This window comes from Actinia tenebrosa, unplaced genomic scaffold (genome assembly GCF_029948245.1).
Source record: "Actinia tenebrosa isolate PJP-AT-01 unplaced genomic scaffold, QUT_ActTen_1.0 PGA_scaffold3__52_contigs__length_22856419, whole genome shotgun sequence".
In the NCBI taxonomy this organism is placed as follows: Eukaryota; Metazoa; Cnidaria; class Anthozoa; order Actiniaria; family Actiniidae; genus Actinia; species Actinia tenebrosa.
Genome location: NW_028292580.1, coordinates 19,325,693 through 19,580,094, shown reverse-complemented (window position 1 = coordinate 19,580,094; position 254,402 = coordinate 19,325,693). Strand labels below are relative to the sequence as shown.

The 254,402-nt window shown below is 37.5% G+C and overlaps 21 protein-coding genes, 3 long non-coding RNA genes and 2 other non-coding genes across 31 annotated transcripts in view; 13 read left to right on the top strand and 13 right to left on the bottom strand.

Moving 5' to 3' along the window:
• Positions 1-5,971: 5,971 nt before the first annotated feature.
• On the bottom strand, positions 5,972-8,112 carry LOC148908830 (uncharacterized). The gene is made up of 3 exons (XM_089035981.1): positions 7,147-8,112; positions 6,779-7,047; positions 5,972-6,138 (listed from the first exon to the last, which is right to left on the bottom strand). The coding sequence occupies exons 1-3, from the start codon at positions 7,539-7,541 to the stop codon at positions 5,972-5,974; spliced, it is 831 nt and encodes a 276-aa protein (XP_088892107.1). The 5' UTR covers positions 7,542-8,112.
• Positions 8,113-12,817: 4,705 nt separating this feature from the next.
• Positions 12,818-19,117, bottom strand: LOC116301415 (mitochondrial S-adenosylmethionine carrier protein). Its single transcript, XM_031710466.2, has 10 exons — positions 18,921-19,117; positions 18,426-18,582; positions 17,415-17,524; positions 16,208-16,312; positions 15,869-15,916; positions 15,408-15,452; positions 15,168-15,237; positions 14,472-14,536; positions 13,723-13,796; positions 12,818-13,358 (listed from the first exon to the last, which is right to left on the bottom strand). Exons 1-10 carry the CDS (start codon positions 19,005-19,007, stop codon positions 13,226-13,228), a joined length of 894 nt encoding a protein of 297 aa, XP_031566326.2. The 5' UTR covers positions 19,008-19,117; the 3' UTR covers positions 12,818-13,225.
• Positions 19,118-27,304: 8,187 nt separating this feature from the next.
• On the bottom strand, positions 27,305-32,145 carry LOC116301416 (ADP-ribosylation factor-like protein 8B-A). The gene is made up of 7 exons (XM_031710467.2): positions 31,949-32,145; positions 31,770-31,850; positions 30,835-30,908; positions 30,230-30,323; positions 29,515-29,582; positions 29,364-29,434; positions 27,305-29,138 (listed from the first exon to the last, which is right to left on the bottom strand). The coding sequence occupies exons 1-7, from the start codon at positions 32,069-32,071 to the stop codon at positions 29,092-29,094; spliced, it is 558 nt and encodes a 185-aa protein (XP_031566327.1). The 5' UTR covers positions 32,072-32,145; the 3' UTR covers positions 27,305-29,091.
• A 489-nt stretch (positions 32,146-32,634) lies between these two features.
• LOC116301413 (protein bicaudal D homolog 2) lies at positions 32,635-38,558 on the top strand. The gene is made up of 3 exons (XM_031710465.2): positions 32,635-32,986; positions 34,730-35,071; positions 35,840-38,558. The coding sequence occupies exons 1-3, from the start codon at positions 32,792-32,794 to the stop codon at positions 37,622-37,624; spliced, it is 2,322 nt and encodes a 773-aa protein (XP_031566325.1). The 5' UTR covers positions 32,635-32,791; the 3' UTR covers positions 37,625-38,558.
• A 517-nt stretch (positions 38,559-39,075) lies between these two features.
• LOC116301414 (uncharacterized) lies at positions 39,076-42,939 on the top strand. The gene is made up of 3 exons (XR_004197728.2): positions 39,076-39,416; positions 39,728-39,825; positions 40,660-42,939. It is a non-coding gene; the product is annotated as an uncharacterized LOC116301414 (long non-coding RNA).
• A 7,954-nt stretch (positions 42,940-50,893) lies between these two features.
• On the bottom strand, positions 50,894-59,616 carry LOC116301403 (threonine synthase-like 1). The gene is made up of 10 exons (XM_031710456.2): positions 59,403-59,616; positions 58,484-58,630; positions 57,535-57,763; positions 56,454-56,732; positions 54,913-55,637; positions 53,877-54,116; positions 53,152-53,570; positions 52,593-52,671; positions 52,405-52,461; positions 50,894-51,613 (listed from the first exon to the last, which is right to left on the bottom strand). Exons 1-9 carry the CDS (start codon positions 59,511-59,513, stop codon positions 52,453-52,455), a joined length of 2,238 nt encoding a protein of 745 aa, XP_031566316.1. The 5' UTR covers positions 59,514-59,616; the 3' UTR covers positions 50,894-51,613; positions 52,405-52,452.
• A 1,151-nt stretch (positions 59,617-60,767) lies between these two features.
• Positions 60,768-66,269, bottom strand: LOC116301410 (aminomethyltransferase, mitochondrial). The gene is made up of 8 exons (XM_031710461.2): positions 65,997-66,269; positions 65,105-65,482; positions 64,530-64,608; positions 63,651-63,796; positions 63,009-63,195; positions 62,315-62,431; positions 61,545-61,583; positions 60,768-61,263 (listed from the first exon to the last, which is right to left on the bottom strand). Exons 1-8 carry the CDS (start codon positions 66,096-66,098, stop codon positions 61,085-61,087), a joined length of 1,227 nt encoding a protein of 408 aa, XP_031566321.2. The 5' UTR covers positions 66,099-66,269; the 3' UTR covers positions 60,768-61,084.
• Positions 66,270-66,289: 20 nt separating this feature from the next.
• On the top strand, positions 66,290-73,925 carry LOC116301409 (inhibitor of growth protein 3). The gene is made up of 12 exons (XM_031710460.2): positions 66,290-66,385; positions 67,616-67,687; positions 67,957-68,057; positions 68,150-68,215; positions 68,637-68,733; positions 69,086-69,175; positions 69,566-69,739; positions 70,217-70,351; positions 70,712-70,892; positions 71,088-71,226; positions 71,382-71,420; positions 71,635-73,925. Exons 1-12 carry the CDS (start codon positions 66,358-66,360, stop codon positions 71,749-71,751), a joined length of 1,239 nt encoding a protein of 412 aa, XP_031566320.1. The 5' UTR covers positions 66,290-66,357; the 3' UTR covers positions 71,752-73,925.
• LOC116301404 (urocanate hydratase) lies at positions 72,355-105,368 on the bottom strand. Its single transcript, XM_089035476.1, has 24 exons — positions 105,249-105,368; positions 102,017-102,220; positions 92,289-92,419; positions 91,613-91,706; positions 90,921-90,980; positions 89,819-89,947; positions 88,507-88,635; positions 88,321-88,377; positions 87,875-87,961; positions 87,370-87,407; positions 87,112-87,225; positions 86,685-86,793; positions 86,188-86,258; positions 85,464-85,561; positions 85,225-85,297; positions 84,732-84,764; positions 84,333-84,421; positions 77,297-77,367; positions 76,690-76,788; positions 76,508-76,607; positions 75,976-76,057; positions 75,352-75,400; positions 75,100-75,150; positions 72,355-74,587 (listed from the first exon to the last, which is right to left on the bottom strand). Exons 1-24 carry the CDS (start codon positions 105,303-105,305, stop codon positions 74,447-74,449), a joined length of 2,166 nt encoding a protein of 721 aa, XP_088891602.1. The 5' UTR covers positions 105,306-105,368; the 3' UTR covers positions 72,355-74,446.
• On the top strand, positions 79,339-83,474 carry LOC148908829 (uncharacterized). Its single transcript, XM_089036007.1, has 6 exons — positions 79,339-79,456; positions 79,531-79,600; positions 79,849-80,161; positions 80,302-80,392; positions 80,497-80,618; positions 80,697-83,474. Exons 1-6 carry the CDS (start codon positions 79,352-79,354, stop codon positions 83,113-83,115), a joined length of 3,120 nt encoding a protein of 1,039 aa, XP_088892133.1. The 5' UTR covers positions 79,339-79,351; the 3' UTR covers positions 83,116-83,474.
• On the top strand, positions 102,396-116,143 carry LOC116301405 (histidine ammonia-lyase). Its single transcript, XM_031710458.2, has 24 exons — positions 102,396-102,835; positions 104,423-104,489; positions 104,983-105,007; positions 105,269-105,355; positions 105,513-105,585; positions 106,081-106,147; positions 106,374-106,411; positions 107,023-107,101; positions 107,461-107,507; positions 108,366-108,508; positions 109,479-109,526; positions 109,821-109,872; positions 109,959-110,054; positions 110,987-111,082; positions 111,307-111,365; positions 111,698-111,778; positions 112,060-112,125; positions 112,436-112,514; positions 113,377-113,427; positions 113,524-113,559; positions 113,639-113,773; positions 114,298-114,406; positions 114,654-114,723; positions 115,214-116,143. Exons 1-24 carry the CDS (start codon positions 102,592-102,594, stop codon positions 115,373-115,375), a joined length of 2,010 nt encoding a protein of 669 aa, XP_031566318.2. The 5' UTR covers positions 102,396-102,591; the 3' UTR covers positions 115,376-116,143.
• Positions 116,144-116,473: 330 nt separating this feature from the next.
• Positions 116,474-123,389, bottom strand: LOC116301406 (succinate-semialdehyde dehydrogenase, mitochondrial). Its single transcript, XM_031710459.2, has 10 exons — positions 123,088-123,389; positions 121,581-121,664; positions 120,961-121,131; positions 120,676-120,792; positions 119,919-120,062; positions 119,445-119,588; positions 118,921-119,079; positions 118,435-118,604; positions 117,813-117,871; positions 116,474-117,133 (listed from the first exon to the last, which is right to left on the bottom strand). The coding sequence occupies exons 1-10, from the start codon at positions 123,319-123,321 to the stop codon at positions 116,922-116,924; spliced, it is 1,494 nt and encodes a 497-aa protein (XP_031566319.1). The 5' UTR covers positions 123,322-123,389; the 3' UTR covers positions 116,474-116,921.
• A 796-nt stretch (positions 123,390-124,185) lies between these two features.
• Positions 124,186-126,172, bottom strand: LOC116301427 (uncharacterized). Its single transcript, XR_004197730.2, has 3 exons — positions 126,054-126,172; positions 125,079-125,178; positions 124,186-124,345 (listed from the first exon to the last, which is right to left on the bottom strand). It is a non-coding gene; the product is annotated as an uncharacterized LOC116301427 (long non-coding RNA).
• Positions 126,173-126,435: 263 nt separating this feature from the next.
• On the top strand, positions 126,436-130,978 carry LOC116301417 (ras-related protein Rab-7a). Its single transcript, XM_031710468.2, has 5 exons — positions 126,436-126,562; positions 127,618-127,690; positions 128,217-128,343; positions 128,732-128,950; positions 129,255-130,978. The coding sequence occupies exons 2-5, from the start codon at positions 127,638-127,640 to the stop codon at positions 129,471-129,473; spliced, it is 618 nt and encodes a 205-aa protein (XP_031566328.1). The 5' UTR covers positions 126,436-126,562; positions 127,618-127,637; the 3' UTR covers positions 129,474-130,978.
• Positions 130,979-132,796: 1,818 nt separating this feature from the next.
• Positions 132,797-137,032, bottom strand: LOC116301426 (ubiquitin-conjugating enzyme E2 N). The gene is made up of 5 exons (XM_031710479.2): positions 136,894-137,032; positions 136,659-136,760; positions 136,392-136,536; positions 135,619-135,759; positions 132,797-134,359 (listed from the first exon to the last, which is right to left on the bottom strand). The coding sequence occupies exons 1-5, from the start codon at positions 136,924-136,926 to the stop codon at positions 134,322-134,324; spliced, it is 459 nt and encodes a 152-aa protein (XP_031566339.1). The 5' UTR covers positions 136,927-137,032; the 3' UTR covers positions 132,797-134,321.
• Positions 137,033-137,434: 402 nt separating this feature from the next.
• On the top strand, positions 137,435-152,707 carry LOC116301430 (acylamino-acid-releasing enzyme). Of its 2 annotated transcripts, none has more exons than XM_031710484.2 (24): positions 137,435-137,481; positions 138,071-138,330; positions 138,560-138,653; positions 138,762-138,837; positions 139,210-139,314; positions 139,651-139,679; positions 140,165-140,302; positions 140,891-140,982; positions 141,295-141,335; positions 141,736-141,800; positions 142,049-142,105; positions 142,720-142,777; positions 143,123-143,223; positions 143,504-143,555; positions 143,840-143,922; positions 144,465-144,522; positions 146,603-146,824; positions 147,283-147,371; positions 148,151-148,261; positions 148,358-148,406; positions 150,500-150,530; positions 150,619-150,721; positions 150,996-151,102; positions 151,285-152,707. In XM_031710484.2, exons 1-24 carry the CDS (start codon positions 137,449-137,451, stop codon positions 151,385-151,387), a joined length of 2,157 nt encoding a protein of 718 aa, XP_031566344.1. In that variant the 5' UTR covers positions 137,435-137,448; the 3' UTR covers positions 151,388-152,707. The 2 variants fall into 2 exon arrangements, with proteins under 2 accessions (XP_031566344.1, XP_031566343.1); XM_031710483.2 differs by having other exon boundaries at positions 139,648-139,679.
• On the bottom strand, positions 152,651-163,365 carry LOC116301428 (RNA helicase MOV-10). Of its 2 annotated transcripts, XM_031710480.2 has the most exons (15): positions 162,658-163,365; positions 161,797-162,306; positions 160,968-161,223; positions 160,310-160,464; positions 159,584-159,772; positions 159,046-159,193; positions 158,533-158,700; positions 157,611-157,708; positions 157,040-157,235; positions 156,569-156,730; positions 155,543-155,818; positions 154,713-154,889; positions 154,275-154,363; positions 153,338-153,554; positions 152,651-152,868 (listed from the first exon to the last, which is right to left on the bottom strand). In XM_031710480.2, exons 1-14 carry the CDS (start codon positions 163,053-163,055, stop codon positions 153,353-153,355), a joined length of 3,024 nt encoding a protein of 1,007 aa, XP_031566340.1. In that variant the 5' UTR covers positions 163,056-163,365; the 3' UTR covers positions 152,651-152,868; positions 153,338-153,352. The 2 variants fall into 2 exon arrangements, 1 of the variants encoding a protein (XP_031566340.1); XR_004197731.2 differs by lacking the exons at positions 152,651-152,868; positions 153,338-153,554; positions 154,275-154,363 and adding an exon at positions 155,132-155,281 and having other exon boundaries at positions 154,751-154,889.
• Positions 162,128-179,089, top strand: LOC116301429 (GRIP1-associated protein 1). Its single transcript, XM_031710482.2, has 35 exons — positions 162,128-162,260; positions 163,906-164,018; positions 164,103-164,169; positions 164,704-164,765; positions 165,247-165,273; positions 165,364-165,414; positions 165,779-165,835; positions 165,943-166,078; positions 166,517-166,975; positions 167,383-167,432; positions 167,534-167,582; positions 167,669-167,739; positions 168,052-168,099; positions 168,251-168,282; positions 168,455-168,502; positions 168,863-168,908; positions 169,031-169,084; positions 169,500-169,577; positions 169,912-169,958; positions 170,146-170,191; positions 170,363-170,401; positions 170,535-170,630; positions 170,975-171,070; positions 171,368-171,472; positions 171,999-172,040; positions 172,166-172,279; positions 172,820-172,930; positions 173,380-173,544; positions 174,028-174,127; positions 174,938-174,989; positions 175,289-175,343; positions 175,416-175,523; positions 175,699-175,792; positions 176,104-176,255; positions 176,709-179,089. Exons 2-35 carry the CDS (start codon positions 163,977-163,979, stop codon positions 176,919-176,921), a joined length of 3,012 nt encoding a protein of 1,003 aa, XP_031566342.2. The 5' UTR covers positions 162,128-162,260; positions 163,906-163,976; the 3' UTR covers positions 176,922-179,089.
• Positions 179,090-179,356: 267 nt separating this feature from the next.
• Positions 179,357-187,790, top strand: LOC116301431 (N-fatty-acyl-amino acid synthase/hydrolase PM20D1). Its single transcript, XM_031710485.2, has 11 exons — positions 179,357-179,666; positions 181,013-181,245; positions 182,043-182,129; positions 182,402-182,535; positions 182,655-182,774; positions 183,344-183,422; positions 183,598-183,659; positions 183,922-184,000; positions 184,830-184,901; positions 185,122-185,235; positions 185,827-187,790. Exons 1-11 carry the CDS (start codon positions 179,411-179,413, stop codon positions 186,100-186,102), a joined length of 1,512 nt encoding a protein of 503 aa, XP_031566345.2. The 5' UTR covers positions 179,357-179,410; the 3' UTR covers positions 186,103-187,790.
• Positions 187,687-191,238, bottom strand: LOC116301435 (translocon-associated protein subunit delta). The gene is made up of 6 exons (XM_031710490.2): positions 191,109-191,238; positions 189,700-189,818; positions 189,104-189,178; positions 188,385-188,474; positions 188,107-188,169; positions 187,687-187,894 (listed from the first exon to the last, which is right to left on the bottom strand). The coding sequence occupies exons 1-6, from the start codon at positions 191,167-191,169 to the stop codon at positions 187,784-187,786; spliced, it is 519 nt and encodes a 172-aa protein (XP_031566350.1). The 5' UTR covers positions 191,170-191,238; the 3' UTR covers positions 187,687-187,783.
• Positions 188,741-188,811, bottom strand: LOC116301441 (small nucleolar RNA SNORD61). Its single transcript, XR_004197733.1, has one exon. It is a non-coding gene; the product is annotated as a small nucleolar RNA SNORD61 (small nucleolar RNA).
• LOC116301440 (small nucleolar RNA SNORD61) lies at positions 189,405-189,475 on the bottom strand. The gene has a single exon (XR_004197732.2). It is a non-coding gene; the product is annotated as a small nucleolar RNA SNORD61 (small nucleolar RNA).
• Positions 191,239-191,284: 46 nt separating the features above from the next.
• Positions 191,285-214,992, top strand: LOC116301433 (rRNA-processing protein UTP23 homolog). Of its 2 annotated transcripts, none has more exons than XM_031710489.2 (8): positions 191,285-191,406; positions 191,601-191,633; positions 192,126-192,200; positions 193,567-193,641; positions 193,855-193,934; positions 194,613-194,792; positions 195,671-195,760; positions 213,728-214,992. In XM_031710489.2, the coding sequence occupies exons 1-7, from the start codon at positions 191,319-191,321 to the stop codon at positions 195,743-195,745; spliced, it is 606 nt and encodes a 201-aa protein (XP_031566349.1). In that variant the 5' UTR covers positions 191,285-191,318; the 3' UTR covers positions 195,746-195,760; positions 213,728-214,992. The 2 variants fall into 2 exon arrangements, with proteins under 2 accessions (XP_031566349.1, XP_031566348.2); XM_031710488.2 differs by lacking the exon at positions 192,126-192,200 and adding an exon at positions 192,669-192,815 and having other exon boundaries at positions 191,601-191,690.
• On the top strand, positions 199,031-205,714 carry LOC148908828 (uncharacterized). Of its 2 annotated transcripts, XR_016120785.1 has the most exons (3): positions 200,142-201,247; positions 201,357-204,145; positions 204,393-205,714. It is a non-coding gene; the product is annotated as an uncharacterized LOC148908828 (long non-coding RNA). The 2 variants fall into 2 exon arrangements; XR_016120784.1 differs by having other exon boundaries at positions 199,031-204,145.
• A 20,864-nt stretch (positions 214,993-235,856) lies between the features above and the next one.
• Positions 235,857-243,442, top strand: LOC116301432 (synaptophysin). Its single transcript, XM_031710487.2, has 5 exons — positions 235,857-236,037; positions 237,306-237,659; positions 238,811-238,996; positions 240,068-240,228; positions 240,918-243,442. The coding sequence occupies exons 1-4, from the start codon at positions 235,963-235,965 to the stop codon at positions 240,218-240,220; spliced, it is 768 nt and encodes a 255-aa protein (XP_031566347.2). The 5' UTR covers positions 235,857-235,962; the 3' UTR covers positions 240,221-240,228; positions 240,918-243,442.
• A 1,259-nt stretch (positions 243,443-244,701) lies between these two features.
• LOC116301436 (tubulin tyrosine ligase 3) overlaps positions 244,702-254,402 on the top strand; it is a 14,949-nt gene continuing 5,248 nt past the window's right edge. Inside the window, exons 1-10 of one of the 2 annotated variants that reach the window (XM_031710494.2) lie at positions 244,702-245,358; positions 247,797-247,913; positions 248,052-248,624; positions 249,396-249,812; positions 250,179-250,259; positions 250,666-250,713; positions 251,478-251,592; positions 252,479-252,756; positions 252,959-253,017; positions 254,073-254,139. In XM_031710494.2, coding sequence (XP_031566354.2) covers positions 244,795-245,358; positions 247,797-247,913; positions 248,052-248,624; positions 249,396-249,812; positions 250,179-250,259; positions 250,666-250,713; positions 251,478-251,592; positions 252,479-252,756; positions 252,959-253,017; positions 254,073-254,139 — 2,319 coding nt within the window. In that variant the 5' untranslated portion in view covers positions 244,702-244,794. Of the gene's footprint in view, positions 245,359-246,575; positions 246,700-247,796; positions 247,914-248,051; positions 248,625-249,395; positions 249,813-250,178; positions 250,260-250,665; positions 250,714-251,477; positions 251,593-252,478; positions 252,757-252,958; positions 253,018-254,072; positions 254,140-254,402 lie in introns of those variants that run through there. The other variant, XM_031710495.2, reaches the window with a different exon arrangement.

Genomic DNA, 254,402 nt, shown 5'->3' with positions numbered 1-254,402 from the left:
GAGAAAATTCGAACATTGAATGACAGCATCTTAATGGTATAAATATGCCATAACACTCAAATGGCTTGCTTGCATTTTGTGGCATGTATTATCCAATTAAAAAACACAAATTTTGCCACTTCTATATTATTCTCGAGCTGGATGATTATATCGAAGTCAATTACTATAAGTATTGCCACGTAGAAGCCATCCTGCGGTACGTAATATTGTTATTTCTGCACACAATATGACGTAAATGTATGTGCATAGACATGTTGGAGTAAAGGTTGTAGTACTCAGTCACGTAGCTTTGCCAAATACAACCAATCCGATCTACACTTCTCGCTAAAAAAATGTTGAAAAATGGAATTTCAATCAAGAGTTGTATGAGGCTCCCATTTTGAAATCACTCAAAAATAGTATGGAATACGTATTCCGAGGACATTTTCACAGCAAAATGGAACCAATTATCGCAACGTGAAATGAAACAGTTCAGCGAGTAACGTGGTCTTTAAAAATACAGCCAAGGTATATATTGGAATGAAATCATTTGTCTAACGAAACTACGAAAAGCAAAAAAAAAAAAAAAAAAAAATTCTGTTTGGTCAACTTTTTCCATGGAGTTCTCTCAGTGTTAAAATGCTGCTATGAAAAAGAAAATGGCGCCGATTAAATAACAAATATTGACGTATTTTATCAAGTCTTATAAACTAACAAATCAAGGGAAAAAAGAAAAAAAGTGTTGTTGATTGTAAATTTTATTAAAACAAGACTGGGTTACCGGCCTCGGATTGTAATGGCACTAATAAAGCAACAAACATTTCGAGTAATGAATAAGGAAACTACGTGAGGAAACGTCTACGCTTCCATTTAACACCCAAACCAAAACTACAAAGACATTCATATGAATAAAATATGTTAAAAGACTTATTATTCTCGATAATGTGTCTGGCGTTGCGCGTCCGTACGTGCTGTCGAATTCATTCTTCCGTTTTCAAAATTTTAATTTCAAAAAACTACTTAAATATATATGTTTTTTAAACTATATAAAAGACCAATATCTTACTGCCTTAAGATTGAGAAAAATCCCGTTAAAGGAGGGGAAAATTCGTCTTTGTCTAATTGTTAAACCAGATGTTTTGGCGCGCTTTAATCCATTTTGCCCAAGACGGAACGTTTTCTCGTTCACTGATTGGCTAAACCAACTGGAACAATTCCTTGTGCTGTGATTGGCTTATCGAAGTGAGAAATTCACCAGCTTCAAAAGCCAAGTTTTTTCACGAAATGTGAAACGTGTCTTCAATATTTGGGATAATTTTGGTTTTTCAAAATACGTAGTTTACTTTAGTTAACAGTTCAATACAAGATCAAAAATAATGAATAGTACAATTGAATAGTACAATTAAGACAATAGGTTATTGTCTACAATATTTAAACCTATCTTGATGTTCTTGGTTCATTACCGGGTACACTTGTATAGTTTCCTGAAAAGATTGAACCACAAGTGTTATGCAAATATTACCGAAGAAAAAAAACCCCTAAATTTTATAATTCGTTCTTATTAAAGATATAAATGCTGCTGACCATATTCGCCTGGGCAACGTGAACGAAAGTAACAATAAAGTAAAAATCGGAAAGTGAAAATATATTAATCCTTGTCAGTATATCATTCGTTCTTATTATGGATATCTGACCACATTCGCCTGGGCAACGTGAACCAAAGTAAAAACCAAAATAAAAAACGAAAAGTGAAGATATAGTCATCCTTGTCAGTATTGGGCTGGTTACACCTCATTAGAGAAAGAATAACTTAAAAAATATATTACAACTTTAGTTGCCATCGCAACGAAGTATGAATGTATCCGACGAGCTAACAACTTTAAATAATATAATAAACTTGAAGCATCATTAAAGAGGCTTAGCAAGTATTATCACTAAACTAAAGTCAGACAACGCTGTACATCATTTATGTACATCTTTATTTTGTGAATTTTTAACTCTGTCAGTTTCTGAATAGCCAAAATAAGATATTTTCTAAGATCATTATCTTTGAGTTGGTGCTGGATGGTTGAGAGACTACGGGACGTGCCGCGATATCGAGCGTGCAATATTGGTGTGAGAAGCTGCTAAAATAAAACCTTACAATACCAAAGGAAGCGCTTCAAGACTTACTCGCGTCCTACCTTTTTGATATCACGAAAAAAATCATTCATAAACTAACTTTTTTTTCGAGATTGTTTTGAGATATATACGAAAGTAACTTACTACATGAAGTAAAAAATATATAATAGAGTAAAAGAAGATCAATTTTGTCAATAAATTTAAAAGGGTGTGACCTAGTACTGGTACATAGCAATTAAAGACGACTCGCAAGATGATTGGTTTGTTGGTTTGCGTGATGAGATATATTGCATCTGAGAAACCAACAGCAAAAAACAACCAATAGGATCTCAGAAATCCACCACAACAAGTGCTGGGGATCGCGTGAGGAAGATTTTCGTGAGTAAATTTTGCTTGAGTTCGTGATCTTAAACAATAAGCTAGTCATGTACTTACTCTATAGTCGTTATATAAACAAGCCTTGTTTGTCTGGGGTCAGTCCATTTCACAGCAGGAGAGACTGAAAGCAAAAGGCAAAATTCAAGAGTAAATACCATAGAGCACTTGAAGGTTGCAATCGACCAACGGGAGAATTCCTCAAGCCTATCTCTTTAAACTCCACTAGTTAGGTAAGTCACCTAAATTTTGTACGTAAGCTCTGTTAGTTATGAGACAACACATAAAACATATTAGTTTTCGGTTCGTATAGCTATCAACCGATGATAAAAATGGTTTTCCATCGACTGAAAAAGAGCGTAGGTACAAAAACCCGAGCTTTTCCATTGACTGACAAAGAGTGTAGGCACAAAAACCAAGTCGATACCTGAACTTGAATTCTAAGTTCTGATACTAGGTTGTCTTTGTAGAAAGAGAACAAACTTTTCTCCTACTATACGAATGTCATTCGGAGATTTTCTCTCTCGAAAAAGGAGCGTAGAGCTTAGGGCATTAAAATAGTGAGAGTTATTTTTTCATGTTTAGACGATGAACTTAGCAATAGCATTTAACAAAATGGCATGTTTTATTTTTCAGAAATTTAAAGAATTGAAGATACGATGAATCCATCTTTGTCAGAAGAACAATCCAAACCAGCCCTAGTTTCCGAAGGAGGTGTTCCATTGGAACTCAATACCTGCAATGATGTCACCATCTCGAGCGAACAAATCAGCGAATTAGCCAATCAGCTTGCAAGTATTGGTGACGAGCTGACGGCGAAGTATGATGGTTCGGCGTGCTCAAGACACGTGGCAGTGATGATGGCTGGTATTGCGGCAGCACGGGTTGGTTTCCATGCCCTGCTCGCCATTATTCATGACGGCTGATGAAGTTTTTGAGGTGACGCCGGCTGCCTGGAATTAAACAGCCGTTTGAAAGCAGTTTTTTTACGGACGAAAAAGCCATTTGGTGTAGAGTAACAAGAAGGCCAAATCTTGAAGTCACTGCCGTCAAAATAGATCTTCTATGAAGAACAATTAAAACTTCTTCTTCTCAGTGGCTTTTCAAAGACGAAATGACGGTGGATCAGCCTAAACTCAAAAACTCCGTAATCAAAACCCGCGGCCATCTTTCCTTGGACTATCGGTCGGCAGATGAAAAGACATTCAGCAAGAAAGTCCTTGAACAATACAGAATTAGTATGATTGTATAATTACAATCACGTATCGAACGATATTTGGGGACGTCGTGGTCAGAATTTTGAGGCCGATATACGATTTGAAAATTTGAAACTCGAAAGGTTTTTCTTTTCGTATTCTTGTGTTACAAAAGAAATGGAGTTTAGTGAAACCGAAAGTGATATTAAAATGCTTAAAACTTACCAGTGTCGCCATTTTTTTCTTTTACTTTCCAGCAAACGTACTTGTTAACTATGTCGAGTGATGGTAGACCAGGACAGTCCAGAACGACCCACATAACAAACGCCGTTTTCTCGTGAATATTTTACGATCCTTCATGAATTTCCAACAAAAATATAAATAATCCAAAACTAATAGAGCCATGACACGATGAATGAAGTAAGCTTGAGTAAGAAGGACTAAAATCGATATAAACGATGAAAGGATTGTTCAACGGGAATATTCCCGACAGATGTTTCGCTCTCAATAACAGGTCAGGACAAAGATAGTAGATGTCGACTCGCTCTGTGATTGGCTAACCAAAAAAAAAAAAAGGTGAAAAAATCACCGGTTGTAAAAATGGATCTACTACAGTAAGGAAATACTTGTTAAAATGTATTGTTTTCTGACTCTGTTCAAGGATTCAAAGTGATAAAATACATTAAATATAGTTTAAGGGGAAAAACAAAGTACGTAATGGTAGAAAGTCGGGTTTTTTTCCATGTTAATTTTGAGGTCAGTTTTGCTTTTTTCTGAGGAAGTTTTTTTGAGGTACTGCAGCACGTCTTACGAATTATAAATCAGTCCGTAATTTGAAAAAAAGAAATTTGTAATTTCCTTTTCAATAACATTAGAGTACCATTGTTATCACCTTGTCAACATGACAACTGCACATGTAGGAAAATATTTTTTAAAGTCGTTAAAGAGACAATAGGGTCAATAATTAATCGTTGTAGTTTTGAAATTTTTTAATCTTTAAAGGTATAGTTTTAAAAAAATATCACAAAAACGTTTCCACTCCACATTTGCTTTTTTCTGTCTGCTTTTTAGGTCAGTTAAAGTTCAAGTTCAAGTTGATTTTTTTTTAAAAATATTGAAAGAAAGACTGAAATCATATAGTAAATAAACAACAAAACAAAACTTTTACAAGTAAACAAAATAAGTGTCTTTTCGGGTGTTCAGGGTTCAGCTGTGCAAATTTACCTGTATTACTTAAACTAGCGCCGCACTTTGAACTTTAATTGTTGGATTCGTTGCTACTTTTCTAGAGTGCACAGTTGTATACATAAATCAAAGCTTCAGCTTGAAGACATCCACGAGCCTCCTTATTTTTTATCTCAGAAAACCTAGTATTGAATTCTGTGGTGTAAATCTTTTTTCTTTCCAAAAACCGGTTTCCATTTTGCAGCGCGCACGCAAATTTGCTTCCCGCCATTTTGACTCGATGTTGCGTTTCGATGCTTTTTCTCTCGCTTCAAAGGTTCTCTCTTTAAAAAAAAGAGTTAACATATCTATCTTCAGTAACTCAATGGAAGAATAGTTAAGAGGGGAATAGTATTCCCCTAGACATCTTTATGTATGTCATATATTAGACCTTTTATGTATAGGACATTTGTCTCATGTCTGGTTTTGACCCACTTAAGTCATTTATTGTTATGCATACACGCGCCGCAGTAGAACGATTTTACTGAATCCCCTAAACATTCATGCACAGAAAGTGAAAAGACAAACAAGCACGAAAGAAAACTATGGAATTAGTGTCTTCTGAAGGTTTATTTTCCCAAGCGACGAAAAATACCAATAATAAAAAATATCATGGTTTTCTTGTGCACTTTCACGATTTTGTTGTTTAGCTGTTTGTAGTTATTGCATTCTAATACATGTCATGATCAATTGCATTATGCTAACGTTTCTCAGTTTAAAGTTCCAAGGGATCAAGGCAGCTCCCGTTGGCGGATAAACGCTCCAGTTAGCAAATTATATCATGGATAATAAAATTATCATCGATGATAGTGTGCACGCACTAAACCCGTGAACAATAAATAGTGCTAATTAGTACTAATTCATACCGAATATTTTGTTTTCTTTTGTTTAATCATAGTTTTATATTGTTTAAAGTTAGTATTTGTTTCACGGGTTTAGTGCGTGAACTCTAATGTTAGAAATAAATAGTGAGGAAAATATGAACCCTTAAAATGACATTACGCCAGGCAAACAAAGAGAACAGAAAAACTTTATTGTGAACAATAACACGTCAATATATAGTATCATCCAACTCGCTAATCAGAGTCAGAAATCGACAACCCTTGCCACTTTGAAACGGCTTTTTCATGTGCCTTTGCCGCCTTGGTTACAGCCTCCGTCATTGTAGGCATCATTGCCATAAGCTCATCTAGTTGATCTTTCTTCTTTTTCTTCTTTTCCTTCTTCTCTGTTCCCTTTCCAGCTGTAAGAATAGGGACAAGAATACACCACGTTTAAATGAATAACACTGCGTGCGATGAATGCGGGTTGAGTCGTTGTATTGGGGCTACAAATTAAATATTGGATATGCTCGTAAAAAGCTTCAAAACTCTACTCAGGAAATCTACTCAGCATATAGAAAATGACTTCGGGAGAATGTTAGCCCATAGGAAATACCATCATACAAATTACAAAATGGCTGTTAAATTGTGCGTTTGATGATGAGTCAGTTATAGCGCCTTAACTAACTTTAAAGTGCAAAAAAGGGATATCGATAGGAGTCTTACTTCGATACCCTAAAAGATACCAGGAAACGCCGAAAAACTCCAGTTTGTACACCCGAAAAGATACCCGACGAGTGTTACGTGCCAACTAGCCAACTAACCCCGAAGTTTCAACTTGTCAACTATGGTATGGATCCAAAATTTATAATTCAGCCTTAAATCCTTTCACTCAGCCTTAGATGGTATAGGCAAGAATATATGAAAAATAACTTTAGGTCTGACCCACAACCCCAACCCGAAAATTACTCAAAAGAGCCGTACTCCCTCGTGCTTATTCTGAAGCCTTACGTAAGAACATAATATCGATGACGGCAATGAAACTGATGGATAGCATCTCACCTTTTTCCTCCTCTGCAATCAATTCATCCTCTTCAAATTCACTAAGAAATCTTGAACGTTCCGTTTTGGTTGTGGTCTCCGTGTACTTTCTGGCATCAGAGGCTTTACTTTTTTCATCTTCCCCAACAAGATAAAGGCCGTCCCTTCCATAGTCTGCTTTTCTTTTCGAGGTACACTTTGCATCGTTTTTGATGTCCATCGGCGAAGATTCTTCACTACAACTACTCTCGTATACATCCTCCGGGTCTTTTACTGATGGTTTGTCGTTGCTAAAAAATTAAGGAAAAACCAAGTTCATTAGCTACATTAATACTAAAAGTAATAAGAATTTATAGTCAGAATGATCAATTGGTATATCAAGAAATTACCCCGAGACTTGCCATTCTTTTATTTTTCTTCCTATTCGCCTAAGTGCCGTCTGTTTAGTTGGCCCTGTTCCCTTGCCAATGGATGTATAGTAGGCCTTTTCGACAGGACCGAGCTGGTCGGCCATAAGCTCAACGTAACTAAGTACTCGTTTGGGAAGACATCCAACTTTGCTCACTGCTTCCCTTACCAGCTGTAGCTCGAGGTTTCTGTTTTTGGATTTTATTTCAGATTTGCTAGACTTGCCTTTATCGCGGTCTGCTTTTCGCTTTTGCCTGGTCTTTGGCGTAAAGAAAATCCTTTCCAGCCTTTCCAACTCTTTGTCTCCTTGGTCTTCTGGATTCACTACAGGCTCTCCCGCAAAAGCAGCTTCGAGAAATATGTTTCTTCCCTCCATGGAGCCAAGAAACTTCAACCACACACATGCAGAACTCCAGGCGGTATTTATACAGAATTAAGTGTGAACATACCTTTGAGCCTCTCAGACTTACACTTGAAAAAAAATGTGTAGTTTCTTTCACATATTGCACAAAACAGAGAAATGCAAAGACAAATCTGCTCAATCATATCCTAAAAGCTGTGTAAACAATTACACCCCCTATTATGGTGTCATTACAAAATATGAACCTCCTTTGACAAAGTCTTACCTGCGTCAGCATCAGATCTTTTTCGCACTATTTCTCGTCCCTTTTTGTGTCATGCATTAAAGCGAGCTTCATGCACGAGGTGACAACTTGTTCAAAAACTACATTATAACCTTTGAACAATATAATGTGCTAATTATTTTTTGCCAAGGTTAAATATCCGAAGCCGAGAAATTACTCGATTGTAGATTCACGCTATTGTCATCAAGCACGATACAATGCTCTTACCTATGCATTTTTGGCACACACGATAGCAGAATTGCATATAATCTCGTGAATACTACGCTGTATCTTCTGAAAAGCTAATTCTCAACAACCGCTCTAAACAAGATGTCGCCTCCGGTTTTGCCAACGTTCTTCATTCTGGCTTACTTTGTTCTCCTCCAATTTTTGAAGCTTCGAGATGCCGGGAATGGCTTCCCAGCTTTCCCGTTTCATCTTTTCAGTCAAATCTTCTTCGTCTTGATATGTATTATTCGCGTTTTGGACATGTGTAAAACAAATGATGTCATTGATCGACTTGGCCTTACAGGAATCGCAGAACCTAATGGAGGCCGTGACTATTACCATTACATTGCTAGCTTTCCCATTAAATTCTGGTATCTAACTGGCGAGACACTTCAGACATTTGGTGAGGTCGTTGTGGACATGCGAATGTCAATAATATTGCACGACAAGACATACCGTCGCAACAGAGTCCGTCGCAGGATACGAGTTCAAAGATTGAATATTGCAAACAGACTCCTCCTAGTGTTTATTTGGCTGAGAAGATATCTTAGAATGCAAACCCTGGCCATGATGTTTAAAGTGGACATTACATATGTAAGCAAAACAATACAAGAAATAGTTTCTCTTCTACTTGAGAAATATTCGCGACAAGTCGTTTGGCCAACTTTAGCAGAGTGGAGAGGTTGGCTGGGGCACTGGAAAAAATTTCCGTCCTGTGTTGGGATAATTGATGCAACGACTCATCCAATATGGCGACCATCTCAACGACAGGCAATGTTTTATAGAGGCGACAAAAAGAAACACTTCATGTCAAGCCACATCATCGTTACTCCAGATGGGATGATAGTTCATTGTTCGGCTGCGTAAGTACTTACTACTGTTTTATTTTGGTAAACTTGGAAATGATATTTATTGCTGAAATATCATAAAAGTGAACGATTAAAAATTCGTCCGGTGGGTGTGAAGCCAGCCTATGCGTCCAGGTTTTGCTTTAGATTTATTACTGAGTTTTATATTCCCTACATTTTTAGATTCCCCGGACATCTTCACGACACTAATGGATTTAACATGATGCCAAGGATTGGTCCGCAGTGTGCTCTAGATCTACCTGCTGGCTGCCATATTCAGGGCTGTCAACTCTCACGGATTAGCCGGGAGTCTCCAGATTTTGGGCCGTATCTCCCGGTCTCCAGATTAGAGTCTCAAATCTCCCGGATAATCGCCGAAGCTGACCATTTCTTGTGAGACTCGACTTTCACAACCATAAAATCCAATTATTTTATGTTGTTTGCGTTGTCTTACATCGCTAACAAAATCAAAACGTTCCTCATAAACTGTTATTGCAAGCAGGCCATTGTAATGTAAGCGAAAATCTGATTGGTCAGAAATAAACCAATCACATCAAATGTCACAAAGGGAAAGGTGTCTTTTCGCGCGCTTTTTGACGCGCTGTGACGTCATGTCCCTTACCTATCAATTCTCCAGATTTGAATATCTCAGGGGTTGACAGCCCTGCATATTATTTCTGACAACGGTTATCCTCCCCATCCTGCTCTGATTAAACCTAAAAGAAGAGCCCAAGTCAATGGAAACCCAAGACTACAGGAGATAAACAGGGAGCTCACTAGCTGTCGGATTAAAGTGGAACACGCCATAGGATTCTTTAAAACGTATCGCTGCATTTCTGAACGTTGGAGGCACCCTCGTGCTTTTCTCCCTATCGTTATACATTGCTGCGCTTCTTTGAGTAATCGGAGATTGCGTTTCTTACAAAATACGTATTAAACAACAGCTTCAATATATTGAAATACCGGTTTCAGTCATAAGTTGTAGTGGGTGAATTTTTGGTTTTGTTTCTCTGATTCTCTCACACTGAAACCCTCATTCACAAAGGGAACAATGTTTTTGAGTCTTCCACGATAAAAAAGTCAGTTCTGTTTTGCAAATGACCTTCATCATTAATACGCACTAAATATTTTGTAGTTTACGCTGTTTTGTTCTTGAAATAAAGGTTAAAAAATCCATTAGTCGTCTCCTTTATTTGACATAGAGGATATTACATGGGCGCGCGGAGATACGAATTTTATCTTCGAGTGTTGATGGTATCTCTCACGAGTGAGCGCAGCGAACGACTGAGAGATATTCAACACGAGAAGATAAAATTTGTATCTCCAAGTGGTCATGCAATATTCTGTTTATTATATAGATATCGATGAGCGAAATACGAGGACTTATCCGGTGTCCTAAACTTTCGTACATTCTACACAGTGAAGATATCATATCCGTCACATGTGAAGATATCATATCCGTCACATGTGAAGATATCATATCCGTCACATGTGAAGATATCATATCCGTCACATGTGAAGATATCATATCCGTCACATGTGAAGATATCATATCCGTCACATGTGAAGATATCATATCCGTCACATGTGAAGATATCATATCCGTCACATGTGAAGATGTCATATCCGTCACATGTGAAGATATCATATCCGTCACATGTGAAGATGTCATATCCGTCACATGTGAAGATATCATATCCGTCACATGTGAAGATATCATATCCGTCACATGTGAAGATATCATATCCGTCACATGTGAAGATATCATATCCGTCACATGTGAAGATATCATATCCGTCACATGTGAAGATATCATATCCGTCACATGTGAAGATATCATATCCGTCACATGTGAAGATATCATATCCGTCACATGTGAAGATATCATATCCGTCACATGTGAAGATATCATATCCGTCACATGTGAAGATATCATATCCGTCACATGTGAAGATATCATATCCGTCACATGTGAAGATATCATATCCGTCACATGTGAAGATATCATATCCGTCACATGTGAAGATATCATATCCGTCACATGTGAAGATATCATATCCGTCACATGTGAAGATATCATATCCGTCACATGTGAAGATATCATATCCGTCACATGTGAAGATATCATATCCGTCACATGTGAAGATATCATATCCGTCACATGTGAAGATATCATATCCGTCACATGTGAAGATATCATATCCGTCACATGTGAAGATATCATATCCGTCACATGTGAAGATATCATATCCGTCACATGTGAAGATATCATATCCGTCACATGAGAAGATATCATATCCGTCACATGTGAAGATATCATATCCGTCACATGTGAAGATATCATATCCGTCACATGAGAAGATATCATATCCGTCACATGAGAAGATATCATATCCGTCACATGTGAAGATATCATATCCGTCACATGTGAAGATATCATATCCGTCACATGTGAAGATATCATATCCGTCACATGTGAAGATATCATATCCGTCACATGTGAAGATATCATATCCGTCACATGTGAAGATATCATATCCGTCACATGTGAAGATATCATATCCGTCACATGTGAAGATATCATATCCGTCACATGTGAAGATATCATATCCGTCACATGTGAAGATATCATATCCGTCACATGTGAAGATATCATATCCGTCACATGTGAAGATATCATATCCGTCACATGTGAAGATATCATATCCGTCACATGTGAAGATATCATATCCGTCACATGTGAAGATATCATATCCGTCACATGTGAAGATATCATATCCGTCACATGTGAAGATATCATATCCGTCACATGTGAAGATATCATATCCGTCACATGTGAAGATATCATATCCGTCACATGTGAAGATATCACTGTTGTCATGACTACCTTCATATTTCATCGATATCTATATAATATATCCTTTGTCTCACTCGGGTAGGCGATAAGAGATAAAGACGTTGATATACCATTATTTAATTTACTCGCCAAACAATGGCTTTTGTTTCCTGAGCTCATTAAATTCTATCACGAACTTCACAAAGTGGGTCAAAACCAGACATGAGACATATGTCTTATACATAAAAGGTCTATTGTACACAATTTTTAATCCTTTCTTTCTTTCTTTTAAGGGGACAATTAATATTCATACTTTAAACTAATATATACAATTACTTTCGTGTGTTTGAACAACCCTCTTTTCTTCTTGCCATTATATTTCAGAAGTATTATCATCACAAGCAAGATTACAGCAAGTTTTAACAAACAAAATTTGAAGCAAGTTGTGCTAATGATTACAAACACATGGCACCTAAAAGAATTTCCGATACAAAATCGAAACGACTGGGAAAAAACATTTCGCATGACTCCACGGTTCCTATGGCAACGATATTCAACATAGCTAAGCATCATAGTTGAACCAAAGTACTTTTACCATCACCAAGCGCATGTCTTAGTCTGGAGACCGCTGACTGCATATACCATACAGACATTTTTTTTTTGCTGTGCTAGAGAGTCCCCTTATTCAAGGCAACAATGAAACTCCCAAGAAAAAGTTCATGATTCAGAGAAAACATATATAACTCAAGCCCCTATGGCAGCAACTCTGAATATCTTCCAGCAACTAGACAAAAGTTCAAATTTTATTATACGCTTTTGAATTCACCTCTGAATTTATCTCTAAAACATTGCTATCGTTGTCACTGAAACGTGTGACAAAATACATTAATTATGAAATTTATTCCGGTACTTAATGCATGACACTATATTCAATATTTCATCTTCGTCGGTTCATTATCTGGTTTTTCATGATTCATCCTGTCCATTGTCGTCCATCGTAAATTCAGTGTTTACAATGGGCCATTACATAGTCTCCCCCACAGCCGCTTTCAGTGTCGTCACGCAACGCTTTCTCCCCTGAGTAGCTACTCAGGGGAGAAAGCGTGCGTGACGACACTGAAAGCGGCTGTGGGGGAGACTAGCCATTACAAGGTTCTTCGTAATCCTAGATTTATGCGATCCATTTTGTAGTTGATCATCACAGGTCCTCCATGGTCCATTATGATTGGGTCGATCAAGGCACACGTGTAGATCGTAAGTCCATTATCTTGTTCTGTATATAAAAGTCCCAGATCTTGATTCCCAATGTTAGGAGACTTAACAAAGGCGTGTATGATAATGATGACCTCTGGATCATTTCTATTTTTTTGATTCATCGTTAACAGTCCGCAGTAGATCTTTCAAGCTTAATGGATCACTTCTTGGTTACCCGAACCAGGGTCGCAAGTCGTACGGCGAAGTTCATCTCTCTTTCATCTTTCATATTCTTTTGAATCAAAATTCCTTCTCGTCAAGTTAGCTAAGGTCAAACTTGATCGTAATCGTATTTCTTAACTTTTGTCTTCATCAAGACATTCTTGGCCTTATCATAGAAACCAAAGAACACAGCACCGCCGACAGCAATCCATGTTACACGAACTGACGCTCCTGCAAACAAACTGGAATCCGAAAAATAAAAAAACGTTCGTAAATTCAAAAAAAAAAGTCGCTTCTTAATTCGAAAATCAAGCAAGTAGATAATAAATAGACCCTCTTGGTGCTATATGTTCAAATCACGTGTCATTCCCTTACGGTGTCATTTCTTTGTTTAACGGTTGCACACAAGACACATGGAAATGGATATCATGTATTCCCATTACAGACCACGTGTCATTCCCAAGGGTATCATTACTTTGTTTAACGGTTGCGCATGACTTTGTCAAGGGCACCTTAATGCTCCCGTAAGAAATGGATCTATAAATTCCAGGAGTATTCAAGTACTAAATTGTGATGAAGATGATGATGAAGCTCGCCACTACTTACCCTCTTATTCCCTGTTCTTTTCTTATTAGGATAAGCATACGGTATATACCCAACTTTGCTTCTAAAGTATCTTTCTGTAAGAAATTATACTGTTATTTATTTTGAAAATAACATACTATGGGCTACGGTTTGATGCGGCTACGGCGCGGAAACAACTTCACTTTTCTCTCTTCTCATTCTTTTGTACACTTCATCCCCACTTCTTGTTGTTTTTATTTTGCTCGCTTACATAAATTTACTGATCTCTTTTTTCCCTGCATAAAAATGCTATCCCATTCCGATTTACAACCGTCTTTTCTCTAAATAATGACCGCCCTCATATTTTTGTTTTGTACGTTTTTCTTCTGTTTGTTTGTTTGTTGGATTTTCAACGGCGGCCATCTTGACAAGTAACCAGGCGACAAACAAGTCTCACTTCCGTTCAGAGGCTTGGTTACTTCCATAATGACCGTCACGTCTACGAGAGGGTGAACGTAATTTTCAAGTAAGTGCCTTGCAAAATTTAAATCTTTTTTTATCTAGATAATTTTGATTTTCTTTTTGCTTACATTAGTTATTTTGCCGTAGTTAAGCTTAAATTTGTGGCATTATTAATTAGTCAAGAATTGGACCCACTTTTTGGAGTGTCAACCACGTAAAAGTATAAAAAAGACTAAAGGTTTCTTGGACTCCAATCCTTTTTAGTCAGTTCTTCGTTGAAATGGTTCCAACTCGAGACAGAAATGACAAAAACCACTCATAAATCTTACTTGTGCCAGCATGATTCTTGTCTTCACGACATCAAGAGGTGTGGTAATACCAGCAGCGACTCCTCCTAATTATCATATTGCCATAGAAACAGTTGAAAAGATGAAACCTTTATTATAGTGATACTCGCAGGGGGACATCAAGGCTTGGACCAAAGAGTATTTAATCATCATTAATGTATTTTGAAACAACTTGGGTTAAGTATTTGGTCATTTTAAGTAATCATAATAAAGGGGTTTTAATATGGTAACCATGTTGTGTGGCAGAAACAAGGCAATGTTTCTTGTGCATGCAATTTTTTTCCTAAAGGATAAAATTCTCATTGTTCCAACAAAATGGCTGCCGAAACCCCTGTATGAAAATTTAGGACTCTGTTCTCAAAAAACATATCCAGAAATTGCACTAAAATTAGCAAAAGAAATTTTCAGTTTGGGCATAATATTTTCCCATTTCAGACCTGTGTCATTCTCAAGAATAAGATTCTTTGTTTGAGTTGTATCCATATTCATGTGTTTTCTTATGTGCAACTGTTAAACAAAGAAATGATACTCTAGGAAATGGCACATAACGTGAAATGGGAAAACATTACACACAAGCTGAAAAGGCCTGTTCAGTTAATCCTGTTATATGGTTTGATGTAGGTTTGGAAGAAGTAGACAAGGTGTGTCATTTTTAAAACCAGTCGGATATGCGCTTACCAGCCACTGCCCCACAAACAGAAGATTGGACTGCATTGACTTCGTAACCTTGGTAATTGGACCAGCCAGTCTATAAACAATCATAACATGAGCATAATTATATATCACGCGAGACAATATTGACCAAAGTGATTGGGATGGAGAGTAGTACAATACTTGGCCTGGTCATGACAACCACAGGAATCCCGACCATAACAAATCCTAAATACAGAGTTGCCCATTGAGAAAGCTGACAGTTACCTTTAAAAGCTCCCATAATGGAATTTCGACAAAGGCAAAAGGTACCTAATGAATGAAAAATACAAAATACTGAATTAAAACAAAAATAGTAGAGTGTATTTATTTGACCTTTGAAACAAAGTACTTAATTAGTGAATAACATTCAAAGTGAATATGGTACTAGGTAATTAATGTCATCATTGCTCTTTCACATGCATAGTTTAAATAATAATAATAATAATAATAATAATAATGGGGTTCTTCTATAGCGCATTTCACAATGTCTCAATGCACTTTACAATGCAGTGGAGGACTTTACGAACTGCATATTAAGGCGCTATTAGCAGCCGTGCAGCTTACAATCATAAGTGAAATACCAAAAATTGATAAACCTTCCTCCCAAGAATTAACAGTCAAACTTATAACTTGATGTACTTAGTAAGGTAAAAGACAATGAATGATAAATGTAACATTATACAAACCTCTCTTATCACCATACTCTGAAATCCTCTGTAAAGACCTCGAAAACCCTACAAAGATTTTTTTCCAAAAATTCAAAATGAGATAGCATGAATAGTGGTTGACCAAATGCTAGGTTTCCATGCCCTGCTGGTTATTTTGACCAGTAATGTTTAGCCTGCAGAAATGAGGTACGACTAAGCGAAAACTAATTAGGCCTGTGATGACTGACACGAATCAGCCATTATTTCAAGCCCTGTGATATCCATTCAGTTGCACACATGGATCAAGTAGAGTCTCAAATTTGCAAGAATGTGGAAGAAGAAAGTTAATCTATCAATGTAAGAAAATGCATTGCTTACCTCTTGTGCTAGTGTGAATCTTAATGCTTGAAGACTAGATGTATTTGAGTAGGCCTGAGCTCTTTGTTTGACCACTTCAAATGGTGCCCTTACGACAAGGGATGCCTGAAACAAACCATGAATAACAGTTACTATAAATTTTCCTTATTAATAAGTAATAATTCACTTTTTTCATGCTATTACCATATACCATGAGAATATTGTTTTATTTTGGGGTATATTGAGGAAGGTAATAAACAGACTGTAAACAGTCCCTCTTTTTTTCTCAAAATTTTCCATATTTTTCTGAGGAGGGAGATCTGCTGAACAAAACTGTACTAGAAAACAGTTACAGTGCGACTACTCCAACCAAAGCCACCTCAACAAAATTTCCACAAATTATCCAATAGAGTTTGAGTATTAAGACAATAGATTAGCGGCAAATTTTGAATTTATATATTCTTCCGTTGTTCCGGTTGGTAAAACTAAATGATGAAAAGAGCTCAGTAATATAATTTCTTCGTAAATTAGTGATTTGTGTCACCAAAGATATAGAAAAATAGTAATGTACGACTTCAAATACGACAGGAAAGCAAATTAGAGACCGTATAAAACACAGTCTTTATGATTACAGTTTGTTTCTTCCAGACAAAGATATTATCAGCCTGACACTGTTAGATCTTATCACTATGTTGCTATGCAACAGCACGTTTATATTCGACAACAAAGGTGCCGGCAGTCTTCTAAGCCGTGTAAACCCATGGATATTTGTCTGATTTGTAGCAATTCTATTGTTGAGATTCCTACTTTTGATTGGCTAATTTGTGGAAAATTTGTCGAGGTGGCTTTGGTGGAGTAGTTGCACTGTAAGACTTTGTCTGACTAAAGTGTGTAAAATCCTTAAACTGCTTTCTATGTGTTGAATTATTCTAATTCATGACTGATTAAGCATTTCATAATGATTAAATCGCCAAGTTTATGATGACAAGATTTCTTTTACTTGATGTTTCGATGCCTATAGGCATTATTCTCAAGATTGACAAAGCAATGAATTCTAGTTTACTTATAACAATGTCAGTGAATAATTCTGTCATCTAAATGTCCTATGGGAAAAATACTTTGGTTTAGTTGGTTGGAACTTTTTGATGGGTATATTTTTGCACTCTGCCTTATAATATTAGAACAGTATTATCCCAAAGACTAATAGTTCAAAATAATTAACTCTCACCACTTCGCCAAGCACAGCTGAAGCCATGTAGATGGAAGGCAAAAATGAAGATGAAAGGTGTGGCATCAGGATGTTTTTGCTCAGCTCATAGGTTGCAAAGAAAGTCGCAGCTGCAGATTATGGAAAAAAGGTAAATTTTGCTTTCATTGAGGTCATTATCAGTCTTGTTAAGCTATATCAATCAAGTATTATTTTTCCTATGAGGGCTTTAGTGGAGAAAATACATTGTAAAACTGGTGCCAACTTGGTTAATATCTGCTACTGATATTGAACTTTCTTTCCACCTCAAGAAAGTTAAGAAAAGAGATTACCAAGAAAGACCTTTTTCTGAGACCCTATTCACCCCTCCTTTTTATTTGTAAAATTCCAGCTCCCTTCCCATGGATGTTCTATAGATGTGTTCATGAAATATCTTTCGTTTGGCATTACATTGTATTTTATAAAAGATGTTGCATCATTCATCATGAGTTTTTGTGTCTTTTTCCTATACACCTGGGCCAGGTTATATGAAGGGTAAATAGCGCTATTCAATGGATAAATCCTTATCCAGTGGATAAGTTAGTGCTGTTCAGTGACGGATCCAGGATTTTTCAAAGGGGGGTTCCATTTCTTAAACTGTGTATAATTCTCTTTTTTTTAGTCGATGTCTGACAAAAAAATTGGCTCTAATCACCTAATTTACTATCTAGTAACAGAACTTAAAGGTAAATTAAACATTATAACAGCAAATATTTATCATTTCGTGTTCAACATTATCCTTGTGGATACTTTTAAGCAAAATTTATATAAGACATATTTCTATTACCTAAAAGATCAAACCTTCAAGGGGGTTCCGTGGAACCCTTCGAACCCCCCCTGGATCCGCCACTGCTGTTATTCAATAAATTTATCCACTGGATATGATTTATCTGTCAGATAGCACTATCCACCCTTCGTACAAATGGGCCCTATGCTACAGTAGGTCAAATGATGTATAATCTAATTATATCATATCATTATCATGAAACTAACCAGCTGGCGCAGAGCCTGCAGCTGCTGATGCAACACCAGAATACAACCTCCTAAAGCCACCAGCCTTGAAGAACCCATCAGCTGACTGCAAGCGTGTCTTGATGGTATCCAATGGAAACAGAATGATGTCAACTGCTGTACCAGCTATACCTCCTGACTGAAGGCGAAGAAAGTAAGCTTGTATATTATCTATTCCGAGATTAAATAAAAGACTGGGTGGAGATGGCATTGTAGTGCAGTATGGGACTGTTTTAGGGGAAGAAATCGACGTCATCTTGGAAATGTGTCCACTAGAACAGTCCTACAATCCGCTGGGGTACCAAACCGTTTCAGTTTTTCCTTAACCTTGAAATAGCTAATTAACTCTTTTAGCTATAAGACCGGGCTAGGATATCTAGAATGCTTTACATTTTATATTGAACTATATAATCCCAGATCGTATGATTTGATGATAAATTAGCAGGTTATTATGCAAACTGAGTCTAAGTAACTTACCATGAGAGATACTCCAAACGGCACAGGGACTACAGAGCCAACAAACTTCCCCTGATCGCTAGAAAAACTGGTATTTTGGTCTGTCATGACTGAAATAGAAAAAAACAGCTAGCTACAGGGTTATTTAATACCCTTATTTTCTACGTGTAATGATCGTGTAATGATTCCATATCAAAAGTTGTACATTTCCGAAGCCGGTTTCGACAACAGTGTCCAGTTCCTCACGTCCGTATTACCACAGGGATCCCTGATATGCAAATCAGGAAATCGGGAAAAGCAAATCCTGCGAAAAAAAGACAACAGATTTAATGGGGAATTCAATTTTTCATTAGTTTAAAATCTCACGAATAGTACGAATGAAAAAATAACTATTTTATGAATTTATTTATTGTAAATTTTGTTTAATGCACTAAACACGATAAGCATGGTGTATTATTCGGCGACCAATAGTGAGACTCGAGAATTCTCCAGATTCATGAATAAATAAATATAGACTTAAATCATCTAAAATCCATGTAAATACAAAAAACTGTGTTTATTTTAAATAATTGATATCCAAGCTGTTACTAACTATTATAGCTTGTCGACACTCGCGCAAACTGTAAATATCTAGACTAATTAAGTTTTCTAATTATTTTAGTTGTATAATCAGGACACATGTTCGTTGTCCATAGTTTAAAAAAATATACAGAAAAATAGAGAAATTCTTGATGAAAGAAGACATGATCGCTGTGGATCGAGCCTGTTGTGAGATACTCATTACATATGGCATGGACAGAGAATGATTGAATTGTGTAACGATCAATTGAAGACTATGGCCACCTGGTATACTGACTGAGTTCACTAAGAAACTTGGAGCATTGTTGTCGCAGTTGGAAGGAGAATTCCATGGTCGGTGCGCGTTTAGATACGTCGATACTAGCATGCTAAATGCTTTCTAGAGTAATGTTGAATGTAAGAGAATTAATCTTTATATTCATGCGATATTTGGACCAATATTCATGATGAAACTTTGAGCCCCGAGCATTTGGAATTTTTATTCGCCGTACTGATTTTTCGGGAATATAAAAGAAGTGTACGCTGAAAGAACGAGTTGAAAATGGAAGACTCCCGAGAGAAGTTCTCCTTTGAGATAGACGACCTGTCTTCAGCAGATAGCGAACTGTTCGGTAGTGAAGAAATGGGTGATATTAGTGAACTTTTGGAAGACTTTGAAAAACAGCGAGACGATACAACTAACAGTGAAGAGGACGTGCAAGTCCCCAGTGAACACAATATCACAAAAGGTTAGTATACTAGATAATGGTGCACACGTGGGCCAAAAAGTCTGCAAAATTGTTTGGTTCTCTGTAGGAAAAAAAAAACCCCAAATATATTCAGTTCACATAATTTAACTAGGGGCTTAGTGGGTGAAAATCTGAGCAGTGGTTTCAAACATTCGTCCACTTGTTTTAGGAAAAGAAATGTCCATTCTTTACATGTAGAAGTAATCAGACTTATTAATACAAATCCATGTAATCTCAGGCATTGGCGTTAAGCTATTCTTTGTTATTTTACAAAAATAATCTTTTTTAAATATAAAATTATTTGATGCAATTATGCTGTACTGAGTTTTTCAATATTCAAAAACACAACAGGTCAAAGGTGTCTAACACATCGTTGAATCAAGTCGCCAGTAATATTGGCGTTAAATGATCTTGAATTTTAATCTTAATATTAGTTATTTTAATTTTAACTTGAGCCAGACTACTCTACATTAATTTGAAATTTGAAATTTTCAGATTCGAAGGGGTCAAGAATTCCGATTTTGAAGAACAGAGGAATGTTGGATAACAAAATGAAATCTGAGGAAAGTTTATTTGCATCTGCAAGTAAAATTCCAGTTCGCATAAATAATAGCAGTTGTACAGTTAATAAAAGATTAGACAAAGAACAGTTCAAAAGAAACGAGATGATGACAAATGAAGGCAAGGAGAGTGGAATGAAGAAAGAAGAAATGGAGCCAGAAGATACGACAGCTCGTAATCAGGAAAGTGTCACTTTGCGAACACACGGAAGCATGGAAAGTGCAAGAGAAAAATGGGACGAAAGTAATGGAGCTAGAAGCAAATTAACAGAAACGGAATCAACTGAAGATGTTTTTTTAAAGCAAGGAGAAATTAAGAGAGAAAGGAATTATCAAGACAGAAAATTATTTTCCCATACTGTTGATGCTGGGGACGATATAAGCGAAATAAAATCTATGAGTGAGAAAAAAGCCGGGGACTACAACGTCAAGGAGAAAGACTTGAATGTTCAAGGACACGTCCAAGAGATGGCAAATATTTGGTTAGAACAAGGAGAAACTAAGCAAGAATGGAATCAAGAATCTGAAATTTTAGCCTTGGATGGTGTTGATGGTGAAATTATAGGTGAAAAAGAATTAATTAATGAGGATCAAAGTGACCAGAATATCAAGGAGAAGGACTTGCAGGGTCAAGAGTGTGTCAAAGATAAAAATGAACATTTAGATGATATTGTAATTCCTTCGCTGCCTGTCTATGGCGAAGGAAGCGATGAAGACTCTCTTAACAATGGAAATGACAAGAATGTGACAAAGAATAACATTAGCAATGGTAATTTTGACATGTGTACATATCAGAGAAAAAGCATGGAGTTTGGTTCGCCACCACTCGAAGCTGATAACGAACAACTGAATAAAGGACGATCAAACTTCAAGGATTATGAGAAGAACGAGGAATGTGCACTTGCAGGTCAGAAGGACATTGCAACACCACCACTTATTCGATATACGCAAGGTTTTAGTGATGATAATGAAAAAATGAAGGATGAAAATGATCACAGTAAAATGAAGAAAAACGACCCGGGCGAAAATAGTAGCTCTCTTAATTTAGAAAATGTAACAGTACTAATGTCATCATTAGTTGGTCAAGGCAGTGATGTAGAAACTGGAGATGATAGGAGTAGTGCTTTAGCGGATAAAAAAGCAAAGGTTTATGAATTAAATGAACAAGTGAATCCATCCTTGACCGAAGGAGGTAGCGGATGCCACGAATCAAATCGCAAAGGGAAAAGGAAGATAAAGGACTTAAGTGATAGTAGCTTTGAAGTCAATCAAATTGATGAAATTTCTTCAACATGTGTTGATAGTGGAGGCGTCATGACCAAAAATAATAAATCAGGAAAATTGATTGGTAAGAAATATGTGGCACATAATGGGAAGAAAACGGATCTCGATGAACTTACAGCCAGTGATGGTGATGAAATCTCCTCGGTAACTTTGGATGGAGAAGAAATGGTTTATGATAATGAAATCGAGAGAAAAATAAAATTGAATGACCAATCCAGACATAATAGTGAGCAAGAAAGGGAACATCTTCGTGCCAGTGATGAAACAGAACTTGACATGGATAGAGAGGAAAGTCGTGGAGCAATAAGTTTAGCCGATGATGGTGAGGGCGATGAAAGAGCCACGATGAGCAGCATTAAAAAGTCAACTTATCATGAAGAAAAAGCAGAAAAGGAAGAAGAAGAAATTGGGACGGAATTTGATATTATAAGCGCCTCAAGTATTCATTCGGATGATATTCATAGTTCTCGGAAAAAGGTTCGCCAAAATGAAACCAAATTTGAAAAGCCCAAGAACGAGGATGATAGTGACAATTCGTGTGATGATAGCAATATTGAATTTGATGATGATGATAATAACTGTGGCGTCCCTGATGATGCTGTCAAATCAAAGAAACCTGGCAACATTCTGATTGTTTCAAAAACGGCACAGAACATAGTGAAAGATGTTGCTGTATCAGGAAGGAATGCGGACAAGGAAGAAGAAGAAGATGATGGTGATCAAGTTCCAGATTATGAAACGGCACAGAACATAGTGAAAGATGTTGCTGTATCAGGAAGGTATGCGGACACGAAAGAAGAAGATGATGGTGATGAAGTTCCAGATTATGAAACGGCACAGAACATAGTGAAAGATGTTGCTGTATCAGGAAGGTATGTGGACACGAAAGAAGAAGAAGATGATGGTGATGAAGTTCCAGATTATGAAACGGCACAGAACATAGTGAAAGATGTTGCTGTATCAGGAAGGTATGTGGACACGAAAGAAGAAGAAGATGATGGTGATGAAGTTCCAGATTATGAAACGGCACAGAACATAGTGAAAGATGTTGCTGTATCAGGAAGGTATGTGGACACGAAAGAAGAAGAAGATGACGGTGATGAAGTTCCAGATTATGAAACGGCACAGAACATAGTGAAAGATGTTGCTGTATCAGGAAGGTATGTGGACACGAAAGAAGAAGAAGATGATGGTGATGAAGTTCCAGATTATGAAACAAATACCTCTGAATATGTATTGCAGAATAAATCCATTATGAGTTCAACCGAAAAGCCAAGCTGTAGTGAGGATATGAAAGAATACCGAAACTGTGATCAACAAACACCAAAAGCGATAGCTGAGTGCCCCAAGATTTGCCTTACAAGTGATGGAACAATCAAGTATGGACAAAACTTTACATCCAATAAAACACCCGTGCCAACTCCAAGGAAAAAGAAGAAAACCACGACTGCTACTTTGATTTCAAGAGAAAAGGAGATCGATGATGATGACACCGTTGTTTCGAATGAGGAACTGAAACAAAGGTATAATGATTTATTATCTGAAATTTCGTATGAAAAAAAATCGCACCTTCGACCTTGCGACGATTTTGCAAACGGCGTGAAAAAAGAAATGGTAGTCGTGACAGAAGTAAGGTCGTCGAAATTTGAAAAAGAACATGATGATCAAGATGATTATGACGATGATGACTTTGGAAAAAAAGGTTTGATTGATGGTCGTAAAGATGAATACAAAAGTGAGCAAAGTTGCCCTGAAGGCAATGTTACCCTACACACTAAAAACGAAAATGAACATGCTCCGAAAGAAAAGATTGGCAAAACTTGCCTAAAGCCTGAAGAGGCCATGCCTTCCGAAGAAACGTCCGTAGAAGCACCAAGGAGCGAGTATGGTCAAATTGGATGCGACCACTTTAGAAATGTTGAAACCCAGCAAGTTCTACATGAAAATAAATCACAAACGCAACTAGAAGAAAATAAATACAGAGAAGGAGAAAATATTGACCTTTATGATACCGAAAACTACTTGTTGCCACAGGACATACAAGCATTCAGTCCACCATTTTGCTCCACTCCATATTCTGAACGCGTTACTATCCCAGTCACTCCTGAAATTCAAGTGCCTTTTGAAGAGGACAAAAATGTCTGTGAGACGTTTTCCATCGTTGGTCACACTGAACGAAATGATCATTATGAAATAGCTAAAGGGAAAGAAAGTGGCCGGGAGAATAAAGAAGAAGCAGAAAATAATTATGAAAGGAAAAAGGACATTAAATTCAATCCTTTTTCCAAAGAAGGTGGCTACGACATGGGAAAGCTTATGGAAGACGATGGAGTCTTTTATGGACGTAAAAAGGACGATGTTGGGTATGAGGATAATGAGTCAATATATGCTACAAGTATTGTCACTGAAGACTTTGGAAATCCGTCATGGTGTAAACGAAACATTGGCGCAAAGTCACCAGAATATGAAGAGTTGTATGTGGTCCTAAGAGGCATTGCTTCTTCTGTTCGTCCCTTTTCTCATGTTCCTGTTAGCAGGGACATAAGAAATGGTGGGACAAGTCATTACAATGTCGAAAGGCCGGATGATGTAGTTGCTTCTTTTAGGCACATTGATGACACCGTGAAGAGGAGAGAAGAAAGAAGCATTGGCGATAAGAAAAATAACGATGTTCCAACTTGGGGAACACAACAACCATCTCACAAAAGACAAAGCTACAGAACGGGAGCTCTGAGACACCAAAGTCCTTCTGTGCAAATATCAAGAGGAGTAAGCTTAGATAAAACATGTGGTACACAATCCTATGATAATGATCTCTTGAAGCCCTCCTGCACAAATTCAGACCAAACAAGTCACAGATGGCCCGAAAGTACGGAGAGTCATTTCCCTAGTAAACCATCACGAAGGAATAGTGCATTTGTGCCATTTGAATCCTCAGTAAGAGGAAGAGTTGATTATCATAAAAAGCGTGGTTCTCCTAAAGAAAAGAGGCGGAACGAATCGACAGAAGAATTGAACAAAGATTTAAATCGTTCTGGAAAAATGAAGTATACAAGCGATAGTAGTTCGTTTCAGAGGAAAAACGACAAATTTCATTGTGAAGACTGCTCACCGACTGAAGATGCACGGTGTGCATCAGGAAGAGCATTAGACGATAGGAAAACAATTTTTGCAATGACCGGACAACTTAACTATAATACTGAACCAAGGATTGAAAAGTGTTTTGACCAAGTACAGCATTCAACACCAAAAAGTAGTGAGATCAATTTACCTGGATTTCCTGGTTCTCAGATTGGCACCTTGCACGTGATCACTTTCCCCCTGTCACGTGGTCCTGGGATTTCTGTAGAAAGGGGTGACAACAGAAGCACCTCGGGGATCTATGTGAGGGAGATAATTGAAGGTGGTGACGCGCACCATGATGGACGACTTCGTCCTGGAGACAGGTTGCTGACTGTCAACGGGTATAACTTAAGTATTGCATCACTTTCGCAGGCTAAATCTGTCCTGCGCAAACTCAAGCAAGCGCATTCGGAATCTTTCGCCACCATTCGCTTCATCCGTGAATCTGATGATATATCTGTTGAAGATATCGATTCATCTCTTGATCAAAGTGTTACTTTACCATTTTCCCCCAATGAAACAACTCATATGGAAAGCAATACATTTGGGAAACAAGAACAGGACTCGAGTTATTTGAAAGAAGAGTTGATCCTACCCAACCCACTGATGGCATCTACTCCAATTGATGTTACAACTAGTAGCAGAGCCAGAGAAAGTGGAGTTTATACTAGTTATAACAATGAGACTTCGTCTGGTAACTTTCATGATCTTCACAATGGGTTACTCATGCTGGCTCCGAACACCAAAGTACACTTAAGCCAACTGGAATCGTCCCTCTCATTTCTTGGACTTAATCTTTCTTCGCATCAAAAAAATCTTTTGCGAAGTCAGCTGGAAGTTGATTCTGATGGTTATGTTGTTTACGAAGAATTTGCCACAGCTGCACGGGATATTTATTCCCTTGATTTATCGGTAAGGGAACCTTTGGTTTATCCAGATTTAGAGATGAAGCCTCTTCCAGACATCGTCCCTCGACCATCTATTAACAGCGTCTTAGCGACGCGCAGAGAATTTGACCAGCTGGTTTCCGAAAAAAATCAAATCAAAGAAGAAATTCAAGAGATTAAGAAGAGGTTGAGCAAAAAGGCTAAAATGTTGCGCAACATGGAGGATGAACTTACTGAAGTGAGGAACGACCTAAAACAAGTCCAGAATCGAAAGATGATACTCTTGAATAAGGAAAGAGATTTGGAAGAGGCAAAAGCAAGAACATCATCAAAAATACAAGATTATACAAAAGACGTTTCATCTTTAGAAAAGGACATCATATCCTTAAAGGCATCAAACGTGGTCCCAATTACATCGCAGTTGGTGTCAAAGTGTGCTTCAGTCAACAAACAGATACAAAACTTGGTGACACGAGTGAGGAGTGTTCAGAAGAGCAACAGGATTTATCACAATACCACACAGAAGCTAATGGCATTTGCTCATAAAGTGCACAAAATACATCAGGAAAGAGGCGCATCCTCTGTAGACCATACCTATCAGACAGTTGATCAAATCCCTGTTTCAAAATCAAGGGGGGTCAAAAACAGACATAGGAAAGTTGATAATCAAAATGAATTATTGTCAAGGGAGGCCAGCAGAGTTATCAGTACGGTACAGGGGATCCTATCCCATGAGCCTTTGCCTTTTGGGTGGGAGGAAGCCTACACTGAAAAGGGATCTAAGTTCTATATTGATCACATGTCTGGGGTTACTACATGGCAATTACCTACATCAATCAGTTAAAATCATTTGCTTCTTAATGTTTAAGGTGGTGTAGTGCAAATGCACTCGCCTCTCAACTCTGGGGTCTCGGATAAGATTTCTGGATTCAACATCTTATGTGAGTAGAGCTTGTTGGTTTTCTCCTCTGATTCGAAGGTTTTCTTTGCGTTCTCCGGTCATCCTATCCCTCCACAAAGCTAAACAAGCTAAATTCTGATTCAATTAGCATCAAAGACCCAAACATATAGTAAGTTACGAATTTGCAACGTCCCCTGGGATTGGTTAGGCGGGGTTGGGGAAAGGTCATTGTTTTCTATTGTTCTACACATGTGCGCCCTCTAATAGGACCACATCTTGCAAATTCGTGAAGGACGACCCAGAAACAACACTATTCTTATGTATAATACATACACACATAATATACAGTATTTAAGATATTTATTAATCAAGTTTGGATGCACCAGAAAGTACTGTAATGTGTACATAAGGGCGAAAATGGTATACTCTAATGCACTGTTCTAATCTATACATAACATGAATTCTATTAACGATATACTCCTAACATCCCATAGCCTAGTGGATTATCATACAAGCAGCGCATTCTTTGGGCTCTCATTTTTAAACTACTTTTCTAAAAATTTTCAAGGGGAGTTTGGAGTTTGTAGTAGAATATTGCAATGAGCTTACAGCAAAAAGTAAGGAGACACTGGCAGAATTTTTGCCAAGGACGAGGACATATTTTTACGTGAAGGTAGGGTGACTCTGATTATGTAATGTTTTTGCAAACACATAGAATCCAAAAATAATAGTTGGCTTTGTTATACATAATTTCTACTGCAACTTTTCTTCAAAAAAGAAAAAAAAACTGATTGCAAAAGATTTTTGTGTGCAGGGGAAGGTGAACTACATTCACAATTTGTAAAAACTTACTCTGCAAAACAAGCTTCAAAAGAATTTTCAAGTGTAATATAGCCTTAACAAGTAACAGCACTTTATAGCCTAGAGTTACTCTAACTTCATGCATAGTGGTACCAAGAATAGTCATCCCATTAACCCATCAAACAAAAGTTAGCAGTCAATGTCTGATAGCAGAAGGAGGTATAAAGGAAAAAACAACAACAATGCTGTCCTTTTATGCCAACATACTAACGGCTATTTCTTGGGTTAAATGAATGGCGATCTAAATAACTGCAAACTTTAACCCAGAGATTTCAACCGGTTGTTGGGAATTGTTTCTTTTTGCTGCAATCAATTAAAATGAAGGAATCTTCTAAACTAAAAGTTTATGCAAAGGAAATCATGTCAAAATGGCAAAAGTGAATGCAAACGGGGAAAATAATATTCAAAATGTCATCATGTTGCTATTTAAATTGCTCTCAATGGTTCTGAGATTAGGTTGACCTTGATAAAAATAATGTATCAAGTGAATTTAGATAAGGACTATCTAGATGATTTGCATTCGGTTTTGTTGTTAGCTAGGCTAAGGTCAAACGTCGAACTTCACATGTACCGAACCTAATTGAAACAATGGATAACAAGGCGCTCTTCTTTGATGTGAATAGGTTTGGCTCATGCTAATTTCGACGTTTGACCTGAGCCTAAGATTATGTAATTTAATTGATGGTGGCAAAACAAAAAACAAAAAAAAAAAAAAACAATTTCACAACAAGCCAATGAAATGTCTGATTATCACTGTTGTATAATTATATTAAATGCCAAGCAGAATTAGAATTAGCTAGAAAAATAATATTTTAAAGTACGAAAAGTTTAAATTGCTTAGTAGGTTCATTGGCCAGAAAGTTGTGACAATGAGCACTTTCTATAGAAACCCAAAAAATTTTCCAGGAAAAAGTCGTAATTTAGTAGTCCTTGTTTTTATAAATAACCTGCATAGTGGTACAAAAGGGTTGGGGAGGAGACAAGCTCTCTTTCAGGCCCCTTTTGGCAATTTCTAATTCCTTTATACTGCTATGCAGGCTATGGAATGACCCAGCGATACTGACCATGTTGGTAATTTGATTGTCAGGTAGATTGACCCATCACTCAGAGTCTCTGTAATACATGTATTTTTTTCTGCTTTTGTCTTCATATTCTATTTATCTTAACATTTTCATCCTTAATACTAAGTCTTGAACCAGTGTTCTTTCAACTTCCATTCTGACTTCAAAGTTTAGAGTAAGTAATTGTGGTTTTTGATCAGAAGATAGTTTAGCTGTGGGATTTAGAATGTTGGATGAGCCATTGCAGTGTAATGTCTGTAAAGGAAGAGAGCTACGTCAGTAAATTGAGTATAACTATACAACACTTTCATAATGTCAGCATCACATCAGTATAAAGATCTAAAATCTGAGTATTCGTGGCCTTCATGGACGGCGTAATGCCTTACAGGTTGCAACCCAATTGATAAGGCCTCCAAGATCAAATTAAAATTTTGAAGTTGATTTTTGTCAATGAGTGTGTACTCTAATACAATAGCTCACCTATGTTGTCCTTTTCTTTGCATGAGATAGAATAACAGCATATTTCTCTGTCTTGTATTGATGTTAATTTCCTGAAGAAGTGAAAATATGTTTAAATTTAAAGAAAGCGAACCCTAAGGGAAATTTTAGGTGTACATTATAAGATACTTACAGTCTTTCTACTAATTCCCGTTCATCCAGAGCATTAGGAAGATCCTTTTTATTTCCAAGTACTAAAATCTTTAAATAAATTCAGTTTGTTAGTATAAAGAAGTAGAAACGAATAACTGACAATGTCATTCACTTGAGTATCATCTCTTTGTCTACCAGCTACTCCAAAAAGGATTGAGATAGGAAAACCTATAATATGAGAATACTCGGATGCCCCCCAACCCTCCCCCCCCCCTAAAAACTAAAATTTTGAGGGACTACCTCATGTCAGGGCTAACTCACAGATCATTGGAATTGAGCATGTTAGGTTTGCCAGGGTTTGTGCTGAGGTAACCACTTAAAATTCAAGGACTATTCAAGGAGTGTGTTCAGCTAACTATGCCATGGTGGTTGCATATGGCCAACTTTCCGATTTTTCTGACTAGATCTATTTCAGAACCATGCAAGTAATAATCAAAACAAAAATTCAAGGAGTTTCGATAAAATCGTAAAATTCGAGAGCTTTTCAAGTGCCCTTGAAAAGGTGAATTTATATTCAAGGATATTTCAAGGAGTTTAAGGAGTAGCATGAACCTTGTTTGCAGAGAATCAGAGAACCCATAGAAAAACTCTCAAATCAAAAGAGAGAGGGGAAAGACACCCCAGAGGTTTAGAGAACAGTGCACTACCACTACAACACCACCCTTGATTTCCAAATTGATTCTGTGTATACATACTGGGATTCCTGATAGCTGTGGTTTTTCTAGAAGATTGTGCAGTTCATTCTTTGATGCTTCTAACTTCTCATGGTCAGCAGCATCAACCATATAACTGTTTAAAAAAACATATTAATACCATATATAAATAAAATGCCAACCATAGGAATATAATATGCAATTTCTTAAGGGGATTTGTGGGGTTGAAGAGCGGCCTAAACATGATTTGAGACAACTCTGAGAAATATATTTTTGCCAATACCCCTCACACTAGTTGCAAATCCAAAACGATCTTAAGGGGGTAGCCGTTACCTGGAAAAGCATCACATAACATCCTTTTTAGAGTTTTGTTATTCTTATTATTTAAAATCTCAACTGCAAATGGGCTAGCCACCCATTCCACCCTCCAGAATCAGCCTTTGTGTGCACATTAAAAAATAGCATTCACGGGAACTTTAATCTCAGAATATTTTCTAGTGCAGAACTATGCTGCTGTAACCTTCTTGGTTCCTTAGCAGTTATGATATTCAGCCCTCCAACTCAAACCTTGAATCCTCCCTTTATTAAAGAGCTAAAAGCTTCAAAAAATAGATGTCATTATTTAAAAGAAAAAAAGCTAGACTTACACAATACAATTGACTCCTCTACAATAACGTTCCCACATGCTTCTGAAGCGAGGCTGGCCCCCAATGTCCCAAACCTGTAATGATGTAAAAATGATAATTAAGTAAAGTTGAAACTGTTTATATTACCATTGTTTTCAGTGCTTCCGGCTGAGGGAGAGAAAGATCAAATGACGTATCTTTTCCCATTCATGAGAGATCGAAAGTAGTCTACTGCCAGTTAACCTGTTGTGCATTTCATGAAGCAATGAAAACAGTGGTAAGTGCTCAGGGATTGATAAAGATCGGTCCTTTAACAGAGAAATAAATTAGTCCAAAAACCCTCTTTGGGACTGCTAAATAGAGGTCCATCACTTGAGGTTCTATTGTATTTGACAATTTTGAAAACGACAATGAAAGTATTATGCCTTGATTATAGAAAGAGAAAGAGATCTCATAAGAGACAAAGTGACAGCTAGCTTGAAAATAGATGCAATATTAATTCATGATCAAAATCAAAGTCCTTTAGTTAATCAGAAAGAGAATTTATTTCGCTCTTATTTTTGTATTTAATTTAAAATTTATTTTCAATAATCTGATAACTTTCGTCTAAATTGCCCAAACGAGTAAGTAATGAGAGAGCTGGAAATAATAATAATAATAATAAAAAGAATTGTAATTGAAAAATAAAACGAAAACTATATATCAGTGAGAGTTCTGCTCATGTTGTAAGTTATGGAAAATCAATTGGCACAATACCAAAGAGGAATGAAAATAATGAGAGAATGAAAGCTTTGATTCAAACAACTGCACCTGTAGTGTAGATGAGTAATATATAGCATTGAACCAATAGAGTTAAGATCATAAAATGTCCCATCAATATTTTTAATAAGCTTATTTCTTAATATATTATTGCACATGCAATATACATTTGAGCGATCATTATAAAGTGAGCTTACCTTTATCGTAACGTTCCCTTTGGAGACCTTTCTCATATTAAACCCAACTGTAGGAATCATATCTTCACTGAATTGGCCAGACTATGAACAAAAAAATATCAAAAAAATTGGTCTTTTGAAGTTTTGCATGATGATGATCAAATCAAAGTCGAAAATGGAAGATTTCCAACAAAACTCACCGCAATAACGTTGACAAAAGTAGTCTTTCCAGAATATTGCAAACCCACGAGGGTTAGTTCCATCTCCTCCTTCCAGAAGAGGCTTTTAAACCAGTCTAAAATGCTGCGAAAAAAGGATAACATGATGAAAAACCTTTGATATTTTATTTCCACCTCAGAAGATAGTCAGTCTCCTGTCTCTATTGTCATGTGACAAACCCCACTTCTTGGCTACCAGGCCAGGGGTCCTTACGGTGCTATAAAACAAAAAAATCATTAAATCCCATAATAAATCCTAACACGCTTGTTCATGACTTTAAGCTTTATTGATCGACCCCAAAAGCAAAAAGCATTAAAATTTCGTTAATTTTTTAGTTTTTCATTAAAATACATAATGTTAACTCCGAGGGGATAAATAGTAGTAGGTACGTGTTTTATGGGTACGTAAATCATATACATCAAACCATTTAAAATACATTATTGAATCTAATTCTACCATGCTAATTTATGACTATAAGCTTTATTAACAAGTACAAAAGCAAAAAACATAAGAATGTTATTAATTTGATTATAATAGATTAGGTAAATTCCAAGGGGATAAATAGGAGAGGTACGTTTTATAGTGGTACGTGAAACTTTATACTCGAGAAAGGCCTTACGTCATTTCAAGTGAATTTATATTCATACAATAAACCGCTGGACATGAATTTGTATTTTTTTTCCCAATTGTTTTCATTTTTGAGGTAAAAATCGTTAAAGTATCGTCTTTCCTTTTGAATTTTTTCGTTGGTAATATCGCATTTGAATCAAAATAACAGCGTATGTAGGTTCTAGTTTCATTGTTTCTACCATCGGTGCCTTTTAATGGACGCTGTGGATTTTCTTCGAGGAGAGGTTGATCGTTTGACCAACGAGCTTCAACTTGCTTCACAAGAGAAGATACAAGCAGCAGAATATGGACTCGCAGTGTTGGAAGAAAAACATAAACTACAGGAACAATTTGACGACTTAGAAAACTCTAATGAGGCTATAAAGCAGGAATTAGAGTGTCTAAAGGAGGTGAGTGGACATCATCTTTAATGTTTACGTAGAGAGACCATTGTAGGTCTCCACTTCACTATAAGATAATCATCTCAAAATTATTTTGTCGTTTATAAGCAATCAATAAATCAAAAATATGAGTTATAGAAAAATGAGTTAAGTTTATTTTTCAATGCTTTTATGAGTATTTTCTTATTGCTTGAAGATGCTTCAAGAAAGGGTTTATCAAAATACGAGTCAAAAATACGAGTCATTTTATAAAATTACAAGACTTTTTATTATATGTCATTCATAATAATCGTAAAGCTTACTAGTACTGCCACGTTGCGTTTTCCATATTTTCCTAAGGTTTAGTTTGTCTTGAATGAAATGAATTCTATATTTATTAAGTCATCATAGGAATTTATAAGATATTAAGTTTTGAATTTTTTTAATTGCAATATTTTTATTGTGATTACTATTCTGGTTTAGCAATCGAATTATGAATTATTTATCAAACGTGTAAATTTATCTCTTTGTTATTCTTGTTGTCTAAGATATTCTCTTTGTAGCTAAACATTTTGATAACAGTTACAAACAATGTTGGGTTTTTCTCCAAGTTTGCTTGAGTGTCCACAGAACAATGGCTTCAAGTTGAGGTTGGAGTTGATAAAATGCAGTGAATTTATGAACACAATGTCCAACCTTGATTTAGAGCCATCGTTTAATGTCACTCAAGTGAATTTGGGAAAGGTCTATTCTGCATTTGCTTTTGTCTTTGTGGTTTTCTAACTTGTATAATTACAAAAATTGACTTATCAAGTCAAAAGTAATCCACCCAAAAAGACTTCCACTTGGAGGGAGGGGGGGGGGGGGGCTTGGAGGGAGGGGGGGGGGGGGGGGGCACATGATTAATGACACAGCATCAATAAACCAAACCATAAACTTTATGTTAAGATGGTTATAATGATTAAACTCATCTGCAATGATGAAAATACTGTAGTGTCTTAATGCCACTCTAAAGGAAGTGCTATATCCTGGCGGCAAGGATGTAACCATGTCACCAGCCACGGTCCACCACCTGACACCTGTCACACTGACACTAGTTAATGAAAAACTTATATATATATTGTATATATATATACTTACCTCTATACTTACCACTTGAGAGGAGGGAGGGGACAATAAACTTGTGCAACCAAGAAAGACAAGTACAAACGAGCAAGCAATATGCCATTAGCAGGAAATGAGCACATGACTGTTACCAGATAGCAAAAGATTTCAGTCTTCCTTTATATTTAAATATATTTTGCTAAATTACTAATGTAATATCCAACACCTTTTTCAAAATACTGTAGTTTTTTCCTTATAAGATACTTTCATTTTCAAGATACAAAGCAATTTCAAGTTTGTTTGCCATTCGGCAAAGCCTTACCCAAGGGAACTTTAGCTGAATTGATTTGTTAGTGAAGTAATCATTAGATAAATGTTTGTTGCAAATGGCCTATTGCATGCGATGCCAACATAAGCCAAACGTTTTGCCCGGCAAGCATATTCAGGGGTCCTAGAAACAGCAGCAAGACTGATGGCCAGCTAGCCTTGAGTTTGACCTTGCCTTAATTATATTTAGCTCCATATAGCATTGCTAACAAACATGTTGCCCTCATACCATCATACTCTAATGATGGCTGCATTGGGCATATTTACAACAATGAACCTGACTCTTTGTTACATCTCTATGAATACTTGATTGAATTAAAAAGATTTATTCATTTGTTAAAGGCTCATGAACAACTTAAACTTGAACAACAAAAACGAAGTAAGTTTGGAGACGACCGTGAAGAAAGCCTGGTCAAAGAAAGCGAGTCCAGAGAAGCTAGTTTCCTTCACAAGATACGGGATCTTGAAAATGAATTACGACAAGCAAAAAAGTCTGAGAAGGAGGCTCTTCAGGAGAGTGACAAACAGACAACTCAAATCAGTAACCTGTTAAAGGAAGCAGAGCTAGCCAACCAAGCCAAGAAAGAATTATTCAATGAGATAAGGCAGCTGAAGTATAGGGAATCTAAGCATCTACAGGAGTATGGAGAACTGGAAGAGGAAAATATTAACCTCCAAAAACAGGTACATTAGAATTTAAAAAAATTTCTGATAGTATTCACTCAAAATAATTACTTACTATGGTTTTTGCATATTCTGCAAACTCAGACATTTCAACAGCTCATAGTGAAATTTAATTTTTACTGTCACCAGTCGAGAACATAAAAGGTACCGAAAGATTATTTTTGATTGACGGCAAAAAACTACCGCATTTGCAGAATATCCAAAACTGCAGTAAATGGAACAGTTGTGGACAAAAATATTACTCACTCTCCTCCCCCAATGCAGGTGGAAAAAGGAGCAGAGGTTTAAAGATAGGAGTGAGTAAATAGGACTTTTGTGCTTTTGGGTGATAAGTTGCTTCACTTCAAGGAATACCATACAAGGGTTGATAAAAAAGATACAGCTGATGAGAATGCACCACATTGGAAAAAGACTGTGTAGGATATATGGGAAGGAAAATGCAGGGGAATGGATAGAAGGGATTTGGTTAGGATTTATCAATCTTGGTCCTTAAACTTGCGCGACTGATAATACGGCGTCCAAACCATGTCTTGCTGGTGCCAATCAATATCACAGAAGCCCTTGACACAAGTGAAGTGCATCCTGGGAAGTCAGTTCTGTGTTAAGCTAATCCCTGCATCCCTTAGGCATCCACCCTGTGAATTTAAAGAAGAGCAGATGATGGGGAAGGATGGGATGGTGGTGGGCAAGCTATATGTCAGTAACTGTATGAAATGATTTCAAAAATTATCATCATTTTGCTGATTAAATCCATTCACTTTTCTTCAGTACTCTACACTTAAGATATCCTTGGTGGAGTTTGAAGCCCTGAAAGTTGAAAATAAAAGTTTGTCAGATGAGATAGATGCCATTCAGCTACAGCTTCAAATGGCATGTGAAAGAAGAGACCAGATACAAAAGCAACTGAACGAGGCATTAGAATCCCTTAAAGAACAACGTGAAAGAAATACTGTATTGCAAAAAGAACTACAGGAGAGCCGCCAGACACCTTCCTTTAGTAGTTGGGAGATTGAGAGTTCTGTCGTTGCGCAGATCAATGAAGAAAACGAAAAGAAAAAGGATGGCAATGATTCTGGCAGTGAAGAACCAACATCACCTTTAAGCCCTGCTCCTGCTCTGGTTGAGGATCTTATGAAGGAGCTACAGCTTTCTGAGAAGAAAGGATACGAAGAAGAATTATCAAGACTCACTATCGAATTAGAAAAGAAGAATCTTGACGCTGCCAGGCTTAAAGAAGAGTATGACGCCCTTGCAACAATCCGAGAAGCCAAGCTTCTGTGTGATACCTTAGATGATGAGTTTGATGAAAGCGAGTTGAATATTTCTCTAGAGAACTGTGTGAAGATCAACAATCAGCTCAAGGAACTTGAAGAAATGAAGAAAATTCTTAAGCGTTACCAAACCAAGGATGGCAAATACCAGGCGCAAATGAGGGATTTGAAGAACGAGGTTGACAGTCTACGAACCAAGCTTGCTGCTGCCCAGACCAAAGCAGACGAGGCAGTTTTCCTCACAAACAAGACAAAGGAGTTGGAAGAACAGAATATGAACTTTAAAAATAATTTGGCCGAGTCTGAGGAAATCATTAAAGGTTTACAGGATGATGTGAAGTCAATGAGTGACCTTGCGGGGGAGGCCCAGGGGAGTTTGAATTGCACCCAAGACGAGCTGAGATATGTCAGTAGTGATTTAGCTAAGCTGTATAAACATGTGTGTTCGGCTAATGGGGAAACGCCCAGTAAATTGATCATGCAAGGGGACAAGGTTCAAGAAAAGAAAGACCCAAATGCGTCTGGGGAGGAAAAATTACTTGAATCCTCAGTGGCTTCATCATCTCCATCTCCTATGAACCAAAATGGTGTTCCCGAAGAACGCCAGTCACCAATGGGCAGTGAAAACCCTAACGATTCAGAAGAACGTGCGGATCCAATGTCTTGTTATCGTCTGATTAGCACCGTTAGGGATCAAGTGAAGTTTCTCAAACGTGCCGTTGAGAAATCAGTCGAAGTGTCACGTCAACGCGCACTCGAATACCGCACAGTCGTAACTGACGATCATGTGCCTTCACCTGGTGAATATGATGACTCACTAAGACAGCAAATCATTAAACTCCAAGGTCTCCTTGCAACCAAACGTGAGCAAATTACTACCTTAAGGACAGTGCTCAAGGCCAATAAGTCAACTTATGAGGTCGCGCTGGCAAATCTCAAGAGCCGGTATGAAAATGACAAAGCTGTTCAATCTGAGTCTTACTCACAGTTGAAGAGGAATCTCAAGGCCCTAAAGGCAGAAGCGGCAACATTTGCGTCGTTACGAAGTATGTTTGCAAATCGTTGTGAGGAATATGTGGTACAAATGGATGAGTTGCAGAGGAAGTTCTCAGCTGCCGAGGAAGAGAAAAAGACATTGAATCAGCTACTTAAGCAAGCAATTCATCAAAAGATTGCGCTTACGCAAAGACTTGAAGAGTTTGAAATTGCACGGGAAAGGTTACGTGCATACACAAGGAAGAAATCTAAGGCTGCTAAGGCCAGGCCATCCACAAGGGTTTGACAAAATTAAGGAAAAAAATATTATATATTATAGCTTTCATAAGAGAGGTTTTATGACACAAATTATATTTTAAATCAATAGTAACTGTATTTTTTAGAATCCAATCTTGAAAAATGATAAAATATGGCCATTTCTCTTTTAAATCAGTTTAATTTCTGAATATTTTGGAATATTGAAGTGGGATGAAGTTAAAACTTGCCATTAATATTCATTGTGCTGTGTTGCGCATTGCTAGGAAAAAGAGCTTGGAGTCGAATGAAATGTCTCCTTCATTTCCAATCACTCTACCAAGCTCACCCTCCCCTACAGTATGTACAGGTGGCATGCTGGTATGGTAGTTATGGATGACAGTTAAATAAAGGACTTCATATTTGTGTCCTTCATCTCACCCCATCCCTTTTTCCAGTTACCTTACAAGTGGCATCTAGAGATTGCATACAAGGAAAGCCATAGGGAGGTTAGGCATGATACACAAGGCTTTTGATGAGTTTGTAGCCCTCTTTTGTAGACATAATTTATAAAATAAGCCATATTGATGACTTGAAACTCCAGTGTATGTTGGCTTAGCCTTGAAAATGAGTTACTTGTTTTGTTATTTTAATTCCTGCTTTTGTTTACCGACATGACAGAAGTGAAGCTAAGCATGCATGGATATGCTGGACTATTCAAAGTCGTCAATAAACCATAATATCTATAACAACTAAAGTTAAATTCCACCAACATACTTATATATTGTATTATACTTTTTAACTTTATAAGGTGACATAATATATTGTAATTGAATTAATATTACTTTAATTTAACAAAAATGTGGAGAAAATTCCACCTAGATTAAATTTTGTAAACAACAATCAGGTCTCAGCTAGTGGCTTAAAATAATGGTAACACTATGTTGTTAAGCAAGCAAGTGTTAAATTAAAAACAGTTGACATTTGCACCTTTGTTTTCTTTATGTGTCTTTTAGAGGAAAAATTACCAGCATCATGATAGCCTGCGTTGGATCCAGAATTTTTTTCCTAAAGAAAATTCCAGATGCAATGCAGACTAGCCTCATGACAACTTCTGAAAGGAAGTAGGGTTCTTTGCAAAAGTAGCCTGTATTGTGCACAGACATTGCTGGTTGGGGGAAGGAACTTTTATTTTGTACAGGGACGTCTAGAGCTGTGCCCTGAAGTTTTACTGGTCTTCCAGAATGGTAAGAAAAATTAATGATTCTTTGTGCTAACTTCAATACTAATTCTTACAATAGGACATTTGCATGATAGCGTCATTGACCTCTACTACCAGACTCCTTTAGCATTAGCACCAAATGTCTTACTATTGTCATGAGGGAATACAAATTTAAATAAGAAAGAAAATTTGAACAGCATTATGGTAGTGGGAGTCAAATGATGTCATCTTGCAAACGTCCTATTCCAATCATGTAATTTTTTCATGTACTATTAGTATGTGTAATAGGACTCCATGCTGTCCAATGAAGAAATAATTGGACGAGGAAAATTCAGAGGACTGACAAAATTGGATGAGGCTGTAGGCCGAGTCCAATTTGGCAGTCAGAGGAATTTTTCGAGTTCTAATTATTTCTTAATTTGGGAGCATGAAATCCCATTACCTATTAATTATATAGCTGCCTAATTAATCCCATATCAACAAGACCTGTCCAATTAAGAAAATAATTGGACAGTTACCTATATGGGATTAATGAGAAGTTGTATAATTATATAAGTAATTGATTCCATTGCTTGTACTCTTAGAGAGAAAACATCTATTCTGAGGATCTACACAGTTTAAGGTGAATCGTTTTTTGAACATTTCTTTATTTTTCTTCTCTGCTGTTTTTGCTCAGAATTTTTCATAGGTTAAACAATTCCTTTCTTCTACCAAATTAATTGTGATCAAATTACTATTTGCATAGTGATGCACTTTCATATCTTCTATCATAGTACTTTTTCCTGGTGATGCACTATAGTACTTCCTGTTTCTTTATATTCACTGTAGTTATTGGTTTTGGAGAGACTTGCCAACAGTCCTCACTTACTTTGTCCAGTGTATGGTGTTACTATTGGATCCTGTCTCTTAAATATTTGCATTTGATCTCTGTAGGTAACATCAGTTAGAGAGTTTACAAGTGTGAATGTAAAAACTACCAAGAATTGTGGAAATCCTGCCTTGGTAATCAGACTTTCAGTTCCTGTGGAAAGGTGAGAACATTAAGCATTCACAGATTGAGGAGACAATGGGGTCCAGTTGGCATTGCAGTGCATTGTGGGACTGTTTTAGGGGACAAAATAGACATGTCTTGGAGCTATGTCTCCTTTATAGTCCCAAAATGCACTGCAATGTCAACTCGACCCCTTCACAGTTCCTGGTGCCATCTTGAAAGGTAACTGTGCCTGTGCATCGAAGATATTATGGCAATGTCCTTAACAGCTTGGACGATTGTTCACATGTGTCTATCATTTCAAGGTCAACACCATCCTCACTTCAATGCACAGGCATGGGTACCTTTGCCCTTGACAAAATTACAATTTTAGAGATTGTGTATAAACATTTTCTCACTATCTCACTTTTCATTGGCAGAGACCTCTCAGCCAATCCCTGATATCGTGTGAACTCAACATGATAATTGTGTTATCTGTAGGTTTTCCTGCAGATATACATTTACTGTATGTTAAGTTCACTCGAGATCACAATGGAAATTGAAATATATTTGCTATTTTTTTTAAAGCAGAATGAAATCTTCATTGTTAGTTTAAGAAATGTATAATAAAACAATCATTGAATTCAGTTTTTTCCCCATGATATTGTAAATTATCAGGACATCGACTGTTTTATTTGCCTCAGCCTTGGCTTTGGCAGATAACACAGCCTAATTATTGGTCTTGATAATTTACAATATCATGCCCAATCTCATCCAATAATGGTTTAGTATTTGATATCTGATCATTGCCATGGTAACTGTGATGAATGGTGTTTCACTTTTGTTATGTGGACGTGATAAGTTATAAATTTCTATTTATTTCTTCCTTTTTTAGCCCTTCAAACTAGATTCTTTCAGAAAGGTGGAGGTCTTCACGAACAAGTATGTTGGTGATGTTCAAAGTCTTTAAAATCAGTGACACGAAGACATGAGGGATATTCTACATAAGTGACCGTCCATAAGGACGAAGGGTGAAGGGAGGGGAGGGGGTGGGGTGATATGGATTTTGAGTTTTGAAGATCCATTTTTTGTGGTAGACCCCTTTACAAACGTAATATTATGTGTGCCCCCTTCCTCAAAATTTCAGAGAAATTTATCAAAAAGTTTAGCTACCTCCTCAATTTTGTGCTGTGTTTGTTGGCGTTTTTCATAAGGCAGCCATGTTGCTTTGAACAATAGATTCTCTCATTCAAGTACTTTATGTTAAACAAAGGTTTTTGTTCTTCTGAGAATAAACATGGCTGTCACATGAGTAAGACCCATGTTGATCAGAGGATGGCTATTCTGTGTTATATCACATACTAAATGCCCAGAAGGTATTACGACTGTCTGCATTAGATGTGTTAGACACATGGGGTATATTGTTAATATATGTTGCATATATGTTAGATGCATGAGGTATGTGCACTATGCACTCTACATGTATTAGATACGCTGCGCACACCAGGTGTGTTAGATGTACAGGGTATATTATGTTAGTATATGATGCACAGTGTATTTGTTATGTTAGATGCGCAGGGTACAGTGAGTATTGAATACCCCATGCACTCTACATGTATTAGATACACTGTGCACACCAGGTGTGTTAGATGTACAGGGTATATTATGTTAGTATATGATGCACAATTATGTATTTGATATGTTAGATGCGCAGGGTACAGTGAGTAGAGTGCAAACAATTAATCCGTGAAACACTAATTACTAAATAGTACAAAATAGTGCTAATTAAACAATAGAAAACAATAGAATTTGCATGAAATTGTGCTATTTAGTATTTCTAAAGTTTCACGGTTATATTGTTTAGACTCTATTAAATACCCTGTGCACACTACATGTATTAGATACACTGCGCACACCAGGTGTGTTAGATGCAAAGGATATATTGTTAGTATATGATGCATGGTGTATTTGTATGTTAGATGCGCAGGGTACAGTGAGTATTAAATACCCCGTGCACTCTACGTGTATTAGATACACTGCGCAAACCAGGTGTGTTAGATACACAGGGCATATTGTTAGTATATGATGCACGGTGTATTCACTGTTAGATGCGCAGGGTACAGTGAGTATTGAATACCCCGTGCACTCTACGTGTATTAGATATACTGCGCACACCAGGTGTGTTAGATGCACAGGGTATGTTGTTAGTATATGATGCACGGTGTATTCAATATGTTAGATGCGCAGGGTACAGTGAGTATTGAATACCCCGTGCACTCTACGTGTATTAGATATACTGCGCAAACCAGGTGTGTTAGATGCACAGGGTATATTGTTAGTATATGATGCACAGTGTATTCAATATGTTAGATGGCAGGGTACAGTGAGTATTGAATACCCCGTGCACTCTACGTGTATTAGATACACTGCGCACACCAGGTGTGTTAGATGCATAGGGTATATTGTTAGTATATGATGCACGGTGTATTCAATATGTTAGATGCGCAGGGTACAGTGAGTATTGAATACCCTGTGCACTCTACATGTATTAGATACACTGAGCACACCCGGTGTGTTAGATGCAAAGGGTATATTGTTAGTATATGATGCACAATTATGTATTTGATATGTTAGATGCGCAGGGTACATAAATATATGTTCATTATTTGATAGGCATAGCTGAACAGCACTCGTCGCTCGAGTATAATGTATTTACTCTTAATGCGCAGAAAGTTTTGTATGTTTTTTTTGTATGTGAAGTATGATAATTTAGTGTCCTTTTACTTGTACGAGGTTGCGCACATATAAAGCTGTTCGAGATTGACGACATTGTTTAAGCTAACGACAGCGCGCGATAGTACTGCTTGGTCACGACACGGTCACGGTACAACTTATACGTAAATGATTTGCTCTAGATACATCGTGTGCACTGTCCATTTACATGTTGTGCCCAATGCTTGTGTAGTTGGCTAGATGCATCGTGTACAGTTAGTGTGTGACGCGCGCTTCACGGTGCACATGCATTACATTGATGCGCAATATTTTCTTCAATATAATTTCTATAATAAAAAGTAAACCCGTATTTACCCGATTATACGCTGGCATAACCGAGTACGGTAACGAATAGGATTAAAAAAATGCCATCGCATTTTATATCAATTTAATAAAGTTGTATTTTCACTGTATAAATTTCGTCTGTTGGTTGGTATTTGATGTTAGAGCAGGCCCATTGCAATGCCTGGATATCTGGGAGGGGGGAGGGAGGGGGGAGGGAGGGGGGAAGGCAAATGTCGCATGTCATTTTGCGAGTGTATATGACTTTTTGTGTGGTTCAAATTGACTTTTATAAAGTCTGGACTTGGGACCTGACTCCACCCTGCCCCAGAGTGATTTTGCTTGGCCCCTGAAACAAGATTGGATAATAAGAGACTAACAGTCCAAGTAAAACAAAAGAAAACAATGGAATTAGTGTATACTATGTATGCTCACTATTTTTTCACGGCTCAAGTGAAATCCCACTATTATAGTGAGTGATAACTTTTACAGAAATTTTGAACAAAGGGATTTATTTAGCACAAAATAGCAATGCTCAAAAAGCATTCCTTTTATCTCGGGTCTTGAATAATAGGCGTCTTGCAGGATGATTTTTTCATTGTTCAATAGTCCAATAAGAAAAAAGCTATTGGTAAGCAAATTTAGATTCGTTGAGCACTGAACTGTATCTTGAGAAAGTTTTATTGTGTTGTCCTCCATGTTGATGATATGATTGAGCAAAGAAACGACGATGGAACACGAAATAAGTCAAGAATCTGGCTGGATTCAACACCTAGATGCTCAGTACGTTCAGTTTACAAAACAACTACAGGTTTGTCACTTTCCAATCAAACTAATTAGGTGTATTTCGGTATTTGTTTAAGATATTGTATAACATACACAACTGCTTATCCCTAGCTAGGGAGGGGGGAGTTCGGAAGATTTTTGTTGCCACATCAAAAGGTTAACTCTAGCGCAATAAAAACCACGTGATCCTCTAATTAACCTTATCCCCGGCACCATTTACGGGATACCTGTGGTTACATTGAGGTGACTTTGGGGTCCCTGTGGTAAAATAATCATTTGGTCTAAATAAGAAAATTGACTTCTTATAAAGCTTTAAGAAACATATAGTTAAAAATAGCAATCTTTTGTAAAACGAATAATCCATAACGTCCAATCCCATATTAAGCTGTTTAACTTGTTTTTTTTGACATTTTCGTGTAAGGAATTCCAGTATAACAGGGTTTTCTAAGCCTGGTATAAAAAAAAAAAAAAAATTTGAAATCGCTTCCCGCGCTATCACCAACCTCCTAAAACGCTTAAAAAAGTAAAGTTAAAAATATAAAAATCCTTTCAAAAGCAAAGAAATCCATAATATCCAATCCCATATTAAACTGTTAAATTGTTTTTGGACATTTGCAAGCAGTAGAATTCCAGTATAACAGGTTTTCGTTAGCCCGGAGAAACGAATTGGAAATCGCTACCCGTGCAATCACCAACCTCCAGAAACGCTTTAAAAAAGTAAAATTGAAAATATAAAAATTCTTTCAAAAGCGAAGAAATCCATAATGTCCAGTCCCATATTAAATTCCCATATTAAATTCCAGTATAACAGGTTTTTGTTAGCCCGGTATTTAAGCAACGAATTGGAAATTGCTACCCGTGCAATCACCAACCTCCAAAAACGTTTTAAAAAAGTAAAGTAAAAATATAAAAATCCTTTCAAAAGCGAAGAAATCCATAATGTTCAGTCCCATATTAAACTGTTTAACTTGTTTTTGGACATTTGCAAGCAGGAGAATTCCAGTATAACAGATTTTTGTAAGCCCGGTATTCAAGAAACAATTTGGAAATCGCTACCCGTGCAATCACCAACCTCCAGAAACGCTTTAAAAAAGTAAAATTGAAAATATAAAAATCCTTTCAAAAGCGACGAATCCATAATGTTTGATCCCATATGAAACTTGTTTTTGGATATTTTTGTTCAGGAGAATTCCAGGTTTTTGCAAGCCCGGTATATAAAAAAATATTGAAATTTCATTGCGCAAATCGAACAACCTGACGGATATGTATCCAAAACGCTTTTAAAAAATATAGTTAAGAATAGAAATCTTTTGAAAAACAAATTATCCTTAATATTCAATCTATATGAATTGCATTATTTTATTAATTTATTTAAGGATTGCCTTTCGTTTGTCCGGCTTGGTATAAGTTGATCTTTTTTAAGAAAAATAAATTCTAATAAAGCCTTACTATAGATTTAGTTATCATTTTTGGAAACGATTCACAGGTTCGAATGCATCTTCGATTTCACTGAAATAATATCTTAAGCAAAAAACACAAACATAAAATATAAAAACTTTTTTTGCCACTGAAAATTCAGATTTCTGGTCTTATGAACCTGTATTATTTTACCACAGGGATCCCAAAATCCAACCATCGTCAAACAACGCTTTATAGGAGAAAAACTAAAAACGTCTTTCAAAAAACACTAGGTGCTTTAGAAACTGCTTTCTTAGCTTTAAATCTTGGCACAAAAAAAATTGGATTTTTCGCAATTTTTTATAGAGAACAAGGCTCTTGAAGTTGCGACCCCTAAAATCGCGTTTTTTCGAAAATCCCAAATTTTCGTCAATTTAAAAAACCGCTTTTTATAAACAAAATATACACTAAAAGAAAGCTGAGGATGAGGGCTTTATGTTTCTGAAACTATTTTTTCCGATTATTTAAAAGCGATGGCGTAATGAGGGAAGGAAATTTCTGGTCTGCGGTCAACTAGTCAGCGGTATACTGTTTTTACACTTTTGCATATTTTTGTATGTTTTTGCCTTTCGTGTTCAACAAAAATTTCGTGAATAACACCTTCAATAATGCTCTAAATAACTGCATTTACAAAAGTTTGGAAAAGTTTTGAGAACGTTGAAAATGGAAAGGCGAAAACATTTCAGTCTGGGTTGCCTGTGGTTTCATTATTTTACCACAGGGATCCCAAACTCCATTGATCGCCAGAAAACGCTTCATAGAAGAAAAAATAAAAATTTCTCTCAAAAAGCGCAAGATGAATTAGAAACTTCTTTATTAGCTTTAAATGTTGGCACAAAGATATTTGGACTTTTCGCATTAATTCAAAAGAATGTCAAAGGTCTCAAATTTTGGTGAGATTATAAATATTTGTAGAAAAATATACACAAAAGAAAGATAAGGATGAGGGCTTTACTTTTCTAGAATTATTTTTTCCGATCATATGAAAGCAATGGTGTTATGAGTGAAAGAATTTTCTGGTCTGCGTTCACCCTGTCAGCGGTCTACTGTTTTTAAACTTTTGCATACTTTGGTATGTTTTATCTTTTCTTTTTCAATAAAGATTACATTAATAATACATCTCACTTTGCGCTAAATAACCGCATTCACAAAACGCAAGTTTATGTAACTTAAAAAAGAATGAATGAAAGAATGCCTTCCGCAAAAATATAAGGAGTTTGTTTTAAGAAGTATTAAATATCCTGTTACTTTAAAACTGAAGTGCTTTTTAAGACATATTTTTAAATAAACCTTGCATTTTTAAACAATTTATTAATTGCTATCTACATTCATTGTCCATAGAGACAAAGATATGACACTCAAGGGAATGGTCATTCTAAAATCTTTAAAGACAAAAGGTGTTTTTGTATAAAGCACGATTTTTAAGAGTACACTTTTCTTTTTCATGCAGATTTTTCATTCTCAAGGGATTCGTAGACATCCAACAAGCTTGTTCTGTTCCGCCATTTTGAAAAACAACAAGAAGAAGCCATCAAAGTGTTCCAAAATGTCAAGAAACCAGCCGTAATAAAGATCCTAGACGTCTAAAACTAAAGGTAATGCGAAACTGAAACTTTGTCTAACTATTAGGTTTAGAAAAACGAATAAAAATAGTCGAAATTCGTTGATTTTTGAGTATGTTTTTGCTCGTCAATGCTGAAGTAAGATTATTAAACTGCGCAATGGCTTCTTTGGTTTTTAATTATACTGATTTTGTACCGGCGGCCAATCTTTAGAACTGTTTAGAATGTTGTTGTATTTATATATAGTTGTACCTAGCAGTACCTCGTCAATAACCCGCAGAAAAAAACACACTTCTTGGCAAGTTATTTACCCTCAAATTCGTCCCTCCCTTATATCTAATTCCTACATTCATATATAGAATACATTTATCACCTTCCATCATTAAATTTGAAGCCGAGTCTTAAATTACGTACATTAATATCCATTCTCGTACCCAAAACCTTCTCAGCTTTCTAACGAAAAATCGAAGAGAAGGGTTTGGTAAGAGAAGGATTACTGCCCACAAGATTATAAGTTTTCCTTTCTATTTTTTCTTTCTAAATTGATTTCTTTATACAAGTTTATATAATTCTTATTCATTTATTTAATTAATCTACCTTTTTTTAAACTAGATTACCGAATCATGGAAGCCAGCAAAGCAAAGAATCAAAAATGGAACAAGAGAGTCGCGATATTCAATCGACGTGCTTCAGGTCATACAAAATATTACGTTAAAAAAATTCCATTTATTTTTTGGCAAAAGATTAATATTTTGAATTAAAGTTGACGTGTTTTACATGTATTCGTTTTAACGATGTATAATAAATGAGTTTCAAAATATTTTACCGTTTGCTTATTTCGTGGTACACCCCTTTTCAAATTTTCGTTTTTTTTCCCGCCAAAAAACTTAGAAAATTTTCAGGCTCCTTGTCACGTGATCTGATCTATGGTTCAAAGCTTTTTCCCGCCCAAAAACTTAGGATTTTTTTAGCATGTTCATCATTTGCAACCTTAGTTGTACTTTGCTCACTGCACCACACCCACTTGCACCCCTTGGTCGCTTTAGCACCTTTACCCTTTGGCTAGCTTAGCACCTCTACCCCACCCATCTAATCCCCTTAAGCACCTTCGGCTAACTTAGCACCTTTACCCTTTGGTTAGCTTATCACCTAGACCCCACCCATCTAATCCCCTTTCTTTATTCTGCTAATTACCCCATTGTTTCGTTCAGACAATAAACAAGACATTAATTATGCATCAGAATTTTTAATCGGTAATTAATGCAAGCCATTACAAAGCCCTATGACTTAAGGTACATCAGTCCCATCACTTTCAACAAATAAACTGACAGTATACAACACAAGTGCACCGGCTAATGGACAAGAGGCAAGTTGAAGGTAAGGGTTCAAATCCAGGTAAGGTCTAGGTTCTCAGATGAAAAATTGGACAAGCAAAAAGACAGCCACCCACAAGCAAGGAACAAGGCAAGTCTGGTATGCATCAGCAAGGTAAGAAAGAATGGCTCGAAAAAAAAAACAAAAAAAAAAACAGAAATTGGCTTTAAAAGAAAAAAAATTCAAATTGGCTTAAAAAAATAAAAAAAATTCAAATTGGCAAGAAAAAAAATGAAAAAAAATAAAAAAAAGTAAAAAATCCCCATAAATTTTGAAAAAATATATACTAAGTCTTTTTGTGATTTTTTTTGCCCCTAGGGTAATTAGACGAAGGTCCCTGAGATCAAAAGTTCAAACCTACCCTCCCCTTAAGAAAAAATGGCCCTCAACAAAGTGTTAAGGACCACCCTTAAGGGTTTGCATAGGATGAACTGATGACCTCAGGGACAGAGCTTTTGATTAGGATTCTCAAGACGAAGGTGTTGCTTGATTAAAAGACTGGTACTGAAAACTAAAATGAGGCATAAAACTGGTTTTATGCCTCGTATACAGTATTAATTGGGCCCAGTTAGACTTGGAACTTTTCATCTACTTTATCTAATCAGATTGAAAGCCGCCTTTAACTGATTAGAGGGTAGCTTGCGTGGAGCTTTATGAAACTCGAAAAGACCCAATTCTGGATGACTGATTTTAGATACCTCCCAACATTTAATATTTGATCAATGAAAAGTTCCATGTCTACACTGAGCCTTACCAGTACTTGTAACAGAATTGACTTAGACAGGATTGCAGCAAACCATGGTGTATGGCAAGGTATAGTGCAGTGTGTTATAGTATGGTTTTAAGATGAAATCAGAGTGAATCTATCCTGGCACCTCAAGACTGTACCATGGTTTACTCAATCCTATACGATCTATTCTGCATTACAGCAAGAGTAACAAATGGTATTTTTTTGCTGACCAATCATAAATTGTTTGCAACCGGGTATGTAATTTTGATTTTCCTTCACTTAATGATAGTAATATTGTTAATAATATTGTTTCCAACTTGGTATTTGCAATTTGAAGTCCAAAGGTAGTGGCAAGAAAAACATATCAAGCCATTATAACGCCAACATCAGATAAGCCCATTTTTTCAATCATTTTAGTTAACAAATCCATTCAGTGCCTGAAACATGGCAACATACTATTTGATTTTTAAAATAACATTTTCAATTTGAAATCTTTTTAACGAATAAAACTCTTTTCAGAGTCGGACAGAAATTAACTAAGTTTTAGTATACCATTTGTTATCTCTTGTTGTACTTTTAACTCAAGCAACACCTTTGTCAGACTATGAGATGAACACACCAAGTCCTGTGAAATACTGATGCCAAATAACTTTTTTTTCGTTTGTATTTTTTTCCGATCAGGTTTTTAAGTAGTAAGTACATTTTGTGGAATACAATAAAGTCACTTATAGTTTTGAGACTTTCCTCATTGGTGATTAAGTAAATGGAACCAAAAGAAAAGATGAAATTGGAGCTGAGAGATAATATTGGTGAGGCCTTTAAGAAAGGCATTCAGGTTTTTTTTAATGATTTTAGGTTTTACCCAAACAATGTAAAAGGTGGCCAAAAATAAAAAATATTTAGATAATATAATATTACAGAAAGAACTTGAAACAGGATTGATATGGCATAGCCATAAAACATCAGTCAATATCCAATTAGAATTTTGTACAGTATTTCTATCTGACCATTGGTGTGTCCACTCATAGTCCTAAGTTAATATATTTTCACCACTTTAAGAATAAATGGAACCATTTCCACTGATGAGTACAAACACTACAAGCAGTTGCAACAGGTAATGGGCCAAAAAATTGACTACAGTAGTACAAAATAGGTTTAATTTGTACTAACTTTAAAAAAATAAAAACTAAAATTGGCATACACATGAAAGCCTAAATCTCTTGACCATGATACTTAGTTGAACTTATTTAAGTGAATTACTTCAATTGACTCATCTGTTGCTCTGCAAGTTTTAGTGTTTGTAAGGTAACTAAGAACTTGTCGGAGAAAAGTAATTTAGAAAATTGCACCTTCCAACCAACATCCTCTGAGTAATTTGAAATAAATGCAATAGCAAAATACATGGTCTACCATATTTTTAAATAGCAATGTAAGAGATTCAGAAAAGCAATTGGATGATAAAAGAGGACATTGGTGGAAAAATACAAGACTTAATGCTGGTAAATTATGCACTTGACTTACCGTGTTGAAGGGAGTGAACCAGGAGTACAGAATGTAGCAGGCAAATCTTTATTAAAGCATCATAATATATGGTAATCAAAGAAAGTAGAACCACACTATCTCATCTAATATGCTCAAAGGATAAATTGAAAGCCAATAATAACATTTAAAAATGTCAAATGCAGCTGATTGATCATGAATTTGGTTATCACTGTCTTAGTTGCTACACGCTGATTGAGAAAACAGACACGACATGAAAATCAGGAAATACAATTGATAAGAGTATGCAAAGGTACGAAAACCTTTTTTTGATTCTCTTGATCAGTGAGTAACGATAACAAGGACAAGATAGTGGGGTTCTACTGTATCATCAAATGCATCAATGAGAATAACAATCATCATGATGTATACAGTATCCTCTCACTTACTATGGTTGCAGAATGACTAAAATCAATGAACCAAATGAAAAGATAAAAAGAGATTGTTTTTTCCTTTAATTAAAAAAAAAAGACATTTAGAATCACAGAATTTTTTAGTACAGTGAGAGCATACTGTACAAACTGTAAACATGTCAAACAAAGAAAATGTTGAGGAAAAAGCTTATTTCCAAATTTCAGATTCTTGGAATTTGCCAAATCTGATTCAAAAGCAAAAAGAAGCGTTGAAAAAAATTAAAGCAAAGGAATTAGAGTAATGAAAATATTGTAACTCAAATTCAAAATACTTAAAAATGTATCTTAAATCATTGCTTGTCTCTGGGAAAAAATTCATAGAAGTAGTTTGAATAGAATATACAAAATTTTGAAAGAAACTTTTTCTGGTACATCAATAATCAATCAAATGTAAAATGAATCATTCAAAGTGAGACAAATAAAGATCAAAAAATATCAGTCAAATGCAACAAAAGACAATCAAAATCATAATCAATCAAATATATGTCATAATATGTAGAGTTGATCCAAGCCAGCCAGTCATCACGTCCAAAGGAGACATTATATGTACATAAGTTACCAGCATTTAGTAAATTGTAAGAAAATTCAAAAGATGTGGTCACTTTTCATTTGTAACGAAAAGCTTGCACAACCTTTGATAGTTTGAGTTCTTATTCTTAAAGTGGTGAAAACAAATCTACATACAACAAAGCATTATATGTAGATGAATTAATAATTAAAGATTATTCACCAAAGACAAAGTGAAGATCAGCCAATATTTGAGGCAAATATCAACCAGAATCCACTCAATCAGTGGTGAATAAGTATTTAGTAGAATTACACTGGTGCTCAATCAATTCAAAGAAAATTGTTTTCGCTGGTGTAATTTTACTAAATAACATCTAAAACTAACACTTATAGATTCAGCTAGACTTCATATCCTTGATGATCCAACTAAAAAAACAATAAAGTGTCAGTATGATGGTCCTCCAAGGTGAGTAAAGCCTAAAGGTCCCTTCATTTTTTATCTGGGAGCAGGTGGGGCAGTGGAATTTTTTTTGAGCCCATTTTGATAACTTCTGAACAAAGACTTTTGTTTTCAGGACCATAAAAATGGCTGCCGTGTGATTAAAGCCCAAGAGGGGAACACACAAAACAATGCAAGTCGCACCACACTTATACAATTGGACCATTTTTTAAAGTAATAATGGATCATGGAGTCCGGGTGCAGGTTACAAGGGAATTCTACTGCTTACCCCCTGATAAAAAAAGAACAACCCTAGGGGGCCCTACCAAGGAGAATTTGTCAACCACTCCCTTTTGCAAAAAATATATCTTGTTTGACTGTAGTTTTAATTAAAACGAAAGCAAATCCGTAAAATTGGGCTGAATGCTTAGACTGCCTTTCTTTTTTCTTAATTTGTTGATGGATATACGGTTAGAAATATTCAAATTTTTGCACAAAAAAAAGTAAGAAAAGAAAATCATGTCTAAATCAACTTTGAATTCTTTCTGCATTTATTGAGCAGTCATAGAGTGTTTTTTTTAAGGTCAGAACAAGAAAGTTTGCAAAACTTTTAGCCCTGAAAGTCTGCCACGTGCAACAACCAAACAAGATGTCAGATTTAAATGCTTATTTAAGCGGCGAAAAATTCTAGAAAGCCTCAAATGAATTTATACAGGGGAATAACTCAATCTTATCTTAAGGTTTGTCTAGTTTAGTCTAGTTGTGAAGCATTTCTTACCGTGTAATGGTCGAAGTTTGTGTCAACACGCCATCTTGTTTCTTCTTTTCAGAGACCCTGAAGCATGATGCAAATACTTATTTAACAGCGAACATTTTTAGAAAGCCTCAAATGAATTTATACAGGGGAAGAACTCAATCTTATCTTAAGGTTTGTCTAGTGTAGTCTAGTTTTGAAGCATTTCTTACCGTATAATGGTCGAAGTTTGTGTCCACACCTCGAAGCTTCACTTCACCCGCCATCTTGTTTGTTCTTGTCAAAGAGACCCTGAAGCATGATGGGTACACGTGCTTCACTACCACAGGAAGCCCATGGCATGTTTTAGTTGTAAGATGATGATGAGAAGCAAGAGAATATGAACTAAGAGAAGGGATCCTACCTATATAGCCTTGTAACCATCATGTGCACAGTTTGATGCTATTTTTAGCTTGGAGATATTTTGAGCGAAGAACCTGATTGGTTGATTTCTTGAGGGTAGGCGGCTTCCAGTCTTGCAGTAAACAAAAGCCTGTGTTTTTGTCGTCGAAACGAAATATGGCGCTTTTCGTGTTCAAAAACGAGGCATTAAAGGGAAGCATGATTATCGCGCGGGTATGGTAACGAGTTAAAAATAGCATCAATGATTCTAAAAATAGCATCAAAGTGTGCACATGATGGGGCACGGGGATTCCTTCTCTTGGTTCATTTTCTCTTGTGAGAAGCTTATCACCTTAGTTTTAGAATGTATTCAGTATTCTATAATCTTACCGGTCAGACCCCAAGAACGTCTCAAGTGTTGTTTTAATCGCTTCAAGGCTAGCTTGGCAAATACTCTTGTGAATTTCAGGCCTGCGCACGTCGTTTCCAAGGCGCTTATGCATACCAGGGCGTGGATCTAGTCTTTGTAACTCTCTCATCAGCGTCAAAGGTTCATTTGATACAGGTTCTTTTCCTAGTGCTCCAAGCACGTCTTTAGCAAACTTGCTGTAGTGAGCTGTGGCTGAGATTATTAGGGGTTTATTAGGGGTGGTGAATTGATCAGCCACATCTTTAGCTACCGCGGTATGCGGATCTAGGAGGTAGCCAGTCTGATTGGAGACCTTTTTGATGGTGTCGAGACATCTTTGTTGTGCTGTCCATCCAGATTGGATTTTACAAGAAATGTTTTTACGAAGGGATTCTGAGATCTGGTTAGAAAAAAATACGAACCGAAAACTATGTATTTAAACATCTTTTAAAATCCTCCCTGACAAATTAAAACTATCCTTGGAATATTAGACTGAAGATTGTGTCTTGTTTAAGCCTCTTCTCTTGTCTTATCTCCACTCCACCCCTTCCTCTGTCCATTCCTCTCCTCTCCTCTCCTCTCCCCTCCTCTCCTCTCCCCTCCTCTCCTCTCGGTCTCCTCTCTTCTCTTCTCTGCTCTCCTTTGCTCTGCCCTCCTCTCAGTCTCCTCTCCTCTCCTTCCCTTTCCGCCTTATATATAACTTTACCTGAAGACGTCCGTTCTCTTCCAAAGAGTTGTAAAGCTTTGTAACCAATTCAGCATCATTTGAAGCCACGTGATACAAGAACCGCTCCAAATTCGAGGATTTTAGAATATCAATGGACGGAGACGCGGTACAGAGAAGGTTCCTTCCACGCATGTCGTAAACACCGCTGTGGAAGAACTCCGTAAGGATGTTGTTCTCATTGGATGCGCAAATGATCCTGTCAAATGGAATTCCCATTTCCTGGTTGTAAAATGGGAGAATAATGAAGAAAATTAAACCAGAGGTGCTTACCATTCAAACCAATCCATCCGGTAGGAAATTCGTTCGCTAATAAAAAGAGCGGGAAACTTTGACTTTCGAAAAAAGGGCACTCGTGTCTACCGAAAGAACCGAAAAGAGCGGGAAAAGTGGATTACCTCAATTGTAAGACCAAGTATTCCGGAACTTTCCGATTGCACTGACACATACCATTTGTCATATATAAAATAATCTTTCATCAGGGACAATAATCTTTCATCATGTTTTACCGGTTGTATTCCAACCGGAATTTCCGGTTTTTACGAATAAATGGTAAACACATCAGTACTACCCCTCTAGAGTAATTCTATTTGGCCCGTGAAAAAAGAATGAGCATATTCCATAGTAGTAGACACTAATTCCATTGTCGTCTTTTGTTTTACTTTGATTATCACTGACTAATTATAAGCTTTAGTAAATTAACTAACTTTGTTTCGTGGGCCAAGTAGAATCACTCTATCCATTACCCTCTGTAATTAATATAATAATAAAGATAACGATAATAATAATAATGATGCTAATAATAATGATAATGATGATGATGATAATGATAATAATAATGATTATAATGCTAATGATAGTGATAATAATAATGATTATGATGCTAATGATAATGATAATGATGATAATGATGATGATAATAATAATGATGCTAATAATAATGATAATGATGGTGACGATGACGATGACAATGCATATAACTATAATGATGACAATAAAAACAATGATAATAGCTTACCTTGGAGTAATACGCAGCTAAAATGTTTCCAAAATTTCCCGTAGGAATACAAACGTCAGCTTTATCTCCCATAGAAATGACTCCTTTCTTCACAAGATCAAGATACGACGAGGCGTGATAGACAACTTGAGGAACAAGTCTTCCCCAGTTGATTGAATTCGCAGCTGTAAGATTCACACCAAAATTTTCTTGAAGTCTTTTACAGAAAGATACATCGTTGAAAACGTTTTTGATTGCACTTTGGCAAAAATCAAAATCACCTTGAACGCCCAGGACGTCGACGCTCGAGTTATCCATCGTTATCATTTGTGCTTTTTGTATTGGACTCACTCCCTCATTGGGATAAAGAACGAATACTTTAATAGAGCTGTCGTTTGCGAATCCGTCCAGCACCGCACTCCCAGTGTCTCCGGATGTAGCTACTAGAATAAGATACTTCCGAGTATTCTTTGAGGAATTTACAGCCTCGCGAAAGAAGTGAGGCGTTAGCTGTAGAGCAAGGTCTTTGAACGATGCAGTCGGGCCATGAAAAAGCTCCAAAATATAACAGTCATCGTTTAGTTTTATTACGGGTGCAATTTCACGATGTTGGAAGTTTGTATGGTAGGCCTTTTTGATCATTTGATGTAGTAAGGAAGGGTGAAGATCGAGAGGCGAAATCCATTTTTCTAGTATTCTTAGTGCGCGCTCTTGGTATGTGCATTGGGTGAGCCTAGACCACTCACCTGAAAGGTAAATGAGAAACGAAAAATAAAATAAAATGAAAGGAAAAACAAAAAAGCCCTGCATATAATAGCGATGGCCTTTTAGGTTGAATGCATGTTTGGCGCGTCAAAATTTGCGCACTAGTCCCACAACTACTTTCCGACTCTTAAATGGCTTCCTTATTCATGGAACGTGATTGGATGCAGTGGGAATTTCTGATTGGATCAGGTTGAGTGCATGTTTTTGCGCCAAAATGTGCGCACTTGTCCCCCAACTTCTTTCCAACTCTTAAATGGCTTCCTTATTCATGCAACGTGATTGGATCAGGTTTAATGCATGTTTGGCATTTATGGAAGTTTCTAATAGGATCAGAAAGAGGGCCAATTAAGAGCAGAGCACAATAATGGTCGTCATATAGTTTTACGTCTACTTTTAACGAAGTGGTTTTCAAGATCTGATGCCACATAAATGATCAAAAACGAATACCTGACACAATTGTTAGTGGTATACAGCTATTTCAAAAAAGGTTAGTGAAGGTTTCAGTTTTGCATGTTGCATACCAAGCCAAAAAACTAAACTATAGGCAATGTGAGTTTAATAGCCGACAACAATATGAAAATTTCACAAACTTTGTCTACACATTTTTAGTATATCTTATTCTCTGCTGAAAAAAACTTACATATAAATATATAAAGTGCAAGCTTGGTAAGCAGCATGCAACAAAACCTACACAAAACTTTTTTTGAAATAGCTGTATACAACTAACAATTTTGTCCACATTTTTTTGTTGAAATTTTCGTATAAATTATGTTTGTAAAAAGAAACCATTTCCTTACCTAGAGTCATGTGCGGTATCTTTTGTGCAGGAACGAAAAGTCCTCCATCAGCCGCAAGACCCTGAAGCACAACATCTAAGAAGCTAGTGTTTTCTTTGAATTCTACTGGTTTGTGTCTTGTGCTTACGTAACACGGCCGTGTTTCCATGGAGCGCACACCTTGTATCACCTTGTCTGTTATACGTTCGGGAGATTCATTTATTTCGCAGGTTATTCGTATGTCGTAATTGGTCTCGTAGAATTGTTTCCGGTACTTTAATATGTCTTTGATTGTGCTTCCTGGTCAAAGTAGATTAGACTTACAGTTAATATTAGGATTAAAGTCTTATTTCAGTTCACTTTTGAAGGAATGGCAGTCGGATTTGAAATCGGAGTTCAAAAGCAGTTAAAAGGACCTGCGTACACGCATTACAACCCGCGCGCGCACGTGCATATCTCGGGTGAATATAGGGCGTACAACCCAAAAAATGTGCGCCAGATATCTTTTAATGAATTTCGTATGCATATATCAATAGATGCACTGAAAGAACTAAAAAATTCACTACATGAGGCGCGTATCTAAAAAGATGTGTGCACAAAGTTGGAAACATAAATCATAGTTTATAACCATGCATAAAAGCAATGCACGATGACACTCTTACAAATGCGCATGCATATAACAGCACGCGCACCTCTCCAGTGCACATACAAGGCAATCACTCACATACATCCGCTTGGAAACACGCATAGTGCGCCGAACATGTCTCATACAAATGCGCACACATGCGCAGACCAACAATGCCGCGGGAAAATATTTTTTAATTCGTGTAGCTTCAGCTTTGAATATTCTTAAAACAGAGCACTGATGAAGAGAGGGGGTAAAGTGCGCACCATCGGCTTCCATTGATAGCGGTAGAATTTCAACTGAAGGAACTACCGACGTTATAAGTAGAATTTCCGTTTGTTTCTTTCCTGTTCTTTGAGGGTTTTTCAACGGGTTATCTGATTATCTGATTATCCTCCCGTGAATGACTCCACAAAAAACAACGGGTTTGTTAGCTACAGGTGCTAAGTGCTACCCTACGTAAGTACTACTTCTTACCATCATTTTGCCCAACTATCCTATCAACTTTCATCCTCTCCAGACGACCCAGTATATCAGCATCATCAACGTCAAGATACACAACAGCTCCTAGGGACTGTACATGCTTCATGGCTGACTTATGCATAGGGTTGGAACCAGACAGTGATATCACTGCATCGTTACAACAAAGCTGCAGTAGAGCTTGGCCTTCAGCTTCTATGAATCTATCTGACCCAACCTCAGTAAGCTGTAGGAAGATGTTAGAGATAAGAGAGAGTCCTTTACAAGGAACCATTCATTTGTTTACCATGGAAAGGGGGGGGAAGAAGATGGACTGATTTGTGCAATCAGGTAGAGGGGAGCCATAAAAATTCTGAGTCGCATATAATTTCCACAACAAACAGAATGGAAAACCAGGGAGGGGTCACTTTTTTTATGAAACAACTACCTAGCAAATCTCACTACCCATCCCCCCTCCCCAATAAAGCCCCCAATATTTATGAAAGTGATTTTCCAACATAACTCAAAGTTGGTTTTTGGAAATATATGAATGCAGGCTAGAATAATAATACTAAACTTTTTACCACTTTTTCACTAAATTGCTAGTTTGCAATCCTTCCCATGAGAATAATATAACAAAAGATGTGGCAGCCATGTTGGATGATATAACAAAAGAGATTGATGACAATTCTTTAATTGGATATGAAAACCAGTTATTGTTTCATACTTCACAAAATTCACACTAGCAGTGTAAAGGTAATTATGAGATGGATAACTGATAAATTTTGGGACCAAGAAATTAATTTGGAGAGGGAAGGAAGGTGGGATGGTACATGTACTTTTGCGTCCTATATCAATAAATTGGGTGTCATTGCTGCCATGTCATAGAAAAACCTATAACTATTCCTGTTCTTAGACATAGTTGTTGGAAAGCCACTGTAGATGCTCTGCACTGTTACCTACTGACCTTCTGTGCAACTGTCATACCCCAGACCTTCTCAAGATGATCATTATCAACATCAATGGATGTCTTGCCCATTGCCTCTGCCACCATTCTTCCAACGGTAGTCTTCCCTGCACCAGGACTTCCCATTAGGATAATGTTGTCATTTCTCTGGTAATTATACAAAAATAATGTCATCATCAGATTTGTTTTAAGACACAAGATAGACACAAGATACATATTTTATGTACACTGCACAGTATAGGAACAGATTAGAAAGTAACCTACATATGAGCAGCACAAAAGACAACTAAGGGAAGGTGCTGAGGGAAGAACTGGGGAATGAGAGGAGAGCAGATGAGAGAACAGATGAGAGAAGAAAAGACAAGAAAAGGGGAGTTGTGGTGACAAAACAATAAAATGGGAGGTACAAAATGAGACATGACAAACCAAGTGGAGACAAGATGGGAGTAGAAGAGGGAAGAAGACAAAGGGAGGAAAGCAAACAAGATGAGGTAAGACAAGATAAGAGGAGATGTAAAGGGGAGAAGAGAAGAGGAATAATGTGAGCACTGCCGTTGGGCTTCCTGTGGTTTGTTTACGTGTCCAATGTTTTTTTAGATCTCCAGCTGATTCCAGAGGTTTTATTCGCTGTTTTGTTTTTATTAAAAGTAGATAAATCAAGTTTTACATAACAATCGAATGTCCAACAAATATATATAATGCTTTACACATATAAACAAAAGAATCTACCACTCAAAAAGTCTAAAAAAGATATGGAAAATTCGTGTACAATTTTGAATTTCACAAAGTCTTGAATAAAGTGTTTTTCTCGAGCCAAAGTAAGCTTACAAGTCAATAAATTGATAGAAAAAGGCAACTATTATTCTTAAATACTAGTAATATTAGAGAAATATTTTTATTTAATGATTAATGCGCTTACCTTCTTTAAATGCTCCACATAGGATGAAGCAAAGGCCCGTCGCGTGAAAACTGGCTTGTATTTTAGGCGGGAAAAATCCTGGAAAATGTGTAAGCATGTACGTTTGTACATGACTGGATAATTTATAACCTTCTATATTATTTAGTGATTATAGCACAAGTTTTACTGGTTTACAGGATTTTTAGAAAGAGCTAACCACAACTGCCGCATGCAAGCTTTCGGGCCGTCTGTAACACAGGGATACCGAAATTGTCTTTATTTAGAGGGTAACGGTCGGCCAAGATTGATTTTATGCAGGGTGAAAATGGGTGTTTGCATTCATCTGGAAGGAGTTCTGAAAAATGCACATCACAAAAAGGTTGGGTCAGGATATCAGGATAGAAAAAACATGAACATGGAATATCTAATTTTGTACCAGACCCCTCCCCCTCCAAATAATGATGAAGAAGAATGAAATTTTTCTTTGTTTAAATTTTTGAGATGAAATTTAAAATTCGAGGGAGGATGCAGCATCTGGTTTGCACTAGGGGAGGAGGAGTTGGAGGAGGAGGGGGAGGGGGGAAAGGGAGGAAGAGGGGGGGGGGGGGGTGTGGACATAAGAATTGCAACTTATTTCCCAGTACCCTTCTTAAGACCATCCACCAAACGACCACTAAATTGTTTACGTGTTTTCAAAAAAAAATTTGACTAGTGGATTACACAGTTTTTAAAATACAGAATGAACATGAATGGAATTTAATTATGTCAAATATTATTACTGCAGCTTTCAATATTGAATGTCACCAGCAAAATAAAACATTTGAGCGTGCACATCACAGGAAGCAAGTTCTCAGAATATTGAAAACCACAGTGTGCAGTATTATAAAATGTATAGCAAGAACTGAAATTTTAATATTTAAAACCATTTTCTCTGTGCTTGTTTCAAAGGAATTGAAATGTAAAGAGGTAGAAAATAGTAAAAATAGGAATAAAAGGAAATGAAGAAAGAGGAAAAAGAGAAAAGGACTGAAGAGAAAGGGAAACATAATTTTTGTAAAAGAGGCATAAACCAAGTAAAAGTCCCTTTAAATTGTTTGTGGATTTTATGCTCTGTTAGAGCGATTTTACCCTGGGCTCCAGAGCCAGTTCTAATTCGCTTCCTGTGTTTTCTGTCTAAACAGTAAACGGCAGAGTGAAAAATTATTAAATAACCTCTGGATCCCAGGGTAGAGTGATTTTACTTTGCAGTGAAAGAATAATCAAGGTAATATATAGTAGTAGACACTAATTCCATTGCCTTCTTTTGTTTTACTTTGACTGTCAGTCGCTAATTATATGACTTTGTTTCATGGGCCAAGTAAAATCACTCTACAGCATAAAAAAAACTTTGAAATGAAGAATTTTTCATTAAGAAGTGCAAAACGAAGTTCGATAACTGATTGTTTGTTATATGAAATGTTATTCATTCAAAAGCCACAACCATCACTGAATGTACAGTCAGACATCATGAGGGCAAAATTATGGATGTAAATTTCAATCTAGTGGTCTTTATATTGCAACATTGAACTCTAGCTATTTTACACTTGATGATGGGGTGAAGATAACTCTGAAATGCATGCTTTGTTAGTATCATTGAATTTTGTAATATAAAAATAATAATATTATTTGATAACATTATTTTTCATATTATTGATAGCGAGAAACTACTTTCCAAAATAGTACTTTGTTGGCACAAATGGCATTTTAACAACTGTGGTAGGTATCTTTTTCTTGTATACTGCTAGTTGTAGTGGTGTTCCTATTTTAGACTTCGGAGTGTCTATGTAAGCCATGGCTATATTTTGCTTTAAGCTTGGAGAAGGACAACCACTTGTCACATGACCTGTTACGCAGATGTACAAATATCTTAGTATTGAATCATGCATTAGCATCATGAATAATTAGCATTGAATCATTGCATAAAAGTTGTCAAGTTGTCTTATTTGCAAAAAGAATGACCACATGAAAACAAACAGGCAGCTTTGCATCGAAATGTGTCAGTTTGATGTACAAAAGCCGGTGCATAAAAGTATGTAAATACATCGTAGCCAGACATACTTTTGTACACCATTTAAAACAAACAATATTGCACAATATTGCACAAACAATATTGCACAAACTTACCAACTTCATTGCCATCTTCATCGAGCACTTTTGTCCCAGCTGAAATATGATAAAATTATATAAAACAAAGAATTGGTTTTATTAAATCAATATGTAGCAAATTGCTAGATTCTTATATTTAAGCTCAGCACTAAATCATATGTGCAATTTCATGTAAATAATAGATATCGATGATTCTTAATACATCCTTACATTAATTTTTTTCTTCTGATCTATTAATATTAGTGTTTATTTATTTATTGTATATTTTCTATGATTATTTTGCTGCTTATTTATTTAATTCTTGTAATATATTTAATATTTTTTTCTTATATGAATATAATTATATTGTAATTAGAATTAATATACCTCTCTCGACAATCAAATTTTATAAAATTATTGTTATAAATATGCTAGCTGCCTATCTTGGCTAACCTTTAGGTTATTATAGGTAGCTTGTGCCTGAATTCTTGTTAATTTATATATATATGACTTGTAAATATCAAATTGAGGTACCAAATAATAAAGTATGTATGTATGTATGTATGTATGTATGTACTCTAGGGAATGGCACACCATCTGGAATGAGAAAATTGAGTTGTTTTGACATTCATGTATTTTCTCATGCACTTAACTATTGAACAAAGAAATTATACTCTAGGGAATGACACATGGTCTGAAATGGTAGAAAACAATGAGTTTGATCTAAATTTATGTGTCTTCTCATGCACAACCGTTAAACGAAGAAATGATTCTCTAGGGAATGACTCATGGTATGAAATGCATAGTACCTCTTGCTGGTGGACCTGTCGATATAAGACCAATCCTTCTGCATTTTGGTTTGTCTTTGATCTGCTGCAGAATGATGTCAGCACCAGGGAAATTCCTTTCTGCTCTTCTACGTTTCCCTAAAATACAAAGATAATCCCATATAAATACAATTTTACCTTCACAGTTCCCTGCACCATTTTGAAAGGTAGCTGTGCCTTTGCATCAAAGTCAGACAAATGGTGAGCTTGCAATGATAGAGACATGTGAATAATTATTGTCCAAGGTGTTAAAAAAGGTCTCTATCATTGCAAGCTCTCTATCCTCTCGCTTTGATGCAAAGGAACAGTTACCTTTCAAGATAGCACAAGGAACTGTGAAAGGGACTATTACAAATCATGCATGCAGTTCATCCAAATCAAGTCACAGACAATGTTAATCTTGCATCACATGTGATAAGGGTTTGTTAAGTTTCTCCCTTGATTCAAGGGTTTTCTCAGGGCTATCTGTTTTTTCTCTCTTCATGAAACCTAACATGCTATATTCCAATTCTATTTCCAACTCCAATTTCCTGGTATCGATAAAATTTGAAGCTATGCATGCAAAGAAACCACTAGCATCTCTTTTAAATTATTTTATGCAACAAAACTAAACCACTTATCAATATACAATATTTTCTACTATAACAGTCAGACCATGTAATTATACTTAAATTACCTATTGTCCATACAAGCACTCCTTCAACAGGTGTAGTATCCTCATCAATATCATTACCGTACAAGCAAAGACCTGCTTCTAGTCGCAAACTATCTCTTGCTCCAAGACCTGCTAGTTTGACTTCAGCTTCTTGATGGCCCAAGAGAGCATTGGTGAGGTCTATTGCATGTTCCCTGTCTACTGATAACTGTCAAAACACATAGATTGGCACTGGGAATCAAGGGTGACATAGTGGTAATGCATGAGTTACCTCTCACCTCTAGGGTCTCATGTTTTGCCTAGCATACCAGCTTGTCATGCAATGTTTTTTGATAACAGCCAATGACATGTCATCATGCAAATCATATATTTCCCTTAATTACACTCATTTCAGTTGTATAAAATAAAATATTGGTTCTATTGGTGCACCTGCAGTGCAATGCTTTTAATGGTGCAAAAAAACTGTGAGGCTAGTTGCAAGCATCATTGCCAACCACCGTACATTGCAGCAGCAAGGCTTAAGCTTTTAACCCTTAGGCCAAAGGCATGATGCATTGACCATCTTACATGTATGCTATCATGTTAACATATTCTTAAATATAAGCCTTACTACAAAATATCAGGTTTACATTTTAAAATGCAACTCTTGGACTACGTTTGTACCTCAAATCCATCCTCTCCTGTGTACCCACATCTTGTAATGCGCACACCCTTTATTCCAAACACACTGGTCGTAGCTCCATTCATAAAGGTGAGCTGTGATAGGTCACCATCCACTCCACTTTGAAGCACACTTACTGCCTTGGGCCCTGTAAAAGAACTGGTCTTAAAATCTTCAAAATAATTGCACACCCTGTCTCTCTAAAGAGCCAGGTTTAGTATGATGGTCAAAATTTTGGAAACAATGTTCTGAGGGATCTATCTATGAAATCATGACCCAACAAAAACACTTTTTTTTATCACTATTTGCCGATTGAGACAAAAGCACCATCGGCTTCCACTGATAGCAGTTGAATTTCAACTGAAGGAGCTACTGACGTTAAATATACAGAAGGTACTTCACTTTACCTTTTTATTTCAAGAAATTATTTCCTTTTACCTTTTCAGGGTTCCCGTGTACATCTTTGCTATCCCTCAGTTTTATTCATTGACAGTGGTCTATTGTCCATTTACTAGAGTTAACTTTTCTCAAATCATCAAATTTGAAAATTGTTTGAAAATTCTATTTCAGGTCAGCTGTCATTTCCTTGAATATGGTTACTCTATTTCTTAGTGAAGCTTGAGAAGATACATTGAAATGGATGTATTGCACTCCAACAAAATTAATAATATTTATCTTATTCTGATCCATATGATACATAGTTGCAAGCTTAAAATAACGGCTGCTGATAAATGGCATGCATGAAGATGGGCCAGAATTAATTAGGACTGGCCTAATAGGTGTTTGGTTTGGCAAGCGCCAATTCAGGCCACACATTGTCTGTTAAACAGCGAATATATTAAAATTACTACATTGAATTTAGTTTATCAGTCACAGAATACCTTGCAGGGCTACTAGGGCTTTGTCTTCTAATATTTCAACAGCAACATCTTGATCTTTACCTACAGCATTAATTCTATCCTGAAAAAATCAATATATGCAGCCAGATATATATATACAAGTGTGATATTGCAAATCATTCAATCTGATCGCAAACAGGTCTACTAACAATGTCTGCTTGAAGAAATAGAAAATAGGATTGGAAGAACATGAGAGAAGTGTTAAGGAGAAGCATGATGTATAAAAGAAGCAAGCAAGTTTCATCTACATGTGCGCTAAAGCATGTAAATGTTGTAGCTGTTTTCATGTGTCTGTCAAATCCACACCTCTTTGGCAGAGAATTTTTACATTCTGTCAATCAAAATGTACCAGAAGTCAAAAGACATCTGGTATTGTCTTGTTCAAAGAAAAAGACATGCTTACATGTATTCTATTCTAATTAACTATCCCACAAGATGGGGTTTCATCTTTGGGGACTGGAGAGAGAGGAATGGAGGGCTTGTTACACAGGCCACATGAACTACTTTCCTGCCTCATTCCTAGGGCTTACAGTTCGTATAACTGTCAGTAAACTTACATGTAAGTGTGCTTTTATTTTATCAGCACATCCCGCATTTGACACCACGTACAATTCATTAGCCATCTTGTTTATAATCAAATCGTCTTTTATCCCTCCATGATCATTAGTAAATAACGACAAAGTCCCAGTATTTTCAGCGAGGCCTTGTATATCAGCTACCACTAGGCTCTCTAAGAACTTGACTCTGTCTTGACCATGAACCTTGAACTGAAGCATGTGAGATACATCAAAGATAACAGCATGCTCACGAGCATGGAGGTGAGATTGAAGCACGCCATCTTTATATTGCACAGGCATTGACCAACCACAAAACGGGACCATCTTTCCACCATGTTCAAGATGGAAGTCGTGGAGGACTGTTTTCTTTAATTCTTCCTAAGCAATTTAAGAATTTGGGTTTAAGCTTAAGTTTTATTTATTTGCATGTATTTTATTTTATTTAATCTTCCAAATAAATGTAAATATGTGCTCCTTTAGACCAACTAGACACATTCATATTTGCATATTCCTAAGCGCCTATAGGCATACTACTCTTCCCAGTAAACCGTTACACCCCACGTTTTTTCAACCCATCCAGAGGAGCTTTTAACAAATGGCATAAACAAATTTTGATCAGATGGTACATCCAAAAGCTCATCATGTGGTACCCAAAATGCGATCGCGTGATCAATTTTTCTCAGCCGCGGGCGGGTTTAGGAGCTCCTCTGGATGGGTTGAAAAGACGTGGGGGGTAACGGTTTACTGGGAAGAGTAGTATTAACAAACACTTTTCCCATTTTTCATTGACCATGGTACTCAAAATCTCCATAGTAACGTATGCTATTCATAATTTTCCCTCAAATTAATCTTTGTGTTTTGTCTGTATTTATTCGCATACAAACAAACCTACCTTATTTTCAGTCACAAATCTCCGTTTTTGTCCACAAATAACAGAAAGAGAAACCTGGCTACGTGAAGCTCGGCGATTTACTAGCCTTAGAAGTGAGTTCATGATCTATGAAACCTATGGTAGCTCGGGCAACATGTACTTATTAAATAGGCTGGTTTTATTTCCTTGAAAGGTGGTTATTTTTGGAGAAAAACCGTGTTTTTGAGGTGAGTTTTAGTTCTTTCTGTTGTTTACTATCCGATGTGAGCACGCGAATTACCAGCGGTATCGTTAGAGCGCATGAGCATTGAGTGCGCTTCTCATGGGAGCTTGAAAAGAATTAATCAGAAGGAAGAAAAACTCGTTGCAAAAACGCCCAAAAATGCTTTATCTAGAAGACTACCTTGAACGTATGTATCTTAGATATCTATATGGTTTATCCTTCTAAGCACTCAGTTAATTTTTAATCCAAAAAGACCAAAATTTAGGACTTTAGGGCGAATTTTTGAAAGTGTGTAATGGCGGCAACGCAGTTGTTTCTTCGCGGGGGGTAAACGCAACACGGGCTCCTAAATTGATATTTTCTTTCCTTAAATGAGAGTATTTCTTTATTTCTTAACAGATATGGGATTATCGTTTCTTGTTTTGGGTTCTGATTCGATGTTTTCTTTTGTTTTGAGGATTTAAAGAGTTTGTTTTGGTCCGTTTTTAACAGTCATGCGCATTGAAGCAACGCAATACTTGGAATACAAGACAGACTCTGAAAATAATTGGCGTTGAAAAATTAATTCTGGGACGGTTTTTTTTGTAAAAAAATTCAAACTTTTCAAAAATTCAATATTTACATTTTCTTATTTCTTTTTTATGACGCTTTTTGATTCTAAATATTTCGGAAAAACGAATTAGTCTTAAAAGTTGGGAATTCAAGATGGCGTCTCTAAGAGTCACGTGACAATCGAACTTCAAATGGGGGAGGGGTGGTCGATAAGATATAGGAAGGCCAGCTTTTTGCAAATTTATTGTCAAAGCTCGAAATATTTTTATTGTTCTAAGAATCCTTGTCACACAGCATCTTGGTTTACATATTTTTAGATATTTATTTTAGAATTAATTAATTTTATTCTTCAATACAATACAGCTATCATATTTTTGGTTTTGCATGTTCTCTAAAAAAAGTGCAAATTTGCTATTTTTACTACATCTCAATATTTATATTATTAATTTTTGGAAGAGTTTTGCTTGAAAAATAACATTTAAAAAAGATTGAATTTTATAGCTGTGCGATCATAATTCAGATATATGCATAGGAACATCAGCTCTCACAGAAACCCCTAATATTAATCAAGGAACTGTGGAACACCCTAAAATGTGGAAGGGCTAAAGTAAGGAAGGATTGGGTCATTGAAATCACCAATGCTTAATATTATTACCATGCAGGAAACAATATATTCGTACTGCTGTAGTCTAATATTCCTAATACCCTGATCCCTCTCTGGAGGCCGGCTCTTGTGACACATTAAAGCTGAATCACAAGAGATCACATTAACAGTTGACTTTCCATTTAATTAGACACATTAAGGAAGCTGCATTGAAAAAGTTAACGTAGCTGAATAATTACATTGCTTAAATTTCTCCACTAGTTATTGAACAGCTACCACTAGAGCTTAGAGAGAGGTTCACTGAAATGAGAGAAATGGACCTACAAGTGCAAAGTGAGTAGAACTCAGTTAGCAGTTTCTCTATATTGGGCTCCCTGTGGTTATTTGACACAGGGAGCCCAATCTACATTTATAAAATTAATTAGAAAATTAAAAGAGAAAGCACCTTGTTCTTAATTCATTGGAAAGATGGAATAATGTTTAAAATGAGTGTGTTGTTTTGTAAGGGGAGGTAGAAAGTCACCCAAGGCTCTAAAACCACAGGTAGCCCAAGCATTCATGTTGAGTAATAAATAAATGTACGCAAATCTTTTTTTTCTTAGATTCAATAGACGATTTAGACATTCGAGTGAAGCAGTTTTTTATGAACTGCAGAAAGGCCAAACCAGAATGGAAAGATCAACAATATAAACAAATAAAGGATGTAAGTGTTTAGTAGTTGCTGTATATTCCTCATTGAATTTACCTGTACCATGATTTTGGAAAGCATTTTTGTTAATATTAATGTAATTATAGGAATACCAAAAATCACTGGAGGATGCAGAAGAAAAAGTTACTATAGCAGGCCAGATATATGACCTTGTAAGTTTTATAATTATTATTATATCTTTAGTGTATAACAGAATGCGTAGATAAGAGTTAAACTTAAACTTGTCAGTTTCATTCCATTTGATATAATAATAGATTACAAACACGTGAAATATATATTCACAAAACAAAAAAAAAAGACAAACATCTGATGATGATGATGATGATGGATACGGTAAATGCGTCTCGTCATTAAGAAATGTTGGAGGGCTCTGTTATCAATTGAGCAGGACAATTAAAAGGATAATAGTAATACAATTTATTCATTAATGCAAAGTTTAAGCATAGCAAAAGATATGGAGGTGATCATCAGCATCAACATACCTTAGATAGCTGTGTGTTTATCCCAGAGTGGTGATTAAATCAATAAACAAAACAATACTAATTAAACATTCATATATTTTTCTCCAAACAGGTAGATAAACACCTTAGAAAACTAGACCAAGAACTTACTAAATTCAAAATGGAACTAGAAGCAGACAATGCTGGGATAACAGAAGTTCTAGAACAGCGTATGTACTATAGTAACTACATTCCAGTACAATGAATCATGGCAGCAAATTTTGCATGAAATATAAAACTCTCACTGGGGATGTGCTGTGATAATGAGATTGATAGGATGATGCTCCATTGTGCAATATTGATACTACTGACAGTCATATTAGTATCTTCAATGTGTAATTCCAGAAATTATTCACAACCCAACAGAGGATTTTTTAAGACCCATCCTACCCCTAAAAATTTCACTTTTCTTCCATACAAACTCTGTAATATTTTGTTCTTTCTCTGACACCCCCCCCCCCTCCCCAAATTCCAAATTTCATATATAGTATCTCTCTCATTTTTACTTTTCTCTACTTCCAGGGTCTTTAAGACTAGATGAACCAATACATCCACCATCACCGATGCGGAATAATCATTTAACTCCATCGTCACAAACATTTAACTCTCAAAGTAAGTCTAAAAATTATCATGTCTAAGAATTTAAATATAATACGATCTTGCTTATTGTTTGGTGCTTTCGAGTGAATACATGAAAACGTCCATGAAATTGAACTTTTTTTTTGCTTTATGGAGGATAACACTTACAGTAATTTTAACTGATAAACTTGTGGTCCTCTTTTAGCGTCTCTAGTCAATTAGGAACAGGACCGCTGTTAACGTGGTCATCCGAGCCACATGATCTAACATTTGCAGATGCAATAACAAAGGGAGCATCTTCTCATCAGTTATTTTAAGACCCTGAGTGTTGGTCCCAGCCAAGGCTTGAACCACGACTTCCCGCACAACAAACCAACGCACTTGAATGTCATTACTAATTTTGATTTCTGTTGTTTTCTAAAGAACGCAAGTACAGTCAAGTAGACGTAGTAAGCAATGATATAACCAATGGAGAACATAGTTTATTAATGCCTACCTACTCCAGCTACAGTCCGCTTAGTTCATATACTCAGATGTCACCATCTCCTAAAGTATCCACTCCTCAGTCACCATCACCTTCTATTTCATTTACAGTCGGTAAGTATTAGTGATTGAAGGTACTAGATTCTGACAGCATGTAGCCCAGTATAATCAGAAAATGGTGAATCTGTTAGAGCAGTTTTCATGGGGAACGAGGGTGGGAAATGATAACCATACTGTGAATAATAATTATAGTATCTTACTGTAACTGTGAAACCATAGCCGTAACTATGTTTTAGTTGGATGACTTACTTGAAGACCATAGGAAGCCATTTCAGTGTTTCAATTATTTTTATTCAACAGCAGTGAAAAAACAAATTTATACAACTACTGACATTGCATAACAATGAAAACTGCTATGAAACGGTTACAATTATTAAATTGAGATTACTGCTTACATGTATCCAAATGCTGGACAGCTGTGGCTAGCTTATACAGTATGAATTTTACATTTTATGTTCATGTTAAATCTGCCATATTGATGTTTAGGATGGTTGAAATAATTCTTCAACATTATGATTCATGTTTTCGTAGGTATGCTTGGTGCAGGTTCCAATGCTGCAGCTCATGCAATGTCGAACACAGTACAGATGCAACAGAGTAGAAGAGTGGGCAATGCATTAAAAACCCCTTACGGTACTTCATATAAAGGGAATACAGACTACCTAGGTAGGTGGCTGTTATGATTCATCCTTGGGGACAATTCAATGGCGTTCTCTCTTGGGTGGTTCATACTTTCGCCTTGAGCATATGGGGTGCGTTCATGATCAATTGCCTCTGGCTAGGGAGGCTGAGCAATGACATGGGCAAGGTCACAGCTCTAAGAAGATCTAACCCATTGGATAATACAATATTTAATACAATAGAAGTAAAACCAATATAAACTAAACTTAAGAAAGAGTTGACATTGAAAATTATTGTCTGTTTGGGTGCAACATTACTGGACAATACACAAAAAATATTTTCTTTCTTATTATATTTACCATCACTGTCGATCCCTCAGTCACTTCATTCTTCTATGTACTATAGGTACAGGACTTGGAGTAATACCAAGCAGTAGTAGTGCTGGAAATATCAATGGTCTACAGTCTGGGAGTTTTGAAACCCCTTCTCCCATGCCACCATCCCTTACCATGCCTGTCACTCCCGTGGAACCACAGACCCAGTTAACTGTTCCTACAGCAACATCGTCACAGAGAAAAACTAAGAAGTAAGTGAATACCTTAGTAAAGGATTGTGATCACATGGTTTGTAGGATTGTCATGTTGAAACATATTAATAGGTAAAAAAATGAAACAGCTATATATATGCCATCACACATCCTAAAATTCTCATCTAACATTAGGAAAATTTTCATTTTCGATGGCAAGCTAGTGTAACACGAGTTTGTTTTTATCCTTATCAGAAATAAATTGCCGTCGCAAATGGCTGAAGCTGCACCAGCATCAGCTCAAGTTGCAGCACAGGATGCAGCTGAAGCAGCAGCAGCTGTACCCGAGTGGTTTTATGATCCTGATGAGCCAAGATACTGTCTATGTAATCAGGTAATTAGCATCTAGACGTTTAACTTTGCATGATTTAGGAAAGAGAGTTCATAACTTAGTTTCGACAGGGTGTTATGGCCATGGTATGGATGTTCTCTTAAACTGTGAAATTCAACATTCTAGCCTGTATTTATTTTTTTGCCCTATCTTTGTAGGTATCATATGGTGAAATGGTTGGATGCGACAACCCAGACGTAAGTATAGTTTAATCGGCAGTAGGTTACTGTCAATGAAATATATTGTTAGAGGATGGTTCTCATATACCTTTATGTGCTCCAACATGCAAAATGTTTTGCCCAATATGTAAATGAGAATGAGATAATTGACAAATTGGTAATAATCATTCAATGAGTTATGACAGTATAATTTGTCGTTTTTAAAACATGTTTCTTTACCTCTCTTGATCAGTGCGCAATTGAATGGTTTCATTATGGCTGTGTTGGCCTCACAGATGCACCTAAAGGCAAGTGGTACTGCCCGCAATGTGCCACTCAACTCAAGCAAAAACGAAGTCGGCATAAGTAGCTCAACAGTAGTCAACATTTCGAACAAGATCCAAGGTTCCTGTGATGATCCAAGGACTGAATTACTTCATGGATATCTCACACTTCTTTTGACAATAGAGAAAAACATTGTTGCCATCCAGAATCAACCAACCAATTCATCAGTAAAGCTACTGCAAAATCGGCATGGGCACGCAGGATGTTACTATTAAGGAGGTGATGCATTCTGGTCCAGCTTGGGGTCATCACACTGTTGGTAAATCATCACTAAAGCCATTCCAATCAATATAGGCACAGGATATCACTATTTGGGAAGTGATGCATTCTGATTTACAGCTGTATCTTAGGGGTCATCACACCCTCTGTACTGTTAAAAGTGTCGTAGCTCTTGGCAAGAAACATAGGATACTGTACATAACATAGTACATAATGAACTTTACTCCATTGTAAATCTTATAAAATATTTTCGAGTTTAATCAGCACGCGAATGTGCATTCTATTATTAATGAAATCCATGCTGTACATCATTTACAGCCTCCGAAGGTTACAAGTATGCAAAAAAATTGTTGTTTTCTCAAAATTACAAGTCAAAACCTAGTAAGAATTCATTTTTAGATGCCACGTATATATATATCATAATTTATTTCACAATAACCTTGCGCTGAATTATCTTACATTATTCACTCCACCAGTTTCTTCACGTGTTCATGATGATGATAAATGCGTAGGTATTTAATTAGGGGGTGGGAAAAGGGGTACATATCTCATGTTTTTTCCAAGTCGTGTTAAAAAAGTCACTAACCCTGAGTAATATTCAGGTAAACTCTGTAGTAAAACTTAAATTTAGATTCGAGTTATATTTGGGATGACTAAGCAAAAATGTCTCGGATATGCCAAAATAATAACGGCAGGGGAGTTTATCAAAATAGGATAAATAAATTAATATAGACATCTTTAGCTTGGGCGTAATGTTTTCCCATTTCAGACCATGTGTCATTCATTTCCTAAGGTACCATTTTCTCTTGTTAATGGTTGTGCATGAGAAGACAAATTAATATGGATACAACTCTTGAAACATTATTTTCAAAAGAACGAAACTTAGTTTGAAATGGGAAAACATTACACCTAAGCTAAAGATGTCTATCAATTCCCTCCAAGATGTCATCTTGTGTTTTAAAATAACTGACAAATTTCTCGCGCGCTGATTGGTTAATTTTTATCATCAATAAGAGGACAGACAGATAAAGCTGACATCAACGAGCGCGCGCTCTTTCCGTTAGTTGTTTTGATCAGTAAAAATGAGAAGTTTTTATCGTTTTTGTTATTGTAAAAAACATATTGACATCAGATTTTTATGTGTCTGTCCTCTTATTGACAATGAATTTCGCCATCACATTGTCAAAGCAGTATGCGGATGCAGTATGCCACACTACTTTGACAATGTGATGACGCAATTTATTGTCAATAAGAGGACAGACACATAAAAATCTGATGTCAATATGTTAAGTTTCCTGTTCTCATTATATAACTGTTAATGAAATCCTTACTTTTTGAAAGTCTTGCTTTGCAAAATTTCTTGTCTTGTGAACCCTTCAATTCGTTTGTCAAACATTAATAGGATTTGGTGGACTGGTTATTGGTATTATTCTGTCAGTCATGTAAGTGGGCAGAGCTTTTGCAGATTAGACTCAATAAATTTGTATCAAAGCTGGGTGAGTGTGCATCAAATTAGAAGGTGAAATGAGAAAAGTTAGGGGTCACAATACAAGAAATTCTTGGTAGTCAAACTGTATTATAAAATCAAGTCAAAAATGACATCTCTTGTGAAACTGGTATTATTTCGTCACCACTGTTTTCATTGCTGTGCGTTGATCGCGACAGAAATCAGGAAATAGACTACCATCAATCAAATAAATTGTTCAGTACCTTTACATCCTTTGATTGACGGCATTGTATTGCCCAATTTCCCTGTCTTGATCAGCAGGTAGCAATGAAAACAATGGTGACAATTGCATATTAAAATACATGGAATTCCCATCACAGTCATGTTCATATTCTCTAGGTTCTTTCTTAAAAGATTAATTACATATTTTTGCCAAATATGAAAGTAAGAACAACATATAGTACAATGAGTCAAAATATTATTTATACTAAAGTAAGAAAATATCAACCAATAAAAGACAAGGTTTTTGCTTACCATGATGTCTGCCCTTTATGTAGACTTTCGCAAAGTCTGCCACCCTTTGTGTGTCTCATAAATTTTCACTTTGCTCGAATAAATATCCTCAGGAAACAAGAGAGGTTGACTTGGGACAAATACAAACATTTATATAACCAATAACTTATTATTTTTATCGTTGATTACAACATGAATTAGCTTCTTGGTAGTTGTGGTACAAACTAAAACGTATACTCTAAAAATTCTTCAACCCTAAATCTTGCGCGTAGGAGACTATTCAACCCTGTGCAAACAACAGATACAAACACAAACATTTACAAACATACAAAATACAAACATTTATATAACCAATAACTTATTATTTTTATATTATAACATATTTCAATTCGGTGTATATCTTTGGTAAACAGTGTTGTACTGAAGAACTTCAATGCGAAACAAACTGAGGCAAAGATCCATGTACTGTTCCAGGCAGCATGCATACTACATAAGAAAATCCCAGGTTGATACTAAACCAGTGATACAGTTGACAGTTGTTTCAAGGTTTGAAGGCACGCTTCAGTAAAGTGACATCTTTGACTTGATGTGGCTTTGTAACTTTGAGTTTAGGGTTTTTGTCCATTGCTCGACATATTGCATGCTCTGCATTTTCATTTCCTGTCCAGCACCTTCGAGCCACCTACCCATAAACATATTCTTATAAATCTTGCTTTCTGATTAGTTGCTGGTGCATGCTTTATCAGAGCACACTGCATGCATATTCCTTGCTAGCTTGGGTACAATACCATTAGAAATAAAGCGTGATAGTATGATGAGCAAAAGATGTTTGTAACCAAGCTAGACTAATGTTTGCTTTCTCAAATTTTATTGTTACCCTGAAACAACCTCTTGGCTGTTCAACCATCTATCGTTGGATGCACGCTCACTGATAACGCTAATAAATAACCAATCAGAGCTAGCGTGGCTATGTTATAATCATATTTATCTAATACCCTAAAACAATCTCTATGCTAATCAAACTCACTGATCGCATTGTTATTTAGCTTGTCAGGTTTTGGGGAGGGAGAAACGCCTTCGAATTGAGGGAGGGATCTAACAAAAAGTTGTATGAGAAATATGTGACAATCAAAGTTACCAAGGATATTGAAGAAGGAACGTTTTTGGACAATAAAAAAATCAGTGTCAACTTACCCCATTAGACACATCCCATGACAGAAGTAGTTTAGCACGTTCAGACATTTCCTACAATCAAAACGACGTGCATAAAACACAAGGAATACACATGAAATAAATAAATAAATAAATAAATAAATAAAAATAAATGATGGTGATGATGATGACGATGATGAAGACGAAGACGAAGACAAAGACGATGACTATGATGATGACAATGACAATGATAATGATAATAATAATAAAGAAGTGTTGAAGTCTGCTACTTACAGGTGAACCATCCAAGACAAGACCAAAGCCACCATTCGTTGATTCACCCCTAAGACATGAAACAGAGAGGGAAGGTGTGATGTAGCTTCCTACGAAGAGGTTCTTTGTGTCTGTCACACAATGTTTCCCTCACCAGGGACAGACGTGACAGACACTAAGAAGACCTGCGTAGGAGGCTAGGTGTGATGATGATTCAGATATGATTATAATTTATACATAGCATCCTTCGTATGTGTATACTCTGATTCTAACCACTTGAAAGTCTATACGACTCGGATTTGTAATTACAGAGGAAGCACCTTCTCGGTTATTTTAGGACCCTGAGTGTTGGTGTGGCCGAAAATTGAACCTGTAACCTCTGTCAAAAGCTCACGCCAGACCAATCACATCAGGCGAGAATTTACTCTCCATCCAATCAAATACCTGATACACGGCAGAATCACAGTGCGGAAATGGTCACATCAAAGTCACGGCCGCTGACAGACCAATCACGTTGCGCGAGAAAAAATCGGCCAATTGAAATCCTAGAAAATATCACGGTCAAGACACGGCACGCTTACGACACTGAGATTTTCACAGTCATACGAAAACTGCTCAAAGACAAAAAAGAAAAGTTACTCTTACCATCCAACACCTCCACCATTGTGTATCGCTACCCATGTTGCACCACGGAAAGAGTCTCCGATAGCGTTCTGAATCGCCATATCTGAAAATAAAAATATTCCATACTTACAACTTCTTCCATAGCCATACTTATGGGAAGCCATTTCAATGTTACGGCATGTCGTACCGTGTGTGTGCTGTAAGTTCCCACTCATACGAAAACCATTCTAATGGGAAGCCATTTCAATGTTACGACATGTCGTACCGAGTACGTGCTGTAAGTCAGTACCGTATGTTTCCCACTCTTACGATAACCATTCTTATGGGAAGCCATTTCAATGTTACGGCATGTCGTACCGTGTACGCTCTGTTAGTACAGTATGTTTCCTTTCCTATTCATACGAAAACCATTCTCATGGGAAGCCATTTCAATGTTACGGCATGTCGTACCGTGTACGCACTGTAAGTCAGTACAGTATGTTTCCTATTCATACGAAAACCGTTCTAAGATTTACTTGACTTCACGGACACATAGTGGTGCGAGCATCATTACCTGCAGTAAGACTAGATCCATCATAGACGTTTGATGTCTCACGATATGGGCTGTCCGCACCACTGACGTCATGGTGATCTCGACTGATGACAATACAGTCCTAACAGGGGTAGGGTAAGAAAATTAAGATACGTTAAGATGTGGATCGTTTTCACTCAAGGTTGATAGCACATTAAACTTACCCTAATTCTTTTCTCAGCGATAGCCTTATTGAAGGCTTGCGCAATGGCCACGCGACCACGCCTGTCTGAGTAAAGGATACGAGCTTGGGAACCAACGACCTAAAAATGAAATCAGGTCTATTAGTCATGACTGGCTCATCTTACGTTCCTGATAGGCTATTGATGGTTTTCACAGCGGCCATGTTGGAGGAATTTAACAAAAGAATTGTCAATGAATTATTTTGTTATATCCTCCAACATGGCCGCCGTGTCTTTTGTTAGTTGATTCTCTTGGGAATGGTGGAAAACCATCAATTTGCAACAATCAGTCACGTCCTGATATATCACTTCGATAACGAATCAGTTCAGCTCAAGTTCCCTTGGGGAAGGCTCTGCTGGATGGCAAACAAACTTGAAATTGCTTTGTATCTTGAAATCGAAAGTATCTCATAAGGAAAAAATACAGTATTTTAAAAAAGGTGTTGGATATGACAATAGTAATCTAGCAAAAGTTTTTTTAAATCTAAAGGAAGTCCGATTTTTTTTGCCATCCAGTAACTGTCATGTGATTATTTGCTGCTAATGGGCTATTGATGTCTGAATAGTTTCAACAGCTGTGTTAACGTACTAGGTGATGTTCTTGGGCTTCTTTGATCCACCGTATGTTATCTTCATACTGCTGCTTGACTTCCAGTGGCACTGGTTACAAGAAAGATAGATTGTTTTATGATATCTATTAGGGAAATTATCACTACTATTGCTAAGACAATTATCATCACCATGATCGCCAATGCCATCATTATCAACTACATCACCATTGACATCCTTATCAATAACACCATCATTATCATTATCATTACCACGACAACGACCACCACCACCATCATCATCTTTATCAGAATCACCACCGTCTTTGCCGAGCAGTTTTAATATGAGTCTCTTGCTTGGAAGTTTGGGTAGCCACTTCCTACGTTATGGACTTGAAATAAATTTACCACCACCACCATCACCATCACCATCACCACCACTAGATGCATCCTAGCAAATTTTTTGAACCTCACCCTGGACAAGTTCAGTTACTGATTAAAAGTAGAAAATAGCCAGTTTTCAAAAACATTTTTCGTGATTATTTGGTATTTGACCGAAAGTTTTGGCAGCAAGATTTTGGAGGCTCACCATCTATTTTTGAGCTAGTAATCCAACTGCAATGTTCAAATAGGTAAACTTTTGCCGCAAAAATCGAAAAAAATACTATTTTTAGATTTTTCTCCAAAAATCTTGGAGATCCCTGGAGTGCTCCTTATGCTGGTTCAACCTAGGATCTCCACCTTGTTTTGGGGTCACGTTAAATTTACGAGGCTTGCAAGTCTAGTGTAAGTTCTATAACTACTTGGAACCCTAGGTTTCAAAGTTAAGTCAATTTTTGAAACTTGAAAAAAAGTTGCCTAAAACATGACGCAAAATTATGAAACTTGCTAGACATGGTTTTTGAAGGTTAAGAGGAAGGTTTGCAAAAGAATCTGCATGAATTTCGTAATTTTACGCAAAATACAGCTAATGGTAAACTTTTTGAACAAGTTCAAAAATAATCTTTGGCTCTTTTCGACTATCAAATATATGAAACACACGACAATAATTATGGAACAGATAAAGATAAGCATCCTCTAACAGTGTATGGGATTTTTATGTGAAAGGAAGGCATTTTTATTTTTTTATTTAACATTTTCGGAAAAACAATAAGAAGCCATAAATCTTCCGAAATTCGTTTAAAAGGTTCCATACCTCGCAATACAGCTTAAAAGTGAACAAATAGTCGGGACAAAGCATGGGAAGTGACTAATTTTGGGATAATATTGAAAAAAATTGAGCTTATCCTCAGATGGGAATTCATGAAAAAATCAAAGAATATACCATGCAATTGAATTGTAGCTTGGATAATGCATTGAGTAAACATCCAACAAAGTCTGTCTATACGTTTTGAAGTGCCTAATAGATATTCTAGGCATCTTTTTTTAAAAAAAAACAAACCCCCGTTTTGCGGGGGGAGGGGTAGGGTTAGGGTTAAGGATATTTGGGATACCGATAGTATCGCCATTTTCAATCCTTATATATTATTTTGCAGGATTTAATACTTTTTCACTAGGACCTATCTTCATGCCCTTTTGTAGAAATTTTTTATAGCATTTGTATTGTGCGATAATGAGCCCCCTTAACTCGCACTCATTCTCTCAGCTCAGGCACATGGTTGAAGTTAGAGGTAAGTCATACTTTTGTCATACTATTTTTCTTATTTTAGCTTATTATGCTTGAAAAAAAAGGTGTTTAACTAAGAATCTTTAAATATTAGAATATTCTTTCAGATCTTGTTTCGATAAACGGCGGCTTGACATGTATTTAGTGAATTTATTGCATTTTATACGATCGACGAACGGGTCAGTTGATCATTATCGACAATTTCTGAAATATTTGCTTAATAATATGACCTCGTTTTCTTATGTTCTAGAATTTATGCACAAAAAGCTATTGTAAATAAAATTAATCTGGTAGAGTAGCTAGATTGCTAATTTTTTCATTCATATTCTAACCGAATACCATATATTTAAGGCCTTACCACAGGAAGCCAAACATATTTTCATCTTTAGAAATTTTTATTTATTTCATTTTTTATAGAATTTTTAAAATCATGGCGGAAGATGAGTCTTCTTCGATCTCAACCGAAGAAGAATGTAGAATGTATAGGGAATTATTACAAAAACGGACAAAGGAATCTCTTAAAAAGAATCCTAGAGTAAGTTATTAATTTTGTAATGAAGAAAGGCAAGTGCAAATCAAACTTTGAAAGTTGTATTTTTTTCTCAAAAGGGGCTACTAGGCTACGACAAGTCATATAGACAGAGGTTTGCAAACACTCTTAAAGACAACCCAGGCATGGGTAAGAACAGACTATTAAAAATTTAATCTTTTGTTTGATATATCTTACCATTTTACCGCTCCATTAAGTAAACTATGATTTCAATTGAAAATTTTATCACCGTGGGTATGAAAAAATATTGAACCGACGTTTCGGACGTTATTCCTTCATCAATATGCATAACTATTTGTAATTTGAAATGCGCTATATAAGAAACTCACATTAATCAATTACTTGTCATTCTATATCAGTTTCGATTTTTATTTTAGTAAAGGAAGCAGGGGCAACAACCTGGAGAGATATAATGGGTGAACCACTTGACGAAGAAGAAAGAGCAAGATTAGGCTATAATACTGATGATGACGTTGAAAAGGAAGATGGTTGGACATCCACTGAAGACGAAATAGAGGGAACAAATGAGAGTAATGTCGATGTAGATGAAAGGATAAAGAAACTTGAGACTATGATATCAAATTTGAGAAATGATAACAAGAAAATTCAGACAGAAAATATTAACCTCAAAAGTGAAAACGACAAGATAAAGAAGAAAATGCATGAGCAGAGAAGTCGTACTTTTAAGTCGTAAGTAGCGCTTTTTAACTCCCGTCAATGCACGAATTAACAAATTGGAGCAAAGGTCGTGTGATGTAGCAACAGTATTTTGCTAAGCTGAAAATAATTCATAAGCACGAAATAACACAGCACTGTAATATCTTTTTCAGAAAATACATTTACAGTTGTCCCGTTTGCAGCTATAAAGGGTTGAACATGAAGCGCCATGTGAGGAAGCAACACCCAAATGACATGGACCAAGTGAGCTTCGTATTCATTATTACAAATATGATTTAGAGAAACAAATAATAAACCAAATACAGCGATACCAGCTATTTTTTATTTATTTATTTTTTCTATTTTAGCTTAAAATACAAAAAGAAGAACAAAGACTTAGAGCAGCCAGTAAACAGCGATGGTGTAAACTATGCTCGGCTTATAAGGCCAGGATCCATCAACATCTACATGTAAAACATAAACTTCAAACGTAAGTTAAATGGCTCCTTGATTTATGCTTTAGAATCAAAATACTAAATATAATATGTGTATATATTTTTTGTTATAGAAACTCTGAGACCTATAGACAAGTATTAAGGGAGGCTCACAAAGAATTTTTCTCACGAAAACATTGCAAAGCAAGTGGCGAAGGAGAAGACGCTGAAGATGAATATGATCAGGAATCCGGCAACAAGCAGCACAGAAAGACGAACAAGCAAGGATGCAACGAAGAAAAAACAAGAACGTGCCAAAGCAACAGAAACCAGAAGAGACAGCTCGATAGCAAAAGCCTAGAGGGAGATATTGAAAGAGGCGAGAAAGCAAAGAAGAAAAAAAGGCAAGGTGCAGCTGGTTGCGAAAAGACTGAAGTTGAAAGTAACGTCAATAAAAGAAAGGAACAAGAAAAAAGACAAGGAAATGCAGAGAAAGGAAAAAGAAGATCCATTGATACTACTAGATGTGATTCTGAGATGGAAGATGTCGGCGACCGTACATATAGTTTAGATAATGATCACGATAGTGAAGATGATGACTATGAAGTTACACAAGAAGATGTTTCAGAGGAATATTCAACCGAAGATGAAAACAATTCAAGCAATATATTGGAAGATTGGAATTCTGAACTCAAGGAAGGGGACAGTTTGTACGTCAAAGTTCTAAAAGGCTTCTGCAAGCATTTACAAAATCCCGATGGCGGCAGAAAAACCATAAGAGATTCCATTCAGTGCGCACAGAGGATATTCAAAATGGCGACGATCTTATCCAACAACAAGAAGATAAACTTTAACTGGGTTGCTAAACACGACGTCATTTGGGGTGAATTTGTTGAAAAAGAATTAAAAAGAAAAGAGGCAAATCCAAAGTTTGGACTATCAGCAAAGTCTTTAAAAGTCTATCTCCTTACTCTTGAAAAGTTCCTTAAATATGCTCTTCAACAACGCATGATAAAACCAAAGAAAAAGCACGACGTGGAGCAGCTTATAAAGAAATTGCCAAGCTGGAGACATTCATTGAGAAGAGACACAAGAAAACAAGAAGAACAACACTTTGACAAAGACGTAGATGAAATGCCCTCGAAAGAAAATCTAAACGAGCTGCTGACCCACAAGACCGCCATCAGAATAAAGGAATTTCTTAAATCATACAACAGGAAACACGAGTGCACATTACCAGAAATATTGCTTGCAAGAGATTATCTTATTGTGAGAATGTTCATCGAAACTATGTGCAGGTCTGGTGTGGTGGCTCATCTTACGATAGAAGAAGTGTTGAAGGCGAAGGAGCACGTTGTAGACGGGAAGAAGCAGTACTCCATAACGATACTATCTCACAAGACGCTTGTCGATAAAGGATCATCTTATCCAAGCCTATCAAATGAAATGTACGAGCTCTTAAAGAACTACATCATAGAATGCCGACCTTTACTTGTGACAGACACCGAAAAGCCAAACAACGCCAGGCCAGTGTTTGTTAGCAGTAATGGAGAGTCATTTGATTCGTCTTCAGTAGGGCGAAGAGCTGTAGAATTTGCCAAGAAGTTGGGAATTCAAAGAAGATTCACTCCCACACTACTTCGAAAAACATCATCAACAGTAGTGGCAGAAGAAGACCCCAAAACTCAAGAAATTCATGCACAGCTTTTGGAGCATAATCTCTCAACAGAGATACGATTTTACCGTCGTCTCCATAAAGAAAAGATCCAAGCTAAAGCTAGTGTAGTGAACCAAGAAAGGTTAGGAATCAGTTCTGCTCTTGGACACGTGAACAACCAAAAACTATGTAAAAGGAAAAATGAAAAGGATACAAATGAAACCGAGGAAATTTCCACCAAAGTTACAACTAAGGAGCAGCCTATGCCACTAGTTTCAGAAGTGGAAGAGATGCCAATAACATTTGTTCCAGACTCACTTGAGCCAAAGCAAAAACAAGTCATAGGACGGCCTACCAAATTCGGTGAGAATGCAGACCAAGAAATTAAAACCTTGTTTGTACATTTCTTTAAAATTGGTGTATGCCCAACAAACAAGGAAATCCAAAAAATCGTCAAGAAATCAAAGGTTTTGGGAAAGCATACATTGGAAGAAATAAGAAGCAGAATAGCGTATATAATAAAAGACAACCAGCCAGAATTACCACGAGGTACTGTCGATCCCCAGACCCTGGTTCAGGACTGGCTTCAAAAATCTTCAATCGAAACTAAGTCATCAGCCGTTTCAGAAAGACGTTCATCAATGAAATGGAGTGGAGAAGACAGTGAGCTAATAAGAATTTCCTTTGAAGAGGACATGAAACTAGAGTACATGCCAAGGAAATCTAGAATACTAGAAGTTTTTGAAAGCCCATCAGCTACCGAAGAGTTAAAAGAAATCTTCAACAGGGAAGATAATAGTACATGGAGGCAAAGGTGCATTGAGAAAGTGAGAACAGAATGGAAAAGACTTCATGAAAAGCTGCCAGGTTGGAAGCCATCGCAAACCATGCCATAGAGAGACAACACGAAATCAAAAGTTTATTGCGACACTTAAGAACTGAACAAAGATAACATTAAAAGTTGTGTTTTTGAGAAAGTCGGCACCAATGGAAAGAGATCATGAAAAAAGTTGTGTTTTGAGAAAGTCCCGCACCACTGGAAAGAGGTCGTGAAAAAAGGTCAAGCTACGACAAAGGGAGAAAAGACAAAAATAAGAACTGAACTAAAGATATTACTAAAAGTTGCGTTTTTGTTGTTTATTATATAATAAATCTTATTTATTATTCTCATTTTGAAAGTCATAGAGGAACTCTATATGCCATTAACTTTTCACTACTTTATGCATTCGGTGCAAAGAATGTGTAATATTCTCTACTAGGTATGCTAAAAGAAAGAAGATCTTTGATTTTTGTTTCAAAACATATAACAAATAAATTTCAAGTTGCTGTATTATGATTTTGATTATTGATAATGATTTTCCATTCACAAAATCCTAAGGACAGGACTTTAGCATGATGGTGTAAAAAAGCTATAAATACGTTAATTGGACTAAAAAAATACATAAGAAGGAAGGAATTTTCTTGGGAAATACTATTTTGTGAAGACAAAGCTCACCATCTATAATTTCCTGAAATATGGGGGGAAAACGAAACAGTAAACATTTTGAACATGTTCAAGAAGAGCACCATGTTCAAAAAAATTACTTAGAAATAGGTAAACTTTTTGAACATGTTCTAAAAGTTTACTATGTCTAAGTAAGAATTTTGAACATGTTCAAAAAACTTACCTACGAACTAGGTAAACTTTTTGAACTTAGGTAAGAATGCATATGGCCATGACCACCACCACCACCACCATTACCACCACCACCATTACCACCACCACCATTACCACCACCACCATCACCATTACCACCACCACCACCATCACCACTCACCATCATCATCACCATCACCATCACCATCACCACCACCATCACCATCACAATCACCATCGCCATCACCAACACCATCATTTTCATCACCGCTCACCATCATCACCATTATTACCATCGCCAAGACCAACACCGGGGAGCATATTCAACAACACTAACACCCGCCTCACAACCATCATCATCAGCTAAAAAAAAACAGTAGAAAAAATAACCCAATTTCATTACAACTTCTTTACAACATAAAAGTTAAACTAATGCTTACAGACTTTTTGTGAAAGAATTAGTTTTGAATGGTTTACCTCTTTGGCTTATAATTTCCTCCAAAACTTCTTTTGCTATCTCGTCAGTAGTTTGAAGATCAGCAGCAAGACCTGACGTACACACCCATCTGAGGATATTAAGAAAAACAAATTCAACAAATTTGTAGAACAAACCCATCTATCTTTTACGTATTGTTTTCCCATTTCAGACCACGTGTCATTCTCCAGAGTATCATTTCTTTATTTAACGGTTACGCAAGAGAAGGCACGTGAATTTAAATACTACTTAAGTTTTCCCATTTATAGATACAATTCAAACACAGAATTTTATATTCAATAGAATGACACGTGCATGTGCAGGGTCAGAAATGGGATAACATTGCGCAAAAGATGAAGAGGTCTATTGAATGATAATTTATTCTAGTTTAGTATACCAACCTGAATGGACCAAAACCCAATGAAAATATATCACTGAAATCAAACAAGATTATCAATTAGATTGAAATGTTTTTGTCAACCAAAGGGAACCATCGGCTAAGGGTATTGTAAATAGATTTTTGAACCTTTTATTGACAAAAGGGCAATACTTTGGTTTACAACTGTACTTGGACTAAACCAAGAATTTTCTGGCAGGAAGCTGGAAAAGTGCAGGACACAGTTACCTCTACAAGGTCTTTCTTTTTTTGTCTTTTTTTCCTGAAAAGGTTAGATCAAGTTTTATGTACGACATTGTAACTGATATCTTTGAAGCAGATTTAGCGTGGGGAACGCCATAACGTGCCTTGCTCTGATTGGATGAGTAGAAGCTTTACTTGCTGTGATTGGTCCATTGAATTCTGTGAACTTCATGCGTGCCGCGACGAGCTATTTTTAACTTTATACCAGGCCCTAATTACAAAAGAGATTACAAGAAAATACGATAGACTCTTACCCCATGATATCTTGCACATATGATGGATAAACAAACGTACCAGGAAGGCATCCCTCCTTGTTAACCGGTGCGTCTGATAACGATAAAACACGTCACGTAACGATCAACACGATCACGAATACTGTAACAGTGGACTGACTGACTAACTCTACAACCGGTGCGCATGATAATAGTAAAAAAATTGAAGGTAACGATCACGTAACGATCACGGATGTCACGAATACTGTGGACTAACTGACCGGCTCGACTCGCTTCCAGGAGGAAAGCATTGCCATAATCCCAGAAACACATCCCACGACTAGATAGCTTATTGATTGCAGCCACTTGTCGGCGAAGGCTGTGGATTGAAACAGAAAAGAGAAATTACTTAAATGGCAAAGTACATTGGGTGTGAATCTTTTTTTTTTACATGGCGTCCATGTTGGCTGCAGCAATAGATTTTCGCCTTGATAGCTTTTCAATCGAAACCTTTAATTTTTTATCGATACCCAAAAACAACTTCTCAGGGCCGATCTAGGTCAGGGCACGGATAACTCACAGACAGAACCCGGAAACAACCTCAGGGCTGATCAAATTTAGTGCGGCTAACTCAAAGACAGAACACTGAAACAACCTCTGGGCCGATCTTGGTCAGGGCACGGTTACCTCAAAGATTGAACCCAGAAACAACCTCTGGGCTGATCTAGCTCAGGGCACGGCTAACTCAAAGATCGAACCCAGAATGCAAAAATGGCGCATACCAAAGGTAAAGTATAGAATGCACAACTTAAACGAAACAAAAATACCACGGATCTTCACTGGAACACATGAATATTCTGCACAAAATCAAGGCCAACCCTGAGCAACTCGAAACTGGAGTAGTGTAGAGTCTTCAAGGTCTATCAAATCTCTCACGCGTACAAAATATAAATACGACTTTGCAGCGGCAGCAGCGGCTAAACAAAACATTTAATTAAGCCTTACCTTTCTTGGACAAGGGATTTGAATCTTTCAGGATCGTGTTTCATGATTTCTTTTGCTTCCTCGAACGACACCTGAATACAAAAATCTGGTTGTCTCAATACTAACTTAGTGACTGGACTTTGTTGAGAATTGCAACACGTGGGAATGCAGCTCAATTTGGAAGACATAACAATAGGTTTCTAATTCTCATTATAAAATAACTGTTATACAATACATCTCGCTTTCTGAATGGTTGGGAGCGCGTGGTTTATGAAAGCACACAGCACGCACGCGCCTTTTGCATTTTATAAAAGAGATTAAAAACTGTACTGTTAGGAGTTATAAAGCACTTGAGGAATGGCAGAACACTCGAGAAGTTTCGAGAAGCACTCCGCTATGCGCCTTGCCTCTCCTAACACTTCTCTCGTGTTCTGCCAATCCCCGCGTGCTTTATAACTGCACACAGCATGCGCGCGCATTTTCTATTTCTTCAGGAGTACCTACTTAGAACTACCAACCTGACAGGGGTAGTAACCACCATTGTACGGGTTATGAAGGGAGGTCTGATCCGACCCAAAGTCAACAAGAAGATCCCCCGTCCTGTCATATTCATCAGCAAGTTTTTCCCTGAACAAGACAATGTATTGTTATGAAATCTGAATAACAAGCTCTGATTGGTCAAAATGTTTTTTCTAAAATGCTCACTTCATGTTTTTGAGTTCACTCTGAATTTGGACTTATTTATAGGAGGGATAAGACAGTATTTTTTAATTTGTGTCCTTCTTATTTTATAAAATAGTTTGCCACAGAGATTCCTATAGTCTCCTTCACAGCTGGTATTAGTGTTGAGAGAGCGTTGCATGATGACACTAATAGTGGCTGCGTAGGAGACTAGGATTGCTAAGGTATTCCTAAACTGTTTTATATTTATCAAATTCAACTCACCACAAATCCACTACATTTCCGAGGTATCCCAGACTCGTTGGTTTCATTTCACGTCGAGCACGTCTGATGCTCTCGATGCAGGTATCAAGATCTGATGTGTACTCCAGAAGCCACCTATTAAGAAAAATAATATTCAACAAAATTTTAGTCAAATTGCTAAAATTCTTTAGCATTGACTGAGTTGCAAATCATCAAAATTAAGGTGCTCAAATGAAAATGGTTAGTAGTGATTTGAAAAAGAGAAGCACTACTTCTTACCCCTGGTCGTATCGCTTTTTTAATGCTGCGTCATCAACCTGGGGAAAATGAATGAAAAATTTGTTAATGCACAAGACAAAACATTCCCTATTAAAGAAATAGAAAAGGCATGCTGACTTGCTGCATGTAGTTATGAAGCATGCGGGGATTGCCAGAGCGTGAGGCAGTGGAGTGCTTCTCAACACTTCTTGAGTGTTCTGCCAATCCCAAAGTGCTTTAGGACTATACGCAGCACAGAAAAGCAAGCAAGTTTTTAATTGTTTTATAAAATACAAATTAGAATAACAACTACTTTGGATATGAATGACAAAAATAAGAGAGCTGTGGCACATGCTCTGTGCTCTCATAATAGCACCCTCTTCTGCCTAATCAGAACATGACATTCATAACATTTATTATATAAATTGTTTTAATGGCTGTTGGAATTTGAAATCACCTTCAAACCATGTCAAGTGCAATATTAATAATGTTATTTGAGAATGAGGATAACCCTATATCTACCTACCTCGGCAATGACACCAATACATCCTGAAATGACAGCAGCTTTTGGTTGTGCCCCACTCATTCCTCCAAGCCCTGACGTCACAAACACCTGTGCATATAACAAGAAAAAGGTTACAAATAGGAACATCCATTTTTTTTTACCAGGTACAGGGCAGTGAGATTTAAGGGGATACCATTAATAACAGGCTCAAGAGGGCGCACACTTTATAACAAATTGAACAGAATGGAAAGCAGGGGAGGGGCCATTTATTTGTAATCATGGAATGGGGGGGGGGGGGGGGGTTAGATTTCTAGTATTAGTTAAGCATTAGCCAATCCCACTGCCCCCCCTCCCCCTGATTATGGCCCATTATATGAAAACCGCTAGCTTGGGCAAATGTTTTTCCATGTCAGACAACTTCTAAACATTACACTAAAGCTAGAGGTGGGTTACATCATACGTCATACCTTTCCCTTCAAATCTTCCACCTTCAAGTACTTTCTTCCAGCATTCATGACAACAATCTAAAACCAACATTTACAACATGTTTTATTCCTATCGTCCAAAAGACATTCTGAGTTGTTGGGGTTCCTGTGGCAAAAGACACACAGGCAACCCAACAATTACTGTAGGCGATTTTCATTCTTTCTTACGGTTGTTCCATGGACAATTCCTTGGGGTCCGATATAACAATAGCTACCAGCTGTCATTTGACCATACATCGTCACACCAAGGGCAAACAGTCTGTCATACATCTCACGGGTAGAGTAGTTGGGAACCATCTAAAGTTGAAAAAAATTGTTTATATTTCATACATGATACCAATTGTTTCATAGGTGGAGACTTTCTTCTGTACATCCTAACACATTATTCATGTTACTGATCACACTACCTATACCACCTTATAACACCAATGACATCCACACCACCCATCGGCATCCATTATATAACACTCTTCACACTTGCAAAATTACCGGCCTTACAATCTATATGCCCTTAACAGCACCCATCGGCACCCATTACACCATACCACTCTTCACACTTCCCATACCACCTGCCTTACTACTTATACGCCCTTCACAGCATCCACAGCACCCATCAGCACCCATTACACCATACCACTCTTCACACTTCCCATACCACCTGTTGCATTACTTATACACCCTTCACAGCACCCATCACACCATACCACTCATTATGCTTCCCATACCACCTGTTGCATCACTTATACACCCTTCACAGCACCCACCAGCGCTCATTACACCATACCACTCATCACACTTCCCATACCACCTGTTGCATCACTTATACACCCTTCACAGCACCCACAGCACCCATCACACCATACCACTCATCACACTTCCCATACCACCTGTTGCATCACTTATACACCCTTCACAGTGCCCACAGCACCCATTACACCATGCCACTTATCACACTTCCCATACCACCTGTTGCACCACTTATACTCCCTTCACAGTGCCCACAGCACCCATTACACCATGCCACTTATCACACTTCCCATACCACCTGTTGCATCACTTATACATCCTTCACAGTACCCACAGCACCCATTACACCATACCACTCATCACACTTCCCATACTACCTGTTGCACCACTTATACTCCCTTCACAGTGCCCACAGCGCCCATTACACCATGCCACTTATCACACTTCCCATACCACCTGTTGCATCACTTATACATCCTTCACAGTACCCCGGCGCCCATTACACCATACCACTCATCACACTTCCATACTACCTGTTGCATCACTTATACACCCTTCACAGCACCCACAGCGCCCATTACACCATACCACTCTTCACACTAGCCTAATTACCTGTTGCACCACCTACATGCCCTTCACAGTACCCACATCACCCATTAGCACCAATCCCATACCACTCTCCACAGCACTTCTATCACCCATTAATCAAGTGACACTCAAATTCTTGACTTACCATCCCATTACTAACAACAACTCTTGGTGAGCTTGGTGAACTTGGGAACAGACCAAGAGGGTGCCCAGAGTTCATCACCAGTGTCTGTTCTTCTGTCATCTCAGATAGATAATTCATTACTATCCAAAACTACAAACAAAAAGTGAAGTGATTTTCATTATTATTATTTAACAAAATCAGTACCATAAATCTAACTTTTTGATTGGCCAAGGCTGATTCATTATAATTATGAGAGCACAGCACCTACTCAAGTTTTCTATTTTTTTCATGTGAGCAGTATCCAAAAATAAAAAGGCTTTGCTAATTTGTAATAATATAAACTAATTACGATTTTGAGACAACAATACCACGAAATATTGACGGCTATTTGGGAGAAAATATATTTGGTATTGGGCGGAGTCGCCAAGTAATGGATTCTAAAGGATTCAACACACACACAAAAAAAACTGACCAATTTTCGTTGATTAAAAGTGAGATTCACCTTACGAGGGTGCGCTATGGCACAAGCAACAAGCGTAAAAAATTGATGTGCGCGCGCTCTAGCTTTCCTTTTCATCATGTGTTAGCCAATCAGAAACATTAATTTTGAAATGACAATACTACGAAATATTGTCGTCTCAAAAATATAAGAAACTATTTAGTGAATCGCAATACCAAAACTTGTCTGCTGTGTCATAAAGCACTTGGTAATTGACAGAACAATATTGAGAAGTGTTGAAAAGCACAACTCTATGTCTTGTGCTTATACTAATACTTCTCTTGTGTTCTTCCCATCCCCCCTCTCCCCAGTGCTTTATATAATTGCACAGAGCATGCACATACATTCTCTTTTTCTTCAATCAGAGAAGTATGTCCTACAAGAGGCTACTGAACAGTCAAACATGACTTCATATTATTAGTATTATTAGTGGTAGAAGTATCATACAAAAAAGATTCACATAAACCAGTTAAAACCAAAGAAAACAATAATAAGCATGCAAAGGAACTTGGGGATACTAGTGTCAGATCCTCCTCTGGCTACTGCGTAACACATGGTTACATAACTGTATAGCATGGTTTATAACTGTATGGATTAATTGCAGTCACTTGTATTAATTATTACCTGGGCCCAGTTACTGAATACCTGGCCATTTCCTCCATACGTGACCAGCTCATGAGGGTACTGGGAAAAAATAAGAAAGAATAGTGGTAAGTATCCTGGCCTCATTATATGTTCATCTTGATTCCATTTGTATGATCACAACTGTACTCCTTCAGAGAATAAAGCACAGTGCATACATCATCATGCAGTACAACGTGCATGTTATCTTTGCAAAACAGTGGAGTAAAACAACATTAATTGAAAGCTACACCATGCATTTTGTCATTCTACATATGAATGAAATAACTGAGTGAAACGAGGTGAGGCTGGTGCTTCTCATTACTAATTGAATCATCAATTTGGAAATGGAAAAAGCTGTTCTACTATTATAATGAACTTTATTTAAAGATGGTGACACACGACAGTCACAAATATGGACTGATAAAATTGTGGTCCTCTTTCTTAATGTCTCTGAATGAGAAGAGACCGCCATTTTACATCCAACGGTCATCAAAGCCATGGCAAAGACATCCCCATTTGCAGATACATGTATGAGCAGCACTTTCTACTTATGGATATTTTAGCACCCCAAGTGTTGGTCTGGCCATTACTTGAATCAACATCCTCCTGCACAACAGGGGGTTGTACAACCAACTGAGACAATGAGGTGGAAGTTAACTAGAATAAAGAGTCAGAACAGGTACTGTACTAACCTGAGCCACTCTTGGGTCAAGGTTGTTCATGATCATGTGCATAATGGCAGCTGCTTGCCGAGTATTGGCAGGATATTCATCAATAGGATAGGCCCTGGAAAGAAATGCATGACCTAAATTATTAACCTAATTCAGATGTATCATACCAAATCTATAATGTATAAACTAAAGTCACAGCCTAATGGAACATGTGCCTGACAAATCCTGTTCAAAATCAACTTGATAAGATCCCTTTAAGGAATCAATTGATAAGGTTGGCACAGCAGTAGTGCACTTACCTCTAGGGTCTCAGGTTTGATTCCTGGACTCAGCATTGATCACATGTGAGTAAAGTTTGTCGAGTCTCTCAATCCCTAGATTTGAAGGTTTTCTCTGGGTTCTTGGTTTTTCGTCCCTTCAAAAAAACTACTAAATTCTAATTAAATTTGCGAAAATTAAGATCAGTCCTGAGGTTGTTTTATTATAATAGCTGTGCCCTGACTTTGCTCAGCCCAGAGGCTATTTCAGCATTAATTGATCTGTGATTTTTATAGCTGTGGCCTGCCTTTAATCAGCACAGAAGTCATTGTTATTTCACGGTATTGATGAATTCAAACGTTTCAGACACTATGACGTCACAGTCGTAGCATAGCATAGCCAAAGAGTGAGCTTTTCAAATCCAGTCACGCATACATACCTCATGTGAATGTCTGGTCGGAACTGATACATATAAATATGGCCATAATCTCTCAGCTCCTGTGCAAACTCAGGAGCCAAAGTTTCATGTCTTTCTGGAGGAAAGTATCGCAGTGCATTTTGAAGAGCCAGCTACAAAAAAATTCGAAAAAGTTCAAAGCTGCTTAGCAACAACATGATACACTATAGAAGGATTTAACTTTGGTATCCAACATAGCGACAGATTGGTCTGAAATGAGCACTGGGCTTAAATAAACTGCTAATCAGGTAATGTGTTTGCATTTCATATACCACGTGTCATTCTCTTGAGAGTAAGATTCTTAGTTTGAGTTGTATCCATATTCATGTGTCTTATTCTCATGTGCAACCATTAAACACTGAAATATTACTCTCTGGGGGGAGGGGGGTACTCCCATATATGGACTATAGGGGGATGATCCGCTGAACAAGGTATGGTTTTTCGAACTTCTTGTCATAAACAGGGTATGCAATTTCACTCAAGTTCCAAGTTCTTCATGAGCTTCTTGTCATATTCAGGGTTTCTACTTTCGTATTGACCGAAACTAATTATCATGGTCGTAAAAAAAAGATACGCGAGTTGACAGGATAATTGAAACAGGAACGCATTGCAATTAATCACACCTTTTGTCATAAACAGGGTCTACAAATTTGATTTTTTTTGTCATAAACAGGGTACCCCTTTCAGAATCCCAGCGGAACACCCCTACCCAAATTCTGGCGGAGTACCCCCCGGGCCTGGGATTACTCTAGGGAATGACACATGGTCTGAAATGGCATGAAATGGCATTGCCAAAACATAATTATAATACTGCCGAATATAAAACAGTCTTCCTTCATTTTTGATTGGCTGTATTTTCAATGGTGTGTGCGATTAATACATAAATTAAAACACACCTCAAGGTTTCTGTAATAGAATCATTGTGTAAATTAAGAGGCTGTGCACGTAAAAACCGACCGGTGGGGTCTGACTCAAAAAATCGATTTCCCTGATTTTTTGCTCATTTATAGGGTTTTACCATAGAATAACCAGAATGTATTTTTTATGTTTTCATTGTTTTTATTTCCCAAGAAAATTAGCTCCAAAGTTCGAGCCAGCTTGGAGGCTCAAATTAGCATCAATACAAGGGTTTCAAAACTCGTTGCGGAGCAAGGTTTTCTTCTTACATTATTGACAAATAAGCCAAGAAAACTTTATATCAATCATATGAGAACGATTCTGTGCTAAAATATTGAACTTTTTCTCAAAAACGAATTTCTGGCAAATTTTTGAACACAGTTTATTCGTCTCAAGCTGGTTTTACCACTGGTCTTTAAATCGGAATACTTTAAAAGTGGCAAAGTTTCAAACCTAAAATTAGACCAATTCTGATAGATCTATGGGTGGCGTTCGCGGCTAACGCGTCGTCTTTCACCGCTGTGAGTCCAACGGGTCGGGTCGCTGGTTCGAGCCCTGCGGTCGCCACATGTGAATTGAGTTTGTTTGATGTGTTGTTCTCTCCTATGCTACGAGGGTTTTCTCCGGGTTCTCCGGTTTCCTCCCTCCGTAAAAATCAACATGTGAGTTGAGCGTTGTGTGCATAGAATATTAAATGTAGTGGTAGTGCGTGTGAGCGAAAAGTGTCCCCAATTAGTGCGAAAGCGCTAGAACGACTAGACACTTAAATAAAGTGATTTTTTATCTAGCCTTATATTTCAACTTTATTGGAAAAAATTTGTCGGCCGATGCAAAACGACTTTGCGAGCTTTCATCAAAGTTACTATATTTTGATCGTTTATCAGCTGCCGAATCACTTCCGGTCTGTGAGTAAAACACAACAATTTGCATAATTTGATCTCAAAAACAAGACAAAAAGTCACAAATAAAATTTTATTTTGAGTATATAAATAAAAAAGATAACTTAGAAAGAGAAATTGCCAAATAATTACGCCTTAGGCCTTCAACAAAAGAAATTATAAACACTCACTTCGAGACAACTGCCGTGATCCATTCTCCGTTGCATAAAAATCTCTCTCGACTACCACATCGCGAAACAATTCCATAATAAAACAGGATAAATTTTGCTAGGAAAACATACGAAGTACTGAAATAGTAGCTATAGCAATGGAAAGATAAAGCAATAATTCGTCTTTAATAATCATTTATTAGAGCAATGTCTAATGGTCTTTCGGTGCAAGGCCGGCAAACAAGTCTGTCTGAAATAACTGTGCTTCTAATTATCTTGTCACCGCGCGCGTCAATCGGCATTTTCTTTGACGTTTGACCCTCGAAGTTTACAGTAGTCCATACTAGCTTTTATTTTTGATATTATTCTACTTGATCCATTTCATGCAGCAGTAACGATAAATAAAATCATTGATCAAGGCATACAAAGAACTGAAATTCAATAATCCCCCCCTCCCAGTCTTCTATTCCTTTTTCTTTTTTGTTAGTTAGGGGAGGGGTAATCCCAGGATACTAAATTTCCAGATTGGGTGCTGTTGAAATGCAATTTTATTAAGTACATCGACGAGTGAAACATCAAACTTTGAAGCTCGCACTCAATTGCAATAGGACATATTTGATATGACTGTTACTGAAAGGTTCAGTGCTGTGTGTCTTGCCCTCAGCTTACCGTGATGGTTTATTGGCTATTTTCTCTCGCACAATGTGAGTGGTTTGGCATTCCCATGTCCCAGCGCTTCAGTGACCGTGTCCGCCTTTTTTTTTACATGTGTGACGTATTTGATTGGATAAAGCCAAGACTTGCTGCAACCGTGACTCTTGATTTTCATTTTTGGGAACGCTGTCTTCACTACGTTCGTTTCGTGAGCTTTTCACAGTCATACGAAAACGCTCTATTACGACTAAGGCAGTTCACTTGACTGTTTTAGTACTGAACAACTATTAGAATAGACCTTTTTCATACCGCGCGAGGACTCGGCACAGGAGGTATGGAGACACCGCCCTGCGAGATGCTTGCAGGCGTTTTACAATGGCGGCTAGGGAAGAAATCTTTAAAAAAAGAAGTTAAAAGCTTAGAAGCATTTATCAAGGAAAAAAAGACGAATTCCAGAGCACAAGCGTTTTTTGTCATACCTCCAGTGCCAAGTCCCCCGCGGTATGGAAAAGGTCTGTTATCGGGAACTAGATTCGACAAGTGCAAGTATAGACTAAAAAAAGACACGAGGATTTCGATCTTTGACAGATGGGACATCATATTAAAAAAAACACTAACAAAACCGACAGTCAGTTGCAACAAGAGCACTCCTTGACCATTCCCGCCACTTTTTCCAATAGAACTCTCTTTAGATCTCTTGACTTGAATGGAATGTCAAAGTGCCGGCAGATATCTCGCAGCATACTAACATTAAAGGAAGAAAGGAGGTCGTCTTCGCAATATTTACAGAGATTGTAAACGTCGTAAACGATAGGATGTCTAACGCCTAATTCTTCCAGCACTTCCTCAATGACGTCATAGCGTTCCTGTTCGTAAACTTCATCTTCTTCATCTTCTACAGAGGTAGGTGTTGCATCCACTCTTGTACCTTTTCGCCTCGATGAAGCTAAACGAGAAAAGAAGCCTTTGATCTGCGTCTTTGTCAGCCATTCATCTCTCGTGAACATTCTTTGATTGTCAACGGTTTTCGCATTCCGCATATCCTTTGCTACTTGGTCTGCGTCGCATTTCTGACCTGTTTTCTCGCCAAGGTCGAACTTGCTTGTCAAGTAGTCTCGTACCTTTTGAGAAAACTGTGTTCCTCCACCTCGTACTTTATGTAGGGCCCATCCTTGCGCAACACTAGTTGCTGTTCCCTGAACTTGAGTGCAAGTTTCTAATGTACTGCTTGTTTGAAGCCTCGTCTTATTTCTTTCAATCTGTATGGTAGTGAATCTACTCGCCCACCTCTTTCTAATCGTATCATAGACACTTACTGTCTCTTTCCCTTCTTTCTCAGCATGATCACCAACATCAATGTGGAGTTCCAGATCAGCAAAGGTAGCAAAGAGTATTTTACATCCAGGCTGTGGACAAAGAAGGTTTAGAGATGTCTCTTTGGATTCTGATGGGTCTTCGGCTTTCGACTTTAGAGCCCTTGATTGACTGATGTCAAAAAATGGCTGCTCAACTTTTAGTAAAGTTGCTTCTTGAGATAATTGCGTCAACGATTTATAAGAGACTAGCTTTCCTGATCCTATCCCATGGCATTTCCAAATACGCACACCATCTTTCTCAAAGGCAAAATTGTGATATTTACTGAAACCATCCAACTTATTCACCTTGAGTGTCTTGTTTGATTCTTGAACGGAGCAAACGGCAGCTGAGACTCCTTTAACTGGTCGTTTGAGCAAAGCAGTCCTGATGTCACTCGCATTGCTTATATCATGACCCTCGTTGCAGAAGGTTCGAACAGCTGTCTTCATTGGGCATAATATGCGATCGCACATATCCTTGCCATCTTGTGGTTCGGAGTGATCAAACCGCTTTATAGTTACTCCAGTCCTCTCACTGATACCATGCAAAGCTGCAACTAAAAAATTGTTGTGGTAACAACCAGCTTCGTCTGACCTTAAGAAAACATGAGATATTGAAGGCTGGATGTTAGACTTGACCCAGCCAAGAAGATCTTCAACGATGGAGAGGACAGCATACCAGTCTTGGGTACACTTGTCGAATAGGTGAGCGTACGTTCGGACTTCAACATCTTCACTACTTTCTTCAGGTTTCAACACGATGGTACTAATGTGCCAACTTAGTCCACGTTTTCCATACCAGTCTGATTGTCTCTCTCGAAATTTCATCTGTTGGAATTTCATTGCCCAGTCGAAAATTATCAAAGCCTCGTTGGGTTTCAGGTTTTGAAGAACACTTTGCTTTGCACTTTCTTGATTTATTGATCTAAGTATGTGGGACTTCCAGTCGTAGATGCTCTATTTACTCTTTTTCCAGTCATGTAGTAGGTCTTCTTGCTGATCGTAGCTGTAAAATGAAATGGAAGGATTTTTGATTTGTTTTTCGACATCTTTCAGAACTGAGTTCAGGGAGTCGCACTTGTCACACTGAACGTTGTGAGTCTGCTTGCATGTAACACTAAAGGCTTTATCCTTTTCATCGCTTAGAGCGTAGTCACGAGAGTGATCAGGACAACATGAATGACTATCTTGGCAGTGTATTCGATAATCAGTTTTTAGATAGCGTTTGCACTCATTCAGAAGCTTTTTCGTCTCACAGCACCAGGTTTTTGAAGCCCCTAAAGATTCCAGATCATCTACTATTTTCTCGAGCGACTCAAATCCAACAGCTCCATCTGCCGCCGTGTTATCGAGACCTTGCAAAGATTTTCTCTCGGACGCCTCCCTAACTTCAAGAATTTTAAAAAGAGTGCGTTGGCATAACGGTGTAAATTGTTCTTCGCTGCAGTATTGCAAATACTGATGGACCATGGTAGACCTGGTAACATTGCGCACAACATTTGGCATGCTAACCTCTGATCCACTATCTAGCTTAAGAACTCTGGTGCCGTAGGCTACATCTTGGTAAAAGTAAGGCCTGTCACTGAAGTCAATGAAATGATCAACTTTATCCATCGGAAGACGTACTCGGTGGCGAAGTGTTTTTTGCTCTGGAACCCCAAGGCCATATTTTCTCGCATGACTTCTTGCTTGCTTGATTTGCCAATGCGTGATCTTCTCATAAGGCTCGTGATACTTTATCAACTTTTCAGCAGGAAACCGTGACGCATAAATGCTCATGATTTGAAGTTTCGAATTTTTTGAAGGGGCATCTCGGTATGCTGTCATGAGGGACAGAAGCTCTTCACTAATTAAATCTGTATCTTTCGCCTTGTCAATGAATAGCGAGTCGTAAACTTCTTTGCTGGAATTAGGGGCAACAACTTCACAGACAATTTGACAGCCTTGTAATACATTTTCCTTGACTTCTTTTTTCATCATCTCACTGGTATCTTCCCATGTGGTTTTTGTGCGAGACTGCAGTGGTGAAAACTCTAGACATATTTTAGATGCTAGTGATGCCATACCTTGGTTGTACAAATTAAGTACCTCTTGATCTACGACGCTCTGGTTGATATTTCCTTCTGACTCCAAAATGTCGTCATCAGCCATGCTGCTAGGTGTCCAACAAGGATCACGTCTTTTCATGGGTGTTGGCGTACCAGTAAAACTTTCCCTATACTCTGCATCTGGACGATTCCTAACAAATTGATCAGTAAATACGTAAGGAGTAATCTTCAAACCAAACAAACATGAATGAATAAATAAACTCAAGAAGAGAAAAAAAAGGAAAACTTACCGAAGCACATAGGTATTTGCTTTCTCAGGGGTGAATATTTCTTTCTTATCCTCCGAAGAAGCAGGGAAGGGTTGATTTTTGACTTCTTTCTTGTGTTTTTTGCGACAGCTAGAGCATATTGCTGTTAAAACACAAATTTTCTGTAAGACCTCAGAGGCCGCAGGTTTGGGGGGCAACCCATCCACCTTTCTCTTTTTCCATACTATTCTCTTATATTTTCCAATATTACCCCCCCCCCCACCCCCCACCCCACTTTTTCCAATGCTATTTTCTTATATAGAACCCCTCCCCTCGACTATTATTATTATTATGAAGTAAATCATGTAATTCAGTAAACTAGCATTCAATAGTTTGACTACTGTGTTTCATTCAAATGATATAATTACGTGATCCTAGTGGAACTGTTACTCCAAACAGGTTGGTAATTTCATTCGAGATGTCCTGGCCAATGACATCGCGTCCTTTGACTAGAGATGACGAACCACTGTGAGATGGATACTGGCATGATCTAGGTGGTCTCCAAAACTTTCCCAGTCCATATCTGTGACGAGGACAAACACGGAAGGTCTTTGTTGCATCAGAAGATATGTTTTCAAAACCGGCCCTCTGGAGAATCAATTCATATTCTATCAAGTCAGAGCGCGATAGGTGACAGCTCTGAAGATGACCTTTTACATCATCACGACATGTGTTTAAGAATAGTACTTCCGTATGACCACGGGATGGTCCACAGTCTCTAAGGAAAGTATTGTTTTTGAAGGAACATGTAGTCGCCATTGCAAACTCCGAAAACCTTGACTCTGCCTTCGGTCAGCAGTTTTGGAACTGACTTGCTACAGCTTGCCGGCAAGCGCGGTGAAAGGATAATTAGAAGCACAGTTATTTCAGACAGACTTGTTTGCCGGCCTTGCACCGAAAGACCATTAGACATTGCTCTAATAAATGATTATTAAAGACGAATTATTGCTTTATCTTTCCATTGCTATAGCTACTATTTCAGTACTTCGTATGTTTTCCTAGCAAAATTTATCCTGTTTTATTATGGAATTGTTTCGCGATGTGGTAGTCGAGAGAGATTTTTATGCAACGGAGAATGGATCACGGCAGTTGTCTCGAAGTGAGTGTTTATAATTTCTTTTGTTGAAGGCCTAAGGCGTAATTATTTGGCAATTTCTCTTTCTAAGTTATCTTTTTTATTTATATACTCAAAATGAAATTTTATTTGTGACTTTTTGTCTTGTTTTTGAGATCAAATTATGCAAATTGTTGTGTTTTACTCACAGACCGGAAGTGATTCGGCAGCTGATAAACGATCAAAATATAGTAACTTTGATGAAAGCTCGCAAAGTCGTTTTGCATCGGCCGACAAATTTTTTCCAATAAAGTTGAAATATAAGGCTAGATAAAAAATCACTTTATTTAAGTGTCTAGTCGTTCTAGCGCTTTCGCACTAATTGGGGACACTTTTCGCTCACACGCACTACCACTACATTTAATATTCTATGCACACAACGCTCAACTCACATGTTGATTTTTACGGAGGGAGGAAACCGGAGAACCCGGAGAAAACCCTCGTAGCATAGGAGAGAACAACACATCAAACAAACTCAATTCACATGTGGCGACCGCAGGGCTCGAACCAGCGACCCGACCCGTTGGACTCACAGCGGTGAAAGACGACGCGTTAGCCGCGAACGCCACCCATAGATCTATCAGAATTGGTCTAATTTTAGGTTTGAAACTTTGCCACTTTTAAAGTATTCCGATTTAAAGACCAGTGGTAAAACCAGCTTGAGACGAATAAACTGTGTTCAAAAATTTGCCAGAAATTCGTTTTTGAGAAAAAGTTCAATATTTTAGCACAGAATCGTTCTCATATGATTGATATAAAGTTTTCTTGGCTTATTTGTCAATAATGTAAGAAGAAAACCTTGCTCCGCAACGAGTTTTGAAACCCTTGTATTGATGCTAATTTGAGCCTCCAAGCTGGCTCGAACTTTGGAGCTAATTTTCTTGGGAAATAAAAACAATGAAAACATAAAAAATACATTCTGGTTATTCTATGGTAAAACCCTATAAATGAGCAAAAAATCAGGGAAATCGATTTTTTGAGTCAGACCCCACCGGTCGGTTTTTACGTGCACAGCCTCTTAAGAGGTCAAAATCTGAATCACAATCATTGTGTTATTGTGTAATTCACCTTTTCAGCACTAGTCATCACATGGTATAAATTATGTTGGATTGTGTCACAGTCATGCACCAAGAAGTTAGGACATTGTTCCCAAATTTCTGTACAAATGTACTGGCTTTAAATGAACTATTTACTTGGATTGTTTAGTTAGTTCTCTAAATACAAGTAATTGATCATTTTTCTAGCTTGATTGAAGCTTTTCTTACTGCTGTTAAGAGAGTTAACTAAAGAAATCTACCTAAATTTTCTCTTTAAAGTCAGTGAATTTGTATGGAAATCCGAGAACAATGTCCAAACTTTTTTGTCAATGTAACACAATCTAACACAATAGCTTTCATTACAGTTGAGCCCACAATGCCATATACTTTTGTTTTAAAAATCATCCAATCAAGGCTATCAGGCTGATACAATGCTTGTTGTCTCATTTGCATGCATCCACTATTATATCTGCTATTTATACCATCCTGTGATGACTAGTGCAGAAAACATAAATTTCAGAAATTATCCATCCCACATAGGAATTTGGGATTCTGAGGGGTGGGGTCAGAGAAAGAACGATATTACAGAGTTTGTATGGAAGAAAATTGGAATTTCCAGGGGGTAGGGGGGGGGGGGGGTTCCTTTAAAAAATACTCCAAGGGGAGGGTATGGATATTAATTCCTGGCATTGCTGGTTTTCAATCATTCCCAGGGGAGTGAAATAACAAAAGACATAGCAACCATGTTAGATGATATAACAAAATTCATCCAAGATGGCAGCTATAGATGATGTCATGTGCAAACGAAGAATAGGGGCATCAATTCACTAGTGCGTAAAATGAAAATTATGTATATATTCCTCTAAGGAATATTTATAAGCTTGTTGCATAACAGTACAACTAAAAGATAGTGGACTCTTCTCTTTAAAAAATAAAACGCGAAAATCCTCACGTATCTTACAGCTTTTGGTACAAATTAAGACTATGAGTAACGACAGGAAGTCGGTGGACGTCAGTGGAAGATGTTTGTGGACGTGACTTCTAAGTGAGTAATTACGCACATAAGAGTTACGATAAAATCTTGAAATTATGAGAAATCTTCTAAAATAAGCTCATATTTGTGTTATAAACGATCTAATAAATGTTCATTTGATAGTTTAGTAATGTTATAAAAAATACACTTCCACGTGTAGAAGAGACGTGAATGACTGCACGTTAAAGACAACACAATTCGTGCTAATTTGCTCACCAATTCTTCATCTTCTGATAAATGAGTTGCCCTGACTGGAGCATGAGGGACTGAATTATCTCTTTCCCTTGGTTGTGGTAAGGGATCCACCGGTAATCCAGCACAAACATCCTTTAAAGACGACATTTTGAGTCCTGAATGAACTTGACCAGCTTGTTTGTAATCTTGAACCCAGAGCCCACGTTTCTCATAGTCAACACATAACTTTAAGGGAGGGGAGGGAAAGTAAAGCGAATTTTAACATAGCTATTACGATGTAATTGTTTATAAAATTATCACCATCTCTAAAACACTAAAAGCTAATGTAATATTGTTTAGGGTTTACGCATTTAAGGTATTTATAGACTAAAATTAGAGGATATAATTACTTAAAGCTATTTTACACTTACCCTCCCCTGTGAAATTTTACCCGGAGGCGTAGCTGGGGGTGTGGCTTATTGTTCGATTTGTGGCGCTTGAAAAACCTGATTTTCTCAGTGAAAATACACATCATCACACGAAGCGCGAAAGCAGGAGATCAACTAACTATAAGGTCTATAACATCAGTTAAATATTATTCAATCACAAGAAATATCATGAAGATCAATGTGAAAATCGAAGAGGAATGGTTTGTCATTCCGTGTGGTTCGGATAAGAAGGAGGTAGGATGGCTCAAAGAAGAAACCGTTAAGCGTTTTAATAAGTATTCTGCCTCTCGCTCGACTGCACCGGTGGTATTCTACTCCAATGAATGTGAATTAAGACTTGCCGAAGCTAATGGAATACTAGATGATGACGATTATTTGCAAGATGTGCTAAACGATAAGGATTTTGTTGTGGGTAAGTTTTACATATTTTGATGTGAGAACGTCTCTCTATTCAACCACTATCATGAAGGTCAAGAGTTTGAATTTTTAACTTAAGTGCATGTTTACATACAATTGTTGGTAATATAACTTAGAAGTTTAGATTACAACTTAAGCCATCTTCCTAGATTTTCTTTGAAACTTTTGAACAGTTAATAAACCGACACAAGACAGTTATTTACTAAAAATGAACTAATCCTGCAGGAAGCTATCTAGTCCGATGTTTTTTTTAGGATAAAAAATATATAGTCTTTTTAGGTACTGGAAGCGTTAAATGCTTCCTAAACTTTCAGTCTCAGATAACCTCTTTATAATTATGATTATCCGCATACCATAACAAAACCCACGGCTTCAGCTTCAAGCCTCCACGTGTCTCTCTGCGTTCTCTCTCTCTCTTTTACAGGAGCTATAAGTTCTCTCTCTCTCTCTCTTAGCCCCCTAGGATATATATAAATGTTAAGTAAGCTGTAAACGAAATGTTGGCGCGGAAAACCCATATTCAACTTTTATATGGCAAAGCCAGTTTTCTTCTCTCATCAAATTTTGTTATGTTAGATAAAATGAGTTTGATGAAGCAACTAACGTATTACTGTATAAGGACGCGGGTAATACAATAAATTATTAAATTTGACAAAAAAGAACCTTCACTTTAGTTGAAGGCGTAAAGTAAAAGCTCTCCAAATAAATGCCATTTGTGATTTTTAACAATCGGTCTGTGCATCAAACAAGACTATTTTTGTTGGCTTTTTTTTCGAAAAAAACCTATTTAGACACGCCCGCCTGATTGAGGGCCACGTGCACTGGGAGCTACAGTCGTTTGCAACTAGGCGTGAACACCAGACACTAAAACATGTTCTAACTGGTGGCCAAAAGGTTGATGCTAGTCGACCGGAACGTTGAGGTTTGGCGCCAAAGTGCTATCCTGATGATGGCAACGTTTGTTCAAATACGCGTGCACGTTGATCTGTTGGTGTTGGTCATGGATTCCTTTGAAAGAGTAGACATAAGCGTTCCTCATTCTTAGAAAACGTGCTGAATGCACGCATGCGGAAACGTTTTTCTCGTGTCATGCAGACCTTCTTAGCGTCTTTCATGTCACATGACATTTCCATCCCCTCTTAATTAAGTAAGAGGCTATAATTAATATTTAATTAAACTTTGTTTTTTGCCAATTTCTGATCAAGATATGACGTAGCATTGTCAAGTAGTTTCCTTCAAAGAACTGCAGTCCTTTATTTAACAAATAAATCAGCTTTTTCCGTGCTCCTTTCAGTAATAAAGCATGCAGGAAATGACTTAAGCACGTTTGCGCTTATTTCACTTTCTAAGTGTGAACCATACAGTAACACAAACGCAAATAATGCAAATAAAAATGCAAGGAATGGAAACTTTTTTTATTTTTTTGTGCTTGCGTTTGTGTTTGCTTATCTTGATTTATTTGCATTTGCGTGGCACATGTGAACATTGCTTGCATTTGGGCTTGCATTTGCATTGCTCATGTGAGCCAGGCTTAACTTGAATAGTTGCATAATAATAATTTGATCTTATTTTTGTTTTTTAGTTAAGAAAAAAGAAACTTTTGATCGAAAATGCTTGAAGAGGAAAAACCCTATCTCAGTCAAGCCTAAGTATCCTTTGATGCTTAAGAAAATTCAGGTTGCCTTTGTCTTGCATGACTTGATCCGCCAGATGACACCCCCTTTCAAATCTACTCTTTCGAGAAGAGTTCACCTCCATGGTTTACAGTCAATTCGCCCACGGACCAAAAATGGTGCATAAAAAGTTTGAATTTTGAAGTCTTGAGCAGCTTAAGTTTAGACATTTCTTAAAGTGATTTTAACGTGGGCGAGTTTGCATGGGCGAGTTGGCAAACACATGATTGATGATTTCAGACATGGGCGAATTGGCGTGGACGAGTTGGTCCATGGGTGAATTGACTGGTTACCACCTCTATGACATCTCCCTTTACACATGAAGAAGGTTTTCGGCATCCCATGCCAATCCGGCATTTCATGCCAAACATGAATGAGTTAGATTTTAAAAAAATTCTCGAGTGAAAAATGTTATAAGATGATGAGACACATGATAATATGTGGACCTTAACTCAAGTGTTTCTTAAAGTAAAAGAATTCAAGACGATAAGGAGGCAAGTGTTCTCACATTACACCCATTTTCATAATAAATTATGCAATCACTCAACACAGCCCAAGATGTCTAGGTTTTGGTTTCCATCAAAAATCTAACTTAAACCATTGGCAATTGGATTGATACTAGGTAGAAGTCAAAAACCCAGACCATAATTATGATGAAAATTATATATAAAACAAAAATGTCAGTTAATGACTTTAAATTAATGCAGTTTGTCGTAGGAGTGTTTTAATTAATACCTGAAGTGTCCTTTTCTCAGTCATCGGTGAAGTATATTGCTTTAGATGGTTGTTCATTGACAACTGATGACCTGGTCAAGCTTGGAACAGGAAAATATGTCATTAAGGTACTAATACATTATGTTGCACCTTACTTCAGCTAGATTTTGTACTAAATGAAAATTTAATGCTTGGTGCTTCTAACATGTTTGTACCCTGCGGTAGCACAAAGCTTTATTGGTGTGACAAAAAATGTAATAAAAACAAAATAAATTGTATTTAAAGCTAACAGATGAATCCAAAGCCATGGTCAACAAAGGAAGACAACTATTGGAAGACATTGTCAAACAAAATCAAAGTAAACTGATATATTTAGGCTCCGTCCACACGTATCCGGAAATTTGTGTATCCGCAAATTTTTTTTGTGGATACGGGTTGCATGCACATGTGTCTGGAAACTTGTGTATCCGTATCTGGAAATTTTTGAAAACTGTCTCTAGAGTGGAAATTTTCTCTGAATACGGATACGTGTGGACGGTCGTACCCGCAAATTTTCGAATACGTTGACGTACACACGATTTTGCAAATGCTCAATAAGAAAAACTATCTGACAAAGGGACTAGACAATAGTGTGCATCAGGGAAATCAAGAAATTTGGGGATACGTGTGGACGCAGTGAAAACGATTCGAAAACGATTTGAATACGCTGCTGCGTGAGGCGTGAACATTTTTGCATCCACAAAAAATAATTTGCGGATACAAATATTTCTGGATACGTGTGGACGGGGCCTTACTTGACAAAGGATTGAACTGCCATCACTGAACTGCTATATCTTTTGCTTACTTTTTCTAGCTGCCTATGGAGTCAATACTGGCTTTGGGAAATTTGCAAACGTTATCATAGCGAAAGATAATCTAACGTATGTGTAGTTCTGATTTTTTATTACTGTATAGTAGCAAGTTTTTCATTTGTTATTTCATTCATCCCTCTTTTCCTCCTTTCCTATATCTCCCCATCCCTCCCTCAACCCTTTCTCCCCTTCTCCTTTCCATTTCATGATACGGTCATACCGCTACGAGATAAATCCTGATGTCTTATTTACCACTTTACTATTTATTGATCTTTTTTGCCTCTGTTTTCATCAGTGAACTGCAAGAGAATTTGATACGCTCCCACGCCATAGGTAATTATGTTTTAATCAGTTTTATTATGATAATGAGCAATGGAATGGAGGATATTTGTTGAAAAAGTAACAGCGAGTAAGATTACTGCTTTGATTTAGTGAAAACGATTGCCGGGATGTCAGCAGTTTTAGAATGAGTGGGAATCATTAGGGAAAATTTGTAGCCATCCTGTAGGCCTATCGTATTTTACCGTAGCTGTAGCTACAGGTTGTGATAGTATAAATCACTGGAAGACAATCAGAAGGCATTCCAATGTTACGGCATGTCATAACCGTGTACATACATGTACTGTAAGTCAGAACCGTATGTTTACCACTCATATGATAATCAATTTTATACGAAGCCATTCCAATGTTATGGAAGACAATCAGAAGCAATTTGCAATGTTACAGCATGACGCACCATCTTTGTGCTGAAAAGTCAGTATCTTATATGTTTTCCTCACACTCATATGAAAATAGCTCTACGAAGTATATATGTCATGCCATAATATACAGGATTCACACTTAGAAACTCTCACAGTAGAGTTCGGTTTTCCTACAGTACGACCATTTTTGCATTGATTTTTAACAATCTTTTTCCCAATCTTCTCTTATTCGTGTCATTTTAGGTACTGGTGATACACTTACTGTAAACAGAACACGAATGTTGCTTGCTCTGAGAATAAATGTACTCGCGAAAGGGTACAGGTAAGGCATAAAACTTATTTCATATTCTTTTCTTAAAAACACTCACTAATAAATATTCATACATTTATCGAGTTTTATCCATCATTGTTGCTTGTTTCACCTTAATAAGCTTAAACCTCATCGTTACGAACAATATCAGTCATCAATTGATAACAAATTCTATTCCTTTTTGGAACAATTGAATCTGGCCTAATCCGATTTACATGAAAACGATTTCATTTTCTCAGGGGAGAACAACTCTGTTGTTGTGCCTCCTGTCATGGCTGCCATCACTTGATGTTGCAAAGCCTCAGTATAAGCTAAAAACTCATTGTTACAATCAATATCAATTGATAACAGTTCTACCCTTTTTACCACAGTGGGATCTCGGAGAGCACTCTTGAACAATATATTACAGCATTTAACAGTAAGTACTTACCTTTATTAATGGAGTGTCTGCCATATTTTACATGATCATTGCACCATATCACCATTGCCAAAGATGCTGTCTTACTGTCACAGCCCTTCTTGCTATTCTCATCAACACAGCTCTATGGCACTAAGATTGGGAACTATCAAAAAGTATGGCATACGATAAGGAAAGGCACCATAATGGATGACTTTATTATGTTGAAAAAATGCCATCAGCTTCTTCTTAGTCTGTTATACACCTATTTCAATAAATGTTGTCATCGCCAAAGGTGATAGGTCATTCCGACATGGAAATGGTTTTGTCAACTACAATCAACATTGCAATATCAGTCTCAACACTAGGTTCCATGTTCTTGATGAGAATAAGAAACAGAAACACAAGTCATTCCAGCTATTCTTGATCTTGTAATGACCTATCTCCTATCACTTTGCACCTATTGCTTATTGCCTATCGCCTTTGGCCATGACAACGTTTATTGAAATAGGTATATCATCCAACATGGCATGCAGTCATTGACTTGTAAGTTATTGTTGTGAGATACCTGCACCCAAGAGTGTGTAGAGCACTCTTTCTAATCTTTTGAAATATAAATTAAAGAAATACTTGGTGGCTAATAACAAACTTCTGTGATTGGCCTTTCTGAAGTGCAAAGGTATAGGTGAGGAGCTCATGTTGCATAGGATGGTAGTGGAAATTATATAAAAGCTCAACAATATAATTTAGGCCCACAATTCTATATGCACATTAAGAAGGATACTGAATGGGAAGGCCAACAAACTGACAAAAAAAGACCTACTTGGGCTCCCTGGGTTGAGGTATTGGAGTCTATAACACATACTATTGTGTTTGTAGATTCGTTGTTACCCATGGTTCCTGAACAGGGTACTGTAGGTGCAAGTGGAGACTTGGCACCACTCGCTCACTTGGCAATGGGTATTGCTTTGGGAGAAGGGAAGATGTGGAGTCCAAGAAGTGGATGGGCAGAGGCAAGCCTGGTAAGGGTTGTAGGAAAACAAATTGAACAATATTTTATAGACCTTTAGACTTTATCTTGGGTTTAATGTTTTCCCATTTCAGACCATGTGTCATTCTCTAAAACATAATTTCTTTGTTTAACGGTTGTGCATGAAAAAGGCACAGAAATATGGATACAACTCAAACAAAGAATCCTATTCTCTGGAGTCTGAATGACACAGTCTGAAATGGGAAAACATTGCACCAAGATGAATAAGGTTTATTACCCTGTCATAGTCATGAAAAAGCCGCATGGATTCCAAACTTTAATTTTAAAGTGCTACTTTGATGAAAATCACTCAAACTTGGATTCAGCTGAAACTTCCTAAGAATACTCTTTAAAGGTCCAATAATCACTGTATGAAGTGTTTTCTCGATATTCAGGACGAAAGTATGATATTTTTACGATTATTTTTTGGAGTCCGTGACGTCATACACTCAACATCGAACATCGCTCCATACATTTCTTTGTAGTTTATGATCAAAATATCAGAAGTAAAGCCGAGAAAGAAATACCCAAACACCCCAAAATATAAATTATAGTCACAAGTAATGTGAAATAAGCACATTAGCCACCCTTTGGGCTTCATCAAATTAAGGATTTATATACAAAGAAATGTATGTAGCAATGTTTGATGTTGACTGTATGACGTCACAGACTCCAAAAAATAATCGTAAAAATATCATACTTTCGTCCTGAATATCGAGAAAACACTTCATACAGTGATTATTGGACCTTTAAAGAGTATTCTTAGGAAGTTTCAGCTGAATCCAAGTTTGAGCGATTTTCATCAGAGTAGCACTTTAACATTCAGTGGCTAACAAACCTGTGGCTCTCGTTCCATTATCAAATTTGAATTTAGAACTGAGCTAGTTGATCTTTTGTGGAGGGAGGATTTTAGGAGGACATATTGATAGCATAAAAAATATTTATGGTTTCAATTATTTTAGGTTCTTGAAGCTCACGGCATGAAACCATTAATTCTGAAGCCAAAAGAGGTAAGTAACACCAGCTTCCATAATTATAGATAGTGCTTTAGACCACTCCTTAGACCTTTTCTGAGTTCAATAAACAGGATGCATTGTGGTCTAGCTTGGGTACTCATTTGAACATAGCCGAAAAATCTTGGTTGAATTAAACGGAAGAATAGTCAATGAATTCTTTTGTTATATCAACACATGGCCAACAAATGCCCAAAGAGTGGCGGCCTTGCCTTTTGTGATTTCACTCCCTTGGGAATGATTGAAAACTGGCTACAGTTGTTGACTCTACTAACTTGAACTTCTTTTTAGGGTCTTGCTCTAATCAATGGTACCCAGCTCATAACAGCTCTGGGAGCAGAAGGTAAACTAACCACACCAGCACTTTCTACACAGCTTTTGAAGTTGCTCTATATCTAATACGCCCAACTTTATTTTGTTTGCTTTAAGCACTGGAACGAGCCCATGCAATCGCAAAGCAAGCTGACATTATTGCGGCATTATCACTGGAAGTTCTCAAGGGAAGTACCAATGCTTTTGACATTGGTGAGTGTGAAAATAGATTAGACTTGTTTCAAGCTCATTAAAACGTTCAAAATTCATGTGGAATGAATGCATTATGCTTTTGATTGACGTTGAATCCAATAAAATGTTAAGGACTCACTTCAGATAAATAATATTTTTTTTGATAGATATTAATGATTACCAGTGTACAAATTTATCCAGAGCTATAAAATGTTAAGGACTCACTTCAGATAAATAATAATATTTTTGATAGATATTAATGATTACCAGTGTACAAATTTATCCAAAGCTTAATTTTTATAAAAGTTTTATAATATTAATGAGAACTATTTTTGTACCACAATTCTGGACTGTTTGCAAAAAAAACGTTTTTCGCGCCCTTTGTTTGAAGTTCATTAACTTGTTCAAAATTCATGCAATGAATACACGACTTTCATAACTGGCTGCTGCTAATTTGCATAATCATTAAAAATCAATGTTTTTGGAGTGAAAACCCTTTTAAATCATTGATCTTGTTGATTTAGATAAGGCGTGTGAGTTTCTACTTAAATTAATAATACATCCTTTACAAGATGTGAGCATCTGAAGTTTTGAAAATGCAGCAAAACGAGGCCACCAAGGCTTCCAGTGATAAATACATACAAAACTCTCTATTTTCGTTCTTTCATAACTTCTTTGGTATGCAGTCAAATTCTACAAAATTTTCTGGAAATAGTTTTCCTGAAGTATTTTCTCAGATAGCATTAATAGTTTCTGGTAAAAAGTCTTCATTTTCTCTATCTGAAAAAACTGAGTTATGAAAGTCGTCTATAAATTGTCTCTTTGATTGACGTGGATCCAGTAAAATGTTGCAGGACTTCAGAGATTTTCTCAGTTCTTTTTTTGAAAGACGTCCTCTCCTAGAAGAAATATTCATCCACAACCAGTTTGTTCTTTTTTTGTTTGTTTGTCAGATATTCAGCAAGTTCGCCCTCACAAAGGTCAGGGAATAGTTGCAGAGAGATTGCGCTCGGTGTTGCACTCTGAATTGCATCCTTCAGAGATTGCAGGTGAGCTGTTAATCAACATTATACTCTATTCAAGACAAGAGAAATGCGAGACAGTAACCATGTTTTAAAAAGTGAAGGTTTTCAAAATAATCGACTATTTTTAATTACCAATTTATAATAACAGTTTTTAAATTAAAAAATTGCAACTGAATTTGCTTTTTATGCCAGACAATTTTCTAACATAAATTTAAACAGTTTGAAAGAAACAATTTTTATTGCAACAGAAAGCCATCGCTTTTGTAAGCGCGTACAGGATGCATATACTCTCCGCTGTTGTCCTCAGGTATGTCTGAAATTGTTTGTACACGGTGTTTTTATTGTCGTTATTCGGTTAAAATTTGATTGATGAGATGCCATTCCACTGTCATAATCTTCCCTATTAGGACGGATATCTTATTCCCTGCTTCTCACATCTAGATTCTCTCTAGGCATTCTATAGTTCATAGGATACAAATATACTCCATATCTCAGTGTAGACCTTGACAGTATTTAACAAAATCCTTTCTATCCAACATTTTTTAAGCTTCAATTTAGTTTGCGAGGTGCAAAGAAAGACTGGTAGTCATAAATGATAATCCTTTTGGCAAAGCTCTTATGTTGCTTGTTTTTACTCAGGTTCATGGTATAGTGAACGACACAATCAATTTTGTACGAGGAATTCTTACCACAGAGATGAACAGCGCTACTGATAACCCTGTATCCTTATGTTAAGATTGTGCAATGCACAAAGGAGGTTAGATCTTACAGTGTATGTTACGTTGGATGAGGTTCTTAGACCACAGAACGTCATACGCAATGACGAACGTGCAAAGGAAGTATATTTCCTGTATCGCATTCACCACACAGTGAAACCAGTCAATCATTCACACCTCAGCTGAATCGAAACTCAAGCCAAAAGGAAAAGAGTTTCTCTACATGTCAGAAAATGGTGAAGTGATGCTGACGTGTGCATAAGTCTTTCCTTAACTCAATAAAAGATCATACTTGCAGATCGAGGTGCTATAATGTCTTGTGGAAATTTCCATGGAGAATATCCTGCCAAGGTAGGACATTAATTTTAGCTTGAGCGTAATGTTTTCCCATTTCAGACCATGTGTTATTCCCTAGAGTATCATTTCTTTGTTTAACGGTTGCACATGAGAAGACACACGGATATTGATACAACTCGAACAAAGAATCTTATTCTCTTGGGAATGACACGTGGTCTGAAATGGGAAAACATTATGCCCAAGATAAAATTAGTCTATTGGAATAAACTGAGAGGGAGCTCTAGAAGGGTTAAGGGAGTCATTGCATGCCAGCTCCATACTTCATTGTTACATTGTTTACATTATTCCTTGTGCATTTTTCCAGGCACTAGACTACCTGGCCATCGGTGTACATGAACTTGCAAGCATGAGTGAGAGACGAATTGAAAGACTAATGAACCCTGGTAATGAATGTAGAGTCATTACTAAAGCACTTGATGCCAGATTAAATAAATGTACTGTTTATGCTTAGGCCTTTTTGAGTTTGATAAACAGGATGCATTGTGGTCTAGCTTGGGTACTAACATCAACATATAAGGCATGATGAACAAGAGATGTTTGTACTAAAGCTAGACCACAGTGTTCCATCTCAGAAAAGGTCTTTCCCATTTCAGACCATGTGTCATTCCCTTGAGAATAGGTTGCTATCAATAGATGTCACTTCTGGTAAAAGCTCTTTTTTGATGGCTTGTAGAATCCTGGAGGTTGTTTTGATTTCTTGTTTTCTAGTTTCATGTCGCAGAAATAGTCAAATACAATAGTTTGAGGACTTAATTTGACATATTTTGACTTAGCATCCGCTAATTGCCCCTCAGTCAACCGCTTGTTTGCCCCTCAGTCAACCACTTGTTTGCCCCCAGTCAACTCCAAAAAGTCACGTGATTGATAGTAAGCAATAAGATTCTTTGTTTGAGTTGTATCCATTCACGTTCAAGTGTCTTATATTGAACCTGGCAGAAATGATACTTGAGGAAATGACACTTGATCTGAAATGGGACAACAGAGCAACAAGGGTCTATTGGGATTTGGAAGTAGAAGTTAAGGCAAAACAGAAAACTATGAGATGTGCAGTAAATGGATGTCATAACAGAGCTGCTATCCAGTCATTATCACAAGAATGTATTCAAACCCTAATGACTTGAATACTTTTTGGTCAATCGCTTGCTTGTGTGATTTCTCCACTTTTCATCTATAAATTCTTCTTGTCCAGTTTGTACTTTTATGCTATTCAGCTTTAACTGATGTTCTTTGCTGTTATTTCTATAGCGTACAGTGAACTTCCTGCTTTTCTCAGCAAAGACGGCGGCCTTAACTCAGGTAAAATATTTCTTTAGATGCCTTTACTCGTTACATACAGAAGAAGAGACTGCCTTATATTTCAAGGCTAATGTGAACAAACAATAATCGTTGCAGGTCTTATGATGATGCATTGTACTGCAGCTTCTCTTGGTATGTATGATTGCTTGTCTTTAACACAGGGTCCTTGAGGCAGTATTTATTTTAATCAGTGTTTTTTTCCTTTGAACAGTATCAGAAAACAAGGTTCTTTGCCATCCTTCATCTGTGGATTCGCTGAGCACATCCGCTGGCCAAGAGGATCATGTTTCTATGGGAGGCTTCTCAGCTAGAAAGGCTCTGAAAGTTGTTGAGCACGTTGAGAAAGGTAGGGTGATGTGTTTTTTTTGTAACTATTGTCTTTACAAATTTACCAGTGGTGAGCATTTTGTTTGCATTTCTGACTTGCAATATTCATTGCCTTCCTTTGAGTTTGAATTTCATTTTCCCCCTCTTGTATGCAGTTAGTTGGCTTCCCTATCGAGCTCATTTTATTAGTTCATTGGCTTTCCTGGGGTGTGCATTTCATTGGCTTTCCTGTGAATCAGATTTGCATTCCATTGGCTTTCTTTTTTGTGCATTTAGTTGGTTTCCCTGTCATGTGCATTTAATTGGCTTTCTTGCGGCAAACATTTCAGATTTGCTTCAGTGACTTTCTTTTGGTATGAATTTTCATACTTACTGGCTTCCCTATGGTATGATCTTTGCAAACTGGGATTGGTCAGGGTGGAAGCCATTCAGAAACTTACATTCAATAGTACCCGGGAAGAATAGAAACTGCACAGATGATAATCATACAGAATCATAACCTTAAAATCTATACCCATGATTAATTTCTTTCTTGCTTAATAGTGTTGGCCATTGAGCTGCTTTCTGCTTGTCAAGGAATAGAATTCCTAAGACCCTTGAAGACGACCCAGCCATTGGAGTCAGTCCACGCACTGATCCGCTCAGTTTCAAAGTAGGTGGACTCTCTTGGTATTGTATACTGCATCGAAGAATGTTCGCCAGTCCAAGGCCCTTCAGTAGACCCCTTGTATTAATTCCCAGAGGAGCTCAATTTGGAGCACAAAACAATGTATTTCAATTCTCATGAGACTTTTATCATTTGATTGAAACCAAGAAATAGTAGAAGGGCATAATTATGTCTTATTAACCATCTCTACTTCTCTTTGATTATGTGTTTTCCTTTGTTATTATTAATCCAGACCACTAGATAAGGATCGATACATGGTGCCTGATATGAAAGCCGTGACAGATCTTCTTCTGGAAGGAAAGGTGTGTCTCTTAACATTAAAACCAGCCGTCATTATGAATAAAGAATAAAAAAATCATCCTCATTTCACGATGATACTGTAATACTATTAGTAGCTAGGGGCAATCGAACCTTGGCCCTCATTCCATGATCCAATTGGAATTTAGGAGTTGATTTTTGTGGAGGGAGGAAAAGTGGAGAACTTGGAGATAGACTATGATATTGGAGCACAGGAGAGTACTAACAAGCAACTCTACTCACATAAGATGGTGAGTCAGGAGATCAAACCAATAACCTCCTTGGTGAGAGGTGGTGCATTAGCAGCATATAACACCTGTGCTTGCCTTGTTAAAGTGTAATTCCTTATCGACAGTACTGTTTCTACAGTAAATAGTTGAGTGACCAGTAAAATATTTATTGATTTTAGTTATAAAGGTTTATATCGCTACCAATATGTTAATGACTGTGACGGCAGGCAAGGTATAATATGCTGATCACTCTTTCTCCATTTAGGTGTGGCAAGCTGCCTTTCCATTCTACAAGAGTTACCAGCATCAATCCTCTATGGATCACCTTGAGGACCACATATTCCAGTCACCATCGACAAGTACTATGTCTTCTGATGATAACACAGTCAATAAGAAACGAAAAACTGATAGTGTTGCTGTTACCTAGACAAGTGATTGGAGGGGCCCTGTGGCAATCTCTATGGTAACTGCTGTTTAGATCCGAGGTTAAATGCCTCAATAAGATAACAATTTATTCCTAGTGTGCAACTCCTGGAATTTGAATTCTATTTTCTTCAGGAGACTTGAAAAACAATTTAAAAAAAGAATAGTTTTACAAAAGTCCTTGGTTATTACTTACTTTCTATAATAACTAAAGTTTTGAATGTATGTAGTTGTGTCTTGGAAGTCTAAAGGAAAAAGACAAAATATCACTGATTTGTGGAAATTAGTCATATTTTATTTTACTCCTCAGATACTCCTTATAAAACCCCTGAATTGCCCATTTACACATTTAGTATTTATGTATAAATGATATTAGTATAGTATTGGTTATTTTTTATTTAAGTATCAAGCCTTAGGTAAGGTTTGTTACACATTTTATTTAAAAGGAATTAATTTTTTGTTAAAATTTAAGATTATTATTAAGAGACAGTTAAATAATGTGTGTAGGTAATAATTAAAAATGCACATTAAAGTTAAAGTTAAAATACGAACGCTAGTGTCTGGCAATTATTTATAGCTCAATTCTCATTTATCTAGTATTTCAGTTTCCCATATTCTCATTTCTCATTTAGGCTATCTGTTGGTTAATTCTTCGCTAATGGGACTGTAGGGATAAATAAACAGCTCCCTAGAATAATTTTTTTTGTTTGAGTTGTAACCATAATCATGTGCTTTGTCATGAGCAACCATTAAACAAAGAAATGATACTCAAGTGAATGACAAATGGTATAAAATTAGAAAACATTGAGTTGCATCCATGTTCATGTGTCTTCTTAAGTGCAACCATTAGACAAACAAATGACACTCAAGTGAATGACACATGGTCTAAAATTAGAAAACGTGTTTTATCCAGTTCATGTATCTTCTCAAGTGCAACAATTAAACAAAGAAATAATAATCAAGGGAATGACAAGGTCTGAAGTGCAACCATTAATCAAAGAAATGAATGATACTAAAGGGAATGACACATGGTCTGAAATGGGGAAGCAATATGCCAAATGGAAAGAAGTCTTTTCAAACCCATATTCATAATCTTCACAGCTGAAACCTTCACTATTTTATTTTTAAAAAGTAACAATAATCACACTTTCAAAACTCACAGAATTGCATTGTTTTTCCTTTTCCCGGTTGTAATTCTCTTGCTCTTAAACTGGCTGATAATTTCTAATATTTATCTTTGCTGTTATTTTGGTATTGTTTTTGAAAAAAATAATTTTTTGAAGAAGTCCTTTACCATGACTACCACCATATCACTGTTTGATTTTCTTAGGAATGTATAGTTGTATAACAGAAATAATGTACACATTTCTAAAGAATATTTCATACTATTCATTAGCCATACTGGTTCTCGTGATGAAAACAGAACTAATCAAGCTGGATAGCACTGAGCAAGAGAGAACATCACATAGAATCATTTAAAAAAATTCACTATTTTGTACTATATTGTACCTACCTACAACAGACACTAGAGGATTCACCTAATTTGATCATTACTCATTGATTCCACCCATGCAGACATACTTCATTTCTATGTATTCTTCTATTCCATACTTGGAACCTTCCCTACCAAGCCCAGATTGCTTCCATCCACCAAAGGGGATGACTTCATTGGAAATGAGCCCTTCATTGACGCCAACCATTCCTGCTTCCATGGCTTCGGATACACGCCAGATTTGACTGTAATCTTGGGAGTAGAAATAACCTACAGAATAAAGTCAAATGTTAACTGGGTGCTTTGATATAACGACAGCACTGGTTCAGAATAGATACAATACTACTGACAATACCACCAACTGTCGACCTCCCAACAACCCACCAATTGTGACATCCAGTCAGCACCCTACTGACAACCCACCAGCACCCTACTGACAACCCACCAGCACTCTACTGACTACCCAAACACCCTACTGACAACCCACCAACACCCTACTGACAACCCACCAACACCCTACTGACAACCCACCAACTATGACAACCAGCTGGCACCCTACTGACAACCCACCAACACCCTACTGACAACCCACCAACACCCTACTGACAACCCACTAACACCCTACTGACAACCCACCAACACCCTACTGACAGCCCACCAACACCCTACTGACAACCCACCAACACCCTACTGACAACCCACCAACACCCTACTGACAACCTTCCTACACCCTACTGACAACCTTCCAACATCCTACTGACAACCTTCCAACACCCTACTGACAACCCACCAACATCCTACTGACAACTACCAAAACCCGTACTGACAACCTAACAATACCCTACTGAAAACCTACCAAGACCTACCTACGCACTACTTACAACCCACGGACGCCTTACTGACAACTACCAAAACCTGTACTGACATTGTCATAGGGTGACATACTTACTAGCAAGCCCTGTGTTTGTGGAGTTTGCAATGGCCAATGCCTCTTCCTCAGTCTTAAATCTGAAAAACATTTAAATTCATCAAGTACATCACATCTTTCTGAATTTGTGGTATGTTGTATATCACAAAAGTTAACACAGAAAACAACTACAGACGAACCCGACAGACACTACCACATTATTGTACGTAATTACACTATCGATGACTGTTGGAAACTCTAACTACTTAGGTTTTGGGTTCAATTCCTGGACTCTGGACTCGGCATCACATGTGAGAAGAGTTTGTTGGGTCTCTCCCTTGATTTGAGGGGTTTTCTCTGGGCTCTCTGGTGTTCCTCTCTCCATAAAACCTAACAGGTTAAATTTCATTTTGATCTGTAAGTTATCCATGCCCTGAGTTTTTCAGAATATTGATAAAATTAGAATGGACTCTGGACTCGGCATCACATGTGAGTAGAGTTTGTTAGGGCTCTCCCTTGATCCGAGGTGTTTTCTATGGGTCTCTGGTGTTCCTCCCTCCATAAAACCTAACAGTTTAAATTTTATTTTGATCTGTAAGCTATCAATGCCCTGATTTTTCCAGGGAATTGATCAAATTTGAGGTCATCGTAAAATCCTGGTTACCTAATCAGGGGTGCAACCGGACCAAATGTTTCTTCTTTGCAAATCAACATGTCAGTGTTAACCTCAGTAAGGATTGTTGGCTCAAAGAAGTTTTTTCCACATGCATGACGATGTCCTCCACGCAATAATGTGGCACCTTTTGACAGTGCATCAGAAACATGCCTCTCAACCTATGATTGAGAATCAAATTAAAGTAAGAAAAGTACAGTAAGTTCTATTTTATAGCAGAGTGTGCATGTCTTGACCAATGGCGGCACAGCTTCCCCATTTTTGTTCAGGGGGCTCCCTGTGTTGTAAATGGGGTGACTAGTCATGCATGCCCCCCCCCCCCCCCCCCCCCCATATAAAGGTTTAAAAGGTCTTAAGAACTGAAAAATAATAATTTGGTTTACTCGGATCCCTTGAACTGAATTTCCATAATTAATCTTATCATCATCATCATCACCATCATCATCTTTACCATCATTATTATTGTTAATGTTTTACCTTCTGTACACCAAGTTCATTGATGAGAGGTCCTTGAGTGGAGTTCTTGTCCATGCCGTTACCAACCCTCAGTTCTTTGTCCACCGCCTCTGCTAAGCGCTTTGCAAATTCATCATAGATTTCATCTTGCACAAGAATGCGGTTAGAGCAAATGCAAGTCTGAAAGATGTTTCGAAAAATATATATTGAATAGTTTATTATGGCTATAGAAAACATTCTTGACAAGTCTCTTAACTGACTTGCATTTCGTGGATGTAATATAAGCATCAGAGCAGTGGCAGAGCAGTTGCAGATTCAGGGGTGGTTTTGTGGGTGCCATGAAATCCCCTTTGTGAGATCTTGTGAAGCCATTCATGTTCTTTGTACTCAGTAGAATGAAATTGGAACCCCCCTTTGTGAAGCCAATCTTACCAGCTTTTTCTAAGTGGTGGCCAAGTGCCTTTGAAAACTTTGTGTCTCCTGACAACATCAAGGAAACATTTTGATTGACATTCACTAAAACCCGTAACATAGCCATACTGTACCTGGGCTGTATGTCGATATTTACTAGACATTGCACCTTGAACAGCTTGTTCTATGTTAGCTGAGTTGAAGACAATGAAAGCAGCATTGCCACCTAGCTCAAGGGACATTTTCTTCACAGTGTCTACACTTTTGGCCATTAAAATCTACAAACACAACAAAATGGAAAGGAATCTGTGAAAATATCATTCAAATTTTATTGGAACCATGAAACAACACCTGGGCTGATCAAAAAATTGAAGTCACTGGGCAAGGCTGACTCACAGATCAAGCCCTGAAAAACCTCTCTTACTATATATTGCCTGATGGGTTTTGTGAAAAGCATTTTTTTATTATAGTGCAAGGTGCTTGTTGCTTTTCTAGCTTCTGCGTTAATTTTTTCCCCTCCCTTTACAAAAATTAACTTCTTAACTCTCATTATATTTATTTAATTGTCCACAGTTATAATTTTTCCTGTTTTTTTTTTATCTGGATACCTTGCCAGTAGTCGTTGAACCAGTGAATGACATCTTTGAAACCAAGTCACTTTGGAGTACAGCATCTGTTACAATGTTAACTTGATCCCTAGAACATGTCAATGTGTTGATGACGCCTGGAGGGAACCCTGCTTCTTCAGCAAGCTACATTATTGCAAACAAATAAAATATTTAATACTAACTAAAGGTTCAAAAATATACATTTAAAATTACTTGTTATGACAATCCTCTGTCTCGCTAAATTCATACAGCTTTAGCCTCATTTATTAAGTTAAGGGTGGGTCTGTTGCTCTGACATCAATATTATAATATTTTCAATTAAAGCAGTATTTTCAGTAAAGACATGTCCCTTTTTTATCTTCCAACATCTCATATTATACAACTATATTGGGTAACCGTGCTGAAAGTGATACAAGTACTGCGGAGCATGATATTTTGAGTGGGGGACTATTATAATCTAAAGGTTTTGGGAAAGCTCCTCCTTTTCTCCACCCCTTGAAATTTTGGAAATGGTGCTAAAAAGTCTAAAAAGATAAGAGAGGGACTAAAGAACACCCCCTGCCTCTATGGTCTCTGATACAAAGAAACATTTTGCATGATGACGGCAACCATGTTAGATGGCAGGAACAATACAATCATTTTACATGAGAAAGAATTCAATTCCTGAGAGTAAAGGAATTTTATCACTCTGACTGACATCTAGCATGGCTGTCAGCATGCAATCATGCAAAACCTTTAAAGCTATGCAAAGTCATACTTGCTGCAAGGCTAATGCACAGTAAGGGGTCTCTTCAGATGGTTTAATGATCACAGTACACCCCGCGGCAAGTGCTGCAGCTGCTTTTCTGGTTATCATTCCAAGAGGGAAGTTCCACTGAAAGAAAAATAAAACCTTAATTAACCATATATATTTTATTAATTATCTTGGTCTCGTTTACTTTTGTTACGAAAACGTATGCAGTTTCTTAGACTGCGCACAGATGGAATCAGCAAATGGACCTAGTAAGCTACATAATAAAAATAATGATTTTTCTAAACATACTGGTGTCCAAAGTGCTGCTACACCAACGGGCTGTCTTAGCACTAATAGTTTACGACCACGTATTGGTGATGGAATGATCTCACCATACACCCTCTTGGCCTCCTCACCAAACCATTCAGCAAATGATGCACAGTATTTGACTTCACCTTGGGCTTCAGCCAGTGGTTTGCCCTATTGAAAGTAAAATTACTATGGACGATTAAAAAGTATATTCTTCGTGGTGAAAGACCTTGCCATTTGAACTTCAAGCTTTCCTGAATTGGTTTGAGTGACCATAAAAAAATGTCTCCAAGTGAGGTTCAAACATCATGTACATTTTAATGTATCTTATCAAGTCCAACCAACCTTGTGTTCGGGCCATTGTTTCATGCTGACTCAAGAATATTTTTGAATATTTTCCCCTCCCCTCCTCTCCTCTCTCCTTCCCTCCCCTTCCCTCCCCTCCTTTCCTCTCCTGATCTCCCCTTCTCTCCCCTCCTCTCCTCTCCTCTCCCCTCCTTTCTCTATCTCTCCTCTCCTTTCCCCTCCTCTCATGTCCTCTCCTGTCCTCTCTTCTCTTCTGTTCCCTCCTCTCCCCTCCCCTCCCCTTGCAAGTGGTATCAAAAATATTTGTATCAAACCTGCTCTGAAGTCAGAAGCTTGGCTAACTGCTCTTGATTTTGAAGAATGAGGTCATTCCACTTCTTCAGCATCACACTACGCTCCTAAAATCATTCAAATTTGTAAATAAAATATCCATAACCCTAATCACCCAGAGATTGTAGTTTCCATGGGAATGATATACTGTAAGACTTTGTCATCATCCCATGGTAGTTGATGAGCATGACAACAATCAAATGTCCCTTCCATGTAAAAGGTAGGCTAGAGTATCTTCTAAATATAGAGATATTTGGTATCAAACAGTGTAATGTAAGGATGGTAAAGGTAGCATACTCTTTAAAGCATACACCTTTCAATACTGAGATTCCCACTGGCATGGTCAGGCTAATGAATTCCTTCCCATACAGATACACAGAGTTTGTTTGATGCATTGTTCTCTCCCCTGCCACAAGGGTTTTTAGGGTATTCCTTGCTGTTGCAAGATGTATTGTGTCCTGGGTTGCCGTTTGTTACTACTCTTCCCAGTAGACCGAGGCAGGTGTGATTTTTTAATCGCCTTTGTAGCATCTGTTATGTTATCCAGAAGTACATTTCAAATCGACCACGATGCCAATTTTGTACCACGAGGACAAGTTTTTTACACCACGTGATCAAAATTCAGTCAAGTTTTGGCATCACGTGGTCGATTTGAAATGTACTTCTGGATTATTATTAACATAACAGACGCTACGAAGGCGATTAAAAAATCACAACTACCTTGGTCTACTGGGAAGAGTAGTATATTGCAGGGTATTGTTTAGCTCCAAAATCATAGTTCTCAGCTATTGTTTTATTATTTTCATGGTTCTGGTCGCCTGCAATACCAAGAAAGAGCCGGTTTTTCTCCAGGTTCTCTGTTTTTTTCCCCTCCCTCAGCAAATATGAACAAGTAAGATTAAATTAGCCCTTGTAGTTAGAATATTAAATGTGGTAGAAAGATTCTGCAATGGATGCAACTGCCTTTTACCAGAATGTAAAGATTAACCCTGACCCCACCCCCCCCCCCCCCCCCAAGGCAAAATGTAAGGTCATGATCATCTGGTGCATATATATTTTATGCTTTGCTCAGTAAAATCGTTTTTCAATCAAATGTTATTTTTCTGTCTTCTTTTGTCGAACTAAAACGCTATAGTAACTAAACTTCCATCAACCTTGCCCTCCCCTCTCCACTCCAGGTTGTAAATGACCATGCTTGGTTGATGAATTCCATGGTTGACCAGAGTATAAAACGAAATATAATTTAGCTCATTAAGAAAACGTTCATGCATCATTTATTTGTTAAAGAAACAGGTGCAAGTTCTATCACTTTGTTTCTTGAAAAATATCTTTCGCGAATAGAACAAGAAAAGACCTTAAGACATAAATCAAATTCAAGCTTATTTCAATGCCGACTAATAAACCAGTTGATTGTTCATTCACAAATGAGCCTTAAAATTTCTTCGTAGAAGCGTATTGAAATAAAGGAATTATCCGTACATTCTTACGCACCTTCGCTGTGGTTTTCTTCCAGGTTTGGAACGCTTTATAAGCTTCTTTAACGGCCAAGTCTGCTTCCTTCTGGCCCATGTCTGCCACTTGTCCAAGTTCTTGTCCAGTCGCAGGATCGTAAACGGGGAACGTTTTCTCAGTTCCAATCCATTTGCCTCCAATGTAGCCCTTGTCTTTGAGGAGAGAGAACTCACTTCGAAGCAGCGCCATTACTCTTGCACGGTATCTTGACATAAGGCCGATATTATTACACAATCAATCGCATGTCTATAAAACCTCATAACCCCAAATGCACGGCGTGTAGAACAAAACCACAGGGAGCCCAGCACTCTCTGTGCTGATCTAAGGCATGGCACTGTTCGTACATATTCTTGTGAAAATTTCCAAAAGTTTCTCAAATCCTATCAACTAAAATTTCCAAAACCACATAAGCAAAAAAATAAATTGAAATTCATGGATTAAAAACATTCAACAATGAATATACAAACCAATACCAAATATGGCACTACTGACCAAAAGTGCCAGTGGGCATTGATTTGCAGCAGGAAAAAATAAACATCAGTGTTTTCAATTTTAAAATACAACAAAAAGAGCTCTTTGCAAGGTAGGACCTGGGCAACCAACAGAAAAAAATTATAACTTTTCCATAGCCCAGTGGTCGAAAAAAAATTTTTTCCAAAACTTTCCAGGTCCTGGAAAAATGCATTATTGATTTCCAAAACTTTCCAAGACTTTCAAAAACCCATATTAACCCTGTCATTAACCCTACAGGATCTTTTCATGATTTGAAACCCCTTATCGAATAAATAAGAATTGCGTTTACTTTTCTTTGATATCTCTTTTTGTTGCCGAGATAATTATTCAATGTAGAAATTACGAAATGATGTTGTCAACTGATGTTGTCAATCCTTGTAAGAAGTCTAATTAGCAAATAGAGAATACTTCTTTGAGAATTAACTCAAAATGACTGAAATTTTTGTTGGACATAGTGCACTATAAACAAGGTAAAGAGGTCTATTGTTGCTTCTTGTCTGGCATTAAAGTAAGAGGAGGCTTTATATCTTATTGAGTAAGGGTATTTCAAAAACCAAAAAACAATAAAAAAATCACAACTTTATTTCACAATGTATCTACCATATCCACTTGAATAAGTTACATATTATTGTTACAATATTGTAAATTCCTAAAATATAATGAACGTATTCCACTTCAGCAGTAGCATTCCCATCATGGGACAGCTCATTTGATTGGTAGATTTCTGCAACAGATTAGAAAAAATGGTTGTTACTGATAATTATTTGCATATAAGTTTCCTCATTCCAAACACTGGTCAGCAGTTACCATCGTCTGCATCTAGGCATGAACAACAGACATCAAAATATTTTCCAATAGAGTGTGTGCAACCATGCAACTCAAAATCCCTTGAGTCCAGTATATATGCTCAAATGATTCAGTAATTTTTAAAGTTGGAGCCTGGGGGGGGGGGGGGGGGGGTACTCCCCTATATTCGCTATACGGGTACGTGCCGCCAAAAAGGGTATGGTTTTCAGCGATTTTACTCTGGAACAGGGTATATAAAATCGCTCTCGCTCTGGGACAGGGTATATGAAATCACGCTCTCTCCTCTCTGGAACAGGGTATCTATTTTCACAATACAGGAACTGGGTATGGTTTTCAGCAATCTTGCTCTGGAACAGGGTATGGTTTTCAGTGATTTTACTCTGGAACAGGGTCAGGGTTAAGAGGGTTCAGCGGCACATCCCTACCCTAAACAGGCAAGAGTTCCCCCCTGGGAGTTGGAGGCTCTCTCCAGAAAATAGGTGGCTGTGTTCTGCACTAGATTAGTAATAATGATTTTCAATATGATCATGAAATGTCCTGGACTAAATATCCTGCAATTAGCCACGGGTGGCACCTTCTATTGATGAAAACCTTTTTACACACCGTTTTGAAAAGAATTATTTGACGAGAAATCAGATACAGTACTATACCTTTCAAGGACTTGGAGGAGGTGCCATCAGATCTATGTCAGAAAATTCTCTAACTGCAATAACTGCTACAATGAATATACCAGTATGCTTGATTATTTGCCTGTACGGATGACAAAATATATACATTGATTGATGAGTTTTAAAATCGCTTAGAAATGTAATGACTGTTACACACATGTATGACACCGGAATTGGTATGGGAGACAATATAAAAAAATCTAATTGGGTTAACCAGTCCAAGGTGGACAGAAAGCCTAAGAGGTTATGACAAAGTCTGGCAGGACTCAATTCCTAGTTGCCTTGGTGAGAGGCAAGCCCTCTCAGATGGCTACATCACCCATAATTCCCGAAAATTATGTGAACATATTCAGTACAAAGTAGAGAGGATGAAGCTGCCCCAGCCCCTTTCACTTTGCTAAACATTAGTCCTAGACTTCTAAACAGGAAGTCTTTCATGCAGTATCTGGAAACTTCAAACAAAATGGCAAGCTTATTTCTCTAGGGGCAGGAGAGGGGGGGGGGGGGGGGGGGAGGGAGGGGGCTATAGGGGTACCATAATTTTTGGTTGGTTTCTATAATAATGAACAACATTTTCAAAACATTTTAGATATTTATGTAGGGGTGGAGTTGGATAAATGGAGACTATACAATATGAAGTTTGACTGCACATAGCCCCAGCCATCGTACTCCATGGCATGGTATGAATTTAGATTCATAATATAGAATCAATAATAAAAACATTATAAAAACTTATGCACGTCTATAGCGAATGTTGTCTGACTCTCTTAGAGATAGATATATTTTTTAGCCCAGAATTACGTAATCGACAGGGCTAACTAAACATGATACAGCAACTTTATACCTCATAAGGGGCCCAGCACGTGCCAGACTTTTCAGATAAAATTTCTAGAATGCCTTGTCAAAAATTAAGTTGAAGTCTTAGTTTCGTATAAAAGACATAACAACGATACATACCATTTTAATGGGTTTCGATAAAAGTCCATAATAAACGCTCCAACTCCGCCAACATACCCTTTACTAGGAGACTTCTTCAACTTGGGCGCCATATTGATTTTTCTCGATTTTTTCTTGGAATCTCATATTTCCGGAACAAACTCGGAAGTCTTCGTAAAACGTCGGCTTTTACGACAATTCGACGACCTTTGTTTCCAGTTAATCTCGATCATAATCTCCAAAAATAAAAAGAACAAAAAAAGCTCTTTAATGGATCTTATCAAATTGAGTCCTATTATTTTGCTGAAAAATCTATTTTTGCGTTTGAGGATATTTTTCCTAAACTTTTTAGGATCAAATTTATTCGAATTCAAGGTGGTCACCCTGTGTTATGTGACGCAATCGCGTATATTCGGATGGTCACGAGACAAGCACCGCAAACGCCTCGGCCATTTTGTCGACATCGGTGAAGTCTTCACGTAAGTTCTTGGATTTGACGTTATATCTCCGAATTCTTTCTATATAAATTGGTAAGTTTAATATATATAAACTGGCCTATGTTCAGGAATGTATAATGAAGGCTCTGATGGTTTCTTGAGCTTTGAAATTCGTTAAATGTTTAGTACGAAAGGTAGAAGGGGGTAATGATCTGTTCTCAAATCGCAGCACCTTCCTTTTGTTTCACCCAGCTTTTTTGACATCAAAAATACAAATCATAATCATTGCATAGGTCAGATATAAATCCCAGTTCATTTTGAAGTATTTAACGGTAAGGATCCTCGTTTTTAGGCTCTTTGTTTTAGTTCTTTGTAATAATGAACGATCCACGGGATGGACGAATCTCGATTGTGACATCTAGTTTCGCAACATAGAGTGCTAAACCATAAGACTTTACTAAGATTAAACACAAACTTAAAGTGTATTTATCTTCCTAAATTAAAAATAATTCAATTCATATATTGATTCTATGGGGAATGACATTGCTCTTTTTGGAAGAATTTATTACAATAATTATACACAGTATGTTAATGTTAATGCATTTGTTTGTACTTTGAACTATTCTGCAAAATTTTTCAACCAGATCCTCTATTTTCCTAATTTTTGTTTTTGAGCTTCTAGGAAACAATATTTTGACAATATCTAATTGGAATTTTTTACTTTTATTTCTTAATATTTATTCTTGACCTTTTTACATTAATGATTATTTGTTAAATATTATTTTACATTTCGAAGTCGTGGTTATTCTTGCAACCAATAGAATTCCTGAAATCATACTTATTTTTATTCCAGTTGTATTTGTTTAGCTTTCACTTTTGAATCCTGAATCTCTATGAGACAGCATGTCTGCAGGATCTAGGTCAAATCAGAGTCTGCAAAATATATTCTCCCAAAGAAAATATATTATTTTGTTTTATTTTTGATGGCCGTACTTCTTTTGAGGAAAATAGTGTTAAAATTTTTTCTCAATTTTATATTTTTAATGCTGACTTTATAGTTTTGAAAGTGTTTGATAGCATAGAAATGCTAAGGTTATTGTTAAATTTCTTAAATATTTTTACTGTTTAACTTCTTTTCTATCTATCAGTCTATTCTAGAGGACACATAATGGCTTCACGAAAGAAGGTGCTTCTGAAGGTTATTATTCTCGGAGACAGTGGGTAAGTATGTCCTGCAGTAGCTTTGAATATCACTAAGTTTGCCAAGTTATAACTATATGCACCTCATCTTAAATGGTAGGAAGAACAGAAAGGAATGGTTAGATAAATGCATGCATAGCATTTTTACATTATATTATTGTAAGGGATAATTTGATGCAAGCTTGAACTCTTTCTTGGATAGGTGGATAGTCTTATAAAAGGCATTCTGATGCTCATTTGTATATTTCTGGTTGGGGAATTAAGTGACAATATTGATCAAAGTGAATAGAGAGTTTTCACTCATGTGACAAGGCAGTCATATTGGTGTACCAAACAATAAAAAAAATTTTTTGCACGGTTTTTGCATACAAATAGAGTTTAGTTCCCCGAGGATAGAAAATGTATTGTTTTAGTACACCAACATAGCCACTGTGGTCTTCAAATGACCATCTATGCCAATGAAAAATGTTTATCTTCCCTTGATATTATCATAGTTTTGCACTTGGTTAGCATTATAATATATTCTTATTGTTTTCTTGTTTGGCAGTGTTGGAAAAACATCATTAATGAACCAGTATGTGAACAAGAAATTCAGTAATCAGTACAAGGCTACTATTGGTGCAGACTTCTTAACTAAAGAAGTGATGGTTGATGACAGATTGGTTACCATGCAGGTATTAATTGACCAATCTTGTTGTAGATTTAAGATAAAACTTCCCACATCTAGGTTTTATTTTGTACTAAGGTAATCTCACAATACTTTGGATATCCATATAATCCCATAAGAGAACTAATGACTACCTTGCAGAGGACAAAATATTTTTCATGGAAATAGATTTACACTGCCTCCAATGGGGTCAATGTATGTGCTTCAAACTCCTCCATAGACCCCAAGCCCAAGTTAATTAACTCAAATGATGATATTATAATGTACTTACTCTTTCCTCCTTAGTTTTAAAAACTGATTTCGTTGGTCTTACAAATTGTCCTTCCTCTAAACTCTCAGTTTTTCCCATTATTTTCCCATTTATTTTATTTCCTTTTCTATTCATTTCTCTTCAGATCTGGGACACTGCTGGACAGGAGAGATTCCAGAGTTTGGGTGTTGCATTCTATCGGGGTGCAGATTGTTGTGTTTTGGTATTTGACGTGACGCAACCCAACACATTCAAGACCCTTGACAGTTGGAGAGATGAATTTCTTATTCAAGCCAGTCCCAGGGATCCTGAAAACTTTCCTTTTGTAGTTCTGGGAAACAAGATTGACTTAGAAAATAGAGCGGTAAGTTGAACATTTGCTGTCAAATCTTTAACAATTAAATTGTTTCAAAATTAAATTTGGCACAAGTTAACTACAAAACACAGTGTAAATTTAATAATATTGTAAGTATTGAACTAATTAATCAGTTCCAAGTTCCAATTCTGGGCGGACATTGTCTGATGTCTGTTATTTTAAGCCCTGATAATTTGTGAGATCCAGTCAAAATGAGGAGAAGTTATATGAAAAGGCCACCATGGTTTTCTCTGGATTTCTTCACAGAAAAATTAAGAATATAAATTCCTAATCACTATGTCTCAATCAACAGGTCTCGGCAAAGAGAGCACAAGCCTGGTGCCATTCTAAGAATGACATTCCTTACTTTGAGACCAGTGCTAAAGAAGCCATCAACGTTGAACAGGCTTTTCAAACTATAGCAAAGAACGCACTTGCACAGGAAACAGATGTGGAGCTATACAATGATTTCCCAGACCAAATCAAGTTATCAAACGACAGCAAACAGAAATCAGATGGGTGTGCATGTTAAAAAAACTAGTTAGAACCTACTGTCAATATATTGTCCTTTCTTACGAGGCTAAGTTAAGCTTGAATCACATGAATTTCTTGGTATAGTAGCCGTATGGGGTACCACCTAAGCACTCACCTATACCAGTACAAATAGAAATTTATAGTTATTACCATGTGAGTCAAGCATCTCCTAAGCTATTCAACCCAATTGTACAATTCAATACAGGATAGATACCACTAGAGAAGTGTACTTTTTTATGTCTTGTAGAATGATAAACAATATTCTCACTTACCCCTCTGGTTCTTTTGAAGTCTATTTTTTCATTTGCTGTTGCATGATTATTACTATCGGCAACCATCAAGTAGGGCGTTTAATGCCAAAATTAAAAAATTAAAAATTCAACAGTAATCACAATTTATGAAAAGAATGCTTGGTTTATATCATTTTCTTTTCCAAAACAATCAAGTGTATGTAATTATGCCTTAAATATATTTGAAAACAATATTAGCTACATGTATAATGAAAGTGTTAATTGGTGCAGACACTAAATATGAAATATTTATTACTGTAACAAGTGGTATTCAAATAAGAGAGACAATAGAGTATTTGCACCATCACGTGTTGGCAGCCATGACTGGAACAATTGAATATGGGGTGCTTAACATTTACCAGAAAAACTGGAAACTCTAGTTGGAAAACAAAATAATGGCATGTGTCATTCCAATCGGAAAGTTCCAGAAAACGTGGTCTTATTGAGGTAATCATTTTTCCAGCTCTTTTCGGTTCTTCTGGTAGACTCATATCATTTTTTGGCATAAAAAGTTTGCCCTTTTTTTACTATCAGCAAATGAATTTCCAACAGGATGGATTGGTTGAAATGGTAAGCTCCCCTGATCTCATCTGGTGTACTTGCAAAATAATTCAGTTTCCCAAGTCCATTGTTGCGCTTCCTGTCATGGCTGCCATCACATGATGACACAAATAGTGTCTATTTAATAAAATCTTAAAGTAATACCTTAATATTTCAGGTTTAATGTTTGCACTATTGTGTGGTTGTAAAGGGATATTTCTGTCAATACATGCACACACATCCAAACAGTGTCAATCCAGGTTCACTCTATACAAAGAAAGGATCATTGTTGGTGCATCTTTATGTATCTTGCATCCCAAAATTCTAGACTAGATTTCTAGGTAAACTAAAATCAAGATTATTACTTGGATACACCAGTAGTGATCCTGAGAAATTAGTTCCGTTGAGTCGCTACCTCTTACATTTTTGACTGACAGCAGTGGAAGACCAGCTTCAGGCAACTTGCAGCTATTGAGTTCAGGTAACATTGAAAATTAATTGCAATATAGCATGCGCCAAAATCTTGCAACCTACTAGTGCAGGGAGGTCTTTAAGCTGCTGTATTGACAGGGTTTGGATGTCAGTTAATAGAGATTATGATGAATATGATAACACCAACATGTAAGATGACTTGTTATTGGGACTTCAAAATAAAATAAATTTGGAATGACAACAGCGACTTGTATACTTTTAAATATATTTTACATTGCTACACGCTGATAATAAACAACAGTTCTGACAGGAAAATTGACCAATAGACTACCTTCAATTAAATAAAGTCGTTAAAGCTATGTTTCCTAATACCTTTACATTATTACTCTAAAGATTGTATTTGGTTGATGGTAGTCGATTACCTGATCTCCCCGTTGCGAGTGTTGTCTTGATCAGTGCATAGCAATCAAAACAGTGGTCAAATATTTTCATTAGAGTGCATACCATATGTCCGTGAAAAAATAGGTACAAGTTCAGTAGACCCTACACCTACATAACTTTGCACTAATTTGTAGGATTATAACTTATCAAGAGAAAAGTTGTGAATTGAAATACACCTTTTGCTGTTCATTAACAGAAAATGTACATTCATTTGCGCCAATAGTTGTATCAATAACGTGTAATGTACTTTCATCAACGCTACAAGTAACATCATTAGCGCGAATCAGCTTTCGATAACGATATTTGAATATGAGTGTATATTCATAGGCATCAATGGACAATCAATAGCGCGTTCGTACATTCATATGCGCGGAATGTATTTTCTTGTGCGCGAAATTCAACTTCTATAACACCAAATGACAAACAATAGCATTTATGGACAATCATTTACCCAAAAGTGAAAATTCATTAGTGCTATTAGCATAATCATTGACAATCTATAACGCGCTTGGACAATCATGAGGGTCAACGTTATATTCTATGGCGTGGTTCGACAAACATTTGCATGATTCGAATGAACAATAAGAGAAATAAAACAATCATTAGCGATTTAAAAAAAAACTATTTTAGCCTTCAATTTCTTAGCCACTTATGCATCGTGGCAAATACGTTTGCATATATTTGAACCACTGATCACATTTAGCGATAGTGATGGTTGCCACATTTCTCTGGAACCCTTCCATTAGCAACTGCTTTCTGTAGAGACCTAGAGCAATCCCTTGTCGTCTTGCCTCAGCCCGATCGCTCGTATGTTGTTGGATCTCTGGACGGCTGAGATCGGCTTTGATTGCTGCTTTAAGTGAGCTAATTGCTATTCTCCTACGCAGCCGCTATTATGGAGGCAGTTTCCTGAGTTTTTTACAGTATATGTATTAAAGTGATAAAAAAAATAAATAAAAAAAACGCTAATGATTGTTTTATTTCTCTAATTGTTTATTCGAATCATGCAAATGTTTGTCGAACCACGCTATAGAATATAACGTTGACCCTCATGATTGTCCAAACGCGTTATAGATTGTCAATGATTATGCTAATAGCATTAATGAATTTTCACTTTTAGGTAAATGATTGTCCATAAATGCAATTGTTTGTCATTTGGTGTCAGTTGAAGTTGAATTTCGCGCACAAGAAAATACATTCCGCGCATATGAATGTACGAACGCGCTATTGATTGTCCATTGATGCCTATGAATGTACACGCATATTCAATTGTCGTTATTGAAAGTTGATCCGCGCTAATGATGTTACTTGTGGTGTTGATGAAAGTACATTACACGTTATTGATACAACTATTGGCACAAAATGAGTTATTTTGAGGAGTTAGAATATGCAATTGTGTCACTCATTTGTTAAATTGTTAGCAAATCAATATTAAACAATCATCAATTATCTTGCATCGTCTACTTACGAACATTACACAGTTACTTGGGTTTTGCCCTCGCTCAATATCTGGACGTCCTGACCAGTAAATAACCTCTATATATGACACATGATCCCATACAGTGCTCAGTAAAATGTGTATTAATTTTTCAACCTCTTCCATACAATATATTCCAAATGAAGTGGACTGTTCTTTATTGTTTCTTTTTAATTTAGTTGCATTCAAAGTATCATCTTGTTTTTGCTAAAAATTTCTTTTTGTATTTTAACTTTTTACAGCGCTCACTCCCCTAAACCGCAGTTGTATGAATGGCAAATAAGCACTATCCAGCAGATGAAATTCATACAGATTACACGATTCAGTTGCATGAAGCTTAGAAATGTACGATAGAGTTATCCACTGGATAAAGACTAGTTACGGATAACTATTCACTGGATAGGGCTTTTATCTGTTGGATGGTGCTTATACAACCAGGTCGTGAACTACAATGTAATGATCATGATGATTCAGTAAACAAATCATCATTAATTACGTAATCGAAAAGTGACATTTTCTACTTTAAAGCTTACAACCTCTCAGTTGAATATGAAAAACCAAAGCAAATACAGTGACTGTACTCACAATAAAGATCGGCCGTGTGGATTGTGGCAGTACCGTGTTTGAGCATTTTCACTGAATGAGCAGTGATGTCATGCACTGTCACTTGTGACTGGTTGAAATTCTATACCATCCTGAGAAATGCAAGATTTTGATGTTGTTAACGTCATACTTGACTGAGAAGTCTACTAAGCATGGACTGACAAAAACACCTCCATCACACATTTGTTTTACATGTACAGTAAAGACCTGATCAAAATCCTTTACATTACACCACAATTATTGTTTGATCAATTCAAATAAAATTTAAATTTAAATTCCAGAGAAATACTCTAGCTGACTGTAAATACACATCTTCCAATTTGTTTCCTAGTTTTCACGAAAAATACACTTGTAGAATTAAACTGTCCTTGACAGTGACCTCAGACCTTAGTGATGTACTGTCATTGTACTATTTTCAGCTGTCTCACCAGTTTGCATATGTGAAAAGCAAAATTCGTAACATTTTCCAGCACACTTAAGTATTTTAACCCTATCTCATTGTATGCTCCCCTGATTTACAAATCGTCTCCTTGGTTTCCTCGTCTCTCCCCTCCCTTAAACTTTGTGTTTCTTTTGAGAGCTACAACCAGTTTGCCTCCATTCTCTTATAGCGATACTTCATGTAACATACTGTAAGTCTTCATTATTCATGTGCCAACCAGAGATCAATGGGCTTGTGACACAAAGCAACTTGTGACAAGCTTTTGTGATCAAAATGGTTAGCATATTAACATCATGATTTTGTTAGTAAACTTGAAGCATTGCTTTAGAATTAGTTAACTGAGACAAATGAAAAGATTAAGCACAGATACCACTAATGGGAAGCTATTCCTAACAGCATATTAGTACAAGAAAAAGTTGTTTAGCAGAGAGGGAGGGTTACATGTAGTAGAAAAGGGTAAGAACAGCCCCTACAGGTCGTGCTAAAATTCTACAAAGATTTTTTTCTCCCTTAAAAGAAACTATTTTATAAGCTAGCAAAAAAGACTTTTGGTGACAGTATAAAACAGTTCAAATAGTCGAAGTCGTGTCATTCTTCTTTACAGGATATAAGTTACTGTATTTATGTTGCTTTGGCGTAAAGCCTTGTCCATGTTTTAGCTGAAAACAATAAATATAGGTTATTAGAAAGTGATACAGCTGTGTATAGTTACAAGTATGAGTCATACTGTATTTTGGTGAGCCTTTATAAGAAAAAAAATACCAGTGTCAAGTAAACATGCACAACCATATTACATGTAAATGCTTAGCCATCTACCCGGAGGGGGGGGGTACTCCCCTATATTCGCTATATGGGTACATGTACGTGCTGCCAAACAGGGTATGGTTTTCAGCGATTCTACTCTGGAACAGGGTATATAAAATTGCACTCGCTCTGGGACAGGGTATATGAAATCATGCTCTCTCCTCTCTGGAACAGGGTATCTATTTTCGCAATACTGGAACAGTTTAAGGTTTTCAGTGATCTTGCTCTGGAACAGGATATAAATTTTATCGATTTTACTCTCGAACAGGGTCAGGGTTCAGAGGGCTCGGCGGCACATCCCTACCCTAAATGGGCAAGAGTAGCCCCCAGGCCATCTACTTGGTCGTTTCTAATACAATTTTGCAAAGATGTTTGTAAATTTCTACTTTTCATACTTAATTCAAACTGTACCTGACATTCAGTTGATTGACTGTTACTAACACAACAGTCTCATATTTTGTACTTTCTTGTGCATATTTGTGTGTGTTCTTTGTAGAATTGTTTATTTATAAATTACATTGTTCCAACCCTAATTCCTTAATCTAAAGGCTCGCCTGTCAATATTACTAAATCATAGAATAGTTTATAATAGTATATTATACTATTGATAGGACCTCAAAACAACAATGCTGCAAATTACTGCCAGTCATCAGACAAATATCTGGATTCACCTTGGCCAGATATTTGACCAGCAAAAATTTTGACTTTTATGGGTCAAACATGCCTCTAGCCTGACAAAATGACCAGCAGCTTATTGTTAAAAATTTGCAGCTTTGAAACAGTATTCTAAAACTCATGAATATTTAATGAGGAGAAAACAAAGCAAATCACTACCGTGACGGTGGTTTGGAAATGTGTTCTTAATTTGCATTAAATTTCGTAAACTTTTTCTTTGATTTTCTCCAAGAAATATTCATGAGTTTGAGAAGTAATTTGAAACACATGAGAGAGTTCTTCCTCTGATTTCCACACGCCTCAAAGTCAGTTTAAAAAACTCAGCTGCGCCCTGTTTTTTCAACTCACTTTTCGGTGTTTGGAAATCGAAGGAAGAACTCTCTCGTGTGTTTGAAATATTACTTCTACTTGATGACTTATTTTATTCCAAATCACATACCAGTTTCAATAGCTTGCTCCTCGTTAACCTTCCACTGTTCTGCCACATCATTAGCCAGTGGATCGTCAGGGTTAGGAGCACTTAGTAAAGCTTGAATTGAGAGCAGAACTGTGCGGATCTGTAAGGCAGGGCTCCATTTATCTGAAATCGAGATAACATATGTATTGGTTATTGTGTTAATTGAAATAAAATAAAATAGCCAGTCAATGATTTGCCTCACCTCTAGGGTTTTAACTTCAACTTCTGGACTCAAAATTATATGTGAGAGTTTGTCAGGTCCCTCCTTTGATTGAAGGGTTTTCCTTCCAAAATCTGCCAAATTCCAATCCAATCTGTGAGTTAGCCATGCCCTGACTTATATCAGCCCAGAGGTCATTTTAGGGTATCAATAAAATTTGGAGTTTTTCTTTCAAGATTGTTTAGGATTTAAATGATATATGAAAAAGTGAAAATATATTTTTAAAATTTTCTGCATAGTTGAACAATATGCATTTCTTAAGAAACAGAGTAAGAATTCTTTACATATCCAATCTGAACGCTTTAGATTTGTACAACTTATCTTAGACAATAACATTTTCCCTTAATTAATAACAATGAATATATTTCATGGGATTCATTATAACCAAATAATTACAAGTACGTACGAGTCGTAAAAAATAACATATGTTAGAGGTGGTTCACTAAATTCTAGGATCAAGTATTACAGTGTGTAATCTCTAATATAATAAATATATTAAAATTGAACTGATGAAGAAATTAAAAAAAAATCTTACCTTTCAAAATGTCCAAGCAAATTCGTCCTAACTTGTCTATATTGGGATGATAAATTTTCGTCATGAATCTGACTTTTGGAGGAGCCATTGGGTAATCTTCGGGCAGAAACAGCTCCAGCTTGTATGTGCCACCTTCAAAGGGAGACTAAAAAGGAGAAAAATAGAGTTTTTGTCAAAGATACAGGTACATGTATTAAATACCACTCCATGATCAGAGAACAATCAATCTCCTTGTTTGGTAGATATTCACGGTTTAGTTTTACTTACATCAGACGGGCCGTTGACTATAACGTGAAAATATCTAGCATTGTGTTCATCTGGGACAGCTTTAATACCAGGCACAGGCTCTGTCATTAATCTCTGTGTCTCCTAAACAGAAAATTTCACACAATGAACAGGAAGATTTATATGACTTTGTGAACAAAACCATACTCGACTTACAAACCGCAAAATGTGTTAATAAAATAGCATAAAATCTCTTAAAATTAGGAAATAGAGTTACCTTAGTAATCCTTCTAGGCAGTCCTCCACTCATTATTTAATAATCTGTCGTTTGAAAGGACTTTTTTCGAGGATTTTTGGAGCTGACCTTCGCCGGTTACTAATATCTTGTACTTCGAATTGAACCCAATGAAAGCAATAAGGCCTTGTGGGTAAAATGAGACCTGTCAGCAGAATTCCCCACAGGATACCCAACAGCAAAAAACATAAAAAAGAAATATATAAAAGAAATTCATCAAAAGGATTCTTATTTGACGAGACTTTGGCTTTCAAATACAATTAAGAAATGCATTTTGAAAATAGTATTCTTCTCTTGTGCATAGAATGAAGTGATCTGGTGTTGGGGGAATCCACCACAGGGTGCCCAAGAGGAAACTTGGATAAATAAAAATATCAGAACAAAGAAAACAAATTTATTAAAAGGATTTTTATTTCAATAAACTGCGCAAAATTTTAGCTTAAAAAATGGTATTTTCGGTCACAAATTTTTAGATAATTGAAAATTATGCTGGTTCCCAGTCTTCCTCGTTCATTGCCTCGTTCATTGACCTCCAAGATGGCGGAGACAGAGCAGGCCATTCCTGATCAGGTACCTTTAAATCTGAAACGAAACCATATTTTGCTCATTTGATTAAACATATTGTATGAACTTTTACTTTCTAATGTAAATTCTAAAGGAGATTTGAATCACGGACAAAGTAATCTGCCCTGCGTGCTTTCACGTACCAACTTTGAAACCGGGCTTACAAAAGAAAATAAAGATAGCTTTATTAAAGTTAAATTGCTTGACGATTTTAGCATAAGTTCTTTCTTTTTTTTAATTAAAGTTTTTATGTGCTTTATGTGTTTCATTTCCGATAATTGATTCCAAGACTTGTGAACTTGGGTTGGGGGAGCTAGGGGATGGGATGTTGGAGGTAAACTGCCATAAAGTTAGGAAAAGTAGAATTAAAAATAAAACTATTTAGCTTGTCATTACACAAAAAGAGGTATAAATGACATTGGTCAATGCAATACTTTGTGAAAACTTCAAATTCTATTGATAACCTTCAAATTTTATTGATACCCTGATTGAGACTCTTCCCAATTAAATGCTCAACCTTAACGGGTGCCAAAAGGCACATAATGCTGCTTACCATTTCCCATTTTCTAGTGACGATTCCCATTTTTTCTGTCAGGGATTCATTGATCATGCTACTCAGATCTACAAAGAGTTGTCCTCCATCCCCACCATCACTGGTGGAAGCCTTTACACCAAGAAGAATGGGAAAGATAATGAAGCCTTTGAATTTGTGGTAACATCAAAGTGGAGCCAGAGAGATTTAGAGAAGAAGGAGAAAAGAGTATTTCAAAGAAATCACATAGCTACTTTTTCTGGAGATTCAAGAAAATTGATTTCTGTTCAAGAACCATCTTTTCCTGTTGAATTACAAAATGTGTAGGTTGAAACTATACGTGCCTGTTGTCTTCAAAATTAATTCAATTCTGATAAAATGTTCCTCGCTCTGCTTTATTCCTTCCCTTCCTTCCTTCCTTTCTTCCTTCCTTTGAAGCCATTATCCCTTATCTTGCTCATCAGTTCTTCTCTCTTTCCTATATTTTCATTCACTGTTACTCTAGTTCCAAAACATATTCCATGAGTTTGATCTTGGGTAATGCTATTTTAGGCAATTGTCAAGTACTTCACCCTCAGGAAAATACCAGGCTATTATTAGAAAGATTCCTGCTACTAAGAAGGATGATGAAAAACAGTTCATTGAGGTGATGTGAAATATTTTGTGAAATCAGCTTCAGCTGTATTTTGAGTTGTGCATGTTAGTGCAGAGCCCATACATTAAATTAATGATGGATTATTTTTCCTCATGATAGATCTGGTCATGTAACAATATTATCAAGTCCATTGATATAAAGGCTGCTGATAAGCATGGGGATATCAATGAAGACTGTAAGCTTCTTAGGGTTTCCATTTTCCATTCATCCATCCGTTTGCCCATCCATCCATCATCCATCCATCCATCCATCCATCTGTCCATCTATCCATCTATCCATCCATTCATCCATCCATCCATCCATCCATCCATCCATCCATCCATCCATTCATCTATCTATCCGCCCATCCATCCGCCCATCCATCCATTCATCCATCCATCTATCTATCCGCCCATCCATCCATCCATCCATCCATCCATCCATCCATCCATCCATCCATCCATCCATTCATCTATCCTCTCATCTACCCACTCACCTACCAACCAATTAATCATTTTCTCCAAACATATGTTCTAAGCATTACATTTTACCCCACATTTTTCTTCAGCTCAATTTGGAAGCCTACAGTGGTCTCCATCAGAAAAATATCTTCTTTATGTGGCAGAGAAGAAGAAACCCAAAAAAGTGTCCTATTTTGACTCCAGCAAATCAGGTACACATTCAAGTTACTTCTTGTTATATATTATATTACTGGGAAGTCTCTCACCTCTGGAGTCTCAGGTTTGATTCCTTGACTTGGTAGCACATGCCAATAGAGTCTTTTCCTCCCTCCAGAAAACTAAACATTCTTAATCCCAATGCAATCTCTGAATTAGCTGTGCCCTGAGTTTGATCAGCCCAAAGGTTGTTTTAGGGTATCAATAAAAGCTTAATTTTGTTTACTGTTATGTGAAATGATTTGCTTTTATAGAGTTTTCCAGTGTGTTTCAAATCCAAATCCCTCATTATACTCATCGTTTGCTTTTGTTTTCCTATCCTTCGTCAGAAGAAAGCAGTGAAAAATCAAAACCAGAAACGGTAAGATTGGCTTATTCATAAAAAAGCCAAATTAAAGAGGTTTTGTATCTATTGAAAATTGGTATTTAAATATACTTATTCATCGTTGTGCAATGTTGTTTCTTATTTCAGACCATGTGTCATTCCCTAGAGTATCATATCTTTGTTTAACGGTTGCAAGTAAGAAGATAGTACATGAATATGGTTACAACTCAAACAAATAATCTTTTTCTCAAGAGAATGAGATGTGGTCTGAAATGGAACAAGATGACACCAAGACGAGTAAGGTCTATATGGGTGGCAACAACTGGCCCAGTGAATTGTTTACTTTCCGCGAGTGCATGTCCTATAGCAAGTCCTACATGTCTAGATACTGGTTGGATTCCTATTGATCCCACATGTGATCAATAGATTAATGCCATTTTCTCCCTTGACACAAGTGTTTTTTTCCATATTTTCCTTGAAAAAAAGGGCCCTAAATCAAAGTTTTATCTATTTGGTCACAGGGCTTCCAGTTCGACTATGAGAGTGACTGGGGAGAACTACTCGTCAAGAAGAGTCACCCTATCCTTACCGTTCTTGACATTCACAAAGGTGACATCAGCGTCATTGATGGCATTCCTGATGACTTATCTGTTGGCCAGGTTAAAATCCACTGTATTTATTAAATAAACACTAAGTTATACAATGGTTTCGAGTGACATACCATGGAATATCCCATAAAGCACTTGTTTTTTGAATTCTATTAATATGTCTAGGTACAAAAGCCTTCAGACTAGTGAGTATACATAAAAATACAAATAGAAAGTGGGATATTTCATGGTGTGCAGAGTACGAGAAAGCTTTGTGACACTAATTTTTTCTACGCATTAAAAATACATTACATTATATCACTAAGGGACTGATCCTAATTTATGGGGGAGTATATAGATTTCAAGTTTTAAAACAACACCAATTTGATGCGCCACTTTGTAAACCTGTATATTGTATAAACCTTTGTAAACCTGTAAATATTTGTGCACTTCCCCATAATTGCAGAAAGATAATGATTATGAGCAAGTAGTTGGTTCCAAAAAAATTATGTCATATTATAAAGCTTTCCTCCCCCCTCCCCCACTCCATTGTTGCTTCATAGCATCAATATTCAATTTTTAATTAATAGTAACATGTTTTATTGAGTAAAGTGTATTCTGGGTTTATTTTTAATGTTTTCATTTTTATTCCCTAATAAGGCCATTTGGAATCCAGGAGAAACAGGAGTGGTGTTTTCGGGGTGGAAGCATGAACCTTACAGACTAGGATTGATCTACTGCACAAACAGAAGGTATTTTGAATAATAACTCTATATAAAAACCTGCTAGGCCTTTTCATCCCTTTAACAAAGGTTAAGCAGTTTTTTTATAAACTTGCTCTTTTGAAGTCAAAGTATCTTTTCCATACTTTAGTGATTGCAATTAATAATATATACGAAATGCAATGTCATTTTATAGTTTGTTGCATTCTAGGTTTTGCCTAGATCTCTAGTATATAGAATGCTAGTTTTTACCCATACTTAACCACTATGCACTATGTTAATCATGCAGCTCAGAAAATACCTACGTTTAATTTAAGCTAACTTATTTTTGCATCTTTACAGGAGCGGGATTTTTCACATCTCCTTGGATGGAACCAATTTTGGTAAGCAAGGATGATTTTTGTAAAAAAATAAAAGTGAAAAAGTGTACAAAAAATAAAAAAGCCAGACTAACAGAAGAAAGAAGCTGCAAGGGTATAGGATAAAGAGGGCTTTTTTTCTGCTGTTGTGAAAGATTGCACACTATTCAAACTTTTATTACTGTCAAACATTCTCAGTAACCATGCATGCCAGGAACTTGTCATCAGACATTTTGAATTCATAATGTGACCAGCCTTTTCGGCATATAATAAAATCCTCCTCTAAAAATTGTGTCAATAATGTACTGTGTTAAAAATACTTATTTTCTGATGAAAAGTCTTTCCCCGATTAGTAGGGCACTTGTGCCCGGCTAGAAGATTAGAGACTTTAATAAAGTTATTATTATTATCATTAATTTGTCAGAGCAATTAAGCCTCCCAGACAATGCTGTTTTAAGTCCAAGGTTTAATCCACAAATGGATAAATTGGTAAGTTGGATTATATTGTATTCTTGTACAACCTACCATTTTCAGACCATGTGTCATTCCCTTGAGGATCATTCCTTTGTTTAAATGTTACCCATGAGCACAAACATGAATATGGGTATGACTAAAACAAGGAATATTATTCTTAAGGGAATGGCATGTGGTCTAAAGTCGGAAAACAATGGGCCTAAGTTAAAGAGGGCTATTACAAAATCCTTTGATTATAAAGTACTTTGCATTGCTTATTGTAGATTTATCTAGCAAGAAATACCAAAGGCGTACACGCCTGTTGTTTGAAGTTAATGGAGGTATGTGAACAATATGTGAGATCTGCAGTGCTTTTAATTGCTTTTATAGCTACATAGCTATATATAGCACCTTTAACTTTCCACTTCTTAGGGTGTGTCTCCCACCTCTCCACCCTTCAATACCCTGCCCTAACCTCTGCACACCCTCCATACCCTGCCTCTACCTCTTCACCCTCCAATACCCTGCCCTAACCTCTGCACACCCTCCATACCCTGCCTCTACCTCTCCACCCTCCAATACCCTGCCCTAACCTCTGCACACCCTTCATACCCTGCCTCCACCTCTCCACCCTCCAATACCCTGCCCTAACCTCTGCACACCCTCCATACCCTGCCTCCACCTCTCAACCCTCCAATACCCTGCCCTAACCTCTCCACACCCTTCATACCCTGCCTCCACCTCTCCACCCTCCAATACCCTGCCCTAACCTCTGCACACCCTTCATACCCTGCCTCCACCTCTCCACCCTCCAATACCCTGCCCCAACCTCTGCACACCCTCTATACCCTGCCGCACACATCTTCACCTTCCCAATACAGTACCCATCTCCCAACCTTACTATCTGTTTTCCCTTAAGATTTATCTCACTAATATGCATGTTTTATCTTGAAAGTTTGACTGGAAAGCAAGGACAACTGTAACAATAGTTGATATAGTGGATTACCCTAGAGGTAATGGCAAACAGATTCAAACTTAAACTTTTTCTTATCAATAAATACAAGAAAAAAGCAAAACATTTGGTTAAATATATGTTTTAGCTTGGCATAATGTTTTCCCATTTCAGACCATGTGTCATTCCTTTGTTTAATGGTTGTTCATGAGAAGACAATATGAATAAAGATATGATTCAATGTTTTTCCCTTCAGACCATGCCACTTATCATTCCCTTCTCATGAGTATCATTTCTCAAGGGAACAACACATGGTCTGAAATGAGAAAACATTACACAATTGCATAATCAATCATACACCAAGGCTTCATATATAAGTAGGTCTTATTTTGATTTGTCTCATCAGATGATGGTTTTGCGGGTATTTATTGTTCTGGATTACCAGAAAGATGCTGGAGTTTTGATGGAAAAAGAATTATTCTAGGGAGTTTTTGGGCCAGTTCTTTGGTGAGTAATGAGTGAGTAAAACTGTTTAGAGACTGTCTCTCAATGGCATTGTAACTTTTAATTAACAGTTAAGCCAATCAAAGAGTTAGGAATAGTACACCATATATCCAATCACACTTCTCGGATAAAGAAGGCATTTGAGAGTTACAATACATCTACCTTTAGAGGAAAAATATTTTAATCTTTTAGTATTTTGTTACAAAATTCTTCTTAGTTGTTGGTAATTGTTAGAAAATGCCATTAGGAACCCAAGAAGAAACGTTTTTTTTTCTGACTACAGAAAATTCTAGCTATTGACGTGGAATCAAAATCTGTCATGAATCTTACTAAAGGTAAGTTATTTTGTTTTGAAATTTACAGGACCACGACCCCACTAAAAATAGCCACTACCACAACAACTATCACTTCCACCACCACAACAGCAACCATTACCACAATAACATCAACCTTTACCACCAAATCCACTTCCTCTACCAAAACCGCCACTCAGCACCACACCCACAATCACCACTACTTGGATATTGCTTTACGTAGGAGTAATGGCTGGGGCTCAAGGGAAAGAGTACTGAGCTTGCTTAAACAACCTTTTTAACTGTTTTATTTTTATTTTTCAAAGAGGACGGCTGTTGGAACGTCCTTGATGTGCAGAAAGATCTCATTTTAGCATCGTTTTCTTCTCCATCATGTCCAAATCGTTTGGTTAGTATTATTCTTGGTTTGCAATCAATCCCAAGAGAGCACAATACAAAAGGGATGTCCGCCATGTTGGAAGATATAACAAAAGAATTCATTGAAAAATCTTTTGTCAAATTCTTCCAACATAGCGGCTATGACGTCTATTGCAAACGAAGAATTGTACACTTATAACACAACACATCTAAAACCTGGTACAAACTCTAGACACTTTTTCCCTTTTCAAACCACGTGTCATTACCTTGAGAATAAGATTCTTCGTCTTCTCAAGCATCGGATAACTAAAGCAGCAATACTCAAGGAAACAGAGGCCTTTCAAAATAATCTTGGATGCAAGGGCTAACGGGGAGGTACAAAAGTAATCGCGCACATTTTGTCGAGAAATAGCGTGATTTCTTTCGTATTATCATTTTACTTTCGCTTTCAAGATATCTTCGTGGAAAGGGTCTGTGATGAATTGTCTGACAGGGGGGTTTACTGCGTTCGTCTCTTTTTTTCATAAGTATGGCACCAAGATAACACAAGTTCCATTGTTTCTTTCTTTTTAGTTGATAAGGCCATTAACCTCATCAGGTGATGGTGCTGATTTGGATTGGACAGTTATTGGTAAGAATATAATAGTTTTGCGGTAGTGTACAGACTAAAAGACTTAAGAGAGGATGTCAGCAAAAATCGAACATACGCCGGCAACAGTCGAAAAATCGAATTTGCTCATATTTTAGTATTAGGAAGACCTTGATGCGATATAAACCGTGGTATACTTCATTTGCCAAAATATCGCTTTATTTCCGAGAAAAACGAGGAAAACCAATTTGTGCATAATTGACCCTCTGAGAGAGCCAAAATATCATCCAACTTCGAGTGCCTCGCGTGTCTTTGCAAAAATGTGTATGGACTTGATTGTTGAAAAACTTTTTTTAACATTGTCTTGGCTTTAAATCTGGGAAATGTTATTATTTTCCAATAAATTTATGTTGGCGAAAAATTTTTTATTACCAAGTTACTTTGACACGTCATCAAATATAAAGAACTTTCAAAAAATATTTAAACCATGTGCTATATAAAATAAAAGGTCGATATTTAGAAATTGAAAAGTTAAAATAATGTTCTAATCGTGAGTAAAGTGATTGTTTTGGGTATTTTGATCTGCGACGAGTAATAAGGGTTTAAAGTTGGAGAAAATTGCTCTACTTTACGAATACGTTTAATGGTGACTGTTCTAAAAATCGTTTATCAGCCAGCGATATACGGATTTTACTTTCATATTTTATTTTTTTAAAGCGTAATGATTGATAATGACTGTATATTAATATCCTTTATGGTCCAATAAAGCCTACTTCTAAAGAAGCTAGAACGTATGAGGATATTTTCAGGAGAATTCGTCTTTGTCAATACGAACGTGACATGTAAAGGTGTGACGCGGTAGCATCAAAGGCCACACCCACTTCTTTTAGAATGCCGCGCGTTCACGAACTTTGGGTAACGCAACGCTGTTGTTGTTAGTAAAAGCACTTGACTCTGAAAAAATGCTCCTTTATTGTGGATAATTTTAATTTTATTAATCCATCTTTTCAAACTATGTAGTTTTATAGTATTTCAAGCTAGTAGTTTGCATTTTTTAAAATATTTTGCTCTTTAAGGAAATATTTTAAATTTATTTGATCGTACCGAACGGCCGCTTTTTCTTCGAAATTTCTCCAATTTTAAATCTCCATTACTCGTCGCAGAACAAAATACCCAAAACAATCACTTTACTCACGATTAGAACATTGTTTTAACTTCTCAAATTCTAAATATCGACGATTTATTTTATATAGCACATGGTTTAAATATTTTTTGAAAGTTCTTTATATTTGATGACTTATCAAAGTAACTTGGTAATAAAAAATTTTTCGCCAACATAGATTTATTGGAAAATAATAAAATTTCACAGATTTAAAACCAAGACCATGTTAAAAAAAGTTTTTCAATACTCAAGTCCATACATATTTTTGTCAAGGCACGCGAGGCACTCGAAGTTGGATGATATTTTGGCTCTCTCAGAGGGTCAATTATGCACAAATTGGTTTTCCTCGTTTTTCTCGGAAATAAAGCCATATTTCTAAAAACGAAGTATACCACGATTTGTTTTGGCTATATGTCTACCTTATACTTGAATATAAGCGAAATCGATTTTTGACTGTTGCCAGAAAATTTCGATTTTGTTTGATTTTTGCTGACATCTACTCTTAAAGCTAGAGGTGACGCGATTTGATGCACGCACCTTTTCCAACTCGCGCGCACTGGTTGCATACGTGGGTAGTTCCTTGTTATAATACATTTAGGCGCACCTTTGAAGGATTTGAATCAAGATCCACTCTGCGGCTCTACCAGTAATAAACAATCACTACTGCGCATGCATATCTTAATTTAATACTTGCATTTGCGTTGTACGTGTGAACATTGCTTGCGTTTGCGTTTGCGTTTGCGTTGCTCGTGTGAACCAGGCTTAACTCGCGCGCACTTGTTGTAGATGTGGATAGTTCTTTGATATTATGTATTTTAGACGCACCTTTGCAGGATTATAATCAAATCTACTCTGCGGCTCCACCGCGGAGTACTGGCGCGTATTGGTTGCTGCAGGTTCAATGCTATTGTAATTTTTTTGTGGCGCACCTTTACAAAAGTATTTTAATGGTTTTTTTAGCAAACATGGAAGACCATCAAGACATTAAATGGGAAAATATTACTCTATCACCTGATGGAGACAAAACCAAAAGTTACGAAGCTGTACTCATTCAACCAACAAACCTAGAGAAGGACGTTCAACTAGTCGTACATCCACATGGTGGACCTCATTCTAATTATCCTTCAAACTACATGATTGAATTTGCTGGACTTTGCAAACTTGGATTCGCTGTCCTCTCAGGTATTTCTTTTCAGTATTGGAGTAAGAGAAAATAATAAAGTCAATAAAATTAAAGCCGGCCATTACCCCCAAGACATCTGTAGGTCTAGAAACCGAGGCGTCGTATGGACTTCAGATATGACGACAAAAGTTAAGGCCGATTTGCCCTTAATGTACGGATTACCGAGGATACTTTTTTAGCTCGAAGACATCAAGGGAGAGACTAACCGCCTCCTCCACCATACCTAAAGCTAATCCTTTATTTGCACTATTCGTAACGGACATTGATTTGAAGTGGGAAAAAATCAAGTCAATTATTTTCTCGGCTGTTTCGTATGAACTTTCGTGAACCAGGGGTACAATCGAAAAATTATGGGGGCTGGAAACAATGGGTGAAGCCTAGTTTAGATGTTCCAAGATACCCATCGGTAACACTGATATTAACTGGACAAAAAATTGAAAATGCTTTTATTTTGTAGTCAACTATAGGGGGTCTTTAGGGTTTGGTCAGAAGGTCCTCGAGTCTCTTTTGGGTAACGTTGGAACACAAGACGTTGGAGAAGTAAAGGTAGGAAAAAGACAGTATTGATAACGTGGATATGGATTGGTTTGTGATCGGACGTCACGTGTTACTGTTGATTTTGATTGGTTCTGATCATCATAAGAAGCCATTTGATAACTTGGATATTGATTGGTTTGATATTGGAAGCATGTGTTACTGTTGATTCTGATTGGTTTTGATAAGACGCCATTTGTTATCGTTCATTTCAATTGGTTCAGACTCTAAGCCAAGTGATAATTATTGATTTTGATTGGTTGTGATGTGAAGCCAATTCATATCGTTTATTTTGTAAGAACATGCGTAATAGGTAAATTACGAGCCTATATGAAACGACTGAAGAAGAGGGCCAATGGACATTTCACAACTTCATGTCGCGTAAAAAATGAGCCAGCTCAACTGGAAACCATGAGGTCGTTTCATACAAGGCTCGTAATTTACCTATTACGCATGTTCTTATATGATTTCCGAGCCCATCCCACACGGCTTACCGCCTCATCTCTCATGTACCACTTTTTCGTGGGATTCTATACCAGCTCACTAGATGCACCGTGATGACAAGGCCCAATACAGGCCGAAACAGCTGTCCACGATTTCTTGTTGGGCGTAGTCATAGGGGCCAGGACCCCCTTCGATCTTCGATAACGTAAAACGAAAGGCCGTTTTTTGGGGTTACGCGTTTCGTGTGCGCAAACAAAATGGCGCATCTTTTAATTTGAGCCCTCCCCTTCCGAAAATCCTGGCTTCGCCCCTGTAATAAATATCATAATCTTCTTTCATTTCTACAGTATGCATTGGACAAGGTTCTAGAGACAAGAAAGTTTGACAAGAAAAATGTGTTCGTCATGGGGGGATCCCATGGGGGATTTATAGCTTGTCATTTCATTGGCCAGTACCCGGTAAATAACACGTTTAAGATTACTAGAGTCGATGATTTCACTCATACACATTCCAGTGAACGACACTGACTAAAATGTAAAATCATTTCTTTCCAGGATTTTTTCAGTGCTGTCGCAATTCGCAATCCAGTTATTAACATAGTTTGTAAGTATTCAAGACCTATTTCATGAGTTTGAACCTAATTAAGTCGTGTAAGATTCATGAGAGATGAATACATTATCTCTTTGATTGACGTCGAATCCAGTAAAATGTTACAGGGCTCACTTCAGATAAATATAATTTTTTTCTCATAGATATTCATAACTAACTTTGCAAAAATATCGAAAACTAGTTCTATACTAACCAGATCTAATTTTTTACGGTAATTTTAGTTTGGTTCTTGCTGAAAAAGCGCACTTTTTGAAGCCGTTTCCTTGAAGCTCATGACTCGTTCAAACTTCATGCGAGATGAATAAATTATCTCTTTGATTGACGTCGAATCCAGTAAAATGTTACAGGACTCACTTCAGATAAATGTAATTTTTTCTCATAGATACTCATAACTAACTTTGCAAAAATATCGAAAACTAGTTTCATACTAACCAGGTCTAATTTTTCATGGCGTTTGTAGTTTGGTTTTTGTTGAAAAAGCGCACTTTTTGAAGGTCTTTGCCTGAAACTCATAAACTCGTTCAAACTTCATGCGAGATGAATAAATTCTCTTTGATTGACGTTCAATCCAGTAAAATGTTACAGGACTTTTTTTTCTCATAGATATTCATAACTAACTTTGCAAAAATATCGAAAACTAGTTTCATACCAACCAGGTCTAATGTTCTACGGTGTTTGTAGTTTGGTTTTTGTTGAAAAAGCGCACTTTTTGAAGGTCTTTGCTTGAAGCTCATGAACTCGTTCGTTCAAACTTCATGCGAGATGAATAAATTATCTCTTTGATTGACGTCGAATCCAGTAAAATGTTACAGGACTCACTTCAGATAAATATAATTTTTTTCTCATAGATATTCATAACTAACTTTGCAAAAATATCGAAAACTAGTTTCATTCCAACCAGGTCTAATTTTTTATGGCGTTTGTAGTTTGCTTTTTGTTGAAAAAAACGTACTTTTTGAAGGTCTTTGCCTGAAGCTCATAAACTCGGTCAAACTTCATGCGAGATGAATAAATTATCTCTTTGATTGACGTCGAATCCAGTAAAATGTTACAGGGCTCACTTCAGATAAATATAATTTTTTTCTCATAGATATTCATAACTAACTTTGCAAAAATATCGAAAACTAGTTTCATACTAACCAGGTCTAATTTTTTATGGAGTTTGTAGTTTGCTTTTTGTTGAAAAAGCGCACTTTTTGAAGGTCTTTGCTTGAAGCTCATGAACTCGTTCAAACTTCATGCGAGATGAATAAATTATCTTTGATTGACGTTCAATCCAGTAAAATGTTACAGGACTCACTTCAGAGAAATATTTTTTCCCCCGATAGATATTCATAACTGACTTTGCAAAAATATCGAAAACTAGTTTCATACCAACCAGGTCTAATTTTCTACGGTGTTTGTAGTTTGCTTTTTGTTGAAAAAGCGCACTTTTTGAAGGTCTTTGCTTGAAGCTCATGAACTCGTTCGAACTTCATGCGAGATGAATAAATTATCTCTTTGATTGACGTCGAATCCAGTAAAATGTTACAGGACTCACTTCAGATAAATATAATTTTTTTCTCATAGATATTCATAACTAACTTTGCAAAAATATCGAAAACTAGTTTCATACTAACCAGGTCTAATTTTTTATGGCGTTTGTAGTTTGCTTTTTGTTGAAAAAGCGCACTTTTTGAAGGTCTTTGCCTGAAGCTCATGAACTCGTTCAAACTTCATGCGAGATGAATAAATTCTCTCTTTGATTGACGTTCAATCCAGTAAAATGTTGCAAGACTCACTTCAGAGAAATAGATTTTTTTCTCATAGATATTCATAACTAACTTTGCCAAAATATCGAAAACTACATTTATAGTAACCAGATCTAATTTTTTATCGTGATTGTAGTTTAGTTTTTGTCGAGAAAGTGCACTTTTTGAAGCTCTTTGCTTGAAGCTCATTAACTCGTTCAATATCAAAAATATTAAAAATTAGTTTAATAGTAACGAGATCTAATGTTGCAGGATCCAAAGAAATTTGACAATTCTCTGCTTCTCCTTCCCTTTCCAATCCATTATGTTTAGTTATGTTGACATATTTTTCCACAGCCTTGATTGGAACTTCTGATATCCCAGATTGGTAAGCAATAGTCTTTGTTCAAATTTTACGAAACAGCAACTCACAAGCCTAGCAAATTTAAACTAAAGAATTTCTACCCTTTATGCAGGGGGTTTGAAGAGGCTGCTTGTGATTTTGATGACGATCTTCTAGCAGATGCAGAAACTTATGCTAAATTACTGTCTCACAGTCCTATTAGTCATGTAAAAAAGGTAGGTCTGTGTTGCTCTTATTTAAAGCAATGTGGTATAATAAAACTGGATGGTGTAGTTTTAAGGAAGTAACAGTATTTTTATGTCCTGTTCTCTTCTTATTCCTTCCTGTCTTCTTCCTATCTTTTGTTCTGTTAATCATTCGTCCTTTCATTCCTTCTTTTTTTAGCCCCCTATTCTTTCTTTCATTCCATATTGCTTTATTCCTTCTTTCTATGGTTGTTCTTTTTTCCTCACTTTTCTTTCTTTCTTCCGTTTTCATGATTTGTTTTAGATTGTCACCCCAACAATGTTGATGCTCGGTGAGGTTGATCTGCGAGTCCCACCCTCCCAAGGGAAAGAATTGTACCGTACACTCAAGGCTAGAGGAGTAGATGTCAGGTAAGATGCTCATCTAACATGCTAAATTCCAATTTGACCTGTGAATTAATTGCGGCAGATTACAATGCCGTGCCACGGTAATGTTCATCCTCATGAAAACTACTCCATACTTAACAACCACAGAATCCTTTACTGCTTATTCAAATTTTAAAAATTACTCTTGGTGTTGGTTTTTGTTTCAGGCTTCTGATTTATCCAGATAACAGTCATCCACTCAACAAAGTAGAAGCAGAAAGTGATGCATTCGTAAATATATCACGCTGGTTCAACAAACATCGAAACTGAACCAGCCAAATATGGAAGTAATTATCAATGTGATCACGTGACTGGTGATGGAGCCTCGTTTTCAAGTACTACTGCGATGGATTAATTAGTGAATTGGACCATAACTTCTCCCAACCCTAGTCCTATTTCAAAACTTTCTCAGTTTTTCTCTACTAAGATTTTCTCTATCCAAAAAATGGTAGGCAAAGCAGAAAACAGGAATCAAATAGAATGGTATTTTTATTTCATCCTTTTCCCACTCCTTTTTTTCACTCCCAAATTAGCTTCACTTGGCGACCCCATAATGATGTCCCAATCTGTGTGTAATAAGGGTAATTGGATCCTATGTTTTAGGCAAAATGATCTCAATATTCAAAAGAGCTGAAATTTTATCACCATGAATAAGAGCCTTAGTAACTTTGAGCTAAATTCATTTGATACTGATGTGATGATGATCACATGGACTTAGTACACGGCAAAAGGCATATCCTGATGTCTTTTGATTCCTTACATTTAGCAAATAAAACATCCAATTCCCCAAAAAATAACATTGAGCCTACTGGAGTGCAAATAATATACCTGTAAAATAGTTAAGATGAAATAGGAGATAGTTAGCGCTATTAGACAAAACATAGGAATTCAGTGAGGCATGACAAGCTAGGGCACGGGCGTTTACTAGAGTAACAACTCAGTACGCAAATGAATAGATACGAAAATGCGAACATGTCAAATTATACGAAGGAAAAGCAACAAAAAAATATTGTTTCAGTTTTTGTAAGTGTGTTTAAAAAGATTTTAAAATGCGCACCCTTGTGTAGCACACGTGCACTAGTTTGCCCGTCAGGGTTTGCCTATTTTAACTAATTAGACTTAGGCAACCAAAGGTTAGTAATTAGTTAGCTAGCTATCTCTTTCACGGGTATATTATTTGCACTCTATTAAAAATTTTTTTAAATGACAATAAAAATCATGAACAAAATACTTTAGGGATCTTTTACAATATTAAAATTATTTAAATAATGAAAATGTATTTTGAATACCTGCATTCAAAGGATGTCTTTCTAAATTAAAATTAAAATTATATAAAGTTTTAAAATTGCTTGAGCATTAATAAGTTAGAAGTGAGTAGTTGATATATGCAATAGCTAGCTATAGGACATCCTGAGCAAATCTGTACAATTTACACAGTATTGTACTTCAAATGCTTGGAAAATATTTCAATATACACAAATACTCTTGTGTGCCTTTGGCAGCATTCATTTTTTAGAAAGGGGGGGGGGGGGGGGGGGCGCAATGGAATTCACATGGACTCTCACAGAAAAATAAACAACCTTTCCTCTATTCAAAGGAGTATATATCGTGATGCTAACTATTGCTTGTATTCAGTCTTCTTTGGTGACAGAGCTTTGGATTAAATGAAAATACTGATGTCCCTACCTTCTATTGGCTGTGTAATAACACAATGGCTTTTTTCCCCTTAATTCCTCCAGCTTTCCTCTCTTCTAAAAAATCAAGTAGTTTTTAGTCAAATATATGAAGCCTCTCCTCGTAATATGTAAAAATCAGGAATAGATACTAGAAAATATGTGTTGAAAGCAATCTCCTGCATTTTTTATGGGCAATGGATAGGCAGATATAGGTCTGTAAGCTAAAGTTATAAAAAGCCATAACCCCTCCACAGTTTCTAAATAAGCAGGATCATTTGTGGATTAGTCATTAGCAGTCACTAGTCATTAACCATTCCAAGGTTGGGAATAAAACTGGGTCCAGTTGGTATTGCAGTGCATTGTGGGACTGTTTTAGGGGACGAAATAGACACCATCTTGGAAATAAGTTCTCTAAAACAGAGACCACTGCAATACCAGCATGACCAAGTTTTCCTTCTAACTTTGGAATGGCTAATCCTCACCCAACAGAGCCAAATGAGCCTGCATATCTGCATATGTTATTTTATGTTCACAAGAACCAAACCTTTGGAACAGAAATCTAGTGATCCTCTGGTCTGTGCCAGGGCTGTTCTTCTGCGGCAGCTAAGTTCTGGTCCTGGTCCTGGGTGAGGTTACTGTATGCTTCTTGAGAATGCAAGTGGACACGTTTGAGTCTGCGTACTAACTCTTCCTCTTCTTCATCTGGAAGTATGAAGTCACACCCTCTGTATGCCTTGTGTTTGACGCAGTACTGAATAAGTCTGGATGTGAAAAATGAATGTTGGTCATCTTCAATGAGAGGCCTTTATATTTATATTGTTTCTGCAACCATTGCTCATTACAACTGCATCTTCTGGGTACAAGTTGATATCTGCCTGTCATACTAAACTCTTGCCACTGATGGGAAAACCCCCCCATTTTGTAGCCCAAACGAATGAGTTGTCAAATGCATTGACATCGATAAATATTTTGGGATTGCCGCTCAAAGAGCCTCGATTCCTAAATTTTCAAATGCATTGACATCGATAAATATTTTGGGATTGCCCCTCAAAGAGCCTCGATTCCTAAATTTTTAGAAAGAGTAGCACTACCCTCATTGAAACAATGCTCTGCATCCTTTTGCATGCTATTCCCAGTTGGTTACTGGATTAATGAATCAGAAAGAGCTCAACATTTTGTGAGCAAAACCGATTGGAATCTCTACAAATTGTTAAATGTAGAGAATTATATTACACTGTGATACTAGGGCAAATACCATATAGATTTTTTTCTCTCTCTCAGCTTGTTTTCCTGCACAACAGGACTTTTTGTCTTTGCCTCTCACTTCTCTTGAAGGCCTTAGTGCCTGACCCTCAGCGCACAACTCTGTTGAGTTAGCAATTATCTCCAAGTGAGTTAATGTAATTTAGGGAGTCTGACTAAGTGTAAAGTCTACAGATACCACTGCACTCACAGTCATTTGGTGTCTATGTTTTACTTACCTTCCCCAGTGACTGTCCTTACACAGTATATAGGGATTCCCAACCACTATTAGCAAAGCCTGTGCCCTGGTGATGGCTACATTAAAACGCTGCAAGCAAAAAAAAAAAAAGAAAATCAAAAAGTCTAGGTTGGTGACCACTATGAGTCCTTGCCATTTACCCTTTAAAAAGGACCAACAATTTTGAAACAACCATACCAGGTTGGTAACTGCAATAAGTCCCCTTCAAAGTCTTGGGGGATTTTGGTGGAAAAAGAGGCTCTGGTGTTCCCGCCAAAATGTGAATTAAGCAGAAACAGAAATATTCCAGAGATTCCAGGTTTCAAGGATTTTTTGTGGGAAATAATGGCTCTGGTGTTCTTGCCAAAAATGTAAATCAACAGAAAACAGCTGAAGTAACCTTTTTTAATCCCTTTTATGTGGCAACCTTAGCACAAACCTTGGGATTTTTCAGGAATCCAAGCCTAAACCGTGCATCCACTTGCAAGTATTCTTGAGAACTTCTCACGGTGGAAATAATGATAACTCGACGCTCCTGGCCTTGAAACTCTTCCACAGACCCTACCTTGGCATCATGGATGTTCTCGTGGGATAAGAGCTGTCGTATCTTAGAAACCTGTAAACAGAACATATGAAGTAAAGGTGAGATGATGACTATTGTACAGGAATACAATACTTTTATCGGAATTGTGAATCAATCTTCCTGCTTTGGCTGACCCCATCTAGTTGGTTTAGTAACACTGGGTGCTTAAATAATGAGAATGTTTTATGCTTCTTCTCTACCTGTATTTTAACTATTTAAATAGTAAGCCAGTTTATTATAGATTACAGTTATTGTTGTGTAACAATGGAACTCACATGGCATACAGGCAGCGATACGCTTTTATGATTCACGTTGCTATGGGCAACAGCTTTGGTGACGTGAAACAGCCTCGTGGATCAGTTGCTTCATGTCATTGACCAGCTAGGATCTTGGGGATTTAAGTTAATTCTGTGGGACTTTGAAAGCTTAAAGTAACAAAATATATGCTTTGGTGTGACTGTGACCATGAAGTGAAAAAGATAACATCACTGACATATTTCGACCATATGGTCATGAGACTGTACATAAGCACTCTGGTTGAATAAACAGTAATTTTGCATTCTGTGGTGATTGGTTCAGAGCACATCATCCTTAAGCCACAAGGCTGTCAAACATTTCGTAGCAATGTTAAATTTTGAAGTTGCGGGAAAGAAGAAGGGATTATTTCAATCTATTCATGCGTCTACCTGTTTTCTGTATGGCGATATGATCCCAATGTCTTTGGTCAAGATGTTAACTCCTCTACTATCTCTAAGGTCCTTCACACATTTGACGACAGTAACAGCTTCCTCAGGGTTGAAGAATGATGGACTGTTCTCTTCCCTCATGTCACGACCTTTGACACCATGGAAGATGATGGGGAAATCTTTGGTTGGCAATTTACTCCACTGACACAGAGAATTTCTCTTGAGTTCATCTGCACATGCTTCCAGTTCATCGTCGTAAAACATCTCATTGGGTAACTATAAACAAAAGACTCACTTTTAATTACAAAATGTCATCATTTTACGACCAGTACCAGCATGTTTTGTGATTTTTTTCTTATACAAATTTGTATTCCTGATTAAGAATAGTAAGACAATTGGTGCAAATTAACTATGATATGGTAGATAATAGATTATCATAGATCATCATATCTTACATCCTCTTTTTCATTATCATCGTGCAACATCATCACTATCATCATGGACATTTCATCATCATGATTGCACATCATTATCATGCATCATTATCATCATACATCATGCATAATATAACCATCCTGCAACATCATCATCATGAGTTTTCATCATCATCATACATCATCATCATGTGTCATCATGTCCTGCACCATCATCATCCTGTATCATCATCATCATGTTATGGGCATCTCATTATTATTATTGTACATCATCATCATATAAACAACATCATACATCATCATCATGCATCATCATCTTGTGCCATCATCATGCCTCATCATGGTTATACGTCACCATCAACATCATGGGCACCTCATCATCATTGTACATCGTCATCATATAATCAACATCATCATGCATCATCATCTTGTGCCATCATCATCATACATCATCATCATGCATCATCATCTTGTGCCATCATCATCATACATCATCATCATGCATCATCATCTTGTGCCATCATCATCATACATCATCATCATAATCACATGCTTTCAATGAAAATGTTTGAATACAGTTTGACCCACCAACCTCTAATATAGCTGGATGTGACCGGTAGTTCTTCAGCAGTTTAGTAAGAAGTAACGGATTGTATTCACCAAGCTCATCTTCTTCATCATCCTCATCAAGGATGCGACCATAATAAGGAGTCTTGGTCATGATTCTTTCCAGGAGTGAAACACCCAAGCCATACTAGCAGAAGAAAGAAAGAGCAATGTGGCAATCTTGTTTTGGAACAACTTTGAATACAACTCAATGTTTTCCCATTTCAGACCATGTGTCATTCTCTTGAGTATCATTTCTTTGCCTAACGGTTGAGTATGAGAAGACACACGAATATGGATACAATTCAATGTTTTTCTATAATCCTATGTCATTCCCTTAATTAAGTATCATTTCTTTGTTTAACAGTTGCACAAGAAACGAAACATGAATATGGATGCAACTCGAACAAAGAATTTTATCCTAAAGAGAATGACACATGGTACTAGTTATAATTACCTTGACAGCTATAGGAGACCTCAGTACAGGTCCAAGCTGCTGTGGATCACCTGCAAGGACAACCTGTCCCCCTCCTGGATTCCTAGGGTTGATTAAACCAGCCAGGGGGACCAAGCACTCTGGCTCAAGGCTATGCCCTGCCTCATCAATGAAGACATGGGTAAAATGTTTGTCTGTGATTCCCGCCGAAACAAGTCTGTGAAGAAAATGTAAAGAAGAAAGTATTAATATGATAAAGGCAAGTTGTAGTGGGGCTGAAGAAACCCAACTATAAAATTCTGAGCATTGCCCATAAAGTAAATCAGTAAAAAAATAATGACCTCAAAGGTGTTTGCATTCAAAGATGTATGTACAATGTCTGGGATGATCTAAGTCAGGGCACGGCTATCTCAGAAATTGAATTGGGATTTAGCATGTTACCTGACATAACAAATGGTAAAAAGCATCTTGGAATGAAACTTTGCTGCAAGTTTCCTCTTCAAAACCTAAGAAGCTAATATAAATTCCAATTCAATCTGTCAGTCAGTTAGCCATGCCCTGCCTTAGATCAGCTCAGAGGTTGTGTTCTAACCTTCCAGAAGTAATGAGTGTACAGACTACAAGCCTCTTTGACATAATGTCTTCTACTGATGGAAAGAAGAACTCCTTGTCCTCAATGCAGCAAAATGGCTGCAAGGACAAAATGAGAAAAAATAAAGCAATTAGAAGGGTACATATGAGCGAATGGTTTTAATTAATTACGCTGTGAAAAAACATAATCAAATGGAAAAGTTTTTGAGAAAAATAACTGTTGCATATATATCAGATTGTGAACAACATTGGCTGGTTGGATAGTTGGTCAGGGTGTTGTAGATGGATGTAGTTGTGGATGAACACTTCTTTCAAGACCCGGGGGGTACTCCCCTATACTCGCTATAGGGGTATTTGCCGCCAAACAGGGTATGGTTTTCTGGAACAGGGAATATAAAATCGTACTTGCTCTGGGACAGGGTATATGAAATCATGCTCTCTCCTCTCTGGGACAGGGTATCCATTTTCGCAATACCGGAACAGGTTATGATTTTCATCGATCTTGCTCTGGAACAGGGAATGAATTTCAGCGATTTTACTCTGGAACAGAGTCAGGGATCAGTGGGCTCAGCAGCACATCCCTACCCTAAACAGGCAAGAGTACCCCCCGGGTTTCAAGACTCTTCTAAGATGACCACAACCTACATCATACTAAACACTTTGGTCTAAACATTGCAATAGAAGGGCACTTTGCATGGCATGCATTAACACTTGTGGGAACGATTCCATTTGCAATGAATGCTAACAAAATTGGAAGGATCACCCTACTAAATCTCAGATTAATGGGAAAATTCCCTCCCATTTCCACTATGATGATGCATGATGATGATGATAATGATGGTTACAAACTATGGTATTTGTGGAAAGTGCCCCTCAAAGTAAGGAGTAAGCAATGAGAATATACTGGAGAGGTGTACATGTACCTTGATAGATTCTGGTAGAGTTGACTGTGAACGTCCATATGCATTAAGCCGGAGCATCTGTGCTTTTGGGACAACATTGTGTTCAATAACACGTTCAAGGATTAGATCTGCTGCACTGTTGGATGGTGCACAGGCCAGAACATGGCTGTTTTTAAATAACTTCAGCACCTACAAACAAAACAGCAGATTTCATCATTCAGTGGGAATCGATCTATGCTGCAAATTCCTGGGCCATACTGTACTCGTACCATATCTTATAGCCGTAACTATGCAATTTGGTATGAAGAATTTTTTGGAAGACAATGGGAAGACCATTTCAATGTTACATGTCTTACTGTGAACTTGCTGTAAGTCAATACCATATGTTTTTCACTCATCAAGTGATAACCATTCATGATATGGAAATTTCAAGCTTGGTCTGCTGTTTAATGGTATTAGCACTACTATTACTGTTGGTCCATGTTTTACTATAATGTATGACTCTGTAAACATAGTCTGATATACATTAGTTACCTGTTTAATTGCTTCAACTACTGTCACTGTCTTTCCAGTGCCTGGTGGACCAAAGATAAGGTATGGAGCAGGTCGTGATGTACCAAGCACTATATTGGTAACTGCCTGGAATTGTTCTGGGTTTTTTTCCAGCTTAGCATTGAAAAGCCTGTGGGTAAAAAACATGGCATTGGAACCCATTTTTAGGACGTTGGACACTGATTGACTAAATAGAGGTTGCTTGCTTTAATAGACCCCTTGGGAAATAAATAATTTTGATATTGGAGACTAATCGGTGTCATTTCATTTTACATCAACTCCAAAACACTGGAAAAGCTAGGGCCTGAAATTGCATGGAAACTATCTAAGAAAGTATAAGTTTTATGAAAAAGTATAATTATTTTTTTGAAAAAAGTGAAAAAGTGCGAAGAATCTGAGGAATTTCTGTAAGTCATGGGAAATTGTAAACAATCTTAATTTCAGACTTCATATCACTATTAATCAATCACACTCAATTTTAAATAAGGACTATAATTTGACAGTTCTATTTATAACTTACTTTTTCACCACTTGTACAGGACAAACACGTTCTAAATGTTGCCCCTCTTCTTTATTTAGAGCCAAGACTTGATCAAACTCAACGACATCAGAATGCAGTTGCAGAGAACGATGCATTATCTTGAGGGGCGTCCTTCCAAAGGTGAACCTCACTTGGACTTTCATTCCCTTGATGTATTTCTTATGGAAACTGAAATTATATTACATCAGATGAATGCATTAATACAGGCACTCCCAAAATGCTAGATGATTATTAGATTAGCCCCTATTTTTCACAAGAATGAAATCTTAGTTTGTCTTAGTTTGAATTCCATGGATAAAAATTCTAGCCCCCCCCCCCCCCCCTAACATGTGATGCCTAGCTCCTCAGTAATCAAGCATGAGACCCCAGAGATAAAAAGAACCTACACTGTAGAGAAAATCCTCAAATCAAGGGAGAGAGAGACAAAACAAACTCTTCTCATGTGCGATGGCAAGTCCAGTAATAATTGTATTCACCCTTTTCCATACAACGGTTCACTGGTCAAACACAAAGCATTCAGTCGAGGTTGCAAGGTTCAAATTTGAATAATCCTTTGAAAGTACCTTGGCACCTGCCTTGAGCACTTTGTGTTTGATGAAAAACGTATGAAAAATGGTTAATTGAGCCTGAGACTCCAGAGGTGAGTGCACTAATGTTATTGCTATTGCTCCTTGATTCTCCAAGTTGTTACATTATATAACTTACCTCTGATGGAATTTAAGTTTCACGTCATTCAGCTCCACATGATGCACAAATCCCTGATATTCTTTGTCCTCTGCAACACCATCCTTGTCTTGTATCCTTACGTAAAGATGATCTCCTTTGATGACGGATGGACGGTTTTCAGCAAGACCAGGAACCTGAAATGAAGGAAGGAATACAAATGTAGAACTTGCAGTCAATTCTGGTAAGGGGCCAGCATCAATATCTGGTTAACCTGATGATAGTATTATGTACTGTACTCAATGCACTTATTAGCTTTACTGACTGCTGTACTCTGTAAATGACTTAAGGAAAATTATAATTATGATTACATATTCATAGCTTTCCCATATACCTTCTCTGAGTTCAATATTATAGGATGCATTGAGTTTAGCTTGGGTATAAACAACAACATATTAGTTAAAAGGCATGACTAACAAAAAATGTTTGTACGGAAGCTACACAGTGCAATGTTTGTTAATTCAGCTCATAAAGGTCCATGAAAAGGAGTGAAATTTCTTCAAGGTATGTAGAGAACACATTCAAGACCTTTCTTTGGAGCTGCCTGGAATGGAGTGTATTATGCATCAATAGGGATGTATTTTTGTTGAGTGTTGAATTTAAATATATATATATATTTTTTGCATGTATATATACCAACCTTGAGAACCAGAAATGGGCCATCTCGGGTCATTGTTGCATTGTGCTTATCATAGTGATGAATATCAACCTCCATCTGCATTTCTTCAATGTGCAACAGAGCTGCAAATCTTTCTCGGTAGTTCCTTGATGACAACTCTGCTTGGAGAAGCTCCTCAAGGTGACTGTTTGGATTGCCTTTGTTTAGGCTGACTCTCAATTCAAAGGGGATTCGGTACTGATTAAGACGAACCTTGTATACTAGCCTGCTTTCATGTCTGGTTATAAAACAAAATAATATGATAAATGATAACCTTGATAAAGATAATGATGACCATTATGATAAGAGTTGAATTGGTGTAGGTGATGAATATTCAATGGATAGGACTGTGGTGAAATAATGATAGATGTGTTGATAATCACAGTGAATGAGCGCGACTAAGCGAACGCTGTAAAGAAAGACCTGAAAAAATGATTTCAGGCTTCAACAGGAATCAAACCCATGACCTCCGCGATGCCGGTGCGATGGTGTAGGTGATGATGATGACAGTGTTGTTGATGATGATGTTGAATGGTGATGGTGATGTTAATGTTTGTAATGACGATGATAATGATGGTGGTGGTGGTTATGGCTGGCCATGATGCATATGATGAAGATTTTGGTGATGATAATGATGATGGTGGAGGTGAATGGTGGTGGTGATGATGATGCTAGTCATTCTGGCTGGTGGTGATGTTGTTGTTGGTAGTGATGGCATGATGATGGTAGAACTGTATGCTTCCAACTCATGCAAAAATCACTTTACTTTGCAATTTATGAATCTTTTTTTTTTAAACTTGCCAACACTTACGTATCTGGAGGTACCCCAGCAATGACATCAACCTTTGGATCATAAATCTTTGCAAGAGGAGAAGGATGATGATATTCTGCTGTTGGCAGAATACTCCTAACAGCTTCATCTGTTGCTTGTCCGACCAAGAATCGTGCGACATGGAAAACCTTTGTTTCAGGCCCTTCTTCTTCAAACTCAAATACTATTGGTAGTTTAAAATTTCCCAGGCTTAACGGCTTGAAGAGTGCAGATATGCGATATTGCTTCAAGCTATTTATTTTAAGAACCTTGAATGTTTCACTGTTCATTTCAGTTACACGATGCTTGTCTTCTAAGATAAATTCTGAAACTTTGTCGAGAGCAGCAAATCTTTTCAACTTAACTGGAGTGGCCCCTGTATTTTTGATTGTGATTTCGAGGACTTCAGAGCTGCCATTAACTGGAAACTCTCCAAAGTCAATCACTCCATGCGAGATGTCAAGGTCTGAGTATATTCGAACATTTTTCTTGTCTTCAGTGAGAATGTCCCTGAAAAAAATATTTTTGAAATGATAATTGCAACATGTCTTAAATTGTAAGACATGTCCCCAAGGATTAATTCACTTGAAGTCCGCTGACAGTAAAAGTGCAAGTCGTACAGACCAATCTTGGGTATGGGTATAAAGTGAATCAATACTTGTAACTTATGGGACATGTCTTGCAATTTTGTTTTGCTGCCAGTGGACTTCATTACCAATCTAGCCATTTTAGCTCCTGAAGGATGGGATGGGAGGGGGTGGAATAGGATAGAATGGGAGCGTGTGTGTATGGGGGGGGGGGAGTGTGGGGAAGGGGGAGGGTGGGAGACCAACTATACTGTCTCAATAGAATCAAACTTACTTATTCTTCAGAAAAACCTTCTTGAGGTCTTCAACAAAGCTTTGGTTTCTTGGAACTTCCTTATCATTGACATCTTTCCTCTTTTGCCCACTTTGACGGTTTTTACGTCTTTGGACATACGTCTGATCGACTGCAATAACCATCTTCTTGCCTCTTCTCTCATAGTATAATATTGAATCAGGCTCACTGCCTTTCGTTAGCCTCTTCATCCTCTTTAAATGATATAAAATTGAAGAAAAAGCAACAGTCGGTCCAGAAGGAATTAGCCCTTTCTTGAACTCGTCGTAATAAATATTTCTTAGCTCCTGTTTTGAGTCTGGTTTCAGATTTTTCGAGCGTAGAAATTTCCAAAAATCTTTGGTTATTGCTATCTGTTGTTGAGTGTTTGCTCGAGGCATCTTGATGCAGGATGAGGAAAAAGTAATGAAACCAAAATCTGTAGCTTAAGAATACTAAAAAAAACTGGAAAAAAGGAAAGCTCAGATGAAGAATTGTGATGACCTCATTTCCAAAATGCTTTGGTGCCACGCGCTCAGACCGGAAAACTTGACCTATTTTTTAGACTACAGCAAAAGAACTGCAGTATTTTTGGAATTAAAAAAGATCGATCCATTCAAACCAGATCTGATCAGCTTAAAAGTCTAAAGTCTTAACTAAAAATCCATGGACTATGTTCAAAAAACAGTGGATTAAAATATTCATCCTCACCCCTCCCTGGGATAGTAATAGATTTGTATTATCAGAACTCTAGACCACAGGAAACCCAATAATATTTCTTATTCAGTTGAAATATTTTTGGGTTCACAAAAAGAAGGTTCTTCCGTTTTGATGGCAGTTAAAGAAGGTCGATCCAGTCAAGTCAATTCTGATAAGGTTTCAAATATTTTTTTACCCAAAACACTTAGTCAAACGTATGACAACTTCATACCACAGTGGCCCCGTCATTAATTATGTTTTTGAAATTATTTTTTTGCAAAAGAGTCTTAGGAAAAGTATTAAACGTTAAAATGATATCCTAGACATCGATATCCTATAGACAATAAAAAAATTTAATATTTATTATATTGCAACTATTCAACGCCACTTTACACCACAGGAAGCCCAGTTATATATTTCATTTTCTTCTCTTTTTCCTTTTTTTTTTTAATTTTTTTGCAAAAAACATTAATTGTTAAACATGATATCTTATAACTAAATATTGTATATTTATAATTAAAAAATTCTTTTAAAAAATGTAAAATTATTTAGATATTTAGAGGCTGACGGGAAAATAGGAAGGCAAAGGTTCATGGGGGTTGTTGTTCTTCCTGCTTGCCAAGATGGCGCAGTCCTTATCGACAGAAGAGTTTTGTCGAATGCAGGTACTTAAAAACACTTATCATAGAACTAAAACAACGGCTAATACGAACAAATATGAAATACTCTTTCTATTTGCATGAATACAGGAGCAGTTGATAGAGTTGAGGACGCTGAATTATGAGCTTGAAGGACAAAAAGAACGACACTTAGCAGGTCAGTCAGTGTCACTTTACTCATAAAAATAGTGACTTTAATTGACTCTTTATGCTCTCCTGGGGATCATTTATTTATCTGGAATATTTAATAATTTATAGCTATTTTACGTTTTGTGTTTTGAAAATATTTTTTGAATGCTCAAACGAGATCGAGCTTCACTTGCAAGATGTAAGCTTATAAAGCTGAACGACTTTATTTGAATTCTGATGTAGATTTAATACCCGTCATAAATCATAAATGTGATTATAAAAATTAGAATATAATATCAGAAATCAAAGTCATAAAGGCATGTGATGTGAAAGCTTTGAAATTTCATCATGAATTAAAGTATTAAGACATTTTTGTTGGAAAATTATTTACAAGTCACGTGCATACATGTGTGTATAAAGCTTAAATTTAAGAATAATATAGAACTTAATTTTGAATCCTAGAAAATTATTAATTCTTATCATATTTTAATACTGGCCATGATAATTTTTTATCAGCTGTTAGCCTTCTAATTCATGATTGATTGGAATTTATTGTTAACAGAAATAACTCAACTTCACGATAAAGTGTCCTTGCAAGAAAAAGAAATCCAAAAGTACAACAAGGTCATCATAAATGTCATTTCTATTTTATTTCTTCTATTTCTTTCCTTTTTTCCCCTTTTTTTTCCTCATCTTTTCTTTTCTTCCTTCCTTCCTTCCGTTCGCTCATTCTTTCTTTCTTTTCATTCATTCATTCATTCATTCATTTTTTGTTTATTTGTTTGTTTGCTTCTTTCTTTCTTCCTTTCTTCCTGTCTTTCTTTCTATCTCTAATTTTTCTTTCTTTCTTTCTTTCTTTTTTGTTTCTTTCTTCCTTCCTTCCTTCCTTTCTTTCTTTCTTTCTCTCTTTCTTTCTTTCTTTCTTTCTTTCTTTCTTTCTTTGTTTCTTCCTATCTTTCTTTGTTTCTTTGTTTTTTTGTTTCTTTCATTCCCTTTCTGATTCAACTGAAATGGATCTAGCTAGAACTCTAGCTATTGTAACGTTATTAACAATAACCTCATTTATATATTTCATATTAATTAATATTCATACTTTTGTTAACAGATAATAAACAAGAGCAAAAACAAAAAGGTATACAATAAAACCTCAATGTGTTTTATCATGCTTCTAGTATTTGTTTATCTCTTATTCTTTGACTAATTTGCATTTGATATTTTCAAGGAATATTCATTGCTTGTAGAAGAAAATGAGAGCTTCCAAAGACAATTCCAGGTATATTTAAGACTGGTTTCCATGACATGTAAAGTCAACAGTTTATTCGGCAGTAGACTATCATCAATCAAGAAATCATTAGAGATTATTTTCCATTTGATTGATGGTAGTCTACTGCTGTTTAACCTGTTGCGACATCCTCTAGGTAGGTTAGGAGGTAGGTAGGAGGTAGGTTAGGAGGGGGGGTATTATACAAGGGCAGCAGGGAGTACTGAATTTTTGCAATATCCTGTTTATAAGTTAGGAAGATGGAGGCACTATTAAATACCAGTATATTAAAACTTATTTTATGAGCGGCTAATGATATTATATTTATTCTTATAACTTGATCAAATAATATTGATTATTTTCCTGACTACTTTAGGCTCAAGAAGAAAATTTCAAACTACAAAACCAGACCCTTCTACTTGAGATAACTAGGGTAAGTAGTGGTTTTCTTTTGCTATTTATTTATTGCTTTATTCTTGTTTCATGTTTTCACCCATTCTTTCATCCATTGACTTCTTTATTTATTTATTTTTGCTTCAGTTGACTGAAGAAAATGAAGTGGTCAAAAAAGACAACGAGAGACTGCAGAAATCTGGGGGACAAGAATCTAGTGGAAATGATTCTGAATTAAGACGATTGAGAGCTGAGAATGCGGCCTTGCAGAAAAGTCTAGCAAGTAAGAACCTGTTTGTTATATGACTGAGAAATATTTTGTGGTTAATTCTATATAAAAATGTAGGTCATGCATGGTGATGAAAAGGGTGTTGATACATGATAATGATGATGGTGATGATACATACATGATGATGAAGATGATGATACATGATGATGAAGATGATGATGATACATGATGATGAAATGAAGATGGTGATGATACGAGATAATGAAGATGGTGGCCATGCATGTAGATGATGGTGATGATACTGTACATGATGATGAAGATGGTGATGATACATGATGATGAAGATGGTGGTGATGCATGTTGATAATAAATCCCCATAGGTCAATCAAGCAAGCAAACAGCCAATCAATGAAATGATTAGTGATGACATTGATTTATCTTGAAAGCTGTCTCCTCTCCATTCTTCCACTCAACATTTAAAATTATCTTTAGGTGTACAAGAAAAATCTGAGCAAGAAATCACCGACCTTCAACAACAGCTTCAAAATTTGTCTACCACTGAAACAGACGGAAGGAAATCTGACACTACAGCATCTGAAAAGCTAGGCTCAAGTACTGAAGAAAATATGGTTCAAAGTGAGCAAAATGAGCTGGAGGAGTCAAAGACCTCAAATGACAATGACAATACTGTAGCCTTACAGAATATACTTAATAATGAACTTAATGAATTAAGTATGAAAATAAGTAAAATTCTTCAAAGTAAGAGCTTGGGTGACAACGCACAAGATGATAATGAGGAGTCACAAGAGAATTCTGAAGAAAAGGAATCTGAAAAGGAAGATAGTGGGAATAATGAAGGGAATGCTACTGAATTACATCTGAACAAAGAATTACAGAGCACAAGGGAAAGGTTATTGGAAGCATTGGTTGCTTTACTTTCCTCAACAGAAAGTAAGTGTATTCTATATTTCACAACATTGGTGCGCAGACTGATGTATCGGGTTCCCTGTGTCTTCACCTGCCACAGAGAGCCCAAGGAACTGGGTATGCATTTTTCTACTCTTGACCCTAGGGCCCAGTTATTTTTACTGTGTATGCTCTACGAAATGCCAAAGAATCTAAGAAACCCTAGAAATTAAAGCATTGTACAAGTAAAAAATAAAATTTGAGCATGCACATCACATACCAGATACCTTATTTCTCGCCACTGTTTACAGAGTTCTGCAGTTGAGAGTCCGAGTAATGCCATACTGATTTGTTTGGGTTGCCTGTGTCAGCTACCACAGGAAGCCCAAGCAACTGGGTAACATCAGTTTTATATGTCTCACTTTAACTTTTGATTGATTTATTTTTCTAAGATTTTCAATTTACTCAAGGCCCTAAACTGTCAAAGGAACACATTCAACAGGTAAATAATGAAGAGTGGGTTTCACATTCTTGAAAATAATTGAACTAAAGGTTGAAATACTCCATTACATTTTTTTTTTTTTTTTTTATTTTTCATTTCAGGCGGAAGCCAAAATTTCATCTTTGGAAAAGCAATTAAAAGAAATGTCAGGTATTGAAAAAATGGACGGACGGACGGACGGATGAAGTTCTAGATTTTATGAGCAAATAATTACTTTATATTTATTTTTATTGTAGGATTACAGTTGCGCTTGGACACTGAGCTAGAGGAGAAGCGTCTTCTTCAAGAACAGCTACAACAGAAAGAGGTAAAATGTCAATTCACTTTCAGTACATGACCATGTTTTACAGGAGGTCTGATAGAAACTGAAATATTTGTTGTCAAAAACTTGAGGCAAAAAATTATCAAGCTGAGTCATCAAGTCATTTATTTTTTTAATGACTTGCAAAGTAGCCCTTAGTTTTGCAGTTTCTTGGAGGCGAAAAATGCAGCTGGAAAGAATACCAGCACAGTCCTCGGCTGTTATACATTTCACTTTCATATTACAATATCAGTTGTCATAATTTTGTCACTCAAACCATTTTTCGCTTTCATTTTCACATATTCTGTACTTTTTTAGGCCAGCAGTCAAACAGAAACAGCAAGCTTGAAAGATGAAATTGCTAAGGTCAGACATTAACACTGGTTATAATATTGTTCAACAATATAGGGGTGCGATTAGAGCTTGAATACTTCACTTTTCAATTATGTCATATACAGAAGTTACAAATTTGATTCTTAATTTTGAAATTAGAAAATAAAAATTGTTTGTTTTCTAGTTGACAGATAAAATTAAAAAGAAACAAGAAAGGTAAGTACCGCAATACATATACCGCAATATTTCTCGAACTCAAACACTATGATTACATAACTCTACCGAGCGACATCGAACCATGAGGGAATATTTCTGAGCCTATCACGTGACTCAGTCCAGTCTTCCGAACATTATTAACTTTTCCTTTGATTGTCTTGTTACCCTGTAGCTATCTCCAACTTCAAGACGAAAAAGAACATTTTTATTCAGAAAACAAGTAAGACAAGCATTACTGATATTTTCATGATCAACATGGTCATATGCCTTATTTCTTCACAAAGCAAGCTGCACACTGAAATCTGGTTTCTCGGTGCAGTCAATCAAAACTAATCAGTCGGTAGCTTTCACATTTTTAACTGACGGCAGTGAAAAACCAAATTCCAATGGGGAAATCACAGCTACAGAGTTCGCATGTTTATGAAAGTAGCAATAAAACAGCTGCAATCATAATAAATGATACAGTACTTTTAAAGTGAATGCTGTGTGCTTTGATAAAGCATGCACCCCAACCAATCAGAAAGTAAGCTCATATATTTTATAGATTATATTATTGTTTGTATTTGTTTTTATCACTTAGGAAAGCCATGGATGACTTGAAAGCAAAGAAAGATAATGAAATAAGGGTAAAAAGATTTGTATAGTTTTGTGGGGTTTTCCACTTTGGTAGGAGGTTGTCCTGCACCCAAAGATCCTTGAATTTCATACCTCTGGTTCTTTCGAATGTCATTATATCTTTTGATCTCAGATTCTTGCTGAACAAATGACAAAGTTACAGGAAGAACTTGGGACGTCAAACCAGGTAAACACTTTTGAAAATAATTTTGTTCTAGTGTTTGAGAACCCTTTGGGAATCTAGGGTGGAATAGCAGTAGTGGTCTCGCCTCTTGTGAACCTCTGTGTATATAGTTTATAAGTTTATGAGCTTATTTGGTCTCTTCCTTGATTCTACATGTAGGCTTTTCTTTTGGTTCTTCCCAGTTTTCCCAGTTCGTAAAGTAGCTGTGCCCTGACTTTGATCTGCCCAGAGGTTGTTTCAGGGTTCAATCTGTGAGTTAGACGTGCTCTGACTTTGATTAGCCCAGAGGTTGTTTCAGGGTTTGATCTGTGAGTTAGCTGTGCCCTGACTTTGATCAGCCCAGAGGTTGTGTCAGGGTATCAATAAGATTTGAAGGTTTGAAGAGTGAGCTAAGTACCCAATCTTTTTTGTGTTGCAGAGATATTTTGAACTTCAGGAAGAAAGTAGTGAAATGATAAAAGAGCTACAGAACTCTATCGTTAACCAACAAAGCAAGGTAGGACAGCTATACTATGAATGTATATGTAGCATTTCAAGAATTTTGTTGTAAAATTTTGAAATTTAGTGTTTCCAAAGAAACTGCTGTGGTTATCTGTGCGAGTGCAAATGCTTGGCTATGATTGGCTGAATTTGTTTTAGATGAAACATTGTAGGAGCTGCACAATGTCAACCAATTAGAAGTAATTTTTCTCACGTTCGTTTACACCTTCAAATAACCCCTGGCAATGGGCCTGAACAGAGTAGCATAGTATTTAAATGTACTTTTTAAGGATGCTTTCTATTTGACCTGTTACATTAGTTTTTATATTTCTTTTTGGATTCTTATGAAGGCATCATCAAGTGCTGAAGAAACAGAACAATTAGTCATCCAGTTAAGGTACTCACCATATCCCATGATTCCTTGACTACCCATCCAATCCTTGTTTCCATTATCTTGTCTGTATTAATATTGTTATTTTTTTCCCCAATACCCTATGCTTCGTGTTGCTTTCAGACTTCTAACATCAAGAAACTCTAACCTTTTACATTGATCTATATTGTTCCTTATGTTAACTCTCTTTTAGATCAGAAAAAGACACCATAGCGAAAGAGCTTGAAACTCTTAATAAGGTAACTCACCACCTATTTGAGACCATATGTCATTCTCTTGAGAATAAGATTCTTTGTTGGAGTTTTATCCATGTTCATTCAGAGTATTAGCATTTTTCAATGTATTGGGATTTCTGCCTTGAAACTCTGTTTTACTGTAATTACTGAAAGAGTGCTTGTTCTTTCTTTTAGAAACTTGTAATGAATGCACAAGAAGCTGAGGAAGCAGCAGTAAGCAGATTTTACATTTTAATTAACACTTGCGTGCACTGCCTTGCCTCAGATTGGCAGAACAGGTTCTGTTAATCCCTGATAGTGTGTGAAGTAAATAAGTGTTTCAACAAATGCCATTTTTTAACATCAGGACCTTATCTCACGACTTGAAGAAAAAATTCAATCAAGTGAAACAAAATACTTGGAGCTGAACTCAGTTGTTGTTGGTTTAAGAGAACAAGACAAGGTAACACAACAAATCCATATTAACCCTCTCACTGATATCCATGAGAGATCATAGTCAGCAGTAGCACCACTTGGACCACTTGCTACTACCCATGGAATATATTATAGTTGTAGCAAGATGATGAAGGTGTTCCACAGTGATCCGTTTTTGGACCACTTGCTGCTACCCATGATAGATTATAGTTGTAGCAAGTTGCTAAAGGTGTACCACAGTGATCAGTTCTTGGACTACTTTCTACTACCCATGAAATATATTATAGTTGTAGCATGTTGCTTAAGGTGTTCCATGGTGATCATTTCTTGGACCACTCCCAATTATTACTCATGAAAAGCTCTTGGTTTCAGGAGCAACGAGGTGCCATCGACAGTTTGAACACACAAATCCAACAGTTAACAGAAGAAAGAGATAAGCTTGCTACCTCTTATGAAGAAACCTCAAAGGTACACCTTCATTTCTTGGTTTCAGAGATCCTTTGGGTAGTGTAGTGGTAATGAACTTGACTCTCACCTAAGGGGTCTCAGGTTTGATTCCTGGACTCCCCACCCCCCCCCCCCCCCCCACCCCATGACTAATACCTCACTACACTCCTGGTATCAACATCACTGATCCAGGCAGCAGTTTGACACATTCTACCTTTTTTTAAGAGATTGGTGAATAACGTGATAATTTCTGCTTTTACAAGCAATTGGTCTGTTGCTCAGAATTTTTCGTTTTTGTTTTGTTTTGAAATTTCTTAGCTTGCTGAGAAACGTAAGAGTGCATTGGACCAGATGGCAATTGAACGACAAGAAGTTGATCAGACACACAGAGAACAGATAGAGAAGTTACAAGAAGAGCATAAGGTCTGTTGTTTCTCACTTTATCCTTAACTATGACCCTCTTCCTCGATCCTGTTAACTACCCCTCTCTCTCTTACCTTACGGTACATTCCTGTCTCAGTTTATCTTTTCCACTGAATGTCTCTGTACTCTTTTTCCCCGTCTCTCAACCCAAACTTAATTCCCTCCATGTCCTTGTTAGGGAAGCATGAAGCATGGGTGGCGTAGTGGTGAGAGCGCTCGCCTGCTGTGCTTTGTGTTGTGAGTGGAATGAGTCGAATTGTTTGTTGTTTCTCTCCTGTGCTTCAAGGATTTTTCTCTGGTTTCTCCATTTTTTCTCCCTCCACAAAAAACGACTTCTAAATTCCAATTCAATCATGGAACAAGGCCAACAGGATCGTTAGCCACTGGCTATTAAGTGCTACCCTCATAAAAACAATGACAGTGGTACTGTCTCCATCCATGTTACACTTTGCTTTCTTCAATACCCCATTTCTCTTACCTTCTTCATAATCCTAATAAGTTCTTCTTACATTTATTATTTCTTTAGAAAGCTGTGACTGAATTGACCAACCAACTGACAGGTGAAAAGGTACAACTACAGCTTTAGGTTGCGGTCTTATAAAAAATCTACCACGTTAATTGCAAGTTCTATTGATGATAAAACATGGAAAAATGGCGTATGCCATGTTTAATGAATATGAAATTTTCTCTTAGAAATTGCGTAAAGAAGCAGACGATCTACAGCAGAAACTAAACGACAGCAAGTCCAAGCTGCAGTCTTCAGAAGAGAAGTGTGGCTGGTTTGAACGAACGCTGGCCAAAACTGAGGCAAGTAGTGAGTGATTTCACACCTCATTTTAAAAACATGAACAGCAAGAACAGAAATGTTTACAGTTCTAATAACTTGCTTCCATAGCACGTAACCTTGTAAGGGGGGATGGGGATGGCTGGTAGATTTGCAGTAAACGTTTTAAAAAATATTGTATATCTCCCCCCTTTCACTATCAGTAAGAAATTCATGAGACGGACCTCCTATTAAGTCAACAAGGAAACAGCTTTTATCGAAATAAAAAGGTTAGACCCTTCACAAAAGTTCCGATTTTTACTTATGGCCCTCCCCTTGGAGCCCCCACCCCCTCCCCCATAAAGAGGAGGCTGAGGGGTCGAAGCATTTTACGTTTCAAATGCTTAGTATATATTGATGGACTTGAGATCTTTTACCAGTTACATTTTCACCTCCTGTGCGCATCCTCAAGCTGCAGTTCATATTAAAACCTTTACTTGTTTAATATGAAATAGTGCTTACCATGATCCTAAACGGTCTCAGCGTTGTTGAAATAAGGAAACATTGTCTTGTCGTGTCATTAGGAGGCTGCTAATGCTGAAAAAGAGCAAAACAAGAAAAATACAGAAGATTTGATCGAAAAACACAAGCAAGATATGTCCAGTTTGAATGAGGAAAGAGAGAAGCAAATAGCAGTAAGTATTTTATTGATTCTTGAATTTTTCGGTCAGTCTTGACAGTCGTGACAGAAAGTTTATTCCTATGAGAAAAAAAGAAGAATAGAAGTGCTTAAACCTATAGACCCCTTGTCGGAATGCAGCTCAATTTGGAGGACATAACAATGGATTTCCAATTCTCAGGAAATTGAAATTCTTTTGTTTTGTCCTCCAAATTGAGCTGCTTTGACGTCACAAGCAAGGGTTCTATAGTTCCAAATCAAAGCGGACTTACTGTTGGATTACAATCAGCTGATAAAAGTCTTTGGATCTCATTATCTGCTCCTAATATTGGTCAAACACTAAGCACCAAGCCCTGTCAACTAGAATTCTAATGAAAATTTGTGATTAAGCAGATGAAAATTCTGCACGAGACAGAAATAGCGTCTATTAATACCCAGACTTATCTAAATGTTTTCCGTCAAAAGGAACTGACTTCTCAGATAGAAGAGTTGAATGCCAAGATCGAATCACAAGAGGAAGAACATAGTAAGGAAATGGAAGACCGGTCAGAGGAGATTACTAAACTAACACAGGAATTGAAGGATAAACAAGTAGAGAATAAGATAGCTGGCAAGAAAGGAGATCAACTGGTATGTCAATAGACTCCTTTAGCTTGGGCGCCATGTTTTTAACCTGCGTGTCATTCTCTTGAGTATCATTACTTGTTGTCATAACGGTCGCGCATGAGAAGACACGTGAATGTGGATGCCACTCAATGTTTTCCTATTTCAACCTGCGTGTCATTTTCTTGAGTATTATTACTTTACTGAACGGTTTCGCATGAGAAGACACATGAATATGGGTACAACTCAATATTTTCAACATGTGTCATTCTATTGAGTGTTATTACTTTCTTTGACTCCATTCGCATTTCAAGACGTGTCAATTTCACAATACCACTCAAGCAAAGAATCTTATTCTGAAGAGAATGAGGAAGCACAGCTAGCAAGCAACAACGCCCCAATCCTTTTTACAAGGGGTTTGTTGTGGTTAAGTCTATGAAGAAGCTATACCCTCATACGTGCATACCATATATAATGAAGAAAGACTTGTCTTCGTCTTTGCATTTCTAGGTAAAGGACCTAAAAAGGCAATATAGACTAGAAAGAAAACGTGCTGATCAGCTACAGCAGAAACTACAAGAAGCTTTATCAGAAAATAGAGCAAAGCAAAGTAAGGATTTCTTGCGTACTGGTTTCTGACGAAAATCATTGATGACACTTGTTTGAGATCTTACGCGCGGTTAGGGACGGACCATTAGATTATGGGGGGGGGGGGGGAGGGTTGCGTAAATCACTTCACCTACGAAAACAAATCGCGCTCTTAGAAAAGAAATATCGAGCAAACACAAAAAACGTTGCGTGTAAGGGTTATAAAAATAAAATTCATGCAACCTCCATCTCAAAGATCTAATGGTTCATCGCTTATCGAGCAAACGTCCAACAGGGAAATCGGGCACCAGGCTCCTGTTGTCTGTTGTCCCATTTTTCTGTGGTAATGTTCCAGTAATACATCGACATTTTCAGTTTTAGCCAGCAGTGCAGGCGTTCTTAAGGTCGTTTACACAGGCGATTTTTTCGTCGATTTGCAGCGCGATTTCCACATCGATTCTTGTGGCGATTCACGTGTGATCATAAATTGCTCGTGTAAACTACCGCCGATTTCGATAAATTCACATCGCCGATGAATCACCACTATTTTGAACATGTTCGAATTTAGTGCGATTTTTCGGCGATTTTTTCTGCAAGAATCGCAGTGGAAATCGCCGAATAAATCGCCTGTGTAAACGGGCCTTTAGTTGGTTCTGGTTCCTCCTGAACAGAACCAAAAACGCTGCAATAAAAGCTAATTCAATTCGGGCGTAATGTTTTCTCCCTCAGACCGCATGTCATTCCCTTGAATATGGTTTCTTTGGTAAGGTGGCTTGTCATAGTGCTAAACAGGCCTCCCATTCTGAATGGGTCTTTCTTTCTTTCTGTTAAGATTTTGACGAACTTTTTCACGCTCCAGGATCATATCAACGAAGAAACAGCGGGTAAGAACACCGTGGGTTTAGACTTGATTAGACATGCGCTCTAAGGCTATACTCGCAAGCTCACTGGGGAACGATCTCGTACTCAGAGTCCTTATTTCTTTTTGCGCATGCTCGAAGATCAGTTTTGGGGAATAGAATTTTTTTAATTTACTAGAGGTATGCTGTATGTGCTGTGCTGTGCTGTGCTGTGCTGTGCTGTGCTGTGCTGTGCTGTGCTGTGCTGTGCTGTGCTGTGCTGTGCTGTGCTGTGCTGTGCTTTTTCTTGGTAACACAATCTTTCTTTCTTCTTTTACGTCTAGCGATTCTTCGATCCTGAGTCCCAACAGGAGTGACATCGACAGTCCAGATATTCGAGTAAGAAACAGTCCTTATTTTTGTTAGTTTTGCTTTTCCTGTTTCTTACATATTTCTGCTATCCCTCTTCAGCCACCAAGTCCTACATCATCCATGACGGGCTTGTTAAGCGAGGACACCACTGATCTGATTGAAAGACTTGCTGATGTGCAACAAGAAAAATGGCTTCTGGAAGAAAAGGTGATCATGTTACGGCCAGTCTTCTACACAGCCGCATTAGGATCGTCACGCAACGCGCTCTCTGTAGTTAAAGGAGAGAGAACTTGCGTGACCAAGGTCCTATCGTACGTTCCCTTTTAAACTTGACTGGAAAATTGTACTTGGTATACTAATGTTGTTCTCGTATGCTCTTAAGGTTCGTCACCTGGAAGAGACGGGTGGTGCTCTTGCTGATGATTTGATGCAAAAATCGCACGTCATTCAAGCATATGCCATGCAAACTAAACTAGGTGAGTCGTCTTTTACCTTTACGATATATGTAGGCAAATCCGTAATGGTTGTGGATTCTGGATTCCAGTTGCTGGATTTCCAGATTCTATATTTTCGATTCTAGATTCCACTTTGTATATTTCGGATTTTTGGTTTTGCGGATTTAAAAATTAGATTTAAATTTAAAGATTTAAAGCCCAGAGGTTGTTTGAGGATGCTATAAAATTTGAAGTTTTTGAATATAATTACTTACAAATGTTGACTTATTTTTTACTTCGTTACATTACGAGAAGCGCAAATCATGATAATGTTGTATGCTTTTCTTGTATAGGTCCTATAAATGAATCGCCCAAGTCGCCCACGATTTCGAGTATCAAAGAAAAGATGAAATCTAGTTTAAGCATTGGAAGGAACAAAACTGACACCAGGAAGATCCAAGTGATGTTAGAAGAGACGCTGATGAAGAATGTCCAACTGCAAGAAGTATGCCAAACAACGGCTATTTTTCTTTTTCCATACATACATAATCTTTATTGAAGCTTCTTTAAAAGGGCTCTTCAGCAACAGTAGACCGTTTTCTCAAGGTTGCGCGCTCATCCAAATTGAAAAAAATTGACAGGCAACAATACCAGAATAGGAGCTTTCTATTGAGAATTATCATACATTTCTATGAGAGTTTTCGAGGCGTAGCCAAGTTTTTCTCATAATTCTCGAGTGCTTTAGAGCTCTCAGAGTGTTTATATCACAGTACAGAGACATTTGTTTTATATTGCTTTTATAAAATATTTTTGAACAACTTTGCGCGAGCGTGTCTCTGTCCTCTGATATAAACACTGTAGCCCACCAATGAGCGTGCGTGTTATATGTCAAATATTTTATAATTCTGTTTTATAAGTGTGGCGTGATTGAAATTTGACATTGTGTTTTTGTTTACAGGATATTGACAGTTTGTCTAAACAACTGGAGAAATACGTCAAAAAAGAAGAAATAGCGATTCTACAAAACCGTCAACCTAACAGAAGTAGTACACCAAGAAACCATAATGAACAAGAGAACACCGAGTCAGCAATTCAGAATCACTCCACAATGAATGATGACGCTAATGGTATAGAACAAACCACAACTAAAGAGAATGAATCGGGCGAATAAAGTCTGCTAAGGTTTGAATTGGGCCAAGGTGTGAATAGGCAAAGTAAAAGATAATCGAAGAGGTTCTGAGGCCAAGACATCAGTGGAGGCAAGACCATGAGAGAATTGCAGGCCTGATTCGTGGCTTGCTCATGACATCATGATCGTTTGACATGCGTGTGATATCTGCGCATAATGTGACGGCTTTCATTGTGCATAACGTCATATCAGTTTGATGCGCATGTAACGGCTTTGCTTGTGAAAGATGTTCAGTGTGCATGTGGCGACTTGGCTGGTGCATAACGTCAAATTGTTTATTATGCATATGACATCTTTCATATTGCATGACGTCAATTCCATTTGATGTGTATGAGATATGTCAAATAAAAGACGATTAGTGTGCATTTGGCAGTTTTGCTGGCACATGGCATCATATTATATATTATGCATATGACGTCTTTCATTTTGCATGACATCATATTCAATTGATGCGCAGGTGACATGACGTCTTTTCGGAAGGATTGCTAATAATCAAGCAATATTGCACCAATAATTTGACCACATCCACGACGACCAATAACAATATAAAATTAAAATAAACTATTACTTAGTTAGGTGGACCTAACTCAATTGATAAGGGAATGAAATACATTTTAAAGATAAAATAAAGGCCATATGTTTTTATATTCATTTATAAAACCTTCTTTAAGGAGAAAGCTAGCAAAATATTAATAACGAATATGCACGATTATCGTGCGAAACAGAAGAAAAACTTAAACTTTGCCAAAAGATACCATGAAGATTCTTTACATGGTAACTTAGTTTTTTTAAAGCGCTTTTGTTTTTTCTGGGCATGCTTAACAGTAGTCACAGCGTGTGAATAAACATGAATATGTTTCTTTGGGCCAAAAGTTTATATACGAAAAGAATGATTAGAAGTTTTTTGAGTAAGATATTTCGGATGATATCCATCGTTCATCATCAGTTTAATGACTCACTACAAGTGTATTACAGTGAAATACTATAAAGCCTTAGGGACTAATACATATTACAACGAATGGATGCTTTGAATAACATGGGGAAAAAGTACTGTGCATATGTGGGATGCTATTATAATCAATAAATCTTGTCCCTAGAACTGGTGTTCCTCGCCATCAGAACCGAAGTAGATGCTGACCATGAGAAACATAATCTTAGGTACGAGAGAGGATGTAATACATGAAAACTCTTAGAGATGCATAACTGCACAGACTAAGTGGGTCGATTTGTTTCAATGTTATTCAAACACCACTGAAAATATAGCCAATCAAAATGCCAGAAAGCTGTTGCGTATTAGGCAATATTCCACTGTTTTTTCCCATAAGGCATTGCGGTCAAGGTATATTTTGAATGGTTAAGGACAAAATAGTTAATTAACCAATGATTTCTCATGACACACCATGAAATATCCCACTTGTCACTTCAATGTGTTTCCTTTGTCAATACACTCGTCTGAAGGCCTTGGATATTCCATGGTATGCCATTCACAACCATAAAATAACTAGTATATACTATATATTTTTAATTTAAATTAATTATATGATCAATGTAGTTATGGCAAATTCCCACAAAATTGGCTGCCATGTGGGATGACATATTGCCTCTAATGTTCTAAATTTTATACATAAAGGTCAAAACACTAGTGTCAAGGGTTTGCATTGAAATTCAAGACCGAGGGCAGCAGGGGAGCATGTTCGTTTTAACTGGTTTAAAACCAACCAAGCCCCATTTCTAATGTTTGGTGTCAGATTTTAATTTTCAATGAGAAACCTGTCCCTGGCTTTGAATTCAGCCCTGCTCTCCCCTGTTAGTATCAATGCTGAATTCAAAACCCTGGGACAGGTTTTCTATCAAAATTCAAAACTGACGTCAAAACAATAGAAATAGGGCGTGGTTGGTTTTTCAACTCAATTAAGTGGGTTAGCCCAGAGAATTTGGGGCTATTTCATTCAATTAACCACTTTCAATACATCTGTTCAGTGGTCGGTCAACCACAAAGCATTTAAACAAGGCTGCAATGTAGTTTTAAAAAGTTTGCACCCTTGGTTGAAAGCTTTGTGTGTGACCAGTTAACCAATGTTTGAAAAGAGGCATTCAACTTTTCACAAGTAAGATTGTTAAAATATAAACACATTTACAGTTCCACAGAATATGAACGAGTTTTTGGATCGAGCACAAACATGAATGAAAGATTTAAGCTTGACTCAATCACAGAGAAAAGGAAAGATGAAAAGAAAGAATTTCCTCACCCCCTCCCCCCACTTTTTGTTTTGTTTTTTTTAGTATTCCTTAACGAGACGCGGAAATTTGTTTTGAAGACTTTGTGTTGACTTTATCTATTGATTTCTAACGTTTGGTGCGACCCTCCACGTGACTGTAATAATTGATGTGTGTTTTAACGCGTCTTGTTTGTGTTTATACCCCGGGGGTGATAGCTAGTCAGTCCTTTGCCCCAAAGAACGACAGACAGAATGGCCGTTCGATTTGTCTACCTCATCGCAGCGTCTTTACTAACGCTCTGCGTGGTCATCATCACACGAACTATACAATTTTCATTCCCTAAGACTGTACACAAGCCATGTCAAGCTTCCGATGATGATTTTATTCATGCAGACGATAACGTTTTAGGAAGATTTAGCCAAGCAATTAGGTTTCGAACCATAGCGAGGGGTGACGGTGACTACGATAGACAAGAACTTTTAAAGCTCCAAAACTTTATTCTTAAAGGTAAAACTACCTGTAAATTAGAATGAACTTTTTGACTTATCTTAATCTATATCTTTTCATGAATTTTGAAGTGGAATATAATGAAATTGTCAGTTAATTTTGGTTGAGCGTTTGTAGTGTCATTATTTGTCAAATCAGACGCCATAATTATATTGCATGACATGAACTTTGTACGATAAGATTCAAGATTATCAAGGACCTCACACGCTCGATTAACGACATACAACAAAAACCTAATTCTGTCGTTTAATGCAAGTTAAATAGGACTTTATTCTTAAGTTTGTACATATATGTTGTGAATCGTGTTGTTCGTATTCAATTTCAAAAAAATATTCTGAAGTTTATTGGGCTTTCTGTGTAAATATATACGAAAAATTATCTAATCTTAGTAAAAACAAATTCTTGCTCATTCTAAAGAAGATATTTATTGCAGAAATATTCAAAACTAGAGCTTATATTTTTTTAAATAGTTTTTGCTATTCAATTATGCAAATGTTGTGTTTTTCATGCTATTTCATTAAGTCAAGGCCTAATTATAATTTATGCAGTTTAAATTTTAACTGCATTCTATTGATGGAAGCATAGGATAGGCTAGTCTCCCCTCAGCTGTTGGGAAGTGATCATTGCGTGATGACAATAAGAACCCCTGCGGGGGAGACTAAGGATACACAATCTAGAGCAAATATTTGACTTGATCTTGAGTTTCCAAGGTTGCATCTTGGGTGCAGCAAGTACTGGCTATGATTTATGGAGATCGGCTCAGCTATCTATGGTCATATAGGAGCGTTAACATGTTCTTATGTAGTTCCAGAATAATAAATAAATAAATAAATCACTTTTGTTTAAGTGTCTAGTCGTTCTAGCGCTTTCGCACTAATTGGGGACACTTTCCACTCACACGCACTACCACTACATTTAATATTCTATGCACACAACGCTCAACTCACATGTTGATTTTTATGGAGGGAGGAAACCGGAGAACCCGGAGAAAACCCTCGTAGCATAGGAGAGAACAACACATCAAACAAACTCAATTCACATGTGGCGACCGCAGGGCTCGAACCAGCGACCCGGCCCGTTGGACTCACAGCGGTGAAAGACGACGCACTAGCCGCGAACGCCACCCATGCTACCCACATATCCATATCCCATATCCACCCCACCTGAAGAATTTTTGAAGACCCCAACCCCCTACCTCCAGAAACTGTAATTAATTTGTTCTTTCTCTGACTCCCCATACCCCTGGGAAATTACAAATTCTTTTGGGGTCGGGGTATAGATAATTTCTGGAACCACACATTCCTGTCTGTAAATAATGCTGCTCATTTCATTTCATTTGTTTCCAGAATTTTCATTCACATTTAGCCATCCTCTGGTCAGTTATGACATCATCGCCAACTACAGCATATTACTCCATGTCAAGGGTAGTGATGCAGCACTGAGACCATATCTCATAGCAAGTCACCTTGATGTGGTCCCAGCTAGCAATGAATCATGGGAAGTGCCGCCATTTGAGGGTCGAATAAAGGATGGGTATATTTGGGGGAGAGGTACCCTTGATGTTAAAAATGGAGTGATGGTAAGTGTGCAGAACTAGCTATAGACCATTTATATACATGCAATATAGAATGGTAGTGCAAATGGAGCCAACCAAAAAAAAGGAACGTCTTTCCAATACATTTCTCACGTCATTATGCATGGTCTTTATTATTTATTTATTTATGGAATTACTTATTTGTTCATGGAATTTGAAAAGGCATACATACATTAGAAGTCGCAAAATCGCAGTCCTTCAGCACAGTTAAATTCAAGGATTTCAGTTGCTTGTAACTAATATGCAGAATTGAGGCTATCACTATATAGTAATCGTTGAAACATCATGAGATCTATTTACAGGTAATAGGCTTTTTGTAGCTAAGCAATCACGTGCTGATTAATTCACTGAGAGTAAATGAATGAACATTTTGATTCCCATGAGTGAAATTTACTGGAGAGCAAACAAACTTTCTACAACCTGTTTTGAGAGATCGTAATAAAACTACATTTCGTAACACACTGGATACACATGTTTTCATTCAGTTCTTTACAAGTAGCCAAAAAGAATCACCAATTTAATATAAAAACAAACATTTTGCATTCCAGTACAGACACGTGACCGTTAACTGCAAAGGGCCTATTGTCTTATTAATATCCTAACCCTGAGCATTTACTAATTCCCATTTGGTTTCTCTTTCGGAGACAAAATATTTCTCTAATTAATTGATTTATGCAAAATAGGACGCTGTTTTATTACATTAGGTATAGCACTAATAATGCTGTTTTTTTATAGTTTTTTTTTTTTTTGAATTGCTGACACTAGATTATTTTTATTGGTAGGCATCTTTGGAAGCTCTTCAGTTTTTATTAAAAAGAGGTCACAAACCCAAGAGAAGCTTCTACCTTGCTTATGGACATGACGAGGAGGTTGGTAAGATAGCTAGTGTAGTATTCTTATGTAAGGCCGCAAGGCTTTATGGGTAAGAACACGTGCGAGAGCGAGAGAGTATGCATGGAGTTGAAGATTGTAATCTTCTTCAGTGTGTGCTGATAGTGTTGGGAAGGTTGTCATTAAAGAGATCAAATGAACATCAAATGAAATCAAATGATGAAAATATTTGTACAGCTAGTAAACATTAAGTGAGGTGGAGTTTCATATATATATAATTATACAGTTATAATAATGTCCTTTTTTCCAGGTAGGGGGTAACGATGGAGCAAAACAGATAGCTGCAACTCTACGTTCAAAAAAAGTACAGTTAGAGTTTCTAGTAGATGAAGGTACCATCATTGTAAGAGACACATTTCCTGGCGTTAAATCTCCTTATGCTCTGTAAGTACTTTTTGTTGTTGAATTTATCATTTTATTTGATTAATTTGGGGATGTTATTTATAATGTGCAAATAAATAGCATCAAGCATTCAGCGTAACTGCACATTAATATGCTTATAGAGTTGGAGTTGCTGAAAAAGGATATTTGATAGTAGAGTTGAGTGTGACGACATTGGGTGGTCATTCCTCTATGCCACCAAGAGAAACAAGCATTGGCATCCTTGCTCAAGCAATAGCAAGGTACGACTTATATTATAAGTGTGTGTTTGTTATATACGTTACTCCTTATTTTCTGTTTGTTGGGCACAGCAAGTTGCATTCATTGTTCTGCATGAAGCAATATAGCTATATATGCTTATAAGACTCTGTTACGTGTTGAAACTTTTAACTGAAATTTGTGTGCAACTGCATTATTGCAAGAAACGTTTTGAGAGGAAAGGGGTGTAACAGAGCACAGTTTTGTCCTGAAACTCATGATCATATGCACATATATATATCAAATTTTAGTTTCATGAATAGAAAGCAGTTCTACTTTTCTTGAAACGTTCTTGTGACAAAAGTTTCACAAAGCTGGGGGTATATGGTGCAATTTGTTCTAAAACTTGTCTCGCAACACCATTGTAGCCTGCATTCAACCGGTATAGTTTCCTCAAAATAACCGAGGTAATATACCAGCTGAACACAGGGTGTACCATTGCAGCAATTAGTCTTAGCTAAATGTTTCAACGTGTAAAATACAGTCCTTTTAATTACTTGTTCACGTATACAGATATTTCAACTGATCTTATTTGGTATTGTTTCTGTGACAGACTAGAGTCATGCCCCATGCCTGCTATCTTAGACTCTGGTGGACCAATCCAAGGGTTGTTTGAAGAGGTTGCACCAAAGGTAACTGCAGAAGTATTTATTACATTATGTAATATATTTATGATGTGCGGGCAGGTGGTCGGGCGGGCAGGCCGGTGGGTGGATAGGCAGGCAGGCAGGCAGGGGGCAGTGGAGAGAAGGGAGGTGTACATACAATATCTATACTGTGGTGCTTATGGCAGTTTTTTCTCCTAAGGCTGCCCTTCCTCTTCGCCTCATAATTGCAAATCTATGGCTTTTCAAGTTTTTCTTTACAAGGTAAGCCGAGGTGTCTCATTTTGTTGCATCATAATTATTAATTTATAAATACCCCACTATCTGAACAGTAGTGCAAACATAACAAATGGGGCAGCCAGTGCTTGGCCACACTTAGCCATAACCTTTGACGACTTGAATACTAAAGGTTGTCTTTTGGCTAGTAACTTCTCAGCTCTACTAGCTTAGGGCCAGTGACAAAAAAAGTTACGATTCAGCACTGTTGGGCGATTGACAATAATGGCTACATTTATATCTGTAACAGAGTGCTGTCAAGTAAACCTTCTACCAATGCAATGATACGGACAACAACAGCCATCACTGGGTTTAATGCAGGAATAAAGGTGAGTCAAGACAAATAATATTGGAAACCATATAGTAAGGATTTCACATTCATTTTCTGGTGGTGCTAATGGCGATGATGATATATGTAATATATACAGTATGAGTGGCCGTGTTGTATCAGATATACAACCATGAGGCGTAGCCTTATATCTGATACAACACGGACACGAATACTGTACATGACTTATCAGACGTCTAGGTTAGTTCCTTTGTGTTTGACTAAAATTTTCAAAATTAAAGTGAATTTGGCCAAGAAAATCCAACTTAAAGTTTATGCAAATGAACACAGTTTTGTATCAAATTTACAACACTCTTCACGGTCGTGATTTCTGTTGTGTTTTCCTCATTAATTATTCATGAGTTTGATAAGATGTTATAGATGATATCAATGATGGTGATGATGATGATACATGATAGTGATGATGATGGTACATGATGGTGATGATGATGATACATGATAGTGATGATGATGGTATATGGTGATGATGATGGTATATGGTGATGGTGATGATGATACATGATAGTGATGATGATGGTGATGATGATGATAAGTGATGGTGATGATGATACATGATAGCGATGATAGCACATGATTGTGATGATGATGATAAATGATGGTGGTAATGATGATGTAGATGATGATGTAGATGATGATGTTAATCATGAGATACCTAATGATACTTATGGTGATGCTACATATATAATCAATAAGGCACAATGATGATGCTGATTAATGAAGGATGACAGGTACATCTGGTTATATATAATTCCTTCTCAATTACAATGAAAGACTAGTTACAGACAGTTGCTCACAAATCTTAATTATAGGAAAATGTCATTGCACCTTCTGCCAAAGCAATTGTCAATCACCGAATCCACCCAATGAACACATTAGATGAGGTATGAGCTATTCAAAATGTTTCAATTATATAAATTTATCAAACACAATTGAACCTTAACAGCCAATCAGAATACAGGAAACATGGTGTATATTTGGTGGTATTCCACTGTTCCTTCTCACCAGGCATTGCAGTCCTGGTATATTTTCAATGGTGTGGGGAAAATAGTTTTACAGTGCTTTCTGATCATAACTTGTCATGCTTTTATCATCATGCTTCAGGTGGTTGAACACGACAGGTACTGTATCAACGACAAGAGAGTTAATATACGACTTGCCAGACATACTCTTCCATCACCAGTGTCGCCATGGGACAAAAGTGCTTTTGGATACCAGGTAATTTCAAAAACTAACCAACTCAAGTCTGCGCGACTGGACCAAAAGGAACTCTGGGTAGCAATCATTGAAGCCGAGTTGACTCCATAATTTTATCTGACTAGTTATGCCTGGTTTACAGCACGAACCTTTGTAGGCGAACGGGAAGTGTTGAAGGAAACGTTTTTTAAATGCCTTCATACTTTTGGAATTGTGAACTGAATCATAACTACTTTGTTTTTCTTTCCCTAAACCCCAAGACATGCATTTGATGGATTGTTTCTCGCCATTGTTATCTTATTTCTAGGGAGAACGATTAATTCAGTGATTTTTACCCATATCCCTTTCGGTCCAGTCGTGTAGGCTTGAGCCGGTCGACGTTTTTTGAATTGACTGTATGTCGAGTGGTTTATCACAAGCAAGCTAGAAATATTTTAAAGGGGTATTGTCTCAACTTATCTTCTATTCTTATTTTTTTCAACTCAAAAGGGAAGTGGTCATTGCCACAAATTCCGACCCCTGGACCCATCCTTGATAAGGAAGTGGGATTTTTGCATTTTGATGATCAATTTGGTTCAATCGTGATTCATCCTGTCAATTTCCATTTCTCAGGTTGTATCTGAGAGTATACGACAGGTATTCCCAGAAGCTACTGTAGCACCTGGTCTAATGATCGCTGGTACAGACACCACACACTACCTGGACTTGACCAAAGCAGTTTATAGGTTTCTACCATCACTACTAGGCCCAGAGGACTTGAAAAGATTCCATGGTTTTAATGAACGGATATCGGTGAAAAACTATGAACAAACTATCAATTATTTTTATCATTTAATGGTGAATGCAGATAAAACACCTCAAGAACAAAGACCAAAAGTAGAACTATAATCAAGGCATTTTTTAAATTTTCAATATTTCATGTAATAAAGGATATAATTTAGCCATTCCAAGGTCAAGGAACATACTGGACCGAGTTGGCATCAACAGTGTTCCTTATACTCACTGGTTGAATGAATCCTTAGTGGACTGGGACAAACACTCAAGTTGAAAAGTAAGCCTCAAGAGGTAAATCCAGACATGCATGGAGTCTTACATTAATTTTTTTAAAGTCCTGACACAATAGGTTTTAGTGGATCCCAATCAAGGCGTTTCCATGTGGGTCCTTAAGTATGTGCCCTTGAAAAGTTTGTTTTCCAACATCATGAGAACACTTTAATCGATGTGCACTAAAACCTACTTTGTTGCAACTATAATTCCACATTTGCAAACAAAGCTTTCTTCTAGGAATATGAACACTCAAATACTCATAAATTTTAAGATATAATCCTGACAAAGGAGCAATACAGAATAACACAATGACTATATTCAACACAATTACATTTTTTAAAGGACTTTAATATATAAATGCACTAAAACGAAAATTTTTCAATTTTATTGACAAGTAATCCATGTAAGCTTTCATAATTCAAGATTGTTAAATGCATAACTAAACTCCCATGTTAGTGGCCTATCATAGGATCATCACTATAATCAAGCTAGTGTGACCACACTTTAAGCGGCTGCAATGGAGATTGTGTAACCTACTACGATAGGTAGAGATTGTGTAACCTACTACGATAGGTTTGACTCCTTGTTCTCAACCTACAAACATGTTTGCTTGCCTCTGAAATGATAATGGGAAGCAAGTGCCGGAGAATACGATTGCATGTTTGTCAATTTGTGTTGGATCTACAATGTACCAAAAAGCACCAAAGAGATCCCTCTGAAACCAAGGGTAGTTTGGATATAGAGAAGGAAATGGGTACATCTGTGATGTACTGAGAAGCACTGGAGATAGAGCCCTCTGGAAACAAAGTCAGATTGCACATGGTATATGCAATGTTCTAAGGTGTGCTCCGCTATGGTGTCACCTCTTACCAATGTGACCCAGGTTTGATTCCTAGGCTCAGTGTCATTGGAAGGTTTGTCGTTACATAATGAGTCCAACTACCACAGGTTTCATGTAGCAGGTCAACTTAATGCAACTATTTTTCTAGGCTCCAGTTTTAGTACCAATTGACATGTGAAGGCCAGAGATACAGGTAAAGAGCCAAAAGTATTGATTAGTATTTTAACATGCAGCTCAACTCGACAGCTCATTATTATAAAGTTCATAATGTACATGAAATGAGACACGATAGACCCTTTCCCAGTTCCCTATGCCATCTTGAAAGGTAGCCGTGCCTTTGCATCAAATCCAGATGACAATGAGCTTGCAATGATAGAGACCTTTCTTAACACCTTGGACAATTATTTATGTCTCTCTCATTGCAAGCTTACTGTTTGTCTCGCTCTGATGCAAAGGCACAGTTACCTTTCTAGATGCCGCAGGGAACTGTCAAGTGAACTATTACTACCAAAGATTACTACTTTCCTCTCTTGCAAAGTATGCCTTTTTTAAGACAAATATTGGTAAATAATAATAGTATCAAATTTCAAATGTAAAAACAATTTTTTTATTAAGATTTTATAATTGTTAAATATTACATAATGGGCTTCGGAAGCTATGAAAAGATATTAAATTTTGAAATTAAGAATCCTGTATTTTGTTCTTGATATTGTTTGCACTCCACCAAATGAGGAGAGCTGCAACAACGGCAAGGAATTCTGTCTGCACCCACAATCCTTCTCTGCCAGCACCCTAGGACAATAAAAAATTCAATACATTTGATACCGATAATAAAATTTAAATCTGCTGTCATAATTACTTGTATCTTACGACTCCTTAGAGTGCATACCATATATTTATATATGCAAAATTTTGTAAGAAATTGCACAAATTTGCTCAAATTAGTAAGACGAGTAGACTGCTGAACAGTGTAACAACGACACACAAGTATACAAAGTACTCACTTTGTGGTTGATGTCAAGGGTAAACAGAGGCTTAATTTCAGTAGATTCACCACTTCGTTGGGCCTATATAGTAACAACAAAGCAATGCTACTTTAGGAATATCAACACACAACATACTGCTGCACCAGTACACCTAGAAAGCCTGATGTTGTCAGATTATATTATAAAATAATAATCAGCGTTAATTCATTGGATTGACAGATTATAAGGTATTCATCATCCAACACAGGCTTTGATTGTAAGATCATAAAATACATGTAATATCTGTACATTTTTACCTTTCTGTAGTTAGAGTATCCCTCCTCATCCATAAAATTGATCTTGTAAGTACCAGATGGTGCTTTCTTATGTGCCACGGACCAGCTCACCTGTCAACAAGTAAAAGAACATCAATATTTCTGAATTTAAAGCAGTTTCCAATGCAGTTGGCCACCTTTTCACTGCTGCCAACCAAAATAATCAGTCAGAACCTACAATTACATTTTTCAGCTTGCTTCGGCAGTACCACATTTGAAAAATAGTGAAATTTGCTGTTTGACTAAACTTTAGGATACATGCTAATTAAGATTATTCTTAAATATGCTGTACCCATATTAATGTGTAAACGGGTAACAGTTTTGTGTTGTATGGCATTCTGGTCAGAACTTCTTAGAGGTGTAGATCTAATCACACAGTATCATTGTAGCGATTGTAGTTCATCATTCCAGATCCATCATTAGTCCAAATATTTTAATTTCTTATAGTACTTTTAGTGTTACATAGGAATAACCTTACATCAAAGGAAGAGAGCTAACAAACTCTAGTGATATTTGATGCAGGGATTGTCCAGGAGAGTGTCTAGAAAAAGTGCAGGAATTGAACCGAGGGGAGAGGCGAGTGCACTCTCACTATGCCACCATTGATTTTTACCATAATAAATTCAAAGCTAAAACTTTTATTTCATGTTATCTTATCCAATGTGTTCTTATCACACATGGTTGTAGCATCGGTGCTGCACCTGGTATTTGGTATCATCGGCAGATCTTGTTACTGGCATGACGTTACCATTAACTTCAGCATACAAATGTACATCCTATAAAATGAATTTTAAAAAGCCTTACAGTTATTACAATAATTGTTTAGAAAAGATAACACTTTAGTGTTTAAGACTTGGGTGAATTCCGGTCCAGCTTTGTGATAAAAGTACTATGTAAATTATGGTATAGATGTGAGAAATATGAATATTTTGACCAAAACTAGACTTTTATACAAGAAATTTTGTTTTCTTGAAAGCATTGTTTTTCCCCCAGGATCAAGTGATGGTCAGAACTTCTTAAAGGATATGTTATAATCAACAAACATCATTGTAGCAATTACTGTTCATCATTCCATCCTATAATGACCACATACATTCAGAAATAGTGGGAAACGATGACGAAGGCTCCGTATGATGCTATACAATACCTTGGTATTGTTTTCACAGGTCAGTGAGAATTCTGTTAGAAAAACTGTCTCAGTTGACATAAATATATTTCCTGATGTGTGAATATCTGGAGTGGCTTTTATAAATAGTGGGAAACGATGATCAATGCTCTAAATGATGCTATACGATACCTTGGCATTGTTTTCACACGTCAGTGAGAATTCTGTTAGAAAAACTGTCTCAGTTGACATAAATATATTTCCTGAAGTGTAAATATCTGGAGTGGCTTTGGGTCTTACACAGGTTTCACCTACAAAGAAAAAATATTTGATTTTAAAAATAATACCTTCAAACTGTATTCTAATAATAATATTATCATGTAATAGACTTTTTTAATGCTCGCAGCATTTCCTAACTGCTTTATTGTTGAACAGAGAACAGAAAAGAGCTGAGCACAGAAATTATAGCTGATGATGTAAATGTCATTATTTTCTTTGAAAATATGGTTGCGCATGTATGCATGAAAATTGCACTGTGCTCTCTATTCTGAGGCAACACAGTTTGAACCAATCAAAATGCATATAGCAAGTAGACTATTGATGGTTTTCAACTATTCCCAAGAGAATTAGATAACAAGACATGGCAGCCATGTTGGAGGATATATATAACAAGAATTTATTGACAATTCTTTTGTTAAGTTCCTCCAACATGGCCACCGGGAAAACCATCAATTGAAAGATAGTTTTTATATCAACCCTTTTAAAATGTCGATTTGAATAAGAGCTATCGTACTGATGAAAAATTGAAATATTTTAACCATCTGAATATCTTTTAGAATCAGATTTTACGACTATAAGTAAACTCTAAAAACGAGCTCCCCATTATTGAAAGAGTTCTCAAATAGAGCCCACTATTGCTATAGCTACATGTCTAGCAGTTACTTGAACTGTGGATCAAAGCACTGTGAAAGGTATAGTAGCATGCTTGAAGACTTGAAATCTTTTATTCCATGATTACAGATGTATCTTTATTATTATTATTCGAGTCTGTTATTGGCTACCCTGGTTCCAGAGGAGCTTAGTTTCGCCTTTCTCCCCCAGCCACAAAGCGCCTCTGGAACCAGGGCAGTTTTTGGCCTGTGAAAAGCTGTTAAAAGTAGTGAACATCTTCACAACAGGGTGAGACTTGTATTACAGTAAAGATGGCAAGACAATTTTGGGACTGTGCAACTAGCTGTCAGCTTAATAAAGGGTATCCGCTTTATAAAGGGGTCCTTACAACAGTACTGTATAAATTAAAAGCTTGATATATGCAAAATACATTCACGAATATGTACGCTGTTTTGAGTTCTTTTTTTGCTTTGGAGATACTATCTATTTTGGATTAGTTTGAGGTGTATCGAGAGTATACTTGCTCTGAATTAAGAATTTTTTTTGGAATTAGCCAGTAAAAACGTGTCTCGTCATCAAAGAAAGAAGGACCGAATCAAATTCTTTTAAGGTAAAAAAAAAGAGGAATATTTAAAAACACGTGCGAGTTTACTTAACTACAATGAATCATATGTTGTATTCGAATGATTAAGCCTGGTAATAGGTCTTACCTAGCACCAAAAGAGGGATAAAAAGCCCAATAATGAACACAAAGAAGTTCTTTGCCGCCATCTTGCTTCCACGCCGCTCGAAGAGGACGAGACCACGTGACAAGGCCTTTTTATACCCACGCGCCAGCTGTTGTTATGTGCAGCGGTTAATACGATGAAAACATGAGCTGCGTTACAATTGAACAGCGGATAACTTCTTTAAAGTAAAATATGAAGGTGAAACGCGTCAAAGGGGCGAAGAAAATTATCAATTTTTACAAGAATTCCTTTGGGATCTTCGAACCTTATCAAGTCCTTAGTAAGTATAGCTGTCAGGGAATGCTCTGTTTGATTTTTGCTACGATTTATAGTATTTTAAGGATATTTTTGAGGGATTGTTTTTGGGTGTTGCTTTGGCATGTCAAAGCGTGTCGTCCGTCGCTTCCTGCTTTCTAAGATTTTTTCTTTTGAATATTTGAATTTTTTATCTTACCATCATTTTTTCCTTTTCAGTCGATTTGACATTTTGTCAAGCTGCTATCCTTGGTAAAGTACTTCTCAAGGAACAAATACCAAAATACTTTGATGCTAAAGTTCAGTTGGGTATCCTTTGTAAACGAAAACTGTGGCACCCTGGAGCGTAGTTAGAGAATATTAAGGTGTCTGGTGCATAGACCCCTTGCAGTACGTGGGAATGAAAACAATAGTTTCCCATTCTCAGGAGATTGGAATTCTTTTGTTTTGTTCCCCAGATAAAGCTGCTTTGACGTCACATGCAAGGGGTCTATTAGGGTATTGTTATTGCCAGTGTCTTCCTAAAGTGTCGGTGGCAGTGCTGACAAAAATTCAGAAAGACCCAGAGGATTTGGGGATAAGATTGTCATTAGAAAAAAATCAGCATTGTTTATAAAGAGTAATAATTGAAAGTAATTCAAAGGATAAATTCATGATTCTATTTTAATATCTCTAGTTGATTAGGGATGGGACAGCCATTAACATGGTCATCTGATCCAAATGAAGGCTTAATTATTTGTACAGGTGGCATAGCAGGGACAGCTCTCGCATCTCACCCGGGAGACCAGGGTTCGAGTCCTGCCAGGCTCAGTGTTATATGTGAGTAGAGTTGTTTGTTGGTATCTCTCCTGTGTTTTGAGAGTTTTAAATTCTAACTCTATCTATCGGTAGTCTTATCAAGTGGGTTGCAAAACCTGTTGGCTTTCTGTCCACCATGGAGTGGCAAATACAATTAGAATTTTTAGTTTTAAATTTGCAAATGCAATTACAAAGACAGCACTATCTCCTCAATTATTTTGCAACCTGTGTTGGTCTGGCTTGAAACACCACCTCCGGAAAACAGACCAACACTCTTATGAACTGAGCTGAATTAGCTGCACTGTAACATTGAATCAATGTTTAAACCATGTTTTAATTCAAAAAACTTTATCCTTGAAAATTGAAGTTTTGTGCTTGAAAAGTGCTTAAAAAGTCCTTGAATTTTGTAACGAAAATGTAGCACGAAGCCTGTAAAAACTATGCTTAAGAGATGATTACTTATTTCCTTAACTGTAAATATAACTACAGTTACAACAAACTGTATCATAGAGGAGGGTAAAGCTCTTGGTCCCTCACTCAATGGTGCTGTGTCAATCGCCAAGAAATTTCAAGTCAGGCTATGTGGACATAAGAAAAGTCCGGTTTCCGCAGCAGAATGCATTAAGAGCATTATAGGTAATACTTGTACCTCAGTGTTGTTATATATATTTTACAGCGCAATGCACAAAAGTATGTATTCGAATACTTCTAAGCACTGGTTCTTACATTAAACTGACACATTTTGAGCGAAACTGGTTGGTTTTTACATAAATAAATGTCTCAGGCGCAGGCATTACAGACATTCTCAATCACACGCACCGCTCTAAGGATTGTGTCTGTGGTCACCGGCACCACTCTAGGGATTTTGTCTGTCACAACGAAGAAGCTTTTAATGGGCATCAATCAAGGCATTTCCATGACATTCTATAGTAGCGAGCCCTTATAGCTTTGTGTTTTCCGACAATGTTATGGAAATGCCTTGTGATTGACGTCCACTAAAACCTTCTTCGTTATGACAAAAACAATGGCTAGAGGGCATGTGTGATTGAGAATGGATGTAAAACAAGGCATTTTTGGGCAATATGATAAGAAACCATTGAAAACCATAGAGTTATAGGCCATTTCTAAAACCCTTGAAAAAAACTATTTTGTCTGAAGTTAGCTATATTTTTTCAAAAGTTTATGTCCTGCTCCACAACTAATACAAACTTCAAAGTATTCTTTTGTAACATAATTTAGTCTTGCCTGAAAATGCCTTGTATTCTAATCTGAGCACGTGATACTTTTGACATTGCTCGCGCATCTCAAAAAAATCTATTTGCAGTGAGCGGATTTAGAAAAGCTCAGAGAAGTTAAAAATACTAATATATAACCTTATTTTCAACAGGGCCTTCAAACACCAACAGATATTTCGTAGCAACACAGGACAGAGAGCTTCAAACACATTTGGAATCTATTCCAGGTTAGTTCTATTTTCCAACAAAAATCAAAGAAAGATTTTGTAACATACAGTATATTTACCAGCAGAAAAAGACAGTCTTTGGAGCCGAATTTAAGATTAAGTTAGAAGACTCTATCTTTCACTTTTCTAGACATGACAGTTATACCAGCATAAGTCTGCTTTTCTTTTGACTTTAGACAAGTTTTTTTTCAATCACACATTATCTTTCCTTAGGTGTACCATTAATGTATTTAAATCACAACTGCATGGTATTAGAAAAACCTACGCCACTATCATACGACACTGCACAACAGGTATGTAGCCAGAAAGGGAGGTCAGGGTGGTTATGATATGATGCATCATGGTCTAGCTTGGGTACGCACAAAAACACGGAAGGCATAGTGGATAAAATATGTTCAAGAAAGTGCAAACCATATATCTGTGAAATAGCACAAAAACTAAATAGCACTAAACACATCTATTTGTTTTGTTTTCAATTATTTAATTGATGCTATTTTCTACTAATTAGTTAGTACTATTTCATGGGGATATATGGTTCGCACTCTATCAAAATCATTGTCAAAAATGAAGTCTAGCAACGGAAGTTTTGTCACAAAGTTTTGTCGGTTAAGTGTGCATGTTAGGGGCATCCTCAAAAGTATTTCCAGCGCAATGTGCAAAAGTATGACCAAGGATTAAAGTTTTTGCATACTTCTATGCACAGGCTTTTGCACGTTAAACCCACACATTTATGTAAAGGTGGCTGGTTTAACCAAATAAGGCCTGTACAAGCTCGTTTGCCAGCAATAAGTCAGTGTGTAGAAGTATGCAAATGCATTAAAATTATGCACTCATACATCAAAGGCAATACTGCGTGGGTACAATTATGATTATCAGTGAGGTTGCCACTAACAGCATGCACACTTTGCGGAAAAAAGCATCGTGCCAAACTCAACTTAAAAGCATAGCAATAACTATCATAACCTGTTCAGATTCAGGATTCAAAAGTCAACCCAACTTCACTTGAAAAGGAAACTATAGCAAAATTGAAAGGGGAACCAGAAAGTGAAGAGAAAAGAAGAAGAAAACGGAAAAAGCCAAGTGGCCCAAACCCTTTGTCCATCTTAAAGAAGAAACGAACAGCCGACAAAACTATGTCACAAACTGTAAAGGTGGGTGATAAATAGACTATTTTACATTAACTTACAAATTTCTCGTGTGCTGATTGATTATTTTTTATCATCAATAAGAGGACAGACAAATGAGAATGACGTCAACGAGCACACGCTCTTTCTGTTAGTTGTTTCAATAAGTAAAAATGAGAAGTTTTTATCGTTTTTGTTATCGTAAAAAGCAAATTGACAATAAATTTCCTCATCATATGGATCCACACTTAGCCTAGTGGATCTGCATACTACTTTGACAATGTGATGATGAAATTCATCGTCAATAAGACAACAGACACATTAAAAACTGATGTCAATTTGTTAGTTTTTTAACCCGTACGATACCTCTGTGTTTCTTGATTACAGACTCATTCACTCAGGGTTAGCCTCATTTGAGCATCAGAATATTCATAAATACCAATGGTAAAGTAAAGAATGCTCAACTTCTACAATACAAACACTTTGAGATTCTACAGTACTTTGCTGGAAAAAGTGAATATTCTACCCAAAATCAAGACTAACCCTGAGCAACAGAGAATTTAAAACTGGAGTATTCTGAATAAAGTTCCATTGAAAAGAAAAACAGATGGGCTGGGGGAGCTTTAGCCTTTCTTCTTTCTGCTAAGATTAAACCCTGGGCAGATATGAGTCAGGGCACGGCTAACTAACAAATTAGTCAGGGCATGGCTGACTCACAGATTGAACCCTGAAACAACCTCTGGGCTGATCTAAGTCAGGGCATGGTTAACTCGCAGATCGAACCCTGAAACAACCTCTGAGATGATCAAATTCAGGGCACGGCTTACTCACAGATTGAACTCTGAAACAGCTTCTGGACTAATCAAAGTCAGGACCAGCTATCTCAGTTTCCAATTTCTTTTCAGAAAAAACGTATCCGAAAACGGAAAAAAGCCAAAGTACCGACACATGTCCTTCAAGCACTAACAAAAGAAAGCTAACACAAGGAATATCTGGTCAGTTTGATGTAGTTATATATTGAAACTGTAAGGAACCGTTCATTTTTACGGGCATGGGGGACTGGTGGGATTTTGTGAATTGAATATATAAATGTGGCCCCTATTAAAACAAATAAAATTTGAAATAAATTTTCTATTTTAGCCAGGTATTTTTTGGTTTCCCCCCTTAATGTTTTTTATGTGCCCCCAACTCCCCCCCCCCCCCCACCCCCAATCCCACCAGCCCTTCCCCACCCCTCCCCCCCCCCCCCCCCCCCATGCCTGTAGAAAAATGAACGTTACCTAATGTAATCATTAATACTATACGATCATATAGATCCTTATTCAATTACTTCAAGCTTTCAGACTGATCAAGGGCTTTTATTTCCATTTTTTTAAATCTGTGAACCTCTAAGAATTAAGATTTCTGAGCTATAGTCATATATTTTCTAAATCGTTGATGACCAGAAAGAAATAATATACAATTCAAACGGGAAGTACTAAGTTTAGACAGCACGATAGACATTTATCTACAAAAACTTTAAAAGTTTTCTAACGTGGAAAAACATATTCATTGGATATTTTGTAAGCAATTTCTCAAACTCAAATTTTCATACATTTGCGAATACTTTCCGGTAAAATTCCCTTTCTTGCTAACAAAGAAAATAACATATTAATTCTCTTTGTTTATAAAGTCAGGTCTATTTTAGATTGATACCAAGTTATATTTTTGAGACCAACCTCGAAACTTTCTAAAAATAATCATGATTCGTTAGCATTATTTTTGTCAAAGCATCGCTCTCCCCAGGAAAACCATTATCATCCCATTGTGGGACGACAGTGGGATAGACTTATCAGCATGAACTAAAGTGAAAGCAAATTCAAAGTTTCTTCTATTTGTAGGAATTACCTTAGCTAGTTATGACTCATAGTATTTTACCGAATTTAAACGATAGAATATTTCCATACTTTCTAAGATACGTAGTTTCCAATTATAATATTTTCTGTTGTCGTTACATTTGCAGGATAAAAGTTTCTAATGTTTAGAATTCAGTTTGAGTATTTGGCAAAGTTAGGCGATAGGACTGTTATTCATCCTGTTATGATCAAAATAAAGCTTCTCTCCTACTATGTCATCATGACTAATGATTAATCATTATTATCGTAGGGATAAGACAATCCGCTTTGACTTCCTCATCAAAACAGTCGTTTACAAAGTTAAATTTCATTTCGGAGACACTGAACGAGTTTGTCTGAGTTTATAAGTTATAATAAATTGAAGAATCCACAAAAAAATTTTTTAGAAAAAAAAGCTTTTAAAACAAAAGCAATGTCGCAAATAATTTTTTACTTTTGTTTACAAAAGTCAAGGTCTGCTTCGTAAGTACACACCAAGCTCTCAAAAGTTATCTGTGACAATAAAAAAGCAAACAAATTAGTCATTTATTTGAACTTTGGTCTCTCCTGGGTCTTCGAAATAAGGATTTCTAACAACTAGAGTTACCTCATGCAGAGTTAAGCTTTCTTAAATGTGCTATGAATTAAAATAGGATTTGATCACGACTGGAGAGATGTCCACGCGACCGTAAGGCTGATTAAAAAGATATAACTAGCTAAAAACTAGTGTGATTAATTAAGGCTGATTAATTGATTCGCACGCGAACTCCTTGTCAATCAGTTCAACCAAGAAAATTCCATATATTATACTACTTATTAACCTTATATCTTCTTAATAAAGATGCTTTATTAATTCAAAATCCTTCTATCGGTTTTGAAGGATATTTGGAAATTGGGTTTCAAAAGACAAAAGAGCTGCGTCGTGAACCTGGAAACGAAAAGGAATTAACTCTGAACTACTTGAAATTGCTTCCACTTGAAAAAATATGTTAAATTTATTTCAGTTTTTAAGTACGTTTTCTCGAGGTTTTAGTATATCGTGTTCCATATTCACGATAAATAAGCTTGTGCGATTTCGTTTTCTTTGTTCGTTGGTTGTATTCCATAATAACGGGGAATAGAAGTTTGTCGATAAGAAAAGAATTAACTCCGGTAACCACAGGTTAATCGGGCATTGAAGTTCGCTAACAGCGTTTGCTCGCAAAACCTCGTCTCCCGCAGAGTTTAACAGACATCGAATGAACAGCACAATCAGTGCACTGTTTAGACTGTCCCAATGTTTGCCTCGATCTGCCTCAAAGATACTAAGCCAAGATTGTGGTTTCAACTTCACAGAACTCGTACTTTACTTTCCGCCTTGCATGTTTGTCTGTTGACCTTCGCTTCTCAGCACTCCTAGCGCTTATACTGAGAAAAATTCAGATAAGAACTTAATCAGGTTTTTGTATTTTCGTTTTTAAAGATCTTTTCAATATTGTTATTTAAAACCATGCTTTCAACTTTTGATCCCCTGTGTGAAAACATTGTCTAAAAGACCAACAGAAATGAAAACGTAAAAAGAAAAAACGAAATGAAATGAAAAATAAACAAGAAAATTTTTCACATTTTCTACTTAATATTTTTTTCTATCTAGTAGAAAATTTATTTTTTTCAGTTCATTATCTTCACCTATCCTTTTCCATTTCAAAGAATTCTAGTTATCACTTTATTTTTGTACTATCTCCGATTCGTCTATTCTCATTGTAGTTCTAGACCAGTGTTTCGTTGTACATTATTCCTAATTTCTGAAGATGGTCGATACAAGGGTAGTTTTTTTTATTTATAGATACACTTGCTTATAATGAAAACATCTTTTTGACGATTGTTTCAAAATGTTGTAGCACCTTTTTTACCGACACCATTTATATTCTTTCTATTTTCCTTTCTTTCTTAATTCCTTGCTTGCTTGCTTCCTTCCTTGCTTGCTTGCTTGCTTGCTTGCTTCCTTCCTTGCTTGCTTCCTTCCTTCCTTCCTTCCTTCCTTCCTTCCTTCCTTCTGTTACTTTAGTTTATCGACATTTTCCAAATTCATGTTCTTTCTCGTCTTTTAATTTTCCTTAGTTATTTACCAAGTGTACGTATAGTCTTTCTTCCGTCCTTGGAAATAAAATTCAATAGATTGCAGTCTTTCCTTAAGCGATCATTTTCTTAACTCTTTTACTTCAGTTTTCAAATCATAAATGGTGAAAAGGTAAATTATACACCGTGAAAAGACCTTTTCATCATTACTGTTTCATTAGAAACACCGACGCAGCTCACACTAGTTTTTAGCTAGTTATATTTTTTCAAATCATAAGTGTTTTATTTTAGTTTTAACTCAAATTCTATAAAAAGCTGTAACTCTTTCCCTAGAAGGATAGTGTGAATAACAAAACTGTGTTTTCTTTCTTACAACAATTCAATTAAGTCCATTAATAACCCGACAATTTGTCTCTTTTACTATATTTTCAAGTAGGGATTCATCCCACTGTAGAACAAATCCGGGCAAGAACAACTTATCATGTCCCACACCTGGCTCCCATATAGTGAAGCCAACATTTTCTACACGGAACACTGAAGTGTTGTTTTGACTGCTATCACCCACGCGACCGCCTTTTCAATTAATCCCTAATTAGCCTTATATAAACTTGTCTTACACACCATTACAATATCCCGTTGAAATCTTACCAAGACCTACAAGATGTACTCTGACATTTCGTAGACTTTCAGTCAAATTCAATAAGTTGATAAGAAAAGTTCGTCAAAGTTTATCACGTGAATATGAAGTTGAAACCGTTCTTTACAAGTATCGATTATGTTTAGACCCCATTTACGCTCTATTGAGCTGAGCTTTTGAACTTGCATTAAGATACGAATTTAATAAGTTTGGGTTCACTGGGGTAATAAACACCTTCATATATGTAATATTCTTTCTAGTATTGTAGGATTATGCGAGATATTTTTATCATTGTCGCTGATATTTGGCGTAGGCGTCGAGGAAAACCGCAGTCAATGTAACAGATCTGTGATTTATTAAGTTTCGCTTGGATTGTTTTGCACGCAATGGTCCTATTTTGGGTCGTGTCAGGACATGTCCCTAACGCACTACAGTCGTTTGAATGAATTACGATTCGAGTCTGTAGGGGATCGAACCATTTGTGCGTTTCCTTTGTCGGTTTATCAGTGAAAAATAAACCCCGCTGCTCTGCAATACCTGTGTTTTATCCAAGACTAGTGATAGATTACCGATACGATTGTATCGGACTTAAAATTTCCTATAGAGTTCAATATTTGCTCAGTTGTTGTGTTATATAAGATAACTCTTTGTTTTGTCGCGTGACAAGTAGTGAATTAATTTTTTGCCGACCTAAACTGCCATGTCTTTATTTAGAACTGACAGAGAATCCAAAGTAATTGGGAAAAAAGTAAATATAAGTAGTCGCTCGCAAGAACCGTTTTTCCTTTGTAAAGAAAGATTTTTTTTTGGATACAGAATTGCTTCTTAAACGTTTAATTGACTTTATTTGTGCATCAATCATTGACAAAACTATAAAACAATGTTACGAGACATTCGCCCTTTTTAAAGTCCATTTATTTTTTTCTTTAGTTCGCCGCCATCTTTTCACCGCTCGCGGTCTCCTCTCTAGCTTTTCCCGCTCTTTTTCATCTGATTTCCGATGACGTCATTACTTTCTATATGAAGTTCAAGTTTATCTGCTGCGTTTTTTTTCTCGAACCTACCTACGACGTAGCTTCCTGATATAAATTATCTATAAGCCCTAGTTTCTCTCAGCCGGAAATGAGTGATCTAAATAAAAGCAAATGAAATGCGCAACTTTCCAAATTAAATCAGACTGAAAAAAAACAAAATCTGTTCATGTATTTATCGCATTTATGGAGTTAAAATTCGCGTTAAGTGTTACAAGTGCCTTCTGTGTACGTGTGCTGTTGATATCGTAGTCAAACAAAGGGTTTATATCTGTCTATATTACTTTAATTCAAAATAAATTACAAAAACGAATTGGCTTTACGCGTTTTAAAAATTGAAATGCAAGACAAACTGAATTCGAATTTAGGCCAGACGCACTCCTGAAGAGCTTATCTATAGGCGAGAATTTGGCGGGAAAATGACAGAACAAGATCCGATACCTAGCAGCAATTGTTGCTACTATACCAACAAAGTATTACACGTATACTTTGGATTATTGATTCTAGAATATCGTCGTTTCCTGTTTCATTGTCTTTTCCATTTTTTTTGGCTTGTTGCCGGCCCCGATGATATTTTTTAGTTGATATGGGAAATTACCACTAAGTTTTCGTTTCAGTGCAAGTTTGACAACCGCGGTTAAAAATCTCTTCGATTTCTACCTTTGTTTGAAACTGTAAAGTTTAAGATTTGGAAGCCAGTTTATTTTTCAAGGTCTCACTTACGGAAAGAATAAGGCCGTATTTCCGATACACATCAGCTGGATATGCGGTTGCTTCCTTTTCAAAGGATCCCTCATCGTCAAGCCCCTCTTCATTTTGTCATCTTTAATCTATTGACCAGAAATGAAGCCGGAAATACCAATTGTTCGGCGTAAGAACGGCGTAAGCAGCATTGATTTTTGATTTTCGCTGACTCAGTACTTTTCACGTTCTTTTCACTGATTTTCTTCAAATTTCAGCCCGTTAAACTCAAGTTATATCTATTGTTCAGGTTTTTATCTGATGAGGTTACTGGCGTTCAAACCAGCTGAAAAACATACTAACAAAGAAAGCTTTATCTGCTAAGAGATTTGTGTTGTTAAGAGACGTTTTCTTAGAGCTGAAAAGCGGTCATGACCTTCTTTGTCGCCGAACAAGTGGCTCATTTCAAGTGTCCTTGACGGATGGAAGTCAAATGTTCTAAGCCTAAAAATATATCCTAAACAGCTAAGCATGCACGATACAGTGAATGCGTACGATGTAGTAAACTGAGATGAAGTATTGCTCAGTATGGGACGTGTTCCATTCAGTTCGAGGTTAGCTACCCTTCTTTGTGGGGGGTTGAAAATTTCCGTCTAAAAAATTGTAACATCTTATCAGTCAAAACAAAAACCACATACAAAATAAAGTAAACCAACCATCTAATAGGAATCAAAGATCCCACCAATGCATCGTATCGTGACAAATTATACAACTGATGTGTTTATAAACTTTGCCAAATATTATTTAATCAGAGTCCTCGTCGTGTCGAAAAAATTCTGTTGCTAAAATTGATGATATTGATGTTTTGGCTACGACAGTTGATGAGATTACCAGCTGTTTTTGAGATATTTTAAGTACTTTGTCTACAATTTACTGGAAGCAGACAATCCATTCCACATTTATTGATGTTTTCTTCGCGCGACACTGTTTTTCCCTTCTCTCAGTTGCGTCTCAATTTCGTGTTGTGCGATTTATTTAGTTTCTTTATCTTATCAAAGTAGTTTAATATCCTTTTCCGTATATAGTTGGTATCTTTTATTTGCGATTATATTATTCTCGTTTCGTTTTTTCCCTTACAAGTTCTGAAACAAAACGTTTTCAATTATTCACCTCTCAGCTTTACTTTAGGAAAGTTGTTACACAATTAACGAAAGATTTAATCCCTACCACCCTTTGTAAACAAGGAAGTATTCTCAAAACCAATCTAAATGTAGTCAAAAACTATTAGAACATCCAGACATAACGCCGTCTAATCTGACTTTACCAAGCCTTCACTTTCAATTGTAGAAAGCAAGGTCAATATTTGACCATGAGAGATACAGTCGATCGCACAGTTAATTATTTCTCTGTTTATCCACGATTCAATGAACCATTTTTATTTATACACTCAGGAATGATAAATCGATTTTCACAATATCAAAAACAGGCTTGAAATAATTTATATACTTTGGTTTAAGAGCATCGGAGCAAACCTTAAATTAATTAAAAAGTTTTTCTTTCGTCGACGTGGATGAATTTATTTTGCGCTTTGCGTACCTGACCCCACATTTTCATGACCAAAGGCAAACGACCTAAGATTTCGTTTTTGTTTAAGCTTTTTGTTTCATATTTTTTTCTCTCTCCTATAACAGCAAAACACGCGACAATATTGAGATTTTTTTTTTGGATTATTGCCATTATTATATACAAGCTAGAGCGTTTCTTAGCAACGATTTTCTAAGACCCTCGCTGTCTCTAACCTTGACATTGACAAATACTAAGCCTGCTCCGTTCATTTCTATGTTTTTCCATAGGATTTATATTTTGAGGTTTTTATCGATTATTCTTGCTATTTAAAGTTAGATGAAGATGATCTTTAGATGATCTCTTTTGATGGGTTAATTTCACTCTTTAATGTAATAATTTTGAGTGACGTTTTGAACGAAAATCCAATGTATTGTTCACGCTCTGTACGTCAGGAATCGGAAATTTCACAAAATTGTCGTCAGAGGCAAACGTAAGTGCTTAAGCGATATGTCAAACGAAAACCAGGCTATTTCATTCATAGACCAATAGTCCTATACCTTATAAGTTGGCCTTTTCGGCCAAGCTAATCGTTTCAATAGGAGATTTTTGAACGTTAAATACTGGCTTTGTGCCATTTGATTAATGTTAATAAGTAATTATTGTTCAAATGCACATTTATCATGTGCGCCTCGCGTGTTTGTGCAATCAGCGCTTTTGTTTTCACCCTTATTTTTCAGTCAGTTATAAGGTCGACCGAAAAGTTCCCCTTTGTAGCGAAATGGCAATAGAACTGTTTCGAATACCCCCCAGTGCACAAGTCACGAAACAAACAATTGACATAGGAACGAAAAAAAACCTGACGCAGCAAATTTCGGAGGGAAATTCAGTGCAAGAATTCATTGCTTGCATTTGCCACGGCGAGAATTGGAAAACGCTTTTTACTGCACTTATTTGATTGGGTTAATTTTTAAGGTTAATTTACCTATCTAAATTACATAATCAATCTAAAAATAATGATCTTTACCACCACGACTATTAAGCCTTTATTTATAAACCAAGATCAAGATTGGCGGTCATCCAGGGATAAATTTTAGCCAATCAGTGACCGGACGCCTTTCATGCCCAACCAATCATATGCAAGTGAACAGAAGTGTCATGCGTCAAGGCGCGCGTGTGAGTCGCGTGTGCGACCGCTTGATTTAGTGACACCAGATCAAAACATAAACAGAAAAGGGCAACTATCGATGCGCAAGCCACGAGGAAAATCGCTATGAGTTCATTTCGAACAGAACTATTCCTAACTGTAAGCTTAGCACAGGAGACTACCATGAGCGACTCGAGGAGAGCTATCATCGAGGTGGCTGCCAAATTAAAGAAAATCGGAGACGAAATTGAAGCTGAAAGAGGTGTTCACTTTGCTGAAGGCGAAATTATGCAGGACTTCGTGCGGGCAACGATTATTGCCGTCGGAGCAGTGGCAGTCAGTGGAATAATATGGAGATGGGTGAACACTTAGAACTCTTATTTAAAAAGGTAGGTTTTTTCATTGTGTGTCGATTGCTGCTCTATTTTAATCGACCTTCAAGCGCCACTCGAATATTCACAGCTCATAAAAATATCTGTCAAAAAAATTTGGGTTGCCCGTCGAGCGAGAACGCAAAGCGAAGAAAAACATTTTCGCTTTCGGAATTTCTATATATACATATTCATGTATTATTCATTAGGTTTGTGTTATTGATTAAATTTGGAAGCTAATTCTGTATTTTGGTTTATATTTTAGGTATTGTTTTGTAACAGTAACCTGGTTTTTGAGAGGAGTACGCTTTGGCGCCACTAGGAAATTATTTATATGCTACGCATGGGAGATATATAACGCCGAGGCATCCATCAACACAGCCGTGACCTAAGAGGGGGTTAGTCTTCATCACATATGTTGGCCTTCAATTGAACTACGCAATAAATGAAAAGAACCCTACAAGCGGCACAACTCTTATCCAAAATGATGAGAGATTACATATGTTTTCATTTACGAAAACGGACTATTGCTACGACTAAAGTTCCCTTATATTAGGGAAGGGACATTTCCTCTTGTTAAGTGAGAGTGTAGATAGTTTAAAATATAGAATCAACGGCAAGATGTAAATGTGATTCACAGAGGTTGATGATCTCGGGCGAGAGCCAACTAGTCGACTGCTGCTCAACCTAGTCGTGAATTTAAACCTGTGGGGAATCGCATTTCCGCTGATGATTGTATCAGACCAGACCAGACCAAGGAGAAGACACTGACACGTGCCATGAAATGGAGAAAAATAATTCGCGATTTAGTTATTTCCGGTAAAAGAGGAACATTGAGTGAGCAATATTAATGATTACGCTTCTCTGTAATCCTTCTTGTTTCCCTTCTGACTTCGCTGATTTTCAAAATCCTTTCCTAGATGCGTGACACAAAAAGATCTTTGAACTTTTAATTCTTCGACTTTAATTCATTATAATGCAAATTTGAGCTAGAGGTTTCGTTTTGACACTTAAACAATTGAACAGAGTTTGTTATTATTCTGCAGTTTCTTGAAGCGAGCAGCGGCTTAGTTTTAGCGGCACTACATTGTTTTTTTTTTGCTCAACATGACGTTACGAAAAGTGAGCCATCCTTTCTAGAATACAAAAAATATTCTGCGGGAGTCATTATCCCCCAGAATTTTTATACAAAGAGTACTGCTAGTTCACTAATGAGATTTTATTATTTTCTTGTCATTACCGAGCAAAGTCCAAGCAAATAGCTAAGCCATTTATCTTATTTTCTTAACGATGTAAAAATTGCATTTGTACATAAAGCATAATTGTAAATATATCGCAAAACGTGTACATAGAAAAAACTTTGTATATACGGAGAAAATATATTTGTTATTATTATATTTTGCACATATTTGTACATACATGTCTTGTAAAAAATAGTTTTATGATGGAGAACTGCTGTTTTTATTTTTTCATCTCTCGTTCTTACTTTCGAAGCTTGTAAAAATTTTACAACTTGTAAAATAAATGCCAAAAAATCTCCAAAGCTCAACTGAAATCATTTCAGAATAAACTATTTACATAACCAGATGTATGTGTGTTTAATATTTAATAGTTTTTTAAATCGTTTGTGCTTGTTTCGGGCTTGTTTTTTATTTATTTTAGGAATACGAAGAAGCCGTTACAACGTGGCTGTGAGATTCAACAAGAAGCTAAATATTTCTGATGCAATAACGTAGCTGATACGGTCGCGAGAAGCATAGAGTCCGTTTTGTTTTGGTTAAAATTTGAGCACAATGTCACCCCATTCATAAACAATGGCCCATTGTTCGTTTAAGTCACTCTTCGGGACCCCTCAGGGTGAATTTAAAATAAATTCCTCTAATTTTGAAGGTGAATCACGCTTGAGGCATGTTTTATTAGTCATGGAAGTGCGGAATACCTATATGTATCTCTGTCTGTCTGGGGGAAACCCCTTTAGTAAGTGACTATTTATTAAAACGAATAACTTCAAAAAGCATGACTCATGATAAATTACTTTCTGTCATATCTTCCAAAAATAATCTTAAATATGTTATTTCTTTGAATTTATATGTTTTATTTGATCTCTATCCATGTTTTTTTGTTGTTTTTGTTTTGTTTTTTTTTTTTTGTTTTGTTTTGTTTTGTTTTGTTTTTTTCATTGAAAAGCGATATTTTTATTACATCCTTGCCCTTTTATGAATAAGAATCTTTTCTTCTTTCTTTCGTTCTTTTTGTTCCTTGAACAGTTTTCTTTTATTTTGAGACTTTTTGTCTATTTTTTCTGTCGTGACTTAAAGGCGCACGACAAATCGATCTAAAGAATCACACAGACAAAGAAACGTTTACAGTAGATACTAAAGCTTAAAAGCAGTCCAGATATATTGGTCGTCGGTGCATGTCTTGGATTCATTAGCCTCGAGCACGAAACGACCAGTTCGTAAACAACTTTACAAGCCCATTGCGATATTGATAATTTAAAGCTTTTTTGCACCTCGTATCGATCGTTTTTCCATTGCAGAACAAATTTGCAAGACCGTAACACTAGCTTGGAAAATCTACTTTTTTGTATGCTTTTGCTTAAGGCGTTTTTCTGTAAAAGTTTGCATGATCAAATCGAAAAAGGAACAAGAAGCACGATGCGAATCAATATTCAGCGAGTCTTTGCACGCCTTTAGTTGCCCCCATTAATAACTTTTTCTATCAAAAACTTCGTTTTATTTAAGTCTTTTTTCCTTTCCTTATCTTTCCTTTTGTAAATAATGTCTATAAAGTTATACTTTTACCTTTGTAAATAACGTTTTCATGGTCCATAAACACTGATCGTTAAAAAGCAGCCTATATTGGTAAAGTACTTAGAGAAAAATCTAGAACATTAGTTGTCTGTTAATTATTGAAATTCTCTCTATGTAAACATTGAAAGTTATCATCAAAGTATCTACAAAACTAAGCTATCTTTAGACCACTATCTTTTGTTTAGCTTATTTTTCGGGGACACACAAAGTTTTTATGTTCATTGTTTTGGCTTTCTTTTCGATTCTCTAATAAAAACAATTTATCTGAAAATGAAACAGTAACAAATAGTGTGATTGTTCATGCATTTCTTTAAACACGGAACGATCAGATTAATGTGTAATACAATAAAATGCTCAACTGAAGTTAACTTTCCTTCAGTTGTATTTTCGTTTTGCTCGTAAACAAAAGTTCTTATTATGTTTGAACTCTTTCTTTTTCAATCTAATCTCCTAACGGATGCGCGCTTAAAGCTTGAGAGGTATATCTCAATGTCCTTTGGATCGCTCATTTTCTAGTGCCAAGAGAAATATGGTATAAAACCACCATTTCTCGTGGCAAGCGTTAAAGATAACACTCGGTGAAAGCGAAGCTTAGCTGGAAATCAAAATTTTAAAGTTTTAGACTGAATTTAGAAGCAATTTTTGTATAATTTTTGCATCCTTTGCATCCCGTTCCTTCCATTCTCACTCATGTCTTCAACAGGTAAACTTGATAATTGTTAAAGAAAGCAGTTTTCTAAGGTTCTGGTTTCATTTGCTCGGACATGTGGAACCCTGTAAAGCTTTCCCAAATTAATCCCGAAACAATGCCACTAAGTTGAAGCTGAGCTTTACAAGTAACGGCAGATGCTTGGAAAGTCTTAAGTCCTATCTCAACTAAAGATCTAAATGAACTCGAATGTTTCAAAAGAACCCCTGCTTGTAGCAAAGCGGTATTAGCATCTTTCAAATCTGTTGTATGGTATGTAAGGGAAGTGTACATATAGGACAAGCCTAAAAAGACAACAACAGTCCTAGCCATCACTTAATGATGTTATAGACAAGCTAAGACATATTACTGATGCATTTTACAAAATAGAAGACTTACTGCTTCGAGAGGTGCGAATTTGCTTATACGAATTTCATGTAACTACTTCAGCACTTATTTACGTGCATAACTTCGCCATTCGTCTCGGTTTAAGTTAAGTTATCCTAATTTCATCGCTTCAAAACTGTACCATGTTAGTAAAAAATCGTCCGATATTGTAGTCAAAATATTTGGTAAATATTTAAGTTTGAGCTGTATTTTCAGCAATAGACCTTTGCAGGGGATCAAAGCTATAGTGCAAATCCAAATTGGTTTTTCTTTGCCGGAACTTGGGATTAGTTGTTTGATTTTTGCGAGTAAAACTGGTCTTGTTATGGCAACATTGAAATATTCAGTATTATTTGTTATAGGAATGTGTATGGAATCCATGTCAGTGCTAATCACTTGTTTGAGGATTTGTCACAAAAAGCCATTAAAGTTTCAAATGATTATTTCTAAACTTCATTATGTTTTTGTAAGTCGTTTATACATGATGATTGATTTTGAACTGAAAGCCTCTGTTTTAGCATTGGTGTCTCACTTAATGGTACACCACTGTCTTACGAATGTCTGTCACTATTATTGTGGTTTGTGAGTCTGAGAGTTGCTTGTTGGTTCGTAAAGGGTTTTTAAGGGTTCTCTGGTTTTCTTCCCTCCGCTAAATAAACGACTTCTAAATTCCAATTGGAGTTAGTTCAGTGGAAGTAGAGGTACTCTATGGAACCACTGTTAAATCACATAATTGTTATCATTATATTTGGACGGTATCAGGTTAAAATAGAAGGTAGGGGCAGAGAAATATGTACGCAATGATTTATGCACAAATAATTCATGTTAGAAAATCCACTTTTCGTAATACCTAAACCTTGTTAGACCAGGCTTAACCTTTATTTTTGGCTTGTAAAATAAGATCTAAAGAACTCGAAGGCTCAAATACTCAGAAGAGCGGTGAATGCATCTCTCAAGAACCTTGTTTCAGTATCAAGCTTCCCTGGCTAGTGTGTGTCCTATAGGCCCATGCTGGATATCACTTTAATGACCAACACGGGCGCACGGAAAAGTGTCCATTAAGCCTTAATCCTTTCACACCTTCGTCATATAAACACTAACCAATTTCAAAACCATCATGAATTGTAACTGGTTTTAACCTGTTGAACACGCACTTCTAATTCATCCGTATGTCGGACTGATTCATATTTTTGTCATCATCGCAAGTTCCGTTGTTTCTGAGTTAATTTTAGTTCTTAATTTCGTCGCATAATTAAAAACACAATAGATTAGGCGTTTAGTGGTGGAGTGAAAATTAGAAGAAAATCCAAAGCTGTCGCCTATGGTATTAGTGATGACAAGAACAGTTCATCCTATTCCTGAGCGACATTAGTTGCGAATGGGATTAACTATTGTTAACTTGGAAAGTTGTTTTTCAAGGAAGGAAATATGGACACGGAAACGTTCTGAATAACGAATAAACGAACGGAAAACTCGTAGCTAACGCCCACGAGAATGCCATCTGAATAGAATCTGTGATGTAGAAACTCATTGAATTTGTTTATTTATTTGAATTGATTGATTTGTCCACGGTGTGTCTCATTAGGTTTTGACAAACTATAAACTGAACTGGACTATTTATTTACTCTATGATATCTAATATCTATACAAAGAAAGAAAGAGAAAAAACAGATGTACCTGCTTTCCACGAGAGCCGTGCTTAACTAATACTAATTGTAAACCATAAAATATATCCTAAAATATCAGAAAATGTTACTGCAGCCCGCTTTATTAAAGACCCCGTAAACTAAGACTTGTTGACTAGATAAGTCTAGAATTTTACCGTTATTGTTATTCTAGCCCTTAATCAGTCTACGACAGAACATGAATTTGACAGATTAAACCAAATGAAATGAAGAAACCATCTTAGATATTCGAATCATAACATCCGCGCGTCATTTGCCAGAAACTAGAAAGTTACATCATTTCTTTTAACTCTGATCACAATAGCTTGGATCTGAAATTTTGTGACTAATAGGGTTTAGGGTTTAAAATTCCATTTACGTACAATAATTCCTTCGGTTGTTTTGAACACGTAAACTGAAAATGATACATTTTGCTGACGTCAACGAAAATCGCCCATAGCTCTTGGTTCGAAAATAAATGCCTCAAATCGATTCCTAATGGCTTCAATAGTATAGTGAATACCAAGGAAACTTTGGTTTGTTTTTTGACAGGACGTGAATTAGCGTGTGGTTTTAATTTTCTTGTGTCCAATGGCTTCTTAGCTCTTCATGTTTGTACGAGACGTCCAAGTTCAAGTTCAGGCTTAGCTTGGTCGTCGAAAGGAAAAGAGGTGGCACTGACGTCATCATTCGTTAAATGAACCTCTTACAGCGACAATTGCTTTTCAAACTACTACATGACCTGGTCATTAACCTCAAATTCGCAAAATGCCTTCTGACACGCCATACTTTAAGCCTCTTGGAAATCCCCTTTTCGACAAGTGGCTGGTTGGTGTTGTTCGGGAAGTTCCTTTAGTTTCCCCTAAAGAAAGGTGGTAAATCCCCCCTATTTTTGTTTACTTCTGTGTTCTAATATTACATACTTTGTCAAACTTGCCAGAACTGGTTTTATTTTGTAGTAAAGTCTAGTAGCAAGCAGGGTAGCAAGTTAATGACATGCCCCCCAGAGGTCCTCACTCAATCCATGGGAGACGTTTCAAAGGTCATCTATATATTGTTACTTCAATCTAGAAACTTCTGAACCATGGCTCTTAAAACTTTGATCATTAATCAGATATTTAGACAATACGATATCTGGTGTTTTTCTGCACGGATTTTTCTATCTTTAGCTCGATAAATCCTCTTGGAAAAAGTCAGAAATCTGTGTTTTACGAGATTTCTGAAGACGTTGAAAGGAATGTTTTCATCATTTCATGTATCTTGGTATGTCTTCGTCGTTATCGGTACACCATCATGGCGTCAAATCTCATTTGATTACTTTAACCTTACCTAATATCTACATCGTTCTAACAATACAGTCATTTCATTCACACTAATCGTTTATGCATGTCGAGCTGCGTAACCTAAAGATTACTTAATTACAAACTACAGCGTAGCGCCCGTTATTGAGAACTGTTTTGACGTTTGATTGCATAACGTTCTTATTCTGGGCCCTGGTTACGAACCCTGGATAGCGCTATCCGACAGATAAATCTCGTTCAGTGAATAAATTTATTGGATAACAGCATCGACTTATACACTGGATAAGGATTTATCCACCGGATAGCGCTATCCACTCTTCGTATATTTTAAAAAATGTAAAGGGCGTTGTAAAAGAATTTACTAAGAAATAACAAGTTAGCCGATTTTAGGCTTAACAAGAAACCGATTTTTTAACCCTTCCAACAATTCTTTCACTTTCTGTAGTAGACTTAAATCAATGCACATTTGGGAAAGGGGTTCTGAAGATTTTCCTGCACGTTTCGTATTTCAAGCAGGTGAATAAATTCAGCACATATCTAGTGATGATACTACTATTGTTCTCAGCAATCCAGTCTATAATCTCATTAGTAATTAGAATGCTAGATAATACATTAGTAATGCTGTTTATTTTTAGACCTTGTGTTGCTCTTCAGTTACAGATTTCATTTTCTCTCTGCAATGCTATCGCGGGTCCGAGCCACTGGCAAAGCAGTTAGTCTTCATTTTAGTGCCTTAGTAAGGACTCCGGACCGTACCTATTGGATATCGGTCAGGTATAACTGTTTTTCAGTCTTGCTAGGACAAACCTATTTTCATTGAGAATGGTGGGCCTTCTACGCGCGGCAGCCATGTCGAATGGAACAATAGATTTTCCCACGCGTAGCCTCGCATTCAAGTCATTGAGAATAAATTCATGCGGGTTCAACAAAAAAATTTGGCTGACGCGTGAGTAAGGCTCATACCAATCTGGTCTCAATCACATCATTTCTTTTGCCTGCGAAAACCTGGTTTTCTATTGGCTCATAAAAGTATGGCGATGCAGATGCCATGGGCCAGTTGATCAGAGTCCAAAGTCATAGTCTAATTGAATGATCACTTACACTAATTAATTGAGGATTTTCATTGGTTAATCTTCTTTTCCCAAATTTGAATGAATAATCTAAGTTGGTGACGTCATCAAGTATCACGTTCCTTCAAGTGCGATGTCTTCATTCTATTGGTCAATAAGGTTTCTTCAGAACAATCAATTGGCTAGAATCCAAGGGCTAATCAAAATCACATCCATACGTGTACGTTCATGGGCCTTTAGTGAAATCTTCAGTCTCATTGGTCAATACGTTGTTTGAAAAAGATTCGTAACATGTTAAAACACAATCACGTGCGCAATCACGATATGGTCACGTATCTTCAGCAAACAGTCGTGTGCGCAATCACGTGTCTCATTACTAGCTGCACGAATAAAGCCGGGTAGTCTCCTACTTAGCCGCTATTAGTGTCGTCACGCAACGTTCACTCCCCGAAGTACTTAGAGGAGTGAGCGTTGCGTGACAACACGAATAGCAGCTGCGTAGGAGACCAGAAGAAAGGGCGATTATTTGACAAATCCGGCGAAACGGTCATCATACGTTATTAATTCCGCTGTCGGAAAGTCGAGGCCGAAACTCGGCATTTATAGTAACGCTCAGTTTTGAATTATAAAAGGTACGAAGTGCCGACTTCCTGATATCATTCAGTAATAAAAGCCGAAAATAAGATTATTAATAACGAAAACCCGCCTTCGGGAAAAACAGACGATGTCACTAACCACTGATAGAGTGTTCATTGTATCGGTAAACCAGGGAGTCATTAGTGAGAGTGGATTTTAGCTAATTCAAACCATATCTGTAATGTTTTACTGTCTATCTTGCGGTCACTGTAACCGGACCTGCATGAGTTGCCGACCAAAGGGCTTTATGATCGTAATGGTTTTTATCTGAATAAGAACGCTATAAAAAAGCAGTGCTATAAAGGTCCACTTTTGAACATTCTAGAGTAAACGGTGCCATTTAAGATCATTTATACACCGAATCGAAAATGACGACCAATTTGATTAACTATGACTTCAAATGCAACCAATAAAAAGGGCCATTTTGCTTTTACGCTTCCACGAAGGACTCACGTGCTAAACATCACTATATTTAAGAACGTTTTTACACGAGGATTAAGTTCTCTTTTTATTTCTCTATTGTATTCAACGCACCAACGCAGTATTAACCACTAGTCATTATCTATTCTTGATGCGTCGCCGGCGCCATTTTAGAAGTGATTTGATATCGTAAATAACTCAAATTCTCACTCATTAATCATGGTCCATTACTGTTCGACGGTGCTGTAGTTCTGTTGTCTGTAAGTTTTCTTCGTGGAAAGACATATCGCAGGCTATCACAAGAATCAGAGCCAAAATTAACTAATGCACCAAAAACTGTTCACAAAAGATTAAGTACAACAGGGGCTTTCAACATTATCCATTTTTCTCTTTCCTTTCCTTCGCCGGCTCCCTTCCTCCCTTCTTTTACCAGTTCCCAGTTCTCAGTTCTGCATAGCCGGCGGAGATCATTTTCTCCCACTTTGAGACGCAATTCATCCCTAAAACGTTTCCTCTCATCAACACTATTACATTTCTAGAAGTGGAGAGTGAGAGATAAAGCTCCCTGAGAGAAGTTGAATAAGGATATTAAGAAACTAATCCACTACTTTCTCATTTCAGATCACAGACTATTCCTTTGTTAACCAGCCGAACCATTGAAAAGTCTCCTTATTCATAGAAGGGAAAAGAGAATCTTATTCTCTGAAGAACAACGTGGTCTGATTTGGTAGAATGGTTTTCTTATGAGTTGGAAACGATACGGCGAAATCGTAGGCATTGATACTGAAGCCGTATCGTATCTTACTTAAGGGGAAGCCATTTCAATGTCACGGCATGTCATACCGTGTACGTACTGTAAGTCAGTACCGTGTGTTTCCCACTCATACGAAAACCATTTTTATGGGAAGCCATTTCAATGTTACGGCATGTCGTGCCGTGTACGTACTGTAAGTCAGTACCAAGTGTTTCCCACTCATAAGAAAACCATTCTTATGGGAAGCCACTTCATTGTAACGGAAGAACGGCATTTCGTACCGTGTACGTACTGTAAGTCAGTACCGTGTGTTTCCCACTCATACGAAAACCATTTTTACGGGAAGCCATTTCAATGTTACGGCATGTCGTGCCGTGTACGTGCTGTAAGTCAGTACCGGGTGTTTCCCACTCGTACGAAAACCATTCTTATGGGAAGCCAATTAAATGTTACGGCACATTGTACCGTGTACGTGCTGTAAGTCAGTACCGTGTGTTTCCCACTCATACGAAAACCATTTTTATTGGAAGCCATTTCAATGTTACGGCATGTCGTACCGTGTACGTGCTGTAAAGTCAGTACCGTGTGTTTCCCACTCGTACGAAAACCATTTTTATTGGAAGCCATTTCAATGTTACGGCACGTCGTGCCGTGTACGCGGTGCTTTAACAGTACCGGGTGTTTTCCACTCGTACGAAAACCATTCTTATGAAAAGCCATTTCATTGTTACGGCATGTCGTACCGTGTACGTGCTGTCAGTACTGTGTGTTTCCCAATTTTAACCGTTTTTAAGGGAAGCCATTTCGATGTTACGGCATATCGTATTGTGTACGTGCTGTAAATCAGTACCGTATGTCGTGCCCACTGAGCTCATACGATAACCATTCTTAAGGGAAGCCATTTCAATTTTACGGCATGTCGTATCGGCGGTGTACGTTCTCAGTTTAAAGTTTCCCACTTATAAAAACCTCTGGGGAAAAATACGCCCAAGAGGATCGATAGGATCCATGCAATGTCGGCTTGATAATAGCTTTGGTAATTAGTCGCGTGCAAGAGACTAGGTCATGCACCTTCTATGATGTGATTAATAGTCGATGATGTGGGAAGATTAAAAAGATTTCGTCGCGAGAACTTCTCCTTTTCATAAACCCAGAGTAGTATAGGGAATGGGGGTTCCAGCGCAATCTCAACACGGGCAAGATCCGCGTCAAAAATCCACCTACGGACGACCCCCACTCCAAGTGTGGTTGGGGGCAACAGCGCAAATATGTTAGTCTATATATGGAGTGCGAAGATTGTAAGAGAACTTTTAAGAAAGAAGCGGATTTGAAAAAGCATTTGAAAATGAAGACGAAGTGTATGAGCAGTTATGATTGTGGATGTGGTAAGAAGTTTGAGACTAAGGTTAAATTGTTTTGGCATTGTCAGGACTGTGAGTACGACTACGACGACTTAAAAAGTGCTTGGTATTAGGTATAAAATATTTCCTATTATATAGATGGAATCCCAAAGCAACTTCAGCACGGTGCCAATACCCGGTAACGGTGAGATTGACGTTAGACAGTTTTGGCGTCAGTCAGAAAGGAAGGTTAAAAGGACTCTCCGAAAAGGTATAGAAGAATTAGGAGCCCTGAAAGCGAGCATAATGGTAGAAGTAAGTTTGTCAAAAGACGAGGTAATGACGACAGCAATGTTGCGATCAAAGTCGTTAGTGATATTAGAATCCACGAATCTGGATAGGTCACTCAGTGAAGCCCTAGAAGCAATAATGGAGTCGCTGTCTAACTACACGAAAGAAGGATCGGGTTGGACAGTAGAGGAGGTTGAAGGAATAGAGATAAGTATAGCCAGGTACGTACCCATACGAGGGGGGAGTTACGTACCGCTACCAACGTGGGTAGAAAGGAAGAAGGCTATTGTAAACGTGAAGAATGAAGACAATCGATGCTTTATGTGGGCAATCAGGTCTGCACTGTATCCAGCAGAGAAGGATCCCTGTAGGACAAGTAAGTATCCCACAGATGATTTAGAGTGGGATGGTGTGGAATTTCCCATGCAGTTGATAGACATCCCCATATTTGAGGAAATAAACGATCTAGCAATTAACGTTTACGGAGTCAGAGAGCAGACGATAGTACCGTTAGTTCTGTCAAAAAGTAAAGGAGAGCGCGTACATTTATTCTACCACGGCGGACACTACTCATGGGTTAAACACATTAGCAGACTATTCTACAGACATACTAAGCACAAAGGCAAAAAGTACTTCTGTGACTGCTGCTTGCTGTCATTTACATCCTTAAATGCCCTAAAGAAACACGATGAGATCTGCCGCGGAGTCGAAGAAGTGGCGCAACGGATCCAGATGCCCACCAACAAAGAGCTTTCATACGCAGACCATCAAAAGCAGATGCAAGTGCCTTACGTGATATATGCAGACTTCGAAGCGTTGATAACTAAGGAAGAGCAGAAACGTGGCGCCACGAATAAGGTAGGATTACACGAGATCTGCTCCTTTGGTTACATAGTAGTCAGATCAGACGGTAAAGCAAACCCTCCTGTGATTTACCGAGGTAAGAACGCAGCTAATGAGTTTCTAGAAGCATTGCGAGAAGAGGAGGGGGAGATTAGAGAACAATTAAGACGTCCAAAGAAGATGGAATTTACCAAAGAGAACCAGGAGGCTTTTAACAAGGCAAAAAAATGCCACATTTGCCAACATACGCTTCTTCAGTTTGGAAGACGAGCCAAGAAAGCGTGGGATGAAGATGGAAAGTATCTAGGAGAAGCTCATTTTAAATGCGGGAAGTATGCTAAGAAGGGTGAGAAGCCGGGAAAGCCCTCCACACATTGCATTCACTGCCACAAAGCATTTGTTGAGGATTTCTATGTGGATAAGGTTAGGGATCACTGCCACATCACGGGTAAATACAGAGGAGCGGCTCATTGGAAATGTAATATAAACTTCAAAGTAAATCCAGACATGGAGATTCCGGTGTTCTTTCACAACCTCCGCGGTTACGACTCCCATTTGCTACTACAAGGAACAGACGGCTCCGACGTCAAATGCATACCCAACAACAAAGAGCGCTACATGTCCGTAACTGTGGGTAAGCTAAAGTTCTTAGATTCGCAGCAGTTTATGGCGGACTCCTTGGCAAACCTCGTAAAGTATAACACCAACTTTCCCATTTCCAGTCAATATGGCGCGGAAAGGAAAGGAGTCTACCCATATGAATACATGGATTCCTGGGATCGATTCAAAGAGTCCCTACCACCCAAAGATCGCTTCTACAGCACCCTAAACGAGTCCGGTATAAAGGATGAGGAGTACCAGCATGCGTTAGACGTGTGGGAAAAGTACTCCTGTGAGAACATGGGGGACTACCACGACATCTACCTAAGGTCTGACGTAGTGCTGCTTGCAGATGTTTTCCAAAGCTTCAGAAAGATGGCTATGGAATATTACGGATTGGATCCCGCTAATTTCTACACGGCTCCTGGGCTCAGCTGGAGTGCTTTGTTAAAGAAGACAAATGCGCAGTTGGATCTCCTAACGGAATACGACATGTATCGGTTTATGGAAGACGGTATTCGTGGCGGCGTATGCGGACCCAGCCGACGTTACGCCCGCGCAAACAACCCCTTAGTAGAGCACGACCCAGAGAAACCAACCACATACATTTACTACCTGGATGCGAATAACCTTTATGGTTGGGCAATGTCACAGTACCTACCTGTGAGAGACTTCGAATGGGATCCAGTGAAGCCGATAGACTTCTACATGCAGGTAGGAAAGGAGGAAGACAAGGGTTACGTCTTAGAAGTGGATCTGGAGTACCCAGAGCGCCTGCACGACGAACACAATGAGTTCCCCTTAGCACCAGAAGCGATAGAGATACCATTTAAGCAGCTAAGTCCGCTGCAAAAGCAAATGTGCCCTGGTTACAAACCGTACAGGAAACTAACTATGAACCTGATGGATAAGAAGAAGTATGTGGTACATTACCGCAACCTGCAGTTCTACGTGCGACACGGAATGCGCGTAGAGAAGATCCACAGAGTCCTAAAATTCACGCAGGAACCCTGGATGCGCCCCTACATTGACTTTAACACGCAAAAGCGTACCGCAGCGAAAAATGACTTCGAGAAAAACCTCTTCAAACTGATGAACAACAGCGTGTTCGGAAAGACAATGGAGAACATCCGCAAGCGCGTAAGCGTAAAAATAGTCAGCACCAAAGAGGAAGCAGAAGCATACGTGTCACAGCCAGGCTTCGTTAGATACGTAGAAATGCTGAACTTCTACGTGATTCACATGAAAAAGGCAAACCTCTTACTAAACAAGCCCGTTTACACAGGCTTTACGGTGCTGGATCTATCGAAGCTGCTTATGTACGAGTTCTACTACGATAAGCTTAAGCCAAAGTACGGAGACCGCTGTCGCCTCCTGTACACAGACACCGACTCCCTAATTCTAGAAGTGCAAACGGAAGACGTTTACAAAGACTGCCTCCCCGACATAGACGAGTACGACACCAGCGGTTACCCGAAGGAGCACTTCCTTTACTCTGCGAAGAATAAGAAGGTAATTGGGAAGATGAAAGACGAAATGTTAGGAAAACCCATCGTGGAATACGTGGGTCTGAAACCAAAGATGTACAGCGTGCTAAAGTTAGACGGCGTAGAAAAGAAAGCTAAAGGCGTAAAAAAGTACGTGGTTAAGAAGGACATTACGCACGAGTCCTACCTCAACGTATTACGAACACGCAAGGAACAGCGGCATAAGATGAACAGCCTGCGCAGCTATGGTCATCAGATACATAACGTCACGCAGGAGAAGGTGTCGCTGTCTGCATTTGACGGTAAGCGATGGATGTGTGATGACGGAGTGCATACGATAGCATTCGGACATCACACGATAAGCAGTTCTTCTTTGACGAACCCACGCGTGGGACCATCATGAAGATAATACAAGATGGGCTGACCCTTCTTAGCTATTACGCTTCGGATCTGGTAAGTTTCCAAAGACCAATTAGGATCCGTAGCTCTTTTGGATCCTCCTTCTAATTCACCCGGTCCGTAGAGATATCGGACTGTGACATTACCTAATTTTTTTTCATGGGGGAAGACCGCCCTTGAACTTCTGACGTAGGACTTGTGTTCCACGTGTTTCTTTTTTATGGCATCCCTGGGTTTTATCCCCGTAGCCCTGGCCGCCTCGTTGTTCAAAGCCGCGACGACCTGGGGGAGCCGCTGAGTCCATTCCCTGTTGCGTTTGGAGGGATCTTCCAGCTCTTTCCAATACTGGTACCCAAAGAGACGCTCGGCCAAGGTCTTATTGAATCTTTCGACGATGCTCTGACCCCTGTGGTACTCTGCTTTAGCTCTTCTAATCTTAGTGTCGTGGTCTTTCAGGGTCTTGGTAACCACGCCCATAAACTCCGTCCCCGCATCCACTTGCAGCAGCTTAGGCCATTTCAAGACGCGCTTATAAATCCTACCTAGGGCTTCTGCGACTTCCCCAGAATCCTTACTGGTTATAGGTTCGGCGTCCTTGTATCTGCTTGCGATATCGACTACGGTCAAAGCGTACCTATAGGTCTTCTTTCTCACCTTATCGTGCGGCAAGAAAAGCAAATCCGCCTGATGAACTTCATTGGGGGTATTTACGGTGAAGCTGGGCCTGGGAATGTACTTAGGCACGGGAAGATAAACCTGCCAGAGGGTTTGTTTTTTCAACCAGTTCTTAGCTGTTTCGTCTGATACCCTGGCCGCGGTCGCGAGTTTCTTGATGGCCGACGCTCCTTTCCAATAACCTTCCGGCCCATAGTAAATCCTTTTAAGTTTGTCCTCTACGCGGCCCATTATATGAATTCCAAAACAAGATTGATCTTACGTCCGTTAAAATCCACCGTCTTTCCGTCCACTTTAATGGTGATGTTTATGCTTTCTACCAAATTAGACAAGTCATAGCTCAAAGAAATGGGAGTGTATTCTACTGGGTCAAATGGATTACCTTGGGGCAGAAACTTGGACATAAGAGAAGACTTTTCTCCATTGTTGTAACTATGAACCAAGTCACAATAGACTTCATAAGAGGATGCGACTTTCCATTTCACATCATATGTACTGCCGCTATTTATCGTGGTACTAGTAAGGCCCAGGAGTTCTACCAATGAACTGTCCTTTAAATTGGCGCTTCCATTATTTTTCTTGAATGTCATTTCATGGGGCAATCCTGTGGTAAGAGTATATCCATGCTTTGCTAGCTCCTTAGCCAGTGTTATTGGGGTGTAATGGGAATCTGGTATTTTTGGTTTGGTGCCGGAAGTTCCGATGACAAAGCCATTAATTAAATTATACCAAGAATTGTACAAAGAGCAACTAACCAACCGAACCCTTTCCGCGCGGATGGGAGGATTCAGACAAGTGGTAAAGTTATTCTTGTCGCTTTCCAAAAAGACGATCATTATATTAGATACGCCAAGGCCACGCCTCCCGCCAGCCCTGCAACTCCCACGAAGACCAACTCACTATTTTTTTGTTTCTTAGAAGGCTGGTAGTAATTCTTAAAGTCAGGCTTCTTTAACACCACTGTGGGGTGCGCTTGCGCATAAAGTTTGAAGGCGTAGTCTGTGTTTTCGAAGTTCTTATCCGCCTGCATCTTGTCTTGGTAATTCTTATCCAACCAATCCCTGTAGGCTTGTCTTTTTTTATTCCAAGCCGCCACGTCCCGCTGATATTTCTCCAGCGCTAAGTCGTGCCTTTTTCTTTCGGCGGCACCGCTTTTGTCGCCTCTAACTAATCTATCCAAATATTGACCACCATAATTAGCCCCTGTAAATGCTAAAGCTGCAATGACTCCACCTGCGACTAAGCTAACCATTATACATTAGGTAGGTACTTTTCCTTCCGTAGGTAATCCTTTACCATGATAGCCCCGCCAACGGCAGCGGTCATCTTAGCAAAATTAGCGAAGCTCTTGCTTGGGTCTTCAGTAAAGTCTTCTTTGAGCACTTTCTTACCTACCCAACCAATACCCGCAACGATGGAAGTAATGATAGCTGCTTCTTCAACAGTTTTCAATAACGCGGTCGACATTATATTACAAAGCGAGAAGGAAAATCTAGGTTGCCACGGGTGATAAATCTACTCCATTTCAGGGATCTTACTTTTTCTAACCTCCACAGGTGCGTGATATGTTGGCGGCACATGCACGGCCTCCCACTTTACTTCTGGCTTCGTAGCCCGCCATTGTAAGTAAAGGCTGCCTGCTGCTATAACGACTCCTAACGCGCCGATGACGTACCCAGGATTAATGAAGGATTCCTCTTCTTTTTCCTCCACCTTTTCTTTTTTCTTTGCTTTGTTCTTCCTGTTCATCTCCGCGAGCTTCTTACCGGCAGCGACTCTGCCCGGAGATTTAGCCTTGGTAATCTTGGTATCTTCTACGGGAGCCTTTTCTGGTTGTTCTTCGGTGTCACTCATCTTATATTAAGGGGCTTGAAGGACTTGACAAGTAACTTGATGACGACTTGACAACGACTTGACTAGGTACTTGAGAATGACTTGACAACGACTTGACTAAGTACATGAGGTGACTTGACAACGACTTGACTAAGTACTTGAGGCGACTTGATCAGGTACCTCAGCAAGTGCTGCCTGAAAGACCTTTTCAACTTCTCTGTCCTTTTTGAAGTCCTTCCAAGATGTTCCGAAGGAACCTAGTACCTCCTTCAAGTCGACGTGCTGAGCTACGTGCAAAGCCGCAGAGGCGACTGCCATTAACTTACCGCACTTCAAAGACAACCACCCACAGGTTATCTTAAGTTCTTGGGCGATGACATAGTCATCTCTTATGTCCTTCTGTAGTTGCTCCACGTCGTCTATGGGCAGTGCAAGTCCAAGCAATTTAGTGGCAAGTCGGATAGCGGAGTCTGCTACGGCGTCCGTGGTCTTACTTGCGAGGGCGGCCTCGTACCTCTTATGGAACTTCTTAACCTCCTCTTCTGACAGCTTATTAACCTGCTCATGGGTGAGTTCCTTACCTATCATTTCCTTGCACTTCCCAGAAGACACAAGAATGTTAAGTTGTTCCTTGAGGTTACTTTCATCTAACTGTGTGGGGACTTCATCTATGAGCTGCTCAATGTCCATATATGTTAACGTCATACGGAAACCTCAAAGAGAAGATCATCTTGGAATGTTGATGCGTTTTTAAATGCCGCATGTATTCATACAACTGTTCCTTGCTTATCTCACCGCCGTAGTCGCTTAAGATGGTTTCCAGGTCAGACTTGCTCGGAGTATAAAATACTACGAGAGAGCCTATGTTTTCCCTAAAGGGCTTAGAGACGCTGGTAAGCTGCTGGGAAAGCAACCAAACGCTAATGTTGTCATGTCTGCCGCTAAAGGCGAGCTTCACTAATTCGGAGGTGCGTCTTTTTACGTCGTCCCCGCAGGCGATGTCATCCAGTATGAGTAAAGTCTGCGTATCTTTAGGGAATTGCTTGTGCCAGAACTTCAAATGGCTGGATAACTCGTTAGGATCTAAGATATCTACGAAGAAGTCGTCATCTTTCACTCCTATACCCGTCCAGGTGCGGTTATTCACGTAGGTGGGACAAAGCAGCACTATGTAGTCAAAGCGGTATCTAAAGGGTCCTAATAGCTGCTCTACCACGAACTGTGTTTTACCGCAGCCGGTGGGTCCTACTATCAGAGCATTGCAGGGAATATGATTCGGATCCATTATATATACAATGGACCCAGTGGAAGTAGTAAGAAGGATTGCCGCTGACGCAAAAGATAAAAGAGACACCATAGAAATGCAAAGGGAAGAGATAGACCGGTTAAAAGAGCGTGTACAGGAATTGTACGATGAAATGTGTGGTCTGAAGCGCGCGGAACGGTTTGGTGCGCTTTTGACAATGGCGACGTGGGCTAAGGAGTCCATTAAGGACTTCATTCGATATCCCCCATAGATATATGGACTGCATTACGTGCGAACTACCTGCTGACTGCATAATCCCTCCCAAAACACCGATACCCAAACCGTGTAAAAAATACACCTGCCGTCACTGTAATAAGGTATTCTCTGAAGAAGACTTCGTTGGACATTGGTGTCCCGCGGATACTAAAGCACGAAGGACTTTAGACGACGCTCGAGAAGAGTAAGAGGTCGCAAAGAAGATCTTACTAAGCCCCAGCAAGAGGAATTAGCATAGGTCTTTCTTTTTTATTGTTATTTTGTTAAATGCTGCAAAGAGGTCTCAAGCAAGGGTCTATTTTTTATTGTTATTTTGTTAAATCATCACGATCGAAGAATGGTTAACATGATTATCTTTTTGCTGGTTTCAACGATGAGAAAGAATGATACCTCATCTCTTAATGGGGGCTTAACAAAATAACAAGAAATAATAGACCCTATCCTAAAACCCCTTACAGGGTTTAACAATTTAACAATAAAAAATAAGGTATATATAATGAAGTGCGTGCAATGTGATAGAGCTTTTAGTAGCAAGCAGCGGCTGCAATACCACCTTTCCAAGAAAGTCTGTCAAAAGACCATCAGCACTGTTTGTGGCGACTGCGGTAAGGAATTGTCCACCGTACAGGCCCTACGATATCACCGCGAGCATAGAGTCTGCCTTAAAGGCCATTGCCGCCGATGCGATGAACCCCTCTTCGAAGAAAACTGGCATAAATACCGCTGCCGGCGTTACCACCTCGAAGAAGTTGTCTGTGAAACCCACGGCGATTTAGCAGAGCGATGTTGCCCCCTTGAAACCAGCCGGGCTTTAGTGCTGCGTAAAAAAGAAATAGACCAAGATTTCGTATGCTTTGACGACTACGAAGGAGTAAGATGGGAGAACCGAGAACACTGGGACGGCATCTGCGATAAATGTGGTTGTCAACGCAGCGGTCAACATATTTGGTGTTGCCTGTACGAAGGTCCCAAGCCTTTAGACCATTACCTTGCAATACGAAAAGAATGGTCTAATATATGATGTTACCTTACGTCACAGCGTTCGCAGGAGGAGCCTTGATTACGATATCGATCGATTTCATGTCGGAAAAAATGAGGTCCGACGTAGCAGACCAATACCTAGAAGCCTATGAGGACGACTAATCACACAATGGATTAGCCTCCACCTTTCTTTCAACGTCGAACTTCCATCGACCGTTGACTTTACCATAGCTACGTATGTGAGTGTACTCTTCGCCTTGCAGTACGTACCGTACGCAGTCAGGAGCCCATAAACTGTACTCTTGGCTGCCGTCTAAGAGGACCAACCTTAAACGGTTAATGTCCTCGAAGACGACGTAATTTTTTATTTCGTATGAAATGCCTTGTATTAATTCGCGCCAGTGAGTTTGTTCAACTATCATTATATTTATGAAATATCTTTCGGTGCGTTTGTAGCGTCTCCTGCGACTTGAAAGCCTTAACACACCAAGGGCAAGGTATGCGAATGCCGTCGACGTAACGGTCGATTTCCCTGCAGATCAGATCGTAATCGTTGCTTACCATCGTTAAGTATCCATTCATTTCATATTGCGTCAATACCGCTTTTTGTTTGTCGGACAATACGCCGTTACCCTTTGGCGTCTTCAGTTCCAGACAGAACCCATTGTATTTCTTATGGGAGTTAAGAATTAGGATGTCGGGTTGACCTGCCTGGTAGCCCTTTTGCCAGCACTTTATCCTTTTACTGGTGGTATCTTGCAATTCCCCGAGTCCAGGCGCTAATATCAGCGTAGGGTAAAACCTGCGTATCTTATCGATGACCTTCTTATGTAAGTCGAACTCATCCTCGATCTTGAAGGTCAACTTATTTGGACCATCCAACGAGTATTTCCCCGTCTTCCTTAACGTAGGTAGGACATCCTCGAAGACCCAATCTTGAAATGCCTCTGCTGTCGGTAGCTTGGAGCTAAATATTAACTGATACAAACCAGATTCCGTCACGTACAGGGATTGTGGGTGTGAACCAGAAGGGAGGCGATTCACCTCTATTCTAAATTCGCTAAGCCTCTTCTTATGCTTATCCCGCACGTGGACTTTAATAGCATCTTTGGTGTCTGCGTAACCTAATGCCTTTGCTACCTCTTTCGCCTTAAAGTACAGCTTGTCGCTTTGCACTAGGCATTGCAGTTTAGTTTCGTTGTTTTCGAATACGCGGAGCATATTATACGTAAGGGATATTTTTATCCTCAATCATCCTAGTACGCAACACTTTTTAGCTGATTCATTTCCACGCTTAGCTGCGCGTCTGAGACTACGAAAATGTATGCATTTATCTTAGTAGTGTCGCTGGCGTCTTTGGTGCGCTTGATCTCCAACGTAATGCCGTCCTGGGTATTTACCAGCCGCAATCCCTGTCCATGTAGGTCTTCGTCGTTCGTCGTGCGCATGTCGATCCACAGCGCATACTTATCCTTAAAGAATTCCTCGGGGCTAATTTGGTCGCCAAACTTACGCGCGACTTCCCGGTACATGTCCTCGGGCTTTATCCCTTGTGAGTAAACCTTATTAGGCACTCCGTTAATGCTAACGCCTACGTTAGTGATGTTAGGATTAAAGAATGCCTCAGAGTCACGCAATCCTGCCGTGTATGTCTTTGCGAACAGCAACATTATCCCTGTAAGGCTGCGCCTGGGAAGGTTAATGCTTTGGTTGATGACCTCTTCGACATTATTTGTAAAGCTGAACGTCTTATACATCACGACGTGATCGTAAAGGAAAGCCTTCCCGGAGCTGTATTCCATACCGGCGCTACGTGCTAAGTCTTCGCTGTATACCGTTTCATACTGCAGCTCTAAGTTAGTAACGGAGTATGGGTGGACGGCTGCTGAACTTACGTCCTTTCCCTGCAGGATGTTTGTAGTGTCTGCTAGGGTTACTTCGAACTGCAGTTCGCTTAGCTGCCTTGGGTAGTATGCACCGTGGTTCGTGATAACTTCGAAATCTAATGGAACGACATATTTAGTACCATAAGCCGTCTTTATTTCGTCTTCTCCTGAGGCGCCAGAGGCTGCGCTCCTTACCTTGCGTATGGCATCACTGGCGATTCCCTGCTCTATCCTTTGCGCGCGGTCAAATGCAGTCAACCATAAGTCTTTGTACGTGGTATACAAATCATACCTGTTCAAGTCCAGCAAGGATTCCCCGGCGAACTTTACGCGTATTTTGGAAACGAGGTTTCTACCCACGTTATTGACGACGTAACGCACGTCCGCAGTGTTTGGTTGTATTGCTAGGTCAAACCTTAGCGCCAGGGTGCCAGGAACCAACACTAGGTTATCCGTTAGGCGGGGCACGCCTACGTACAGGGTTTCCCCTGGCTTAGCGCTGCTGGGGGTAAAGGTGGCCCGGTGAAAGGTGCGTTCTGCTTTCAGTCCACCAACCTGCTTAGGTAATATGTTGGGGTTTAACTTTGAGCTTATCATATATAATGGAAGTAGAAGGAACAGACTTCGATCCCCTTACCGAAGAAGGTCAAGTCGACATTAATGACGACGAATTCGACGCATGGACCCAAGGCGCGGAAACCGACCCCCTGATATACGACGCAGCCTTAAGAGACAAGTTTGGTAGTAGGTGGAGGAGGGTCAAGGCCACATTAAATCGTATGTTCACACGAAAAAATCCATACAAACCCGTTCCAGAATTTTTGCAAATGGATTACGTAGTAGGTCCAGGCGGCGACATTCCTGAAGCCCCCAGCGCTGCATGGCTTAGTAGGGTTCAGGAACAAATGAATGAATCCATGGAAGAAACCCCGGACGATTTTGATAGGATCAAGGAAGAATTCCCAAACTGGGATCCAAACAAAGCCCAAGTAATGTTTGACGCGGATAACGAATGGGGCAGGGAAGTCATAGTAGCAAGGTTAAATAGGTCTAATGCTCATCCATACGTCATCAGGGACATAAATGGTAAATACTACGCAGATAAAAATATTCCTCCAACCCTTAGAAAGGCATTAGGAGAGCCCAACTTACCCGAAAGAATGAGAGAAAATAGTGAGAATATTGACGAAGCCGTCGAAAGAGTTAAGACCCTAATGCAGCGGCAACAAAAAGGCCTTGAGGCGATAAGGGAAGTAGAAGAGCTAAAGCAAGCGATGGAGGAAAGGGAAGCAGATTACATGCGGCAAACCCGACTACTCCTTGATGCTCGAAAGAGAGAACTTGATGATAAAAACCAAAGAATAACGGAAATGAGAGAACGAGAAGGAAATGCCTTACGTGAAAGAGACCAAACCCGACACGCCTTCGAACTTGCCCTGCAAGACCTAGACATAAGCAAGGAAGAAGCTAAGAACTTACGTACCGCCATAGCAGGCTCTTTAGAGGAACGGCGGCAGTTGGTTGCCGAAATCAACACTAAAGAGGAGCAAATCCGGCAAAGAGATCAGGCCATCGAAGACCTGGAGGGGCAAATAGAGCGGCAGCAGGAAATAATTAATGACCAAACTCGTCCCGAAGAGGAAAGGGAGGCAGCACAAAGGGAATTAGAAGCCCTTCAGGAAAGAGTCGCGGAATTACAAGCGCAAAAGGACAACCTGGAAAGAGAATTGGGGCTTACCACCAAGGAAAAGGTAAAAAGAGCCCTTTTGAAGTATGGCATTCCGCTGGCATTTGCGGTCGCTATTTCAAGCGTAGTAGGAGTTATCCTATCCGCGCTTAAGGCTACAGGCGCGGGCGTAAAGAAATTAGGCAATGGACTAACGGGCTTGGGAAAAAAGATGGCAGCCGGTCTTCCTGGGCTGCTGGGTTCGGTTGTTTCCTTGGCACTTAGGGCCGGCGGAGAACTGTTGAAGTTCGTGGGGAATAATATTTGGATCTTGGTCGTCGCTATTGGAGTGGTACTCCTGAAGAAGATTCAGGGTTAATCTTATCTGGGTACGTTACTGGGGGCTTATCCTTGTCGGGTACCCGAGGTGTTCTCGGCTTGGGATAAGTAAAGATAGTATTCGCGCCGCCTCGATAATGCGGGACTAACGGCAGCACGCTCATGGTGCTAATGGGTTTGTGGTTCCAGGCGGCATCGTCGTTTTTATACACACCATTTATCACTACATAACCAAAGTTTGATCCGTCGCTGGTAACGTCGTCAGGAAACACCTGCAGCTTAGCATACTTACAGTTAACTACCACGTGAAACGTAACTGGTGTTAGGTTTTCACCGCTAAACTTGTTTGGCTCCATCGAAAAGTGAGCTACTCTCCTATTGCTCGAGGAAGTTCGATAGGGAGTTAAAGGCTCGTTATTCTCATCAACAAGCCTAAACCCCACGTTTGCGCTTACCAACGTACCGACGTTAACGGTGCAAACGACTAACGCAGGACCTCCAACTTCAGCCCACATCCCCACATCGAACCACTCATGTTTGTTGTAACTCTCTGACCCTAGGTAGTGGAGGTAACGCATTTCACTTAAATGTGGATTCATATATTTAAAGGCTAAGCACCGTAAGAGTGCTAATTGTCATGTGATCATATGCCTTATTTCTCTGATCTTCTATGCTATTTATGCAAACGCTCCCGGTGTCGTCTACGCGTATCTGCAGCTTTACCTCCCCATGGCAATCGGCAACCATGTGTAAAGTCCAAACCGATAAATTTTCAGCGCTACTCGTCGGTGGTTCTGCGGAAAAGTGTGCTGGCTCCCTGTTGTTCGTCTTCGCGCGCATTGGCCGTAGTGCGCCGTTAACATCACAAAATCGAAACCCAATGTTAGCATGACTCGCGGAGCCAAGGCAAATGCTACAAAGGATTAACTTCTTTCCTGAATAGTTCAGGTCTACGGACATGCCCGTGACATCAACCCAAGATGCTTGGGTGTATTTTTTCTCACCTGTGTAAGTCGTATAAACACAATCTACTCCAGCTACGTAGGGGTTGTTCATCGCCATATATAATAACTCAGACCAACACCCGCGGCTGCTAAGCTGGCTTTTAGTAAGTTATGGTCGTATTCCTCGGGTATCGTAGGCATAACATGGGCCTTCTTCGATGGTTTCTTAACTACGGGTAGCTTCGCTTCGTGTGACTTTTTTGGCTTCTCTACGAAGTGAGGAATGTTCCTAAGAGTGTCAGAGTTCACGTCATTCACCCCAAACTTCATATCCTTAGTAGCTCGCTGCAGCTTGTTGTTATAACCCACAACGGAATTGGTGTTAATAACTAAATTACTTGGCATTAACCAACAACCAGGCGACAAAGCGTAATCCAGTCGCACTTTAGACTGCTGCACCGCTAATTGATATCTCTGCACCGACTTGGATATGTTGTTCTCTATTATTGCAGACTCAAATAAAGTTAGGAATTCTTGTTGCGTTTCCTGTGAAGCGCCTTGGGATCCAACAATGGGGTTGCGGGTATTTACCTGCGCTCCCAGGATGCAGTACACGAATGCTTCTATGCTACGGTTAATCCTGGCTAGGTTTCTTAGACCTTTTCCTTTCATTAACACGAACGGATCCCAAGTGCCGGGGTAGTTCGTTTGAATTCTAGTAATTAATGAATTATTGCCCTTATCACCACCCATATCACCGAACTCTAACTCATTACTTGGGTATTCCTGATGTCCGTAGTCAGCCGGCTTCTCACCATTGGCACCCCAAACGTAAACTATACCCAGCCCATGCGTCTTACCCTCCTTATAACGAAAGTCTTTTTGCTGTGGTTTGAACTCATTAATTAACCTTTCCAGGGCTGCGGCGTCATATCGGTTATTCATTGGATTAAATGCCCCATCTCCCGGTAGGGGTACGTTAAGCTCCTTCAACAACCTCCTTACCGTAAAGGCAACGTGAAACCGCATAAATGAAATGTGGAACATGTCCGCGGCAACACCACAACCTTTAGTGGCAGCCCAAATAGCAAAGTCTAACTGCTGCGGCCAATACCGCATATTGGGCCCTGCTAACCATTCCCTGGCCTCTTTACCTGACGTATGCTTCAACATCGTCTCTTTAAAGATATTCCTTACTACTACGTTAAATGATTGCTTACCCACTAAAATCTCTAGATGCGTTACCAATTTTTCGAAGTTGTTTACACCACCTTCAGCATCGTAAAATGGGTAATCTTCCGTGGTTAATAATAGATTCCTTGGAAAATTAGGTGCTTTATAAACGGGCTTATGAACGGGTGTTTTTGGGTGTAATTTTTCCAATCCCTCTTCCAAATCCTTATTGCTGTAAACTAAGTCATCATACTCTTTGAAGTAAATCCCGTCAGATCTGCTTTCAAACTTCGAGGTTACTGCTTTGGGATACAATTTCTTAAATGCTTCCCAATTCCAGTGGCTGTTATGTGGTTGCTCCTCTATGTTATTTCCAAAAGCGTCGTACATTAGTATATAATGGATGTTATACCATCAGCACCTCCGCTTTATCCTGATTTACCTAGGGAGGGACCTAACGAATTAAACGCCGAGAACTTCCGCTTGAATAAGGCAAATCTAATCCTCGCTTACTTGGAAGGGCAGACAAAACACTATGAGGAGGTCAGGAAGAAATACGTCAGAGCCCGGAGTACGCTACATAAGATTGCGATAACTTCAGGATCCATATCTGTTGTGTTAACGGGCTCCGGCGTTGCTACTTCGCTTACTGGACCGGGAATAATCGTTGGAGTTCCTTTGGCCGGCGTTGGGGCAACCTGTGGTATCATTTCGGCTTTTGCTACGGGTATTATGAAACAGTTGTCAAGCAAAATATCCAAGCATGACACGACAATAGCTCTGTCAAGGGCTAAAGTAAATACTATCACTGACCTCGTCTCAAAGGCTTTGCGTGACAGAAAGATAGACGACGTAGAATTCTCGCTTATCTTAGCTGAAGAGGAAAAGTACGAGAAACTAAAGTCGGACATAAGGAATAAAAAAACAGTCGTAAAAGATCTTTCCGAGGAATCTCGCAAAAAGATCTACCAGGAGGCAAAAGAAGAGCTTCAAAGAAAGCTCGCTCATTGAACATCTGCTTCGAAAAGAGCGTGACGGGATTCTATTTACATATTGAACGTCAGTCTAGAAATTACGCGTAATATAAATTCAGTGAATTATTACGCGTAATATAAATTCAGTGAATTATTACGCGTAATACGAATTATTTGGCGAATTATTACGCGTAATATGAATCATTTAGCGAATTATTACGCGTAATATAAATTATTTGCATAACCTTATTTGGCAAATTATTACGCGTAATATAAATTCATCGTATGAATTACGCGTAATATGTTATTGTCGCCTCGGAATCCATCCTAACAGGGGGTGGCTGGGGTCTATTTCATAAAATATTTCGTAAATTACGTCAGGATAATAAGGAATATCCTTATCCAGCCGACAAAACATCCACTCGGCTCTGCTCATATCAGAAACCTCGGGAATAGACTTACCGGTAATTTCAGACAAAAGATAGGGAATAGCTTTGTAATATTTCCCTAGTTTTAATTTTTTCAGCGTTTTCCGTAGACTTTGTGGGGTTGGCTCTTCTAAGTGGTTCATAATTCTTTCCATTACTTCGTCGTCTAAATATACCGGCCGATGACCTTGAATGTGGCTCATCCAGTCTCTGAAGTATTTTATTCTTTTGTATGGGGTCTTCTTACGGCCTCCATTAGCGTAATACTGCTCTTTGGTAGCATTTGGTACGGCATTACGAATATTCTTACCACATTCGTAACACTGTGCTGACGTGTCGTCTTCTATTTGCATTTTCTTGTCACAACAAATATACTTATTTGGTTTAGTAGGTACAAACTTGGGTTTCAAGCACTTTACACAGAAATCATAAACAAACTCTTTACATTCTTCGCACTCCATATATAGACTAACATATTTGCGCTGTTGCCCTCAACCACACTTGGAGTGGGGGTCGTCCGTAGGTGGATTTTTGACGCGGATCTTGCCCGTGTTGAGATTGCGCTGGAACCCCCATTCCCTATACTACTACCCAGACAGCATCAATAATAAACTTCGTCTGATATCCATTGAGTAGAAATGTGATACCATTTCTGTTGAACCCAGAAAATATATCTGACGAAGGGGTTTAGGTACGATTTCACGCTCTACCAAGCTTGATATAGACTAATCTTTGTATCTTCGAGTCAAAAACAACTTAATTTGAAAAAACACTTAGTCCAGCTGTAAATTCCCCGACATATAGAAAACGATAAACGCAGGACTTATCTGGCTCTTATCTATATACATATATAACAATTCGCTTTTTTGGCAAATGCTACGACTTTTTGAGACTTGCCTTGACATGTTTTCTATTGTGACAGCGTTGCTATACGAAAACTCTTCTCTGTGTCCCTATACCAGAAAGTAACCTATTAAGCAAGGTCATGAGAATATTGACAAAATCTTGGGTCGTACAAAACTAATCTCATTGATTTTAGTAGTGATATTGTCAGTAAGAGTGACTTGAATCGACAGGTTTTCATCTTAAAACCGCTAACCTTCATGTCAAAATCCTTTACGTTGACAAGCTTTCAATCGTTTTTAATATTATCCACGCTATAATCTGTCAAACACTGATGACCTGGAAAAGAAACTTTAACACAAGGGTCTTCATTTAGCTCGTTTTTCTGGTATAGTAAGATGGATAACCAGAACGTTGTGATTAATTTAATAAATTCAACAAAAGCGTGACGTCCAGAAGTTAATTGAATTTTCTATCCCTCGGGGTGTTTAAGATCAAGTCTGTCTTCTTATGCGTTGAAGATCGCTTGATTATCAATGATTAGGAGCTAATGAGTCTCCAAGCTCGCGCCATCGTTCTTTGCTAGCAACGGCTCCGTCTTTAAAAAACGCGCGCGTTTCGTTTGAGTGAAAATGCGCGCGTGCGTTTGATGAAGGTGAATTCGAAGGGGAATTTCCCGTATGGCGGGAAAAAGTGCACGGGGCGAAATTTAATCTGGATTTTTGTTTAAAAGTTGAGATAATTTGACAGAAGGCAGCTTTAATTTCATATCCATAAACATGATAAGGAAACTGATTCAAAGTCTGATGGATTCGGATAGCAAAACGCCCCATTGGTGTTCACTGGGATGCCTGTATCATGCATAGGGGCCTAGTACAGCTGAAGAAGTTAACAATGTTAGTCAAAAGATAATGGGACGGTTTCGTTCAACTCGTCTAAGACGATTTTCTCCCTTTCCCTACGTAATATTAAAATAATTGCAGGTTCTGCCCTTTTGTAAGCTATAAAATAAACAGTTCTGCGTTTTGCATGTCACACTACTTGTTGCGCCATGACGCACAACATCAAATATCCCAGCTTTCTCAGTCAGAATCATCAATTAATTTTCTTAGCTTTAAAACATTCTTCGTTTTTATATTATTTACTGGGAAGGCTGTTTATTTTCCTTGTCAGGAAATGAAGAAATTGCGCAGCAGTACCCAAAAGTCTTCACGGCAACACCCACTAGTCCTTTGCGGGCATATGATATAGAGATCAAAGTGCAGTGAATGTTCTTGACAGTAAACTTTGCCAGGAAAGATAGGAAACCTTACTTATATGACTGATAACGTCTGATCGAATTTATACAAGAGTATACATCGAATTGAATTATGGCGATCAATTTGAATAACTATTGTTCTGGACTGACTAGCGACTGACTAGCCTCTCATACATGTGGAAATGCTTTTATGTTTCCACGTGAACACGAGGCTAGTCAGTCGCTTGTCAGTGCAGAACAATAGTTATTCAAATTGGTCGCCATATTTCGATTCGGTGTATAAGCAACAGACTAGGATTAATTCTTTTTTCGCTAAAAATATCATCTTTTCTAAGATTTAAATCTAATAAAAAATGAATTTTAAAAGAAAAAAAATCTTATTTGGATAAGATGGGATTCGAACCCACCGAAAAAAAAATTTCTAAAAATACGACTCAACTTTGCCATACCCCCGAGACATCCGCAGAGCTGAGGCGACGTATGGACTTCGGACCTGACGGCGATTAAATCCTTCTGCCCTTGGGTGTACGAATTACGCAAGAAAATGTTCTAGCCGAAGCATCAGGGGAGAGACCAGCCGGCCCCCAGACCATATCGGCTAATCCCTTGCATCTCTGCCACGCACGGGATCGGATGAAATTATAATGTTAAAAAGTCTAGTCTATTTGGTGCATTGTTTTCACAGCTATTGTTATGCTGATTCACTTGGAACCGTAGTCCAGTGGATAAATCGTGGTCGTTCAAGACACTGAGTCAAGCTCGACTGAGGAGTGTTGCACTTGGATGGGTGACCTAAACATTATACCTACTCACGCTTTTGATCCTTTTTTTTTATTATTATTATTTTCTTTTTTAAAAATTAGAATAAAGAATAGCAAACCTCTTTCTATTTTTGAACATCCTATTAATGTCAACACAAATCCGTCAAATTGAGATCTAGTATAGGATACACTTATTTCAATAAAGTTAGTCAGCAAAAACCTACTGTAACCGGTAAAAGATTCGCAAGTCCATGAACAGTTATCAAGCGGTTAAACGTGTAAAATGAATCTACCCATAATCCTAGTCGGCCTCAGCTTTATAGTTTTTCAGGTGACTAACTTTATTGAAATAAGTATATATAATCCCTGACAAACAAACAAACAAAAAAAAAAGAGAGAGAAACTGCCGGCCTTTAGGTATTTTCATATCAGCAGGAGAATAAATGGCCGGCAGTTCCATTTATCTTTAAAAATCTCAAGTAAAAATCTGGCAAGTCAAATGACTTAAATCAAAAGGTGAAGGCAATCTACCTCGAGGAGTTGAAAGTCACCAACTTTATTAATTAAACATGGTATTTGTTGACTCACGGGAAGATTTGAAGCCTTATTTTCCTACTTTAAGTTAGAGTTATTAATCTTAAACTCTTTTTGTATAGCATACTGAGAAGCTAAATTAAAGATTTGAGTAGACGAATAAAAGAAAGATCTTTTCACGGCATCTTGAACTTTCTTGTTCAGTTTATACACACGAGTATTTCCTGAAGCTACGGACACACGGTGCAACATTGCGCACAATGTTGCGAGCCATGACACACGACGCAATTTGTTGCAAGCTTCGTTGCTGAAATAAAAAACTATCCTACTTCAGCAACATTGCGCGCAAAGTTGCACCATGTGTCGTGCCTTTAATCCTGCACTGAGCCTTAGATTTCAGCGCAGTCCCACCCCAATCAATCACTTTGATAAATTAGACATTGATTGGCACATGAATATAAATCAGACTTTACAAGGGATCTCTGTATCATATGTCCGCAAAGGACTCTGTATTAGGTAGTGCCGTGAAGACCCCTGGGTACTATTGCGCAATTTTGGCATTTTCTGACGCAGGAAAATGCGGAGACACGCAACGCATTTTGAGACTGGGCCGCCACAGGCAAACCAGTAATTATTATAGGAATTCAGATAATTATTTGACGACTAAAAATGATCGGAAAATGTGCGCGTGGTCAGGACAAAATCTCCTTACGTACCGAACCTGACATTAATAAGTTTTAGGGGGAGGGGGAGGGAGGGCTTTGTGCATTTTCTTTTGCTCGACATGGTTTCCGATGTCTCTGCATGAAAATAATGTAACCCCAATGATGTGCGCATCGAAAAAAAATAGCCCGAAATGCACTGTACTGCATTGCTCACTTGACCACGTTTCCCCCTCAACTTTAGAATGGCTAATGCTCTTTCAGTCATTCTCAAACCTGAGATGACCTGAGACCAAAATGCTCTGCCTTAACACGAACCGTGCCGTGCTTTTCCATTCTTTCTGTCGTCTTCTGTGGCCACTACGGTCGATCCGCGCCTTACCAGTTCTAAACTGGACACCCCACTATGACTAGAACTTGTCCGTTTTATTCCAGTGATGTGCATTCCACCTTGAAAATGCAAAAATACTCTGCCTGCCTCAAAGAAAAAATTGGGCTCCCTGTGTCGGAACTAGTCCTTGGGTTCCCTGTGTAATTTTACCCATCGATGAGTGCGGGGTTGGTTGGTATTTCAAGGCAGGTCTGTTGGTTTGTAAGGCGGTTCATATTTGTAGTTCGTCCTTCAGTTTAAATTGCCTTTTCTCTTCACATAAGACGCCGATCATGCCTTCTTTCAACAAAAACCCTAACATCAACATCCTCAAAGAGCCTCGTGGCTTCATAAAAATCATTGAAGTGGTGAGTATGACTTTACTAGGATTTGGCGCCGACGAAAGATCTTCAATCAATGAACACTGAATAAAAAGTCAAATATCTCAACTCTTCCACACAGAAAGCTGCTTTTATCATTTATCCTGCCTAAATTACTATCTGCTTTTATTCAACTCCATTCTGTTTTGAATATTTATTTTAATATACGACTAATGTGCGGACAGGGCTGGACATTAATATACCTAATGATCAGTGCCATACTTATTCTGACGTCATTTATAGTGCCTCATATAACCCTCAATATAAATTATTGATTATGATAGCGATGATCAAGCCTTTATTTTTTAAGATTATTACTGGATAGTACATGGACACAAGAGTGCATACCATATAATCTGCAAAAAATTAACTAACAAAATTGTACAATCAGTGCAAAGGATTGTACGTCTATAGTTTACTGAAATTAAGCTTACTAATTCGTGCAAATTTTTGCAATTTCTTTCAAGGTTTTTCACGGATATACGGTATGCACTCTAATAAAGTGGAGTACTAACACTGAATAGTGCTAAATTATACTAATTATATTGTTTTTGTTTAATTAATGCTATTAGTACTAAATAGTGCAAAGTATTTCACGATTTTAGTGTTCGTACTTTATGCTTATTCTAACACTGTAACAATGCAAAAATCTCTTTTTCTCTTTTATGAATAACATCAGTTTTGAGATGTGGTAGGGTGCTTATAGTCAAACTACCTCAAGTGTGAACACGTAGAGGTCATTAATGACTTTATTTTTGGATTCTTGATTTCATTATTCGATTCGAAAATTTATTAATGAAAAATTTGATTAACTTGGCTTGTAGGCTCTTGTTTATAGTGCAAACAGAAGGTAAGTCATTTATATTACAGATTCATTTTCATTAATAAATCTTCAAATCGAATCATGAAATCAAGAATCCAAAAATGAAGTCATTCATGACCTCTACGTGTTCACGCTTGAGGTAGTTTGACTGTAAGATGTTGCAAATGTGTACAACAAACATATGAGGAAAACTATATATCAAATACTGAACGAACCTCTGGACTGATCTTATAGTCAGGGCACAGCTGACAGATGGAATATTAGAATTTAGTACTAGGTTGGGTTTTTTTATTGAGAGAAAAACCAAAGAAACTGGAGCACAACCCTTGAACTGCCATGGTAATATAATCCAAGGAATGGAACCCTAAACCCTAGGGTGTGAGGGGCAACAGCAGACCATGGTAAAAATTTTTTTTTTTCCATTTGTTTGCAGGCCATTGCTATTTTTGCCTTCTCGACAACTGTTGGTTATCATGGACACTTTGACTTTTCCATTTCATGTAATAAAACAGTCGCAGTTCACACCGGTGCTGACTTTTCGTACAGTTTTAATGAAATCAGCTACTACTTCAGTGACAATATTAAGCTTCCAGTGTGTAAAAATGTTTCGTCATCGGATGTCCGCACTCTGCCCTTAAATTACAAGTCTGAATCGGAGTATTTTGTGTTTGTTGGGGTGACCTGTTTCCTTTACGCCATTGGCGCAACGCTGTACTACATGTTTGTTGAAAATCAAGATCATGATGCTGCTTCAACTGATATTGGGATCTGTAACTTCGTGATTGTGGTAAGAAAAAAATAAGTACATTTAACATGACAATCACCAACGATGGATCCAGGATTTTTCAAAGGGGGATTCTGTTTCTTAAACTGTGTATACTTCTCTTTTTTTTAGTCGATGTTTGACAAAAAAATTGGCTCTAATCACCTAATTTACTATCTAGTAACAGTAAATTAAACATTATAACAGCAAATATCTATCATTTGGTGCAACATTATCTTTGTGGATACTTTTAAGCAAAATTTATATAAGACATATTTCTATTACCTAAAAGATCAAACCTTCAAGGGGGGTTCCATGGACCCCTTCGACCCCCTCTGGATCTGCCACTGAACACTTCCCTAAAAGTTCAGCTGTTTACATGGGTGATTTTTGTAGTTATTTGAGGTGCAATTTTTACAGTGATTTTTGAAAATACAATAAACTTGTCTTGTGATTTAAAAGAGACATTTATCCAGGTAATCTTGGTGTCTGGAATAACTTTACAAGTTACCATTTTTGACTATGACCAAAATTCCACCTCAAAAAGGCCTTCAGAATAATACTGTATTTACTCAAATACTGAGCCCTTAATAGTTGCCATTTCACAGGATCAAGATAAATAGTGGTAAACACTCAGAGAGTTTATTCAAGGTCCAGGCACTTATAGACTGTTAACAGTCCCCCTTTTCTCTCCAATCTCAGTGGAGTCCCGTTTCCCCCTGCTGGATGTGTGGGGATTGGGGGTGAGTTTAAGGCAACATGCCTCCTTGGCTCCAATCTCCCCACATCCACAGGAATCCTACAAGTCTGTATTCTAAAAACTTGTCTTTACTGGGTCTGGAGGGAATGTGGGATGTCATGAACACTGGTACGATTAATCACTAGAGTCTCATCTCATGTAGACATTTATTACCAGCCTATTTGAAGTCTTGTTATTCATGCCTAAAAACACCTTGGTCCGGTCTATAACAGATAGATAGATATGTACGTAGATCGCGCTCATTCAGTGGATAAATCTATTTGATAACAGCATTGCCTTATCCACTTGATAAGGATCTACACTGTATCCTTGGGATAGCGCCATCCAGGCTTCGTACAACCGGGCCTTTGACTTTTATCATCTTACCCAATAGGCAATTTTTCAACTTCTTCCATTTTGTGTTATTTTTTTCCAGGATTTTGTTATCACTGTGGTGTATGTCATTTTCTGGTTTACTGCATCAATTGCTTGGGCCGCTGGGTTAGATGGTCTTAAGGATGCTACCAGTTCCGGTAAAACTTCCCTTCAATATCCTGCCTGTAGAAGCTATAATTGTAATCCTTCAACAGGTTCCACGTATGGAGCTCTTAATGTGTCCGTGGTGAGTAAAACAGAAAATATCCCCTTCTCCCTTGCAAAAATCATGCAGCTATTTCAGAAAATGTTGGTGAAAGCTTCATTTCATGTGGCATACCAAGTCCAAATTGTACTATGGCTGACAATGTGAATACAATAAGCAAAAGGTCACAACAATATGGAATTTTCCCAATCTTTATCCATACATTTTCCCCCTGCAATAGTTTCTTCTGTGCTGATATTTTATTTACATATGAATAAAATGCATTTCAAGCTTAGTAAGCAACTTTAACATGTAACATGCCACAAAACCTTCATCAAATTGTTTTGAAATACAGTACAGCCGAGATGTATGACACGGTAGCGTGCGTGTCACACAGGTGTACTCCGTTAATGGAGTACACTCATACAAGTGTAGACTGTCCATCCACGTGTAGTACACTCTAAAAACTCAGCAAAATTACACCCAGCCCAATAGCTCTTTAACTTCAGTCTGATTCCCGAGAGATTTGTAATGTATTTGTTGATCGCTGAATAGGTGATAACACCTTCATCAACCTCTTTTGAAATACAGCTTGTAGCTGTATATAAAAATATGTACAGTGATATCTATAAGGCAGATCCATTATTAGGCAGACCACTTATTACGTGGATACCCCTTCATTGAAGGAACAGCTAGTTGCATGGTCTCAATCCATCTTTACTAAAATAAATATCTATTCAGTAAACACCTTGCGGAAACCAGAAAAGGCCCCAAAGGTGTCGGCTTAATAGAGGATTGCGGTCCCAAAATTTCACCAAACATTTTGACTCACCTTGACAAATGGTCCCAATGTTTAGCGAACATTTTTAGATAACATCTTCAAGGGGGGTCAAGGTGGCTGATCCAAGTGGGAGGGGATAACACACAGATCAAATTGAAATTTTATCTTGATAGTATTTGCAGAGGGAGGAAAAACAGTAGAATCAAGGGAGAAACCAAAAAAAACATTGCTCACATTTGTTAGTGGATCCAGGAATGAAACCTGAGAGCCAGATGTCAGAGGCAAGGACTAAAATATGTATTTTTTTTTTTTTTACTTTTATCTTTTTTTAGGTTCTTGGATTCCTGAATTTCCTTGTTTGGTGCTTCAACATTTGGTTCTTGTTCAAGGAAACTCCCTGGCACAGCCCACGCAATCCCACCAACATACCAGGCAATGATCCAGATGCCGTCACCCAGGAGACACCTCCAGCATCTTCCATCTAAGTAATCATGTAAGTGACAAGCAAAAAGAAAATCTTCCTTGTTTTATGAAGGTAACACTTAGCACTCTTTTCACTGCTACGCACTGATCGAGACAACAGGGAAATAGGGCAATGCACTGCTGCCAGCCAGAGAATATAAAGGTACCGACTGATTTATTTGATTGACGGTAGTGTATTGGCCAATTTCCCTATTGCGACTGTTGTCCCAATCAGCATGTACTGTAGCAATGAAAAGAGTGGTAATAGCCAGTGGCTGCTCCATGATTGAATTGGAATTTAAGAGTTGATTCTTGTGGAGGGAGGAAAACCAGAGAACCAAGAGAAAAAGCACAGGAGAGAACCAACTAGACCAACCAACTCTACTCATATACAATAGTACTGAATGATATATTAAAATTAAATTGGAAACAAAGTTATTATAACAGTCGTCCAATTACTTCTGGGGTATCAGGTTAGAATCCTGTGCTTAGCATTGTATTTGAGTAGAGTTTGTTCTTCACTTGATGGTCTTGATTTAAGTTTTTTTTTCCAAGTTCTCTCATTTTCTCTCTCCACAAACCCTTACATGCATAACAATATGATCAGCAAGTTATATGTGTATTAGCCGTGTCCTGACTGGATCAGCAAAAAGGTTGTTTTAAGATTCAATAAAAATTTAAGGTTTGTGCTAAAGTATTTCAAATTCTATCAAATTTCAGATCTTGTGTTTTGATGGAAACTCAATTGGTATGTTGTGTCAAATGAGCTCAAAGTATGTTAGTAACATTTATCAATATATAAGGTTAAAAAGTGTATCAAATGGTTAGTATATGTTAATGTAAAACATGAATAATTCATGTTAAGTTACTGGCTCTATCTGAAGGCTGTAGTGTGGACCCTACAGTTGCAATAATAATTATTTTCAAGTTGCCTGGAAGTATCCTATTTGATTATAATGGTTTTGTGTTTGATTCTGACCTAATGTAAATGTTGCATCAGTCTTTTTGGACAATCAGCAATCAATCAGAATAGATTTTGTAAAACTGTGAAAGCACACAGTTGACCACACATTAGGGGTAGCTTTTATTTTTGTTATTTCAATCTATCAACAATGTACAACTTTAGGGCCATTGAGCAAAAACGTAAATGCTTTTTACAGCAATTTACAACATTAAATAAACTCTGAAGTTTTCAGCCAACTACTCGTTCTTGGTTTTTCACTGCCACCAATCCAAAATGACTAATTATTTTGATTGCGTGCAGTGAAAAAGCGAGTTTTATAGGGTACTGAGCTTATGTAACATTGGCCGAGAACTGCTATCAATATTAACAAATAACTAGTAAAGAGGTTTTGTGTGATCACATGACAGCCGCCATGTTGGATGGCATTCAGGAACCATGGATCTTTCTCGTGCGGCAGCCATGTTGAAGGGAGCAATAAATGTTTCCCTGCATAGCCTCGCATTCAAGTGTGTCAAGATGAGGTTATGCAGGTTCAAACCAGGGTTTTTATTCTCATGAAAATAAACATGGTGCCGTGTGATCAATATTCAATACATTGTTTTGGTGTAAAGATAATGTACTCATTTCAATAAAGTTAGTTACCTGAAGAGCTATAATGTGGAGACCGGCAAGGATTATAAGTAGATACTTTTTACTGGTTTGTACCACTTGATAACTATTGATGGACTTGAGATCTTTCATAGTTACTGTTTCATCTCCTTTGAGCATCTTCGAGCTGCCACTCGTATCAAAAGCTGTACTCATTTGATATGAAATGTCTTTACCCAGGACAATACTCGCCAGTCTCAGCTTTGTAGTTTTTTAGCGATTAGCTATATCTCATAAAGCATATACACCTATTTCAAAAAACGTTGTCAGTCAGAGATCTGGAATCTGTAATCTGATACCAAGTAACATGCTGCAAGTCATATATATTTGCAACCAAACAATGTAGTTTCCTTTTAGATTGGAATATGAAGCATGACTTTTGCGTTAGAAATGTGATATTTCGTATTTTAGCCAAAATATCTATAAGCACATCACACAAATACTGTGTAGTCTCAGATTACCCATTCCAGAACTCCAACTGACAACATGAAATAAATGTTGAACACTGTTGAGGAAAAAGATACTCTAGTTTAACTCCAATGTCTGTCGTTTTCCTATACAATGTTCAAGAATCATTCATCACTTTAGTAATGTTCTTTTAATTCAAAAGTTAATGTTGGCATAATCGCGATAAATATATCATTCAAATATTGTTGAAGTGTGAATTTTTTGAAAAAGATAGCGTGGAAAGTAGTGTAAACCTAACCAAACTACGTATTAGCAATTAATAAGAATTTCACACTTTGTGTTAAACCTTTTACAGGTCCTTTAATGTTAGATTAATTTTTGATGAATTGACCTCTTTAGCTTGTGTGTAATGTTCTTCCATTTCAAACCACGTGTCATTCCCTAGAGTATCATTTCTTGGTTTAACGGTTGCGCACGAGAAGACACATGAATATGGATACAACTCAAACCAAAACATCTTCTCTCAAGGGAATGAAACTTGGTCTGAAGTGGAAAAACAGTACTCCCTTGCTAAGGTAGTCCATTTGAGCTGAAATCCTGGAGCTGAAAATGCTGAGAGAAAAGAATTTTAGTTTGCTTGACAAACTGTAGCATTCAAAGAGTTTAACTAGTTTCGTTCCAGGAATTTGGTTTGTTTTCATTCGTTTTCAGCTAAGTATTATCTTTGTAGCACTGGAATAGTGCTAAACTATTTTTTAGTATTAAGTATGTTGATTTAATGTCCTGCTTCGCGGTGTCATTTTATCTGAAACTTCTCGAAAGTGTAGGGTAAGAATTAAAAATAGCATCGTAAGCAGATTTGTATGAGAAGGCAGTTCAAAGTGGAAGAAAGAAAAAAAAAGGGAAGATTGTTTTCGCTTTCATCATAATGAGCATCTATCGTGTCAACAACAACTACGACATAAATGTCGCAAAATACTTGCTGAAGATGGTGTTGAATGATGATAATGGTGAGGATGATGAGTGTGATCATGATGATGGTGATGATGGTGGCGAAGAGGATAACGGTTGTTATCGCGTCTGATACCCCTACTAATATAAATCCAATCCTAGTGATGCCAACTTCTCAACAACTCGTTAATCAACCTGTAGCATAAACTTTATATATTATTTAAGGGTATGTTAACTTTTCTAGGAGTAAATAAAGTGCAGTTTTTAGGTTTGATCTCTGTTTGTCTGTTCGTTTGTTTACTTGCCTGCCTGCCTGCCTGCTCTCTTCAACGATTAGTACTGGTAAAGAAAATATCAATGCTAAAGAGAATGATTGCGTGGTTTAACATTTAGCATACATTTCAATGCGCGCTCACCAAAGCAACCATTGGCGAACCTTAAATAGATCTTAGATAGATCTTTCCCGAATTCGTTAGAAAGACAACGAAACGTTGGTTTAAAGTCGAAACTGAACCTTTATTCACCAAGACCAACCTCCACTTTAAACCCTTTTTTCGTGGTCTTTCTAGCGAATTCGGGAAAGGTCTATTGCCTGCAATTTTGTTTCTGTGACTGTAATTGGATGGTTTGCGTTTTCGGACGTTTTTATTGGTGCACATGAGAACGAGGCACAGTGGTTTCTCTCCCGCGCGCGCGCTGTTTCAATGTACGTCATAATCATTAAATGTAACGTCACAATCAAGCGTGGAATGGTAATTACGAAAAGAACGATTCCAAAGTAGGTGCATTTTTTTTACTTTTAAAGTTCATTCACTGAGCCACAACCAGTCGTTTAGCTGGAGTTTATGATGATTAACGAAAATCCCTGTTTGATAGATAAATGACTGCATGTTTTTATCTCATTACAGAACACGGAAACCGAGGCATCATCTTCCTGCGATTCAGTACCTTCCTTCCTGTTACCTTTTAAATAGAATACCAAAAGACAAGGTTAGGAAAAATACCTCCGAATTCAAATTTTATCGAACCCTGAAATTACCTCTGTCCTGAATAATCTCTAAGAACAACCGAATTGGAATTTGAATGTTACAGTTTTTGCGGAGGGAGGAAACCGGAGAACCCGGAGAAAAGCCTTCCCTCGGAAAGATCGGCTCCGAGGAATCCTCAATTCCAATTTGTCCTCGTTCCTTCTCGTGACTGAATCAAATTTTGTCAGCTGTAATCATTTAACATGACGTATTCGTTTGTTTGTTATGGTAAAAAATTTAAACCTTTTTGTGTGTGTGTGTGTGTTCTGTGAATAATTTTATGCCTCATCTAACACCAAGAAAAGGCTTTAACTACCAAAATTGGTTTTGATCAAATGTCATTAAATATAAATATGATATAGTTGCCCACTTAATTGAAATAAAGTTTATTGATGTTCGTTAATATAAATCCAAAGTTTTATATTTTCTAGTGATTTTATAGCTAGTTGTGTGAGTATATCTTTATACAAAGAATTAATTATAGTCTCGGGGTCCCTGTGATTAGACACGTTGCCATGGCTACATTGTTCCAAAATGGCGTCCCTTAGTTTAGGGTTGTTCTGGAGTGCGTTCTAAAATAACGTTCTTCTACAATAAAATGGAAATGTTAGAATACTGCAAGACTTATAACATAATGAAATCAAGCTTTCCTAACCCAGGGTCTTCTGAATTGTCATTACAGGACGCTGTTCTCTCCGAAAATAATGGTCAAGTTCAAGACCATGAGAGGAATGTTGTTGTGGAAACATTACATCGAATCCCGTCAAGACCTGGAGATTTTTCACTTTATCATTCAATAAAACACTCAAGCAACAATTCCAGTGAATCAGGAAAGCAGCTTAGTCCTTTAAGAGAAATTTCCCGGAGTAAAACAATGGCTTCGACTGTAAAAACACAGGCTCCACGCGAGGCACTCAGCTTCGAATCCGAGTTGACATTTGCACCAAAGTTGAACGCTTTGAGCATAAAACTTGCAAAAATACGAGGAGAAAAAAGAAGAAATTCTGAAGTCAACCGTAAGTCTTCTAGCATTACTACTACAGATGAAGCTATATTTACATTCAAGCCAAAAGTGAGCTCAAATAGTGTAAAAATTGTGCAGAATTTGAAGACAACTTTTTTGGATCGTCAGCTGATTCACATGAAGAAACAAAGACGTCATGTAAGTGTGAAACAATCTTGACATTAAATATTTAATATTTATTCATTATCGTTTTAGATGGTTTTTTAATTCTTTCTATTGAAAGTTAAAACTACAGGACTTTACAATTTTTAACGCGATCGGTACGAGAAAAGCAATTCTGGTCGCTAACCCGCCCAGGGGTCGCTAACATAAACAAATCATAAAACATGAAATCCTTCAATACAAAAGATTCCAATAAAGATTAATCGCGATTGGAATAATTATAATTAACTCCAAAATGTAAGAATTTTACAGTATAATATTGGCAATTAGATATTTATATTTGCTTCATCTTTGTACAAATATGTATTTTGGTGATGTATATCTAGCTCCTTTAAACTTGTATCAATGACTGGTGCATTGTTCTTTAAGTAAACATTCTTATGATAATTTAATTCTAAGATGAAAAATATCATTTGTTTTTGTTGAAATGCTAAGTGCGATGGCATTGTATAATTCAATGTGAATGAATATTTTTAAATCTGTGAACGTTGTATCACGCTAAGCTTTATATTACCAAGTTTTTGTACATAAATGTACTGATTATACCCCTTGCTTTGGTATAAAAGATATCTTTTATATTTTTAACATATGTAAATGTTCGACAACCTACTGGTGGTAGTCAGAAGTAATGAGGAAAGAAGCCACATAGCTCTTTAGTAATGAATTTTTTTTTACCCTTTTTTTTTACTTTTTGCATCATTTTCTTTATTTGATAAAATACTGATAGATGAAGTGGAGGGAAATGATAATAATTTGGAAATGAAGATGAAATTTTTAAATATCATTTAAAGCAAAACAAAAGAAAGGAAGATTAGATGAATAAATAAATGAAAAAGAAAGAATAAATGAATGAAAAAAAATGCTATAATTTCCAAATAAAGTTTCTGAAAAATTATATCCTGCCTTTCCGAAGTCTCATGCCAACATGCTAAACATCTTTAACATGGAAATATATTCAAAAAAATTTGTATATTAATAATTAAAGAAATTATATACTTTCCTGAAGCTTTGATTGGCTTATCAAAAAAATAATATCTAACATGTATCATTTCTTAGTGTCGTCTTACACAAACATAAACTCTGCTTTTAAAATAATCATAGAAAAATAGTATTCTTTATATAATTTCTCATAATTTTGGCTTTGAAAACTTCAGTCCATAAGGTGAATGGTACAACATACTTCAAATAGATGATGATCATAAGCAGCAAACTTCAAAGAAATAGAAAATTTAGCAATTTATCCTAGTTATTGAGTGTGTATTTATGATATCTATTCTCGTATCCAAGCTTTGAGCTTTTCAAAATTTCACTCAAGAGGTATGTATATAGAATTAGTATTACGATTTATTTTTGATACATTTTATTTGTGACGTATATCAGGTTGATAAAGACGAAACTAGTTTCCATAAAGAATTTTGATTTTTAATGCATATGATATTATTTCAAAGGTTTAGAACTTTATATCATGAAAAAGGGGAAATAAGGCATTTAAATTATCATTGATATTTTGAACAAGTTTTAGAATTTAGAAATAATTTGGCAAAAAATGGCAAAAAATGTTGAATTCATGGAAATTTCAAATGCCAAGGATATAAATTCATTGCATAAATTTTCCTTGCATGAATCTCATTTTCAAGACCTCAATATAACTCTCTATATATATTATATCATTATATACCTTATAATATATAATTATATTTAATACCACTGTTTTGATGATTTTTCCTTTTTTTCTCCTTTATCCCACTTTTTCCATTTCATTGATCATACAATTATTGCTAATTATACTATCTACTGAAGTATTTACAGGATTTTGTGCATATTTCCAATAATATTTTAACCATTATTTTATCTAAATGTCCAGGAGTATAATTCCATGCTTTGCTACAATTTTTGAGATTGAAATTCGACTGAGAAAATGCAACTGAGGACGATTTTGTATCTGATTTTACAGAATTCTTATGTGTGATGATTTCTGTTGTGTTGTTCCTTGTTAATTATTTATAATTAATGTTTCCTTATCATGCAATTCTCTGCCTTCATGTTTATTCTACATTATATGAATTTTCTTCGCCATTTTAAGCCTTGGCATTAGCACTTCTGTGCAGAGTATTCATCTTTTTAGTGGGGAGTGGGTGGCTGTCAAATTTAAGGGGGTCATTAAAAAAATTGCACAGCATATTTTTAACAAACAGGAAGAAAAAGAATGGAAGGGTCATTTTTTATGCAACGATGGAGAAGGGTGTCATTTCTGGTATGGGTCAGCAAGTGAATACTACCCCCCCCCCCCCCTTCCCTGATGAACAAAGAATGTTCCCTTAATTAACTGTTTTTTCCAACTGAATTTCCACCCATATTCTTAATGCAGGTTCATAAATATATCCTCATTTTATTGTATCTTTTGTTGATTTAAGATTGACAGTTTTGTGCTCCCAATCCAAGGCAAGGCAAGACTCAGTCCAGTACAAATGAATAGATCAAGGACAATAAAGACCCAGAGATCAAAAGAATTTAGTAGTTCTGTTGAAGAGGTAAGGGACATTGTTGCCGAGAAATCAGAGAAAACCCTGATAGCGAGGGAGAGAACAACACATTAACAAATTCTGTTCACATGGAATTTAAAAGGCAGTGGTGAAGATTTTTAAAAGTTGAATTTTATCGCTTTTCAGGAGAATGAAAATCATGATGTTGAACAAGATGATGCGAATCAAGATGGTGAAATAATATCAACAACTAATGGTAGTAAACGTAGTGAAAATGCTGATGATGAAGAAGGAAGGAAGAAAGAGAATGAAAACGAGGAGGAATCCGAACACAATGAAAATGGAAGTGGAAACTTAAATGAATCAGAAAGAAAAGGAAATACTAATCGTACCAGTACAAAAACCACCAAAACAAAACAAGAAAGCTTAGAAAAAGTTAGTCGTTTTAAAGACGAAAGTCCTTATAATCAATCAGTTGAAAATTTGTCTTTAAAGAGACAAAAACGAGTTATTCGCGCGCATCAGCGCGGAGCTACTTATCCAGCGGGTACCAACAAGACTAGAGCAGAAAGCGAGGGCTGGAACAACAGTACGAAGGTAGAAGAACCTAGAAATCCAAGTACCAGTACTGCAATAACCAAGAAGAGTAATCATTCTCGAACCGCTTCACAACCGCAGTTCACGGGAAAGATGAAATACGATAACCCACTGTTTGAGAAAGTAAGACATGCGAAGGAAGTAGCGGAAAGTGCTATCAGGGTAAGCTAGTTTGATGTTTGCAGTATCTTTAAATAGAGCGGTTTTTGTATGAGTACAAAATGACATGGCAAATTCGCAGCCGTACTGTAGCCGTATATACGGTTACCGTAACCGTAACTACTCGTTGTAGTTGGATGGATTACTGGAAGATAATGGGAAGCCATTTCAATGTTACGGCATGTCGTATACCGTGTAGGTGCTGTTAGTCATTACCATGCGTTTCCCACTTTAACGATAACCTTTCTTATGGGAGGCCATTTCAGCGTTACAGCATATCGTACCGTGTACGTGCTATAAGTCCGTGCCGTATGTTTCCCATGCAATAAGAGAAAACCGCTCTTGCACGCGCGGAGTTTTGTAGACGTCAATCAAGGCGTGTCCATGACATTTCACATGCCCTTCGAAAACCTATAGTTTTCCGATATTGTCGTGGAAACAATTTGATTGACGTCCACCAAAAAGCCCTATGTGTTGCGATGGCAAATTGTGCGCGCGTGTAATTGGGAACAAAACGAATAACTGATAGAGCTCACATGGGCTTAATAAGTAACACTCTCGCCCCTCCGAGCCCTGTAAATATTGGTGCGCAGTAAGAATTACTGGTATGTGGTGTCGAGAGTGAGACTGTAGCTCACCACTTGTTGATAATAAATACTGATTTTTTTCAATCCTCAGCCCCTAAGTCCTCTCCCCAAGCACAACCCCCGGGTGTTCTGCATTCCTTGTATTTATGTTACGTGATCTTATTTGAACGCACTTTTTTTGAAACAGAACAAGCGAGTATTTATCTGTCATGGTCCTTACCCAATAGTACGCGCAGCCTTGAGACGCCGAGGCTACGTGGAAAAGCACTACAGCCCTTTAATCAAAGCCAAGAAGGGGAAGAATAAGAACAACGAAAGTGACGATGATGATTCCTGTGATAGTGGTGATGATAGTGATGAAAACCCGTCACCTAATGGCTCTCCGCGAGGCAAAGAAAATAACTCTAAACCACTGGCTAGGACTAAAGCAAACGGGAACAAGAGGAATAGCAAGTCAAATGGAGGGAAGAAGGACGACGATGGTAGCAGTAGTGATGATAGTAGCTGTAGTGAAGATGATGATGACGATGATGACGATTCGGAGGATGAGGATTGGAAGGCTGGGTACGAAGGAGGTGGACCTAACAGTGAGTTTAATCTAATGGTAAGTTAATCCAATAGAGTTTTTTAAATTTTGACGTAATCAGGGTCCGTCTGCTCGCGCGCGCGTCCTGTGTGCAGTCATAAAGCACGCGCAGGGTTGACAAAACACTAGAGAAGTGTTAGGAGAAGCACGACGCGGAGCGCAGTGCTTCTCGACACTTCTCAAGTGTTCTGCCAATCCCCAATTCCCACGCAGCACAGTGAGCAAGTTTTTTTATTTATTTTATAAAAAGAGCGCGTGGGTGCTGTGTGCTGTGTGTTCTCATAAAGCACGCGCTCCCAACCAATTACATTGAGATTTATAACAGTTATTTTACAATATATTTTGTACCCAATATACAATAATAATATTTTTTCTGCCATTTAGTCAAGAATGGTTCGAAATGCTAATGCATCATTCATATGGACCATCAGACGAGACGATGTGGACTTCAAATTCTTAAGAAAGGTAATTTGAAAAAATATTTTTTTATTTTCAATTACCCTCTGCGCAAAAACCAACTTTTAAGGCATACGTCATGTTTACTACTTTCTTTTAAACTCCAAAACATTTCGACGGATGTAGGATTCGAGTTTCCATGGTTACACCTCTGGTAACGCCCTCGGTCTTGTATGATTGGGAAGATGGTCCCAGCCCAGCTCCAATTTTGACAAATTCCAATAGTCCCAGCCTATGTTTTGCTCAAATCTCAATCCCAATCGCAATCTCAATTTTTGGGGGGGGGGCTTGGGAATCCCATTCTCAGTGCATCAAATCCCATTTTCCCAGCCCAAAAAATACGAATCCAAGCTCTCATTTTACTCCTTCAGGACCCTCTGGGAATGATTAATTTTTGATGTGCTTTTCCTTTCAGGATCAAACTGTCAACCATTTTTCAAGAGCATATTCCTTTACTACCAAAGTGAGTTCGATCAAAGTCTAGTAGAGCAGTTTTCGTATGACTGTGAAAAGCTCAGTGCCATATGCATGCCGTGACCGTGATGTCCTCGATTATTTTAATTAGCGAATTTTGTCGCGCGAAATGTGATTGGTCTGGAAGTACCGTGACCGTGACCGTGACCGTGACCGTGACCGTGACCGTGACCGTGACCGTGACCGTGACCGTGACCGTGTTCATGCCATGTTCCGGGTAATTGATTGGATGAAGAGTAAATTCACCACCATGTTCGTGTTCGTTCCGTGAGCTTTCCACTGTCATAAGAAACCTGCTCCATGCAGTGCAGTACAGCAGCAATACGAGTAGGAATAAGAATGAATGTTCTCTCTCCTCTCGTTCTCCTCCCCCTTCTCTTTCGCCCCTCCTCGCTCATTCAGTACTGGCGGACCTGACTGGAATCGATAAATATATTATTATTGCGCGCGCTTTTAAAATATACTCGTCTACAATTCGAACTAAGCGAAATTGCAAACACTTTCACACCCACAATATAAAAGCATACGTTTTTCCACATTAATTTTGTTTTGTGTCCAGAAGTTCCTAGCTTTGATACTTCAAAGCTAGCAAAATCATTTTTACATTGAATCCAAAATCAATTTTACTTCAAATCTCGTTATGAACAAGTGCGCTACTTTGATAACGGGTTTTGTGTTATCCTAAGTTATTTCGGATTGTATTTTGACTCTCAAATAATGTATAGCTAATGGACAGTCTCTGCTACTTGGTAGGTTGGGATATGCACAAACCTCCGTAATCTGGCCTTCTACGAAGAAGACGATCAACTGTCGTTCTTTCCGAGGTGTCATCGATTAGGTGTTGAGGAGGATAAGTTAGATTTTATAGGTAAGTTGTAGAAGTCAAGGTAATGGGAAAGGTCATCTATCTGGACAGTTCAATGGATTCCACGTCAATCAAAGGCATAATTCATTCATTCAACATGGATTTTGAACAACTTAATGAGGGGAAAAAGAGAGTAAAAAAGTGCGCATTATTCGCTAGGAATCACTCTTCATCACCATACAAAATTAGAATCTAGTTTTGGATAAATTTGCGAAGCTCATTATTATTATCTATCAGAAAAAAATATTTGAAGTGACATTTGCGTGATTCAATTGACAATCAAGAGTTAATTTATTCATCCCACATTAAAAACGCATATTTTACAGCCACCACTCCCCATAAGGGGCTCTTCCGTGAGGTTCCCTCCACACGCACCGCCACTACATTCTCAGTATATTTACAACATACGACACTCAACTCATAAATTTGAATGACCTAGGCCCCGTCCACACGTATCCGCAAATTTGTGTATCCGCAAATTTTTTTTTGCGGATATGGGCTGCGTCCACACGTGTCCGGGAATTTTTGTATCCGTATCCGCAAACTTTCGAAAACGGTCTCCATACGTGTGGACAGTCGTATCCGCATTTCGAATACGCTGACGTAAACACGATTTTGCGCATGCTCAATAAGAAAATCTGTCAAAGGGACTAGGAACTAGCGTGCATCAGGGCGGATCAAGAAATTTCCGGATACGTGTGGACAGTGAAAACGATTAAAAACAATTCGAATACGCTGCGTGTGGACGCGAACATTTTCGTATCCGCAAAAAAAAATTTGCGGATACAGAAATATCCGGATACGTGTGGACGGGGCCTTAACAAGCTTTAGAATAGAGCATTATTGGAGCAGAAAGTTTACTTTTGTTTTGTACAATCCTTTTAATCAGATGATTTTCGACTGTGCTCTGCTATATCTATCATAAAATGGGTCCTGTCACGATACTACGATGGTCCAGATACCCAAAGCAACCTACCTAGTATAAAGACCACTGAAAACGAAAACACAACATCCCAGCGCGGTAATCCTGTGGACGCAGAGAGACGCCTTGTTGAACTCGCTAAAGGAAATGTACTACCTGTCAAGGCCCTAACCTTGAGCCTTGAGACATGCCGGGAATTCCTTAGATGTCGAGAACACTTTGACATTGATGACTCCTTGGATAAAGTAAGTTATTATTTTTATCGTGATAATCGACGTTCGACAGTGACGTAGTGAGTGGTGGGAAGGATTCAGGCGGGAACTTTTGGCGCCAAAACGCGCGCTCGCCTGCTAACTAGCTTTGGGACGCTACACGACTGAAATTAGAGGAATGTAATGTTGATATTTATAATATTAAAAACTATCATAACCAACTTTGTATTTTTAGAAGCCAGTAATCTCAGATAATGAATGGGATCAGATTATTGAGTTTTCGTATCAATTACGGTAGGTTTAACAGTTTTGTTATTTTCATTATTTTTTGCAATTGCTCTTTTTTTTGCATTTGTCTTTTGTGTTTACTTATTTTACGAGTAATGTGTGTGTCAGCAGTTGTCGTATGACTGTCAAAAGCTCACGGCATGAACACGGTCGGGACACGGCAAGGGATACATCAGACCATTCCCATTGCTTGATAATTTACTCTACATCCAATCAAATACACGAAACACGGCATAAACACGGCCCAGACACGCCAAGGTCACAGTAATGTCAGACCAATCATATGCGCGAAAGGAAATCAGACAATCACATCTGTCACGACACGGCACGCAACGGCACTGAGCTTTTCACTCTTAGAGCAGTTTTCGCATGACTATGGGAAGCTCACGGCACGAACACGGTTATGACACGGCAAGGCGTACGCCAGACCAATCACATTGTACGAGAATTTACTTTTCATCCAATCAAATGTCTGAAGCACGGCTCGGAACACGGCGCGAACACGGTCACGCCAATGTCACGGCACTGTCCGACCAATCACATTGCGCGAGAAAAAAAATCCCCCAATCAAAAGTCTAGAAAACATCACGGTCACGCCAAGGCACGCATACGACACCGACTTTTTCACAGTCATACGAAAACTGCTCTATAGGAAAACTGCTCTAGGGATCAGACGGAGGGACGATGGATGCTACTTCATGATCTATTGAAGAAATAGAAAACGCGCGCGCGCGTGCTGTGTGCAGTCATAAAGCACACGGGGGTTGGCAGAACATGAGAGAAGTGTTAGGAGAAGCATGATGCGTAGCGGAGTGCTTCTCGACACTTCTCGAGTGATCTGCCAATCCCCAAGTGCTTTATAACTTTACACAGAACAGCAAGCAGGTTTCTTATAAAATACCAAAAACATGAATGACGAAACTGAAAGTACGCGAGCGTGCTGTGTGCTCTCATGAAGCACGCGCTCCCAACCAATCAGAACGCGAGATTTAGAACAGTCATTTTATAATAGATACTAGTGTGCGTCACCTTAACTTTCTTGAGTTGTACTTTAAATGCAGGCAACAAGGATCGCTAGTGGCCAACGCCTTTCCCTTTTATCAAGAATGTCAGAGCATCTTCAATAAGGTAATTGAACCCAAATGTAACTGAAGCAATTCTTAAATCTTCAAGCACTTGCGAAGACAAGGACCTCTTTCGCTTAGCCGAATGGGTAGTAATAGAACTCTAAAGGAACCAAAGATCAGCCCTACAAGTGTTTTCAGGGTGCGCGCGCTTTTGTTGGGCTTTAATATGAACCTAGTCTTCTTATCTGGGGATCAAAATAAAAGAAGAACAACAATTCTTTACTCTCACCCTAAGATACATTATTTACAATTTATATGTATATA

Coding starts and splice junctions, on each gene's coding strand:
- LOC116301413 (XM_031710465.2), top strand. CDS start 32,792: ATGGACGCTGTGGATTTTCTTCGAGGAGAGGTTGATCGTTTGACCAAC. Junction 32,987..34,729: donor AATTAGAGTGTCTAAAGGAG/GTGAGTGGACAT, acceptor CATTTGTTAAAG/GCTCATGAACAACTTAAACT. Junction 35,072..35,839: donor ATATTAACCTCCAAAAACAG/GTACATTAGAAT, acceptor ACTTTTCTTCAG/TACTCTACACTTAAGATATC.
- LOC148908830 (XM_089035981.1), bottom strand. CDS start 7,541: ATGGAGGGAAGAAACATATTTCTCGAAGCTGCTTTTGCGGGAGAGCCT. Junction 7,048..7,146: donor AAAGAATGGCAAGTCTCGGG/GTAATTTCTTGA, acceptor TTAATTTTTTAG/CAACGACAAACCATCAGTAA. Junction 6,139..6,778: donor GATTGCAGAGGAGGAAAAAG/GTGAGATGCTAT, acceptor CTATTCTTACAG/CTGGAAAGGGAACAGAGAAG.
- LOC116301404 (XM_089035476.1), bottom strand. CDS start 105,305: ATGAACAACCATCTAAAGCAATATACTTCACCGATGACTGAGAAAAGG. Junction 87,226..87,369: donor AAAAAGCGATACGACCAGGG/GTAAGAAGTAGT, acceptor TTTTCTTAATAG/GTGGCTTCTGGAGTACACAT. Junction 76,058..76,507: donor TGGATCTAGTCTTACTGCAG/GTAATGATGCTC, acceptor TTTTATTTTCAG/ATATGGCGATTCAGAACGCT.
- LOC116301433 (XM_031710488.2), top strand. CDS start 191,319: ATGAAGGTGAAACGCGTCAAAGGGGCGAAGAAAATTATCAATTTTTAC. Junction 191,407..191,600: donor CGAACCTTATCAAGTCCTTA/GTAAGTATAGCT, acceptor TTTCCTTTTCAG/TCGATTTGACATTTTGTCAA. Junction 192,816..193,566: donor ATGCATTAAGAGCATTATAG/GTAATACTTGTA, acceptor TATTTTCAACAG/GGCCTTCAAACACCAACAGA.
- LOC116301416 (XM_031710467.2), bottom strand. CDS start 32,071: ATGTTATCCTTTTTTCGCAGCATTTTAGACTGGTTTAAAAGCCTCTTC. Junction 30,324..30,834: donor AGAGGAGTCAATTGTATTGT/GTAAGTCTAGCT, acceptor TTTTTTAAACAG/TTATATGGTTGATGCTGCTG. Junction 29,139..29,363: donor CAAAGAAAAGGACAACATAG/GTGAGCTATTGT, acceptor CTTCCTTTACAG/ACATTACACTGCAATGGCTC.
- LOC116301415 (XM_031710466.2), bottom strand. CDS start 19,007: ATGACAGACCAAAATACCAGTTTTTCTAGCGATCAGGGGAAGTTTGTT. Junction 13,797..14,471: donor CAAGAATCATGCTGGCACAA/GTAAGATTTATG, acceptor AATTTCTTACAG/AAAGATACTTTAGAAGCAAA. Junction 13,359..13,722: donor AAAGAACAGGGAATAAGAGG/GTAAGTAGTGGC, acceptor TTCGGATTCCAG/TTTGTTTGCAGGAGCGTCAG.
- LOC116301409 (XM_031710460.2), top strand. CDS start 66,358: ATGCTTTATCTAGAAGACTACCTTGAAC. Junction 69,740..70,216: donor TTCTATTTCATTTACAGTCG/GTAAGTATTAGT, acceptor ATGTTTTCGTAG/GTATGCTTGGTGCAGGTTCC. Junction 71,421..71,634: donor TTGGATGCGACAACCCAGAC/GTAAGTATAGTT, acceptor TCTCTTGATCAG/TGCGCAATTGAATGGTTTCA.
- LOC116301432 (XM_031710487.2), top strand. CDS start 235,963: ATGCCTTCTTTCAACAAAAACCCTAACATCAACATCCTCAAAGAGCCT. Junction 236,038..237,305: donor TCATAAAAATCATTGAAGTG/GTGAGTATGACT, acceptor ATTTGTTTGCAG/GCCATTGCTATTTTTGCCTT. Junction 237,660..238,810: donor TCTGTAACTTCGTGATTGTG/GTAAGAAAAAAA, acceptor ATTTTTTTCCAG/GATTTTGTTATCACTGTGGT.
- LOC116301410 (XM_031710461.2), bottom strand. CDS start 66,098: ATGAACTCACTTCTAAGGCTAGTAAATCGCCGAGCTTCACGTAGCCAG. Junction 63,196..63,650: donor CAGGAGAGGATGGATTTGAG/GTACAAACGTAG, acceptor GTGTTTTGACAG/TTATCAGTAGACAGGGAACA. Junction 61,264..61,544: donor TGAAGATGGCAATGAAGTTG/GTAAGTTTGTGC, acceptor TCTGCGTAACAG/GTCATGTGACAAGTGGTTGT.
- LOC116301429 (XM_031710482.2), top strand. CDS start 163,977: ATGGCGCAGTCCTTATCGACAGAAGAGTTTTGTCGAATGCAG. Junction 168,503..168,862: donor CATTTTTATTCAGAAAACAA/GTAAGACAAGCA, acceptor TTTATCACTTAG/GAAAGCCATGGATGACTTGA. Junction 174,990..175,288: donor TATCAACGAAGAAACAGCGG/GTAAGAACACCG, acceptor TTTTACGTCTAG/CGATTCTTCGATCCTGAGTC.
- LOC116301426 (XM_031710479.2), bottom strand. CDS start 136,926: ATGAGTGGAGGACTGCCTAGAAGGATTACTAAG. Junction 136,761..136,893: donor TGCCTAGAAGGATTACTAAG/GTAACTCTATTT, acceptor TTTTCTGTTTAG/GAGACACAGAGATTAATGAC. Junction 135,760..136,391: donor TTGCTTGGACATTTTGAAAG/GTAAGATTTTTT, acceptor TCTCGATTTCAG/ATAAATGGAGCCCTGCCTTA.
- LOC116301431 (XM_031710485.2), top strand. CDS start 179,411: ATGGCCGTTCGATTTGTCTACCTCATCGCAGCGTCTTTACTAACGCTC. Junction 181,246..182,042: donor ATGTTAAAAATGGAGTGATG/GTAAGTGTGCAG, acceptor TTTTATTGGTAG/GCATCTTTGGAAGCTCTTCA. Junction 182,775..183,343: donor CTTGCTCAAGCAATAGCAAG/GTACGACTTATA, acceptor TTTCTGTGACAG/ACTAGAGTCATGCCCCATGC.
- LOC148908829 (XM_089036007.1), top strand. CDS start 79,352: ATGGCGGAAGATGAGTCTTCTTCGATCTCAACCGAAGAAGAATGTAGA. Junction 80,393..80,496: donor ACCCAAATGACATGGACCAA/GTGAGCTTCGTA, acceptor TTTCTATTTTAG/CTTAAAATACAAAAAGAAGA. Junction 80,619..80,696: donor GTAAAACATAAACTTCAAAC/GTAAGTTAAATG, acceptor TTTTTGTTATAG/AAACTCTGAGACCTATAGAC.
- LOC116301428 (XM_031710480.2), bottom strand. CDS start 163,055: ATGCCTCGAGCAAACACTCAACAACAGATAGCAATAACCAAAGATTTT. Junction 156,731..157,039: donor GGTCTCCTATAGCTGTCAAG/GTAATTATAACT, acceptor TTCTTCTGCTAG/TATGGCTTGGGTGTTTCACT. Junction 154,890..155,542: donor TATCGCCATACAGAAAACAG/GTAGACGCATGA, acceptor TTCTGTTTACAG/GTTTCTAAGATACGACAGCT.
- LOC116301430 (XM_031710483.2), top strand. CDS start 137,449: ATGGCGGAGACAGAGCAGGCCATTCCTGATCAG. Junction 141,801..142,048: donor ATCCACAAATGGATAAATTG/GTAAGTTGGATT, acceptor TGCTTATTGTAG/ATTTATCTAGCAAGAAATAC. Junction 146,825..147,282: donor TGGATTCGCTGTCCTCTCAG/GTATTTCTTTTC, acceptor TTTATTTTGTAG/TCAACTATAGGGGGTCTTTA.
- LOC116301417 (XM_031710468.2), top strand. CDS start 127,638: ATGGCTTCACGAAAGAAGGTGCTTCTGAAGGTTATTATTCTCGGAGAC. Junction 128,344..128,731: donor ACAGATTGGTTACCATGCAG/GTATTAATTGAC, acceptor ATTTCTCTTCAG/ATCTGGGACACTGCTGGACA. Junction 128,951..129,254: donor TTGACTTAGAAAATAGAGCG/GTAAGTTGAACA, acceptor CTCAATCAACAG/GTCTCGGCAAAGAGAGCACA.
- LOC116301405 (XM_031710458.2), top strand. CDS start 102,592: ATGAAGATCAATGTGAAAATCGAAGAGGAATGGTTTGTCATTCCGTGT. Junction 105,008..105,268: donor GAATTCAAGACGATAAGGAG/GCAAGTGTTCTC, acceptor TCCTTTTCTCAG/TCATCGGTGAAGTATATTGC. Junction 113,560..113,638: donor TTGTACTGCAGCTTCTCTTG/GTATGTATGATT, acceptor TCCTTTGAACAG/TATCAGAAAACAAGGTTCTT.
- LOC116301403 (XM_031710456.2), bottom strand. CDS start 59,513: ATGTACAAACGTACATGCTTACACATTTTCCAGGATTTTTCCCGCCTA. Junction 58,631..59,402: donor ATGTGGAGCATTTAAAGAAG/GTAAGCGCATTA, acceptor TATAATTACCAG/AGAAATGACAACATTATCCT. Junction 54,117..54,912: donor TAGCTGCGTATTACTCCAAG/GTAAGCTATTAT, acceptor TTTTACAACCAG/GAAATGGGAATTCCATTTGA.
- LOC116301406 (XM_031710459.2), bottom strand. CDS start 123,321: ATGTCAAGATACCGTGCAAGAGTAATGGCGCTGCTTCGAAGTGAGTTC. Junction 119,080..119,444: donor AATATCGACATACAGCCCAG/GTACAGTATGGC, acceptor AACATCTTTCAG/ACTTGCATTTGCTCTAACCG. Junction 118,605..118,920: donor ATGAACTTGGTGTACAGAAG/GTAAAACATTAA, acceptor TCTCAATCATAG/GTTGAGAGGCATGTTTCTGA.
- LOC116301435 (XM_031710490.2), bottom strand. CDS start 191,169: ATGGCGGCAAAGAACTTCTTTGTGTTCATTATTGGGCTTTTTATCCCT. Junction 189,819..191,108: donor TATCCCTCTTTTGGTGCTAG/GTAAGACCTATT, acceptor TTTTCTTTGTAG/GTGAAACCTGTGTAAGACCC. Junction 188,475..189,103: donor CCGATGATACCAAATACCAG/GTGCAGCACCGA, acceptor ACTTGTTGACAG/GTGAGCTGGTCCGTGGCACA.